This window comes from Mchenga conophoros, linkage group LG15 (genome assembly GCF_057382185.1).
Source record: "Mchenga conophoros isolate Kocher_MC1m ecotype Shallow Benthic linkage group LG15, M_conophoros_male_GT1.1, whole genome shotgun sequence".
NCBI classification, from domain to species: Eukaryota; Metazoa; Chordata; class Actinopteri; order Cichliformes; family Cichlidae; genus Mchenga; species Mchenga conophoros.
The window spans coordinates 3,792,189-4,059,753 of record NC_140540.1 but is presented as its reverse complement, the minus strand read 5'-3'; the positions used below and the strand labels follow the sequence as shown (position 1 = coordinate 4,059,753).

General features: G+C 41.7%; 7 protein-coding genes across 23 annotated transcripts; 4 read left to right on the top strand and 3 right to left on the bottom strand.

Annotated features, from left to right (window-relative positions):
* Positions 1–78,870: 78,870 nt before the first annotated feature.
* Positions 78,871–157,261, top strand: runx2b (RUNX family transcription factor 2b). Of its 7 annotated transcripts, XM_085246254.1 has the most exons (8): positions 116,444–117,201; positions 117,420–117,543; positions 135,020–135,282; positions 136,615–136,771; positions 139,100–139,204; positions 149,624–149,791; positions 151,342–151,503; positions 154,063–157,261. In XM_085246254.1, exons 2-8 carry the CDS (start codon positions 117,486–117,488, stop codon positions 154,539–154,541), a joined length of 1,392 nt encoding a protein of 463 aa, XP_085102380.1. In that variant the 5' UTR covers positions 116,444–117,201; positions 117,420–117,485; the 3' UTR covers positions 154,542–157,261. The 7 variants fall into 7 exon arrangements, with proteins under 7 accessions (XP_085102384.1, XP_085102385.1, XP_085102380.1 ...); XM_085246258.1 differs by lacking the exons at positions 116,444–117,201; positions 117,420–117,543 and adding an exon at positions 78,871–78,954; XM_085246259.1 differs by lacking the exon at positions 151,342–151,503 and having other exon boundaries at positions 116,441–117,201.
* Positions 157,262–161,947: 4,686 nt separating this feature from the next.
* hmgn3 (high mobility group nucleosomal binding domain 3) lies at positions 161,948–199,851 on the top strand. Of its 9 annotated transcripts, XM_085246805.1 has the most exons (8): positions 162,051–162,207; positions 190,382–190,551; positions 192,264–192,311; positions 192,559–192,588; positions 194,490–194,540; positions 195,214–195,312; positions 195,511–195,610; positions 198,989–199,851. In XM_085246805.1, the coding sequence occupies exons 2-8, from the start codon at positions 190,537–190,539 to the stop codon at positions 198,994–198,996; spliced, it is 351 nt and encodes a 116-aa protein (XP_085102931.1). In that variant the 5' UTR covers positions 162,051–162,207; positions 190,382–190,536; the 3' UTR covers positions 198,997–199,851. The 9 variants fall into 9 exon arrangements, with proteins under 9 accessions (XP_085102934.1, XP_085102931.1, XP_085102932.1 ...); XM_085246808.1 differs by lacking the exon at positions 192,559–192,588 and having other exon boundaries at positions 161,948–162,207; XM_085246806.1 differs by lacking the exons at positions 162,051–162,207; positions 190,382–190,551 and adding an exon at positions 190,558–190,713 and having other exon boundaries at positions 195,217–195,312.
* clic5b (CLIC family member 5b) lies at positions 164,170–175,947 on the bottom strand. 2 transcript variants are annotated; one of them, XM_085246802.1, is made up of 6 exons: positions 175,271–175,947; positions 168,078–168,187; positions 167,855–167,980; positions 167,115–167,221; positions 166,715–166,896; positions 164,170–165,073 (listed from the first exon to the last, which is right to left on the bottom strand). In XM_085246802.1, the coding sequence occupies exons 1-6, from the start codon at positions 175,841–175,843 to the stop codon at positions 164,909–164,911; spliced, it is 1,263 nt and encodes a 420-aa protein (XP_085102928.1). In that variant the 5' UTR covers positions 175,844–175,947; the 3' UTR covers positions 164,170–164,908. The 2 variants fall into 2 exon arrangements, with proteins under 2 accessions (XP_085102928.1, XP_085102929.1); XM_085246803.1 differs by lacking the exon at positions 175,271–175,947 and adding an exon at positions 172,149–172,494.
* On the bottom strand, positions 177,533–185,096 carry enpp5 (ectonucleotide pyrophosphatase/phosphodiesterase 5). Of its 2 annotated transcripts, none has more exons than XM_085246800.1 (4): positions 184,840–185,096; positions 181,897–182,799; positions 181,172–181,348; positions 177,533–179,634 (listed from the first exon to the last, which is right to left on the bottom strand). In XM_085246800.1, the coding sequence occupies exons 2-4, from the start codon at positions 182,774–182,776 to the stop codon at positions 179,216–179,218; spliced, it is 1,476 nt and encodes a 491-aa protein (XP_085102926.1). In that variant the 5' UTR covers positions 182,777–182,799; positions 184,840–185,096; the 3' UTR covers positions 177,533–179,215. The 2 variants fall into 2 exon arrangements, with proteins under 2 accessions (XP_085102926.1, XP_085102927.1); XM_085246801.1 differs by lacking the exon at positions 184,840–185,096 and adding an exon at positions 184,602–184,739.
* Positions 199,852–204,162: 4,311 nt separating the features above from the next.
* phip (PHIP subunit of CUL4-Ring ligase complex) lies at positions 204,163–245,590 on the top strand. The gene is made up of 40 exons (XM_085246799.1): positions 204,163–204,300; positions 204,414–204,472; positions 204,558–204,587; positions 204,739–204,798; positions 207,698–207,848; positions 208,085–208,183; positions 209,768–209,928; positions 212,384–212,605; positions 213,453–213,553; positions 214,448–214,518; positions 214,853–214,953; positions 215,770–215,810; positions 216,277–216,375; positions 217,532–217,688; positions 220,245–220,379; positions 222,523–222,651; positions 222,753–222,978; positions 223,369–223,512; positions 225,001–225,184; positions 225,284–225,386; positions 225,527–225,664; positions 225,822–225,919; positions 226,064–226,271; positions 226,419–226,529; positions 226,790–226,897; positions 228,608–228,732; positions 229,817–229,899; positions 230,008–230,119; positions 231,221–231,282; positions 231,387–231,542; positions 237,808–237,928; positions 238,004–238,129; positions 238,364–238,439; positions 238,635–238,694; positions 238,797–238,949; positions 239,390–239,542; positions 239,650–239,861; positions 239,952–240,196; positions 240,533–240,676; positions 240,769–245,590. The coding sequence occupies exons 1-40, from the start codon at positions 204,261–204,263 to the stop codon at positions 241,470–241,472; spliced, it is 5,508 nt and encodes a 1,835-aa protein (XP_085102925.1). The 5' UTR covers positions 204,163–204,260; the 3' UTR covers positions 241,473–245,590.
* Positions 245,591–245,790: 200 nt separating this feature from the next.
* LOC146557518 (uncharacterized) lies at positions 245,791–249,676 on the top strand. The gene is made up of 7 exons (XM_085247584.1): positions 245,791–246,013; positions 246,279–246,420; positions 246,626–246,715; positions 246,919–247,013; positions 248,731–248,891; positions 248,976–249,092; positions 249,169–249,676. The coding sequence occupies exons 2-7, from the start codon at positions 246,296–246,298 to the stop codon at positions 249,289–249,291; spliced, it is 711 nt and encodes a 236-aa protein (XP_085103710.1). The 5' UTR covers positions 245,791–246,013; positions 246,279–246,295; the 3' UTR covers positions 249,292–249,676.
* irak1bp1 (interleukin-1 receptor-associated kinase 1 binding protein 1) lies at positions 249,521–251,368 on the bottom strand. The gene is made up of 4 exons (XM_085247583.1): positions 250,974–251,368; positions 250,277–250,358; positions 250,063–250,193; positions 249,521–249,981 (listed from the first exon to the last, which is right to left on the bottom strand). Exons 1-4 carry the CDS (start codon positions 251,243–251,245, stop codon positions 249,723–249,725), a joined length of 744 nt encoding a protein of 247 aa, XP_085103709.1. The 5' UTR covers positions 251,246–251,368; the 3' UTR covers positions 249,521–249,722.
* Between the last annotated feature and the right edge of the window lie 16,197 nt (positions 251,369–267,565).

Genomic DNA, 267,565 nt, shown 5'->3' with positions numbered 1-267,565 from the left:
GTCTCCAGTGCCGTGGTGTCACTGAGCGTTAGATGTCAAAACGGGAAAACAGGTTTATGTTAGCTTCAGGTTGAGTTAGGTGAGAGTGGAGTGAGCTAGCCAGAGACCACAAAGTAAATAAATAAATATACAAGTAAAAAAAAAAACTCAACCTTTTACCAATTAGACACAAAATATCCTGTTCTCAAATTTTGCTTTGTTGTTTTCAGTGAAGTATCTGAAAATCCCCTTTATGTAAATGGAGTCAACAAAATATTTATTGTATCATTATTTCTTCTGGTAGAACAAAGATAATTGTTTCTGTGTAAACAAAATAAGAAAAAGTTCCCCAAAATAAACACAAATACATACAAAATAAATACAAAAATAAATACAGAAAACAAATACAGAAAAGGGACTAATTTCAGCTATCACTTTTAGGCTAATAGACATAAAAGTTGAGGGGGCAAGGCTCTAGAGCAGGGGGCAGCTGCCCCCCCCTTGCCCCACTGTAGATCCGGCCCTACAGTTAACGTTTGCTTACTCAGAGTAAGACTGCAATGTAAAATTACACAACATGAACTGCTATAATATGTAGCACGAGATCCATTAAAAACTGGCACAGTAGATTTAATAGCTTAAAATTGCTGTGATGAAGAACACCTGGTTAAAATTACCAAAGTAATTTTGCCTCTGTACATAACCACAATGTATTTTAAATATACTTTTGTGTAAACAGTTTTCAGGGGATGAAAAGTAATTGGACAAAATACCATCTTTTTAAATATTAGAAATGTTTTAATAGTCAAGTAAACTAACATGAGTCTGCTGAGCTAAAGCCAGGGTGCAAACTACAGATAAGGAGGAGTATGGTTCATCTTATTAAGACATCACATTAAAACATCACGTGGCAAATTCCAGGGGGAGCCTTTAAAATACTGATATACTAACATGCTCATTATACCAGTTTTTTATTGTCAAAAAGCCCCCAAGAGCACTTATTTCTCAATCTTCAAGGAAGGCAAGGAGGCAGGATACTTTTTTCCTGTTCATTTTCAGGTGACAAAATGCATCAAAAGGTCTTAACAGCTGGGGTAGACTGAAATTGCTTTCTCCAAACCAAGATTCCTCTGGGTAGATATAAACCTCTGAAGATGAATGAGCTCCAATGTGCCTTGATATTGACCGTATGAATGAGGAAATAAAGTGGCAGTCACTGGAGGAGTCAGAGACACTATAACTAAACCCTTCCTTCTGCAGCAGGCCTAGAATGGCCAAGCAAACCTACATCGTCTTCCAAAACGTTTCCCTTTTTCTTTCGCTCCATTTCTGCTCAACACTAAACTTCCTGAAATCGTTCACATAGACACGTGTAGCGCAGGTGCTGTCAATTAAGGATGGTTTGAAATTCATAGATCATAGGTTTATAAATTGCAGATTGGATTTTCCTTTTTTGTGTTCAGCATCATTTGACTCACATGTGGGCACATTTTTGTGGATGACGTTGAGCTTTAAAGTATAAATCTATGAACATCTTTAGAAAGGGGTCTCGTGACCAGTGTGAGCTCGAGGGAGGGTTGCTTGAGGTAAAGAGTAGGACTTACTAATAAAATAATGTTATGCCTAAATATAATCTTAGTGACATAAGCTTTGTTAACTAGTGAGATCCATGGTTATTTTTCTGCATTTTTTCGATTTTGGATAATTTATTCACATTTTATTTTATTTAGTTATGCTGCAATAGGTGTTGGCTGCTGGGGGATTCCCATGATGCATTGAGTATTTCTTCTTCAGGCACCTTTCTCACTCATTGTGTGTTAATAGACCTCTCTGCATTGAATCATACCTGTTATTAACCTCTGTCTCTCTTCCACAGCATGCCTTTATCCTGTCTTCCTTCTCTCACCCCAGCCGGTCGCAGCAGATGGCCCCGCCCCTCCCTGAGCCTGGTTCTGCTGGAGGTTTCTTCCTGTTAAAAGGGAGTTTTTCCTTCCCACTGTCGCCAAAGTGCTTGCTCACAGGGGGTCATATGATTGTTGGGTTTTCTCTGCATGTATTCTTGTAGGGTCTACCTTACAATTTAAAGCACTCTGAGGTAACTGTTGTTGTATAAATGTGCTGTATAAATAAAACTGAATTGAATTGAATTGAAAAAAAAAAAATTCCAGAAAATGAATTTAACTTTAACTTCACCGGTCACCTTCTCCTATCAGTTATGAGTAACCTATTCCGCTTTTAATATGGTTATTATGCTTAAGGTTATACTGAAAAATGAGGAACACCTTCAATGCCCAGGTCTTCAGTTGTCATCTCTATTTTCACACTCCATCAAAACAAAACAACGTAATTGTTAATTTTCTTGACAAATACAAATACGGGCTCATCTGTTGGAAGAGAAGTGACCCAACTTTGAGAGCTCTGAGCTATATCACAGTGACCAGGGCATTAAGAGGTCTTGTGGAAGTTAAATGTCGTGTGCAATTAGGTGCTGACAGCTGGACGGTGGTGTTGATTTTCTTCTTCTTCTTCTTTCTTTAGAGACGAGCTGCTGATGAGTGACTTTGTGTCTTTGTCTCTGGATATTTTTACGTTCAAGGTTTTGTTCTTTGTTTTTATTGTTCAGCATTTCATTTTTCCAGTTTAGTTCTAGTTAGGTTCTTCCCTGTGTGCCTCTGCCTTTTGCTTTTGTACCTTTTTTATCAGCCACATTAAACGGCTTGCTTTTTGTTAATATTCAAGTTTTCTTCCACGTTCTTTGTGTCTGCATTTTGGCTCCTCTTCACACATTCACACGGTGTGCTGCCGTATACTGTGACAATAAAAGTAAAAATAAATATTTAAAATTCTCAGTTATACAGCAACAAAGTATTTGTACTCCAAAACTTAGCACAAAGAGAGGTCCATGGACAGGCAGAGCTGAAACTTGGCCAGGTGTTCTTCATCACAGCAAATCGGCTCCTCAGAGAAAATCGAGCAATCACACAAATCGGCAAATCACTTTTGGGTTTGTCGTCACAGTGGTGGTTAAGGACTAAAATACTGCTTTTAATACTGCTGGTTACTGTAATCTTAGAAAGCATATCATCAATTCCCACTAAAACACAACACATTAACCATTAATTTGTTGTGGCTTGTTGGCAGGTAATCGAGGGTTATTAGTCAGATCTCTGGCAATCCTGCTGGTGGAATCTGTGGTTCTTCAAGTTAGTTTCACAAAGGATGAATTGCCATGAAAAATGATTTGATTGCCCCACTTTGCTTTGCACTGCAGAGGTAATGTGAGATGTAGAAACCCAAAGAGGAAGACAGATATGAAAGTGCGAATGTAGAGAACATAAGGTTAAAAGCAACTTTTAAGCCAGTGCAGCAGCAGCATCATTCATCTTATCTTGAACACTGGGTTAGATTTTTAGTGCAAATAGTCACAACGATTTAATATTTAATCTTGCCTTATTAGTTCAGGCAGAGTTGAAATGCACAACAGTTGCCAGAGTTCCCTAACCCAGCGGTCCCCAACCTTTTTTGTGCCACCGACCGGTTTATGCCCGACAATATTTTCACGGACCGGCCTTTAAGGTGTCGCGGATAAATACAACAAAATAAAACTAGTACCGGTACCGAAAAAAAGAAGATTTATTCATAACACACGTGAAAAGACCCAGGAAAACCGAGTTAATGATAAAAACGATAACAAAATAACGCTGAAAACCGATAAAAACCTTGAAAACCATACATTTCACACCTGAGCCTCAACTCTTGCGGCCCGGTACCAAACGACTCACGGACCGGTACTGGTCCGAGGCCCGGGGGTTGGGGACTGCTGCTCTAACCTACAGGCCAGCAGACAGTGACATTTATAAAGCTATAACCTAACGGAGCTGTAATACCACTTATCTCGTAATTACACACAGCGGTAAGCGGTTATTTTGCTGTAGCGCTCATAAATACAGCTGAATAAAAATTAAGACAAAAAAGTCATTTTGTTGGTTAGTAAGCTCAGCGCTTACATGTCCGTCACATTCACTCACAGCCTAAACTCACATGCAAAGTGAGATGAATGCACTCAATAATCAATACCACGTCTTTTATTGGAGGCGATCAACACCCAGCGCCAACAACGTCACTTTGAATGTTTTCTTTGTACTGTGGGAAGTGGACTGGTTAGGCTGAGGTGTTTTGGTGTTTTTGCATTTGTCACTTTCTTTACAGAGAAAAGGTTTCAAGGATGGCATGATGATGTAACTGGTTAACAGGTTGTCATCAGTTTTCTCAGTTGTTGGAGGTGAGACATCCGTTCGTACAGCCTCACAGTGGTCAGATATTGAGATTAGTTTGAAAGAACTCTGCTCTTAATTGAAGCGCTGCAATTTGTTTTTACAGCACATAACAGAGGCTGCCATACAGTAAGAAGCTCCAAATAAAGCATCAGGTTTGTTTTCCACTGTCTCATGTGGTCCCATATGTTCTGCTGCTCAAAGGCAATTTTCTGACTCCTCTCCAGGTACCCTTTGAGTACATTTTATTCCACTATATGAAACTATATGGTCTATAAATGTTCTCTTTACAGAGAGCATTTAGCAATTTAATCTTTGTAATTTAAGACATGATCTTGGTGTTAACATAAACATGAAACGTGATTTATTGAAGAGGAGGTTTGTGATGTACTAACTGTGATGAAAAACATGATGGACATCTTATTTTTTATACTCTTAGTCCATTCAGGACCCCTCATGCCCTATGATGGATGGGGGCACTGTAATGGAAGACCTTTCCCGTTGCTCTGAACAGCTTTGTATTGATTGAGGGGCCAAGTGGACACAACTCTTTTAAGAAAAACGCCTCACGCAGCACAACAAAGGCGCCAGATCTCCTCACAGTAGAGGTCAAGGGTTCAGACCTGCGCTCGCTTGTCAAGAATAAGGGAAGAACGACTCATCTGACCTTATCACTGTGTTTTTCCACGTCTTCACACCAGTGCTAATGGTTTTTGCACTGATGACCCCTCAGATGTTCATTCATCTTTGAGGGAATTGTGCACTGCGATCTTCCTTAATATCACTTTCTGTGTAGTTATGAACCGATTGTTGTTGCTAACTATCTGATCATGCATTGACATTGTGACCTTTTACCCAAAGAATCAGTTTTTTCTTTTTTTCTTTTTTCTCGAGCAAATGTGCGTAGTCAACCATAAATTCTGCCCCTATTTTCCAATGTCTTTCCCATCGATCTACAGGCAAATACAGATGTGACTTAAGCCCAAGTTGCTACACTAGCAGTCTAGTCTGGAGCCCCCAAACCAACCACAATGTCTCTTAGATCTGTTTCTCTCATAATTTGGATGCAAAATTGGATTCATGATACAAAGCAAGACTGGATGTAAACGATTTAACTGTACCACAGAGTGCAGCTGTGTGGAAGGACATGCATTTATATCTGAACATCTGAGCAGATAAATCAGAATCACGCTTTTAAAACAAAGTTTTTCAAACCTGTTGTCACAGTCTAGCTGGCAGACCCTGGGGGGTGTAGGGAAGGAGCACCCAGGCGTGGTGCTCTGTGTGCGAACAGTGCGTTTATTTACAGTGTATGGTACAAAACAACAATAAATCCCCGTATTTTCCCCAGACTCCCGTGTCGTGTCTTCCCTGACGAGTCCGTGTCTTTGTGCTCTCCGCTCCCGTGTCTCAGCACTCCCCGTGCTGGCTGCTGTCTGGCACTCCACACCTCTCCTGGGGACACAATAGAAGCAGCCGTCAGGACACGTATAACCGCGGGCATACACACACACTAACTAAGCTCAACAGGATGACTAACATGGAGTCTCACACAATGATCCCACGTCTCATCAGCCTCCTGACAAAAGAACTGATCGCACATATTGTGAATACAAAAAACAGATTAGGGCTCTAAAAAAGGCCATAAAACACAATAAAAGTAGACACTTACGCAGATTAATATTTCAGCTTCTCTTGTTCTGGCTCTTATTCAGATTTCATCCCGTCTGTGACCAGTTTCACATTTATGTTTAGATGTCTCTAAGCTGACACTAAAATGCTTTCCCCCAGTTTTCAGATCGAAAAATGGCCTCTTAATCTTTACAGTTTTATGCATATGTTCGGATTGAACAGGCTAACTGCATTCTAAGCTAGTCTGGCTGTATGTTTGAGTTAGATGTTTACACTATAGATATGACAGCGGTCTCAATTTGCCATCGAATTCTTAGAAAACAACATTTAAAATGAGAGAATATTTCCCATTTAAAAAACAAACAGGTCAAATAAAAATCCAGACTTGTTAAATAGTAAAACCAAACTCAGCATCTCACTCTCTGTCTGACAGGAAATCCCACTGGACCCACATGACCCTTGGCTACTTTAGAAGGCAGCTTTTGGTCATGCTCCCCTCCAGCTTAGCTCCTTCAGCAGTTGACCCAGCTCCATGGTGTCGATTGTGTGCTGGAAGCTGAAGTGTAATCCAGTGGAGCTTTTAGCAAAGAAGCATGCAGCTATAAATGGAGCTGAGAAAAGCTGACAGATGATGATTCTCCCTTTTGTTTGAATGCCAAACATAGAGTTCTTATGCAAACTCAGGTAACCTAGCTAACTAAGTTAGCTTAGTTAGCTTTGTACTGTTACAAACTAAACATGTTATATGCACTTTGCACTTTTCTCAGTCTGGCACTTGTGAAATCAGTACACTATAAACTGACACTTTTCCTTATTTCAAAGGTTTGTGTTAAAGCAAGATAAAAAGGCTATCTGGCGAGTCAGGTACTCTTTAGAAAACATATTTCAAAAATTATTTTAAAAACATCTTTTGAAAATGTCCAGTTCCCCATTGCACATGAGTTTTTCATCAATCAAAAAAAACTCAGATACTCATGTTCTTATCAGGAAACATTAACCGGTCAGAAACAAACTCAGGAGTAAGGTCAGCTACATAACCCCCCTGCAAAAGCACAGATTAATTGGTCAACAGTGTATTGCTCGACTTGTCTCACAGGCTGACACAACCCTGCACAAGGCTTTACTAAAAAACATGAGACATTCAAAATAGGAGGTCTAAGTGGACAGTGACAGATGAAAGACCCAGACTTAACCAAGTTTTTTCCATAAACCCACATCTCTGAGTTACTTAATTTGTTAAATCAGCCCTATTGGTGAGGTGACAGCAATCCTTTTTTTGGACTGTTAATGACCTATGAAATGCTCATTTTAATGTAAATAGCAACAGAATTGCTGACTAAAAAATTATTATCTGACAATTTATAATTGAGTGGAATTGTTAATACAAAGTGTTGACTTAAAAAAAAAAGCTGCCTTCAGACTGCATGCTGTCATCCTCTGCGGCAGACAGTTAACGTTTGTCTCACGGGTCATATGGTGCTACACAAATAAAAGTGTTGTTCTCAGAAAAACTCAGACGTGTGACACCTCAGACTGGTGACTGATCGATAACACTGTGTGCTCTGTCAAGCAAAAACGGCAGATCACTGGAAAGCTTTTATTTTTACACGATGTCTGACCGGTGTAATCTGCCAGCAGTATCTATGCTGTCCTATATATGTACCTAAATGTAAAAATGGATGCCAAATCTTTTACTAAGTTTTACAATTTAATCAGTGATAATAGCTTCTAAGCAAATCTCAAGCACTTTTAATTTTTGGCAGCGTTGAAGGGTGAAGGGTTAGAGTTAGGTCACCCAATTCATACCACTCATGAACACATGCATGATGGGTATGCTAATTCACACCATGGAGCCATCTCCAAAAAACTGTCATAGATTAAACTCTGTCTGTGTAGCTGGATTTAAGAAACTCTTTAAAGTTACTGTTAAAAAAATCTATTGCTGAGTGGATTACTTCCTGTGGGACATGAGGATTTTTTTTTAGATTCAAATACACAGAAAAAGCAACAGTATTTTTTCTTTGATATATATACACCCAGTCAAAAATCACAGGTTAACAGCATCTCAGATTAGAGTCACATAAAGCTCCAGTAGCAGACATATCTCTACATCAACAGTTCAGAGGAGACTGTGAATCAGGCCTTTATGGTAAAATAGCTGCTAAGAAACCACAACTAAGGTAAAGCAACAAGCAGAAGAGATTTGTTTGGACTAAGAAACACAAGTTATGGACATTAGATCAGTGGAAATCTGTGCTTTGGTCTGATGAGTCCAAATTTCAGATCTTTGGTTCCACCTGTTGTGTCTTTGTGTGATGCAGAAAACATAACTGGATGGTCTCTACATGCATGGTTCCCACCATGAAGCACGAAGGAGGTGTGGTGTGGAGGGCTTTGCTAAATGGACTGATTCTTATATAGCGCTTTTCTACTCTCCCAGAGTACTCAAAGCGCTCTATACAACATGCCACATTCACCCAGTCACACCCATTCTCAAAAGCACTGTGTCTAACCACATTCGCAAACATTCATACTCCGATTGAGAGCAACTTGGGGTTAGTATCTTGCCCAAGGATACTTGACATGCAGACTGGGGGAGCCAGGGATCAAACCTCCAACCTTCCGATCAGTAGGTGACCAGCTCTACCTCCTGAGCTGCAGCCACCCTGGTGACGCTGTTGGGGATTTATTCAAAATTGAAGGCACACTGAACCAGCACGGCTACCACAGCATCCTGCAGCGACATGACATCCCATCCAGTTTGTGTTTAGTTGGACCGTCATTTATTTTTCAACAGGACAATGACCCCAAACACACCTCCAGGCTGTGTAAGGAGAGTGATGGAGTGCTGCACCAGATGGTCTGGCCTTCATCACCTGACCTCAATGCAGTCGAAATGGTTTGGGATGCGATGGACCGCAGAGTGAAGGCAAAAGAGCCTCTCTGAGAACTCCTTCAAGACTGTTGGAAAACCATACAGGTGATGACCTCACGAAGCTCACTGAGAGAATGCCAAGTGTGTGGAAAGCAAAGGGTGGCTATTTGGAAGAATCTAAAATATAAAACATGTCTTCAGTTATTTCACACTTTTTTCTTTACTACATAATTCCATATGTGTTCATTCATAGTTTTGATGTGTTCAGTGAGAATCCACAATGTAAATAATCATGAAAATGAAGAAAAACCATTAGCTTATTGAGTAGTTTATATGGTAAGCTTCATCAAGATTGCACCAGTCGTCTACAGCATCAAATACAGTATTTCAAAGTGGATGCGATGTGATTCAATAAAACACCTTCATTTAGTGGCTGCTGATGACCTCAGGCAGGATTAGACTTAGATTTTAAATCTTCCCTGATCATCATGTGCAGACGATATGTATTCTACACAATAAGAACAATGAGTGGATTCTCTGTAGCTTAAATTCTTCTGTTTGTTTATTCTGAGATGTGAACTTTCAAAGCACTTTTGCTCTGACCAAAATTGCTGTGACCACCCTCCAATCAAAAGAACAGTTGCTGCTGTATTTGTCTGATGTCAGTCACTGTGGGGTTTACTCATCCCTTAGGCTTAGAGACTTGATGTTTCTTACATGCCTGGCTAACTTCAAATCCTTTAAAGCTCACAATAATGTGTGAAAGCTGGCTGTGTGGGAGATATTGCAGCTAAGTGAACATGAACGATCTGCTGTAAATCAAAGCAACAAGCAACACATTATGCAGCTGCTTTATAAACTTGTACCATTTCACACTTGAGGGTTTTGCACGTCATAGCAATAGTAATTACCTCCTTTTATTTTCATAACACCAAAGTAGGACATGGAATATGAAACGTAAACAGGTGGTCAGAGATAAGATAAGTATTTATTTAATCTATCTTTAATCTACAGACTGACAACAACAACTGCTGCTCTTGTTGTCATACGGTGCTGTGGCCCTCATTTATTTAAATGTTGTTAGGAAAATGGGAAATATGTGCAGCTTTTCATTAAAATGTGCAAACATGCATGGAGATACAGATACAGGGAGAAAAAGATTGCAAACAGAATGTGCATTTGGTAAGACCACCTTTATTCTTCAACACAGCCTGAACTCTCTGAGCCAGCTTTCTTCTCATTTGTTTAAGTCTTCAGGAATAGTTCTTCAGGCTTCTTGGAGGACATCAAAGCTCTTTGGATGTTTCCTGGCTTTTGTTCTATTCCCTGTCAAAATAATCCCACACTGCTTCAGTAATATTAAGATTCAAGCTCTGGGGAGGCCAATCCATGACTGATAGTGTTCAATTGTGTGTTTTAATACCTACTGTGCTTTAGTGCATTGGCAGTGTGTTTGGGAACATTGACATATTAAACATTGAAGCCACTGGAAATAAGACACTTCTAGTCTGCCTTTCAGATACTCTTTATCTGCTGTAGTTTTCAGGCCTACCACTTCTTTTTTTGTACTGGACTGAGCAAAGCTCTCAATCTACGGTCGATCTATCCCTACGCTCACCTATGGTCATGAGCTTTGGATAGCGACTGAAAGATCAACATGGAAACAAGTGGAGGAAATGGCTTATGATGACGTGCCTCTCGCCTCTCTTCCTAGAGGCAAAGTAGACATCCTGCGATCCTAGTAAAGTTGGTAAAAGTTCATGCTAATCATATAACATGGTCTGCTTCAGGAGATGTTCCTATGTTCAGAATTTCATGTTTTGTTTTATTTTTTGTTTCTATGAGATTCAGGCTTTATATCTCTTCACAGAATAGGGTATTTTTCTTTCTAGGACATTCACAGATAGTGTTGGGAACTTGTTGACCAATCACAGTTCAGTACAGGTTTTAGGTGTTCTGCTTTTCCCTTCTGAACACTGTCCAGTTTGTGTTCATCTGCATATATTGCAAAAATGATCTTCTTGTCTTCTCTGTTATCGAATTTCTTACACGATCCAATCGTGACATGAGTTTCCAGCTCACAGTCAGGCCTTTTCATTTTATTTCTTTCACTAGCAACAGTCAACTGTTATGATAACCAGCTGTGTTGGCCTCAGAGGCTTTCGCCAGAGGGGCTTTACTCCAAAACATTCTCTTAAAAGATAATCTCCTGTAGGGGTATAAACTTGAAAGCTCACTCACAGTAATTGTGACAGATTTTATCCCTGATATCTGCAGGGTCTAATAAAGCTAAATCTAGCATCACCCAACAGCAAGATTTCAGCGTTGATCATGGAGTCACACTTTCAGTAAGACAAGGTAACTGAGGAGCTAATGTGATATGATTTTGCTGGCTGATGCATGTAAATTTAGGCAGCAATTTTGATTTTTTAAATTTAGATGTGCAAGTCGTGCCTCGTCATTTTCTGGGGACATTTATAACCTAAAAGCAGCCAAATAAAATCCAAGTGTGCTACCAGAAAAAAAGGACATAAGTTCATGGTTGATTTATTTCATGAGTGACAGAGTAATGCACAACTCTCTGGGCAGGAAACAATATGAGACGCAGTCACAGTAGACTGTGGAAACAACACTTGCAGGATCAGGAAAGTCAGGTTTGTTTGTCAGCTTGTTTGGAAGCTGTTGATATATTAACATTTGGTTTATTAGAGACTGAGAAAATTATACAGTGCGCTGAAGGACAGAATAATCAGTAAATACCAAAAGGTCAAACCCTTAATAAGAGGCATGTGTGGGAAATAAATTCTAGAGACTTTGGCCAAAACACGGACCTCTGATCCAGTTTATTACATTACATGCTGATGGTTGAAAATAGATATTAACTTTAATTTAATTAAAATAAATTGAAAAATATAATTTCAAATGTAGTTTATGATTGGTGAAGCCATCCTCCACACTTACCCATGAATGATAGCTTTATTTATTTTGGGACCATCTATTCATATTTTATAATTATTTTAGTGGCATAAATGGACGACATAATTTGGTTAAACTGTCTCCTGCACAATAAAAAATATTAATGACACTTATGCAATGGAAAAAAAAGAAAACGGAAAAGGAAAATTCTTTCAATAAAAGCATTTTTGAATAGTAAAGTCATTTTCAGCACCTCCCTTATTCTCTAAGGTGCTTCCACATTAAAAATCCTAATGTGGAATATTATAAATTTAACAACAGATCATCTTCCTGATGTAACCCTCCCATTTATTGATTTACTAGATGTCATGTTTTTTTGTATCTGGCCTCAGTTTTAAGCTAGGGATATTTTGTGTATAAAGTAAATAAGGTGTCACGGTTCTGGGTCCGTTGGACCCAGTATTTTGAGTTCATTATGTTTTGGTACTTTTGCATCATGGATTTTCCTTTATGTTTCTCTGGTACTTGGTGTTTCAGTTATCTTGGTGTTTTTCTATATTATGATTTATGATCTGATACTGTTGTGATTATGATTATCATTTAGTAGCCTTTGGTCAGTGTCAAGTCTGTCTCTGTCTAGTCTGTGTCTTAGTAAAGTGTGTTTTGTTTCCTGTTTTACTTTGAAGGTTCTTGTTCCTGTCTGATGTTAGTATGTGCAGCTTTGTTCCCCCTGTCTCGTTAGCCCTGATCTCTCCCAGCTGTGTCTCCCTCCTGTTGCCGATTCCCCCGTTACTACCCTGTGTATATAAGCCCTGTGTGTTTTCCTGCCTGTTGCCGGTTCGTCTGTATTACTCAGTGTCAGTCTGTGTAGCCACCGTGTCTTCGCCCTGTTGTTCATCGTCATCCTCCTCTGCTCGTTTTCATTCAGGTTTGTGCTCTGTAGTTTAGTTGTTTCCCAGTTTAGTTTAGTTCGAGCCCCGTTTGCTGTTTGTCCACATTCTTTTGTGTTCAATAAATCACCTTCACTCCTCTACGACTGCCTGCGATTGGATCCTCATTTATTCCACACGGCTCGCCTCGGCAGCCGTGATATAAGGTAGCTAATTGTGCACTAAAATATACATTAGTACATTATTCTTCAAATTAATTATTGTCTTCTGTTTATTTAGAAGTTAAAGAAGTGATTCATTACTTGATATTTTAATGGTCAACAAAAAGAGTAATTATATACCACACTATATACTATAATTATTTAGAATCATTATTTCTACATGAACGATTGATCTGTTATTAAAAAGTTCAAATGGAAAAAGGGATTTACATAAAAACAATATTCTACACTCAGTAAAAAACTTTTTTTCCCAGAATGAAAGAACAAATATTCAAAATCTTTTCAAAAATTAAATTTAAAAAGAAAAACAAGTAATTAAATTCTAAAATTGAAGTAAAAATAAAAGATTCCCCACTGCTCCATATCAAATCCATGTATTTTTCTTATTAGCTATTTGATTAGCTAAAGCCACCAGTCACCCTTAATGATGGCTTCAGACCTTAGTCCTATATAAGGATCATTGTTCTTAAATTCACACGTTTACAGTGTTATCTTTCATCTCCAGCAGTGCTGTATATTTAAAATTTCCATGGCTTCAATGTATCTGTTCTGGTTTATTCTTCTATGGAATTTATTTATTTGTTTTTTATATAAAATATTCCTCCTTATCCCACTCCCTATCACCCTCCTACTTTCCCCCCTGACCTTCCTGTTGTCCTCCCTCATTGCTGTTCCCTACTTTCTCCCATTCTTCCTTTCATCTCCGTCCTCCCTTTCCGCCATCAATACTCTCTTTGTCCTGTCTTGCCCCAAAAACTTAAATCATGCAATCCAACTCAGTAGCCAGTACAATAAAATAAAGTGAAATCAACTAAAAATTGAACTCAGAATTGGCTCTTTAGTTTCTTTTTTTGATAGATTCTTGCAACATAACATAATGTACTTTTGCACAAACAAGGACTTTGTAGTTTGTTGCATCAGAATCGTTGCTCTGTGTGTGATGCCGTGTTTACATATCATGTTTCTTCCTCATTGTCTTGAAAGTTGAATGCAACATAGTTTATGAATAACTCAGAGTAGGAGAATCTTCAGTGATGAGATGAAGCAAAACAAAAAGGAAAACTTGAAGCAAAGATGCCACAAAGGCTTTTGTTTCTATGCATGTCTCCTCCTGATGTGCTGAAGTGTCCTTCACCATGATATTCAAACACACATATATACATGTTTCTATAAAGGAGCAAATATGTCTCATAGCTAATAATTTCTTTGATCAGTTGGTTCAGTCACAGTCTCCATGAAGCTGAACTACTCTTTTCTCTACTAAAATATAAGCACAGGCATGAGTCCTGAGAATAGTATACCATCACTCACTTTGAAACTGCATTAAGAAAAAAACCCTTCATAGTCAGCAGAAACCACTTTCAGTGTTCTTTTTATTTTACATCAAGCTTTAAAAGTTAACAGGCAACTATAGGACAAGAAAAAGGAAAATGATGGTAAGGGTTAATAGGAGAGACAATGTGACCAAAGTCAGTTTGACATTAAAATCAAACTAAATGTGGATGTTTAGTCACAAGTTGTTTGTCAGTGAACATTCTTGTTGTTAAAGCCTGGTTAAATTTTGTGCAGAGGGCTTTCAAAACTGGGTCATGTCTAAACTTTGGATCATGATGTTCTTTTATTCTGCTGTCCGTACAGTTTAAATCAATTTTTTTTTTTACCTTACAGAGATCAGCCTCACCAAAGCCCCACACTTTCTTCTTTGGTGTTATGATAAACTAAATCTGGTTTAAAAAGGCAACCAAACAAACAAATGCACCAAAAACAATACAGCCCAGATAAGCGGAGGAATATTGATGGATGGAAAAAAACAAAACAAAAAATGGCTCAAGTTGTCCAACCTTGTTTTTGGATGACCTCATGAAGATTAAATTGGCTCCAATGGAGCTGGTGAAGTCTGGACATCCACGTCTTCATAGACCGCATCTGGATGGTTAACATCTCCACCCAGCTCAAAAAGGTCAGCTACTTCCTGAAGCCCTGTGTGGAAAAATTAACCCTCATGCAGTTAGGACATGGTCCACAGTGCTGTAAAACACAATACAGAGCAGTGCTATTTCACATATTTACTAACTCTTGAACTCTAATTAAGACGGGGGACTTCTTTCTTGTCTGGGGACTTGCAAATATGGCCAAAAACAGAAAAATGCACAGAAGAAAACCAAGTATCTCCTTAGTCTGATTTATTAGTCTCCTTAGTGGAATATTCCATAGTTCTTTTTTTTAAACAGACAGCATTTTGTGCTGGTGCATTTTGACATATTTCATACAAAATATTGAAGTTAAATTGCACAGCTGACCAAACCGTACACTGAAAGAGGAATTCTAAATGAAAAAGACTTTAGGGACATGATCAAAGCTTAGTCATAACACACATTTAGGTTTCCATTTCCATGTCTGACCAAAGGTCACAGTCGTGGGCAAAAAGCTGACAGTCTATAAAATTTGAAAAGGTAATTTATTCATACAAAAATCCAAAAATAAAAGTTAAAACAGTCCGGTGTCCCATTTGAGTACAGAGTAAAAACACACAGTCCAAGGCCAGAGCCCGCTATGCCACAAAGCCGGCTGCACTCCACACATCGATCACTTTAACAGGAATAGCAGATGTCCTCTAAGACCCACCGTCCTGTAAGTGATCACTCCGGCCTCTACAACTCAACTGCCTTTAGGTTGCGGCATATAGGCCCTGGCCTGCACAGAAAGACAAAGTAACACGGCAGTGTTTGTGGTGTTGGCTGTAAGTAGACTAGTGTATCAGTGCAATCAATTACACCCGCCTCCAATTAGTCCAACTTCATTACAGCCACTGGCTCACTGCAAATGTGACACACACACAACCACTCCCAAAACAGTGCAACTTTACACAATAGTATGGAGATGAATTAATACAGGCACATTAGTCCACCATGTTATATAATAGCCACGTATGACACCTAACTTTATCCTGTTTTTAAGCTGCACTTTTTATTAATTAATTAATTAATTTTTTGGCCTGTCAGATAATATATAAAAGTTAACATTTTCAGTATTTTACATGAACACAATTGGTGTAGCATATGCTCTAGTTTTATACTATTTCTGTTTTATTGCATTTATTTAATTTCCGGAAGTGTACATTGTTTGGGGGCATAACATTTTATCTTCTCTTGTGGGGAACAAACACAGTCCGAACTCCTTTCTTTAAAAAGCCCGTGGCTAACATGACGGAAAATGGTGAGTGTCTTGTACTGTACATTTGTAAAAACATTGTGTTAATATCTAAAATACTAAAACATAATTTGTTTTTTAGCATGCTTTATTTTATTTATTTATTGTGACGTTATAAGGCACGCTGCATGCTAGCTTTCTAGCATACTAATTAGCCAAATACGTTTCCGCAGCAGTACCTATCAACAGGCAGCTTACCTTGAAAGTTGTCTTGTATATATTTGGATGTTGAAATAAGATAGATGAGGTTATTTGACCTAATTAACTTGTAACGTATAATGTTAAATCTTATGCTGTTGAATAAGTTTGTTTTGATAAATATTTGTCGTTTTCTTTCTTACTCACTAATTAGTTTTTAAAGTTAGCTTACATAGCCGTTCTTTTTCTCATTATACTGTATAGTGTACTAAATGTGTACTTGTACTATGTACCAGTGCTTTAATGGGAGAAGGTAATGCACCACTCAATACAGGCCACAGGCTTTTGATGCAGGGTGTCAGCTCTAAATCAATGCACTTGTGCAAGTGACAAGTTTGTCTTTTACTTGGCGTGACGACCAAGTATGGTTAGGAAGTCTGTCACTGAAGGCAAGGCTACAGAGTCTGTGACTTGTTTACTTGTTGTCCTCCACTCAAAATAATTACTTAAATGATCATTAAAAATAATCTTGGAAAGGATTTCCACTTGATTAAATTGCTTTATTTTAGCATCATGTAATTCTGTTATTCCAACTTAATGTACTTGAGTTGGACCAACTTATTTAATTAATGATGAGTCAACGTATTTTCTGCAGTTCAGTCCAACTTAATTTAACTGAGTTGATCCAACCCATTCAAATTACATTAGTCCAGCAAAAGTACTTTATGCTTATAGAAAGTAATTGGTTAACCTAGAATTCTTTTTCATTGTTATTTTAAGTTTTATTTATTTATGTTAATGTTATTCTTTGGAGTGTTCAACAAAGTCTAGAATCTGGTTAACATGAAACAGTAATGGATTTATAGCAGCTTTCACATAGCTGCACTCCATCCATGCATTTTCTTCCACTCATCCTTATCAGGGTCGTGGGTGGGGGGCTGGACCTTTCCCAGCTGTCACAGGTCGCCAGTCTATCGCAGGGCAAACAAGCAAACATATGGACACATTAGGCTTATCAGTGAACGTAACCCCACTAACATGTCTTTTGACTGTGGATTTGAACTCAGGACCTTCTTGCTGTGAGGCAACAGTGCTAACCACTGTGCCATACTCCATTACAAAAATGAAAAATAAAAATAAAGCAGGAAAAGCTATGATTAGAAAGCTTGATACAAAATGTTATGGTTTTGTCCTTGACAGGTTAAACCACAATAAATAGCAATAGCATGCACGTGGTGTGTGAATGCTTTGCTGCCTCTTATGACCCCAGTGGTTTTCCTGTGGTTTAAATTCTGGCGTGATCTTGTGATAGCGCGAGTCCAGGCCGCTAACCACTCTTACACCGCTAGATTGGATCACGTCATCTCAGCAAATGTTAAGTTGTTGAATTTCATGCAGATTGTAAAAGATGTAATTAAGTTCACCATAGAAACATTAAATTAATTTGTAATTTGAACAAAATAGACTACATCACAATAATGTGTTTTTGCAGCATACTGCTAGTAACAAAGTGTAGAAAGATACAATTGGTTCTTTGCTAAGTTGTCTGTTATGTGAGCACACAACACTGGTTCATACCTCGAGTTAGTTGCCTTTTTTAACGCTTGAATGATTCACCACTTATCTGACAATGGTACAAGAACTGGACTAAAAATAACAGAAAAAGCAGCCAATGTCCACAAAAAATAAAATAAAAATAGAGTAAACTTTGAAAAGTATTGTTGCTATAACCTGCAAAATGTGTCTACTTTGCACCCTCGCCACATTTATACAATTGTCTTTGTAACACTTTATGTGTGAAAACTTCACACGCAGTGATGTACAAAGAGGCTCTCCACACTAGGGCTGTGCGATATGACCAAAATCTCATATCCCGATATAAGACATCTATCGTCCGATAATGATATAAATCACAAAAATGTAACATTTTCTGTAAATTCTGTGAATCTCGGGCAGCTCGACTTGCATGAAGTGTTTCCAGCTGGGCGTCGTGTACCTGGAGTCGAGTGTTTTAACCGATGCATGAAACTATACATTTTTAGACATATGTTGTAATGGCCGCCGTTTCTTTGTGAGTATTTATTACACGGCGTGCTGCGGGGAAAAGCCTGTTCTAACATTTCAGTCTAAGGTTTATTTTTTAGCACCTGACGGCTCTTTTTTGCTTCTCATCCTTAAAAACTCTGCATGCTCTTTTACCTGATTCGGTTTATTTTGAAAAGTCTCAACAGGATCTTGAGCTTTATTGTGAAAGGGTTATGTGGAAGATAAACAAGCGGACACGCGATGGTTTTATCGTCGTTGTTGCTAACCACAACATAAAAACAGGTGTTTGTTCGTCCATAGTGTGGTTATATTAAATATAAGAGAAAGAGAGAACTTTATGAAATGAATATAGCCACTACAGTGACCATCAAAACCATGAAAAAATATTGCTGTAAACAGTTTATTTTGTGACACCACGAAACAAACAATGGCGTAAAATGAAAGAATAGATGTTTTTATATCATCATCCGATATATATCGGCCCTAGTCCACACTGTAGGTGTACTTGATGTGGGAGTGTACAATTATCACATTGTCCTATATGGTCATATGCAGCGCTTTGTTTTGGGCATTAAAACACTGATTTAAGTTTGTATAACTGCTTGACTACAGAGGAGAAAATCTTGCACATTCGGTGGGAAAAAAGTCGGTGGAAATTTTTTATTTCATCCACATGGAATAGTGCTTTTTCTATTAATGTGTTAAAAGCAGTTATAGTCTTGTGAAACTGGGTTTCTATTATGAGATTAAATTAGTATGGGTAAAGTATTGTGTTAAAAGGATATCTGAACAAGCCTCTTGAATGAGAGGAGAAATGAATTTACAAACTCGTAGAAATCCAGTTGGCTTCTTTTTTTAAGCTTTTAAAAATAGACAAAAGCATATTTATTTTTTTATATTATGGTCTGTTGATTTATTATATTCAGGGGTTAAAGTGTGCTGGGATGGCATTCTAGCAGCTTTAATTAATGAGCAGTTTAAATCTGATAAGAAAATAATTGCACATTATTGAAAAATGAGTTAATTATCATGTGTTGGAGCCTTGGATTGCTTCCAGTGACAGAATGGAGATACTTGCACTGTATTGATTAATGTAATTAATGTAATCTTACGGCCAGCTTACACCATCATGGTGCAAATGCAAAGTTTTGATTGTGGTTATTACCAATGATCCCTCTAATTTTTCATGTGTCTGAGCGAACACACAAACTCCCTGAGCGGTCCCTTGGACCTCTGTGAGCAACAGCAGACGTGTGCACTGTGGTCACGCCAGCAGTCACATGGTTTATTAAAATAATCAAATTACAGCATTTACGTTTATGTTAGACTACTTTTAATTAACTGCTTTAGCCCACTTACAATGGAAATTAAAAAAGTCTTGTTCATGACCTGCGTAGTATGTTAACACTATTGGAAGTAAAAATAACTTGAGCGACTTGAAAGACAGCTTTCTTTTTTTATTTTTATAAAGCTCTGACTTGTATTATGAGTCTGTGGTCTGGGATAGAGTCTGTAACTCTGTCTGCAAAATACAATATATAATGACCAATGTTGGGCAATTAATTATATAGTTACTTCTTCAAAAAAGTTACTCAGTTTTTGCAGCTGTTTCCCTAAAAATGCAGCCAAGGCGTTTAAAAAAAACAAAAAAAACAAAAACATTTCAAACTATTTACAGAACAATCAGCTGTTCTGCATCAAATCTGATGCCACACAAATTATTTGTGCCCCTCCAAAAAATAATTTCTGTCCACTATGAGATGAAGGAGAACAACAGCCTGATACCTGCAGGCCTGACAACAGGAGATGTATCACTGCTGTAACACCTGTAACATTCAGCAGTCGCCTCATTGTTCTGACACACAACAAAACTATTGACTACACTACACACTGACTACACAAGACAACACACTAACTTTAAACTACAAACATGCTAAAGGTCGAAAATCTCTCACATCTCAGAACACCGCCGTCACTCCTAAAACTTCCCCCTTTCTAAACAACTAAATGCCATGTTGCCATATCATTTTTTGATTGGTCGACATGGTACATTTTTCCACCAATAGGAAAGGCTGGTGAGGGGCTGTTTTTGCTCACAGGCTTTTGAGCGTTTTCCTTATAAAAAGCCGTTTTTACCGTTTCTTCCCGCAGTAAATATAAACAACGACAGTATTCAGGAAGAAAACCAAACAGTGCAGATATTTTTATCATAACTCTGGTTTTACGTGGCCGATCAACACAAAATCAAAACTGGTATAAAGTCCACATTTTTCCCGTCAGTTGTTCCGTCTGTCCTGCTCACATCTCCAATGGTTGTACACGTTGTCATTAACGTGGCTTCACTCCACATCAGCCGCTTTGCTAGCTAAAACACCGGTGTCGGCACATAAGGACGCTGTCATAGCCTGTCAACGACTTTGATTAGCTGCATATATTTGAATGTGAATCACATCATTGGCTGGACTATGGGATAAGGTGGCATCGTTCTAATCCCATACGGGAGCAGCCAGTCACTTATTGACTAACACTGCAAAACAGAATTGTTAAAGTTTTTATTTTAATTTCAATTCTGGTTAGATTTTTTTTTGTGCGCAACGCAGATTTTCTGTGTGCAGAGTCTGTGCCAGCAGTGCGCGGGCAGTTTAGAGGGAACATTGGTTATTACCGTATAGCCCAGGGGTGGTCAACTCCAGGCCTCTAGACCCGGTGTTCTGCAGGTTTGATCCATCACAGCTGATTTAAATGGCTAAATTACCTCCTCAACATTTCTTGCAGTTCTCCAGATGCCTGGTAATGAACTAATCATTTGATTCAGGTGTGTTGACCAAGGGTGATGTCTAAAACCTGCAGGACACCGGCCCTCGAGGCCTGGAGTTGGCCACCCCTGATTTAGCCAGTGATAGAGAAGGGGAGCAAGCTCAACGAAGTAATGTTTTTGTTTTTTAAAATTTTTTCTCAAAATCTCAATAAATTTAACAAATAAGAACAGATGTACAAATTAGTACAAATATGTACAAATCTTGTATAGAAACAAACAGTTTCTATACAAGATGTAAGATGTAAGAAGGCGGAAACACTAGAGCAGCGGTCCCCAACCTTTTTTGCGCCACAGACCGGTTTATGTCCGACAATATTTTCAGGGACCAGCCTTTAGGGTGTCACGAATAAATACAACAAAATAAAACCAGTACCAAAAAAAGAAGATTTATTCATAACACACGGGAAACCAAGTTAACGATTAAAAAAAAAAAAAAAGATAAAACTGATTCAAAACCATAAAAACCATATATTTCACACCCGAGCCTCAACTCTTGTGGCCCGGTACCAAACGACTCCGGTCTGTGGCCTGTGACTGCTGCACTAGACATCAGATTTTGGAGCTATATGTGTGCTTTTGTAAAATCTCTTGCAAAATCCTGTAATATACTGTACTTGTGTTATTCAAATGCGTGTGTGCGAAAATGCCACGCTGTTTAAACTGGTTAGTTTACAGTATTTTGGTGAGATTTTCAGTGATGGACTATGCTGGATTGGTGCACAGCAGGCTGTGTTGCTCATGGTCAGTGATGATTAATTCACTCACCAAATTCTGCATTTTAACCTTACGCTATATTGCCAGTGAGTTGAAAATCAGCCATATAACTTGTGAAAAATCTGCTTAGATCTTGTCAGCTAAATCAGCACACGTCACCTGATCACAGCCTGTATGTGAAGAAGAATCTGAATGTACAGGCTCACAAAACAAGCTGTTACGTGATGTATTTTGTAAGTAATTGTTTTCCCCACGCTACACTGCTACACCTGATCTTAAAGCTTCCCCACCTGTCACATCCCACTTTAATCCCTGATTATAGAAGACAGAGTTATTAGGAGTGGACTGCAGCTTAATTTTCCCAGCCTTTATTTTGACCACGTAATACAGAGCAGACACGAAGAGCACAAGACGGAAGAAAAAGCAGCGAATGGTCCAGGGTGGACTGAAACTCAGGGGCCTGAAGCTTATGTGTTCCTTGCTCAAACATGTGTGTTAATTGCTGTGAGTGCTAACACCTGTGTTTATCTAAATCAAATGGGCTGCAGTAAAAAAATAAAAAGCAGCAATTAATGCATGTTCACCACGCAGAAAGGTGCCACAGATACAAAAAATATACCCCAATAAATACAAATAACAAATACCACAAGTTGGTCACAAACAGAAGTTTCTCACATATTATAAAGGTGTAATGCTTATAGCACAGTAAAGTTTAAGTTACTCTGCTATCAGAGACATATTTGTTCCATGTAACACAGATCCAGCTAATCTGTTGCCAATTCATTTCTTATAAAGTTACAGTCAAAGCCTGATGATGTCACGGTACCCGGGTCTAGATCCCAGGGTTTTGAGTTTTTGGGATGTTTTCTCTAGTTTTGCACTTTTTGTGATATGGCTCTGCATTCTGGATTGTTGATGTTTAGCTTTCTGTTGTTTCCTAGTGTTTAGATGTCTTGTTTGTTTTCCTTCTCCTTGATGCAAGTTTCTCTGCCTTTACTATCTCTGCCTCTGTTCTAAAGATCTTTAAGTTCATTATGTGCTGTGTAGGTTTGTGACTTCCTTCTGGTTTTCAGATGGGATTTATGCTTGAGCTCCTTAGTCTTCTTTTTATGATATCAGTTTTTCTTTCCTTGTGCAGTAGTTCCTCTACTGCTTTAGTTGATGATGTCTTTCTTTTCTGTTCCTTCTTTTTTGTGTTTGCTTGCTTTCTGTGTCTGTGTCAAGTTCTTGTGTTTGAGTCCTGGTCTCAGTTTTAGTTATTTACAGTTTTATTTTGATAGTCCTTTATTTAGTTCTACTTCCCTTGTCTCACCATCTGTGATTAGTTTCAGCTGTCCTCTCACTGTCTTGTCCTCTGTTAAATACTCTCTCATGGTTGTGTTTTCTTGTTCTGGAAGAGTCCTACTTTTTGGATTATTTTCTCCTGTCCTGCTACTGGTTGCGTTTTGTGAAAGAACCCATCATTAAAGTTACTTTTTTTTTTAGTTTTCTTCTGCATTCGGGACCACATCCTGTCTGCCACACAGCCGTCCTTCACAGATGATAAGTTATATGTTAACAATTAAAAGAAAAGGAATTCAGGGTGTTTCATATAGTATTTCTGAATGTGACAAATAGGTAAATGTAACTGCATTTGGCTCTTGTACCATTGCACTGTGTCTTAGCATGCTTATACTAAATTATGTCGAGCACTGCTTGACTAAGTGCTGCCTCACAGAGCTCCTTTTCTCCACAAATAAAGGAAATAACATAATAGAGCCTTTTCTTGATAAAGTGGGAGCACATTTAGATAGTTACTGTGTGTCTGCTTTTAAAAGCTTGCAAATGATCCGGGACAATAATAAACCCATTACTATTATGGCGGTGAAGGAAGGAAGTTTTCATTAGCACAGAGAACCACATAATGTCAAGATTTTTTTTTTTTTTTTATAGCTTCATTGTCCCCACCAACGTTTGACTCATATCATTATCTACATGTACTACAAAATGTCATAATTACTGTGAGTGGTATAAGAATGTCAGATGTATACTGAATATCAATATTTTTCCTATCTAAATGCTAATTGCTTGATACTTGAACCAGGCTTATAGGATTACTTAGTCATACTGAGCCCGATGTCTCAGAGTTCTGCTTTATCTGACTTGTTCTCTCCAGGTTCATACTGGTTTTCAGTAGTAAGTTGATTAACTACATAAACCCTTTGTGTAAACAATTTGTTATATCAATCATGTATTGATTTCTTTTTATGCTTAATAAGGAATCTGTGGGATTAATGTTGGAGCCCCGTGTGTTCAAACTATGTACCAGGTTATGTGTCCAGATATGTGGGTTATATAAAACAGAAAGTATGATGAGTTTAGTTTGTAATTTCTGCTGTGGAAAGTTTGAGAATTATATTTAATTTTATTAATTTAATTTCCTTTAATTCAATTTATTTTGAATTATCCCAAGTGTGAGGACTGTGCAGTTGTTATCACAAGCACAGACAAACGTTTTCCATCCACAGATGTAGTGAAAAAGACGGCTCTGCTCACACCAGTCGGTCTATAGCTGCCCCTAAAGAGTAGAAACAAAGTGCAGTGTGGTACTTTGGGCATCTGTGATTGGAGGACAAACAGTATTAATTAACTGTACTTCAGTTTTAAGGTGCACAGAATTAACATCATATGGTGGTTTTGTTTTCTTAAAAATACACCCACTGACTACTAAGAGACTGGCCTTAGCTCACTGCTATTCCATACTGAATGATCAATATCAGTTACTATGACAACACTGCGTAAATAAAATAATAAATCAGTTACTCTGTGTAATAGGAATGGAAAGATCATTCTTAATAGCCAGAGCCCCCTAGCTGTTGTTGAAGACATTGCAAGCAAAGTTAAAAATCTAACTCCATGAACATTAATCTTCTCCCCCCTTCCACAGTTTTAGCTTATACTTCAATAATTTACCCTATTTCCAAAAAGACGCTGCAGTATAAACGGAAGATGTAACTGCATCGGTAGTTTCCATCCGTTTGCTCCTCCTGTCATATGGAGTTTAACTAGTGAGTGCTCCTGCAAAGCTCAGTGGAGTCATTTGTTTACTTTTGGGTCACACATCAGCATCTGCTACTCTGTCCTCCTCATCTTTGTAGCCTGGTTGTACCTGTGATTTTTTTTTTTTTTTTTTTTCCCTCAAGTGGTGAATCAAATTTCTTCTTTTCATCTGTAGCACATAAGCCTTGTGGTTTGTTGGAGGAGGTTGAAGTGGCTCCCTATTTACTAAATCGTCATTGGAGGCTGATATGTAGCTCTTATCATGTGAAAAATTACGCAGGTATTATAGAGTACTGTGTGATGGTCCATAACCTTGATGGTAATCAAGTATTTTTAATAAAGTAGAGAGGGGAGAAACAAGATGAAGTAATATTAGACGGGGTGTGAAGCAGCCAGTTCTGGCAGTCTTTTGCTGTAAGAAGAGCGATCAGTAACATGAAGCAAAGTAATGACATGTAGACTACTCATTACTTTCTTGTGTATTCTTACTGTTAGATTATATTAAATTAATAGATGTAAGATCAATTATGAAAGACCAGATGAGGTATGATTGACTCTGCGTCTATCTCTGATGGTTCACCACTCTGGGCTGCAGGGATGTGCTCTCCTGCGCATGTACCAGTGCAAGTAAAAGAAATATTGCAAAAAAGTTTTTATTTATTTGTTTATTGATACTTTTTGGAATTTAAATAAAAAAAGGTACACTTTGATATACTCTGTGTATATTACAAGTAAAGTCTTCATGTTTCCTTTTGAAGTTTGATGATTGTGGTTTATAGTTGATGAAAATCTGAAATACCTCAAATTATTAGAATATTTTATAAGAGCAATCAACAAAGGATTTACAACGCACAAATATCCAACTTCTGAAAGATACAATCATTCATATACTCAGTATTTGGGGTTCCTTTACTATGAATTACTGCCTCAGTGTGGCATGGCATAGTTATGTTCATCTTGTGGCACTTGTGGCAATGCTGAGGTGTTACTGAAGCCCAGGTTGCTGTGTTGTTTCTCATTTTCCTCTTGACCCCATGGAGTGTGGGCTCAGGTCAGCTGAGTTGAAGGGCCTAACAAGCACAGTAGTTTCCACTGTGTGAGCAGATGTTAAGTCCTGCTGCTAAAGGAAATCTGTATCTCCATAAAGAAGGTGGTGTTGTCATCCATGTTGCATTCACCTTTTCTACCACTCTTCTAGTCAACTTTCCATTCTTACGCTTACCGGCAGCCCTCCGTGAACAGCAACCCTTTTCAGCAATGATCTTCTGTGGCTTGTCCACAGTTATCATCAAGACAGCTGTTAAGTGGACAGTTTCAGTGATACACAGTTTAATTTACCTTTTTTGAGTTTTATTTTAAAAAAGAGCGCTTGTTGTGTGATGAAGACTTCAAAAACAAATACTTTCCTGTAAAACTGAATCAAAAGACTGGCCCAATACCATCAGATATCATAATTTCATAACTGATGCATCCCTAACAGGTACATGGGTCAGACATGTGGCAGAGCAGGAGCTGAACACAAGACTCACACCGTAAACATCATCACAAAGCTTGCAGGGAGGAGGTCAAACCTGGGGCTTTGTTGGGTGAAGGACTGATGGAGGAATTTGCAGCGATTTAAAACGGTTAAAACTGTAGTTTTTAACTTTTTTTATTTTGTTTGTCACCATTTTTCCCCCAGCAGAGTGGACCTTGGTGGACAAAATTTGGGGTTAACCTTTTTAAATGGAATATAGGTCTTTATGTATTATTTGCATGTATCCAGTTATTTAAAAAAAGACCATAAGACAACCTTTTGCAGGCTTGTCAGCTGGCAGGTAGAGCAATAAAATCTGCCCTTACAAGCATTTCTCGTGAATGATACATGTAAAGCCGTGTTTTGTTTGCTACAGCGCCTTGATAAGAGCAGTGGTGCCCGTTTGTGTCTACTGAAACTTCTAGAGCAGCGGAAGAACAACACCTCAGTTTAATAATGCATTTTTTTTCTTTAAGGGATTTGAGTGTAATGTGTTCAGTAGCTGTGTGGAGGAAAAGTCATTCTAAGAATATTAAATGAAAAGAATCCTAAAGATGGATCATTTATTATTCAGTGATGTGTCATCTCACACGGAGACCGAAAGCTCAAGGAAGACAAAGTCTGAGTGTGTCAGGGACGAACAGCTCCTTAGAAGGATGTCTGTATAATACAACCTACACGAGATCATTATTAGTGCGAGACGATAATCTTTTTGAGATATAATGAGAAAGATGAGCTCCGATTTTCTGGACTCTTTGAAAACTTATAATAGTGGGTTATTTTAAAGAATTAAAGGGCAATAAAAGGCTATCTACCTTTTTTTTTTTTTTTTTTACTTTACAACTATAAGAAGAAAAATATTTTGGGTTTGTTTCTGTATTAATATAATTATAACACTTTTTTTTAGAGAAATTCAGCAAGACAGCAATAATTATCAATATTAATTTATCTGTATTATTTTGATTAACCGTTTTTCTTTATTATTTCCTCAATCCTTACTTAGGTGTTACATGCAAAAATACTCAAGGTGACAACTTGAAATGTATTATTTTCTTAAGCCCCAAACTAAAATATATTTTCTTTATTGTCATGAATAATAAATAAATTCACTAAATAACTGAAAAGCTGGAGGTAGACAGTTTGACCCCGGGATTAATCAATAACCAAAACATGCACCATTTAAGTTTTTCTTGACTTCGGCTACGTTCACACTGCAGGCGAAAGCGCATCGAATCCGACTTTTTTGACCCTATGCGACCCATATCCGATCATGGTATGACAGTGTGAACGGCACAAATCCGACCTGGGTCACTTTCGTATGTGGTACTGAGCCCGATACATATCTGATGTTTTAGAAATCGACTGCTGTTTGAACGGTCGTGTCGCATTAAATCCGTCTTTTACGTCACTGACACAAGACAGACGCCAATTATCAGCGCCGGAGAAGACATCGTGAACGCTTCCTGGCCATCCAGTGTACATGTCAGTGAAACTGTTGGGAAGACAACGTTGGAGAAATTTGAACATTTTCTTTGTACTGTATAATCTGCAGATTATGACAGAAATCTGCAACTATCCTTTGAAGCACCGCTCCTCTAAAACAGCAATAAGGATCATTATTAGGCCAAATGTAAATAACAAAATAACTTTATAACTTAAAGCAAAAGTCCGAAACAAGTCTTTATATTAAGGGCCATCAGTCAAACAATACTGTTTGCTCTGGGTCTAAACAGAGCGCGTTGTGTGTGATGTCTTCTTTTGTGCATGCGGGCCGCTTTGAGGGTTCACACTAGAGCGCGTTTGCTGTCACATTTTATTTATAGTGTGAACGAGCAGACAAAAAAATCGGATTTGATCAAAAAATCGGAATTGAGCATTAAGACCTGCAGTGTGAACGTAGCCTAAGTAATCAGTGACTGTTTTAGGATGAGAAACACTCACCAGTGCAATTTAGATTGTCCCCACTAGAGGGCAGGATTGCTTATCTCAACACTTTTCTTTTGTGTGAGTTTTTTGTAATACTTTTGTCCTGTAGTAAACAGAATTTAAATACCCGGTTTAGATGTGAGCTTTCAGACACATTACTCTGCACCTAAGGTAAATATTACGAAAAACCTCTTATTGACTGGGTGTTATTTTGAACCACAGTTATTTTAGTTTTTAAATGGTATAAATAATAATAATGGTTATTTTAAACGCATAGAGCAACCGACGGTGATTCTCCCTTGTTGAACATTTCAAAATATTGTGTAGTTCGTCTCTGCGTCATCACTAATGTTGGGCTGGTAGAAGATCCCGCACTCCATTAAGCGCACCACAACAATCCTATTTCCACTCGTGTCATTGCAGTTAAAACAATCTCCTGCTCAAAGTTATTGATGCCAGCATTTTGTGACCACTAATGCAGATAAAGTTTCAATATTTATCTTTCAGTCAGATAATCATACTGGTTCTCCGAATGTTCAGGAGAGGCATGATAAATGTAGTTTCCATGTGAGAGAGTTAAAACAACTTTGATGGGAACGGTGTTTGAACAGGGCAAGTAAATTCTGGCACCACCAACGGCACTTTCCTGTATTTCTTTTTCAGAGAGGTACATGAAACTCAGCCTAATCAAGGCTGCTGTGCACAAAGGGGGTATTTGTTTAATCATTTTGGCTCTGACAGAGGTATGCGCAGACAGGCTGAACTCACAGCAATCACTTGTGCAGTGTCAGTGTACATGGATGTCTGTCTTCATTCCCAGGGAGTCAAATACTGACATTTTGTCAAACCTGCTGGCGTCACGCAGATACACACAAGGTGTTCTTTGACATTTGTGCCTTGAGTCACTGATCGCAGCAGGAGTATGTTCAGTCTTGCTACAAACTTGCTACATGTATATGTGATGATTCAGGACCCCTTGATGTGATGTTTGAATGCAGTAGATATGCTTGAGGGTAATTCTTTTAACACGAAAGTCTGCACTTTAAACCAAATCCTGATCTTTTTGTAAACCTTTACAGGCAGTTGTGGTGCTTAAACTTAAGCAAACAGAGTGAAAACAAAGCACAATTAAGTGCTCCCAAGTGGCACGCGATCTGTGACCTTCTGGTTGACATTCTTGTAATTTAGGCAGCCGCTGCCGCTAAATCTTCCTCGTGTATACTTTGTCACTCTTCCAAACAAGCCTGTTTGCTTTCAGTGTCAAATAATGCCACAGCCCAGAAGCCAAAGGGAACACCTTGTGCACATCTTTGAGAGTCCAGTGACAGTTTTGACACCCTGGGAATGATAAGCCAGGAGGTTTTTCATGTCCAGTGAAAGTGTGAATGGAAGAGCTTCTCGTGCAGAGCTCTCTGATGAATCATACGACTGGAGAGGCACTATGAGCTCTTGGTAGTCATCATATGTGTTAATATTATTGAGTCTTATAGGTTGCAGGATTTAGTGTATAATTTGGTGTTGTGCCATACATGCAACAATCCACAAAAATACATTAGAAGTTAGCGCTACAGCACAGTTCCTAGCCCTGTGCTGTAGTGCTAACTTCTAATGTTAACATGAACATGCAGTGACAATGCTAACATGCTGATTTTATGGCATAAAATTCACCGTCATAACCTCAAAGTTAAGGTGAGCTTGAAGAAATATTTTTAGAGTTGAGAGTATAGATGACAACAAACTAAAATTGTCAGTCAAATAACCCTGCATGTGTCTTTCTGGGTCTAGTTCAACAGCACTGTAAGCAAAGTAGTAGGTTGAATTTGTTGATTTATGGTGGGGATATGATGGGGAATTCCCTAAAATATTTGTTTGGATAATCCACCAACTCATTCACTGGCTGTTTGCATACAAAGTCGTGTTTCATGGTGTGGTGTGTTTCATCTCTCAGGGCTTTTATTCAGCAGTCATGGCTGAGAGGTATCTGAAGATTGCAATTGGGATAACTAAAGATGTCATATTCTTTTTGAAATCATCCCTTTTCATTGCTTGATCTAGTCTCATGGTTCTTCCCAGAGATGTAATGAAGCTTTGGATACAGCTAGCTGTATACAGAGCCTGTCACTTTGTCACTTTTTAAACTGACATTTAAAGCCGAGCTAACAAATCTGTTAAATTTATATTTCTGTTGCTTTGATGGTTATTTTGAGATGTTGGTTAACCCACCTCTGTACTATAATTGCTTCTGTTTACAAACTGTGTCTCAAAGAGGTTCAAGTTTTGCAAAGTTCACGTGGAAATTACAATTTTGGATCATGCTGCTTGTATTGAAGTATTTTATTTTTTAAGGGTTGTATTTTTTCTGCTTTCCAGAAGATGTGCAATGATTCGGAGAGCCCCTCTAGCAAGATATTGCAGCAGGTGGATAACATACGCTCATATGCCGTTAGGCCAAACTCACTGAGGGTGCAGAATCCAAGATGGTGCATTCGTGTGGCAAAAGAGTTAATTGAGAGACAGGCGAGTAACATCAACAACTGCTATAGCAGCAACCTGGCCAGCATGCAGGTAGGGGAACATGAGCTGGCTGTTTGACTGTGACTGAACTTCTTTGAAGGTGTATATGTTCGGTCCCAATTATTGTAATTTCCAACCAACTGCACTTGCAGCTTGCCATTACATGCCTTACTGGCTCTCACTAGCCTCGGTGAAAACAATATAGGACTTGAAGTAATGAATCTGCAGAGTGTGGGAAGTGAACGTGGAAGGTTTGAGAGCATCACACCGCTGCAGTTGTCAGATTTCTGATGTCACTGATCCAAGATCTTATTTCACCTTCCCTGGATGACTGTTTGATCAAGCGATGGGGCAGGCGCCACTTTAGAGTTGAGATATCTGCCCTCCAGCCATTCTTTTCGAAGCCGTTATTTGCAGCATTTCCCTCACCTCAAAAGTCAAACATTAACCTGTCAGACACAACTTGGAAAGTGCAGTTTCATAGTGATCAGCAGCGCAACGTATCTAGTGACCACCCGAGGCTCTGACAGCACACTGTCAGCGAAGTGTCCACTGTTACTGTACACTACCAGCCCTAAAACAGGAAAGAAACCAAAGCAGGAACTTGATACCTGTTGACACAGTGTTTAAATGACAGTATTCCATAAACACAGAGGTGGTGGGCCGCCTCTAGGGATTTGTAGGGGCCTGCTGCTCCTGTGTACAGTTTAAATAGCATGTAGATGATTAGAAGGATCAAATGGCCAAGGGATAAAACCACAAAGGGGAGCTGTGCGCCGTGTGAAAACATGAAGGTGCCTATAATAATTACTTACGACTTGTTGACTCACTAAAATTACTGTGAAATTGGTCATACTGTTGAGGAAAGCTGCGTTCAGACAGACAGTAATTGCATTTCCTGTTAGTCTCAGGCTTCGTGTCTCTTTCTCGCTGTGTGTGACTGAACACCTCTTTCAGCTGGCCCTGATCAGAGCGTAGACTCAACTGACTGTAACAGAGAGAGTCAAAAGAGATCAGGCAATACGGTGCATATTACACTCAAGCCACAATTTGAGTGAAAACCTGTTTTTCATCAGGTTTTTATCATTACCATGAAAATAGCTTCACTCAGACCCCACAAACTGACCAGAGGTTTAACTGAACTTAACAGGATTTTCTGATGCCATTGATTGTTAGGCGAGCGTTCACCTCAAAGCCCAGCTTAGAGCCCGTTAGTCGTGTGTGCACGTATGGCACATATAAAAAGCCCCTGCTGATGGGAAAGGCACTTCCACAAAATAGTAGTAAACGGTTGACTGCATTTGGGCCTCCTTATGGAACTGAGCTGAGAGAACAAGCTCACTCCTCCGTGTCCTGTCTGATAAAAGCAGGGTTTGGACGTTTGCCATCTCTGGGGGCTTGGCAGGATGCAGTGACTCGCTGAGGTTTGAAACCCCATTAAAAATTGTCACTTTATTTTAAGCAGCTGCCACACTAGCGAGTCCCACATCCTTCTGGAAAACGAATCAGAAGCCCAGAGCTGGCTGGGGATTGGCTCAGCTCAGACCATCGCATTCATAGTGTGCTGATCTGAGCTGTTAAAGTTTGTTTCCCCTAGATGACTTTAGGGTAATGAAGGCTTTTAATTTTCCTGTCAGTTGAATTAAAGACGCCTGTCCGGCATGTTGTGTCTTGAGACGCTGGGAATATTATTTATGAAACTTTCTCTGCATATCTGAGCAAACCATTATGATTGTGTGTGGGCCAACCCATAATCCCAACTAGATTTAGTGAAGTTGCTACAGCAAGACACTTTATAGCACAAACTGCCAATTCTCAAGGTTACCCTAAGTGTGAATTGAAGGTCCGTGGATGGTCCCACTTCCTCAGTTGGGAGGTTGTTCTTCCGACTTCACTGCATTCATGTCCTTTTAATTCGGAACGTGGGAAAGATTGATGCTGAAAAGATGATGTGTTGTTTTATAGCTCAGAGGATTTAAATGACACATTGATAGCTGTTTCCAGGACATACAAAATGAATATTGCTTTGACTGGCTTGTTACCAGATTACTGCCAGTAAAAAACTTATCTAAGTAATCTAGTGTGTCCACTCAGCAGAGACGGCAAAAAATGTTTAAAATGTTAGCAAAAATCTGAAAGAAGCAAATTTCCAGCATGAATCAAAAGTGTATTACTCTGACATGTTTCTTTTCTGTGCTACTATTCTGTTTATGTTGCATACCGAATATCCTGCAAGTTATGTACAAAACTTTTTGCCAGCTTTCCAAATTGGTGTTCCAACTTGAGAAGGGTTCATATGAATTTTCCAGTGAGGAACTCCATTTTTCCAATGATTCCAGTGCCATAAATTACAGCTGGGCAATGGAAAAAAAGTCTTAATCACAACTATTTTTTTCAGTCAATACTGATCTATATCACAGTATAAATTAAGTCACTATTTCTGTTAGGAGTAAAAAAGAACCTTTAAGCTTAAGTGAGATGAGAAAGTTAATTTTAGTTTCAATATGAATTGCTTTCTGTGAGATGTTAAACATAATAAATGTACTAACTGTATTCATAATAACTAACATGGGCATTTATAATAAACTAAAATCATAATTATGACTTGGCAGCAGCTTCAAGTGTTACACAAGAACACAAACGAACTGGAAAACTAAGTTCTTTGATCAGTTCCAGAGGAAATAAAGTAGCGATCAACACTGAAGAAAATCTCATACTGTGACTACGGCTTCCGAGGAAAACCATCTGATTGTTTAGTTTGTAAGTGTTGCATTAAGTTTACCAGCCTGTGGCTTAGTTAGAGTTTCAGCTGATAGCGTACAGTCTTCTAACTAAGAACAACAAAGACCGAATTGAGTTGGGCTTAAATTTAAAGCAGTGAACTGAAAAACACTAAAACATTCGGTTTACTTCATGGAAGCTGCAGAGAGTAAATTAGCTAAATTTTCTAATTAGCTCCCTCAGTATGCATACCAGTCCCCCAGTTTCCTTACAGACTGACTCTTGTGCTTTCGTGCACAGTTCTCCAGTTCACAGACCTTGTGCTCTTGTTTTGATGATTTGGTGATGGTGATTTTTTTCCCCACCATGTACATTTTTTGGAACCCATCTGCCAGAGATGCCACTGTCAGAGAAACTGACCTTTTACATCTTGTCTTATACATTTCCCAAAATTGAACTCTGAGTCATAGGGAGGTGGCGAGAAAAATGCTGCCCCGTCGCAGGTCTCAGCACTCTGGCCCATTTCTAGAAACAATGTCAATGCACAAGTGAATACAAATGTGCAACGGCAAGTAAAAAGAAAAAAAAAAAGAGAGAGTAAATTAGCTGTCCCTGAGTGTCACCTTTTAATTGAAAGACTTGTTTAGTTTAGTTTAGTTTTTTGGCTCAAAACAAAACATGGCTGTAGATGTGGGGATGAAGCTCAAGCTGCTGTTGAACTGTTCCTACTAACAATTCTTCCAGTTTCAAATACAGTTCCCATAGGCACATGAAACAGTTACAATTTAACATTGCACGTATTTGTGTAGTACTATCTGCCTACAAAATGTGTTGTGTGGTGCCTCAGACAAAACAGCAGGGTTGTTTTTCTCACTTCCAGCATGAATAGAAATAAATGCATACATATATACACATATAAACTTTTCACTCTGTGCAATCCTGTGAAAAATTATGTAGAAGCCCACAGTTCAGTAGCTTTGTAGAGCCATCTCTATCAGCACGTTTTCTTTTCATAAAGTCAAAATAACATTTTGAGAAAAAGTGGAAATGTGGAGATTAAAACTAGAACATCTGCCACAGCTGCTTTACGCTAAACAAAGTACCTTGTGTAGGTGAGTTACTGAAATCATACTTGAGAATCAGTTTTAGTCATATGGAAAATATTTATCTTTTAGGAGATAAAAGGTTAAAATGTAAAAAAGTATAAGATTTAAAGTACGTCCATCCAAGATTGTGAGCATTATTTTATGCACAGCTCTCTTTACGTCCCATCACGGTGTTTCTGTCAGGTCGCTGGACTTTGACTGCATTGATTCTTTTCTTTTTCTGCCATTCTGTGGGAGATTTGCAGCTGTCCACCCCTGGGAGGATTGTGTCATTGTGTTAACACACCCATGAATGCTCCAGACTAGCAAATTGCCAAAACATCTGCTTTTATAGATGTGCTCACACTTGCTGATAAACCAGCGGCAACAGCAACAGCTGGTAAACATACCCTTCTTAAATCCCATGAGAGCAAAGAGAGTGCACTTAATTTTCCACATTACACTACCTTCAGTATTAAGTTGTGTATTTGCCTGATCCATTATTCCAAGCTAGAAACAATACACTGTGCATAGGCCCTGCGGGGTCTCAGTTTGGGGGATTAACTGGCTAAAAACCTCAAATATTCAGCACAGTTTTTTCACGATTTTATTCTGAAATTTATATATTTCAAATATAATTTTAAATATCTATCTTCTCGTGAAAAAACATACATGTAAGAGCGAAAGAGTTAAAGATCGTGTGCACATATATATGACTGCATATTGGCCATCTGTTAAAAGTTGTCCCTAAAAAAACAAACCAATTATGTGATTGTGCTTGACATAAAATCTTGATGACACGTCTTTATTGAAAATGAGGCAATAAAATGAAATTACCTTAGTCTTCCACACTTGCTACTGAATACTTCTTTTTACCTATTACTGGCTGGCTGTTCTCCATCTTTGTCTCTGTCTGGTTCTGTTTTACACCCTTACACCCACAAATACACACCATCCTCATGTATGTAGAAAGTTTTTGTCTTGCGTGCTGGACATCAAGCTGGCAATTTAGTCCTTATAGCATGCAGATGGTTGGTGTCACTCCAAGGTAAACCTCAGCCCTGCCAGACAGAGTGCACACTACCTACCAGCAGCCTCCGCTCTATCATGGTCTAGTAACATCCACCAACCCTGCGCTTCACAGTGGGCGTCTGCCTAGCAAATCCATATACACAGTCTAGTTCCTGTTGTGGTTCTGTCCTCAAACGCTTAGAGATGAGTATAAACAAGCCAAGAAACCCAGCTGTTTATTGTTACAGGTATATGCAGTCAAGGGCTAGTGATGGGGCGAAAACACGACTGTTTATTTTATATCCATTTCTGAAGTGTGCCTGGAGACACACGGAACAGGATGAATAACACATTAAGGAATAAAGAAAAAGACAAAAAGCAAAATAATCAACGCAGGATCACGGTGCGTGAATTTTGCTCGAATTTTGCAGCAGCAGCACAAAAAGTCAGTAGAAACATGTCTCCATAAAGCTTTATAAAAAAAACATTTTACAACTGGAAGAAATGAGGGAAAGAAGGGTGAAACGTTTTGTTTTTGTCTATGAAAGTTAAAATGTTTGGCTAGGCTTGGTGCCAGAGTGGAGGACAGCATGCTGTAGTTCCCCTGTTCTGGTGGGCTGTGAGGCAGAGGTCAGCTAAGTCTGCTGAAATCTAATCCAGTGTTTCCCACCCGCAATAACAATGTGGCAGAATGGCCCGAGGCTAATGACACGATTATGTTGTTGTGTTCTGGGATATTCTAACGAGAAGCCCGAGTCCTGCCCATGCTGTCTCTTTGGATTACATAGACATGCAAAGCCTGTCTAAGCAAAAGCCAGGTGCCTGATCCTATCGCCTTTTGTGGAAAGAGCTGAATTAGCGGAACCTTGGTTAAAGTTAGTCTGTGCTCTTAATGAGCTCTCTTATCCTCTTTCATGCTTGAAACCTGTTCAACATCTCTGTCAAATGGCCCTGCAGTATCCACACCTGATGACAAAAACAGATAGAGGGAAAAGGAAAACACCTTTTTAAATGAAATTGTTCCACTGTAATCCTAATGTGCGAGTCCCTCGATCAGGCTCAGATAAAGTCAAAGAAAGCTCTTTAAACTCAGTTCAGTATGAAACTTTACTGCTTGGTTTGCTCGGGTCCAAACAGGAGATATACGTTAACGGGACCTATACAAGCTATTTGAAAGGCTACACTGTTACAAGATCCTGCTTAATCAGAATGAGCCATGGTTTTTAGATGGTATTTAGATACATAATGCTAACAAATGAGGCTTTGCTGTTACAGTAACAAGCTCTTATTGTTATTCCAGAAACCATGTCTGTCTCTTTCTTGTGTTTGGAGAAGCTTAGACAGTTTCCTGAAGCATGGAGTATTCATGTTTTGGTATGCACATTTTCTTAGTGTGTAATTGGGCGATTATTGCCATGAAGCATCGGTGTGCAAAGTTCACGAATTCAGGATTTAACAAGGCAGCTGTTTGCATCTTTAATATGCTGGATAGGACTTTATTTAATTTGAACTTCAAGTGCCAGTGTTACAATAAGAGAATTGCCGGCGACTCCTATCACTGATCAGATAACCATTTTTCTAGATTAGATCTCCACTCAGCGGTCTGCTCGCTATTTGTTCTTTTTTCTCTCTCCACTTTTTCCCTACCACCTCACACACCTCTCAGCTCTACATCAAGGAATGCATTTTTTCAGTCACGCCTCTGTGCTCCTGACAGGTAGGGACTGCATGAGAGGACAGTTTGTCCCGCAGAGCTGCAGGGGCCCATGTTTGGCTTGGATGCCAATGAATAACATTGTATGGAGAGAGGAAATTAAAAATGCAGGGTTGTAATTTACTGGAGAGTGGAACTGATTTAAAAGCTCTTTTTTTTTTTTTTTTTTTTCTCCTTCTTGCCGCTTTGCTTGAAGTTTTCCAAATATGCCACAGCTGAGTGTGAACTGAGCTTCGTTGTACCGGCAATAGCGAGCCAGGCAAAGCTGCCAGCTCTCTGTACCTTACCCCCCCCCCCCCCCCCCCCCCCTCCCCATTACTTCTTGGCGAAGACAGGACCGTGCTAAGGTAGGCCTTCATCAAATCCAAATGCTAGACATGACTAACTGATTTCACATCTCAAGTCAAACGCAGCCTTATGTTCTCAAAAGACATGCAAAAGTATTCCCCCCTGCAGGTCGACTTTTGTATGAGCTTCTCTTCTATATGAGCAACATTCTCTAGATTTTCCGAGCGAGCATGTGTTACCTGCTTGTGGTCGCTGCGGATGGCTTCCTGGTGTGACACAGATAACAACAACGGATTAATAGCGTAATGAATCCAGATTTACGAGGCAATCAAGCTTCCATGAAATTGGAGCTCATGCCTTTTGTCGCTGTGCTTAAGTACGCCACTGAATCAGAGCACTTAAAACTGTTTTACTGTTTTTTTTTTTCTGTCGCCCATTCCTGTGTGTAACACTGACTAATGACAATGAATTACATATTAGGACAGAGCACCTTACCCCGGCTAGCCGCTGAGTTTAAGGAAACTGCACTCTGATTTTTTTTTTTTTAACAGCTTTCTCCTTTTATAAACCTCAAATTTGCTGCTGGTAACTCAACCACTTCCTCCCTTCCTGTGAGATCAGGCAGTTAAGCAGGGTGAAGCCAAGCCATGCAGGGGCTGCTGTGGCTTGCAAACAGCTGGCACAGTATTCACTATACCTTTGGCACCTGTGGGTGGGCGTCAACACTGTTGGCTAAACAAACAGGGCCATTATCCAGCTCTTACCGTGATCTTGAACAGAGAATGTAGTGAAAGCGCCACCTGCTGCAGAGGAGGCCAAACAGCATGACATGTATGATGACTTTTTCTTGACTTGTTCTACAGCCTAAATGTCCAATATATGTTGTTGCTTGTCATTTAGGAGTTACATTATTGTTTTGGTAACACTGAGATGTGGCAGATAAATTTTTTTTTTTTGGGGGGGGGTTAAATCCTTCAGCCCTCCTGTAGATGGCGATGTCGCTTTGATTTGAGTAGATTCTATACCCTGGCAAAGCCTAAAACGCAGTGTGCGGCCTTTTTTCCCTAATTGGTGGCATTTAACAGGCATAGTTAAATGTATTTCCCTCTTTCTATCTCCTCACACGATGCTGAAGATAAAAGACATCTCAGAGAGGAGGTGATGCATTTGGATGGGGAGGTTTGGGCTGAGGTGTGGCTAGCTTACACAGCTCATACGCCCATACAAGCATCCGGTTGAACATCAGCTTCCAGGACACAGAGGTAACCTAGATGGATGTGTTTGCATAAAACAAACACAAACTGGAAATGTGTGTCTGTGATGGTTGCATGGAAGACTTGGGCTGCATGGGCACACAGCAGCCGAATTTTCCTAAAACAAGACAAGAAAGTGGAGTGCCAGCTAGACAGAAATAAAATGAGTGAGGAGAGAGGGGGACCCTCCAGAGAGGAGTGAAACTTTCCACAGGTTTGCTGTGTTTATGTGGGGCTGGTAAGGCTTTATACCAAAGAAGGGATGCTGGAGAAGTTCTAACATTTTTTTCTGAGCGAGGTTCTTTTTCTCTGATCTCCTCACTGTCTGCTCTTATTGCTATCCGTCCATCTCTTTCCCTTTTCTTTGCCTCCCTTTTCAGTCCCTTCTCCTTTCCCACTGTTCTCACATCTTTGATGTGCTGAGTTGTGTCCAAGAAAGAAGGCCTAGAGGGCAAGCCTGGGAACCAGCCAGATTTCCCACTTTACTACCCTCCCACCCTTTCTCTCCCTCCCCGTTGATGACACAGCTTTTTTTCCCTTTTCCTTGATGAGTGCCCAGAACAATAGTGGACAAAGATGAATTGCAGACATTTTCAGTAAAGGAATAGTTTTCATTTTTCCCCCCCAGAAGTTTGAAAAACAGTCGTATTTCGTGGCTAGATTACTTAGTAGAAATAAACACATCATATAGATTTGTTTTCTTGTCTTGAAAACGTGTCTGCGTTAAATTTTTTAATAACATTTACATGAATATATTCAATTTACATTGAGAGGCCACCCTAAAGAAGCTTTCATACAATGGCTATAGTGTAGCCTGTGTCACCATCGCCTCATCTCCATCAGCACACAGACGTTTACTTTTCAGACCTGACTCAGTCTCCAGGATGACAGCCAGCCTTGGGACTTTTGTATATGATAAACTATGTGATAGGTAACCCCCACTGACCTCCCCTCCACCTTTTCCTCTCTCCTTTGCCTCTTCACAGCCACCTTTTTCCCTCCTTCTTAATAAATCCTCCTCTCAGATTTCTCCCTCTGCCCCTCATGCGTCCCCCCCTGCCTTAGCTCCAGCTGCTGGCTCTCTGCCCACGGCTGAGGAAGTGAGTGCCCAGCGACGCTGTGCGATCCCCAGGGATGGGGAAGCGATGGGCTACGGTGGGATTGTGGGAGTAGGGTGGGGGCAGCGGAGAGGGGGGATTGGTCAGAGCCTGAATGAGTTGAGCGGCCGCAGGAAAAACCACATAACCGCAGCGTGTGTTTGTGTGTAGAGCCGCGTGCGTTGGTGCGAACTCCGCTCCCATGGGTCAGCATGCAATGTCCTGCAGAACCGATAATAATAGAGCATGCCCTTAAACATGATCACACATGCAGGCTCACATATTGTGTGTCTGTTCAACAGCTCACAGGCACAAGAAAAGGCAGCGCTGCTTCACAGCTGTAGAAAATGTTATTTTACCAGCAGAGTTATCAAAGTTCTGTATTTTCTGTTTTCTATTTTATTTAGTTTAGCTCCAGTTAGTCTCCATAGAAGTTAATATCTTTGAATTTAGTTTGTATTATGTGAACATGTTTTAGTCTAGTTTTTATTAGTTTCGGTGTTAATTTTAGTCCTTTATGGAGGGCATTTGGCAGATGTGAGATTTAGGAAAAATCATTATAGGTATTAAAATAAAAACAGCTGACCCAAAATTTTGTCGATAGCGTAATCTCAAAAAATATGTCCATCAAAGCATCATCATGAAAATTATTCAAATTATTCTCACATTAACAAATAATAAAACACAGACTTATATATTTTTTTAAATTTTATTTAGATTTCTAAGTTCAAAGTCATTTAAGCTAGTTTTAACATTTTACAAAAGTCTATTTTTTATTTTTGTTCTAGTACGTCTAATTTGACCATGGTTGCCGGCCTGTCTGGAGAGTGACCTGTTATTTGGAAGGCGCTATCACAGAGACATCCCATTGTCTTATAATGACTTGTTAAGTAAGAGCAGCCACTCATTCACATTGCAGTAAAACTTGACCACTCTGCTGAGTAGTAGAGAGGCTGGTGTTGCAATCAAAGTTAAAAAACTGCCTTTGTTATTAATGCATGAGTCATCCTCTTAACCCAGCACAGCTTTGAAGTCAGTAGACTGTTTGGATGACTGAAAACACATAAAAAATAAATTGCAAATGAAGCATATTAATTCTGTCATGTGCAAAACTTCCTTTGTTGTCTGGTCAGCTTGAAAGTGTGGAAGGGCAAAAAATAATGGACATGATTCAGTGATTGGTATGTTTCTAATTTTAAAAATATGGTATCTGACATGTTTATTAAGTTAAAAACATTTAAACATGAAAAATGTGTTGTTTGCTAAAACAAATGTGAAAGAACATTGTGCATGAAGGCAGCCACATAAACTCTATAATAATGTGTTGAAAAGTGTGTGTCGGTTATTAATAGGCTCTCAGCCTTTGACACCATAAGCCTCAGTACTGTCAGATTTTTCTCGTTATGATTTGAAGTTTTGCTGCAGATGATTCTGCTATGAACAAGTTTTAAATTTCACACAAACTTCCACACTGGCCTACCTTTGTCAACTGTAGATTTCTCCTGCTGAGGAGGGAGACGACTGTGAATAAAGTCACAGGTGTCAGGTGTGGATTTGATCCGTTGTGTGTGGAATAATCATGAGAGCTATAAAGATGAGTACCTCCCCTCCCATTATAACCGCTACATTGGTCCCTTTGTGCGTCGCAGGTGATGTCATCACACAGCCGAATTCATTTATGCTTGTCGTTATGGTGCAGATACACCCAGCAGTTTTCTAAACGATAGGTGTCGCCACTAAGACAAAGCCCCCCACACGCTGCTGCTGGAGGAGGAAGTCAAAACCAGAAGCAAAGAAACTGCAGATGTTTTTCAAACTTTTTTTCCATGAAAACTCAAATAAACGGTCTAATATATATATCATTAAAATGGTGGCAGCAACCGACACAATCGTACACTGGTGTCGTTAAACCGATCTTGATCAATAGTTTTTCTTATCAGGCTTTCTGAACATCTTTCAAAGTTTTCCTTTGGACGTTGGATACTTTTTCACTGACTTTCAGTCCCTGTACCTGACCATTTCCAGAGGAATGTTTTTTGTTAAGTCATTTAACATTTACCTATGAATCATTCAAGCATAAACAGCTCCCAACTCAAATAATGAATCAGTGTTGTGTGAGCACAAACAGAAAACTTCTAACAGGCATAAAATACTAAATCAAGGTGTTTCCCAAAGAGCCAAAAACTTGGCATGGTGGACAAATGAAGAACAGGTGGCAGGCTACAAAATAAAGATGAACGGTATCTGAAAGTCTTGTCCTTAAAAAAATAGCATAAAATCAGGCAAAGGAGCTTAGAGATATATCAGGACCTTCGGTTGATCCATCTGCTTTTTACCAAAGCCTCATCAGAAACGATCTGTGGCAGGATGGTTTTCAAGAAGCCATTCTTAATGAAGGGAAACAGCGGAAAAAGAACTGGACTAAAAATCAGTGGCAACAGATCTTATGGAGTGATTAATTTAAATTTAACATTTTTTCTTCAAATAATCATCATATATCATGGTCACGAGAAAGGTATATTTGTCTACAGCCATCTGGAGCCTCTTTCATGGTTTGGAGCTGCATCTCAACCAGTGGTGTCAAAATTGATGAAATTCTGAACACAGAAAAGTACCATCTGATGTTGTTCCACTGTGCGGTACCATTTGGAAAGAGTCTGATTGGCAACAACTTCCTTTTTCAGTTTGGCAATGATCTCAAACACACTGCCAATGCAGTAAAAGCGTAGCCGAATGGAAAAACACACAGTGGCGCTCTATCAGCCGTGGACTGGCCTCCCCAGAGTCCGATCTTCCAAATTATTGATGCAGGGTGGAATCATATTGACAGTGAACAAAACGAAAGGCAGCCAACATCCAAAGAAGAGTTTTGAATGTCCTTAAGGTAGCCTGGAGAAGTATTCCTGAGGACTAATGAAATAAATAAGAAGAAAGCTCATCTAAGAGCAAAATAAAGATGGTCATACCAAATATTCACTTTCAAGCTGGTTAAAATTGTTCTTACTCAGTTTTTGTCTTATAAACTGCATTTCTGTGTATGTTTGCACTTTCCTAGAAAAATGTAGTAAATGAGGGGCAGCTTAAGACTTTTGCACTTTTGCACTTCTAAAGTCCTGCTGCAAGAAAAAACTTTTACATCCTTGCAACATTGTTTCATTCTGTGCTTGTAATGAAGTTCTTACCACCAATCACATCTTGGTGACTGTAGCTAAGTTATATATAGCATGTCAGGGCTATGGATGATGGCATTACACGCAACCATTGTCTCAACCTAGAAGCACTGCAGAAAAATCAGATGCCCGAGTCTTGGATCATGAAACTCCAACCTCTAAATAAACAGTGGTTGAGTTGTGTTTGGGGTTTGAATTGCGTGGGCCTGCCTGGACTCAGTTTTTGCTTGCTATTCTTTTTTGTCCTTTTCACTGATTTAGTAAAAAGAAGTAAAAGGTTCTCTTTTTTTGCTTATTTTTTGAACTTCAAATAGACGACAGCAACCTGGCTCTGGGATGTTTTTAATGTCAAATTTTTCTCACACTTTATGGATGTTTCGTGGTCTAAACAATTCATCAGAAAATAATAAATAGAAAGATAAAAGTAATACAGGTTAAACAGGGGTTTTCAACGCTCCCGAATGCTGTCCTTATACAGAAGAAATGGGTCTCTCCCTGTCTCATGAGGTTATTCCACTCTCTGTACAGTCATTAACAGCTCATGACGGTTTGACAGTAACCACCTCAGGAGCAAATACAGTCGCTCTCCTCTCCTGTGTCAACACCTTTGATCTTGAGGTGGTGGTGGATGGTTAGCAATGGCGCTTCGACCTATCGCTGTATTGGTCCTGACAGGTCCTAACAGGATTAGAACCCCAGCCTGCACTGCAAGAACAACAGAGGGAAAGTGAAAGAAACTGTGACACAGAAAGGTTGTGGTTGTCATAATACACGTGTGTGAAACAGACTGGATTAAAGTCTGACACATGCAAGGCCTGTTAGGGGTTTGCACATGTATGTAGGGTAGTATGTGAGCGTATACATATGTTGGTGTGGTGAACGTCACCTCCCACCCCTCTTCACACAGTTACATGCTGTTTGTTTTCACAGTTGCATTGTGGGACACCATTGCCTAGCGGCCCCTGCTCCCAACTGTCAAACAAGATTATTGGGGTTGCCCTCTTTTCTCCTCTGGGTTGAATACTACTAAAAGCATACAGCTTTGTCAGAAATGCCGAAAAGTACAAAGAACAAGGACAGAGAATTTACCCAACGCCATAGCTTTGCACCACAGCAGATAATAAGACCCGAAGCCAAAACAAAGGGTCTACTATTTTGAGTCCTAACATATACAAGAAAGACTGTTTCCTTTCTTCAATGACCGAAACAAAGACTCTTTAAAAAATGTGTCTTTATGGTTTTGAGTTGCACAGAGAAATTGGATTGGAGTTCAAAGTGAGCTCATTGAAGGTCTTCCCAATACAACAAGAATCTCGACGCTTAAGAAACAGCACATACCCTGAGGTAAGACAGCATACTAGGAGTCATACTGGTTACTGGAGTTGAACTCTGAAGACACAGATGACAAATTAAAGGAAAAACCTGAACCAGTGAGAGGATCCAGTGGCTCTTGGTGGGATGGTTTGTGTTGACTTGTTCTAGATTAATCCTTTAATGAAATTGTTCAGTCCTAATTGAAATCATTTAGTATGAAAATTATGCGAACCATTTGCTCCTGGCAATCAATGTATGCCAAATAAAAGTAGCAATTTGCTAGTTGGCAAATGTTGCTGTCACTCACAGACACTCCTGGTTGGATAGGACAGCGGTCCCCAACGTTTTTGGCGCCACAGACCTGTTTATGTTCGACAGTATTTTCACGGACCGGCATTTAAGGTGTTGCAGATAAATACAACAAAATAAAACCAGTACTGGTACCCCCCAAAAAAGATTCATTTGTAACACACAGGAAAAGACCCAGGGAAACTGAGTTAAACCCTGAAAACCATGAATTTCACACCTGAGCCTCAACTCTCGCAGCTCGGTACTGCTCCGTGCCCTGGGGGTTGGGGACCGCTGGGATAGTTAACTCTCTTGATACCACTGATAGTCGCTTTAATCGCTCACTTCAAGGTTGAGTGTAACTTGGCGCACAGACACTCTGAAATGCGAAAGTTCAAATCGCTCACATTCCACGATCTCTTCTTTCAGCACCATTAACCAAATATAAGGGAAAATCTTTTGGGAAAAAGGTGTTCAAAGCCGCTTGCAGATTTTCAGAGACTTGAATCAAAGTCACACTGAAGATATTCTGGTGGCATGTGGTGGTCCAACATCTTACTACCATTTTATTGTGTATTTCCTTTAATTTGTCACCTGTCTGGATATTCGAGAAATATAGTTTCAGCTGGTACCTTAAATCTACAGGTTAAATCCAGCTGAATACGTCCAGTATTGGACTAGGTCTGGAAAGACCATCATGTGAACGCAGTGTGCATGTCATCAAAAGCCTTGGGTCATAAATCAAAAATAAATTACCAAACTTTTTTACCTTCTTCCCTAGCCAAGGCCAAGGTCGAACTGATCAATATGCACGATTTGAGACAGACGAAGCTCCTCCGCAGTCGGGAAGAGATAAACGCCTTACAGAGAGCGCACGCTCTGGCCTATTTCCCTGCTTGAAAGACATTTGTTGTATTGCTTTACGGTATTCCAAACTCTGCACTGTGGCAGGTTTGAAAAATTTAACTGAAAACTATCCAACCACTGAGAGCTGACATGTTACAATACCTCCAGTCCGCTATAATGATGTCACATCCTATTAACACTCAGTAAGGAGTAGATCCTTTTTCTGTATTTGTGTGTGTGATGCTTGGCTTGCTGTGGGTCTAAGTCAGAGTGCAGACACCTGGAGGGGATAGAGTAAAAAGAGTGTTAAGGGAATAGTATAGTATGGGGGGGCTGTAAAGAAGAATAAGGATGAGAAGTCTGCTGGAAGCTGTAGCCGTAAATCAGGTTGTCTCCAGACGTAGAAACGCAGAGGATCGACGCACATGATAAATGAAACCTTTATAACCAAGAGAGGTGGCATTAAGCACAGCAAAGAATTACAGATGGAGAGGTATTAACCTTTGTCTGCTGTGTCAAACTGATACAGTTGCACAGAGAAAAACTACCCTCAGAGACCAAGCAAGGAGCTGCAGGAGTTATAACCCTCCATAAATGTTCGATATTTTGTATAGTCAGCGGTGGAAAAAGGCGCACGCGGGTTTCTCTGTCATCACTTAGTTGGAGAAAGTGAGCCTTTTATTTCTCCTCTTTGAAAAGGGCAGGTTACTTCGCTCTTTAAAAGTCAGCTCCCTGAGTGTATTTTACACAGCAGTGAGGAAGAATCCTCATGAAAATGAAAAATCTGTGGTGCCGAAGCAGCCTGTGTGTTCCAAATGATGAAATGAGCCGATGGAGCAACACCAACAAAAGTGAAAGTGATAAATTCGACAGCCGCCCTGTAAAAACACATCAAACTGAAAATCCCTTTTCCAAACATTCCAGCCTCGTTTGAGCACCTTTGCATTTATTTGTTTTTTAATTCGTTCTCATGCATTTTAATAGATCCATTAGCTATAAATATCCGAATATACACAGGGACACATCCTTAACGGAGACCAAGAATAACAAGCCCAGGAAGGCTCAGATAGAGGGGGCTGTGTGTTCATTATGATATGCAGTGTTCAATTGCCACATTAATTAAGCAGCTCAAGGCAGCAGCGGCAGGATGACGGACAGGCCTAGTCACTGGAGGCACGTCTGATACGCCGCCAAGTCCAAGCCCCTCTGTCCGGCTGCTGATTTATGAACAGGGCCACAAGTCGGAAAACTATCCAGGAGTCATATTTTTAGAGGGCGGTAGTGCTGTGCACATGTGTAGGGGCTTAAGCCGGCCCCGTGGGATACCATTCATCTCTCATCACTGCCATGTTGATAACATCCTCCTCTGTATAATACACACATCCTATTCAGCACATGCACTCACACACTCTTATTCAGGAGAACCAGGTGCTGGTCAGCTTCCTACAAATAGGGTTACATAAATACACAGGCAGCGTTTAGATGACACAGGGTCTCTGGTATACTCTTTTTGTAATCCTTTTGTGAGTTTGTGATTTGCGGATGTTTAACAGGAAGTTATTGAGGAGTGTATAAAGCCCGGTTTCCTTCCTGTTCAGACAGCAGTGCAATTTGGCCGTGTTTTATCAGCTCCCTCTGCTTGGCCTCCTTTTTTTCCCATTATTTCTTTTTCATGCATCACTTGTGTCCAATTTTTATCTTCAAGTGTTACAAATTTAAGAAAACGAGAAGCGTTTTTAGTTCCAGCTGTCCCTTGATATATTCTGGTCATCAGCTACACATGTGCGGATAATGCTTTTCTGTTCTCATTTGAATATCAGAATAGCTCCTTATGAGCGTTATGGCATGCATGAGCACAACCCTTCCGTGGTAGAGAGCACAAAATAAGGGACAGAAAGATGAATGAAAGGTCAAGTTAATGCCTGTGCCTGGCACTGAATATTTCAGTCAGTACAGATGATTCTTAAAGGATTTAGGAGTAATAGGATTACAGTATTAAGTAATTCCATCATTCCATCAAGTCACTGGAAGTTTATTTAATAAAAATGTGAAGGTATTTTTTCCCCAGGGGTTACCGTTGCAGATGACACTGCATAATCGCTATTTTGATTGTACTGTAGATGCAGATGTCTTTTGTTGCTAAAATATGCAAAATGATCAGGGCACCAAGAAATGTCCAGAGTTTCCTTCAGATGGATTTAAATTCAAAACAGAAGGTATGTTATATAACAGTAGCTGTTTATTGACAATGTCTGAAAACATTATAACTTAAAAAGGGAGACCATTGCCCATTATTTACAGCTGCCCTGAGAGGTCAAATGCATGCAACTTAAGAAAACACCAGCTAACTAAAAAGTGCTGCAAAAGCAAACAAAACACAACGAGATGCAAGTCAAACAAACAGTAGTGTGCTGGACCAGGTGCTGAAGTGGCAGGAACCAAGACGTGAACTACACTGAAACATGCAGTGTTGTGATGGAGAAGAAGATGCAGATTAATGTGTGTTTTAATGACATGATGCATATAATACTTTAGATACATCTTTGCTGTTAGCTTGTTATTTCTGCAGCTATTCTGTCACACTAGTGTCTACCCAAAAACGCTTGTTGTGTATTGTGAGATTTGTTTTATTTGACATTTATTGTGTTTTATATGCTTTTGCAGCATTTTTCTATTTGCTGGTGTTTTCTTTAGTTGCATTGTATTTGACTTGTCAGGGCCTCCATACTTGTTTGCCTTTGAATACTTTGTCGTTCACATAGAAGGCACTCCAAATTCTCTGCGAATATCTAAAGGCTAATGTCAGGTAAGGCTAGTTTGCCTGCTAACGTTGTAAGCTAACTTGTAGCTCAGTCATGTTACCATAGAAACATCATCACGACTAGGAATAATTGGTGGTTGTCTTGTTACTGCATTGAATTTTTGTTTGCAACTTGGAATACTGAAAACTTTGACCGTTTTCAAAATACTTTATTAGTTAACCTTATAAGCAGCAGGACCAGACGGCATCCCAGGTCGTATCCTAAGAGACTGCGCATACCAGCTAGCTCCTGTGTTCACTGAGATATTCAACATCTCTTTATCTCAGTCGGTGATCCCCACATGCTTCAAAGAGTCCATCATTGTTCCTGTCCCGAAGAAACCCCACCCTGCTTCTCTCAATGACTATCGCCCTGTAGCCCTCACCTCAGTAGTGATGAAGTGCTTTGAACGCCTGGTCAGAGACTTCATCATTTCTTCACTACCAGACACACTGGACCCACTACAGTTCGCTTACCGTCCAAATCGTTCCACAGACGATGCCATCTCTCATCTCCTCCACACATCACTCACTCACTTGGACACTAGAAGGGGGAATTATGTTAAAATGCTCTTCATAGACTACAGCTCTGCATTTAACACCATAATTCCCTCCACACTCACCACCAAGCTGGAGCATCTGGGACTCAGCTCATCTATGTGTCAGTGGATCTCCAACTTCCTAACTGGCAGACCACAGGCAGTAAGGATGGGCGGACATGTCTCAGCCTCCACCACTCTCAGCACTGGAGCCCCCCAGGGGTGTGTTCTGAGCCCCCTGCTGTACTCTTTGTACACATATGACTGTGTGGCCACTACCAGCTCCACCACCATCATCAAGTTTGCTGACGACACCGTCGTGGTGGGCCTGATCTCTGATAACAACGAGACGGCCTACCTGAAGGAGATTAGGAATCTGGAGAACTGGTGCCAGAGGAACAACCTCCTTCTAAACGTCAGTAAGACAAAGGAGCTGATAGTGGACTTCAGCACTAAGCAGGAGAGGAACTACCAGACCCCCGTCATCAACGAGTGCCCAGTGGAGAGAGTGGACAGCTTCAAATACCTCGGAGTTCACATCACGCAGGACCTGTCATGGTCCTGTCACATCAACTCCGTGGTGAAAAAGGCCCGACAGCGTCTCTACCACCTCAGACGCTTGAGAGACTTCCAACTGCCCTCCAAGGTGCTCAGGAACTTTTACTCGTGCACCATAGAGAGCATCCTGACGGGAAACATCTTAACCTGGTTCGGGAACAGCACCATGCAGGACAGACGAGCTCTACAGAGGGTTGTGCGATCAGCTGAGCGCACCATCCGCTCCGAGCTCCCTGACCTGCACTCAATCTACAGCAGGCGGTGCTGGACCAAGGCCAGGAAGATCGTGAAGGACCTCAGCCATCCCAACAACAGACTGTTCTCTCTGTTGAGGTCAGGAAAGCGATTCCGCTCCCTGAAGACCAACACAGAGAGACTGAGGAGGAGCTTCTTCCCGCAGGCGATACGGTCTCTCAATCACACCACCACACAGTACTGACCCACACATATGGTTCTTACACACACACTGGACTTTCTGGACTTTGGTTTTGCACAACACTGGTCACTATATTCTTCATTTCCAGTTAATACTTGTACAGCTGCTGTTATTGTGTATATATTTATTTATATTTAGATTTCTTCATACATTCTTATATAGTTCTATATTGTGTATTGTGTATTTTGTTGTACAGTTATTTTATTTTCAACTTTAATTTATATCTTTTATCTTATTCTTCCCAGTTAAATTTACCCTTCATTCTAATTTGTGTTGTACAGTTATTTCATTTTTAACCTTAATTTATATTTTATTCCTTCCTAGTTAAATTTACCCTTTTTAATTTTTCATATTTATTTCCTATCTTATTCATAGCCTTTTCCTTTTTTTGTTTTCTTTAGGTCACGAGCAGTTGTCCAAGCATTTCACTACATATCGTACTGTGTATGACTGTGTACGTGACAAATAAAATTTGAATTTGAATTTAAACAAACCACCAACAGATTTACGCATTAGCAAAGTTATAGCTAGCTGGCTAATTGCGTCTTGCTTGCTAATGTTATTGCTAGCAAAATAATTTCAAAGTCTAAATTGCAGTTGGCTCATTTGCTGACTCATGTGTTATGTAATATGGTATTGAATTAAGGCAAAGGTAAATAACAGTAAAAATGTAATGGCACAAAGCAGAGATTATAATTAACATTTACTTTTTATGTTAATAGCCAGAGTAGTTAGCCAACTAGCTGTAACATAGCATTGCACCATATATTGTTACTTCCTATTCAGCTTTGTTATCATTCTTCTGATATTCAGGCATATGCAGTGTATATGCTTGTCTCTAAGTTACACAAGCAGTATGAGCGCAAGAAACTTTGCTGCATTTCTCTTGACGGTCATGTTAAAATAATAGCAATGGTTTTCTGGAGGTTGTGCATGTCTTTAAACACAGAAGGTCATTAGAGAAATGGAAAATATTTCAGCAACTATTAAAGTATTAAGAAAGCTATTGGATGGGTTCAAGCAAGCAACATGTAATTTGTTTTTAATAAACTGGTTGCCAATGTTTTGTAATTAAAAGCTCTTTATTGATGACACATGCTGCTTGGAATGACTGTGAATATTTCCTGTGAAAGCTGATGTTAAGGTTTATTTGGCACGGACCTCTGTACTGCAGCAACAAATAGCTTTTGTGTTTTATTTTTATACAGAGGTGTGCATGTTGAAAATACTTTTGTTTCCGTGGCTTATAAGCAGCAAGGCAGTGTGAAATTTTGACCCTAGACCTCAGCGGTTCTCTAAGTTATGGGGATTAAATTAGCTACAGATTGTTTACAAATATGCACCACTAACATTGTCATATAACCTGGGGTGGACATTTTTACATGACCTTGATTTTGTTGACCGTCAGACTCACTTTATGTAATCTATATGTTCATGCCACGTTGCTTCATTGTGTTTATTAGATAAATGAAAAGTAACTTTATCTGTAATTGGCTGAACATGTTACGTGCAAGTGATCGACCCCAGTCATCTATAATCATTACCAAGGCCAAATCAGTCCACAAAAACAAAACAAAACACAGCAGCACATTTATCATACTCGATCAACACTTGCAAGTCATCTGATCTCAACATATAGAGAAAGTGGAGTAGTAATGTTATGGTGATCGAAACACACTGCATTTTTCATCAGTGTCAGATATTGGTAAGTGACAGGAGGCTGGAAACTGGCAGGAGTGCCTGGCTCCATAACTGCACAATAATGACCAGATGAAATGTATTCATGTATGCTGATCTGCTGCTGGTTCTGCACACAATGTGTTGCTAAACCAGATGCTGTTTGCTTGGGCTCAGTTTCCCTTTTCCAAATCTGACAACTGGTGTTTCTGATGAACACTGGAGAAAGTTCTTTTGATAAAGTGATTGATTTAACCTCGATAAAGTTAAGACAAAAGATAACAAATACTACATACACAGTACTTGCTACTGAAGATAAACAGTAATTAGTTCCATGTGAACACAAAGCCTGCTGTACCAGTCTGGCACAATCTCACCCTTACATTTTGGAAATTGATAAATGCTCTGATTTCTGTGGCACACAAACAAGGAGTGGAATTATAATAAAATAATTGTTGCCCAACACAATTTAAATAAATCATTTTGAAGTAATATCAGCATAAAAGCCAAAGATGTAATTGAACACAGCTTTCATACAGACAAATGGAAAAAAAAGGAAACTGACTTTATTTCATTTGCCACTGGGATGGTGCCTCTTTAAGAATGAAAACCGCAAATTGCTCTCAACAATTCCTATACCTCTGGAGTTGACCACTTTAAAATTGGCCCGCTCGAAGATTATAAATATGGCTATTTGATGGCTCTGTTATTACGCTTGAGAGGGGGGAGGAGAGGGAGGGCTTGTGGCTGTAAGGCCGGATGGTTTCTCTTGATGTGGGCGAAATCTTTGAGCTTCCACACCACACGCTTCTGTGCTCTGCAACAGGAAAAACACAGGAGATCATTTCCAAATGAAAACGTGTGTGCACATCACTCACACACACAGACACACACATGCTCTCCGTATACACTCGATAGAGTGAAGCGATAAACAAAATAAACAGCTCGTCCTTCCACCGCACAATACCCCTAAGTGTTAGCTCGATGACAGTGCTGGGTCCTGTTGCTATAAACAGGAGCTACATAAATTATATGTTTGCACTTTAATAGGTTTGCCTTTTTCCATTTGTGCTCCTCACCTAATCTAATTCCCCTGAATGTTTAATGTGGGTTTTTATGGAGACCTTGATCCGAGACAAAGACAAATTTTCATTCCTGCCTTCATTAAAGAACAGTAAAGTTTGGCATCTTTATTTGTGGCTGACCTTAAAATGAGTCAGTCTTTATTTAGGTAAAGGCGACATATGCACGCTGTTTATCATCCCATTTCTCCTTCTGTTCGTGCACATGCATGCGTGGGTATGGGAGTTACATTAGGAGCCTTGTATGCATCATAAGTCTTTATTGTCCCTGGTGAGCAGCATTTCCAGTAAACAGGGCCCTCGTGAAGGCCAAGTTCCCCATTTGTGTTTGTGTACTGTGGGGTCAAGAGTGGAATCATGGAGTCAAATGGTGAATGGCAAAAAAGTAAATCCCACAGCAGGAATCTTTAACAAGCTCCTTTTAACAAAACCTTGGGTTATTTTCTCTCCCCCCATTTTCCTCTGCATCTGGCCCTCTTGCAAGTACATTTCTCGCTTTTCAGCTCGCTGTGGCTAGCTGCTGCTAGGCTGACTCAGCCCTCCGCTCTATTCTCGGGCCCTGACGAACAGTGTTGATATAGCCGTGTCTGATGGCCACACGCCATAAACCAGTCTTTGTTCCTGCCACTTCTGCTGAGCTATTTGCCCTCGTCTCTCCTCCCACAACGTCTGCTTGTCCGGTCGACCAATTGATGAAGCGTAAGCAAACCACTTTAGGTCAACAAAAAGCGTTTATCTTTCAGTAAGCGAGTGGGCCACTGTAGTGAAATGTGATACTGCAACTACTGCGGAGGCATAACATAAAAATAAAGATGACCACAAGTAATGTAATCCTGTGGCCTTTGGGGTCAAGCCAATGTGTGAAGACATTCTTTAATAGAAGCCCGGAGAGATGAAAATCATTAATCATCCAATTAGCTGGGTGTTTGAGGAAAACGCCCTTTGATCCAGCGTTGCCAGAGGCAGGAAGACACTTCGGTACCTGAGAGAGAGGCCCGACTTTTCAAAAAGAAAGAAAATGGGTTTATTGTTTGGGATCACAGTGCAGTGACGTTTATTATCTGACGAAAAGCCTTTGACAGATGTCATGACCGCAGTCTTCACACTCAAATACACGCCCATTCATTGTGGAGTTTGTGCTCCGCTCACGTTATCTGTCTCTTCCTCGCAGGGGCATATTGCCTCATTCCTTAAATCCAGTTAAATAAATATGGTAATAAACAGAGTGTGAGAGGAAAGGCTTGGCAGTGTGCAAAGTGCTGTTGTCCATTAAGATGTGAGAAAAAATTAAAAGCATGTCTGATATTAGTGAGTGGCGGCAGGGGCCTAAACTCAAACCATCTGCCTGCGTGTAATCACGCAATGCGCCGAGACGGGGAAGGGTGAAAGGTATAAGCATCACCGCAAAAGGCACACGCTGCTTATTAGGGGTTTAGAAAGACACAAAACGGCTGCAGAATCCCTGGAAAAAAAGCAAAAAAGCGTAACCATCATCAGATTATCGGATCTGAGAGGAAATTCACATCGCTCCCACTCTCAAAGGGACAAAGGGACCTTTAAACATTTGCGGCTCGTGAAGCTCTGAATGCGAATGATTGATGGAGCTGCCTAAACACGGTGAATAGACAGGAAAGATAGAGTGTGAGAGAGGCACAGATAGAGAGATGCTGACAGAATGTGTTGATCTGAGAGCAGAGAGATCAGGAGGTGTGTATCTGGTCTCCCTCTATGATCCACATGTGTGGATGCAGAGAGCGAGAGCGCGCGCCCAGATCTGGCTACCATCGCTCGTCAGTCATCACTGCAGGCAGACGCCGCTTTTTGATAGTTGACATGGCTGCCATCGGCTGCATGTGGAAAGAGCGAAAACTGAGTGAGGAGTTTGAAACTGTACGCTCCATCGAAGGTATAACCAACTTCAGCAGATTGTGTGGAATGTTTGAAGAGGAATGCAATCCTTAAAATAAGAGCCACAGACTACTTTTATCAGTTATATAAGGCTTAGCAGATGCCAGCCACTAATCTAATGATGAATATCAAGTGCAGACTTTGTCAAAAGCTTTTATATTGAAGGTGTTGTGATTTTAGCAAATCTCTAGATCGTTTTACCGCCTGAAACTGAAGGAGCTCGGGTAGCTGGTCATAATAAATTATGTCACATAAATCAATCTGCTGAACAGAGAGAAAAAAAAGACCTGTGGAAGAAAATCGCCATTCACCACTGGAAGAATGAATGCATTGTCTGAGGAGCACTGTACTTCACTGTACGGCGTTCAGCGCTAAAGAGACAAATCACCCCAGGCCTTCATGAGTGAAGCATAGTGGGAGGCCAAGATGAATACAGTACATTTCCCCTCTCTGTTTCCCTCTTAGCTAAAACATAGCAATTAAAAAGTCCCCATAGAAGCAAAGCTCGAAGGAGCCAGCAGCTCAGTGAGAGACACAGACCACAGCCTCTGCTGTAATTGAAACAGGGCCCGAAGTCTAACAGCAATACCCACATTTATTTATTTTCAGCCATTTAACATGTCTGAGATCTTTGTCTCGGAGAGCTAATTGCTCCTTCCGACAGGAAGACAGTGAGTCAATGGGTAGTTTATGTACAAAGAGATTTTAATCTGATCCCCCTTCTTGTTTTCAGCCTCGTGGAATCAGTAGAAAATATGGAAAGTATGAGAGTCTTTTCTCAGCGTTCTAACAATACAGGATAATCCCCAACTGTTTTACTGAGATTGGTAAATATTTAAAGGGTTTGCCGGGGTGTAAACATTTGCTTATTGCTCTAGCAGTAGAGCAAAGTTTGTTTTGTTGTTGCTTGCATCTCTCCAGTCCATTACATCATGAGCTCATTTGTTTAAAAGTTTGATTAGGGGTCTCAGAAAATCCACAAAAATGCACAAAATTGTCCATCCTGTTGGGCTGGCAAATAGTGAATAAAGACAGGGAGGAGAGAAAAAAAGGAAGGGTGAAAGGAATGTAATCACAGTGCATTCATGAATGTCAGTGCATTGAAAGATCCCTTTAAAATCCCATCCGATGAGTCTCCCAGACCACTCCTGTAAAGTAGAGAATAGGAAACGTTATACTTTCTCTCTCATCGACCACACACTTGCTCAACCAGCTAAGCAAAGGAGGAGTGGAGGCCACTTCTGGAGTAACCAGAGCTTTTGGTTTCTTTGTGCCCCCACCCCCTCACCACCCTGACTTTTTGCCTTTGTGCACATTGAATTGTGTACTTTAAACATGTCTGCACACAGTTGTACATGTGCACGTGCATGATTTCTGAAGCTTTGTCCTTGTTGCTGAATTAGCGGAACGTCAGGTGAGCAGAGAGGAAGGAACCAAAGAAATGGTGACTGGCTCTCGTCTGAGAACATCTGTCTGCCAGCTGTGCGTGTGTTTACACCCGACCCCAGCCAAGTCACCGTCTGGGTCGCTCTCTCACTCTCCCCTTCACATTACTGCCATTACCCCCCACCCCACCTCTTCCTTCCTACTGTCGAGGAAACTCTTCAGCTCCTGCTCAAAGCTACTGCAGCACCTCCGAGCATCTCGCCCAGTCACACACACACACCACCAGGAACAGTAGGCCTGGACTTAGCTACCGCAAGCTCTGAAAATTGGTTAGATTCAAAGGTGATTAAAGTAATCAAAGCAAACTGAGGTTATTGGGGGGGAAAAGGGATCCTGTAAAATGCGTGGCAGAGAACTGAGCCAGCGACGGGCGGAAAAACGGTGACGGGATGGATTTTAGAGAGAAAAGGCTGATTCACGGTGGTCACATGTGTCATGGCTCACATATGACTGATATTGCAATTACTGCTTTTTTCCCCATAAACACTAACCCATTGCATCATGTAGCAAACAATAGAAAAAATACATGACATTCACAGGGAAATTTATGTCCTCCCTTTTGTCCAAATGAAGCTGTTTTGAAATGACAAGTGTTTACACTGGCACGGACAAGGGGAAGTCTTGGTTTGAGTGATTACTAAACATTGCTAATCGCCATGATAAAAATGGAGCATTAAAATCAGCGTTCGATAAACATGAGCCAGGGAGTCACAAGAAGATAGACTTTGATACAAAGGAGGTTTTCCCCTCACTGTTTCTTTTTTTTCCTGTTCTGTAGGTGGCCAACCACTGAACTGAGTTTGGAGTGTAGTGAGTCTTTGGTTTAGAGAAGGACTTGGGGTTTTAGCTGTCATTTTGTAGAAACAAACAAATCTTGGTAATCAAAGTCACTGTTTGGAGGAAGTCAAAGTCCCATTCCATCTTCTCCACCAACCGTGGGTTGTTTCATTAAAGGAATTTGTGTTGTATTCTAAGTGCACTTAAAGTTTCTTTGTGTACAGATTTTTTTATATTTTTACAGTATTTGACAGAAACTTGAAATCGTAATGTAGAACTGTGCTTTTAGACTCCAGTATTGCTGCATTACATAATGCTGAAAAAGTTCCCAATTTCCACAACACATGACTTTTCAGATACTGTTCATCTGCCATAGATATTGTTTTAGGCCTGCCTCTGATTCTTTTGTCCTCTGCATGTCCAGTTTACTCAAACATTTTAAGGACACACTGCACACCATGCCAACAGAGCCACGTTTCTGGCTAGTTCATCTAGAATGACCTTTGGCATGCCTGTTAAACTCTGTTAATGTTGCCATTTGCCTATTATGTGTAGTTATAACACTGGTTCATCCTTGAGTTAGGTGCATTTTTTAAAATGTTTTGAGTAATTGATTGAGTTGCTTAACATACAAAAGCTTCCTCTGAAAATAATCAGGTACAAGATTTGGACTGAAAGTGAGCAAAAAAGCAGCCGCTGTCTGAAGAACTTTGAAAGACCTTTTAGAAAGCACGGAGAAGTCCAGTTTAACAAAAAACACAAGTCTGCCTCCTTGGAAGCAAAATATAAATAAATGAGGGGTGGCTTGAGACTTTTATTTTTCTCATGCTTCTCTTTTCTATTTCTCTCTTCTCAGCATTTTGAGCCTAAAACTGCTTCAGTCTTTGTTGTCTATTGCTACCATGGTAACAAGCGTTGTCATCTATGGCAAGGTTAGTGGAAAAGGAAGTGAGTGATGTGTGATACCACTGATTTCCTTTCCAACCCACCGTCAAATAAAACCAAGGCTGGTATCCCAGATACCAATACCTTAGGAGAGTTCACACTCATCTACCAACAAATGCAGAGGGGCAAACCAGTTGGTCAAACTAAAGAGCACTGAAGCTCTTTGAAGTACACTGCGAGAGACGCCATCTTCTACAAAATGCTGTGTTATTAAAAATAAAAACACAGCTGGTGGAAAATGTAACGAAGTAAATAAAAGCCATAAAAATATATGAATTAGTCAATAATTGTCTGCTGTCAAAACAAATGAGACTGAGTCACTCAGCATCATTGGTCGCTCATGGGCCAACATTTGGTTAGGCAAAGTTTGCTGCTTACAGTGTAAATCATCTAAAAAGAGTACGTAAGTGTCATCCTAGCATACAGCGTCATTTTAATAAAACGATGTAATCTCACTCTAAGCTGAACTCTGCCCTGATTTTTTTCATAGCTATTTATTGTGGCATTCCATTGTTTATTTTGTTGGCATGTTAATTTATATAAATTTAAAACAGCTTTTAGCTTTATTAGGAACAACAACACTCAAACTGAAGCCTAATTGAGCACAGATCACTGACACTGACACGATAGGTGCACCGTCTGTCTGTACCTGGACGTTGCCTGCCACTACCAAACGACTCAGTGAAAGAAGCCTGTCTGGGTGGAGCAGCAGCTTTCTTCTCCTCTTGAGGCGGGCTTCAGTGGCTTTTAAAGAGTAGTAGCTTGCATGTGTGGCACTATGTTAAAGATAGAGACACGAAAATAGTAGCCCCCCATTTTATTTTATGCTCAAAGACACTTTCTTTTAGTAAGGCCACTGTAATGTCAGTTTTACTGTTATATAAGTTCCGCCAGCAGAGGGCGCTCAGTCTCGTACGCATCGCCAGCTGACGCTACACTCGAAGAAGTAGTGTCAGGGGTGAAGAGGCAGCGTATGGTCTGCGCGCCAAAAGAACTGATTAATGTCACATTTTTCTGTTTTTACAGGTAAGCTGGGTGGTTGATAATATAAAACAGAGATTCTAAAAGTGACAGCAATGGCGATTAATGATAAATGTCTTGTTCAGTGTTGGGACTAACGCGTTATTAAGTAACGCGTTACAGTAACTACGTTATTATTGTGGTAACGAGCACGGTAACTAGTTATTATGCCAAAATCAGGAACGCGTTACTCGTTACTGGGATTTAGATAGGGTCGTTACTCGTTACTTCGTGTGGTGGCATCGCGGAGTTTCCACAGATTCAGTAACATTAGCAAGTGGTGGAGGCAGCAGGTGGATGAAGGAAAAGGGACGCAGAAGGAAAAGAGACCCGAGGTGGCCGCCGGTCCAAGTGTGAACTGAACTTCAGGTAAGAAGTTATGACCTGCAGTCTCTCTGGGTCAGATATGAACCAAGTTTAGGTGGAGTTTATTTTCGTTATTCTGACTTTTTCCGTACTGCGTGCTAGCTAGCATGACGGAGTTTCTATACAGCTGGGTGGGTGCTATGAAGTTAATGATGTTTAACTTTATTTTGTTCATAAGTTATTAGAGTTGCCAACCGTCCCGTCTGGTATTCAGAGAAAATATTACGCGTTTCTTATTGAGGTGAAAAGGAACAGTTTGTCCCGTAATTCAGCTACAATGAAAAAGGCACAAAGCTGGAGTTATTCTGTGTCTTTACGCTGCACAGCTGCCTCTTCTTCTCTCATTCTCCCCCCTCCCTCTCCCGTTTCTACTTCAATCATGAAACTGATCAGTGATCAGCTGATCGGCTCTCTTGTTTGTTTATCGCTCACTTTGCGCCGAAAGAGGAAACCAGCGGATGTCGCGCTAAACAACAGCAGCACGTTTAAGCTTGATCAGCTGTTGTTAGAATTTATTTAATATTAATTTCTAGTATCAGCTGATGTTTGCTGGAGCCACAGCTGTAAAGCTGCTGGTCATGATATGGTTTGGTTATCTGGTGAGAGGGAAACATGAAGATGAAACCAGGAGATGTCCTTACTGAATCATCAGAGCTGAGCAGGTGATGGAGAAACAGGTTTACCTTTTAGGTGACATGAATGAGTTGAAGTTATGAACTGTTTCTGAGAGACAAATAACCCCAGGATCCTTTTTTAGGTAGCTGACAGCTGGTAACTGTGCAGGTGCGGATCTAGCAAAGTGTGGCCAAGTGGGCATGTAGGGCATTAACAGGGAATGGGGGGCACAAAGAAATACTTTTCTTTCTTATTCTCATTTAAAATGTCTAGCTTTTAAAAAATAATTATCTGAATCTTACAACAAACGATTGATAGATTGATGCATATATACCATCAAAACAGTGTACATCACTGTCACAACAGTGTTTGTTTTCATTCAAAGGCTTTATGATTTTTCCTATAATGGTGGGCCAGTTTCTAGTCAAAATGCCCGGGCCAATTTTCTTTCCCAGTCCAGCTCTGTATGCAGCTCATCTGCAGTCTGGTGTTACCTACATCTTCCTATTCAGAAGGCAGAATTTCTGAGTTCTGAGTACAATCGAAAGCACCACGACTGCAGTTTTTGTGTTGGATGTAAAAGGCGCACATGACTCTGTGACGTAGGCTAGAATCATGGCAGCAGTCAATGACGGTCCAGGCGTGGGATTTCTCTCGTGGAAATATGCACGTTATCATATCCTTTCTATTGGTAGGTGGCACAGTGCACTTGTGGCAAGTAAGCAAGCTAGAAGACTGGCAAAGTTATGGAAGAAACACATTAACAAGAGAATTCTGAGTAAAACCAAAGTTACTTTCCCTAGTAACTAGTTACTTTGAAAGTAATGAGTAACTTGAAGTAACTGAGTTACTTTTGAGAGAAGTAACTAGTAATGTAACTAAGTTACTATTTTAAAGTAACTTACCCAACACTGGTCTTGTTTGTGGCGAATGTTAAGCTAGAGAGCTAATTTCCAAGTTGGTCCAGTTGTTAGCCTGTGCCAATCCAGTTATTAGACTTTACCGAAATTCTGTGATTTCCATGCAGGTATATTTTTGTGCTAAATATATGTTTTGCATTATAAGAGAAAATGTGAATCGCTGTATGTTTAGTTCAGGAGGAGTGAATGCTATAGAAATATGTTAAGAAAAACATTATTTGAAAGCGATCTAGCTTAATAAATAAGACTGGTTCATAAGTAGATTAAAACAGTAGTAAAAAAACAAGATAAAACTGTAGTGAGAGTTCACTATGTTATCCATGCATACAGTAAGATGTATTTCTGTGATTTAAGCAGTTTCTAAAAGTGGTGCAGGTAAATATTAAACTGTATAAGTTTGGAAAAAGTAATGTTAGCTACACTAGAAGAAGTATTGTCAGTGGTGAAGAGGCAGTGTACGGCCCACGCGCCGAGAGAACTGATTAATGTCACATTTTTCTGTTTTTACAGTTTTCTGTAAAAATAAATATGTTGCACGGGAGATGAGTTGGCCCATCATTTCAGCGGTGTAACACATGCAGCATGGGCAGGTGAAAAGAGAAGTAGCATGTGCAGGATTGTAGTTTGTTGGCTGCTGATGAGTCCCAGTGTCTGCAGGGAATTGCCATAGTTACAACTGTTAAATTGATCATTGTTAAAAATCATAAACATATCTGTAAATCGACCACTGTGTGAGTCGTTCATAAACACAGAACACTGAATGAAATTATATTTGCTTTACCTTAAAGTCACCTTCTGGTTGCATGTTCACACAGCTTCTATGTTGTACTGTCAAATTCAAATGAATGAAATCCATTTTTACCCCCCAAAACTGTATTTGCTAAAATATAAAGAGAAGTAAAACATTACAGCTGCAGGATACACACAGATCATTGTGCCAAATATTAGATTATTTTAAACGTTAATTAATAGGTGTCATAATTTTTCCATCTTTAAGATTAATTTTTCTTCTCAGTGAAGTAAAAAGTTAATAGTGGACTTAAGTAACTACAAACCAAATGTACATATTGTGTTTTGTTCTTTTTCCAAACACATACATCGGGGTTTATTGTAAAATATTCAGACCAAGTACTTAGTTATTATTATTACTTTTTACTGCCAGGTTGAATTAACAAATTTTGCTAAAACAAAAAAAGTTTCCACCTTAAAAGAAAAACGGCTTATTTGACAGTTACAGTTTTAGCATGTACATATCCTAAATTCTTAGCAATTAACTTTCTTGTGTTTGTGGTGCTGTTTTAGGGAATACTACTGACAACATGTGTGGCATGGAAATAGACTGTTTGCAATTATTATTGACCGATTTCTTTATTAAAACAATCTGAGCTGCTTTAGCTAATCTGCGAACAGATACACCATCTGCTCCACTGTTGTATTTCCTACAAGTAGTTTTAAACCACACTTGCCACTCACACTAAATATCACAACTGACTTATCAACAGGATTAAAATCCAAAGCATTACAAGTAATACAGATTTTGTCATACACGGTTAAAATTGCTTATGAGAGATAGTCACACTATACTTCCATTACAGTATTTCATACGATGATTAAAATAATTTGTTTAATTATTTTTCCACCCTGACGGTGTCAAAGTCGGCAAATAAAAATTAATTGTAGTTAAAAATCATAATTACCCCCTCAGTGTTTTCTTTATAAGAGAGTCATTTAATTTTTTTCTTCAAATCACTCCCATGCAGAGGCCTAACGGAGGCCTGTGAAGGGCTGGGGGTCTACAAGAGTCGATGGGGACCACATGGATGAGCATGGGCTGGTGAGCCAGACAGTTACGGATCGCTTGCTTTTAATTAGTGGCTTCACATGCACTCCATGTGGAGCTGCAAGCCCACCGCAAACGCATGGAAGATGTGACAGTTGGGAGACACGGCCTGAGGAACGGCTCCGGCATTACTGCAGCGTCTCAACTCAACACAATGCCCAATGTGCACGCCAGACCCAAAGCAATTAGCTTCTAAGGTTCCCCCTCGTTCTTTTCCTTCTCTCTTTCTTTTTAATGTCGGAGCTTGGAAAGGCTCAATATAATCAAGTCAAGAAAAGTTTATTCTGTTTAGAATTCCATCTGGTTCCAGGGGGGCTAATTTTAGCGGCGTGCAGGAGTGGTATGCAGTGAGGCTGCATGTACCATCCTACTTAGAGCAGTGTGCGGAGGGGGGGCTTTGTGCAGACACCCAGGCTCCTAGGCAATAGACTGGCCGACTGGTGTTTCTAAACACTGCTGTAGCCGTTCTCCCATCACTCAGCACAACCCGTGTTCCAACAAAACGTGTCCCTCTGGCACTTACCACAGGATCCAAGGCTCTTTCACCCCCCCGCACCTTCTACCCAGAAATCCCCCTGCCCCCTCCTCTTTCCTCACTCTTTCTTCTTGGTAACTTTTACTGTGTTTCAGCGGTTGAGCATCACCTCAGCTGAAGGCCGTGCAGAAAGAGTGACTACGCTCCAAGCTGTGATGCATTGCTGATTGGATGTGGCACTTGAAATTACCTCGGGCCCGACTACACAGTCATTATGTATGCCTGCATCATTTACAAGCAAGGATGGAGCAGCGAAATTAAATTTGCAGGAAAAGTATCGCTTTTGTTTCTCTATGAGATGATTGCAGGATTCTGACAGAACATAATTCTCTAATTTCAGGGTTAAAAAGTGACGTCTCTAATCTCTCAAATGAAACATTCACAGAAGGACTTTTCATTTTCTGCATTTCTGGCAAGTGTCCTACCTGATGTACCTGAGCGAAGGGAAAGATGTACATTTCAGTTTATTTAACTGCAGCTCCCTCAGTGCAGCGTGCTAATTTACTACCACCTGTAGCTGTACAGTGAAGTATGAAATCACACCTGACTGCACAGCTTTCACAGTGTACATGTAAAGTTGCTTTAGTTTGTGGAAAATTATGGCCTGTGGGGCTGTGGATGTGGCCGCCTTATTCTTTTGGGCTACAGCATGTTTAACAGAGGATAGAGGGAGACTTGTCTTAAGTCAGACACAAAAAGGGAAGCCTTTTCACGCCTTACTGAAGAAACCTGAGAGAGCTTATATATGAGCTCTGTGGGACCTGCAGAGTCCAGTAGTGATTCGAACCAGTTAAGAATAACACACCCTCACCTACTAAGTAGTGTTTGGGCTAATATTTTTTCTTTGGGAAAAAAAACCTCTGGTCAGAGCGCTGATTTGTTTCTGTCTCTGACCTGCCATTTGTCATTTAACATTGTGTGTCAAAAATGCACCCTCTGAGAAAACCACGCAAATCCCCCCAGACCATAAGTAGATTGTTTATAGTTTCGCTAATTTGATTTTAGAGTATTTGATGGATCGCGGACAAGGGCAGCAGCCACATAATCATAGCACTGAGGCATTTATACCCTGCATAATTAACAGTCTTGCTGTGAAAACCATCAAGGTTTCACAGTAACCATGAGATTATTTGTGTATTGCTAATTTTGAGAAAAGTTTATTGCTCTTAGCGTACGGCTAGGAGGATATAAATATCAGTTATGTGTTTGTCATGTTTTCATAGTGGAGAGATTTTAGTTTCCTGTAATAAATGAAGTTTAATGTGTGAAAACAGTGGAAATGCTGAGAATCGGAGGGAGAGAAAAAACACTAAAGAGTCAAATGATTTAATATATAATTATATTGTAATACTGCATATTATATATTATACTTATTAATAATAATAAAAGTTGTGTAGATTACAAATGTCTAAGCCTGCAGATGAAGCAGTCGTTTGTCCTTAATGTCCAGTAGTTTCCACCATTTTTCTTTAATTAACTCAGAGGCAAAGTATGGATCGGTCATCAGAAAATCCTGTTATTAATCTCTGTCTGTATTCTTAACAAATGAAGGGTACAATCATATGGAAACAATCTGGCTCTTGCCCTCAAAGAGACAGAAAACAGAGCCAAATGAAGAACATCCTTTCTCTTAAGACCTGTAATTTGTTTTTATTAGCTATTAGGTAAAACACCTCATTTATCAATGTCAAAGCCTTCACAAAATGATAGCTGTCCACATGTAAATCAGCTAATGCGATGTATGGTTCAGAATTAAGTGGGCTCTTTCTTATGAAATGCTCTACTCTGTGGGCTCAGTGACCCAGCTAAGCCACCCACAACCAGACGTTTTTCTTTCACGGGGCTGTGCTGGAAAACTGAGGAGCGAACACTTAAAAACAGAGCTGATTAAGCACAGACCAAACTGTGTTTCTGTACCCCACACACAGTAGAAGCCAGGGACGCGAATGTGAGTCTGCTACAAATCCGGCAAATAACACTGAATAATTTTTGAGGGAAGAATCGTGTCTCACCTCCTCTGTTTTTTTTGCATTTTATTGAAGAAAATGCGTTTGAATCTTCACACGAGCTGCCTCAGCACAGGCCGAAAGTTTAATCCTTGTGCATTTTTTAAAAGTCCGTAACCTTACGACCGCACAAAGATGCTCACTGTAAAGCAACATACCTCCTGCTGCTAAACTACATGTGTGTAACTGCAACATCTGATTCAGAATACATTCAGTCAGCCTATAGTAAGTAATGTACAGATTTATTGCTCCCCGACATGGATAAATATTTTCTTGTTAATAAAATCACACACACCATCACTCGTACATTTAAACGTGTGTCAGATTGGACGACTGTGTCACTTTATGTGCGAGTTCTTTGGAGTGACGGCTCTCTGAGTCCGCCACTATCCACGGAGCACCTTTACCATTACTTATTCAACGTGTTGCACACTATGCCATCATAAGCAACTCGGCCCACTACTTTCGGCTCGGAAAAAGCATGATGAATGACAGGTCTCGTCTGAGCTGTGCCAAGTAACACAAGTCAAAATACATGATACGGAACCATCCAATACTACTGTGGAGCATATCTGTCAGTCTGGCAGACCTCTCCAAAACAGGGACCACACACTCTTTATTAGAGCCAGTAAAATGTCCCAAAGACGTGGCTCGACTGTGCTTTCTGCCTAGCTACCGCGAACAATAGTAGGATTGTGCTGCTCGTCTCTTTTTCTCTTTGTAGGCCTATTATTTTTTCTAGCATTTGTTATTCTCACTTAAACTACAGGCTGGCTCCACGAGTGGGCCGCAGCGTCTCAGAACCGGGCCTGCTCAGGCCAGGAAAAACCCGGCGGAGCCAGACGAATAAAAAGCCAAAGCGCCGACGCCGCGCGGCTCCCAATCTGGTTCCTGTCAGGGGGACATCAAGGGAACACCCGCAACGCAATCTCCAAACGTCTCCCCTTCCTTTTCCCCTCCCTGCTTCTCTCCTTCCATCTCTCCCCACCCTTCAAGCGATACGTATTACAGATGACTGAACCATCGCCAAATTCTCCCAGAATGCTGCTTCTTTTTTCTCGCTTTTTTCCCCCTCTCGTGTCTCCGTGTTTGGAGCCAGCCCACATGGATTGGGATCAATTTAGGGTGAAATGATAATTACCCTGTCAGTTTCAATTCCAACGTGATGAAGTGAGAAACAGGAAATGTAATAAACATAAATGGAATCTCACACGCTTTTGATTGGGAGCGGAATCGAATCAGACGCCACAAACTTGGTCGAATTGTCAATTCCGTGCCGTCCCCGCTGAGAGAGCGCTGCGTTTATTCCCCGTCTCGCAGCAAAACGCTGGATAAAGCATATTGCTGCAGATAATTACTGAATTCCACATTCAATACCAAGACTATATGCCTGTTACTGTTTAGTTTGGAACTTCATACATGAGAAATGATTTGTGTCACATCTTTGCAGTGGGAAACTCGGGAGCCCGTTTCCCTCCTCCAAAACCGTAAGCAGAAGTCACACATTTCAGTGAGTTTGATGGCCGAAATCAGCGCCTGAACTAAAGCGAGCTTGTCATTTTGGAGCGTATTTGGCAAAGGATGATCAGTGATAGCACGCGGCTAACGGTAGCCTGCTCTAACCCTGTCATGTTGGCTGTTCCACAGCTGATGTATGGAGCTGACTCCTGGCGAGCCACACTGCACTGCCTGGATTTGTTTAACCCAGCAGATCAACCTTCAGACAGGAGCATGTGTGCAGGTAATGGCTGCCAGATGAGGTGAGGCCAGTTCTTAGAGGCCTCGTGGATGCTACAGAGAAGGAACCAATAAACCACACGCGCGCACACACATGCATATACAAACAAGCTCATAGCCCTTGGAACTGTTATGAGAGACAACAACAAATGTGCAAATAAAAAAGTCAATATTTAAAACCATCACGACGCCCTCCCTATTTAGGTGGTTCACTGAGAGTTTGAGTTTTTTGATTTTTCAAAATATTGATACAAACGTGAACTCTTCTAGGCCCAGCTTGCGGCTGCGATACCAGCGTGGCTTCGAGTTGAGCCTCATTGTGCCAGATCTGGATTCTGGTTGGCAGAGAGCAGTGAATGGTCGTGGGCTAAAGCGAGGGTTGCCAGGCGATGTCTGGACATTGGTCTGTAGGAACGACTGCTCGACCAACCACAGTCTAGCAGGATGAACGGCCCCCTGTAATGAGGATACACTGGAACTAATAGGTCTTTCCAGCTTGCATATTCATTCACAAAACAAACAAATAAATGTCAAAGATTAAACATAGCGAGGGCATCTTTGGCAGAGGCCGCGGCCACCCAGGCGGCCACAATGACGAACTTAGCTGACAACCACTCAAAAATAAATACAACCCCAACTTAGTGGGCTTTCAAATAATTAATTGTGCATATGTTGTAGAGTTAATATTGTCACTGTATGCATCTTCAGGTGGAAAAAGATGTCTGGGCTGTAAATCTTGGCAATTTAGAAAATTGCAATATTAGTGTCTGATTTCGTCTCTTTCACACGTTTTTACGGTGTGGCTTTTAAGGGCAAGCTAAAAGTAATTCTTTCCTCCCAACGTCATCATGTTCTAAACCGGTCAGCACGGCTGTAAATTAATTTGTTCCCTTCGCTGTACAGACAGTGAACTGGGGTAGTAAATTTCCAAGAGTAAGCTCGGAAAGGATGAAGGAAATCTATCTTACAAGCGATCATTAGTGAGTGACTCAAATAAATTGAAGTAGCTGTTATGTAGGCCATCTTTTTCCTTCAACATAGTGGTTAAATATCCTCGAGCGATGCGGCTCAGGAAAGAAAGCGAGCAGCGAGATGTAGCTTTAAACACACCAGAAAAAGGAAAGCGTACCACCCTTGCTCACGATGCTGCTTTTACGAGCTGCCTCCTGGTAATTAAAAAAAATGGTGCACCGTGTAGCTGATATTTCATTTGACACTCTGCGTGCGCAGTAATCGGGAAAGGATCCGCAAAGGAGCTCCCAACATCTCCTGCAGCCTAATTTATAACGGCAACCCACCAAGCAGGAGCAACAGGAGAGCAAACTAGACCCAGGGGTTTGATAAAGAACCTTGGCGATGAAAAGACCTCCGCTACCAGCAGCCGCCCTCTTGCCTGCACAAGCCAGAGAGCAGCTGAGAGTTGAGCCAAACTCTGCACCTGGCCTCCTCAGAGTGCGCCAAGTCTCTTTCCTGTTCCTGTTTCCTGTTATGACGTCTCTTTTTTTTGAATTCCTTGTAGTTCGGAGCAGGTAAAGGGGCCATTCAGGCATTAAAGCCACCTGGGACAGCAGGTTGAGCAAAGCACTGGGGAGTTCTGCTCTGGAACATGTCTGCGGGCAAATTACTCTGCCTTTACTGATTAGTCCGGCCAGGCTCTCACCTGGCAAACACAATATCACCATGTGACAGCGCAGCAACGCTAACACCGTCGGCTAAGATCTGGGAAGAGTGGTGGCTTTCTGTGACATTTTATTATTATTATTATTTCATTGTTTTAGTGTTAGAAGTTTCATTTTTATTACATTTATTAGTGGTGGTGGAGTTCATAAAAATGGATGTTTAAAAAAATGCAGACACAAAGAAAAAATTGCCGTTTGTACAGAATCTGATGAAAACCATCAAAATGTAAATATGTAAGGGCTAAACCCTGTATATGTTCTGTTCTGTACATCATTGCCTTCAAGTGTTTAAATGATTAAAACAATCTGCAGTGGATGTAATTCTCAGCTGACCCTAACTTTGCAAGAAAAAAAAGATTTTAATAGTTAATAACATTAAATATTAAAATTAAAAAGGCATTAATTACATAATAAGAATAACTGATGTGCATTTAAAGCTATAAATCAGTTTTTAAGCTGTGATAGGTTTTGTTTTTTGTTATTTTGCGATAAACAAAATTAGTTATCACAAAAAGTTTTATTTCAGGGTCCTTGTGCCTCTGCTTTGAAAAACAGTGGGAAAAGCAAATATGTTGTGATGTATTCACTTCATATACACAATATAAATTCAGTGTATAGCATACATATATACATTGTAATTGTAATGTATAGTTCTACTCAACTACATTTCCTCCCATACTAGGTTATTATTATTATTATTAATTAATAGCACATACATAAAGAATTAACACATTATAAAGCCCTTAAGCGAAAAGGTTAAAATAGTATAAAAGTATACAAAACCATCTGAAAAGTAACAGCCAACTTAATCAGCTCCAAGATTAAAAGCCACCTTACATATTTTAGTATTTCATACGTTTTTATATTTATACTTCTGCATAATAACTATCTTATTATAGTAAGGTTTCTCTACTTTTATTCCAGTAAATATTCACATTTCACCAGCAGTTTGACCATGATTACTTACCCATGTGAACACTGGGTGGCACTGTGCAGGCTGGCACTGGGATTTTCACAGCAGCAAAGCGGGAGAGAAAGTGTAACTGCAGCCAGTTTAGCTGGTGGTCCTCTCTCTCACCATCCTCCTGCATCAGCACAACGCTGGCTGAGAGCTGGGCAATATTTAGCCATAAGAAAATATGAAACCCAGTTTCTATGTAGGCTGAGTTACCCCCCCAACACACACACACACACACACACACACACACACACACACACACACACACACACTTGACTCACATTTCAGCTGCAGTGTACATAATAATTATTCTGACCACTCTTTTCCTTCTCTTTCTTCTTCTTGTCCTTATCCTCCTCATTTCCTGCCTCCTCTGTAAGACAGAAATAGATGGGCAGATTCCCATGCAGGGTGGCTCTGTTTTTTCTGCAAGATGTACTTTCACTATAATTTTCTTCCAAGTGCTACATTCATAATGCTAGTGAAAAATTTTCAGGAAAAAGTTTCATTTCTTTTCAACAGCAGACGTCAGTGATATGTGAATACTTACAAACACCAGGCTGTGTATATGTCAGGATCTGATAGTGTTGGGCATTAGAAAGGCTGCTTATTATTGAATGGACTCTCTGTGAGGTTTCCGAGGCAGGAGGACATTTATTAGGAGGGTTAGCAAAACACTATCAGCTAATACGACTCGTAATTACACCAGCAGTGAGGAAACACAGCAAGCTAACACCAGTATGGAAACAATCTGACAATGCAAACACTGCAACTAAGCCGCTGCATGTGTGTATGCACATTTGTAAGTGTGTGTGTGTGTGTGTGTGTGTGTATGGGTGAGTGAGTGCACGTGTGTGTGGATGGAGGCCTCCTTGTGCAGATTGTGGGTGTGCGAACTGTCAAATTGGAGTGGGTGGGTGGGAGTGGAGGGAGCACATCTGGAGGGAATTTATTGTATAATTCAGTCTATTATTGCTGCGGTCGATGCTTAAGGAGCACGCACACAATTACCGTCCACTCTGCAAGGCTACAAGTGGCCTCTGGCCTAAACTAATAAACTGTGGAGGAGGGTGGAGAGAGGAGAATTCATTTGAGGTTATCATCATCACACTCCTCTCTGCTACCTCTCACACTGACACTTACCAGAGTTTATATTGAATCAATGAGGAACACCTACTGTTCAGGTCTAGATTGTGGTCAAATAAGATTTGAATCTGGTTTTAAAGGTTTGAATTAGACACACATGCGTTGCAAAGTTTATTGAAAGTTCAAGAGGGTTGTTTAGAAGTACTGAAGATTTACATGTGAGCTGGGGCAGAATTTTCCTTTGATTGTGACAAAGCTGATTTGATCATCCACCGTTTTACTTTTGGCTCTGATTTTTATTTAGTATCAATTTTTTTTTTAAACTGTTACAGTAGAATCAGTAATAGTTTCACATTCAAAATAAAGTAACATAAAAATAAGTAAAAGCAAGTAAGCTCAAATATATATAAGACGTGTTAGAGAATTTGCTCCAAATCACATCAACAGTCCTTTCATGGAGATTTAGACTTAAGGTAAAAACTCCACAATAATTGTTGATAACTGCTTTGACAGACAGCCGGTTCTGATACAACGCTTTCATTACATTTTCTTCTGTAGCTGATTGTGGTGGAGTAGATTTGATCATCTACTGTTTTTACGAGTTTTTATTTAATATCCAAAGTTGAAAACAGTTAAAACTGTTACTCAAAAAAGTTTAAGAATAGAATAAAGAAAGAAAAATAAAAGTAAGTAGTCCCCTGATGGTGCTTTATATTGTAATTTTAGTTGTTTTACAAAATCAGAAAAATACCAATATCTGATCAATAAAGTAGTTACAAATTAAGAGTAGAATAGTGTAAAAATGCTTGAACAAAATGCAGGTGCCTCAGAGTTGTATAGTACAGTACTATTGTTGGAAGAGTTAAAATGTGTTACATGTCTTATAGGAGTTTAATTGTAAGACTTACAAGCCAAAGATCTGTGGTTCAGTCCCAGGAGCGGACACAGATCTCTTGGGGTCGGTCCAGGAAGGGCATCCAGTGTAAATAAAATAAAATAAAATAAAATGATATAAATATATGAAGTGACCACTTGTGAGAAGGGAGCAGCTGAAAGTTGCAGTATGTAATGTAAAACAGCTGATCCCCCTGGTTATTTTTTTAAATTATACAAAATGCTGGTTTTATGACAACCAAACCAAAACCTAATAAATATATATTCGATATAACTGTTATATTTGATTTTATTTTTTAATACGATTTTTGTCAGCATAACCGGTTATTCGACTAATTGATTCTGCTCCAATAATGTAATCACACCTTCACTGTTCGGTATTCACAGGTCATTGTCATTATCTCAATGGATTTTGCAGCTCTCATGTTTCATGTGAAATGTCTTGTGTGGTGCACTAAGTAGGTGCATGAACAAGGGAACTCTATTGGTTTATGAGGTGATGTCTTTTCATATACATTAGTTTGCATCATAAAATGGTCTGAAATAAAACCCACCTCGTCTTTTCCATTTCAGCAGCCTCTAGGAATAGACTGGTGAGGCGTCTAGGATAAAGACTTTACCAGGGGAAAAATCTGTTCAGGCCATGCATGCAGTATCTGGCTCAGGCAGCCCTGAATGACCCACAGTGTGTGTGTGTGAGGGAGAGAGAGAGATTTAGAGCTCCTAACAGTGCTGGCAAAGAGCTCACAGCCCAGAACAATAAAGTACTTCCTTTCCAGCCCTCCTAGTGGCGACCTCGAGTGGAAAGTGAAAGGTTCAGCTTGTTGTGACCTTTCACCACCTGAACGTGTCAGTCTGACACTTTTTTTCATGCTTCCTCTTTATTTATCCCCCCAAAACGCGCACACAAACTCATCAGTCTTTCTTATACATTTTATTTTGGGTGGTGCGTCCTCGTATATTAACGGCTGCACAACTGTGTTTCACATCTTATTTTTATTTCTTCGTCTGTATGAGAGAACGACACAGTCTCTTTACTCGTGGACAATCCTCAGCTGCTGTTGTGGCACACCTCTGTCATTCCGCTGCTTCCCAAGAGACTCTCCTGTCCCGCAGTCAGATAAGCTCCAGACTCCACCCTGGCTGTTGTTCTTCACTGCCAGTGTTGGACGCTAACCAGAAACTGCATCAGGTGGAGAACTAGTTTGTTTGGACTCACCCAAGCCGCAGAGGACTTTCATCATCAGCTGCAGCTGCAGTTTAAGACAGTGGAGGGGTTCATTCATTCAGGATTAGGAAATTAGTGAAGAAGCAGCGTGCCAAAGTATGTTTATGAAGGTGTGCGTAAAGCAAGCCGTCTATTAGAGTCAGTCTTATTCAGTGGGAAGGAGCACACACACAGAGACGTTCGGTACTGATATTTTCACTTTCTAAAGTCTTGTGTTTTTTTTCTTTTTCTGAGTAATGAAAATGTATTGAGCTTCTATTTTGGCCAGGCAGACTTCCAAACTGCATTCTACAGCCTGACAAAATTACTGTGTGCATTTCCACAGAACAATCGCAAAGGCACAACATTTGGACGCACACTTCATCAGTTATGCGTAATGTTTTGTTTTTCTCAGACTTATAGTTCATAGAAACTGCCTGACCCAGCTTGTTTACAGCTTATTTAAGTGAATATGAGGTATAACTTAAATTCCTGATATGGTCATACATACATATATGGGTATATGACTTGTTTTCTGTTTTATTCTTTTGGGGTTTTTTTTTTTCTTCCATTTTTTTATTAACATCTCCTGTTTTACACTACAACCGCAATATTATGTCTCTCTCAGTAAGGTGTTATGTCTGCCGGGTATAGCGCAATCCCTAGTCCCTGAATACACTGCAGTATTTACCAATATTGAAATAGCTTGGGATGAAGTGAGTATTGAATCAGGAATGTGCTTGTGGCAGATCTCCACCCCTGATAATATAGGGTGTTTTTTCCCAAAGTGGTTTTTGCCCACTTGTTTTTCTCTGTGTTTTTTTTTTTTTTTTTTTTCTCATCGCAATCCTCTGTCACTCTTCCAGTAAACGTCTATGTGTTTGTGTGTTTGCCTGTGCCTTAAGGAGACTTGTTTTTATTCCGGTTGCTGTCTGTGTTTGTCGTTATACTATCTTTACAAGCCCTTGGTTTGTGAGTTGGAATGTAAAGTGACACATGTCCAAAAAACACAATAAGGCCTTACTGGTTACACTTCCTGTGCACAATCTCTTTGCTATGCAGTATCCATTTATTTGGCTTATTCACATAATAAAAATGGTTTGCTTCTGTGGCTCTGTTGCGGTAAATGGCTACAATGTGTGTTTCTGCTTTTGCCCGTTACCACGTCAAGTTCTTTTACAATTGGACACTTTTTATTCTTATTCTTGTTTTGTTGCTAACTTCAATATTTGTTTAGGGTTCTTTTTACTAAGATGCTTATATTCAAGTTCATGATAAACTTGAATGTAGGATAAAACATTTCGTAAGCTGTCCAAAAGGAGGGAATTTCCTCTTGGTTATGGTTGTCTTTATACATTTATATATTTATTTACTCTAGAATATCAAAAAACTTCTTTATTTTAATTTAAAAAATTTAAAAAAGGGAGAGTGCATCTGGTTTACTACAGTTAAATACATTTCATTCACTAGAAGCATTTCATTCATTTAGTACTGTGCCTAGCATACAGTAGTCAAAATGATACCCTTCTCTTTTGTCTACCCGAGTGTGCAATTTACACAGCTTGGTGATTTGGTCAGAAGGAGACCACACGATGAAGGGTGATAGACCACAGATCAAGTGGCAAAAGAACAGGAAATATGCGATGAAATGTGCAGTAAAGTGGATGAGGTCACCCACACACAGCAACTGAAAATCAAGAGACCAACAGCCTCAGAATTAAAGATAATAATTTCTTTGACCTATAACATTTAAACCGCCACCACTGAAAAACTCATACAAGGCTTGACTTTTTTTTTTTTCTTCCTCCTCTCTGAGCGAGCCTGCATGTACATTCATTTAAGCTGAGTGCAGAGAGACCACATGAGAGGGGGACACAAACAGAAGCCAATTAAAGAACGATGGGAATGAAACGACAAGAGAAAGAATGTCACGAAACAGCTGCGGTCACTATTTGTGCGACAGTTAACAGGCTTTTATAAAAGAGAAGAGAAGAAATCGTCGCATATCTTGACAAGTACAAGTGGATGCAGAGCTGGAACCACCGCACATTCCTCTTTTTGTTGACTCTGTTTTTATATTTGTCTTTCTGTCACTTAAAAGGATGATGGTGTCTTTGTTCTCAGAATAGTGAGGAAAGCTGTAGTTTGATGTAATGGAAGTTTTTTCTTTCACTGTAAGACGAGGCAGATCGGTTGATTCAAAGGGCTGATAGAGAGGATCAGAGTACACCTGTGCTCACTCAAGTCTGCTCTCTGGATCCACACCCCTCATGAATGCAGTTGGTGTGTGTGCTTTTATAGTAGTATGGCTTTACGGATGGCAATGTTAGTCTGTCACCTCTTTAGTCTAGATAGTAATATCTCAACAATTATTAGATGAATTTTGGTTCATACATTATAGATTTACTGGTCTCGGATTAGGAATCGTTGACATTTTCTATCCGGTCTTTAAATCTGACGTCATTAGCCATGTCTGGGCCCAAACTCCGCTGCAGGTCTCTAAGTCAAATGATCACTGCAGCATTACTGAGAGTTGAAAAACTGTGTAAATTCTTTCATCTGTAATAAAATGATCGGTGTGGCAGTTAGCAGGGAGTTAGCACTAGCTTCCTGCTAAATATAATATACCATATTCTGACTGAGGGATTTATGAAACTAATTAAAAGCGTACAGCTCTGCTATCACTTCCAACATAAATGAAGACAGGAAACTGCAGCGACGTTTGTAGGGTTACTGCAGTTGGGCTAGCTGGTATATAATGATGTGCTGCACGGTCGCTAGCGACACAGCTATGTTAGTATAATACAAACAGTGAAGCCGGAGGACGAAGGCTACTGGACAGAGGACTTTTTTTTCTCCACTCGATAAAAGTTAACGTGAGGGTTCCCAATGGTTAGGGGCAAATGCAATCGCATGGCAGGATGCTGTAAACGGACCAAACGTCAGTCAGGAGAACCACCGAGATAATCCATCTAGAATACGAGGTTAGTCATTAATGTACTGCTGCATGGGCTGGGCTGTAGTTACATCGTAAGGGTTTAAAAACTGAGCTTTAAAATGATTAGCGGTAATAAAAACCGAGAGAAGCTGACACTGAACACTGACTGTTTTTTAGGGGTTTGTTGAGATTAAACAGAACAAGATACAAAGCATTAAAACATTAAAAACACAACAGCCTTATTAAATGCAGACTACTTTGGGCCCGTAAGCAGGATTCATCACGTCATCACTTAAGGACCGGATTCAATTCACTTCACTTCAATTCAGTTTTATTTATTGCCAAATCACAGCGCCAAATCACAACAGCGCCAAATCACAACAGTGATTTGGCGCTTTAGATTGTAAGGTAAACCCTACAATAACACATTTAACCTCCTAAGACCTGAACTCTTTCATGGCATGCATTTTTAATTTCTCTTTGATATTTGGGCTCATTGGGACCTGATGAATGTAAAAACAAAGAATTACCAGATTTTTTTTTTTAAACCTGATTTTTGTTTCTAAGAAAAATGAGAGCCACATATGAGGATATTCGTTTAAAATTTTGATAGAACAGTAGCAGTATAATCGTAAGTGGATATCAGGCCCTTGTAGAGCAAAATTTAGTGTTTTGGTCTAAATACCCCAAAATGTGATGTCCACATATGTGGACGCCAGGTCTTAGGAGGATAGAGAAAAACCCAACAATCATATGACCCCCTATGAGCAAGCACTTTGGCGACAGTGGGAAGGAAAAACTCTCTTTTAACAGGAAGAACCCTCCGGCAGAACCAGGCTCAGGGAGGGGCGGGGCCATCTGCCGTGACGGTTGGGGAGAGAGATCAGCAGATTGTTTAAGAACAGATTAACAATAGATTTGGTACTAATGATTGTTGTCCCTGACGAATGACTCTGACCTGCAGTATGCAGTGTGTCCAAAGGCGTGCGACTTGCCAGAGTAAGCTGAACTGGGTAGAGGTCTGTGAGGAAAATACAGGGGAAATAGTGCTGTCAATAGATTAAAAAGATTTATTACAGAAAATTGTGAGATTAATTAGTTAATCGCGATTAATCACAATTACTTGATCAATAGCCTGGTTGCAATTATATTTTTTCAACTTTATATTTAAGCTTGTAACAGACATTTATGCAATATAATGAAGTAAATGCAGAATAAACACAAAGAATGTTAAATGCTTAAATTCAAAGAGAATTTGAATAGTTTTCTTCAGTCTTTTAGCACAGGTTCTCCCCTGTGAAATACAACTTTTTAAAAAACATTTTAATAATAGGTAAGTATACACTAATATATATATGTTAGTGCTTTCAAGCATTTAAAAAATGTAATCAGATTCATTGTTACTGTGGATTAATTTTGATTAATCACGATTAAATATCATTCATTTTTATCCTACATTAGTCCCATTTATCCTACATTAGTCCCATTTATCCTACATTAGTCCCAAACAGACTTAAGAAAAAAGGCAAAATATATGCACTTAACATGTTTATTGAACATCTTGAACATTCATACTAAGAAAAAAAACTCTGTAATTATTTATCCACTCTCTCTCTGTCACTCTTGGGGAGGCACTTCAAGTCCTTGAAACGAGGAACCAAATTTCCCATCGAGAGGGCCAATGTGCGTTTATCATCCTCCATATTGAGTTGATCGGTTCGGCTGCCCGTCACTACCAGATCAACTGCCCATTTGCGCATGTGCGAAGGTAACTCTACTTGGAGAAACTGCCCGAAATGCGTTGACATAAACATTTCAGGGATTTTTCTGCACTCCAGATGCGTTAATTGCATTAAAAATTTTAATTGCGTTGACCGTGATAGCGGATTAATTTGCGTTAACACGTTAATTTTGAAAGGACTATGAGAAAAATGTTTAGCAAAATATTTACAGATGGCAATCTGTTTATGGCTTTGATTAGTTATTCTTATTGGATCATTTTTATTTGATAATTTGTGGTCACATTTAGAGTAAAATAAGTGACAAAACAGGGGATCGCGTTGTGTAGTGTTTTTAATGTCTCTGGCAGATCCACTCCTTGCCCCTTGCTCATCATGTTTGGTTTGAAAAGAGCTAAGATGGTCAAATGGTGAGCCTAAGGCCTCCAAACAGCTGTCCACAAATCAGTGGCTGATGTGATGGTGTCCACATTCGTCTTTATACAGTCTTTATCACATGGTTGTGACTTTCAGAGTCTGCACACTGAAAGTTAGTCAGCGTATCAGAATTGTAGTATTGTGACCACTATTGGATTAGTCTGTGAGGGAATTTGAGTGGAATTTAAATTTCGTTCCCGGCACCATTTGTCACTCTAGTGGCATCATTATACCCCTCAGCCTAAACTGATATCATGAAGATGGTAAACACTGTACTACCAACATTGTCAGTGTCAACACGATGACGTTTAGTTCAGAGGATCCCTGCTTTGCTATTTCTGTTCTCGTGTGCTTTAGCATTTGACCACTCTTCTAAATGAAAAAGAGATAATGATAATGATTAACGCCACAGGCACCAGTGACCCTCTGATAACCAGTGGTTGCTACGGAAATCCTTACGAAATCTTTATAAATCCGTCCTTACATCTTTCTGAGACCTCATACCAGCGTCCATAGTCACAAAAGTCAGGGCAGGGAAACTGTTTAGGAAAAGTGGATGTAATATTTTAGACTGCTTGAGCACAAACTGAGTCTTGTTTGTATGTTTTGTATATAGGATGTGATTCAGTATGTTCCATCATGCAGTTGTCAAATTCAGACAACTGTGCATGCTTAGTGTTCACTTAAATTTCCCACATCAAGGAAATGGTCAGCAGAAAGATGGTTCCTGTGAGAAAATCCCAACTGCTGTCAAGTTTCAAAGGCTAAATACACCCGAGTTCAGTCTCTCAGAATCTCACTCTGTCAGAACCCACAAACAGAGCCTCCACAATTACCAACAATTACAGAGTAAACTTCCATCTACTGTTACCAAATGATTTTTGTGTGTGTTTTAAGGGGCCTTATAAATGAATGTGTGTAAAGAGCTGTTTGTTTTTTCATTGGGTCCGCAATCTTCTAATCCCGGAGCACTTCAAAGTATTTACAGGAACAAGCCATAACAGGATCAGCCTCTGAACAAGGCAGCAGATCAAAGAGAGGGGCTGCTGCCGACATAAATATGGAAATAATATGACTCAGTGGGAACGTAGGGTGTTACAGGGACTAGATTTGCAGACGAGAGAACAAGATTGGTCGACACACGAGAGAGGAAGAGACTTGGTTTGAATGCACGTGGGATTTTATCAAGTTTTATTGTCTAACTAAATTACTCAAGTAAAGTTGGGTTTTTTTTCATTATTCCTCAGGAGCAATTTGTCCTGCAGTTTGCTGATTTTTCTTCGACCCAGACATTGCATTGTGGGGGATTTAAACCAGCAGGCTCTCTCTGTTGAGTGAGTTATTGCCTCTCATATAAAACTAGTAAAAAACAAAGAATAACAAAACCATGTGGCGTGACCCTGGCCTATATATTTGCATGTAGGTAGTCAACAAACCACAACAAGCAGCAGTCTATCTCTACATCTCAAAGGCAAACAGTAGCTCAGGGCCAAGCAGCATTCGTCTGAAGAAACACGGCACATGACCCATGTTAATTTTCATAACCTGTAAAAAGGAAAAAGCTGACTTCTGGCTCTGACAGACACACACACAAGCACACAATGTTTATGTGCTTTAAAAAACATGAGTAGGTCAAAATGTACACTGTAGATGGATTTGTACTCTGCTACAGGACAAAGATTTATATCTTTAACCCAAACACAGTAACATGGGCTGATGTATTCTGCAATTTGGAGCTGTGGTGTTTAATGTGCAATCAAGGTGCGTTTACCATGCTGACATATAGCCATAACTTTCTGGCCAAATGCTTTGATGTTATTATTATTCAGACTGTGTACTTTTCTCTTGAAATAGGTAGTTCTGGAAGATTCTTGCCAGTCTGGGAACTTGGTTAATATCTTCAGTTTGTCAATGACACAATTTTGTGTGTTAAACTACATAAATTTACATCAACTTTGCAAGCAATGCCCCTCATCACATTGATAATGAAATGAAGAGATTTTTTTTGTCATTTAAGAAGCTAATTCACCCCAGTGAAATCTTTGAAGGGCACTTTTTCTTTTCTTTTTTTTTTCTTTTTTTTAAGCCTATGCTGCAGCGGCCATGAGAGATCAAATTTACTGCAACTTAAAAAACCCCAGCAAGTTGAAAAATGCTGCAACAGCACACAAAACGCAATAGAAGTTGAATAAAACACGACGGAAATGGGGGGAAAAAATCACAAAGCAAAATGTAAGTGTTTCTGGCGACACAATCCGGTCTTTAAGTCTGACGTCATTGACCATGTCTGGGCCCAAACTCCGCTGCAGGTCTCTAAGTCAACGTCAACGTCCAGGCATCCATGAAAACAGAAAACGGTTACATCGTAAAGGGTTTAAAAACTGAACTTTAAAATTATTAGCGGTAATAAAAACCGAGAGAAGCCGACAGTGATCACTAGGGGCTTGTTGAGATTAAATAGAACAAGATACAAAGCATTAAAACATGTTAAAAACACAACAGACTACTTTGGGCCCGGAAGCAGAATTTGTCACGTCATCACATAAAGACCGGATAAGTTGAGGGACCAGCTACGGAACCAATGACTGTAGAAAACAGTCAAAAAACTGACAGAAACAAAGTCATGCAAAGGATTGTGCTGAGCTCAAAAGAAGCAGCGTAGTCATCCGTGTTGTGAGGGAGAAAAATAATTAATTAATGTGCGTTTTGATTGCAGTTTCATATAATGCTGGTGATTCATGTTAGCTATTAGCTGTTTACTGTTAGCTTGTCACTTCCGCAATCATTCCATTGTGTTGTCGTCTCACCAAAAACACGCCTGTTTTCTGGGATTTTTTAAAATTTCTTTTATTTTGTTCTGGTGTTCTTTTCCCCATTTCTGTTGCGTTGTGTGTTTTTTGTGTTCTTTTGCAGCATTTTTCTATTTGCTGTTTTTTTTTTTTTTTTCTAAAGTTGCAGTCCAATTGACCTCTCAGGGCAACCAGCCTATACTAATGCTGCAGTTTAAATGTTGTTGTTGTTTTTTGTTGTTTTTATCAAATTGAAGGATGCAAAGTAGTTCAGACTGGCAGCACAATCAGACAGCACAGTCCAATGACATAATTTGACCGCTTGCTCACAGCACAGCTTGTGTAATGATATTTTTGCTGTGCTCTTTGATATTCGGTGGCCCAGCTAGTCGAATCAGCCCTTGGCCTCTACCTTGTATTGTATTGTTTCCTCATTAGCTAGCATACATGTTATGAGTAAATGTCTTTGCTGTCTTGTGGTGTTGTTTATGTGCTTGTCAGTATGTGTAAGGTGCCAGCTATGTCATTGTTCTGCTGCTGATCTAATTGTTGCATCTAAATTTCGATCACGCATTTGATAGTATTTAAATACAAAATAATGGATTTATTTGACAGATCTCTGCACTATTCTCCAGCCTGTTGTTTAATCTAAACTGCCTAGCTCCCGTTTCAGTTTACTGTGCACTTTTGCGCCAGTATACTCAGCTGTACTCACCCGCTGCCAACCTAAAGCTTGTATCCCCACGCTGATGTCATCTGCTGCGTATCAACGCGACATGAAGCAACACGAGATGAAAGTGTCTCTTCCAAGCCATGAGGTTTTGCAGATTTCACATGCATAAGTTAATAATTATCTGCTGGATAGCTGACTCCATAAGTTAGGTAGGGATTCAACAGAAACATGGGCTCGCTGTGCTCTGCTAAACACAAGTCAGCATTTCGTCACTTTCAACGCTAAAATTGATCATAAACTGGAAAGTTGGAAAATGAAGGTAATATCAGGATTTCAGCCCTCGGTAAAAGGTTTCTGTTCTCCTTTGAAGCAGCATAAAGGAAAAACAGACAGATACTGGAGGTTGAATGTGGATATTTTAAAATATATTTAAAAGATTTTGTATTCTTCAATGCAGTTTTGCAGTCGTGCATTGTGTGAACATTTGTACGTTTTATCTGGCAGCTGCTCCAAGTAAGTAGAAGATAAAATATGAATTGCTAGAGTTGTAAAATTCTCAAGGGTGTTGAGTGTTTATATTGTTTGATAAACACATTGCATTCTGTGAAAGAGTACTTAAATGCACAATTGTACTAAATTCAGTAATCACATTACAGTTACAATTATGTCATTACTTGTGGTTCAAAACCTTTTCGTTCTGCCCACTTGTGCTGCAGTTAGCTTCAGTTCGTGTGCAGGGAGGAGGACAATGCTGGAGCAGTCGACGACATTTGACGAGTGTGGATTTGGACATTACTTTTATTTTTATTGCACAAAAGAACAAGAGCGTGATGGTAAAGTGCAAACTGAAAGGAAAGAAACAACTGCTTTATTCTAGTTACACAAAATCAGCACTTTGCAAGCATCTGCAATGAAAAATGCTAACGGAAAACTAATCAGGATCCTAGAGTGACATTAAAGCTGAGCCACGGCTGAGCAGACGAGGCCTGATTTTCGACAGGTAGCAAAGTCATTGATGAGCAGTCAGGCTTGTAGCCTCCAATTCTACCTTCACCTGTTTTTGTTTTGTTTACAGTAGAATCAGTGGCGATCACTTTGAAGTCTCATGGGCTGGTTTTCAGCTTCATACTGTCGGCTTCGTGTTCAAACGTAAAGGTTTATATTGCTACACTGAAATGTGACAGTGTATTTCAGGCCACGTTACAGAGTAATGCAAAAGTAATGTAATGAGTGGTGTTTCTCCAAATTACTGTAACATATAATGTGTAATGCATTCTGTTTTTAGATTAACAACCTCAACACTGTTGATCAGCCTCCATGGGTACGATGAGTTTTTAAAATCTTCTTTTTTAAATATTGTAACTCTTGTCTGGTAATTCTGGTAAAGCTAAATCATTCAGGTCAAATCATTATTATTCAGCTCTTGAGTTAACTGCTTTTGTCAAATCAAGATTGTTTGACAAATAAAAAATCTGCCACACAGCAAGTCCAACAATCTTAAAGTCTAAGTGAGAGTGGCATCAAGTCATAAAAGCGAGTTCCAGTTTATTTAAACAGCATGTCCTGGGGGAACTGACTGTGTTTTATATGGATTAATTCATCATCAGTAGCCTAGAACTCAACATGTCCTTGAATAAAGAAGCCCCGACTTTTCACAAACATTTTTGAAGAGTTTTAGTCTGTTTTATTTGTATATGCTACTTATGTTTAAGTTCAGTTGTTGAACAGCTTCATGTCTGCATGAAATGACACTTCCGAAGTAACGTGATTGATATTTTTCCTTCCTTAATTGGTGTACATGCTTATATGTATGCTCAGCCCTTTGCATGTGCAAAAAGCTGTGAATGTGCATCTATGTGTTGTTAGATGTGTATGTTTGTGTGAGAGAGTGTGTGTGTGGGCGCGGGGCTGAAATTAAAGAGGCCCCGGGATGAATATGTAGAGCAGATGTAGCAGCCAAGCTCAAAGGCTCACGCCTGGAGCCTATTTGACGCTGTAGGAAATGTTGTCTCTGACAGAAGGAAAAGAGACTGCTGGGTCACCAGGTTGAACTAATAACTGGGATCTTCAAAATGATATAAACATATACAGAAGTATAAATGCTTGACCCTTCCAGAGGAGCGTTTCTTTTTAACAGTATAATGGAGGCTGTTGCCATAAGTCTGGGAGTGCACTTTTACGACTTCCCCATTTAATTTCTGCTCCTAACATAAAGGCATTTGTAATATAATAAATGCCAGCAACTTCTAGGGGGAAAATCTATAATTCACTCCAGTTGGGTAATTTATTCCATTTGTTTAGTCACAAAGGGCTTTGGTCAAGATCAGAGACAACTGTCTTTCGAAAGCGAGCAGACTGGCCGGTGATCAGTCAGTTCCTCCGGAGCAAGAACGAGGCAAACGTTTCTCTGTAGTCTCAACAACGCCTCCAAACTCACGGGCCATTTCTGCATCATGAGGAAACTGTATGTCAGCATTTCATCTCAGGACTCCCACTCTCTCTCTTTTTCTCTCAACTCTCCATCTTTCTGTGGCTCCTTCCTTCTTGGATTCTTCTCTCTCAACTCTCAAAAAATACTCACACATGCCCATAAACAAGCTGGAAAAGAAACATCCACTAAAAAGTCTGTGAAATTAAACCTCAACACCACAACATATGCTAAGCAGCAAGAAAGACATGTTTGATTTAGCAGTTATGCATGCAGACAGTATAGCAGGAAACTGGTGGCTGTAGCCTAAAGGTTAGAAAAGCTGATTTGTGACCAGAAAGTTGCTGAAAGGCTGGAATGGCTGTCGGGCTGTCTCGTACCTTGTGTTTAACCCTCAACCAATCCAGCAGAGCTGCTTTGTGGCCAGCAGTTGATGACTTTGGATATTTTTGCAGCTTCTAGGTGTGAATGTGTGTAACTGTATAAATGAGAAACTGCTGCTGAAAAGCGCACGTGTGGCGCGTTGACTTTCAAAAATTAGACAAAGTCCGTCAACGGCGACAATGAAGGAAAGCGGAACAGAAGGTGCGCTAGCTAATAAACGCTAATTATAATGTCGATGATGGCCGGCGGTGCAGATTAACCAGTTAACAGCTACACTGAAAAGCCTGCTTGTACAATTATGTAGCCATGATTGGTAAAACAGTGTCCACTGCTACCCAGAAATATCTCAAGCAGCTGATGTAGCTGCTTTAGTTGTTACGTTAAAAGCAGCAGCTGTCAACTGTCAAGCTTGTAAATCTTTCCCCAGATGTTTTCTAAATTAAAAGTTTGGATTTAATGTTGTCCAGAGTTTTAGCTGTCTGTCTGAACCATAACCTAGACTGTGATTAGTGTTTTTTGGCAAACGAGCAGTAATGCAGCTTGAGCTCAGGTAGCTGCAAAAATACAGTGTTCAAGAACAAAGGTGTAAAAAAAGAAAAAAAGCTTATGTAATGAGAACAGCACCTGTGACTATGATAAACAATATGGAGCCAGTGGTAGCTTTTCTATGCCAAGAATAAATCAAGCGTAGTGTCAGATCAGGTAGTGGAGTTCCCAGTACCAGTCATCATCAGCTGATGGCTTAGTCTTCGCCTTTTGTACGCATCCACATGGTAAATTGTTAGCACTGTTGGCGCTATCTAATCTGTGTTAGCCCATTTGCAGTTCTGCAAGCCACTTTGTAATATGCACCTGCTGAAATTAATGACTGCTTTGTTGTCTATGGGGGATTTTGTTGCTGCCTTATCCCCAGACCATGACGGGGCCTCCACTGTGTTTCACAGATGAGTATAGGTACTCTCTGTTGTACCTCTTTCCTGACCTCCTCTGTACACACTGACAATAATTTCAACCAAAAATGTCAAATTTAGATTCATCACTTTACTTCACTCCCAGTTATTGTGTCTTTTCTCCTTCTTTAAAAATGGCTTCTTGACAGCCGCACTTCCACATTTCTGATGATGCTTCAATGAACAGCAGATCATTGGCGTTTTTCATACATTCAGCTAAAGAAATGGGGACAAATTATGTGTGTTCTTTTTTTTCCAAGAGGCTTCCAGTAACAAAGTGCCTAAAGATACATTTTAAAATTGGTTCTTGGCTAAGTTGTTTGTTATGTGTGGACACAGCACTGATTCATCCTTTGAGTTAGGTGTCTTTTTTTCTGCTTAAATGATTCATGGGTCAGCGTTCAGTAGCTTACCAAACAAAAAACATTCCTCTGAAAATGGTCAGGTACAAGGACTGGCCTGAAAATGAGTGAAAAGGAGCCCATGTCCAAAGAAAAACTTTGAAAGACCTTCAGAAACCTTGGGAAACTCTTGCTGGAGACCACTTTTAAAAATTACAAGAAAGGCTGGCTCCTTGGTAACAAAATATGAATAAATGAGAGATACCTCAAGACTTTTGCACAGTATTGTAAAGTGCTGTTGTGAACACTATTAACTATTATTTGACCTCAGCTGTCTCCTGTTAGCTCTACACCTGTGTGTGAGGAGGAAAAGGGAGAAACTACTGTGACTGTAAATTACAGCAGTTTGAACTGACATGGAACTGGTCCACATAAATTAGATAAATGACACCAGCAAATTTTAATATTTTTATGTTGTGTGCCAGACCTTCCCAAAGTGTGGGGCCCGCCCCCCAGGGGGGGCGCGGAACCATTGCAGGGGGGGCGCAGGATGAAAAGGGGGGGAAGAAAAAATAAAACGCTTGGACACTGCTAGCACGGGGCGCCCACAGAAATGCAAAGCAGGAGATGAAGCATCGCTGAATATGTTTCCAAACCAACTTAATTCTAAGCCAAAGACTAGAAAATATGGTGAAGCAAATCTTCCCTTTGGTTTCACCTGCACAAGTGCCGAGGTAGGTCTCCCTGCAGAATTGGTTTTCCCTGCGTCTGGAGCAGCGCTGGGCTCTCCAAATCACGGACAAACAGGATCCTACAGCTGTTTATGTTTTTAAACCAAAACCATTTTACACAGAGAGGCATTTTTTGAAAAATGCATTGATAGCAATGTTGAATATTATTACACATACAGTAAAATAATCACACCGTGACGCCTCTGCCTTTCTAAATGGAGGGACAGTAACTGCCTGTGTATATGTAAGTGTGTAAAACCTGCAGATAGTCAGATTAACAGTATTTTGTCTCTATCTGCCATTCTGCAATTCATCTCATGTAAACAATAACGTGGCGCACAGCGTGACGTGAAAAAAGGCACATAACTTTGACGTTGCGTGACGAACTCTGTATTCCTCGTCCACACGTAAACGCAAAAAAAAAGAGTTTTAAAAAAAATCTCAGTTTTCGGGGATTCGAAACGCCGTTTACGTGTGGACGAAACAGCTGCGTTTTCAAAAATACCCGTGCAGGTGCGGACGTAGCGTAAAAGAGTTAGTAGTTTATTTCCTTACTACCTGTAATTTATTGCAGATTACTTGTATTTGCTTAATTGTTTACTAAATGTTTGAGGTGTGAAATAAACCGCAATGGAGCAAAATATGGGTGTGTGTGGTTGGAGGATGTGGTTGTGCATGTGCGTGCGTGAGAAGGGGGGGGGCGCGAACATTTTTCTTGTAAAACAAAGGGGGGCCTAGCAAAAAAGGGGAACCACTGGATTAGTTGACCGATAAGTACCAAAAATTCAGTAAATTCATATTCTTGGATGTGTCTAATTCTTGCATTTTACGCTACAAAATGAGGAAAGGTGTTTAATTTGAGCCTGATTTTTGTCTTAAAATTTAAAAAAATGATTCCCATTATCTTCCTCAGAGTGAGGAATACAGATTACTAATTTAGGAATTAATCTGATTAATAATTCAGTATCTGTTCAGTAGTTCAGTACTTTCCAGATACCCACAGCTACGGTATTGCTCTGTACTCAAGACTGTTTCTTTTCTCAGCTCTTTTGGACAGTGGCATTGATGCCCCTGTGCTCAGTGACAGAAACTATTTTGAATGTGTCCTCCTGTCTTGATTGACTGTGTTTATTTTTTCAGTGCAAGACTCAAAACAAAGACAATGCAAGGAGATTCAGACTGGGACGTGGCATATTTGCAGAGGCCCTGAAGCACATTGTGGGATAAATTTGTTTGCACCTGTCTGTCTGTGTAGAGAGGGACAGGGACCAGAGCTGGGTGTTTTTCCAGAGTTTGTCACAGTAGGAAAAGTTTTACTTTTCCTGAGTGTAATCTGAATTGCTTTAAAACCTCGCTATAAATACAGCACTGCTCTACTAAAATGAAAGTGAATGGACTCATATGGCATCACTCTGTGTCTGTCTTATATCATGTATTTATCACTGACCAATTCCTTTAGAGCCCGTTTTACATCTTTCTGCAATTTGTAGCGTGGAACTTCAGCTATCTATTGAAACCATGTGTCTCATATTAAACACTTCCCTTCCACTTCAAATAAATCAGCCATAGTTGATGTTCTAACTTTATTGCAGCTGTATTAGGCTGCGTCATCTCTGTAGATATTCTTTTATTTCTTTGTTACGGCTCCTGTTTGGCTACACAGACACCCAAAAAGGTACACCCCTTGATTCTTCTTTATACATTCACCAAACTTTAATCTCCGGTTAAAGATATGTTATGCTTGAGTTGATTAAAAAAGAAAGCTCTTTCATACCCGTCACTGAGCATTGAAATAGTGGAAGGATCTATTTTAAGGAGCACTGTTTAGAAAGGGGCCGCCACAGCCCCAAGTAACCGCACCCTGCCCGTGTCCCATCTTACCCCAGAGTACCTAAGTCCTCCTGCTCTTCAACCTGCCCACCCTCCTCCCCTGCACTCCCGAAGCTCTGCTGATGCTTCTCTGTGATAAAATAATCTCAGAGGCGAGGGTCAGGCTGCAGGAGAGGATGACACGCCTCTGACTCTCCTCATCCATCCATGCCTTTCATTACTAATCCCCATGCAGCTTCATCTTCTGCAAAACCCCAACCTTATAGCCCCAGCCTCAGACTCAACCTCAGCCCAGGGCCCTGCAGCAGCCAGGCAGCCAGACCCCTTAGAGAGGCACAGGGCCTTTGTGTGGCTGCTTGTCTGCTCCCTATTATTCCCCCATTCAAGCTCCAAATCAAAGCCAGCTCACATATGAAATGCTTTTGAGGTTTAAAGCTTAACTATACTGCGAGTGCAACTACTGCAGCTACGGCATGATGGATCAATACACATACATGTGTCCAGCTCTACGGAGCTATAGGGACAGTCATCCTACAGCAACTAATACCTCTAACATTAACACTGTCTTTGTGTTTCCAAAATAACTACCTTCCAGTCATCTAAGCTCTAATGTGGGCTAATATATTTTATTTTAATTAATAACTACTCCATCTTGTGGTGAGCCGTGATTACACTGTACCTTTTTTTCCACTCTCAGTTTGACAAGTGGTCAGTCAAACGGAGCGCCAGAGGCCTGCAGACTTCAGAGTACAGAGGGACTTTTTGCAGCTCGATCTTTATTTAATCTAGCGCGAGTGGAAATGAAGTGACAGCTGCACCGCGCTCACATACTCCCCTAACAGTGATGATGGATGCTTTTTGATTCCCCTTTTTCTGATGTTCATTTTGCCACGGTGCCCTTTCAATAAATATTTTTAAGCCTGTCAGTTAATTCTGAAATTCCATCGATGAACTATGTTCGGAAAAATAAACAGGCCAGCCACAGCAGTTGGCCTGGATGGGGAAGTGTTATTTTGTTCGGACTATTGGCAGGGACTCTCCACAGAAATATTGCTTATTTTGCTTCATTTCAGATTCAAGCTTCTGACAGTTTATGTGAAAAACTGCAAAGCGGATTGCCATTTAAACACAACTGCTGTGCTCTGTAATTACAAGCTCCATTCACACAGGCTGATTGGGGCAGCCAGCCACAGAATGAGGATTGTTCTTGAGAGGCTTCTCGTTCCTAAGATCTATAACAAATTGTGGTCAAATTGCAATCAGAGGGGGGGTGGGACGGATAATTTTCCTCATTATATTAGTCATCTTATTTGTATCAGTCTCTGCTTGCTTTTCGAGGATTTAAACTAGAAACCTTGGAATTCCCAGGAGGGCAATTTGTTGGATAGAATTTGGGAAAACACTGTGGTGAAATTCAATGTCCGCTCTCTGTCATATTTCTTTATAAAGGATGTTGCGCTGTAGAAATGTTGACACAATCACCTCAAAAATGTCCTGCGTCAAAACTTGCAGCTTCGTAGGCTGGTTTAGACCCAATCATCAGTCTTTGCTTTAAAAGTCAAGAGTGGGCCAGTGGCCGTAGTGGCCCACAACCCACTGAGTGGGCTCAGTCAAAAATAGAATAGTACATTCCTAACCAATATAACAGCGGCACTGCACCATCACAAGACCGCAGTAAATGGCAAAATTATTGTGCATACTTTCTGAGGCACGCCTAAAAAACCCCACTGTGTCCACATGCACTCCCGCTAACATCAGGTAGCACTTAAGTGTCCTTCGCCCTAATGTATGACTAAACATGCTGCCCCTTCACCCAGCTACTCCTGATACGCAGAGAGGGACGCTGACATGTGCCTCACGGCCACCATAAAGATACCCGGGCTTTCAATAACAGGATATGGTCCGCATTTCTCATTTTGAAAATGTGCACAAACAGCCCTTTAAACTAAAACACAGCTTCTGTTTGATTTTAAAAAACAAAACAAAAAAAGGAAAGAGTCGCAAAGCAGCTGCCTTTCTTTTTTTTTTTTCTCGGAAACTTTGGCGTGTCGCTGAAGCCTTTTAAAAGTCTTCTCCACTCTAACACCAGAGTGGGAAAAACTCTTGTGTTGTAAAAATCAGGAATGTCGCTGCTATAATGAAGCAGCTCTCTGAAAAGACAGGACGGGAGAAAATTGAATTAATGTTAATATGGCCATTAGCTTACCACCCAGCAGGAGAAATATGGCAAACCTCAGCCGTTCATGCTACCGCTGTTAATCACTTTGTTACACTCCAAACTTTCATCTGCATAGTTTTGGCCTGCAGCAGGGGGAGAAGGCAAAACCCAGAGCTAAACCAGAGATCTGTCTGCAGCGTAGTCTGTCTTCCAACCACGCACTGAAAGCTCCTGGTGAACACACAAACTCTGCTGTGAGGTATCCTTGAAGAAAATATCCACTTACTTCACAGCAACACACAAAGGTGTGTCTGAAACTGGGCTGAAAAAAAAAAGGCTGACACACGCCATCACTCTAGCTGTGTCAGATATCCCTGCTCTTTCCAGTTCTCATGGGTGAGTGTATCTGGCAGTACTTGTTGACTCTTTGGGCAACAAAAAGGAGCAGTGACTTGGACCAAAGCTGTCAAACGTTTTAATTTAGTCTTGATGGAAAACTTCATCTCATGCAACAAATAAGTATTGCAGATTTTTATGTCGCTCGGGCTCTTATTTGTGAGAGAATTTATGGTCTAAATATTGACTTGAAATTGGTCTTTTAATTACCGTACCAGCCTGAAATAAACAGAAGCAGAAGCAATGAAATCAAGCATTTGGATGCAGTCACTGAGTGGAAGAGATGCAATCTTGTGCTCACATTACACAGATCCGAATCTCCCCGTGCCCTGTCGGCGTATTTGTATATATCCTGTGAATCATCTGTTGTCTTTCAGCTAGATCCACAGATTCATCTGACAATGGGAGTAGCATCAACATCAATGTATTCCAGATCTGGCAACCTGATAGCCTGCTTTTCTTCTCCCTGTAAACAGATCATCTATTCAAAGCTTCTACGTTTTACTTAAGACCAGCCCAGGCTCTGCGTGTCCGCTGACTGGTTCCACGTGTATGCAGGCGGCACTGACTCGTGTGTCTATGTGGTTGTGTATGCTCCAGCTCTGCTGAGAGGGTCATGAGTCACTAGAACACGGGCATGACTGATGCCTTCTCTGAGTCTTAGTCTAATTACTGTGAGGTGTTTGCGATTGCCCCAGTGACAATCCCGAGCTTGGCTGCTGTGTTGTTACAGCCCCGCCATGATGACATTGTCACAAAACCCAAGTCCGTAAGCTGTAATTGTGCAGGCTTCAAAAACACTGCGCTTCTCAGTCACTGCACACCTTGACGTTTGGATGTGCGTAGGTTGTGGCAAACAGCAATCCTGTCAACTGCCGTAGTAATTGCTGCTGAGTAATGTTCTTGCTTTGGCTCGGATCGCGAAAAAGCTCACCAATAAATCTGGAGGCCATTTTAGGACGTTCGGCTTTGAGTTCACATGGGAAAAAAGCAAAAAAAAAAAAAAGCCCGACTACTATAAGCCAAAGAAATGGCAAAGTTGAAACCATACAACCTTAACAACATCAAATTAAAGCTCCCATCAAAAGTTGGCTCCCGTGGAAAGAGGGCGAGAAGGCACAAAGTTGGCCAACAAAGAAGCACAGTTGGAGGAAATACCCACACCACTGACTGCACAGAAGCACAGCCTCTAGTCATTTCCAATGCTTGCAAAGACAATGGGGATACGCTGAGGCTTAAGTAATAAGCCCAAAATGACTTCCAGAGCAGCAGGGCCTCCTCATTTCAGTGTGGCAGCGATGCGGGGAAATCAGAGCCACGCGAGCTGAGGGTTTCGCGAAGGATCAAAGATCGTGATTAGCCTACACTGTCCATCCACCATTATGGGTAGATCTGCCGCCGATGGCAACCATATGCCGGCCGGATTAACCTCTCCATCACAATCACTACCCAAGGGAGGAGGAGACGAAGACAAGAGAAAAGAACAAGAGATGGAGGGAAAGGGGAAGGAGAGGAAAGCAGAACAGAGAGGTGAGAGGAGCCAGAAGAGACGGGGGAGCGATGAGGAAGTGGAGAGGTAGAAAACATCAAATGTCAGTCATTGATGTGTGGCATAACACATGTGCCCAATATGCAGGAAGGCTTTTGGCAGGTTTCCCTGACCTATATAGTCCGGAAGTTAGAGAAACTGCAGGGCTCAAACAAGTCTTTCAACTTTTAAATGAGTCACAGTGGATGTGCTCTGTACTGCACATTTGGAATTTTAATAAAGCTGATACAACCGAACAGAGAAGCAGATTAATTTCTTAAGCTATTTTAAGGGGGTAGAGTCACCAATTTATTAACTAGTTTAACATTTCATTTAAAACTATACTGAAATGTAACTTCTCATAATCCTTAAAAGTTTTAAGTGAAAGTATTCTGCAGCAATTTATTTTCTGCCATTTTCTGCCTTTATTTCATGCAGAAGAAGACAGAACACAGGAAATGAAGGAGGGGAAAGTATATGAAACAAAGGTCCCAGCCAGATGTAGTTCATGGCCCAGAAGCGAGCCCCTAGGCCAGAGAGGAAAATTTACTTCCAGGGCGCCACACTTTATATTCTTTTATTTCAAAATGAGGTTTAGACTGTTAACAGGCATATACATGGAAAAAGTGGTTGAGCGACAAGCGTGTAAGGGGAGTTATTTATAGTACACAACTAACTGGAGATGGTACAGCCTGAAAAAGAGAGTGAATGGTCCCATTTTCAGTGTTGTGTTCATCCTACTCTTTAAAATTTGGGATTTAGGAGTTATTAGTGTATCAGTTCAGACAGATTGTGGAGATATTCACAGACAGGGTTGTGGTCAGACAGTGACAAAGTTTAATCAGCTGCATTTGCAGAAAAAGAAAATTAAGACCAGCAGTTTTGAAGAGATTGGCCTCGAATATTTTTCCAATAAAAAAGCTTTTATGTAACATTTGATCATTTGCATCTTTTATTTTACAGAACATTAGGACAATGTGAGTCATTAAACTGTTAAACTGAGTGCAACATCATCAGGGAGATGGGTTTTGGCGTTTATTTTTTGGTTTGTTTTTTCCAGGTTGTCGTCAGTTGTTAGGGCTGTGTGATATGACCAAAATCTCATATCCCGATATAAGACCTCTATCGTCCGATAACGATATAAATCACAAGAATTTAACATTTCCTGTAAATTCTGTGAATCTCGGGCAGCTCGACTTGCGGGAAGTGTTTCCAGCTGGGCGTCGTGGACCTGGAGTCGAGTGTTTTAACCGATGCATGAAACGATACATTTTTAGACATAAGTTGTAAAGGCCGCCCTTTTCTTTGTGAGTATTTATTACACAGCTTGCTGCGGGGAAAAGCCTGCTCTAACGTTTGAGTCTAAGGTTTATTTTTTAGCACCTGGCGGCTCTTTCTTAATTCTCATCCGTAAAAATCTGCATCTTTCACGTGATTCAGTTTATTTTGAAAAGTCTCAACAGGATCTTGAGCTTTATTGTGAAAGGTTTATGTGGAACATAAACAAGTGGACACGCAATGCTGTTATCATCGTTGTTGCTAAACACAACGCATAAAAACAGGCGCTTGTCCGTCCGTAGTGTGGTTATATTAAATATAAGAGAAAGAGAGAACTTTAAGAAATGAATATAGCCACTACAGTGACCATCAGAACCATGAACAAATATTGCTGTAAAGAGTTTATTTTGCGACACCACGAAACAAACGATAGCGTAAAATGAGACGATAGACGTTTTTATATCGTCATCCGATATATATCGTTATATCGAACAGCCCTATCAGTTGTTCAATTTTTATGGACTTTCTTGTGTTGATTTCTCAAACTCTTATTACCAGGCTGTGTATGGTTGCTATGTTGTTGCACAAAAGTGGTTTAAGTGATGAAATTTCAACTTTATTTTGTTTCTAAAATCTTTTTTTTTTCAATCTCCTTAATGAAATAACCTTCCCAGCACTTACAGTGGTTCAACCTGGAAAGATTCTAAATCAGGCATTCCCAAAGTCAAGACTGCTGCGGCCCACTTAAAAACAAAGCCCACCTAGTCTTAAATGTTCAGTCTAATCAAAATACAAGAGGGAGTGATGTAGTTTCTTGAAATTTTTATTCGAAAAAGCATAAACAGCGCAGGTTGTTGGCTACAAGTTATCTATAAATTGCCAAGATCAATACGTGACCCAAGAACAGTACATTTAGGTCAGAATAAAAGTAATATCACTAACCAATAAATCAACCACCTCATTTTAATTCCCCTTAAATACTTTTAAATAACTATGTAACTGTACATAATGATGTCATTTCTGTTTTCGACTGCAGCCCCACCAGGGGGGCACAGTTTGAGAATCAAAGGTAACAGGAATGGCTCAGAAACACAATTATCTAATGCTTAATGTACAATACTGCGGAGATGAGATTTTAACTAACAAAAACGCACTCCTGTAGAGTCCTCCAAAAACCCATGTTTCTCAATGCGAATGACATTGCGTGTCGATCTAATGCTGATTGGTTGAAAAATGGGGCGAAACAGGGAAGGGATCAACAGCTGAGTTCACCAGGAATGGGAGAAGTGTGAAAAACAAACAAACAAATCAACAAAAAAACATGAATACAGCATAAAAATACAGACAGTGGCTGAAGTGAACACTTTCCATTGCTTTTAACACCCAGTTTCACTTCAGCGCTTTGTAGGGCAATCCCTAGCTGCCAACAGACTGCCAGAACCCTGACCACCTCTGAACCATAATTTCCCCTTAAGTTACAGCTAATCAGTATATTCTTACTCAGTTTATTGACTTTGAGACTCACTGGCTTGTTTTCAAAAGTTTTATCCAGCAACGAATCCAGTGATTTCATCTCGCGTCTCTTGCTTGAAGACATTCCATTAGATTCATAATGAATATTAAGTTAGCTTTCACCAGTGTCCCTGACTGTGTTCACAGAGGAGGAGGCAGCAGTACGTTCAACCAGCTAATCCCTAACCGAACATGCACAGTCAGGTCCTTAATCATTTATTTTTTCACAGTAGATTTTACATCACAGAATCAAGATGTGATTTCAGCTATAATTCCAAGACTTTAAAAAACATGGCATGAACTATAAAGATTGCACCTCTTTGTATACATACAGTGGGGCAAAAAAGTATTTAGTCAGCCACCGATTGTGCAAGTTCCCCCACTTAAAATGATGACAGAGGTCAGTAATTTGCACCAGAGGTACACTTCAACTGTGAGAGACAGAATGTGAAAAAAAAATCCATGAATTCACATGGTAGGATTTGTAAAGAATTTATTCGTAAATCAGGGTGGAAAATAAGTATTTGGTCACCTCAAACAAGGAAAATCTCTGGCTCTCACAGACCTGTAACGTCTTCTGTAAGAAGCTTTTCTGTCCCCCACTCGTTACCTGTATGAATGGCACCTGTTTGAACTCATCATCTGTATAACAGACACCTGTCCACAGCCTCAAACAGTCAGACTCCAAACTCCGCCATGGCCAAGACCAAAGAGCTTTCGAAGGACACCAGGAAAAGTTTTGTAGACCTGCACCAGACAGGGAAGAGTGAATCTACAATAGGCAAGCAGCTTGGTGTGAAAAAATCAACTGTGGGAGCAATCATCAGAAAATGGAAGACATACAAGACCACTGATAATCTCCCTCGATCTGGGGCTCCACGCAAGATCTCATCCCGTGGGGTCAAAATGATCATGAGAACGGTGAGCAAAGATCCCAGAACCACACGGGGGGACCTGGTGAATGACCTGCAGAGAGCTGGGACCAAAGTAACAAAGGTCACCATCAGTAACACACTACAACGGCAGGGAATCAAATCCCGCAGTGCCAGACGTGTTCCGCTGCTGAAGCCAGTGCATGTCCAGGCCCGTCTGAAGTTTGCCAGAGAGCACGTGGATGATACAGCAGAGGATTGGGAGAATGTCATGTGGTCAGATGAAACCAAAGTAGAACTTTTTGGTATAAACTCAACTCGTCGTGTTTGGAGGAAGAAGAATACTGAGTTGCATCCCAAGAACACCATACCTACTGTGAAGCATGGGGGTGGAAACATCATGCTATGGGGCTGTTTTTCTGCCAAGGGGACAGGACGACTGATCCGTGTTAAGGACAGAATGAATGGGGCCATGTATCGTGAGATTTTGAGCCAAAACCTCCTTCCATCAGTGAGAACTTTGAAGATGAAACGAGGCTGGGTCTTCCAACATGACAATGATCCAAAACACACCGCCCGGGCAACAAAGGAGTGGCTCCGTAAGAAGCATTTGAAAGTCCTCGAGTGGCCTAGCCAGTCTCCAGACCTCAACCCCATAGAAAATCTGTGGTGGGAGTTGAAAGTCCGTGTTGCTCGGCGACAGCCCCAAAACATCACTGCTCTCGAGAAGATCTGCATGGAGGAATGGGCCAAAATACCAGCTACTGTGTGTGCAAACCTGGTAAAGACCTATAGTAAACGTTTGACCTCTGTTATTGCCAACAAAGGTTATGTTACAAAGTATTGAGTTGTATTTTTGTTATTGACCAAATACTTATTTTCCACCCTGATTTACGAATAAATTCTTTGCAAATCCTACCATGTGGATTCATGGATTTTTTTTTCACATTCTGTCTCTCACAGTTGAAGTGTACCTCTGGTGCAAATTACTGACCGCTGTCATCATTTTAGGTGGGGGAACTTGCACAATCGGTGGCTGACTAAATACTTTTTTGCCCCACTGTATAGTCCTGAAGTCCAGAACTCGTGGACCTCACCGAATGCTCTGTCAATCATTTTCTGCAGCCACCTCCAGTTGCTGCTTGTTTGTGGGTCTTTCTGCATTCAGTTTTGTATTTGATAACTGAAAAGTCTGCTTTATTGAACTGGGATCAGGTGACTGATTTAACCATTGAAGAATATCCGATTTATTTGCCTTGACAAACTCTTGGGTTGCATTTCAAGTATGCTTTTAAGCATTATCCATTTACTCTGTGAGTACTGTCCAGTTATGCAGCATGTGGCTGAGTCTGAGCAGGGAGAGTATCCCTGCACACTTCATCCTGCTACTTCTATCAACAGTCACATCATCAATAAACGCTAGTGGCCCGGTTCCACTGGCAACCGTACATGTCCATACAATAACACTGCCTCCACAATGGTTGAAAGATAATTCGGTATGCTTTAGATCGTGAGCCGTTCCTTTCGTTCTCCATACTTTTCTCCTCCCATCATTTTGGCACAAGTTAATCTTGGTTTCATGTGACTGAAGATTTTTTTATTAATTTTTTTCCACAACTGTGTCCACAAAGTTTTTTTTTTTGTTTTTTTTTGTTGTTTTTTTCTGGCAAAGTCTAATCTGGCCTTCCTGACCAGGAGTGTAACCGGTGGTTTGCACCTTGTTGTAAAACCCCCTACATTTACATTCATGAAGGCGACTATTGATTGTAGACCTTCACAATTCATACCTACCTCCTGGAAAGTGTTCTTGACTTGGTTAGATGATTTTGATTTGAATGCTCCTTAGGCTTTTTTGTAATCTTTCTGACCACCTGTATCGACATACCTCATGTTGGGATTTATAGTGAACTGCTACCAAATTCAGGTTCAGCTCTTGGAATCAACTCCAGATCTTTTGTCTGCCTAATTTGTCATGGATTAGCAAAAGAAAAGACCTCACCTGGCCATGATACTGCTTGTCAGTCAGTTGTCTAATTACTTTTAAGCCTCTGAAAATGGAGCTTCAGTGTATGCATGGCTGTAATTGCCAACCAGTTAATTCTGTTATTTTGTCAAACCCTTTGAAAGCTTGTCCTTCAATCACATCATGATTGTTTTTTCTAAAATCCACTGTGGTTGTGTACAAAAGGACACACTCTGGACCTGGTCATCACCCATGGGCTGTCCACCAGCGTGTCCTCTGTTGTTGACTTGGCTGTCTCTGACCACTACTGTGTGTTTTTTAACATCACCGGTTTTATTCAGTGGAAGACCTCAGTGCGAACTGTGAGGAGGCGCTATCTAACCTCTGAAGTGGCTGCAAATTTTACCAGGGTTTTAGTCAAATGCCCCCCTGTGATTTTACCTGCACCCTGCGATTTGATTTTTAGTTATTTTAACAGCAAACTGAAGAAAAGCCTTGACTCCGTTGCTCCACTCACCACCAAAAAGATTAACGTAAAACATGCATCACCCTGGAGAAACGAAGAAGTCAAAAAACTCAAAAGAAATTGCAGGGCAGCAGAAAGGAGATGGAGGAAAAATAAAAATAATATCAACCATCAAATATTTTCCGAGCAACTTAAAATGTACAATAATACATTAAGGAAGTCAAGAAATTCATACTTCGCCAAAATAATCAGTATTAACAAAAATAATCCCAAGGTCCTCTTTTCCACCATAGATCATTTATTTAACCCTGATTTTAACAGCTCCCAAAGAACCCCCACAGACTCGCTCTGTGAGCAGTTTGCAGACCACTTCAGGGGAAAGATCAGCGCCATCAGATCTGATATTTTATCTAATCGCGATATGATTGTAAACACATCTGAGGGCTTGATTGTACCTGAGGAGACACTGGACAGCTTTGTCCTGGTTAATGCTGAGAACTTTCAGAAGGTTTTCTCCACAGTGAGACCCACCACATGTCTTTTAGATCCAATCCCTTCTTCACTCTTTAAAACACTTTATGGATTTTTTGAGGCTGAGCTTTTATACATGATGAATTGCTCTCTTCAGTTGGGTGTCTTCCCTGCTGCCTTTAAAACGGCGGTGGTGAGGCCCCTTCTGAAGAAGAGCAATTTGGATTGTAATGATTTTAATAACTACAGACCTGTATCCAACTTACCATTTTTAAGTAAAGTCTTAGAAAAACTTGTTTTTACTCAGATTACTGATTTTCTCAATGATAGACAGATCCTGGAGATATTCCAGTCTGGATTTAGGGTGAACCACAGCACAGAGACTGCTCTCCTAAAGGTTTTAAATGATCTTAGATGTAACTGGGACGCCCAAAAGCTCTCAGTCCTGGTGCTACTGGATCTAAGCGCAGCCTTTGATACAGTAGACCACGCTATTCTTTTGAACAGACCGAAACACATGGTGGGCCTCTCTGGTGCTGTACACAACTGGTTCACTTCCTATCTCTCTGACAGATCTTTTATGGTGAGTATGGATACATGCTCCTCTAAGATCCATAAAATGACATGTGGTGTGCCTCAAGGGTCGGTTCTAGGCCCTGTACTTTTTAATTTGTATATGCTCCCTCTCGGCAGTGTCATCAGGAGGCATGGAGTGAACTTTCACAGTTACGCTGATGACACGCAGCTGTACATCTCCGTGTCTCCTGATGACACCAGACCAATAGATGCCCTTTTTAACTGTATCTTGGATATAAGATCTTGGATGGCAGAAAACTTTTTACAGCTTAACCAGGACAAAACTGAAGTTTTAATCGTCGGTCCTGAGGCTCAGAGAGAGAAACTCTTGTCTAAATTAGAGGCATTTTCACTATGTCCTTCGCTACAAGTGAAAAACCTGGGTGTTATTTTTGACTCTGAGCTTGGTTTTATCCCACATGTTAAACATGTAACCAAAATTGGATTTTATCATCTAAAAAATATAGCCAGAGTCCGCCCTATTCTCTCTCGGGCCAACACGGAGATGCTGATGCATGCTTTTATTACCAGTCGCATTGATTACTGTAATGCCCTGCTCTCTGGTCTTCCTAAGAAGAATATTTCAACTTTACAACTCTTGCAAAACTCGGCAGCTCGTGTGCTGACGAAGACCAGAGGGCGGGCCCACATTACACCGGTTTTAGAATCGCTGCATTGGCTCCCCGTGTGTTTCAGGATCGATTTTAAAGTTCTTTTATTGGTTTTTAAATGTCTTAATGGTCTTGGGCCTTCTTATCTCTCAGATCTGCTTTTACCATACGAACCCTCGCGGACCCTGAGGTCCTCTGGTACTGGCCTTTTGATTGTCCCTAAAGTCAGGACACATACTCACGGAGAGGCAGCTTTTCAGTGGTATGGTCCTCGTCTGTGGAACAGCCTGCCGGAGGAGCTCAGGGCCGCAGAGAACGTACATGTTTTTAAGAACAGGCTCAAGACCCACCTTTTTAATTTAGCTTTTACTTAGCGTTTATTTATTTTTTATGCTTATTTATTCTATCCTGTCATTCTATTATTAATTTAGGATTTACCTAATATTTTTAGATTTTATTCTTATTCATTTTTTAATCTTCTTACTCTATTTATATTTATATTTATATTGTATCCTGTTCTTATTTATTTTATCATTTTACCCTGTATATATTGTATTGCGTCATATCTCCAGTGTTTCCTCGGAGGGCGCTCTCTGCACCGGGGCTGTTATTGACCGTGGCTGCTGGGTCTCTGGGGTCCTCTCAGTAGAGCAGGGCGATATGGCCAAAAATATTTATCACGATATATATTTGAAAATTTGCGATAACGATATAACCGACGATATAATTGATGCGAGACAAAATACAACTCCACAACATTACTAGCGCAAAAAGACAACCTTCCATTTATTTTCACTTAAACAAGAAGCTGGTTTTTATGTACATTAAAGCTTTATAAAAATGTAACAGTGCAAATGCAAATTCCTTGCTGAAAGTTTAACCAAAAGGCATTTCCAGTAGAAATGGGCTGACATATCCTGAGCATAACCATGTATAATATCCACTGAAGTTAAAAAGAGGTGCTTTGCAACATTAAACTGCAGTGTGCAGTACGCATTTTTCGGACCATAAGGTGCACGGGATTATAAGGCACATTAAGCGAAACAAAGCAGTCAGATAAATCAAACTTTATTAAACTCATTCTTCTTGCTTCCTCCACTTCTGTAACATTGATTCATTAATGTTGAATTCTCTGGCAGCTGCTCTATTCCCATGTTGTTGCAGTATATTAATGACTAACCTCGTATTGTGGATGGATTATCTCAGTTGTTCTCCTGACTGAAGTTTGGTCCGTTTACAGCATCCTGCCATGCGATTGCATTTGTCTCTAACCATGAAGAACCTTCACGTTAACTTTTATAAGTGGAAAAGTGTTAGTGTTCGTCCTCCAGCTTCACTGTTTATGTTATGCTAACATAGCTGTGTCGCTAGCGATCACGTAGCAAATCATTATATACCAGCTAGCCCAACTTCAGTAACCCTACAAACGTCACTGCTGTTTAGTTTCCTGTCTTCATTTATGTTGGAAGTGATAGCAGAGCTGTACGTTTGATTTTTTTCAGAAATCTCTCAGTCAGAACATGCAATATCATGCTTAGGTAACTAGCGAAACTAGCGAGCTAACTTCCGCTAGCTTCCTGCTAACTTCTAACTCCGTTAAATGTAATAACTTTTGTTTTCATGGATGCCTGGAAGTTAAACTTTATAGTTACACCTGGTAAAGCAGCAATGCTGATCGTTTTATTAAAGATGAAAGAATTGGCAGGTAGCTCCAAGCCCTCCTGGGTTTTAAATGCACCTTAGAACACACATGCATCAACATTACAATGAGCGGGTGGAGGGAGGTTTGGAGTCTTCTCTCACCCCCATTCTCTGCGACCTGCTGGAGCAGGGGGGCTAGGAGGAGGAGGAGGAGGAGTTGGCCGTCCGACTGCGGTCTGGAGTGTGGAGCCTTCCTGCTGCTGCGGAGTCGGGGCGGTCTGCCTCCCCCCACCGCAGGGAAAAGGGAAACACCACCTGGGTCTGGGTGCAGTTCCCCCCTCCAGGGGCGGGGGCACCTAGACCCGGTTTGTAGAGTACGCTTGGGGAGTGTGATCGTGTGTACAACGTCTCTTTATGTCTGTCTCCACGTTGGTTGAGTGTGGAGTAAGTGCATATGAGAGCATGAGGGTGGGAATGGATGTTTGTATCTGTGTGTGCCTGTATTTCTGTGTCTATATGTCAGGTTGGGTGTCAGGCGCCACCTCTCTGGGGACATCTCAGGCCCTCCAAGGTTTGGAGGCCTATCTCCCCCTACCACCACTTCCCCTGCCAGTGGCGGACCCCCTCAGACATCGGTGCGTTGGTGGTTCTTTGTGTCCGGGGATGGGCGTCCAGGTACACACCGGCTCACTCCTTGGCGGCCGCTTATCGGGGCCTGGAGCCTGGGGCTCGCTCGGGCCACTTCGGAGGTGGGGTGCCCCCGGCCTCTCGGCCTGGGGCTCGGTCACTCAGGCGCAGCTGGCTGCCGGCGGAGCTCACGGGCGCGTCACTGCAACTCCCCCTGGCTTCTGCTCCGCGGCTGCTGAGTGAGCCCTCATCTGGGACTCTCCTCAGCTCTTTCCGGGACAGTGGCGCAGCTGCCCCTCTGTTGGTCTTCCTTGGTCTCTTGTGTTCTGGGGGCCTCTGGATGTCTGGAGTTTTGATCTCCTCCACACCTGCTTCACGCCCTGGAGGACGGGGCTGTGGCCCCCCCACACCCTCTAGCAGATTATTACATGAAGGAACCTTTTAAAAAACAAAAAACAAGCGCGTCCATGCTCACAGGTGTACACACGGGTGATCACACCCACAAACTACACCCTTTTTGGCTCCTACCTCAAAGCACACTGTGTTCTGTTGATCTTATGTGCTGCACAATAATGTTTAATATTTAGTATTTACTGTCATATTCCCATATATCATTGTGATGTTGTTTATTCTATTACTCTTGTTCTCTTCTGCTTGCTTTCTTTTTTCTTTCTCAGCAGGTGATCCAGGTGATTGATATATGCATTTTTTTTTTCTCTGCCCGTTCTGTTGGTTTTTGTTTTTTGCCCTTCTCCCCCGTCCCTCTTCTCAGCTGTTTCTCTTTCCCTCTTTCTTTCTCCCCTTCTTTCCCCCAGTCAAGTCTGTCCCGTATTCAGTAAGTGAAAATAAAATAAACAATAAAAGGTGAATCAAATGGACCATTACGGCAAGGCTGGGATGGTCAGTTTGGTAAAGTAAATCCGTTGGGCATCTTTCTTTGCCTTTAGACAACAATTCTGATGGCAAAAGAGCCAAACGGGACAGGCAAAAAAAAAAAAAAAAAAAAGATGAAAGAATTTAGACAGTTTTTAACTCTAAGTGATGCTGCAGTGTTGTTTGACCTGAAGCATACGGAGTTTAGGACCCAGATTACTCCCAGATTTAAGAGCATCTTAGACCGACAAATACGACAATAACAACGGCCGCTTGCATGTTCTGCAAAAAAATGTGCTTTGTTGTGTATCTGACGGACAAACACCAAACCAGTTCCACATCACGGAAGTTGCACCATTTTTACAAACCAATTCTGGTTCATCTGTTTCACTCAACAATCGGCCATGTGCGTATGAAAACAAAGGCACTGCGCATGCGCGTTTTACTCCCATTCTATCGCGATATTTCATTTTCCTATCGTTGCCTAACATTATACCGGTATTACCGTGAACGGTATAATATGGCCCAGCCCTACCTCTCAGCCTGGTTGGGGGGCTCCTTGGCCTCCCTCCTGCTGTGTGCCCAGCCCGGAGGCTGCGGTCTGTGACCGGCTCCCGGTGCAGACGGCTCTCTGTTATAATGTTTCCTCACTTGGCTCATGCGAGCCCAGCCCAATTTTTACTCTTTAAGTGTGCGCGTGTGTGTGGGTGGGGGTGGGGGGATATATGTGTATTGAGAGTGTGGGGAGTGAGTTGGAGGGTGGGGTGGGCTGCTTTTAACTATGTAAAGCACTTTGTGCTACATTTTTTCTGTATGAAAAGTGCTTTATAAATAAAGATTGATTGATTGATTGATTGATTGATTGATTGATTGAAAATAAGAAAAAGTGTGTCATTGTCCAAAAACAAATGGACTTAATTATATGTGCTGTGAATGTGTGTGCCCAGTAACTAGTCATTAATCCACACTGTTTGTCTGTGGAACTTGTTCTCCTTTGTTTGTACTCTAAATAATTTACATTTATTACTTGGTCTTGGCTCTTTTCACAAAGCACAGTTTCCAACAGTGACTTGTATGTATGTATGTCCAAAGATCAAACCAAATACCCCTCTGTGTACTGCACATTGTTTCCTTAACATACATGCCACCAAAAGTGAAGAAATCCTACATATGTTAGTCAGTTGTTTGTCTCTCTCTATCGTCTGTCTCCCTCACTCACTCACTCGCCTAATTCTGTGCCTGTTCCAAATTACTCAGATGAACCGATGAGTCCTAAGGCTTAATGGGGCTCTGCTCGCTTTCATCAGCAGCGAGCCCAGTCATCACTACTGAGTGGAAAGCCTATGTGAGCTTGACTGCTCAGGGAATAGGAGCAGGATTAAGTGATATCATATTGTTTAGCAGGGGATCTCCCTCCCTTGGCAGCAGCCCTGATATTCAGTCATGCCTTCAATAGGTGGGTAGTCATCGTGCTTTCTGACTCGGCTCTGTATCTCCACTGGTGATATTTTATCTTGCAGCTGTCATGACAGTAAATTGAAATTAAAATGAAGGCGTTTGTTAGAAAGAGATGAGTCACTTGTATATCATACAGGCACATTCATGCAGTTATGTGACACACAATGAGCATCTGCTGTAGTCCATCTTTCTCTCCTCCAGCTGAGAATGAGCCTGGGTGGGACATCCTTATTCCCTGAGGCCTGTTTTTTTCACTGAGCTATCTGGTGAAGGCTCTAGTTTATGGTTTATACATTTTCTGTGTTGAAAAAATTACTCTTGTTTGAAGTAATTGCTCCAGTGACTTAAGGGCCCTGTTAAGTTTCTCAACACTGAGATCATGTTTGCACATCAGCTTACAGTGAAACCTAGATGAACTTACTGTTGCACAGAGATGCTTTAGGGAAACCTGGCCCTGGTTATAAGAGCCGGTCAGAGAAGATACCTGCTGCTGCTGCTTTCGAGACTTTATAATAGCGGTTCACACTTAGCCTCGGATGACTCCCCCGTGGCATTTTTGTACTCGCACCAAAAGATAATGTCAATTTTAGAGCCCTGACACTATGAAACCTGAACTCCCTGCAGCCTTGCAGTAATGTGCAAGATCATGTCTTGCTGAATTAGGTTTTATGCTTAAATAATACAACATATGACATATATCATTCATTTTGAGTTTTCCCCAAAATAAATGAAACGTAGTGATACGGCGCCTGAAACAACACAAAGACATTGCAGTTGTATTAGAGCAATGGATATTTGTGAATGGGGCGGTGGGCTCGTGTGAATGAGCAGACCCTTGTGTCCACCATTCCTCTCTAATTGGGTGCAACAGATTCAATATAAACGTCACGGCCTTCCATATAATCCTGCCCATTAAAATAAGAACCACCATTACTGAACTCTAATGTAATAAATGTTATGAATGCAAACAGTTCTGAATGTCAAATGTCATTTTTCATGGCCACCCAAGTTTCTGCATGTTATGAAACATTTAGGAAGGTTCACAGAGGATTATCAGAATCCCACAGTGCTTTTCTCCATTTTACACACACAGAAATGGTAAGAGTGGAGGTATGGTCGCAGAATTTAAAAAGGGAATGCATTACCAACAACTGGGGTGGTGATGGTGTGTCTTTTAAACTGAAACATGACTTTGCCACAAAAACAAAAAAGTGCTTTGTCTGGTAGAGTCTAACCAATATAGGATTAGGACCAGTATTTGGGTTTGTTTTTTTTTATATAGATAAAAATAGAAAACAGTGAACATTATTTGCAGCTTGCAGACACCAGTGTGTATTAGAGCAAATGGCATTTTCCATCCCTCTTTTTCAGTGAGCTACTATTAAAGCTAAATCAAAGCACTTCCATAATAATAAAGTAACTCCCTTTTTGGGCACTAAAAAGGACGCTCTCGTTCTCAGACATGTTTGGTCTTCTGTTATTTTGTGTTAGCGAACATCACGTTGCTATAACACTGATATGATGGTACGACACTTTTTGATGAATCACATAGATTTTATACCAGTGCCATTCTGGACTATATGGTATCGTACAGCTCATTTAATATGATGCTGATTTTTATATCAATGACTATTTGAGAATAATGAATTGGTAATTTCATCTTGATGTAACTGTTAAATGCCTGTTCAGGCTACATCTCATGTTTTTTTCCAGTGACACCTGACCTGAATAAAAGAATAAATAAATAGAATAAACATGAATAAAAATATTAAAGATATTGATGACAATTTAAAACATTTCTAAATCAGCTTAGCAATAACAGAATTTAAAATGCCTTATTGAGTGTCGTGAAAACAGCATATGAAATTTCATATGAGATTAAAGTGGTTCAGTATAGTACAGTATGGCGCAAAGTGTAGCAAACAATGCAGTATAGTGGGGGAGGAGGAGGGGGGTATTTGTGTGTTAATTGTTGTGTTAATTGTTGTGTGTGCATGGTTTAAATAAATAGGTTTGTTTTATTTTATTATATTAAAAATGAACAGGTAAATCTAATTAAATGAACAGGGACTATTTTCTAGCACTGAACACATGTATTAATACTTGTTTTAATACTTTTGCATAATGTTCGTCTTAATGGAGAAATTACACTAAGCCAATGTGTGAATGTGTTAAAACCCTTTTTAGAAGTGCATTTATTTGGCCCCCACAGATTGTCTCGTATCAACACCTGAAAATAAAAACTAGCTTTAATGCTTTTTAAACCAAGCCTGACGTGGTAGGTAAGAGTACCACATTTTAGAGTGAAAAAGCAGAACTCATATATATTAATTCATTCTCCTCATGCTGTAACTTTAGTCGTGCCTCGTGGAAATGTCTATTCCTGTGGTTGGTTATCCAAGAGACAACACAAAAAGACACTTTAGATCATTTCATCAAATTTCATGACATGGAGAAAAATACAACAAGACAAATATTATTTTTAAGGTTATGACAGTTGACAGTAACTGTGATATATGAAGTGCGATGTGTGAGTTAGAAACTTCTTCGGTTCTCAAATAGAGCAAGGAGTCTTCCAGAGGAAACAGCTTTAAGGATGAAGTGTTCCTTCAATCTATTTTGAGTGCAAGTTGGTTCATTTAATATGCTGGAAAATCACATTTTCTATGCTGGTCCGCAGCATAAAAGTCAAAGAGAGGAAGCTTTAGAATTCCAAATATAGACTGAGGTGGATTTTGTCTTTAATGTCTCATTTCTGTTATTTCAGTGGGATCAAATGGTAATATTTCACTAGAGCAGGAGTCGGTAAACATTACAGCAAATATGTACATTGGATAGGCTGGAATGCCTCTTCAAATGTAGGTTTTGGTGAACTTCACAATCTTAAAAGATCTCCTCCAGTAAAGAAAAGCTTATAGTTAATTGTGAGGCAGTGATGTCTGTGCAGACATAAAAATGTTTCTTCCCCACCCCGACTCTTTAGGGAAGACAGCAAGGGGAAAAACTGTAAATCTCTCATATGCAAGACATTCAACAGTTTAGTCACCCTTTGAAATTTGCCTTGATGAGCAGTAATTGCTGTGCAGACCCTTCCATCTTTTGCACACTTTCATGTCCCCTCAGTGGGTCTTGAATCATGGCATCTCGTGGTCTCCTAAACGACCCTTGGAGTGTCTGAAAAGACCACCAAAAGTGCAAAACTTTGGCACCCAAGAAAGTCCTATGGTGTGCCCATTAAATCATCTAACCCTATTCCCATCTCAATATAGCCACGTATTTTGGAACAAGATAAATATTTGACCAATATATACTGTAGGTGTAGCTCTGGGCTCGGGCCAAAAACACCACTGTCAAAACATGAGTGAAAGAGAAGCATTCACAAGTCGCTGATTATTGCAGGTGCTGTGTCTCCGATAAGGCAGGATATTGATTTTATTAGAGTGGCAGAACTCTAATTACCTCCTGAACAAAACAGCCAGCACTGACCTAAAGCCATGAAGTCGGTCTTTGTATTTTGACTGCTTATTGATACAAATTAGGTCCTTACAAATAACATCTAGAAAATATTCCTGGTGTTTGCCTTCTTGAAATCTGCTGGCCGAAGCACTGTTTGCTAATGAAAAAGAAAAATAATTGCAGACTAAATGTTCTTGGTCTCCAAAGAAACGTTGCCTACATTCAGAGCTTTTCCTTCAATTACAAACTATTTCAAATACATCACATATAATGTGGAAAAAATAAACACTGATAATTTGTTGAGAGATAATTTTGAAATGTTTACGGTATCTCAGTTACATAATGCCTTTTGGGTTGAGGTCCAATTGGAGAGACACTGCTGGCTTTCATTAGCAGCAGGCATTTTTCTCCATCATATTGAGCGATGCTGCCAGAAATCTGTGCTTCTGAAAACATTGCAGAGCCCTGCCAACAAGTAACCCCCCCTCACGCCCCCTTCCCATTCCCGGCGCAGCCAGAGCGGGGCCAGTTTGCTGAAAGGCAGCACAGGCAGTGTGGCACTTCTCCAAGCCTGGCCACTTTGGAAATCGCCACACGCAAGTGCTGGCCTCCCTGACGGTGGCGTGATGGGGTCACCTCTGGGGCCTGGGGTGTGTAAACACACATGACCCAAGACAAACTTTCACAATTCCGCCAGGTGTGCAAACAAGAGGCCGCAAAAATACCCGGAAAAGTCTGACCATGCAAAAACAATATAAGTGCCTCTGATGAACTCCTACAAATACAGGGGGAGAGGCAGAAAGGCTGACCGACCCTGGGTGGAACTGTTGTCAGAGCATGTTAGCGCTGCACATACAAATTCGTCACGTATTAGAGAATCAGAGAGTCTGATGGGTTTGACGAAAGGCTTACCTGTCCTGATTGGTCACCAATGTGGAGCTCATCCAGCCCACCCAGTCAGCTGAGAAAACCCTCATCTTCACAGAAAAAGAGAAACAGGAAAAGCATACTTTTTTTTTTTCATTTTTATTCTTTTTTTAGAAGGGTAGATTAAATCTGAGCGCGTCTACTTTTTGCCTCGTCTCTAAAATTCTAGCTCAGTAAACCTCCCCAAGTGGCCAATGGTCTCCTTTAATGCCTTAAGCCTTTATAGTGTTTTTTCTTCCACGGCCTGCACTACAGATCCAATCCACCCTGTCCTGATCCATTGTCTCCTGGGCCGGTGAGTCCTGGAGCTGACCTTTGTGGGGAGTCTTCCAGGCACCACATGTTGGTTTTGTGTTCATATGAACTCTACTCGCTTGAGCTGTTGGGCCTATGGCACCAAGTCTGAAGGACACAGCAAAACAAGGATTTAACTGCAACCAGATGCAGCAATGTCCTCCCATATCATCTGTTATGCTTTGTGTCAGATCTTCCTCAGATAGCCACACTGCCAGTTGAAGGGGACATGTGTTTGTTTGCCAGGGACTATCGAAGCATTGCAGCATATTCCCCAATATGTTTTAATTCTGGCTGCCAGTTAATGCCCGACCGTAAACGTAACATCTGGATTTGGTGAATGTGTTTCTTTTTAATTGGTTATTCCAGAATTATTCATTAACGACACACGGTGTAACGACAAACAGATAATTCTCTTTAAACTGCCGTAAATCTTTGCCATCACAACATGCAATTTGAGCCGACCAATTTCTACTTATAATGATATCATTGTTACAGCTTACCTCCGCTCACCCCTACTGCTAGACATTGAGTGAGCACGTAGCAGCCTGCTGGTTATACTATTAGCAACACAGATGAGAGATGTCTGCATGTCTGTAAAGTCAACCTGTAATTATCATGGCGGTATATCCCCAGGCAAGAGACTAAGTCAGATTTATAGATTTATTCTGTCTTCAAATTAGCATCATGCCTCGGATTCCAGCATTTCATCTCACAGGCTGCAGGAATGTTTTGAGAGTAAGAAAAGGGAGTCATTGTAATTCACAGCTACACATCCCAAAACCACCAACTGCAAAATAGGGCTGTAGAGGCAACATTATGTGAGTGTCGAGTTCAAAGCACACATATTAGAAACCTCATTTAACTGTGGCTGTACCCTTCAAAAGTTTGGATCAGTTTAAGGCTGCGGGGATAAAAAGGGTTTGTAGCTTTGTGCATCGTTTGGAAATAAAGACGGCGCTCTTACAGCAGGCAGAAACGTACGAGGAAAATGAAACTGCATTAGGCTCTTTTTGCCAGTTTAGATCTCATGAATGATTTTTCATGCTGCATGCAAATATGTTGCTACCACAAGGCTCCATTCACAGATGGCACCAACTATCAACATCAAAAACATGCACTGCATGTCACGCTTTGTGTGTTTGTGTTTGAACACGTGCAGATGTTTACTTTGGGTTTTTAATCCTAGATTTGGACAAACCATATCAGTATATTTTTAGATTGACGCCACTGAATTACTAATGACCTTATAAGGTAGTGTTAATAGTAGCAAATTTGTTTCAAACATGAAAAACAAGACATCCTAGTGGTAACTTTTTAACTGTATTTACTCTTGGTACACTGCTACATAATTTAACTTGCAAATCTTATTTGTTTACATATAATATAAAGATTTCCTGTCGCACACTTTGTTGCATGGACTCTTTCTAACTTTCTTGCTGTCGCTTAAAACCTGCTTTGAGTTACAACAAAGCATATTGGAACGTGTTTCGTGCTGTCTATACTGTAATATATGCATTCCTGTGTATTCCACTACGCTCTTAAATAAGCGAAATTCCTACATGTATTATAATCATAACATGATAGGTGCTTTCTGTTTGAAGTGAAGTGTTTTCTCCACGAGGAGTAAATACATTCCTCAGTTGGCTTGTCCTGGATTGATCTCTGCTGACTCAGAAGGAGGATTGCATACCTACCAAACATCTAATAGACAATGCCCCGGGGGTTACCGCTGTGCACGTACAGTCGGCTTTGTGTGGAGAACAATGTTTACAGTTCAGCCCAGTCCTTGGGGTAGAAACACAGACACTCATTTGTACTGGGTTTCAGCAGACTTTAGCATAATACTGTCAGCAAGACGGAAACATTAATCTTACAAGAGATGCAGGTGATAAATATCACCTTTTAAATCCCGAAACCGAAACAGTGCTCATTGTTCTACTGTTTTATTGTTAATAAAATAGGAAAATGTGTACAATCCTAAACACCATGACAGCGTTCTTTTTGTCGTTATAAATCTAGGTTAGCGTGGCTTTGGAGTAGCCCCATATGATTTGAATTTGATATTCTGATATAAATAAGATGTAAGGCCATAAACTATGGTACAGTTGTGTGATTATCCTAAGACAATGCCGCCAGTGAACTCTGGGAGCTGGCCTGTGTGCCTGTGCTCCAGGCTGTATTATGACTGGTTCAAGTCAGCGTCCTGCTCGTACATCTTTCTAAAATTATACACCACAAGGAAGAAAAGCGGCCACTTCTAACAATGTCAAAAATTCAGATTTAGACCTCCCTACGCCTCCCCCCGTTTTTTTTTTGTTTTTTTTTATCTTGTTATTGTCTTACACGGGGACTGAAAGACGAGTCACAGCGTTATGAAATCATGTGATGAGGGCAATTATCCATCACAAAAGCCCCACAAAAATAAAAAAGAAAAAAATAACCCACCGGCTGGAGAAGACAACAGAGCCTTTTGTTTGCTGCATTGTCAGTGACACAGCACCGAACTCCTCCTCATAATAGCTTGTTTCTCTAGAGCACTGTCTGCCTTTATCAGGCACACTTTGTTCTCCTCAACAAGTAAACTGAGTTTGTGAGAGTCATAATCGGCAGCTCATCTGAAAGCTCATTCAGGTTGGGATTGGCTGTTGTCACCCCCAGATTTGAGTCACGGCCAGCGCAGAGTTAATTTATTCTTCCTAGCGCACGAGATGAATGACACACAGTCATTTCTGTTATTGACATTTGCCTGGAGTGACGACATCATGTGACCGGGGGCGTCATGTGACTCCCGGGCCTTGTTGCCGTACAGTTGTATCATCGGTGCATTGTAATTATAATGCTGACTTAGCAGTTCAGCCACTTGAACTCTGTCAACCTTGGCCTTAGCAGCAATAGTAAAATCTCTCAGCTGTTGACAACTGACCACACAATGACAGGGTTTCAGGCGGCCGCAACTATACTGTACCGGTCTCAGTGGACGCGGACTGTAGAGAAAATCTGAATAGAGTAGAAGCAGGAGCATCACCAAGGTCCTCAGTCATGGTCTTTGGTCTGAAGAAGCTGCTGTAAGTTTCATTTCAGGCCTCAGCGGCAGGACCTGTCCTCACCTTTAACACAGCATGGCATATATAAACCAGACAGCAGGATTTGTGGAGGACCAGTATGCTTTTCATACAAAAAGCACCATGAAGTTTCACAGAGGTGGAGAAATAGCGGGAGACTGGTATGCACGCCAGAGTAAGGAAGATATATATAAGTCAAACTCCATCTACTTAGCACACAAATTAAACCAACTTGTCAGTGAACATTTAGAAATCATCGCTTGGGTCTCAGCGGGCCTCGCTGTTTGAACTGCAGTGTAGGTAGGCACTGTTTATCCTGGACTGGCCCTTGATTAAAATGAGGAATGGAAGAAGGGGGGAAAAAAGAAGAAATGGCTCAGTCTCTCGGTGGTCAGCCACAGCCTCCTCATCGCAGCCTCCACCAGTGATCTGACTTTCTCCTTTTTTGCAATTTTATGTAATCACAACTCCAAGAGCTATTTTTAATGTGTGTTTAGGTTGTGCGCGCGCCATTCGATATTAAACATTTCCCCTTATTACTTAAAGGCCGACTTTATTTTCCCTCATAGCTGTGACTCCAAAAACAGCTGTCCAGACACCACAAGAAAGGTCCTTAAGTCACTGGAAGATGTAGATACCGCTGCTGGACTCCAAAAGAAAAATATCTACTTTTCATTAAGATTATACCATACCGTACTTCACCAAACAATTCACAAAGAACATCAACATCCTCTTGGCGAAACGGCGTGATAGATTAAGTTTTTCACTTCCATGAGTTTTGGATCCCGTGAAGCGAACCTCTGCGTGGCGCTCGCTTTATTCTGTTGCTTCAGGTCACCGTTCTGCCTCAGCAGCAGCGTAAGGGGATATTTACGTTCACACCAGTGGCGCGGTGGCCAACAGAAGCTGATTGCAAGTGGTGTTTGTTTCCAACGAAAGCACGTTAATTCGGGCCCGGCCGCAGTGTAAACTACCTTGGCGTTTTACAGATGTCGCCTGTTAAAGTGAATCACTGTACCTGCCTGTTTGCCCGACCGGGCCGTTCTGATGCCTCGCCAGAGAGAGTACACAACACGAGCCAACGGGGCTATTAATAAGCCCTTCCTTTTCTAATACTGTAATCCGTCCGTGTGTGTAATGTCTCGCTCCGGGCTAATTATGTCACGTCATTTTTAGCTTTCGCGACGAGACGAATACAGACAGCCTCTGCCGGAGTTCATTTTAACCCATCTTAGGTATCATTATCCCCCAATATTTTTCAGAAATAATTTTCTTTGAAAACAGTCATCTGCGAAGGTCATCTGCTGTGACAGAGCGAGGAAACAGCAGCACTGCATTACACACATGCTGCGTTAATAGCATGTGTCGTTTTTTAAGCGCGCTCCAACACACGATACCTCTATTATGTGTCTGCGAGAGCTTGTGATAACAAAGCGAGTCCATTTGAAGGTGTGTGGTCCTGAGTGGTAGAAGAGGGAAAGTGTCTGGCAGGGTGGGCCATCAACCACAGTCCTCAGGGCAGACCTTGGCCAGAGCTCAGAGTATGGCCAAGCTCTTCAGCGCCGCACACAAGTATAGCAAGCTTAGTGTACGGCCACCAGTGGAGAACCAGTAATGAATGAAATATTATATTCCACATTATATTTCAGCCTTTAACATTATTACCTGCACATAAAATCTCTCTCTTTTTTTTTTTATGACAGCAAGATGTACGAATGTTACAGAATAAAGCTTCAAACTGTTAGCACACCCCCAAGCGACGAGGTATAGTTAAGTATTTCCTTTTACTGCATTTATACATTTATACATAGGCCTGGATGTGCAAAATATATATATAAAAACAGTGTTTTTATGAGCTCTAAATACCAGCATGGATGGGTTTTGCCGTGTTTGGCTCTTCTCTCGTCAACATAATTTCCAAAGAAAAATTCTTCCAATCAAGCCGACTTAAATCCGAAGAATAGCTTTTCAAGTGAGCTTTGCTGAACTGCACAAAGTTCCAAAAACAATTCTTATACCAACAAAGTCAGAACCTTTCATTTGGATGTCTTCTGGATTTGATCTAGAGGGAGTTAAATCTTCAGATTTGAAGACCAGCAGTTTCAGTGCTGGAAAAGTGCACAGTGGTTTTTCATAAGGTGTGTGAACCTCTGACCTGACAGCGAGATGGGCCGACTTCAACGAATCTTTGCTGCTGTATCGGGGGGGAGGCGGGCATCTGCAAAGTTGAAATCTGTGCAGCCCGGACAGAATTCATGCAAGATATCTGACACTACAGCATCATCACAGTTCAGATTTTCGCCATCAAGGTTGTTTATCACATGCCGTGCCACCCAAGAAGTTATGTTTCCTGCCATGTGAGTGGGGTTTGACATTTATGCTTTACTTTTCGTTCCATGTTTTAGATTCAATCACGATGTGCAAATTATATCCCCATCAAACTGCATGCAATTTACTGTGGCTCAGCAGCACTCGGTGGTGCTGGACTCTGTCCTAAAGTTTAATACTTCTGACGGAAAAGCATCCATTTGCAGTAACCCTAAAAATGTTTATACATAACCTTAAATATTATTCTTGAAATACTTAAAGTATCGAGCACTAAACTGATCCAGATCTGCAAGCGTCTGTCTTTGCTGCTGCACTGCTGTGATCTGAAACTTAGAACGTCTAACAACTGCAGAAGGCTGCTTCTGGGGGTTTTAAATATTTTCTATTTCGAGTGAATGTAAACTGCACGGATGACACGATCTATTAAATCTCGCCACGGAAACAGGTACTGTCTGTGATAGTCGGTGTGTTTGCAGGATCTGAATGGCCCTTCCCTAAGGATACTGTAACATGCGCTGCAACTCAAGAGGCATGTTCTTGTTTTAGACAGCAAATATTTACAAAGCACCGCGCCAAGGAAAATGTTTCGCTGTACGAAAATAAGGTCGGTGGCAAAGACTTGTGGAAATGCTGTTGTGCCTCTCGGGGAGGGGGAGTGGTGTTATAATTTATGTTTGACATATTAGTAGTAGTATTTGAAACAAAAAGGGCTCAGACTCAATTGCTAGAATATGACAGTATGCTTAGTTTTTACACAGTAGTGTTAATTGATTTGTTGACTGTGTGTTTAGGTCTTTTTTTGAGATACAGTGATACATTTGTTTATTGTGGACTTTGGCTTTGATCTAAATTTTTCATGACTGTTGCTTAAGCATGGTATTTAAATGCTATTTTATATGTTTTTTTAAAAACACCCAAATTTTAATGTGCTGTCTATTTTTAATATAGTATTTAAAAGCAGACTGTTAAATAAAAAAAACACTTATTCTAATTTGTTTCTAAAATGTGTATCTGTGTGTATAGAGAGTGATTTTCTCCTGCCAAACCAGGAGCAGTATGGATACATTACAATCGACACATACATTATTAGCAGGGCCTGAATTATATATTATTTTTCTTAAATCACAAGTAGCATGAACAACCCACAGAACCCAGTGTCATTGGATCATTGGAGCTTCTTTGTATCATTTCTATTAAGAAACACCCCCAATAATCTTCACTCACAACAAGAGTATTTTCCATAGTAGCTGGACGTAGTATCTCTTAATATGTTTATTGCTTCTTTTTGTTTCTTTGTAGGTTTAATGAATGAATGTGGTGAGCCACATAAATAAAAGTTGACTGTTCTCCAGTGTGTATTGGCACAGGTAACAATGCCTAGGTAGAATATTAAAAGAAACTGTCACATAAAAGCAAAATTACCTACATGAATGGCTATCATCTCATAAATTATAAGCATTTGATAGGTTTATTCTAACGGCTAATTAAAGGGAGAACGTTTCAACTGGCAAAAACAACTCCTAAGACAGAAAGACAAAAGGCTGAGGAGCTGCTCGACTCTTTGCTGCTTAGTCACACATGCCTGCTGGCAAATGAAAGAATGATTAAGATACTGTTAACAGTTTCAACCTGACTGAACTGCCAGCTTCATTCCACACATTCCTCTGCTTCTCCTCTAACACCCCGTCTGCGTTTTTGTGATGTGTTGTAACAAACACCTGTGATCAGGGATCAAAAGACAAACCGTGCTGAGATGTGCGAGGGTGTGGGAATCGGTGTGTGTGTGTGTGTGTGTGTGGGGAGCGTGTGATGATTCACTGTTAATTGTCGAGACCTGCCTGCTCTGCGCTACAGGTTGGCAGGCCGTTCTTGGCAGGGTGATAGTATGTGTGTGTCTCCTGTTAGAAGACATCTCTTTTACAGAAAAGACAGGTGGCCATGATCTATGGCCTCTTACGGGAATCGCCCCCCTGACTGCTGCTTCAGTGAGAGCCAATGAAAGTTCAGTATAAGCTTGGATGCATACATGCACAAACACGGCTATTACGGTAATAACGCGGTGACATAACTACTGTTTGTGACACAGCAACGTGCAAGGAGTGAGAAAGAACAAATTCAGGCTGCACCGAGACGACTCTTCAGAAACGCTCCTCGGTAAATAAGCAGAGCGTCACACCACCTCCGCTTTCCCTTCACACACATGCGCTCGTCCAGCTTTTTCCTCTCTTCCCCAATTCTTTCTGTTGCAGACAAACACACGCGCGTACACACCCAGTCTCACACCACCACCAGCCAGCCAGCCATTCACTCCTCACTCACACCCTCAAATCTTACCAAGCTGAGCTCTCCCTGCTCAGAGGCAGACAGGAGCAGCACGGCAGCCTGCTAAAGGAGTTGAGGGAAGGAGCAGCAGTGTCAGGGAGAGAGAGAGTTTGAGGAGAGAGAGTGAGGAGGGAGGGGGATGAAAGAGTGAAGGGAGACCAACCCAAGAGAGAGCACTGCTCCCCATATGCTGAGGAGGCATGGGCGGTTGAACAAGCTGCCCCCACTGAAGCCTCCTGACTCATGGGAGCGTCAGACCCCGATCCCCAGAGAGCCTGGAAATGCTGCCGAACCACGCGCAAGAGAGGAGGGGAGCCAGAGAGTAGAGGAAAAAAAAGTCCAAGGAGAGGAGAGGGAAGAAAGCCACAACGGTAGGCTGTCCCAACTCAACTGCTGTGCCGTGATGACGTCAGAGGGCATGTGACCCAGGCTCTCCAGTGACGGCACATGGAGGGCAGGAAAGAGACGAGTTTTAAAGCTGGTGCCTTTTGGGTTGTGTGAGGGCTCTGCTCGCCTCCCAAACAACCACAGAACCACAGACGTGCGGCTCGGGGTTGGTGTTTGAGGGCAACCTGGAGTGTAAATGGTTAATCGTCGCGGGCCAGCACCAGTCACAAGGACGGCGCTAAGCGAGTAAGTACGTTCCAACCACACTCGCCAAGCAAGCAAGTCCGACACCATCTGATCTATCCGCAAAGGCGATATTTGTCTCTGCAATTTTTTTTTTCCTCTATAAAACCAGACCTGGTTGTTACTTGTGGTCATCCAAATAGTTGATACGTAAAAGCATGTCTTGTGGATGGCTTTTCCATTTTTTTTTCTTCATGACATGCTGCGTGCTCTTGGTTTAGGACGTGTCAAGGGTCAAGGAAACCACAGAAGAACAAAAGTGGGGCTTGCTGCAACCAGAGGCAGCTATGGCATCTAACAGCCTTTTCAGCACAGTGACACCATGTCAGCAAAACTTCTTCTGGGGTGAGTACCACTTTCCTGCTCCCTGTTGTGTCTGGATTGGGTTGGGGGGCTCGGGTCACAGGAAGGACTTGGGGTCAGGTGGTGAGGCTTGGGTGGTGGAATTAATGGGGTTCGAGGAAAGCGGGCGAAGATGTTGGAACTGGTCTGATGTTTTGGGTCCAGACGAGTGGAGGGGATCAGCTGAGGTCATGGAGGACCCCGCTGTCAAGGTCCAAGCTTTTGTGGCGGACAAAACACCCAACTATCATCAAGGCTTTTTCTCTTTTTTCTTTGTGCACCCAAAAAAAAAACAACAAGAAAAGAAAATCTGCCCATAGAGATTCCAGTATTTATTCTATGTGATGTTTATAAATATTTTCCAAAGAGGGAGATGATATGTTTGTGCAACATACCCTTAGATTTACAAAGCGATGCCATTGCGGAACCAAAAACAAAGGCACGGGTGATATTTTTGACAGACGTAAACAGACGCTGCACAAGGGAGTTTACAGTGGAGCATTGGAACAAGATGTGGGGGGATTACTGGGCTGTGTGTGTTGGGCGCCTGTGCTTGCGCATAGAGAAGAAGTATTGATTAGTTTGCCAAGAAAGATCTGTAATCGCTTCCTGAAATTGTTTAGTTGCGCTGCTGTCGTTAATTAATCGGTGTCGATTTCTGCAGGCTCCAGGGAGCATTTACTCGACAGACATAAATCCAGATTGAACACGAAGTTGATCCATGCTGACTTCCTTTCTATGAATTCGGTGCTTAAGTCTGTAATGATTAATGTAAACGTATCACAGTGATTGTGTTTGACTTTATTCACTTCTACACAAACGGATAAAAAGATGAAATGTCTTTCGTGTGTGTAAGAAGCTCTTAATTTGCACTTTTACAACCAAAGAAATAATTACGTTATTCTTAATGTGATGATCTAATATCTAATAATATATATTCTTAATATCATATCTTCCAAATAAATACAAGATTGTGCCTCCTTCCTGAAGTGGATCTATATGGAAGTAGAAGCAAAACAAATCCAAAAACCTGTCAACGGTAGCAGTGACAACCTAATGATTTTCAACTACCTGTGAAGGCCAGCTTGCGTTCTCCAGGCTGCAGCCTGTGTTTTGGGTTTGCTCTATTGTACTGTGACAGCTTCTTTACACAGTCTAATTCAATCAGCAAAATAAATGGTTTACAAGATGAATTTTCAAATTTAAACAAACATTTTCCTTCCCTTGCGACACAAGAAATAGACAGGCTCAGCTTAATAGACGACCTCCTCCTCTCCCCCCCCCCCCCCCCCCCCCCCAACCCGCCGCCCTCCTGCCTCCCGCTCCGGTCCATAGCCTCCCGCTCGTCTTGTCCAAATCAAATGTTTAAAAGATGTTTTTAAGAAGTCGCTCGGTGGTCAGACACAGCTGTTCTTCTGGGCTCCTGCTCCGCACAGAAGCAGGGTGGCTCCTAATACACTCTGAAAGCTGGGAGAGAGTGAGCGTCTTCTACCAATCACCACCACCTATTACCATGTTAACCTCCTGACCTTTCGCCGTGTCTCGGGGGGGGAGGGCGGTGGAGGGGGTCGGAGCGCAGGAGAAGGAGAGGAGAGGAGCAGCAGTGCAGGAAATTGAAAGCACGCCGTGGGAGAGGCAGACGGTGAAGAGAGAAGAGCAGATGTGTGCAGATGCTCAGGTAGAGAAGACACCCCATAAGGATGATAATCCCTGATCAGTTCTCAGACATCAAGGTTTGCTGATTGATGCCGTGCCACGCCTCATTGACTTTGCCCCTGTTTATGAACATCTGGGTAGTAAATCTGTCAGTGCAACCACAAAAAGCCCCCCTGACGGCACGGTGTGATTTTGCAAGACCACCAGTTCTTTCTGTTGTATTTATAATTCTGAATAAATAAATGTAGTGTACTGTGCTGCATCTGAACTGGCAAAAAATTAGGAATGGCACCCTGGATATTTTTTTGCTTTAGCCAAACAAAAAAAGGAAGGGGAAAAAGTAACGTTGAACTCATTTGACTTGCATAAGAACGTAAAACGTGGATTTTGTGGCATAAATATTTACATCTGTAAGCATCCTTATCAGTTCCTGTGAACTTAAAATGCATGAAGTGGATATAAAGAGAGCTGGAGCGTTGACTTTTGTTGATTTTACATATTTTCTTCAAGTCCCCCCGCTCCCGTGTTTCTCCTGGATCATTTTGCCCAGCGTCAGCCGGTTTGCCGAGAGCACAAAATACTGTTTTTGTAGTTAGAAAGCCACATTACTCCATCCGTCTGTATATTTGTGTTCATTAAGGACATTTTTAATTTAGAGTCGAGCCTACATTCCCGTGCAGCGATAAATTGAGCTGACTTGAGGGAACGGGCAAATATTCCAAATTAAAGTAGAGGGGGCTCATTAAAATTTGTCTTGGCATTTACATGAGGCAATTTTAATTTAATTGCTTTGAATACATTTTTTTTTATAACTCCTCATACTGGCAGATCAGATGGAGAGGGCAGAATAATCTTCAACATGTGTGGCACCCACTCAGCCACCGTGCCTCTCCGGGGAACATTTAAGTGCCTCTTTTCTCTATTACAAACTTAATTACATATAGACAATTAAGTCATGGGAGCAATTATCGTTCGGCAAAGCCGTGCAGTCGCAGTCGAGAGGGGGGGGGAAAAAGGAGTGCTTACACACAGACGGACCCGAATCAACAACATCAAAAGAAAGAAAGCGGGGACGATGTGGGTAAATATCTGAAAACTCCAGGCGGAAAACTTTCCCCCCCGAAGAAAATCTCGGATAATTTGCAGGGAAACCGTATATATGTATTTGAGAAAGGGAGCTTCTGTTGCATAAGTGTTGCCTTAGATCTAACCACAGGCCTGCTTCTTGGAGACGTCTTAAAAGTGAACCAGACATCCCACCGCACCACCACCACCACCTCCCACCCGTTCGCCTCACCCCTCCCACCCCCTCATCCACCCGTGGAGAGACGTGAAGCCCACTCATCAATAGGTAATTTGAAAATGCCGGGGGATGGGTCGGGGGAGTGGGGGGAGGACGATGTGAGGGCTTCACTGGCTGCTACTGTGCAGCGGAGACTCTTCCCTTAACTCCAGGCTCAAAGGAACTCTATTTAGCATCGCTTAATTGTACCTCTGAGGCAAACATGCTATTTAATCCCAGCAGGGTCATATTGATGGAGTAAAATAGCGCTGTTTGTGTTTGCGAGCTGCGCCAGCTATTAGAACTTATTAGTGCTGATGGTTTACATTAGCCTACATGATTCCTCGGGGTAATCAGGGAGTGTTAATGTGATCGGGGTTTAATCAAAGATAGATTAATTGGTGTGTAATTCTCTCAAATGTACTGTGAATGTGAGGCTGATTGTGCCCAAAAATAGACTTTAGGCTGTTATTAAAGTCTAAATGAAAGCGTCGTGGGAATAACGTAAGCTGTGATTTTTACGGTCTGAAAATCGAGTGTGATGTGAAAGTTGTGGAGAGTTTTCTGTCATTTTAAAAAATAATAAAGGGTTGATATACTTTACTAAAGGGGAACGAACGTTGAGAAAGCCTCTGCTGCTTTCTGAAATTATAAATGCGGTGTCTTTGCTGTGAATCGCTGTGCTTTGTGGTCTCGATGTGGTACAATGTCTGCTTCACTACTTTCAAAATAAAGCAGTGAAATGAGGGAGATTACTCTCATCTCTGTAATATGCAGACTGCAACAACAAATGTAGAACTCAGTGTAAATACTCACAGTGCACTGTATATTATCTCTTGTTCTGTCCTAATATTCAGTCGCTCTGGGGCTAATTACACTATTATGATAAGGTAACCTGCCAGCTGAGTGCTTATCGTAGGGTTCTGCCTATTCAAAGCATTGACATTAGACTCAAAAACAATCTCCTTAAAGGGCCAATAAACATTTGAACGCTTGCTTAAAAAAAGTGCTAACGCCTCGCTTGCTATAAATCAGTGCAAATGTTCAATATGCCGTTGGTGTTTTGGCGAGATGAGAGCCAAATTGGTGCGTATTTTTGGATAGCGTTGCAAACTCATTCTGCACATAGCTATGATTTTTAAATGCACCATAATTACTGGGTAGCTTAATGCCATTGCGTTAACCAGTGAAGCTTTTAAAGCGTCGCTGTGCTATTTTCACACTTAACAAGATCCTGCAGCCACTCATCCATTTCAATAGCATCAAGCTGGGTGAATTACCGTTATCCGATATAAGCCCTCAGAGAGGAAGTAACTACCTAACACTTTGAAAATTTGGTCTATCTTGGAACGGCTTCACCCTAATGAAACATAACACCAGTATTATAAAGCAGTCTGCTCTTTCTTTTCACATCCTCCATTTTTTTTCTTCTTGGCATTTATGTTTTATTTTAGTTGTTTAAGTCAGAAGATGACTTAAAGCGGAGCTGATATGGCAAACCACAGGAAAGGCTTGAATAGCAGCGTTTCCCCCGTTGCCCCCCTTTCAAATAGGCCGAGGCGGCCTTGCTTCCACACTCCCGTGTTTCTATAACGGGGAAATATGGAGTGTTGAGCCTCCTGGATGTTTGGGTTCAGCGTGTAACGATGTGAGTGAGAGCGTGGCCACAGCATCTACACAAGGCCTTACCTGTTCTTCCCCGTGCCGGAGAAAAGGGCAGGTTTTTTGGCTTGTTAGTTTAATCTTAAAGGAATGCGGTATCCCCTCCGACTCAGGCCAGACTCCTAAATATATAACCTTACTTTCCAGCACTAATGCACTGAAGCAATTCTGATTATTTAGTTGGTGTAACCTCTAACGCGTAGGAGTGTCAACACAGACAGTCGGGATTGTGCTCAGTTTTTGAGGAGAAGGTGAAGAAGATGAGCAAAGGAGCATCAAAGAGGGCTGAGCTGACATCAGTGGAGCACCTTGTTACAACGTGTCCAGACATCAGTATCAGCGCTGACTTTCTCTCAAGTATTTTCCTTTTATCGCATAGCACTCTTATAAAAAACATTTAGGGACAAATTTGGTAACTTAAACAGACGTTTGGCATGTAGCAAAGTCGCTGAATAATGGCAGGTGGGTTTTGTAGTTTCTATTGTGCGTGCACATTAAAGGTGTGTGTGTGACAGGAGGATCTGTCTGCTTGATTAATGCTCTCGCTCAAACTGGCACCTGGAACCAATCCCCCCCTTCTGCCGCCCCCATGTGCACCGTGTGTGTGCATTCCACACAGTGGGACTTTAGAGGGACTGAGGGTGGGCGTTGAGCTGGAGGCGCAGATGGGACCGGGGGACTTGGAGCGGAAGAAAAGAAAGGTGTGCAGAGGAGGGAACAATAGACGGACGTGCATTGGAGGGTATAAGGGTGTCATTAATAGTGCACAGGCCCCATCTCCTAATTTGCTCAAATTACCTGCCCACACAGTGGGCCCCCTCTGCCAGTGCTGAGGTGTGAATACAACAGATCAAATACACCTGAAAATCAGAGAGCCCACCCACTCAGCGACGCCCACGCGAGGCTTTTAAGGTGGCCTGACAACTCTCGGTGCCTGTGCGTGGAAGAGAAGGGTCAAATGTTTACTCTTTCATGTTTCAGAAGGGAGTAAAAAGTGAGAAAATTAGAGAGAAAGAAGAAGACATTCGGAGGAAGAAAAAGAGTAAGTGAGACTGGGATATGATACAAAAGGAAGGATCAGTTTGCACTCAAGAGGCAAGTACAAAATTGACTCGTACAAACCACCTCCCATATGGCACTGTGGGGGCGGCTATTTACCCTCATTTACCTTCCTCGCCTCCCTTCATCCCTTCCTCCTTCTGCTTCTCCTTAAGTCGTCCCTTTATCCTTCCCCTCCCACCCACGCTTTCAGGAAAAGGTTGATGACAAACGTGATGGGCGGCGATGCTTTGGTCACCACAGTAATCAGAGTCACCAGCACCGTACCACCTGTGGCACACACAAGCTGGCATGGAGACTTATTCAGATGTGTGCAGAGACACTGAAATTAAATATCCCCCCGAGACACAAAAGGAGGCCCGGAGAGTGTGTGTAGGTGTGTGCAGTGGGCTGCAAGCCTTTGAACTTCGAGTAGTGTGTGTAGCTGATATTGACAAGTCCCCGGGGGGAGACGAGGGAAGCTAGAAAAAGGTAGCTCTCATTTGTAAAGTGGCCTCCAGAGAGAAAGAGAGGAAAAAAAATACTCCTCAGCTCCCCCACCCCCACTGCTAGGATTTATTAGGAGTGTAGTATAGATAATATACTTACGCCTAAGGCAACCTATGAAGTACCTGTTCACTTCCTGTTAATCTGCGTGCACGTTGGAAGCTATTTGCTCGTCACACATCGCTTTGAAACTGATGACTGGTCGCTCGTGGACATTGCAGGCGGCAGTTGCCTAGGTGACCGTTTAATGTATATGTATATGTTATTCAATGGTATTCTTCACTTTTACTGGTAGTCACCTGGAAGTTGAGAAAAGTTTAGCTTGGGTCCTGCCCACCTTCCAGCACCTGTGGGGGGTTTTTCGCCCAAAGTCGCTTCACGTTTGATTCTTTGGTCGCCGCATCGCAACCGACTGCTTTCAGTACTCATGGAGCGTCAGCGCCATTATGCAGAAACTGACCGTAGTTAGAGGGCGCTCGCGAGAGTGTCCTCAACTGACTAGAACAAATGAAGCCAAAATATATATACACCTGCTTTTAAACCAAAAAGCTCCAATTGGATTAAAGTTTTTATAAATACATTTACATTTAAAGTCAGTTTAATGCCTGATTAAGACGTTACAATACTGAATTTTGCCAATATTTTTTTTCCGCATTCTGCTAATATATGCTGATTACCAAGTTAAAACCCACGGGTTCCACCTCCGTTAAACGAACCAGTTTTCAAAGAGTTTCCACAGCGTTTAGTTACATCAGTACACGAACTTGCACAAGGAGCAGCGAGCGTGGCGTTCGAAATCGATGTTACCAGGTGGCTGTTGCTAGAAACTCACTGGCATCGCTTGTTTTGTGCATGAGATCGAGATTGCAAATTGTTTAATTTTTGTTCTGGTTACAAGTGACAAAAAGTGACTTTTTTTTTTTCCACAATTACCAGTTTTCCCCTTGGAACAGCGATGACCTGTGTAGAAGTACGCGGTGTGTATATATTTGATTTATAAATAATTAAATGATTTAAAGGTCCAAACCAAAATCATGTATAATTACTACATTTCAGCTGGGCATTCAGCAATTCACAGAGTTTGTAAGTTGTATTTAGAAGTAAGAGATAAGAGAAATAAATTAAGTCTCAGATCCAAGTCTCTGTCTAATGATATTTATTACTAAGTGCAAGATCTCATAATCATATATCATAAGTGTATGATCACTTATTACATTTTAATCTTTGTCTCATAAATGCTAAAAATGATAAAGTGGAACTACTCAGGTTTTCTGTCTTATAGTTTCTCAGACTTTCTAAAGTCTGCGTGACTCTTGCTTGTGGAAAAAAAGCAAAGGTGGGAAAGTTTCGAACAATTTCTGCTGGAACAGCAGTGCAGAAATCCCCTACGTTACATTTCAGGTTGTTTCAAAGGACTTTCCTGTGACATCTTTTTGAGAACATAGCTGCTGTGTTTACGTTGATCCCTGAGCTGTTCCAGTTTACACACATTCAATCCGATCACGGCGCTCCGACAAGCAGCGGCGTCTGATCAAAGTCTATATACATACATGGTGTCTGATCCTCACCGGAGCAGGCTCGAATCCTGTCACTCACCCAGACAGCTGCTCCCTTACAGTCGTCTGTAGTTCATTTTGTTGTCGCAGTTAAAAGTTTTCCTTCAGCTGTTGCTCTGTTCAGCCCGTTTGGTGTCTTTCCCCAAAGGAAACAGACCAATAACAGGCCTTTTCCACTTCACTTCTCCTGATGCTGAACGAGCAAAGGAGGATCCCAGAGGAGCTGGAATATTTTATTAGAGTGATATTTTGAAAGTTGCTCTCCTCGGTGTTTCTTCCTCTCTCATGATGAAATTTTAGGATGCTGCAACAACTCTGCGTGTGTGTGTGTGTGTGTGTGTGTGTGTGTGTGTGTGTGTGTGTGTGTGCATGCGTGTGAAAGAAAACAGCTCACACAGGGAGCAAAGACAATTCAAAGTTACAGCTAAATGACAGGCTGGGAGCTCTGGTCTTTTGAATTGCATTGTTTTCTTTTTATTCCTGCTTTGGAGGAGGGTTGGTGGGGGTGAAAAAAGCCCAAATGGGACACAAAGCGAGCAGTTTAGTCTCAGGAGAATTACCCTCAGCACAAACAAAAATAGCAGTCATTTTTTGCTGACAAACCCTTTTTAATGCAAGGGTGCTTTTTTAGCAAAGTTTGGCTCTTTTTTTGTTTTCTTATTTATGACAAAGCTGCCATTTCAGAATAGAAGGAGTAGTGAATGTATATTCTTGCATTGATTTACTGTAGCTTTAAGATGCACGAGGAAGAAAGGACAGGGAGGGTTGTTGAAAGTTCTTCAGCTTAGTCGGGGCCCTGGTTCTTTGAAAAATAAGCACAGTGGGAATTTTGAGGAAACTGATCATTCACATAGCATTTATAACGCTCACACACGACCTGTTCACGGACCTATTCTTGTCACTTTCACATGAATTCTTCATTACGCACAGAATTACACCTCCACACTTTTTTTATGCACACACCACCAGACAGATACGCCCTTTTCCTGCAGGACCCTGCAGATGCAGCAGAAACAGTAGAGTTGGTCTCTCTGGTAAACAAACAGTGAGAGGCTGCTGGGAGTCTTCACTGGGCCTCCAAATTATAGTCTGGTTAACCAGAGTCTCCGAGCCAGCCCGTTTACTGCTACACACATGCACGCATAAGGTACACACACATGCACATGAGCACATGTGCACATGACCTATGCACACTAAAGGCATTATAGAAGCACACTTTAAAGCCCATATACAATCAGGTTCTAATGGGAGCTTGTCTGTGCTACAGTTGAGCTAAGGGTAAAAGGTTTTATAGACATAAGAGAGGCTGAAAGGGAAGCACACCCTAAGGGCTCATAATAAATATTACCCAATCATCAGGCTCACAGTGTGAGGCTATTACTGATGAAAAAGAATCCCTTGCAATGTAAACACAGGCTTAATGTTTACAGCTTCTAACCCTGTGTATCACTTTTATGATTCTAAGGTTTTCTTTCCTTCTGCAAGTTGGTTTGTGTAACCTGAAGTATGCTTCGAGGAGCCTTATGATAAGGCCCTGTGTTTTGTAGATATTCGATGTGAATGTATACGTTTGCCTTCTTAGTAGGAGCAGTGCAAAAACAGGGTTTCATTTGTGATAGGCTTCCATAAAACGTATCTGAGTGAGAGGAGCTTCTTTAATTGCCTGTAAATGAGTTCTGCAACTACTGGGGACAGTTTTAAGCCTCTTGAGGATGCAAGAGTGTATCAGGGTGATCTATGGTGCCATAAAATCCGGTTCAAATATTTAAGCTGATCAGTTCTCTCAAAATTATTCGCCGTAAATCTCGTGTTTCCAGAGTGACAACGTATTCCGAGCGGACAATTTAATTGTCAGTTCGAAACCACATCCCAGCAGCCCCGTTGCCAGAGAGAGATTTTTTTTATAAGTGTGTGACGTTCACATTCTCAGCTTTGCCATAATGCAACACCGCAGAATAGATTGTGTTTGAAGGACAGTGTTTCACAATGTGATTGATGCTCCCTGTGGGACCCAGCAGTTGATGAGACTCTGTTTAGGACTCGAGTTAGGCGCTATAAGGCTGGCGTCATCAGAGTCTCAGCTTGGGGAAGAGAAGTCCTCGTCCTGGAATAACAGGCAACGTTTCTGAGTGTATGTGGAAAATACAGGGTCACAGGTCGAATAATCAGACAATAGTCGTTTATCTTCTGGTAAATTTCCCTTTGCTTTGATGATGCTTTCTTTCGCTGAACCCTTTTTTCCGAAGATGACTGGAATTGATTTTGTCTAAGGACATCTCAGGCTGGAAGCTATGAAAGTGAACTCCATCCACCCGGCTCTTTTTCTCCGCACCCCCACCTCTCTGTGACTCATTTCTGACCAGTAGCCTAATAGTCTCAGTGTAATTATAGGCTAAGGTTTTAGGCAAAAGCCAATCTCTGAGTGAGCTGCATCAGCCGTGACAGATTCAACTTAACTCTTTAAGTCATTTAGCAACATCTCATCCTACACGTCAAAAGCCAAGGCGTCCCGGGGCCATTTTGACATCTGAATGGTTTGGAATTTAAACTGGTGTGTACTGCTCCAGGTTGTGGAGTTCAGACTCAGTGTTTTGGAGCTGCTCCGAGCTGGACTGCGATCAGGAAGAGATCAGGAAAAAAAAGCGAGATCCAAACACTCTCGACGCACACCGACTGCAGTGGCTTGCTCGCGCTGCCTGCCCATTACTGTTGTTTTCATTTTCTCTTTATCTGATTGGCTATTGTCTCGGCACTGGACATATTCACTTGACTGACAGTTTTGATGTCGATTATCTCCCAAAAAGGAGGAAGCGAATTGATGCCAGAACTTCGTCCTAAGCTTTTCTACGCGAGCTTTAAAAGTCCATCCATGACAGCCAAGCAAAATAAACGGTATATTTAATACAAATTCTAAAGCTCCCAAACAAGAAATGTATATGGGACATATCCAGGCGTGGGCTTACTCGATCTATGGCTAGATGTTTATGTCTGTGTGCAATTGAGCATCCATGACAGAATTTTCCCCCCTCCATCTGGACCTCTTCTACACCCCCGTACCTCAATTTGGACCCAGTTCCCTTGGACATTCCTCCACCCCACCTCTGTGTATATACATACATGCATACATCCTCCTGTCTCCTTCCTTTTCCTCCCCTGTTTCCAGCCACTGCCTTTCCATCCTTACCTTCCTCTACACTCAGCTGAAAGGGTGGAAATGGGCAAGTGATAGCCAATACCCCCCCTGCGAGTGCTAGTCTGGGCTGCAGGCTGTTTGCCTCTTGCCATGAAGTCACTCTATCTATCTCGCCTGTGCGTCCATACCTCACATAAATCATCCTCAATCGTGCTACACGGACGGGGAGAACAGAGAGAAATCTCCCCCTGTAAATCTGGTATTAGTTTTACCTCGCATAATGAACACAGGGCTAAACGGCCTGGATACATGAGAACAGCATGTCTTGCAGATGTACTATAAATATTTTGATACTAGCCGGCTAGTTTGCAGAGGGGAAGTAGACCAGTGAAATACACAGAGGAAGGGAAAAGTGTAAAGTGGAATGTTGGCCTAGCCCGAGTGTCTGTATTGTCTTTAGCACCTACAGAAGGTCCCGGTCCAAGAAAAACGCTCTTTACAGGGTTCCTGTTCCCAGCAGTGGTCCAGTACCACTCCTGGATACGCTGCGTTGCCTTCAAGCCAATCTGTCAAACTGGTCTCCAAGGAGAGGGGCTCATTGTTTGATTAATAGCAGGATCAGACCTGATTGAGTGATAGACGGTTTAAAGGGGAAACCAGCACAGCTTTAAGGACATTCTGGGACCAAGTCTGGGAAAAGCTGCTCCAGCTAGAGTTTGATTGGTGAAACGGCTGAATTAAAGTGAAAGACTAATAATAGCATAGCTAATGATACACAAGCTGCATGGCGAGGGGTTGCCCAGATATGCTTGATGGCTTTGAGAGTGTTCTTTTGCAAGCAATGTAAAGACAAACTGTGAAATGCCTACAAACACTTGCATGTAAAAGTGGAAAAACTGAAGTACCCCTTTTTGGCATGTTTTTGGCTTCAGCCACAGGCACTGTCACCCTACCCCATCAAAGAGCCAAACACCCACCCACACACACGCACATACAGAAAACCTACAAATACACTCTTCCACATGCACGGTTTAAGCGAAGTGACAGCAGGTGGTGTGTGACACGTCAACATCTGAAGGTTCCCTGGCAGACGCAGAAAGAGTTCTCAGCTCTGCGCCCCACTCAGATCTATCATTGGGACTCTTTAATGGCAGCCTTCGTCACATATTGCTGCTTTATTTTCTCCTCTCCATCTTCCAGCCCACAGAAGTTCCTTTTTTGTTCCTATTTTTAAGTACAAGTGATCTCAATTAGGGACCTCCGTGAAGGCAGTAGGCGGCAGACAGTCAGAGCAATAAGAGCAGAGAGGAAATTGTCTTTATACCCCTCCCACCCTCCCTCCCTCTTTACCCTCCTGCCACAAGCAGCGAGCAGCCGCCCCCTCCGTGTCTCCATCTCTTTCCACGCTGCTCCGTGCCATTTCAAAAACTGAGCAAAAATATCAGACAACTTTCTGTACCCCTCAGCGAAGCGCATGTATACATATGTAAGACTTCGAGGGCGCAGTCGCCGGTCCGGCTTTCTCAGAGTTTAATGTATTTTGGGTTTGCTCTCTGTGAAGGCAGTTGCATAGAGACACGCACAAACACACACTCACACACCACAGAACGTGCTGTCCTCGTCCTAACAGTTTACAGTGATGTCACGGCCTCGATCACAAACAGTCATTAAGGGCTTAGCTATGATCTGGGATCAGCGCTGGGATGTGAGTCGCTGAGGTTGTGTCGATGAGGTCACAAGGAACAAAGTTTCTGTCCGTCGTCATCCTCCTCTGCTGGCTAACTAACCGGCCCACTAGTTTAGTTGGTTCTGCAGCTACATGCCTGTTCTCCGGGTCGGTTTGGTCGATTGGATCGTGTGCTGGATCTCTGGCTGCTTTGTTGCAGAGCCTGGTGGGCTCTCTGATTGGCTTGCTGGCAGGCCATTTGGCTGGTGGCCTGCCAAACATGGAAACATCCCGTTAGAGCTGAAAAAGCCTGGGCCTCGTCACTGCGCTCCTCTAGAAGGCTATAATTAAGTGTCTTGAAAAATGCAGCACTGTGAAATGGAGTCTTAATCCCGAGTCTTAAGTGGCTGTGCTTTTCCTCTTGGATGAGAGTACAGTATATGCTTATGAAGAAGCGAAAGAGTGAGGCTATATGACCGTAATGTTACAAATTATTTTTCTAAGAAAGCTAAAAGTGAGCGTATTTTCATAGTTGGTTGTTTCCTGCTTAAACTGGAAAGTTTACACACATTTCTAGCTGAAACACTGAGCCCTGTGTCTTGTCATCTTCCTTAATGAGGTGTTGTTCACAGCGAGGATACGCGCGCCTCGTAAGTACGTGTCTGAATGCGTCCCTTTGAATGTCAAACAGCGAGGGAGATGTGAAGGTCACAGACGCGCCGGGAGAAGCTTTTGCGCAGTTCGTTTGCTGACAACATTATAGGCGGTGGATGTGTGCACATATTAGCGGTTCACACACTCTTTGTCATTCCAAGTGGGAACGAGAACAGAAACTTTTATTACTCGCTTGATATCTCGACAGGAAAATTAGTCAAGAGAATGTCAGCTAAGTTTGATTTTTATTGAAAACAAATAATTGAAACTGAGCTGCCGAAATACAATATTACCATAAATCATAAAACGCACATCCTGCTCGATGTGCTATACTGTGGTTCCTCACTGTTAGTGACTTCTCCTACTGTGCAGTGACTCCAAGCCAGTGTAACACAGTAGATGAATAATACCAGAGCTGAGAGAGACGATCCAGCTGTGCACCAGGCAAGCAGCAGAACCACTGAAAAGCTAAACGGCTTTATGCTAGATTCATTACTACATCATATGAAATCAGTTTATGCTGAGGAGGATCAGCGGAGTATCCTTAAAAGGCCAATTCTGCCCGAAACCTTCCAGCATTCGCATTTAATCAAAAGTTGTCGGGTTCCTAAAATGTTATTTTGGTAGGCATGGTATGTTCTTTTTTTATTGAACGGATTATTCTGGCACATTAACGCCATCTTTCCGTCACATCTCTGGAACATCAAACGTTTTGAACTTGTGCAGATTTTGCCCAATACCTCTGAATGACAGAGAGCCAGACGGTAAAAAGCCCTCGCGCTGTACGAGTGTGGACCGTATCCTGTAGGGAGCTGGAAGACAGATGCTGGATGTGCAGCGGAGAAGCAAAGCGGAGTCAGATGGGACAAACACTCTTTGATGAGCTGAGCTTGTCAGAGTTTAAAGCACGGCTAGGTAGGGAGGGGGGGGGGCTGTTTGGGGCCCTGGGGTTGGGCCGGGAAAATTACGTTGCCTCTGATGGGACAATAACAGAGTGCAGCAAATCTAAATTTAGGCATGATTAGTTTGACTTAGAAAAGTTGGTGAGTTTGTGTAATGTTCTCATTAAAGGGTCTGTTATTCATAGAACGTGCACATTGACAGTTCCACTTCAAATTTAAGTCAGGATTTAAAGTAATAAGGCTGATTTGGCTGATGGCATGAAATTGGCCCCCCTCCTTTAAATTTCCTAAACTAGATTCCACTACAACATTAAGGGTGTTTTCCACATTACTCTACATTTACTCAACGATAAAAAAGCGATATTATCAGAGCTGAAACTTAACTCTGTTGGGATAACCGGCTCCATGGTTCCTGCAAGTCCATGTTTATCACTATTACAGATTTAATTACTACTATTCACATTTATCCATCCATGAATTGTTAGATGATCTTTGAGAATGTTGGACAATGTGAACCATATTTCTGGTGTTTGGGGCACACAGAAGGGAAGCGTAACTCAATCACTCGCCCCCCCCTCCTCCGTCCACATGACGAGGTGCCAGATGCGTGTCAGTGCTTTCAGACATTATATATATATATTCCTCCCACATCCTCACACTCACACACAACTTAATAGACATGTATATGTGCACACATACTTGCTTGTGAAACTTAAGAACTTGACTTATTTCAAGCGCTCGGGCTGTAGTGTACGGTGAATTACATTATTTCTCTTACAACACTGCAATCTTTAGCAAAGTATATAAAACTGCATCTAACTTTACAACATAAAAACAAGCTACAAAGGCTCTGACTGGATCCAAATAACCCAACAGCTGTGCCTCCCACTTGTCCCATTTATTTTGAAACAGGCCTGGAGTATCAAAGCTCTTTGTCTTAAAGACTCACTGCAATAAAAGCCTGTTTGGGAGCAATGGAAATGGAACACAGAGTGGCAGTACACATGCTGATGTGTGATGTGGCATCCAGAAAAGTCTCATTGGGAGACCGATGGGTAATCAGGGCTGAGGGTGGGGTGGGTGATGAGTGCCGGCTGAGATATAGAGGCTCACAGAGGGTAAATGATGCCCTCTACAGTAGACACAAGAGGGACAAGCTAAGTAGGCCCTCACTGTTTTCAGTGCAGCAGGCATAAAGAGTATGTCAGCCATAAAAGTTAAAGTGTGATTTTTATTTATTTTAATTTATGTTCTGTTTTGTTATGATGTAAGGATGTATGTAGCACTTTTTGTTTTGTTTTTTAAAAAAAAAGGCTTTTAAAAAATGCATGATTTTTATGTCATGAGTTGCAGATCTACTATTTTTGTTGTGTTAAATATTCTTGAGAATTATTTTCATTCATTTTCTGAGTTTCAAAAAACAGCAGCTGCGAAAATAAAAACCGCAAGTGCCGAAAAATCAACTGAAGGTTTCAGCATTTCTAAAGCTGAAAAGTGGCTCCTGTGAGAGTTCCTCTGTTGTAAATTACCGGGTTATCTTTAAGGATGCATACATGTGTAAGCAGTGTTTTGCTGTTGGCTGACATTGAGCTGGTTTTTACAATTTGATACACTGTTGGCTAAATTTACAGCCGTTCGGCGTTTTTGTGTCTCACACATTCTGCAATTAAATAAGAAAACGGGTTAAATAATGTAGTGTTGTAGTAAAGTACAATAAGTGTGTCAAAGTAGGAAATAAAAGCTGCGTCAAATGGACTACTCGGTATGTGATCTCGTTTTGAAATATGCAAATACATTTTAAGTTGTGCGTAATTACGCAAGGAGTCTCATTTTGGTGCTGCTTATATAGATAGATCGTTTATTTTCGGTCTATGTGTAATAAAACGACCGTGTAATAGATTTAACAAGTTGTATGAGGCACAGAAACTGTTGAAGTTGGATTTTCCATAAATGCCTTTCCCAAACGCGCAGTCGGTTCACAGGGCGGCCACGTGGATGGATAAACATAAATTAAAGCCCCTGTAAAGTAGAATACCTGTACACCTGCACAACAGCTCTCCCCTGTGACCGAGTGAAACTCTACCCCTGCGCCTCTACCTGACTCACCGCTCTCCGGTGACTCACTCACTCCTATACCTTATGGAGTGTAACTCGCTTCTCGCCGCGGCTCGGCTCTCTCTGAACGCGTCTGTGAGCCGTTTACGGTCAGGACACGGCGGTAACACTACACGGTCTGATGGACTGATGTGCGCGTTGCTGACTGAAAATGAGCACCTCCGCTGTTAGGAGCGCGCTGATGGTCCAGGGGAGCGGTAACATGTCGGTACGTACGGTATAGGCTGTGAGCAAACTTTGAAATGTAGGTAAGAGACAGGCGTGAAACGCAGCTCCACGTGTCTTTCATGAAGTTATGGCCATTTACAGGGAGATCTGTCCGGCAGTCTATATAGGCGTGATAGATTATGGCGGAGGGAATGCATCTGACTCCAGACACCACGTGTTGGAGTCGCATCAGCGCAATAATTGCTGGGCGCTCGAGCTATATAAACCACAAAAAGCCTGAGCACGGGAAACCCCGGCCTCCAAACACTAACCGCATTTACGGCTACAAAACCGGGATTCGTTTTTCCGCCTCCTTCATCTCACCGGCGATAGTTTTTTTTCTCTTCAAACGTCTTTAAACCTTTTTTTTTTAACCCTACACAAAATCAGCGGCACGGCCGGAAGACTTAACAGAAAAATATGTTGAATTTGCAGGCGTCGCGGGATTGTAAATAACCCTGTAAAGTATTGTTAAAGCTTATCCCTTTGACTTTGAAAGGTTTTTTTGTGTGTACATAGCCTGCGGACTTTCAGAAAGCCTTTCAGTTTGGCACAAAGACTTCAATGACGCACCTGGAGCTGCGCTTTGACTTTTCACTAAAGGGAGACAGACAAAAAACTTTTCGTTTTTTGAGCATCTGGGTCTGCTGTTCCATTTTAGACGTGCTTTTTTTGTAATTGTATAGCCTATTACGAGCTCGGACATTTATTTGATGTTATTTATATCCGCACATGAGCAACTACGCCAGCGTTATGGCACATGGACTCTTCCACCGAGGAGTTTGAAAAAGAAAGAAAGAAAAAAAAGAACTTGTCATTTAAAGCATCATCAACTTTTTTAAGGGTTGTTTTTCTTGCTGGAGAAGTCTATTTTATGTCGTTTGAAGGCGACCACTAAAGTTTGTAGTGGAGAGGGTTTTGAAACGCGGTGTGCGCTCACTCGAGTCCCATTTTCCATTGGCAGGCGCGCTGAGGTTCAGCGAGCAGCGGCGCACGCTCCTGAGTTTCTCCCTGTGTGAGAGAGAGAAAGAAAGAGAGCAGCCGGAGAGCCTTTGGTGCCTTTTCTGATAATCCACGCTGTTGTGATGCGAATTCCCGTAGATCCCAGCGCCAGTCGGAGGTTCAGTCCGCCGTCCAGTAGCCTCCAGCCGGTCCCAGGAAAGATGAACGATGTGAGCTCTCCAGCCGGGCAGCCGGACGCAGCGGCGGCGGTGCCAAGACTGCGCCCCCACGAAAACCGCAGTATGGCCGAGATCATCGCGGACCACCCGGCCGAGCTAGTGAGGACCGACAGCCCCAACTTTCTCTGCTCGGTCCTGCCCTCCCACTGGCGGTGCAACAAGACTCTACCCGTCGCTTTTAAGGTGAGTCCCGACTCAGCGCTGCGCTGCTGAACGAATAAAGCGACTTTTGATGGCTATCATGGCTCACTGCTAGAAAAAAAACTACCAAATGAAGCCCAAAGCTGATTTTGAGCAACAATAAACGCGTCATCTTTCTCTGAAGACATTTTAACAACGTTAGATGACGAGAAGTTCAGATTTTTAAAAACCTTCTCTCACTCGATTATTTACCTCTTTATCTCTTAAGCTTTTTCTTTGAGTTTCCAAGCCTTAATGGCTATTAATGTAAACATGCAGAATCCGGAAGTTATTACTGTGACATTAAAAATAAATTATAGTCAGGAAATGCATAAAAAAATAATATTATTGAAGTTTAAGGGCATTAGTCTGACGGTTTTAATTGTAGGAAAATGAGTCAGCGTCTGGAAGAAAGGAGCCACATGTGCATATTGTTTTCATCTTGCGTTTAAAATAAATCATTATAATATTTATTTCCGAGAATCAGAAAATGTTGTGAATTAGTTTAATACAATATACAAGCCTTTTAAAGCAACTTCCCATCCAGTGAAATAAGCAACAAAGACTTCATTGTATTGGATATTTCTCTTTTTGACAATTTGCATCAAATGTGAAAATTATTTAATAAACATTACAGCATGTTGTCTACATTTAGTTAGTCTGTACATTTTCATTTTCCTCAAGCTTTTAATACTCCGAATCAGAAAAATATATTTCTAATGCTCCAAAGAATAATGCTTTTGTGTATTTGGCCTATTTTTGTTCCTTTTTTTCTCTTTGTTTTTGGCTTGCATGATATTGCAAAGAAAAGCCTCTGTTAATTACTTGACAGGTATTATTTAAACGGCAGATCAAAGACACTCTCAAGTGGAAATTTGTAGCTACAGCCAAATCAAATGTGACACTTTTTAAATATAAGTGTTATTTAACCGTTCTTATAACTACAGCTCTGTAATTATTCCACTTCTGTGGCCTTACTTATCCTCTTTCATCTGCATCCAAGAATCTAAATGATAACACGAGGCCTTGGCGCTTTTGTTTTGAAAGACTGCATTTTACATGATTCAACTGAGGACATTCATCATGATATCAGGCTGCTTCGAGGCATTAAAATTAAATCCATTTATCAACCTAATTTGTAGGAGGATGGCAGGATGTAAAATGATGAGTCTAGACAAGCTTTGAATAGTCAAAACTGAGAAGACGATAATGTTTTTGTTTTCCCACAGCTTCTGATATTTAAAGTAAAATCTTTCCCCCCACAGGAGCAGTGGAATATAATGTAGCTTACGTCAGATTGAAATTTTGAAAGGAGAACTTTTGTGCTTCTAACAGGTGGTAGCCCTGGGAGATATACCTGATGGGACCGTTGTCACCGTAATGGCGGGCAACGATGAGAACTACTCCGCTGAGCTGCGGAACGCCTCAGGTGTGATGAAGAACCAAGTAGCACGTTTCAATGACCTCCGTTTTGTGGGCCGCAGCGGCAGAGGTGAGGCCTGGAACTTTCTCTGTGCTCCTTTCACTACAACACAGTAGTAGCTATTAGGTTCAGTGGTGTGGATTAGTGGCCACATTCACTACGTGGCAACCACATAATGATCTCTCTGACTCCAGACTCAAATCCCACCACCCATCTCGCAGAGCCCGAGTGGTGAAGCGTGTTGCTCCCCCCTTTCTTTCCCTTGAAACGATACTTCTCGATATGTTTTTCTATCCTTTAATCCAGACGAGTTGCTTTTTCGTACTTGTGATTTTTAGATTGAGAAACAAACTGTGCAAAGATAGAAATGCGCAGCTCTCCAGTGTCAGCCACATTAAAAAGCGAGAATCTGATAACAAGAAATACTTATCAAACTCACAGGCTTTTTTTTTTTTTCTTCCTTTTCACCTGATATGACCCAGCTCAGTTCAGGCTCATAAACATGTTGGGTGGTGCTGCAGCTCTACGGCTGATCACTCTCTGCGCATATCTTCACGCTGTCAGGCAGAGAAGCACGCCTATTAAGTCCAATGGCATTCTTCAAATGTTTGGCATCACGAAAGTGACTATTTGCATCATTTACTGTCATGTCGGTAAATCATGTACGTTTGGGTCTCCTGATGTGCTCTTGCACTCGCCGTGCTTTCTGTAACTATTTTATTTTTTGTACAAATCTCACAGAAAAAAAGTCGCCTGTCGTAAGTTGATGGTGATAAGTGCTGTCAGCAGCTCCACCAGCAACTTTTCCTCCCGGTTTCCTTCTCTGTTGTAGCTGTCAAAAAGGGGAGGAAGCAGAGCAGTCAGGAGGGCCGAGGAGTGACAGAGTTTTAAGAGGAGACAACGAGGCATTTGGGTTTGACCTGTTGCCACAGAGACCTTGCGTGCGTCCCTTTGCTGTAACAAAGAATCTAGTAACAGGAAGTGACATAGGAGCCAGGGGAGATCAGACTACGAGGTGTCTGAAATGAATACCCTGCAATGACAGATAAGTACAAGCGAAGTGAACTGATAGGATGTTAGATAGCTGAAAGTCATGCACGGGAGAATAAGAGAGAGAGAACAAAGATGCACAAGGATTGATGGTTACAGGGCTGACGTGGTGCCTCTGTATGATGATAGCACAGATGCACAGGACGGCTAGTTCAGAGGTCTCAGATATCGCTGATAACATCATTAAAATTAATAGCGTCATAGCGTACAACCTTACCTTGACAGGAAGCACGAACAGGATCACAATTAAGAGATGACAGCAGCTTTAACAGCAGTGAAGCAGGAACACAATGCACAAGATGCCCCACTGTATCATAGATCATCAGTATGTGTCACTTTATTTATATGTAACAATATATCAACAAAGTCAAAGGTCCGTACCAGTATTTTGGTGATGTACCGGTGCATCCTTAGTATCCACTGTGTTGAGCTAGTGATATCATTTGTTTATCCTTACTGTCAGCTAATAATTTCAACTCTTAACCCTAGCTAGCATTACTTTATGTGTTCCAGTTATTTAGAAATTCCTTTTAGTTGCTATTTTCTACAGTTTATCCATGAATTGTGGTCAATTTTTATGTTGAAACTGTTCACAACCACTTAAGTCATTAATTGATTGCAATCATAGAGCTAATCTTTCCAAATACCACACCTGATATCGTTGAAGTAACCCTCTGGGGTTCTTGGTCGGGAACACCCACATGCACCTTGAAACGGGTATGAGGGACGCCTGTTGCATCTCCTCTGTCTGACTGCTATCTGATCTTTGAAAAGCATGTTTACACTTAGCTGGGGCTCAGAATGGAAGAGGGGATGGCACACACAGGTGTATGGATGAATAGACAGGGGCTCGGATGAGTTGCTACCCCCGCTTCCTGTTTCCAACGTGTAGCCATGGTTACTCATTGCGTCTGCATACCTCAGATATTACTGTTCCTGCTGACTTGGCTGTTGGACTCTGATTCATAGCATTCCGCATCCATGCACATAGGGACGCATACACTTGCACAGACAAACACTCAACCCCAAGGCAGCAACTGCTGGGGATTATCGAGAAAGGAAGTGACTATTAAAATGCCTCTCGCCCACTCACAAAGCATTAGAAATTCTGGATAACACGATACTGGCTCCTGCAGTCAGTCTTCCATTTAGACTCTGCCAAAGGACCTAAATAGACCCTCTCAAACAGCCAATGTTGTCTGTTGTTAATCCTCTCGAAGTCGTTTCTTCCCCAGTTTGTATTGGCTATTATGTGATCACAACCACACTTGTGACTTGGGGATGTTGTAGAGATGAATACTAGCCATTGTCTCAATTGTCATTTGATGTTGCTTGATGTCACTACAGGCAAGAGCTTCACTCTGACAATCACAGTATTCACCAACCCGCCACAAGTGGCCACTTACCACCGAGCCATAAAGGTCACCGTGGACGGACCTCGTGAGCCCAGGAGTGAGTACCAATGCACGCACAAGCAGTACAGTATGAAAATAAGTGCACACACACAAGGAAGCATCCTAAGTCTTCTTTCAATTTGCCAATTTGCAAGCTTTCAAATATGGGATTCTACTTTTTCATTAGAATAAGTAGAATCCCATCGTGTTATGTGGGATCAGATTCTAGCTCATATATGTGATGATGATAATATCAGGGAGCTAACTGTGGAAAATACTTCTCAACTTTTACATAGTTCTTCACCTATTCTTGATATGCAAACTCAGTGGAGTGCCCTTTAACTGAGCTATGTGTCCAGCCAGCAAACAGAGTCGAACGTCCGGCTTAAATGATGACACTAATAAAACGAGAAAATTAACAAAAAAGAAAAGGTTTACAGGAAAAGGTTCTAAATTGTGTTAATTAGCAATCACTTAAAGACTTCTCACAAAGCAGTCTAGCCTCCCATGTGACACTTTGAGAGACAGAAGAGAAATAAAATGTGAGGCAACGTATTCCTCAGAGGGTACGCGGGGTAGCAGAGTGCTAGCATCAGCTCATTTTAATGGGCCATATAAAAACAACTGAGGAGGGAAAAAAAAACTTTACTATAGCCAACAGTGCCAACTGGTCTGGCATGCAGCTGTTTCCACAACCCTCCTCCCTATTCATAAAAAAAAAAGCATATTCTCATCTCATGGCGTCTCAATGAACAATATCACATCGCAAACAACTCACCCCGCCTGTCCTGTCACATATGGCACCAGGACACACAGAGACACAGAGGAGCCAGGAGACACTAGGATTAGTACCACCATCAGTCTCTCGTTGTAGGAAACCTGCCTGTGGTGCCAAAAAATGCCTCACACACTCGACATTCAGCGCTCATCAACATGCGCCCTGAAACAAAGGCATATGCTTGTCCTCAAACGCACATGTACTCACGCTCACGCCCACTTTTCCCCACCATCCGTTCTCGCTCTTGAGCCATCTTGTTTGATCAAAAGCATTTCCTGTGCATCTGCTGTCCCACCCCCCCAGATGACTTTCAAACAAGTCCTGTTATTTGGTGGCGAGCAGATGGGAGTCGGAAGTGAATTTGTTTAGAAAAGCTCGGTGCGGCCTCAGCAGAGCTGCCGTCTTAGATTTGTGTCCAGAAGCCTGAACACACGAGAAGCGAGTCTTTAAGCTAGAGACCTGATCAGGTGAGGGTACACTGGCACAAGACTTCACTCTCACAGGCATTGTTTTTTCTTCTATTTAGCCTGAGTAAAAAAACATAAAGCTAGAGTTTGCATGTTCCAACTTCAGTCTCAGGACAGTAATTTAAGCAATAAAGACTATGTCATCATGCATAACCCCTGAACTTCTTTCCTTTGCTGCTAAGTGGTCAGAATTACAGTGGTGGTGTAATTTACCCAGAAACTACAGCCAGAACACGTCTCCCTCTCAGGGGTCATTAAGTCGAGGTCGGAGGGTGGCAAAACACACATGTGCCCTCTCCACAGAGCCTCCCCCTCCTCCAGGTTTTCAGCGCAGAGACTCTGAGCTGAGAGCAGTGACTGTCTCCAAAACTGTGATTCTATCTGTGAACGCTTCATTGAGACGCTGGGAGGGGGTATGGGGGGGCTTTGTTGGCCATTATGGCTCTATTTTGTGTTAAACGAGTGGATAATTAGGAGGCCTGTGGTATAGCCAGGCCCCACCAGGGAGGGTTGCACTCAGAGATGGAACAGTAGGCTATCTTAAAGTTGACATACACTAGCCCTTTGTGGCCCTCCTCTTTGAAAACACTGTAGGGCATTTTTTGTTTGTTTGTTTTCCTCCTGGAAAATAAGTTGACAATAGCAGAAGATTTCAGCCGGTTCCTGACATAAAAGTTCAAATGTCCAAATATTCTTTATGCTTCTGTTAACTTTTTTTCTAACCGTATAATTGCTTGCCTGGTTGTGGGTGTCTCATTCAGGAAGTAGATTTTGTGTTAACTTGTTTGATGCTCCTTATGGTAGCCATATGAGTGTTCCTGAGGGATGTCATTTTCCCAGCGCTCCCTTGTCTAATATCAGTAGGACCACCCCTGTGACTCAGTAAGGCACACATCTCTGAACTGTGGACCCGAGCCTTAGTTAATTAATTGCGTGGTCGGTGACGAAAATCAGCGAGGCCCAAGTATAATTTTCCTCAGAGGTTTACAGTGTGCGTGTGTGTGTGTGTGTGTGTGTGTGTGTGTGTGTGTGTGTGTGTGTGTGTGTGTATGGTAAGTGGTTAGTCAGGTCCCTCTGGCCACTGTGTCATTAGCGGGAGGCTAACTTGGTTTTTGTGGCTCGTATTGTGCTTAATCGCTTGACAGCTCTTGGTTAACCTGTGGTTTGCCACCGCACAGACGACTCATCGACTGTGTGTATACATGCGCCCGTGTGTGCTCTCACATGCAGATGTGCGTATCCGTTTGCTCACGTGCGTTTCTCGCAGCGCCTGTGTCTGCTGGTGTGCCCCCACATGACATGGTTTGCAGAATGTGTGTTATTGGTGTCATTAGTCTAGTGTAGCCACAGTGCTGATTTGGAGCAGAGCTAATAGGTCTCATTAAATGTCATTTTGAGCTAATAGACAGGGAGTGGTTGTTTAAACCAATATGCTTTTATAGGTGGTTCTGTCTCCTTTCAGCTGCTCCTGACGGTGGCTGTGGCCAGCTGAGACAAACTTCCTGAGTGATAATAGCCGAGCCGTATTAACGCAATATACAAGCCTTTCTGTCCAAACCCACTATTCTCATTATAGTTAATTGATGACAGACAAGCACAGAGGGTGACAAAAACCATTGTGGCATTACACATACTGTGTCTTGCTGTGGCGTAACACGGTGGTTATTTCTCATAACTTGGTGTGTGTGCGCGAATGTTGTGTGTCAGCAGTGGAGGTTAGCGGTCAGGCCCGTCTCTGCACTATGGGGTTTGAAGCCGTATGGTCTCGGGGGTTCTGGGCATGGGGACGGGGTCGTGTTTTGGTTCAGGTTTGGTCAGGGTGTTAACAAGTCTGGTGAAGAAGCCATGGTACTTACAAGCCTGCAGACAATATTAGTGGTTCAGGAGACCTGTCTGTCTGCCAAGCCAAACTCGTGCAACACACACACACTCTCACACACACTTAGATGCACAATACTTCCATATGGAGTTATGCTTCTCTATGTACTTGATGATAATAACTTAACTTGCAGCTACTTGGTGCTTTGCAGAGTAAAACTGAAGACAAGAGTGTGTGCATATTTTCAATAATATTATGAAATAAATGATTTTAAAAAACATTTTTACAAATATATATATATATATATATATATATATATACCCCCAAAACAGGAAAATCAACGCTGGCTTTCCTAACCAGGAATTCCAAAGCTGGGGAGTCCTCACGGCAAAAGTTCCATCATTGTTTTCACAAATCTGGATTAGGAATATCCAGAATAAAAAGCTGCTTACTCTAATATATATAATTTGATTATTTCTCTTGGACAAGATAATCTTCATTAAAACCTCGTACGTTTCAGTTTAGCTGGAAAAAGATGACTCAGGACTTTGGCATTAGGAGTGGTGCATGATTGATAGGAAAACAAAAACATGTCACTTAATTTGCAGTGTTACTACTTGGTGAGATTTTGTTGTGGAGCTTATTAAATTAATGAGTTTAAACTGAATGAGTGATACTTAATTTACAGTAAAGAACACGGAGAAAATAACAGCCAACAAAAGAGTTGCTATTTTGTAATAAAATGAACTGACACTTTATTAAAACTGAAAATAAAGCGATCGCAGACACACTCTGACACAGATTTGCTGCTCTTTCATTTTTAGTGGTTTCTTTTCTTTATCACCTTATTGTGATTCCTGTGGGCAGCTTGTGTCAATATTGCTGTGTTGTGAGCTTCTCTGTGATTGGTTCTTGTCTGGCACACTCTCAGCTGGGTTAATACGCAAAATGTAGTGCCTACTGTTGGATATAATGATACAAAAAAATGCCTCCAAACATTTATATATTACACACCTACAAATGCCATTGCAGGGGCTTGTACAGTAAGTGCTAAAGTGCCATTTGCATTAAACCGTTAAATTCAAATGATGTCAGACAGATACCATTTAATATCCTTGAATTATGTTCAGGAATGAAGCCCTCTACGTGTCTGGATTATTGTACCCTTTCAGTTACTGCCTTAAGCAGTAACTGAAGCAGTGTTCTTTTGTTCATCATCCAAGTAATTAAAGAGGATTTCAGAAGATTCACCTATCGGCTACAGCCACACTTGAAACAGCTTTTACAATGGTAGCTGAACAAATAAAAGTCATCCAAACATCAGGAGGGAAAAAAAGGCAATGAAATGAACGATGAACAGAGTAGGAAGGTGGGGAAAAGGGCAGAGGGAAAAAAGAAAAGAAATACTTCAGGCTTTTCTAGAGGCAGCCAGTCACTTGAATGTCTTATGAAGTCCCTTGAAGACGTGCCAAGGCGTCTAAAGAACAAAATAATCCAGTGGGAGGGAGAGACAAAGAAGACAACAGAAGAATGGAGAGCGAGAAAGGGAGGCAGAAGTGAATCATAAGGAGATATAAAGATAACGAGACAGAGTCTGGGTTTGTTTGGCCCCGAGATGCGACAAAAACATCTCAGATGGATTTGTTCTCCCCTGTTCTGAATCAAAAGACGTTAATGCGAGCAGAGAGGTGCAGAAGGAGCCTGTCTGAAAGCCACACATGAGCTAAACTCTGTGTGTGTGTGTGTGTGTGTGTGTGCGTTTGGTGGGTGGCGTGTGTGTGCGCGCTGGTGCTCTTTAAACTTTGTACAGTATTGTACAAATGTGTATAAAGTGTGTTTGCATTCAATAAATGTATCGCCTTTGGGAATTTTGTGTGTGCGCGTGTGTGTGTGCCCTTCCCTTGCCTGGCTAGCTTCCTCCGGGCTGGAACGCATGGACCACACAGACGGCTGGCAGCGCTCCACGACAGCCTGGCTCCCCCTTTCCCTCTTTCTCCTTCACTCCTTTGCTCGCTGCCTCGTCTCCTACACCTCCTCTCTCCTCTCTTTTTTCACCTCATCATCGTTTCCCTCTTTTCCCCCCTTCAGTTCTGTTTTTATTCTCTGCTCTCTTCTTTTTCTCTTCTCCCCACCTCGTCTCCCTTTATACCAGACCCCCATGGTAGACGTGCGTTTGGCTGTCACCCACTAAGCCACGCTTTGCCAGCTTCAGATTGCAACGTGAAATAATTCATTGTTTCTGACCACTCACAAAAACAACATGGCCACTGTGAAAGCTCCAAATAAAAAAGTGAAATATGGAACCAGCGTATTCATTCATCCAGTTTACTGTTCCACCGTGAGATGACTGACACACACAAACACAGACGGGCTGATTCAACCCAGGCTCCATGAGTATTGGGGGAGAGGTGGGGGGTCTGAATCAGCCCCAGTGATACATTCATCCAGGCTCTCCTGGTGATCATAAACCAGACTGAAGGGCTTAGAGGGCACGATGTGACACCAAATATATAAATTATTCCATTTATTCAGGATTTTCTGTTGCTCTGCATTTTCCTCAGATTTTACTTAGTCAGGCTTGAGGTAGGAGAATTTCCCACTGATGTTTCTGTGGTGACACTTGAAACTTGATAAGTTCGAGGAGGAGGAGGAGCTTTAAATGAACAGATCAGCGTTCTAAAAATACACTTCTTGATAGGCAATGACAGTCGATTCCAGCCTCGGGCGTAGGCTATAGCCAGGAGTAATGATGGTAATCTGGGATCAGTTCAAAATGTCCAGTCCATTGAAATTGCATGCCTCTTTGCTTATCAATTACTTCAAACGGTGCTAGCAAGTTTTTCAGACAGCTGTGCATTACGCAATAATATCAGCTCATTGCAGACTCACACCTGACTCACTTGTAGACTCTTATTTTCCAACTATTCTCAGTGTTTCCAACAGATTTAAGCTGGGAGGATGGGAGGATCCTCCCCCCTCTGGTCTATATGACCCTGCCGCTGCTAGGGAAAGAATTTTATCCAGATATGATTGTTGAAGGATGACCCAGGTCAGTTCAGTTTCTACTTTTCATAAAGCCAGAAACCACCACTGTTTCCAGAGTGAAAACTACAATTATCTAAACAAAAGAGAAGTGAACTTGATTCAGAGAGTCCGGTGACTCGCAGAAACATCCTTGAAATACTCCTACTACGTGTCAAATATTTGCCTGATTGCTGACATCTGAATTCCCTACAAAGGTGTGTCCTGCAGCTTCTTCTTTTGACTTGTTGAATTGTACTGGAGCTGCTGTCTGCGACAGTTATGTTAAGCGCACAATTTGATGGCTTTGGTGTAGCGGTTGTGGCCTACTAACTATTCAGCAGGGGTCCTAACCTGGCCGTCATTCATTGCATCATTCACAGGTTAGAACCTGAAGCTCTAGTCAAGTCATTTTCACATTTTTATTAACTCTCAAATCCAAAAGTTCATAACAGTAATCTGTTACAGTATTCTTGTTAATGCTGTGGTAATATGTCTAAGCTCTGAACTTGTTTGGCTAAGGTTTATAATTATTCTGCAAACATTACAGTGAAAGCAATAACTCAATAACCAGCCTGCTCTAACAGGCTTTAAAGTATATAGGACCACAATGGTTACTAGATTGTTTTTATGGGGGGGAAACAATAACATCTCCCACACTTATTTTTTTTTACAGATTACACCATGGAATTAGATTTAGTTAAGATTCTTTGCTGTAAAATGTTTTAATTTATGGGGGGGAAAACACCAGGTCCCCTGTTTAGACTGCAGCTACTGTAGGTAGTCTTTGTTCTGCTTTGCTGCGTCGGTGAGTTTACCATTGCAGCAGAGCAGATCTGCTGGTTCTGTTTAGATTGGGCCTCCTGTCATCCTGTCAGACGGAGCCACCCACATCTGAGGATGCGATGAAGAGTAGCTGAATCATATCGAGGGCTGTCATAATAGCAACCCGGCCATAACGCCAGCCAGATATGAGAAGAGCTGGGGTGCGCTAATTAGCAGAGACTGAACTGGCACATCAATAAAATCTGTCTCTAGCTTGGAGACATTATCTAAGATAAGCATAAAGACCTGTGACTGTCACCACCTCCTGCATGCACTAATTATTATATTATATCTTGTTTTTTAATCCGTACAAAATTCGTTAACACTGCACGCAGCCTAGCTTAGCTTAGCTTAGCCTAGCATAGCTGTTTCACCAGTGTCCTGTGTTTGATAAGCTTTGTTGTCTGCCTGTAATTTCATGTGTACATACATTTGCTATAAAAATTCATAAAAAAGGCACAAAATTCTTCAAACATTTCTAATATTTTAACTATTGAAGCTCCTGAAGCTTTTTTAAAAGGACATTGATACACCACACGATGCAAAATCCCTACACAAACCACTATCCGGCTAAAAGAAATGTATACGGTATTTGAGGGATATTCCCAGCCAGGACATAACAGCCAACCATTAGTCAAAGATCTCTGTGCTCAGGCTCAGATTCAATCTAATGCTGCCATTAATTATGGAAGACTTATATTGTGTTTGCCTACTTGCTCTTACTAACTGTTATCAGATCAGCAGGGGTGAGCTGGATCCAGACTTATTTCTCTGGAACGGCTGAAAAAATACTATCCTAGGATCAGCGTGCAACCGTGCGAGTTGAGATACTATCTATAGAGGTGTTATCTAATCATTCTAAATCTTAGTTTGTGTGTGTGACTAAGTGTGTAGTGGCTGAGTGCAAACACGCATGATTGCGCATGCAGTAGGAGTGTGTATCCATACATCCTTTTGTTTTTTCTGCGTTTCTGGTGTTTCCGTGTGTGTGCGAGTTGTTCACATCTGGTCTGAATCTGTCCATGTTTCCGGGCGCTGGCTGGGCAGGGAAGTGGCAGGCGCTATCGAAAATCTCCGCTGTTTTCACAGGGATGATGGGAATCTCAGGGACTTTCCCTACGGCAGTGAAATCATCCGCCTTTCCCGCTCCTTTAAATACCCCCGGCTCATTCCTCCGCCCTGCTAGGGTTCCGATAAAACAGCTGAGACATCTTGTGTTTGGCAACAGTTGTCCTCTAAAAGGTGTAATTAACTCATGAAAAACTGTATTTACTGTCAAGGCCTGCTAAACTAATGGACTTGAGGTCTGGCTGGTTGGAGTGTAAATTGGACCTTAATGTGGTGGTTGACATGCAGCATTCCTATAGGAGGAAAAAATACAAAGGCTTCCTTTAAAACGGAGTGTCACCCATAGATTTGTTGACATTTACGGTGGCTGAGGATGGAAGCTGAATGAAACTGTAACAGAAGTGAAGTTAGCTTGTTGTATGTCGTGTCAGTATAATTTTTATCTTCTTAAACATCTGTCTATATTTTAGGATCGTCGACAAATATGTTGAAATCCTAAAGTCTCCCTAACTGTTTCACCATTCAGCACTCCTCACAGAACCTGCGTCACCTAACCAGCCCAGAGCTCTTAATTTACTGGTCATCAGGGTCTCTCCCTCGCCGGCGTTGCCTCCCTGCTCGCGCCTGTCCCCCTCTGTCTCCCATCATCCCCCTATGGTCTCCCATTGCTATTTATTCCCATCACTAGGAAACAGGCTGTGCACAAAGCCTGCTCTGTGTCCCGAGGCTTTTTTAGAATAGAAACTGGGTCTGTTGAAAATGGAAACGCTATGATTGACTGGGCGCAGCTTGCACAGAGAGACGAGGAATGCCAGCGAGAGGCACAAATTATCTGCAGGAACGATGGGGAAATATTATTAATGAAATATGGGCTTGAATTATATTATAAAGTCTTCAATAAGCTGAGGTCTTTTAGTAGCCGCTATTATTCTCCTTTCCAGAGCAGCTAGAGGAGACCGATGATGAGATTGTCTATTTATTTTGAGCTGGATGATGCCAGTCCGGTAACGTCATTGTAATAAAAATCATGGTCTGTCTGACTGTCACTGGCTGCCTTCTTTTTTTCTCTGCCGCCATTCTCGAGTCTCAATTTCATTGCACCACTGTTTGGTATTAAAGTTCCAAGCAGTTGTTCCAGAGTAAATTAATTTGTTGTGAGAGAGTCACATGGTTTGTAGCAGCATAACTGAGGCTGAAATAATGCTTTGTTGCAGTAGTGGAAAAATGTTCGACTGTTATGGGCGGTTTCTAAAAGAATTTCTGTCTTAGTTGAATAAATACAAAACGACAAACTTAGATAATCAGCACAAACAGGAAAGATGGATACGACATGCAGCAGAGCCCCTCAGCTGGGATGTCATCGGTACACATAGTTAGGCTGGAATTTTTCTTTGATCTCTCTAATGATGCCTTAGTGATGATTCTTTTTAAAGCTCTTTTTTGTTCGCCCTCTCCTGTGCACCCACCCGGTGTTATAAGAGTATTGGCAGGCCTTTGTTCCCAGCTCAGGCAGCAGTCAGGTTAGGCAGGATTCTGAAGTAGCGCGCTGTTTCTGCCTGAGCCAGCTGGAGCCCTGCCAAGCACAGCAGGAGTTTCTACTCTGTTTGATATTTACTTTACCGCCTTTACAGGAGAACTAGTGCAAGACCAGACAGACACACTGACACAGGACTGTGTCGGTGTTAAAGAGAACTCTGTGTGTGTGTGTGTGTGTGTGTGTGTGTGTGTGTGCGTGTGTGTGTGTGTGTGTGTGCGTGCGTGTGTGTGTGTGTGTGTGTGTGCGTGCGTGTGTGTGTGCGTGTGTGTGTGTGTGTGCGTGCGTGCGTGCGTGCATGCGTCCAGGCCTCTCTTTCTACCCCACCTTTACTAAACTATAATCTACACCTGTGGGCCCTGGGCAGGTTTTGCACTGGTTCCCACTACAAGGCCAAACGGACTGCTAAGACAGGCTCAGACATCATCTTGCGTGGATATGTGTTTGTATGTTGGAGGAGTGTAGAGTTACCAGGCTGAGAGAGTGGAATAGAATCGGGGATATAAAGGGTGTAAAATTATTGGTAAAGGAATGCAGGAAGAGAAAATGCATAATATATTTGGCATAGGTTATGACTCCTGTGGGGATAATGGGGCAATGGCATGAGAGCTTGTGTTTACTAGTGGAAGAAGCCTCAGGTTAAAAATTAACATACATCAGAACATCTCTTTTTATTCCCATGACTTTGTTACTTATCAGGGTCTGGGACACCATTCCCAGATGCGCCTGCACCTCCTCCTCGTTTGGGGTACAAACTGTGTTTATCGGGAAGTGAGCCTCTAAGGTTCAGGAGCAGCAAACAACCTAAGAGTTGAACGTTGCCCAGAACTTTTCTTTCACAGTGATAAAAATATTCTTTGCTGGCAACATCGGAGCACTTACAGTCAGTGTTTAAATGGGTGTTTCGCTACTGCCTGCGTCCCGTCAATATAACAGTGCTTTGTTTTGTTTTTCTGTGTCTGCAGGGCATCGTCAGAAGCTCGAGGATCCTCCCAAAACTGGTCTGTTCTCCGACCGCCTCAGCGAGCTAGAGAGGATGAGGGTGAGGGTCGCGGTTCCGACACAAGCTCCCCGGCCAGCTCTCAACACGGCGGCCAACTCCTTCAACCCACAGGGACAGACGCAGATAACAGGTGAGCCGCCAAGGACAGCTTATACAAACCTCCTGGTGTTGATGGAGAATCCAGGTGCTGGAAGCGTCCAGGAAGTGTGCATGCACAGAATCTCTTAGCATGCTGTTCCGTATCTGATCTTAAACCTCTGCAATTTTATAGTTCCTTGTTATAAGTTTCAAATACAAATATTTTGCTGTTGCCCAAGCTTTGTGTGTGTATGTGTCATCTAGGATACCAAAAGCCTCCTTGTGCTGAACATGATATGATCATACTCTGCTGTCATCCTGCAAAATTGAGTTGCCAAAATTCCATATTGTATTTTAAGAACGAGTCTTCTTATTTTCACGTGGGAAGAAATCCTCACACAGACATACATGCTTTGAACTGTGGATGCACACAAGGAAAGGAAGGTTTTAAAGGAGTTAGCGGGCATTTTTATTTTTAAAATTTGACGTTTTTCACATCGCTTCCCTTCCAAGAAAGTATAACCAAGTTGACGCATGGAATAGGCGCGTGTCCAACACGTGCCATGCTTTTTCTGGACAGGTGGGCTGAGTCACAAACCGAGCACCGTTTACTGTATGTAAGGTGAAATATTAAACCCCAATTGGAGCCTCAGACACATCCTGAGCCACAAAACACCAAGCACGGTGCCTCTGAGATCATCTGTCTTTCTCTGCTCCATCACTCTATCAATCTTAGAAGGTAACAAAATCTCTCACGGTTTGGGATGGCTGCTACCCGATCACCCAAATCTCTGGAGGCACGTCACACGTCGTCATTTAGCTCTTAGTTAATCTCTGTCACGGTTTTGTGTTGCGACTCGATGGATCGTTGAGGGCACGGTTTCGCAGCAAAGCAGTGCGGGGGTGACAATTGTACACTGGACTGAAAGTACCACGTGAGCTAACTGCCAAACAGGTGCTGCTTGATTGATAAGATTGTTTGGTTTCTTTGGGTTTTTTGGCATGCCTCCTCACCTTCTGTGATCTGACAAAAACAGTGAAAGAAATCACTTGAAAGTAAACAATCAAATAGTTTAGCTTTGTCATGCACACATAAACACGCGCACACATATACTTTCTGTCTCAATCAGCTTCCATTCTGAGTCCTTGTTGCCGCACAGACACAATGATAAAGTGTTGTGGTTGTCTGCCGGTGTGTTTACACCGTGGCTGAGTGCCAGCGAGGCTCTCTGTGCCTCAGCTGCGAGCACACAGTTTTACAAGGCAAACAGGAAGATCTTCTCTCTAAAAGGTAAACATTAGAAGTCTTATTATTAAAAAATGTTGCATAACATGCCCGAGTGATATTTAACCCTAAACACAGGCGCGGAGAAGCATAGCGACGGATCAAGTCCACAGCTCGTTGTGTTATTGTTGCCAACCTTCCTGCCCCCCCTTCCAAAAGAAATCTGAATATTTGAACAAGCTTGTGGGCCAGTGGTAATTCTTTCGTTCTTCCTTTCTTTTCCTGTCTTGTGTTTTCTTTATACGTCTTTCTGTAATCTTCCCCCCCTCTTTCCCACTTCCATTTCTGTCCTCTCTCCCTCCGTTTCTCCCCTTCAGACCCTCGTCAGTCCCAGTCCTCTCCTCCCTGGTCGTACGAACAGACGTATCCGTCCTACCTGAGTCCCATGGCGTCCCCCTCGGTCCACTCCACCACCCCCCTCTCCTCCAGCCGAGCCACAGGTCTGCCTGCCATCAGTGACGTGCCTAGACGATTGCCAGGTACTGTCAGGGTCATTTAATCTGCTACAAGTAATTTAGTTTACAACATTTTACAACAAGTTTGCAGCATTTTTCTTACAGCGAGAAAGAGGGGGTAGGGGTGGAGAGACAGGCACACACGCACTTTCACACTGTGAAAAGCAGAAACGTATACAAAGAGGGGAGAAAAAACTATGAGCTACTATTTAAGAGAGAATAATTCAGCAAAGCAAGCTCATTCTCAGGCGAACGTGAGGAATGAGGCCATATTGTCCAACCATCTCTCCAGAGAGCGCTTTGCTTGATGTTTTTCAAACAGTCGAGGGAAAAAAACAACTATTGTTTCCTTTTTTCTTTTTTTCCAAGCTCAGAGCCTTTGATCCCAGAGGAGCATGGGTAATAACAGGCCCAGGGATAATAACAGGCTCGTGACTGACAAATAAAGTGTCTTTACAGCGATGTGCCACTCTCTCAAGGCATTCTGGGTAATTGCATTAGCCAGTCTGTTTGCAGTAACGGCAGCATCTGTGTTCCAATTTGTCCCCGTTTTTCCCCCAATGTAAGAGCTCCTTTAAAATCCCTGCACGCCGCCAGACGAGTTTCTGCCCTGTACACCTGTTTGACTCACTGCCACCAGTTTTTTTCTACACTACTTTTTGTTTCTGTTTCCTTGTGCTAACATACTACACCCTCCTCTGTGTGCATGTGTGTGTGTGTGTGTGCCCCGAGCGAGGGTGAGTGATTAAGCGATGCAGCCATGTGACTCTGCATTAGAAAGGGTTTAAAATCCCGCCAGCTGCCCTGTCAACTTTGATTAGTTTGGTCGCTCACTTCAGCTTTCATCTAGCGAGCGTTGGTCTTTGTTCTCAAAGCGCGAGCACCAACACGGGGGCAAAAACTCGCCTCCCCACTTTTACCCAGTCGCACACCTCAAGCGCTTAATGCCTCCTAAGCGATGTGACTAAGGCTCTCAGATCTCCAGAGATCATGTTGACACCTCGCCAGGCGGCTGTGTAACCGTATCCAGCCGCAGAACATACCGACGAGCACGAGCAGAAGCTGATATGGATGCTGTATCGGGGTTCCGCCCTCCCTTAAGCGGTCCGGCTCGTGTGTCAAAATGTTACATTTGCTCAGAAGCGATCGCAAAAAAAGTTCATCAGTCAAGTCAAACACCTCATTCGGAAGCAACGCCCCCGAGTTTTGTAACATCCTTCCAAACATTCAGACGTTTACACTCTGGTTTTATTTAGGCTGATAAAGTTCGATCTGGCCCATCATCACAGGGCCTCTTTGAGCACAAAAATAGGTCCTGAAGTTAAAAGCAGGGGTTTTATTGAACAGCGCCGGTCACGTCTGAGATCACACTGCCCCTCTGCAACAGAGAGACAATCGCCTACTATTTCTATTAGAATCAAACGGATCTCGGGGGGGAAAGAGGAAGTTTAAAGGCCTTAATTAGCAGCATATGCTATCTGACGCTGCAGCGACAAACCCGGCTTCGCAATCCCTCCCTGCACATAAACACTGCGCCCACCTCCCCTCCTCTTCCCCACCACCCCCTGTCCTCTCGCAGCAGACATGGTGACACAGAAGACGCCTGGTGATTTATGATAAGAGCGCCATGGCTGGACTAAACCGCTGAGAGGGAGACGGGGAGAGAGGGGAGGGGAGGACCTCCTATTCTCCTTAAACTCTTCGCCCAGCGCAAAGCTCGCCGCAGCCAGTTAGTGGTTTTTTGGGTATTTTTTAAAGGGATGAAGCGAAAAGAGGAACGAAGGGTGAGATGGAGCAGCTCCTTCTCATCCCCCCCTCCCCACACACACACACACACTCCTCCCGCGCGCGCTTGCACGGACGCACACTCACACGGATACATACACACACAGGCTGGAGCCGATGGGAGGCGAGGAGAGGAGCCACATCAGAGCTCAGCCCTGCCTCATTATGGATCTCATGGAAACTGTTTCTGCTCAAAGTGTTTCCACATGTGCAGCTCCTGATTCATCCCAACTGCTTCTTTTTTTTATGTGCATACAGTATTCACACACATACAGCTCCCCCCACCACCCCCACACGCACGCACAGATATATTTGCATGCATAAACAGTTGCACAGATGCACATAAACATGCACCAACACACTCACAGGAACATAAATATGCAAAGGTGTAAACATGCTTGCACACGACTTTGCTGATGTGCGTTTGGTAACTTCATGGAAACCGAATAGCAGCAACTGGAAAAAAATCTGACTGAAGTTCATCGATATATCATTATTAATATTGATAGATGAAGGCTGCTCCGCAGCCGTGCCCGCAAAATCTATTAGCTTCTTCAGATTGGTTCATAGACAATTCAGTTTACTGCTGTTTAATTTCTCAAGAGACGTATTCGTTAAATTCAATTACTCTACAAGACAAAGTGCTAAATGGTTTAATAGTCCAAACCACATTCAGCGCAATCACAACTGACAAGCTGATGTGTGATTATTTAGGTTCCGTAATAAATCCTTCCTGTCGACGTCATAAAACACCGACGAAATTCACGTGTTTGTGCGTTTTGTGTTTTCACCTTTCAGGTTCCTCTGACCTGAGCCCATTCCCCGGTCAGTTTGAGCGCCAGTTCCCGAGCCTCTCCTCCCTCACAGAGAGCCGTTTCTCCAGCCCTCGGATGCACTACCCGGCAACCTTCACCTACACCCCGCCCGTCACCTCAGCCATGTCGCTGGGCAGCGCCCACTACCACACCTACCTTCCCCCTCCGTACCCGGGCTCCACCCAGAGTCAGAGCGGACCCTTCCAGACCAGCAGTACGCCCTATCTGTACTACGGGACGTCCTCCAACACGTACCAGTTCTCCATGGTTCCCGGCGGGGACCGCTCGCCGTCCCGGATGATCCCGCCTTGCACTAGCGCCTCCACGGGCACATCCCTGGTGAACCCTAACCTGCCCAGCCAGACAGAGGGAGGGGTGGACGGCGACGGAAGCCACAGTAACTCCCCAACTGTACTCAACCCCGGAGGCCGCATGGATGAAGCAGTCTGGAGGCCATATTGAAGAAGGCAGAGAGATAAGAAGTCAACTGATGTCATGGTTTGAAAGCACAAAACCTTTTCTTTCTTTCTTTTTTTAAATAAAAAGGGGATTTTTGAGCTTACATCAGCTGTCTCTACCTTTGGAAATTAAGGTTGAGATTAAAAAAGAGGGAGAGAGCAAGAGAGACCAAACGTGTGTGGACTTGTCCTCCTGGAATGTGTTTAGACCGTGGCGCTACAAAGGGAGTCCGTTTCAAAGCAATAATGAAAAAGACAGTTTTGGTTTACTAGGCCCAAGTGGATGAGACATTATTTCAGTTTTATTCTATTCCACAAAGCTAAAGGGATGCTTCGACGATATTTGTTAAAGACTGCCTCTTTTGTACAGTGTTTGTATTTCTTTAAGGCTTTTTTTGCAGAGCATGTTTTTTTGTGTTGTTTTTTTTTTTTTGTACTACGACAATATCAAGATGCAAGTTAAGCACTGAGTAGCAAGTAATAAGAGTAACGCATATGTTACTTTAAGTGGTGTGGACAGTAAATTTTGCTTTAAACCGATTAATTTAACTTGTATATTGTGGGTGAAACGATGTAGATTGAGGCGTTTTCTTCGTTTTAACTTATAAAGCCATAAATTATGTATTGTATTTGAAACTTGAGTCAAAGAAAGGTAATCTGAATATTTTTGATGCATCTATATGACTAAGTTAAAATGATTTTTTTTTTTTTTTTTGATAGGTAATTTAAGAAAGTACATTTTGTTTTTGTTTTTCTGGTAGCACCCAAAGATTTAAAATCGTGTTGAATATGAAATGTAATTTCCAAAGAGTATTGCAACATTTTTTTTTTTCTGGTGTAACTTTCTGCTCTACACATCCAGAGCCCCACATCCTTGCGAGGCGTTGACACACATTTGGCTCGGAATTAAACCTTTGGTATTTATTGAGCAATAACTCGTATTGTGCCTCTTGGCAACATACCATTAAAGAGAGTTTCAATGGGGGAAAATAATTATCCGTTTGGGGAAATTCTGCTTGATTTCTTTGCTCTGTCTAGTCTGACATGCACACAGATACTTATGCATTTTCTCTTCCAAATAAGAAATGGTGCATTTAGACACGAATTGACGTCCAGCCCAAAGATGATTGCAGTGGGTACTGTGCCTAATGGCCCACTTTAAAAGAGGCAGGTCAGACTTTAAGGATCACTTATTTTGTGATACATGAACTCCTCAGGACTGGAAGAATCCTTGGTTGATCCCACAGATTTGCTATATCTGCATTTCTTTTTTTTCATACCCAGCCTGGCTGAAAGCACGGTCAAGATTATAGCTCTGACATGCCAAGTCTATTATAGCTTTCATATCCTATGTAAAAGATAGCTTTGAAAAAGTCTGTCTTAGTGTGTGACACACACACACAGGTTTGTATTTTTTTTTTTCTTGCTTTCTGTCTTTTGGGTTAAAAAGGAAATCGCAGAGAAACAAAAGAGACTCTGGTGATCCTTTCGGCTTTTATTTATTTTCCAATTTTTACTCTGGGTTTACCGAATTGATTTTTACCCTCTTTATTGGCTAATGTCAACAATAAGGGTCTAAATCTAAAATCTCTCTGTGGGCTCGATATGAGGGGAGGTCTGGGTTTAAAAATTACCGTGCGAGATTTTAAAATGTGTTAAAGTTTAAGGGGAAAAAGTGCAAAACAACAACCAAAAAACACAAAACAACAAAGTGGTGATTGGATTCAGCTGCTGGCAGCAAACTGGTAACCAAAAAATATGGGAGACTTGTGTATGTTTGTTTCATAAAGCACTTATTTCTTGTTTTATTTCTAGCAGCACTTGCGGCGGGCTGCCAGCAGGGCTCGTGGTTTTGGTCCTCAGTCGAGATGTAACGCCACTGGAGTCTCACACACACACACAGAATGGATAACACTTGGCCAAACAAGCCATTTATATTGGAGTTTAATCTGATTTCACAAGGCAGTTGGCATTTGTTTAAAATAAAAAAAGCATTTCTTTTCTTGCTTTCATACAGTATGATACTGAGTGCATGAAGGTAATATAATAACCCAATTTTTAAAAGCTGAGAAAAACATGGCCCTGTCCAAGGATCAGACTTCAAGCTTTTCATTTAAGATTTGCACGCACACTCTGCAGAGGATCTTCTCAACTCACACACACACACACACACATTTCTCCAGCAGCTTCAGCCCAGCACGAAAAGTACTTTTGCTGTTAGAGCATAACATAAATAAACAAATTCAAAAACCTTTTAGATTGCTGTGATTTTATAGCATTTTCCCAAATACTATGCACATCTGTTGGAATTTATTTAATCTGCTTCACAAATCTTTTAAAAACTGTTTACACCTAAACGCAGCACTGACACCCTAACCTGTCCTCATCTGCTTCTGTTTGGGTTTTTTTGCTGTTCCTCAAAATACAAAGGTTCATTTTTTTTTAAATTTTTTAATGTTGCGTACAAACTGTCATTAAAAAAAAAAACTTGTATTATTCATTGATCAACATGTATGATATCCAGGAATTGTACCTGCTCTTATGTAAAGTTTACTCGTTATTTCTATTGTTATGCTCCTTCTCATGAACACTTGTCAGGAAACTCAATCTAATGGAGACTGTTAGACTTTGCTGGTACGTTTCATAAAGATCATAATTTTTTTTCGATTGTTTGTTTTGTTTTGTTTTTTAAGGGAAACACAGACCTGACAACAGTGAGTGAAATTGGCATTGTGATTGTACATTTTTGTTTATTTTAAGAATAAAATAGGAATTTTGTAACTTACTTCCCCCCCCCCCCACCCATCAGAATCTTGTTTCTCCACCAAAATCAGTTTTTCTTTCACCTTAATAGTAATAATAATAATGCAGTTTATGTGCAATGGGGACCCCAGAAGACTTCCCTGTGCTTATCTGATTCTGAGATACACACATTTACTTTAGAAACCACTGCTGTTACAAAATTACAGCCGTGTGATGAGGAAACTTGGAGTGAGAAAACATAGCCAGGTAATTGCATTTCCTTATACAGGATCTTTAAGTTAAGATTCAGTTTCCTCTACCTATTTCAAAATAAAAGCCATCACTCTGTCTACTCTTAATCGCCTGTGCACACTTAGCAGTCATTGCTGGTTCGATCTCTCCCTGAAACACGCTGATCTCTGCAGCGTGTTGGTCGTGTCATCTCTTGTCTGCCGCTCCGTCTGCACCAACATTGTCTTTGGACGCGGGCCTGAGGCGGTGTCGAACCTCCGTCCCTAACTGCACGCTCAGCCGGCGCACAACTGACATGGCTGCATTTCAAAGGTGAAGCGAAAACCCCAAGAGATGGAGACAGGGAGAACCAGGGGAAGCTGTTTTATATTATTCCAAGACATAATAGAGCCAATCCAAGCGTGCACGTACACAAGAAACAGAGACGGAGATCTACAGCATCCCCATGTGTTTTTTTTATGATCCAGATTGGGGAACATTCTCGGGATTTCCCTGAATATAGATTGCGTGGAAAAAGCTCCTGCTGGTTTCAGGTTCACATTCTCAGCGTTCTCATCCATGTCTAGCAATTATCATAATGAACTCTGGAGGAGCAGCGGGACCCAGACACCCAGGGAAATTAGCATAATGTCCTCCATGCACGGGAGAGACAGCAGCGCCGAGGCAGACTCGTTTAAAGAGGGGTTGGAATAGAGCTTTTTGTCCCTGTTAAATTTTGGTGGTTGAACATGATGCCAGCGATGATGTGCGCTTGATTTTTATACCAGGTTGTAAGTAGTTTTGCAGTAGCACAGCTCAGACTGTATTTTCTTCCTTATATTATGCAATCAACTGACAGGAATACAAACAAGAGTTTATGAGGAGACAAAACCACTCCACTCAAAGGACTGTGCACACATAGATATACACACACACACACACAACTGACAGCCCAATACAAACTGTTTACGTGACCTCTACAAACGTTTCAGAGGAGCAGCTCAGGCGGGAAGTGATCCTCAAGGGCCTCATACCACTCACAGAGCTGTATATATCTTCCTATGTTTCCGTCTCCACTAACAGAGCTGTGGGTTGAGTGTGTTTGTGTGTGTGTGTCTGTGTGTGTGTGTGCGTGCATCTTGATTTCTCATTTAGTCCCAAGATAAACTGAGGCTGACGGGCTCTCCAGTGTGGGCTGTAGAACCAGCGTGAAGCCTTTGACCTCCCTGAACTGCTGTTACCTGATGTCATCTGGGCTTCAGTGTTTTGGAGCGACCACCGTCACGTCTCAGAGGATGACCACCTTCTCCGACTTCAGCCCACTCCCACCATAAAATATATAAAAACTGTCAGTAATTTGATGTGATGGTAACTGACACCTCTCCACCGACACCCACCCACTGCTTGATCCTTGAGATTTTCAAACTGTGACAACCATAACTGTGTACTTTGGCGCACTCTAGTGGCTCCTTAATTTAACCATGGGGACCGCAGGGAGGGGGCCCACCTATACAGCGTTCCATATAGCCAAACTAGCACTTATTATGTTAGTGGAACTATTGCACAGCCTCCAAACACCCCACATCTTGCCTCTGTGGAGTCGAGCCTGCACAAGAGCTTTTCCTCCATAAATGAATGCCAGATCTGAAAAGCTGTTCACCCTCACAGAGAGGGGACCGTAAAAGACAACTTGTCTTCTGACCTGTAATAAAAGAAATGATCAGCTGGCAGGCGAGCCGCATCCAGGCAGCAGCCCAGAACCTCACAGACATGGTAGGGTTGTAAGGCAGCCTTGACATCCTGCACCAGAATCCATTCATCACTAGATTAAAGCATGCCTGTGTCTTTAGCTTGCTTTGGAAACATTTGATTCCATGAAACCATTTGCTGCTAAGTGAAGCTCAAAGAGAGTGCACTTATGAAACCTAAAATGCCTACATTTAATGAGCACTGCTAGTTCAGATTATGCAATTTGATACTGGCCACACTGCCTGAAAAAAAAGAAAGAAGAAGAAGCGGGAATTACTGTGAAAATGTGAGTGTCAGTACCATGGAGAGCGACCAAACATGCAAACAAAAGCCCTCTTTGTCCCATGCCTTTGCTTCATGTCAGTGTTTCAAATTATACACCATCTCGACTGTCAGAAAAATGGCAAACTGGTGCAGCACAACCGAATGCACAGAACATAAGACAGGATAAACTCTGTGCCAAATATTCATGTAAAACAGGCGTTTTTCCATAGGTTTCAGCCAGGCAATAAAATTTTAAAAATTTGGGCCCGGGCCCCATCTATTGCCTGAAACCAAGCATGAAGGAGCCCTGTGCGTTCTTCGTGTCAGATGAAGGGTTGTTAAAACTTTATCAGGCAAGTGTTAATTGAGAGCTAATGGACTGGTAATTCGGAGCAGTCACGGTAATCCAGCTCGCTGCTGAATGACATACAGCCCTGGTGACATTTAGATCAGGCGGAGGCCTTTTTTTTTTTTTTTTTTAAAGGAAAATCTTCCGTACGACCATGGCCGCGTGAGGCGTGCCAGGGGAAAAGTGGGGGACGAAGGATGCCCGCCATCGTGTCTGGTTCTGCTTTAGACATTCATCCTCTCTGTCTCCAAGGATCATAACTCGTGTTAGAGGCGGGTTTTATGGTTTATGACTGGAAAATAAAATGCCCCGCGCTTCCTGCAGGCGAAGTGATGATTTATAAGTATGAATGATAAAGTGAGCGCCCGTCTGACAGTGTGTGGATGTGTGAGGGCTGCTGAGGATCCAGACATGTCCGACATGTGGATGCGAGTGTGGTCGTATTGCGAGTGTGGTCACCGCAGTGTGGTTATATACGTTGGAACACAGCGCAGAGGGAAAAGTTGTGTCTCAGTAGTAGGTATCACTACCTGACATCATCATCTCACATAATTAGCACAGTGTCCACATCCTTCTCCAGTGACCAAGGATTATTTCATGTGGTTCGCAACTGGAACAGAAACCCTAACCAGAGAATTTAACCAAGATCATAAATACCCCCAGGCTCTGCTGTCTGCAGACATGGTTACTCACTTCGACGGCTCCTCTCCAAAAAGCCAATCAGATATGTTTATTGTTATCTTCTGCCTAAATTTGGGTCTGATTATTTAAATACATAGAAAAATGTCTTGATCACCTGGCTCCAAGCTCAAACAGTCCACAGTGGAAGCCATGGCAGCCTTGTCCCAGCAACTGATGTAAGACAGGGGCCCGTGAACGCCAAAAAATCCCTCTGGTGAGGTCGTCAGTCTTGTGCCGTAACCACAGGCGCGCGCCAGGCAGATCAATAATCCCCATCAACCTTCACCACAAGTCAGTCAAAGCTCTGAGGGCAGGCCAGGAGAGGAGGTTTGGGGGACCTGCTGAGAATTTGATACTCTCTAAGATGCTCCCTGTCTCAGAGTGGATGGAAGAGATGAGTCGTTTTCAGCAGCCATGTTGCTCTTTTTTTTTTCTTTCTTTTTTAAAACAGGATCTCCTGTTATGACTTGTTCCTGCGCTCTGATTAGAAACTTCCTTCTCAGCCCTCACCTTCTAAACGGGCTGATGCAGACGTCATACTTCAGACCTTTACGATTCGACTTAATGTAAGAAAACAAAGGTGGAAAAAATGAACAAAAAAACATTGATTCTGCTCCTCGCAAAATTAGCTATGAAAAAACAGACTGTCTAATTCATGCCTTTCTGTGTCATCACTCCAATCACAGAGCTCAGCATCTGTATCCCTCAAAAATAAATATCCGAAAGTCATTTAACAAAACTTACTACTCTGGTCTGAAGGCACAACCACAAGTCAAGGGTTCAATTTTAAAACAGTTCATATATATATATATATATATATATATATATATATATATATATATATATATATATATATACATACATACATACATACATGTTGGACAAACTTTGGTTTGTGGCTTTATTTCAAGTTTTACATATTTACTTTTCAGAAACATGGACGCTTAGCCCTGTGGCTTGAAGTTAATAACAAACCATAGTGCCATGAGCCAAATATAAAATAATTTTTTTAAAAACAGCAGTTCCTCAAACAGTTACTTACAGCAGGCTCCAAATATGAGTCAATCCTCACAGGCTCCCAGGTTAAAATCCCCAACTTAACAAAAATAAAAACGTTTAGGCTTAAAAATAGACTCAGCTGTTACAGGTTTGGTTGCTTTAATCACTGACCTATCTAAATACCTTCCTTCTTAATTTATGGACTCAGTTACTCGTTTTGGGTTAAACTGAATTTTAAAAACTAAGTCTATTTTTTAAATCTTGGTCATGCCACATTTCAAAGTCGTATATTGTCTCCGGTAAGAAATTAGCTATCGAGCTGCCTATTACTATTAGCATGTTCATTATCATGTTTTGGTTTTTTGGAGAGGGGGGTAGCCAAGATGACTGCAACACTCATCTTGAGGCTTAAAAACTGAATTTCAGAAACAAATGGGCGACGTCTATCTTTTGTAATGCCTGTGGCGGATACAGCCTGTGGTTGCTAGCTAGCGTTTCCTCTTCACTTGTGCTAATATCCAGTCTCTGAACTGGACCTCTGCTGGAGCATTTTCCCTTTTGTAGCATTTTTAAAACATTTATCTGACAGTGAATATTACTCGGTGCACTGTGATTGTTCTAACAGACCATTCCAGAAGCCTGCGTGCCAGTTTTGGTGAGTGAAATTCTGGTATTTTATTTTCATGTCACTTAGCATTAATTAGCAAACTTGCTAATGAAACCAGCTAATGTTACTTAAGATATTGCGCACTCTTGCCGAAATATGCCACTTTTGTCTCAAAAAACAAACAATAACATGGCAGTTGACCAATTCCACCAAATTTGGAAATATAAAACTTAAAAAAAAAATAAGAAGAAGCAAAATTGTTGAAGATAACACAGCAGCAACAAATGTATTATAACAAAAACAGGACAGGAGAAGGAAAAACTAAACTTAACCTCAGCCTGAAACATATATGTCTGTCTCCCAGGTGCAATGTCTTTAGCAGCAGCTAAATTTGACGTGTTCTTGCACAGGGGCCTATATGGCAGTATTTCTTAAACTATGGGTCTGGCCCTTAATTGGATCACAGGTCTGTTTCTGGTAGGTCCTCACACGTCAAGCACACCCGTTTGTTTTAATCAGCTCAGGTCTCAAAGCAAGACTCAATTTACAAAATTTATGCCTGAGCTGAAAAGGTTTACTAAACCTGGCTATAAAAGTGCACTGTGTGAGTCCCCTGTCAGCCTATATGGACTCCCTGCGCTATGGTGGCCAAGCCAAGGCCAGCGACTGGTAGATCCACTGGGAATGTAATAACAGATTAATGTGGCGTGCCAGGCCCCATGACCAGACGTGTTTGACGCTAATGCTCCACTGTATATTATCCAGCTTGCAGAAATGTTGGATGTGAGCGATGGGATCCAAGGACAGGGATGTTTAGGTACTAATTACCAAACAGCAAGGCACAAGTCTCGCTCCATATTTCCTTACTCCTGTGGAAACACTAGGCAGGCTCCATTTATTTTCTTTGACTGTTGTTTCTGGCAAGGCCGCGTCTCAGTAAACACCACTCGCCCACCATTGTAAATCCGACAGGCGCAGATCTTTCAAGTTAGACTCCTTTGAGGAAAAATGGAGACAGATCGGATGGCGGCGCTCGGGTTTTCCGTCTTAATGAGAGAGTGGAGAAGAGGGATGGCGTTTGATCCCTGGCATGGAAGCCTCTATTTAAGCCTGTCAACGGTCATCACTCTCTCTCCCCCCTTCTTTCTTTCTCTGTTATGGATAGAGAAACAGACCTGCACCACTGGATTTGATCAACTCAGTACTGCACACTTTAACCCTTTTTCAGAACCGGGATCCAGTCTCCCCTCCAGCACCTTCACTATCACCCAGAGAGACTTGCTCAGCCTTCCCCTTCCTGACAACCTGCGAGCGTGGATGTTGATTGATTACCTTAGCTGGAAAAGAAAAGAAAAGGCAGAAGCAGATCTGTGAAAATATTATTTTATTTGTAGAGCTTTGCAATGAGAAAGCCTTTCAGTCATCATGCTCCAGTTTCATATCATGTGTTTGTCCAAACCACACAAGAGCCTTATGGTTCTTCAAGGAAGTCGCGCTATAGTTGCAAGCCCGACAGCAAGCCAAAGACGATAAGCCCCGAGACAAATTTCTCTGTTCTCTGCTAGACAATGAAACTTTTGAACTTTAACTTTTAGGCTGCGGATGTTGATGAAGTCCTCAGAGAGGAGGAAATGTCTTTCTGATGAAGGGCTGGAGGGCAGGGCTCCTGACCATCGCGGACCTGGCCTGGAAGACGCTTTTCATCGCAGCACTAATGGCTCTGGCTAATCAGGCCTGATTGGGGCTGCTAAATAAATACTCTCTCCATTTATAATATCATGCGTAACTTAAGACAAAATCAATACTCGAGACTGAACACTAATAGCTTGAGGCAAAACAAACGTCCCAGCTCTGGCTGCAATACATTTTTCAGAATGAATCCATCAGTGACATTGGCATGGATTTCTCATACTTCCAAATAAAGCCACGTATCTGTGGAGTTTTCATATTTCCGAAGGCTCCGAATTGGTTTGAAAGACATTCACGCATGCAAGCAGTTCAGAAACAAGCCTCGTTCTAAACTTTTAATGCCCATATTAGGTACATTTGTTCTTTTTGTCAAGCATATATTTGAATAATATATATATTTTTTGCCTTTACATCAAATTTTCAGAAGCATTAGAAAAGAAAAAGAAACTACAGAAACACCCACAGTAATGAACTGAAAATGAAACTGCAGAGTGGAACAGTCATATTCAGCAAACAATTAGCATCAATCATCAATCATAGATGAATCAAGGTGTCTCCCCAGGAGCCAGAGCCCGATAATAAACACTGGAGTCAGACTAGACTTATGTGGGCTCGGGAATAAATAAAGTGAACGACCTCGACATCAGCAGCTAGTAAAATGTTTGGCCGTGCGGTAGAGTAGGTATGAAAGGGAGCTTTGTGTTATGAGGAATAAATACAGACAGACACAATCACATTTGAGCGAAAAGAGTTATGTCAGAAGTCTCACAGCAGCAACGTTGGAACCTGGCTTTGAAATGCGAATCACGTTAAATGTGTTTGATTTATCTTCTGCTCCACTTCTGCTTTGCCGTGTCTCTGCCGAGGTGATTGAAATACCATACACACTGTGCACCGAGTAGCTAAAGTCCATCCACATCTGGAGCTGAAACAAAGACATCGGACTTGTTTATTATGACAGACGAGGATCTCACAAAGGACAGTCGCGTGTTACGTTCATGGGGGATGTTTTCTTTATGATGTGTGTTGCCGGTTTATTTTTCCTTGCGCTCAGGTCAGGCTACTTGGCCAGTCTCCTCGCCACGTCTTTGTAGGCGGTCTCGATCTCAGTGTCAGCAGCACAGGTGTTGGTGAACTCGTCACGCGTGGAGGCGTTGTTCAGGTAGCGCCACACCCCCGACATTTCCGCTGGGATGTCGTAGTTGCGGTATTTCTTAGCAACAACCTAGGAGAGAATGCAAGGCGATAACTAAACTACCCCGTTCATTCAGACTCGAGCTGATATCTTCAGCACCTTCCAGGAGGTATGTTTTTTGGATGAGGTGTTCCAGTTTGCCATTTTGAAACAAAACTAATAACATTTATGCTTTTTTTTTAGCTCGTGAATGTAAGAATTAATGCCTTTCAGCAATACTCTGTATATCGTCTGTGCTCTGCATCCAAAAGGTAAGTCAGAACCACTTCCACTGCAAAACCAATGAAGCATTAAGTAAGTCAGCTCTGCAGGAGCAGGACATGCCGGTTAGATTCATTAGATACTTTCCTCCAGTGGTGAATGCTTATCTGCCTGATATATTAACCCACCGTAGAAAGGACCTGCTCTTGTTAAAAATTGTAGTTTTAGTTTAAAACAAAAAACTTTTAAAGGGAATTTGTGTTCTTACATTTTGTTGTGTCCTCCTGGACTAAAAATGGGATTTAGCAGTATAACCTTTAGCTACTAATAATTTGACATATGGATACTAAATGCCCCAAATAACAAATTCAAGATAGTTTTTTTCCCCTTAATTAAGAAAAGAGAAAACTATTTTTTAAAGTCTAAAAATCTAATTTTTAAAAATTGTGGCTGTGGAAGACAAAGTCAAGAGCAAACCTAACTTAAACACACCTTGGGGGCAGAGTTGCTTGACATTTTCAGTCTTTTCCTTTTTTCCTTTTTACTTTCTTTTCAGATCCTGCTGGTTTCCAGAATAGATTTACTTGTTTTAGTTTAGTTTTTATTAGTTCCAGTGTTAGTTTTAGTCTTTTTTTTAAATCATTCATGTATTCCTGTGGCACAAAATTGAATACAAATGCAACATTTGTGGAGGGAGTTGGCTCGCAGTCATGTAGACACCCTCAGGCAGGCTGTTGACAGATTTGACCATATTGTTGACGATTTTTGACTGCATAGTTTTATTTGACTTCAATTCTTTCTTTCTTTTTAAATACACATTGTTTCAGTTAATTTTCATTTATTTATAGTCTCTAGTTTCTGTTATAACTTAAACTATAATGTACGTTGACATTTCGTTTTAGTTAACTGTAATACTGCTTGGGACCTCCCCGGGTGTTACCAGACACCAATTTAAGGCAAACACATCATCATCATCATCATCATCAAGCACATATTAGGTTTATTACCACAGCCTTTATTACTCAAATGCAGCAAAACACTGAATTCATTATCAAAATCCATGTACTAAATCTGGTTTTGATATATCAAAGTGTTTATTTATCACCGGCTTTAATAGAGGAACAGCTTGATATGACAACTTCTGTGAACCTTACTGTAGACTGGAAAACTTGTTTAGCCCGTGAAAATGTATGAAACTTTTTAACAAAGTCCAATATTGCAGAAACCGACCTCATAAGGTGGTTTGAACTTGGATAAACTGGTGTGTGCTTTAAAGGTTACTTGGAAAAACACACGTCTAACTTTAACAGATAATAGGATCTGGATTGCTCAAAGTACCGATATGAAAATCTCATCTGAGAATAATAAGGGGCCGGTAGAGAATGATTGTTGAAGGGCAACGCAGCTGTAGAATCACCACCACTAATTACTGCCCCTCAATAATTTTCCTCTCATGCCATATTTCTTTACCTTCACTATGTAGAGTTTGGGCAGGAGGTTGCAGTCTGCCAGAGTGAACTCGTTCCCATCCAGGAAGCATCGGTTGGAGCCCTTCTCCTCCTCCATGCTGTTTGCATCGATCTCATCTGGCAATGGGTTGTTAAGGTAGTCATCCAGCTTCTTCAGGGCTTTGGTTAAACCTTTCTCTAGAGCTAAAACGCACAGATACAACACCTTTAAAAGGTGACGGAACACGTGTGGCGCTAACCTCACTAGGTGGCAGCAAAGCAAACGGCATGAGCTCATGCCTAAAAAGTGGACTCTGCTACCACCTAGTGGAGGATTTGATGAATCACTCCCGCATGATTTCATCTTGTTCCGTTGCACATGTACATGTGTGAATGTAAATGGCATGAAATAAGCAGCCCACCAGCGTTGGCTTCTGGTTTGGTGTTCTTGATGTAGGCTGAGAACTTGGCAAAGATGTCGTTTCCAGCTGTATTGGACTCTCTGTGCTTGGCAGCCAGTCTGGGATACCTGAGTGGATGGGGGGACAGGGGCAGGAGAGGCAGTCAGAGACCCAGGCAGACCAAACCATCTGGATAGCATTAACACCTGGGCTGAAACTCAGCTCACACTCCAAACATGTTACACACTCTCACCAAGCTGGCTACTCGCCCCTTGAGCTTCTCACACTGAGGTCGGTTTATAATGTAAAAAACTTTACAGGCAATAAAATAAAGATTTAGTTAATCTGACATTTTTCTCTGCAAACGCTCACACGCTGACTCTGGTCATTTTTACTGGAATAACAACAACAAGAACCCTCTTAGGCTCTTTTACTAAAATTACCCCAATCAGATTTTGTCAATAAAGCTTTGGATGTAGAGTGTTAAAGATTTTGCATTTAGGAATTAAAAGTGCAAAAACACATACCTGGGACACTTACATTATACTGTATATCAACTCAAAATAGATTTGCAGCAGCTATAAACAGTAATCTCTGTTAACGTCAGCCTTCATCAGATCCAGCACTCTTTTACTGGACTAAAGAGTTTCCTGTTCTTTCAGCAATGCTGCTGAAGTGAAATAAATCCAGCCAAACCAGGATGTGTGTAGTTGGTGGTATAATCTGATACTCTGTTATGAAAAACCCTCTAGTTGAATTACTTTGGAGGACAGAGTGTCTCCTCAAGAAACTCTTCAATCTTGTTGATGTCTGTCTTGACCTCTCCTTCGAAGGTCAGGAAAGGAGGGTGCGTCCCTGGAGCCAGGTTGTGCAGATCTGCCGGCTTCCTGCAGAAGACACACGCGGAGAAAGCAGAATGTCGTGAGGGGCGACGTTAGCACGTTTTGTTTTCATGTTTGCAAACTTGGCTTTTTGTAACCTCACCTCTTGAGGTCGACGGTCGTGACGTTGAACATGACTCCTTTGAGCCAGAGGATCATGAAGAGGCGCTGAGAGAAGGGACAGTTGCCGATGCTTTCTCCATCGCTGCCCGCCTGGAAGCAGACAAAGGATGAAAAGACTTACATCTTGTTTCTCTAATTCAGCTGTGGGAAGCAAGTACATGACCCTTTGGTAACAATGTAACAACCTTGCTACTAACAGGGATAAGTCTCCTGTTATCTTAAGCGATAAGTGTTAACTCACTCTTTACCTGATATAGTTGTTCCAATAAGTAACATATAACATTACATAAGCACACATAAATAGGTCATTGTGACAGATTCGTGATGAGGACAGAGTCAAACTAAACCTACCGTCTGTGCACGTGTTATTATCTGATGTGAACTGCATACTTGTAGCAATCAGAATTATTGTCTGAAGGCCAAAAAAATGCCCACGGTGAAGGAAACATCCTGTTTCTTTTTTATTATATTAATACATAACAGCTATCAGATATAACCACTTTGAACACTTAGAAGAAAAATAACCAGTGATAATTTCAATAATTATGTAAGACATGACTGGCTAATTATTACCAGTGCACTTAAGTTTAAGTAACAATACTTAAACTTTTACAGTAGGTTCGATAACGTCAGTATTTACACAGTCAGTGCAGTATACACTTACTGGATCTCCTTTCCTCTCTTCCTGTATATGCATTTATTACAGGCCATTAACACCGTGTCTTCTCTGTGCTGTCGTCTATGTTTTTGTCTCCCTGTACCTTTCTGCACACGTCTCTGTTTTCTGAAGCTGCACTTTTGCACTTAGTATTTCTCTCTGGATTGTCTGTTGTGTTGTTCCCAACCGTAACCCACCCACTCGTGCCGCGTGGCTCCAGGCACCTCCTTCAGTCTGGTTAAGTCAGAGGTTTTTCCTCCCCACTGTCAGTGGGTGTTTGCTCACAGGGGATTGCTGTTTCACACCCTAATATTTTTAATGATAGGGTCTTGAGATGGCCACTATTCATGACAAATTAATTGAATGAACTGGATGAATTTAAAGTAGCTGTTATTTTGCAGATGCTGACCATACGAGTGCCTGTGAGCAGTGTATCAACAGTGCCCAGGGTTGTTGATTTTTGACAGTACGCTTGTGCTTTGATCAAAAAGCTCTGAGAGAAGGTCCTTAAAAGTTAAAAACCTGGCCTGATTTACTCTTGGCCATTCTCACGTTCAAGGTCATGTTCTCAGCCACGTGTGCTATTTTTAGTTTGCTCCCTGGAAGTCCCCTTCTGACCACTTAAACTGTGTGCTCTGCAGTTTCACCACAGATCTCAAATCAACTTCTGTCTCAAACTGGCGCAAAACATGTTTGGAGGATGAACTGCGGTGCTTGTCAGCAAGTTGTCTCATGCCTGCTCAGAGTGCACAGACAGCACAGGAAATTTTCTGTCTGCTCCAACACAATTTTCTTCACTACCTGGACGACACACTAGACTGAGATACCTACCGCTTTGCTCACTTCCTGTAAATAAAGATCAAGCTGAATAATCACTGTTTCGACACACTAGAGGAGATTCAATGTGCACTGCTGAGGCACAAGTGCAAGTGGAGCCTGACGAAAACTTCTGCATAGTAATCTAGAAATAGCAGCCATGCAGATTGCAGCAGCACAGATGTGTATGAGAAGATGATACTGAATGAACGAGTTAAAATGGGCATAATGTGCCAGGGTTCCATCATCTACCCGTACAGAGAAATGCAGGAGGTTTATGTGGTCCTAACGCACCACCACAACGTGCATAGTAGAGACACGAATGCAAGAGGACATCCACCGAAAGATCTAAAAAGTAGCAGGGCACATTGTCCTGATATGGGAGAGAATGTGCTGTCGAACATGAGCTAGGCCACATTTAAATCAGGTAACGGGTTTGATTTGATTCACCTGTTCACTGCTTTTCTCTTTAAACGTTGTATTTTTATTTATTTATTTTCTGATGAAGACAAAGCTACACAGAATCACTTCCTTCCTATCATATGCTTGTGTACATGCACTGATATTATGTGTCGGCATGCACGGATACTCAGAGGAGCACAAACGGTGACATCTGATCCAGTGAACCTTCTGAATTATACATGGTGATTCTGATAAGCAGGTTCATTGGCCCCTGGGGCACAGAGAGCAGCGTTCGACCTGCAGACCTGCAGACGCACACAAGCCCACAACACATAACAAATATGTGAGTGCAATGACGTCCCGGTCATTACATGACAAGTGTGACCATTGACCACATTAAAGTTATTAGAACGGCAGATGAACTTCATTGCATGCTATTTCACTATTTATGTCACTAAAACCTTTGAATGGCCAGTATAACAAATAATTGGACACACAAATAATCCCTTCAAAAAAAGAAGTTACTGCAACGACGTTAAAAAATATTTTGACATTCACCACAGACGTCCATCATCAGTAAACAGCTCCTAGCAAAGACCAGAAATAAAAGGGCCGTCAGGCTCAAAGTAGCTGAGCCAACTGTATGGACGCCAGCCATTGATGCTCTCAGTGCTGTCTGTGTATTGTTATGGCCAGGCTCAGTCGCATGGTGGTAACACAATACACTGGCCTCAAATAATCGCCAATCAACATCTAGAACACAGAGCACAAAAGCTGCCACACACAGCTAGACCACTAGGCCCGAGGAACGTGAGAGCATGGAGCTGCTGAGTGATCAGATGATGACTGTTGGGGGCTCTCACGTCATACGATCCATCACATGCTGTGTTATGCTATAACTATAACTGGGTTTTGGCGTCCTTAGTTTGCCTAAGCCTGCTTTTTAACAAAGAATTCATAAATGGGGTTCTGACATATTAACTGAAAACATTGATACTACAGTCATTCACAGAATAATACTGTAATTTCTAAAAGGCATACGAAGATTAAAACTGCTAAGATTGATCCCTCTGGTGCACGTAAGACTCCTATAACCCCCGATAGTCACCGTTTATAGGCTAATTCCTGTATGTGGGGTGGAGCATGATAGTTCTCCAGCCATCAGATCCATGTAGATCGTAGCACGATGAATAAATTATTATATTAGGATTGTAGTCACTCTCTATATATATTAATACAGTTTGTGTTTAATTAGGATTTATTGAAAGAAAATGACAGTTTAGAAACTAAATCAAAGATAAAGGCCTAAAAGTTAATTAGTTGACCTCCGAAGTGCCTGCAGAAAGTCAGACTTCTCACCAGCTAATTAGAACTGTGCATCCAGGCAGCACGTTAGCTTTTCCACCTGCCTCAGGTGTATCCATCTGCCTGTGTGATTCCTCAGCGGACCTGAAGTAAAGCTTTTTATAGAGAACAAAACACCACTGCTGTGTCCACTGATGGTACCACCTTCAAACTGTTGTCATTTTTTTTCCACTTTATTATTACCTGTTTCAAAGTTTCCACCCTACATGCTATCTTATATAAAACATCTTTTTGAAAGGTCCTTGAACAAGCAAGCCTCACCACTTGAAATTCTTCCAGAGATGTATTTGGGTAGTTGTCTGCGTTAACGTTCATTTTCATTTGTTACTGGAACATAGAAACTTCAGGTATAGCATTATAAGGTACTTTAAAAGTTTGCCCCCAAAAAACAAAGATCATAAAAGTTGTTCATCCCCTAGAAGTCATGTTTCTACCAACATCTTTGCTGCTGCTGAATACTGCAGATTTCAACTCAGGAATGCAATGTCTGTTTTACATCTGAGACATTAGACAGATTCTCGAGACTGATTGCATAGCACAGTCCTCCCTGAAAAAGTGTGGACTGAAGTAACAGTACCACTGCATGGCCTGATGTGAGCTTCTCACCATCAACAAGCAGCTTCGGTATCACTGTCACAACCATCCTGGGTCGGGGTGCTTGCTGGTGCTGCTGTAACTCTACCTCCGCTATTGGGTTACGCAACTGCTCCATAACACGCAGCGATGCTCATTTGAGAAATTCAGGCAATACTTGGTCCCTCAAATGTTATCAAAACCTTCACTGCAGCCATAGTTTTGTGTCTATCTTACCTTTACAAAAAGTTCAATATCAGGGTCTCTGTCTTCATCAGACATGATTCCTTTTTCTTTTACTTTTTTTAAACTATGTGTCCTTTTTTATCCTTGGAGCTCTACATCTTCTGGAAAGACAAAAAAAAAAGGAGGAGAAACTTTTATCTTCTCTGAGGTTATCCTCTCTCACACCTAAGGAAGTTCTGTTCCCTTCACCTTCACCACCGTTTGCAGCTGTAAAGGCAGTTTTCTGCTCCGTTTGTGTCTCCTGGGTGAGGCTGAAAGTCAGTCCAGGTGATAGTCACAGCCCTGTGCTCTGATTTAGACACAGATGGAGGGCAGCATTAGATGTCACTGACACAAAGTGGAAAACAGGTGTCAGTCTATAGCAGAGGGGGTGGAGCCCCGTGTCTCTCTTCCCACCACTGCAACCAAACCTGACATCAAAATCGCATCACAGGCAGCACTTACTCCCTTATCTCTCTGCCCCACAGCTGACACATTCTTATTTTTCAATATTTTCCACTATTAAATGTTTTATTGTATTATTTTTTGCCAAACTGATGAAACACTTCCTGAACACCCAAACCATCAATAATATATTCTCCCCATCTGACAACATTGCCAAAAATGGGACACTATTTGCGTCACTTTGAGTTTCTGAGGCTGTCAGTCCATCACTTACCGAGTAGTTGTGCAGCAGCATTTATATTTAATTCATGTTCACATGTGTTTGACTCTGGCAGGTTATATTTGATCACCAGCAGCAGACTAGAGAAGATTCCTCTCTAAATTATTGATGCACGGCTGCGGTTTTAAGGCAAAAATTTGCATTTGTTTGCAGAAAGAGGCCACAAAAATAATTTTAAAAAAAAGCAGGTACATTTGACACATGGAAACTGAGTAGTGTGTGTGTTTGTGTGTGTGTGTGGCTTATGAGAGATAGATCCGAGAAAGAAAGTTTGATGAAAACAGCAAAGAGGAGACAGATGGCTCAGCTGGAGAGAAACGTTTTAACTGTTTCTATTTATAGAGCAGCTCCCTCTCCTGGCTGGTGTACCAACTTGCAGCACAAACCAATTAAAAGGGAGCTGCAGAGGAAGAAGGTGCTCATTATCAGAGTTCAGGATGGAAAATCTTGAACAGTGTCTGAATGTGTTATTTTAGGTCTTAGTTAGTTTATTTGCAAAGTTACTGAGTGAACAGCACCAAAATGAGGGAGGACTATCCATAATAACGAGCTGAGGATACCAAAAATATGTCACAACTGGATTTATATTCATTTTAAAAAAGAATAATAATAATAAAGTCTAGATGAGAAGATTTTTTCAAATTTCCACCACCAAGACTCTTATCACCTGTAGCTTGTAATTCTTTCAACAAATGGACTTAAACATGGACAAAGGAGGTTAGTGCTGAATCACACTAACGGTTTCCCCTTTTTTCCAGCCTTACATTTAGTGTGCAGTCACAGAAACTGTACAGTTTTTAATCTAACTCGAGTAAAAGTATCGACCAGAATGTCTTCTTTTCTTGTCATGGATTTCTAAATCAGTAATTTAAATCAATAATAATGGGACCATTAGTGGTTTCTAAGATATGGCCTTGGCGTTTCGATCCCTTTGAAACAAAGGGAAGTTCAAATCAGTGACTCGCCGGGCTAATCATTCACCATAAACATCAAACGGCTACAGAGAATTGTCTCTTTCCGGAACTGAGGTGACAGGGAGTGTGTGAACAGCGTATACGCACGAGCCAGAACTGCTGAAGAGTCTTGGACAGTTGCAGTTATGTGAAAAGGTCTTATCGCACAAAAACAGTGACAGAGCCAGTAAAAGTGCATGTTAGCGATACTGTTGATAGCCTAGGGCAGCCCACTTTATCTGACTGTGGAGGTTTCATTTTAAATTTTCCCCTCAGAGACGTGACCTCATAACTCACCTTCCTACTTTTATGATGGAGCTCGTGTTAAGTTTATGGCCATTGTTGATGATTAAACTGTTGGGAAACGCACCCACGGAAAGACACATAAAGGATAGAGGGTGGGGTGTTTTTCTTGAAGGGGCTGAGGATGTTATCACGTCTGTCGTCTCCTACGGTCTTCGGGGGTGAACTATCCTGCATATTTATCATAATTGTGATATAATGTAGTTTTGTACACTGAGTGTGTTAAGTGTGTAGACTGCGATGAGCTTTCAGATCCTGCCAATGTCGTTCCAGCTCACCGAGGAAGAAGGAGCAGCTCAGACAAAAACTGTGCACTCTGAACTAGATGCAATTTTTTTTGTAGGGTTCTTGAAATGTGTTTTTTTTTTTAAAGACAAAACATTATTATTCTTGAAAAGCTGTCTGGTGTTTTCTATTCTCCTTGTCATAATCACCTTTTTGGTTTTATGGTGGAGTAAACAGGGAAACAGGAAACGTGTGGGCGAGGAAGATTATGACATGTAACACAGCTGGAATCAAACTCATTCACCGTCTCACCCAACAATGCTTCACGCTACAGGGAGACAAGGCAATTTTAAAATAAAATAAAAAAACAAAACAGCCTGTTGCCATTACCCATTTCATGACTTTCACTGACTTGATGCCAGCAGCCTAATCAGCAAAGTGACCCCTGCATTAACTGATAGTACACTCACCAGAGCAGGTATCACCAAAAAGCAACAAAACACACAGACGGATTTGCTCAAGCGTAGAGTTCACCCCTGGTTCCTGTGACCTTAACGCGAACAAGTTAATTATTACAGCAGAGTGATTAAAGTCACACACAAAGATTTGGATACAAAGAAATCACTGCTTATGCACTATTCTTTTAAACATGCATTGTTCTAAATATACACAGCTTAGTAACACTTATATTTAAATATAACTATTTAGACTTAACTAGTAACCACATGGACGTCTAATGAGGTGAATTATCATTTCTATAATTTAATATAATATAATATAATATGCACAGGAGCAAATGATGAGAGTCTCTTCAAAAGGATGCTCTACTTGGCCTCAGAGCCTTCTTTTGTGCAAGGAAGTGAAATTCCACGCGCCTGAAGGCTCATGCTGAACCCTGAGGCTGTGTATTGTTGATGCCTGGATCAACCCTGCAGAGCTCTTTTTATATAGTATAACATATGTCTCACCTTAATGTACAGGGCGATGTTAGGCTGGTTGGGATCAGCTGGCGCAGAGCTGCTTTCATCCAAAGAGACACTTTCCAGAGTTTTAAGTGTGTAGTCGACAGACTCCTGCGGCTCGGGGTCAGTTTTAGGGCGGCTGTAGGCCATCATCATCCCATCCTCGGCGTTATCCTCTTCCTGGATCTTCCTCTGAAACGGCGGGTCGTCGCAAGGATCTCCGGGTGAGGCGGATGAATCTGAGGAGGAGGATGAGCGCCTGGATCCGTTGTGCGCCTCACCGCTCACCTCCTGCACCTGTGCCTCCACTTCCACCGCAGGCTGGGGCTCCACTTTTTCCTTTCTCGCTTTAGCGTCCTCGTCGTCGCTGGATGAAGAAGAGGAGTCGCTGTGTTTGCCCCCTTCCCTGATCTCCATGTAATCCGGGGAGCTGCGGTCTTCCTCCTGAGACGGCCTGTGGACCAGCACCTCGCTGTACAGCTGCTCCCTCGCCTCACCCGAGTTCTCATATTTGGGCTCGACGCGATCGCGTCCTGCGGGCACATCTTCGTGATCTAGTGTTTCGTAGATGTTGTCCATGTCTGGCAGCAGACCTTGAAGTTGAAAGTGGAGGAGTAGTGCTGGAGTGGTCAGTGTTTTCACACCGTGTGCCTGCCTCTGACTCACTGACTGAGCGCACTGAGCAAATTCCAGTGATAACTTATAAAAGACCTTTGATCCTGCAAGTTAACGAGTGGATAGCGTAAAAGCGGAGCACTGTGCCCCTTCACGGATATTCCGGTTTTAAATGTGATGGCTTGCAAGGACAGAAAGCAGCACATAAACACCGAAAACCTTTCAGAACTTTAAATCAGAACACGATGACTTAATCTTCTGGGACCTTTGCAAGGTTGATAAGCTGTAGAGCCCTTGTGCATTTTCTAGACTTGCTTACGTAAAATCTGTGTAAATGCACCTTGCCAGGTTTCCTCCACCCTGCGGCTGACAGTAAGATAGAAAAGAGGGGGATAGTGGGTACTGTAATGATTATAAGATGACAGAGGTGCAAGCTTTGTTTGTGGCCAGTAACTTAGAAACACACATCCACTGGATGGGTGCAGAAAAGAGGGCTTAAAATTTCAGACAGTCAAATGTATTTTAATGAGTTTTCCAGTTTTTCTGTATTTATTTCTTGCAGTTTCAGCTCAAACGGTGATGCTGACACGTGTCTTTCATTTACTGCACCAGCATTTCTTTGTCATGTGGAATGACTGAGACATACTGTCGTCTTTTTATTACATTCAGGGATTAAATGTGTAATTAAACCTCTTTATACTGACAGAAAGGGGAGTTCCACCGGTTACCCACTTAGGATTAAAGTGTGCTGTATGTGCCCCTTGATATAAAATGAGTTTGACATCTATTAGATGTTATCTTCACCCATTGGAAAATACAGGAAGGAAGTTTTGTTAAGGCAAAGAGTCTGTGTTACTTACTGAGGTGAATCTGTGTTATTGATGAACAATAAAACCCAACTTTAAAAGGTTAAAAGATGGTATCACGATACTGCTGAGCTTCCTTTGGTGGATGTTCTTTGCAGGGTGAGAATATTTTTTTAATTCCAAATTATTAAAATTACAAAACCGTCCTCATCACTATTTTTTTCAAAGAAATGGAAAAGGTAGGCATGATTGCATGCACAGTTATACTCCAGTCTGAAAAAGGGGAATCTTATGGTTCAACTAAGTGACTGATTTTTTTTTTTTTCCAATCCATTCGCTTCCTCTTATCCTTTTCAGGGTTGCAGGGGGCGCTGGAGCCGATCCCAGCTGTCATAGGGTGAGAGGCGGGGTACACCCTGGACAGGTCGCCAGTCTGTCGCAGGGACAGACAACCATTCACGCTCACATTCACACCTATGGGCAATTTGGATTAATCAATTAACCTGTCCCCACAAGCTGCATGTCTTTGGACGGTGGGAGGAAGCCAGAATACCCGGAAGGAACCCACGCAAACACGGGGAGAACATGCAAACTCCACACAGAAAGACCCTGGCCTGATGGTGGAATTGAACTCTTGCTGTGCGGCAACAGTGCTAACCACCGTGCTGCTCTTATTTATTTTTTTGTTCCTTAAATGCATCACACTTTACAATATTTAGCTGCATTTCTGAAGAATGACAGATTACTACAAAATTTTAATTTTTGTGGACTAAGAGAAAAAATGTAAAGATCTGGGCCTCGAACACAAGGGTTAAAAATAATAATAATAATAATAATCAACAAACAGTTATTTTCACATTAGTCCCTTTATTTCCAGAAGACTCATTATTTGCTTCAATATGGCAAAGATAGTTAATTTGTAAATGATATTAAATATCCACGATTTTAATCCAAGGTAGTAACAAACTGAGATCAGCTTCATCTAATATTCTTTCTTTTCTTAAAAACTTCAAATAAATCGTTTTTGGAATATAGCATGGATACATTTCACTTCTCTGTCAACAAGTTAGGGGAAAATTATCAGACAACACTTTTCCGTCATAAAACAACACAATTCTCAGAAAATTAACAATTTCATATAAATGCTCTCAATTTATGAATTTAAATTTTGTAAAAAGTATATATCACAGTGATGTCTGTCATTTTCGGGCACGGGTAAAGTCAGTGCGTCGAAAAGCAAAAAGGAGAAAATTGAAATTGAACCAATTCTTTCTTAAAAGACGCTGGAAAAAAATGATAGTATTTAATCTGCAGATTATAATTCTAGTCTTCTACCTCTCTCTCCGATTATGCTACTTAAAAAGCTTTTAAGCAAGAGGCACCTATCTTTTTTCGTCATTTCAAACAGCAACTACAAACTAGAAGTGCAAATTATACATGACCTAGAAGCTTCCAGCTACTGCCCCTTCATTCAGTTTCATTTCAATCCTGTAGTGCAAATTATGGGAACAGCTCTCGCAAGTCATGCTCGAAATAGTCTTCTCAACCAAACAGAACCCTTAAAACTCCTAACACAAATACTGACCAATAGCAATTGCACTTCACATTTCACCAACAAATGACCATGGTAATGACAGCAGACATATGAATGGAAGGGCACTACACAATCATCTTACACTGGAAGAAAAAAAAAGCCCTCCTGACACACACAAAAAAAGGACAGACGCACAAACAACTGCACACGTTCGAGAGATGTTCTCGGTTAAGTTCAAAGGCAAATGGTAACTGACTACTGAAGTGATTAGCTCATGGAATGACCTACACGTATGAGCAGTAGCTTGGCACGAAGAGTGAGACTTTAGTGGTTCCAGTTAACATTCAGAAGTAACACTGACCACAGTCAAGTGCTTAAAACGAACAGTTTGGAATACTTTAGATTAATCACAGCATTTGTAGTTCAAAGTAACATCTTATTCAGTGCTCAGAGCACAGCTTCCCAACAAGCTAATGAGTGTTACATTATAAATTCCAACAAGGTAAGATTGTCTGAAGGTACGCACCATTACAAGATTTTTACACCCCACCTTGGAAAAGAACAGCTTTAGTGGGATTTGAGCATACTGATACCTCGATATCATCCGTGTCACAGGCTTGGCCACCAAAAGCTCACCCTTTTACAATCACAGGCTCAAACTTCACGTATACTTTTGTATCTTTACTCATAAAGTGACAATGAAAATGTTAGACGCTATTAGGTAGAATTCACAATCAAAGCAAAGCCACTAAGAAACCAATTATTCTGAATAAACCCAAACCAGAAGCACGCCCGGGACGTTTCCCTTACACCAGACGTACCCCTACGCACGAGTGGGAGGGTACATTTCCTTTATCTTCAGTGAATAACAAGAGCAGCACAACGGCATTTAGTGATGTAAGGGAGGCATTCAGGGGATGCTTCTGGATGTGGGAGTACCTTGGGAGGAGGAATACCTCCTCTTCTTTTACGTCTGCCTCTCTTTCCACTCTCAAGCTACAGGTGCAAATCCTCTTGCAGTAAAGGCTGCGACATCTCCCAGCTCCTGTGTTTTCTCGAGGGCCGCTGTTTGAGTGTCACTAGTATGACGTAGACCACTAGGAAGCCCAGCACCAAAACCACACCGAGGAACGAGCCCACGATGGGGGCGCAGGAGTACCCGGTGCCCGGAGGGGGAACGGGAGGGTGAGGCGGGACCGGCGTGGTCACAGTGGGCTCTATGGACAGGAGGTCCTGAACATTCGAGAGGGAGCCGTTGTTCGGCATAGGGCGGATGGACAGGATGTGGCACATGAGAGGGTAAAGGTCAACGGAGCGCATGGAGGATTTGACGTAATTCTCACGAAAGGCCGGCCCACGAGCCACGAACACAGGCTGCATGCTACGTAAGCTGTTGTTATAGCCATGGTTTCCCACTGGAGATGAAAAAAAGACAAAAACATTTGCATAAGAAGGTGGAAATCTTTGATGTAAATTATTATTCTGTTGCTAATAGACCTTTTATACATCTATATCTGGTTTTCACATCCCATAAATCACAGACCGCTCGTTTTGTTTCCAGATTTATGGGACCTGGCGCCGCAGCTCTACCTGATGATTTACTGCCAAAACGACTTGCCTCAGCAGACGGGATAAGGCTAAATCAATCACAGCGCAGCCCAAACAAAAACTGAAAATGAAATCACAAAACACAAAGACCTTACATGAAAGCTTAGACAGGCTAACAGCCGCTCCTCAAATTTATCAGTGCTATTACATCCAGAAGATCTGACGTGATTCTCTCAGCGCGCTGTGAGTAAAAATCAATACACTCTATCAGCGCTGCTGCGACGGCAGCTTCAGAGGGTTTAACGGCCATTCGAGCAGGTCCAGGGTCTGCCATAAATCTTACCTTAAAGATACCCCGCGGAGATTTCCGATCCCCAACGTTGCCTGGTCGACATTTCTTTCCTCTATATTTTTGTTTTGTAAACATGCACAACTACACACACGTGCGCGCGCATGCAAGAACATCAGCAATTCTACCAGTGCTGTAATCCCATTCCACTGATCGATGTCGCAAGGAATGAGCACAGAAGTGCAGCAATCAGCCGGCGGAATGCTGCTAGCAACTAAATATGGATGTATAAAATGTCTCCCGCTGCAGTATCTAATAAAGGCAAATGCCAAATAAATAGAGACAGACATATAATGGAATACCAAGAAACGCAGAGCACATTTTCTTTCAATTGATGTAAACAAAGAAGAATGACTGGGTTTGTGGAGCTGCAGTGTTATTTGTATTGCATTACTCCGCAGCGCTCTGTGATGCACTGAGAAACAGAAGGGGCCACTGCTGCACGGGAAGAGACATGTTTTAGTCATGAATGCATATCGCTCCCTCTCAAAAACTTTGTTATAGCAGGAAAGCATCATAATACACACATGTGTATCTAAGCAGTCTCACATCGCTTTGTCCCTGAAGACTGAAAGTCTGCTAGTTTTCTTTCCAGCCGCAGGCTCCACCTGGTCATTTCACTCATTAACAAGCCTTCAAGCAGCGAGGAGGAATTAAGCAGTGACATTAGCTGGTGAAAAGACACTCTGCCTCCATGACACATGGGTCTGAACGCTCTAATCTGAGGAGGTGATGCTCAGTAGGTTTTGTATTAGGAAAAAATGATTGCACTTAGAGTTAATGCAATAAAAGCCTCCAAACCCATCCATACACACACACACACACACACACTTTTTAACTCAAACACACTCTTGCTGGTCCTAAGGGAAAGCATATCCAGCTTTCTTTGTTAATTACAGCTGCTCTAAACCAAGCGCTGGTTCAGTGACTGAAATAAACCTTCTGTGAAGCTATTATTAGAGCAGAAAAAAGGCTGCTGCTAAAACAAACTGACAAAACCTGTTTAATGTGCACAGTAACGACTCAGCAGAGCTTTGTGATGTGCGAAAACGTACGCATGAAGGGTCCGGTCCTGTTCTGCATGATGGTCCAGCCTTCTTTGGCCTCTATGACGATGGGCATGATCCTTGTGTTGTGCTGATAATGGTAGTGCTGGGGAATCTCCTCCTTCTTGTACACCACCATGTTCGGGTTTGCATCCACCAGCAGATTATACACCTCGTCGAGTTTCCCTGAAGGACACATAACGAGCGGTAGCAGAAAATCTTTATAGAGGCTGCAAATTCTGATTTATGAACGGCGGCTCATGAAGAACAAAAGTTCAATACTTTAGAGATTAACTGAAAAGCAGCAACTGTATATAAAAGATGGACATAGCCTACAGTTACAGACAGGATGAATATAAGATGACTATAGTTTCTAGGTCAGAAAAATTGAGCAAGTGCAGAAATGCCTTAAGCCTCCATTCTATATGAAGGCCACCAGATGGCGATCACTTCCAGTCCTGTAGAAGTCTATGGGGGAAAATGGCTCAGTCACTGGTTTTGGATCAAATTTAATAAAAATTAAGTTTGTGATGTAAACCTTGGTCATCATGGAGGATTGTCTGTGGTATGAACTGTTAACTAAACTGATAATGTTTAGGTCAGTCCTGCACATCCACTTTCCCTTTTTTGGCCAGATAAAGTTCATTTACAGCTGCAGCTTCATATTTAATATACAAGCATGATGGTGGTGAAGAGGAAAGTGAATGAATTTCCAAAAACATTACGGTTTATACCTTCGTTGGGCAGGATTCCCACCACTGGACTCTTATCCACCCAGGTGTACAGGTCTCTGCTCACGTACTCATCCAGTTCTATGATCTTCTCAGGAGAAAGCTGAGCCATCCCATGGTCACTGGTCACTATGAGGTTCACTCTGTCATACAACCCTGCCTCCTTTAGCTTGTTTATAAGGAAGCCGAGCTTCTCATCAATCCACGCGATGACTACGTCCATTAAGGAACTCTGAGGTCCAAGGTTGTGCCCGCTCTCGTCAGGCTCCTCCCAGTACAGAACTCCAAAGTCCACCGCCTCAGCTTCTGGTGCAGAGAACCACTCAATAATCCGTTCCACTCTGGTTTCAAAGGAGACTGAGGCGTTGTAGGGGAGGTACTGAGTAGGGTACATGTTGTGGATTTTGACATCAGACCCGGGCCACATCGCTGCCCCGCTCCGTCCTCCAGCTTTCTGGATGGTCACCCAGATGGGCACAGCCTCCTCCCACCACCGTGAATCATAAACACTGTCCGTCTCCATGGAGAAGGACCGGTTCAGAACAGGGTCGTACATCTCATTAGCCACAATGCCATGCGTCTCGGCATAAAGCCCCGTCACTAAGCTGTAATGATTAGTGAAGGTTTTGGTGATGTAAGCATTCTCCACAAACTCCACTTTCACCCCTGTGTCCATGATGCTGCGGAAGTTAGGCGTTGGAACACGGTCAATGTAGTCCCAACGGAAGCCGTCAAAGGACACGAGCAGCAGCTTGGGCCGCTCCGTTACAAGGTAGTCCCTACTTCCACGGTGGCTTGGGCGATCGAGGGATGCCAGAGGCAGAAGCAGGGCCCAGAGGCAGAGCAGAGGACTGTGGCCTCTTCGCAACAAGTAGCAGAGCATAGTGTGCAGTCTGACGAAACAGCCTACGAAAAAACAACACATTAATGACTACAGCCAGCATTTAACCCCTCTAAGTCTATAACCTGTTATTAATCTATGATTATCTATGGTTTTTACTGAAATCATAGATAAATTATTTAATCCATACAAAGTTAGAAAATCGTATGATAATGCAGACCCAACTTCCAACATTATCTGATCAGCTGCACTTACTGTTTTATTCATCTAGTGCACTTCCTCATCAATATAAAAGTACCGTCTGCTAATCTAGTTTTGGAGGAACTACGTGTGGTTTCAACTAAAGCCTGACAGATTAGATTGGATACTAACCAATCACAGACATATCCATATTCCATTATAGGTTTTCTGATACAAGCCTACACAGACATTTGTTTTTTTACAAGAAGCTGTGAGCTAGTTTGTGAAAATGTTCAAAAACATTGAGGGCATCATTTTACCTTCCTTAATGACTGTATGCATTTTATTTTTTCCTCTCAACTTGTCTATTGGAGACAGTACAGGTGACCATTAAAAACAGTTTAAATGCCCAGTGTTCGCACACAGAGGTGCTGCAGCGTCGCTTTTTGTTAACAATTAAGATTTTGCGTTGCTGCAGCTGAAAGAAGGCAAAGATGTAATTTCATATGCAAATGAAACATTAACAAGGGAAAGTTCAAATTGTTCCAGTAATGAAGGGTCACTGCTGTGATGTGAAAATTGTTTGCCTATGCATATTTCTTCTCTAAACAGCATCAAAAACATTAGCTACTGGAGGCTAGACCACCTGATTTATTAACTAATTTCAGCTTTCTAAGCAATAAGCCGCTATTTGCCAACCACGTAGCTGATCTGCTTTATTAGTTTCCTGTTCTGGTTGAATTGAGTCTCATTGTTTGTTTACAGTACAGCAGAGCTCCAGAGAGCTCGTCAGAAGAGTGTTGACTGTCAACAGCCAGTGGCAGCAAGTATTTAATTAGAATATTGTTGTAACGTGACGTAAATCAGCTTTTTATTGGATGATAAATTCAGCTTCACTGTTCCATTTACTTTTTGGTGACAACACAAAGACTGAGAGGTGGATGGGGAAGGTGAGAAGGAGAAAGCGTTGGATGAAGACAGCAGAGAGCAAAATAAAACAGGTTAGAGTGGACATGAAGGCAAGTCAAGAAAAGTTACAAAGCTGAGGTAACTTCTGCTTTGTCCACAATTTCACATTCTAAATAGAACATATTAATTGATATAAATATCAGCATTTAACAGGATTCATGTCAATGAACATGGGTTGAACGGTGACATTAATATTAACTGCAACGCACTCTATGCATGACATTATGATAATTACCCTAACCCTTAAGGGGCTGAGCCCCGTAAAGTTTACGAATGCAAAGGCAACATTTACTGATTACCCAGATTTATATATTAAAATATTAGTAGAGTAAAGTTAGGAAATCAATCACGCAAAAGAAACACACATTTGCACATGTGAGGGCTGTTCTACATAATAACAGATCTCTGGGTTTTGAACTTTTGGCCGAATCAAACAAACAGCTGAAAATGCCTCCTTGGAACTTGCATCACTAATTAATAATAATAAAACTAATGGCTTAATTAAACAAATTATAAAAAATATATGTATACATTACACTAAGCTGGTTATGAAAACAATGCAGAAATTAATTGAGAAAATTGATTTAAATAACAACGTAAATGATAAAATAATAATAAAAACGACATTTAGATATTTCAGTTCATGACAGCAAAGATGTCATTGGAAATGTGGCGAGCTGAGGATATCACAACGGCGACACATCAGAGAGACACTCACATCCAGACGAATTAAAGTGAACCTCCCGACAGTCCGCTACATTATAACAGATCCCGTGTTTTAGCCTTTGTGCTGCATTGCTAACAGCTAAAAAAAAACGCGCAGTTCTGATTGCAACAATAACCACGCACAGCAACGAGTGCAATTTACACGAGTGCAGCGGATGGAGCGACAACGAGGCAGACTACATGCACAAACTGAGAAACACGCCAAACCCCGCTGCTGTCAACGGGCTTACCTTGTTATCAGATCCTGCACTGGCTCGATCCCTGCGCTGCACGACGAGATAAACAGCCCGACTAGCTGAGTTATGCCAGGAGGAAGTCCCGCCTATCAGCCTGCTGTGTGTTTTTGCCCCTCTGCTGCTTTTATGTGTTTAGAGGCTATAAACCAAAAGCGGATCATATGCAGACAAAAGGCAGTCTGACCGGTGTTTCCTGCAGACGCATGATTCGCCTCAAATTTCCCAGTGTGCACACAAACTGTGTGTCCCAATGACGTAATGCCGGACCGGTAAGAGTGATGGGTGGGAGGGTGATCCAGCTTTATAAATAGACATCTGGGTGTCAGAGGGGTTAAGTTTGTCTCGTTTTAAGAGCAAAAAAGAGAACGTTTAAATGTGTCACATAAATAATAAAACGCTGCGTTGGAAATAGTTATATTAAAATGTATTGCTGCTTTAAACCCCTCAGCAGTTTCCTTGAATAATATACTAATGCTGAAACGTGAAATAGGGCAGAGATGTTAAACATAAGGCCAGGGAGCCAGACCTGGCTGAACAAAGGATCCAATTCGACCCACTGGAGGGCTTTGCAAAATGTGAAACATGAACAGAGATGAAGCATCTGTGAGCAGTAGTGAGTTTTACTTTCATCTGAGAGTCTGAGATCTGAATCTTCATCGATCTTAGAGCCTCTCTACCTGACAGGCACCCTGGCATGCCATACTGCCATATAACACCTTTTTATTTTATTTTGTTTTATTTTTTATTTACTGCAAATTTTGTATGAATTAATGAAAGTGCTTCATGTTCAGCTTTCATTGCGTTTTCTGTTTTCTTTATGGCTTCATGTGTTACAGTTTAAGCGTAAGGAGTCTGTGTTGCTGTCCTTGGACTTACACTAGAGTCCGTGACACATATCAGATATGAGATCTTAGGTTCCTGATCATCATTTTAAAAAGCAGATAGCTTATTAATTGTGAATTTTTTCAGAATGTGCTTATTAAATTTCCTTGCAGAAGAAGAAAGTGGGAAAAAGAAATATGAAGAGTTTTATTTGCTATTATTACAGAGATTATTAGAAAAAGGTTTCAGTGGATGGAATTGGGCTTGTATGCGGTGCACATATTAAAATGACTTTCAATCCTCTGTAATTCAGTATTCATCTATAATAATCATGCAAAAGATTGTCCACAAGGTGTCAGTCACGTCCTGCCTACATGCGGGTGTATTTGGGCCTGGGTCTGGCTTTCTTCACATTCTCTACAACGAAATATGGCATCTCAATAATGTCACTGCGTGGTGAGAGCGAGACTATTTCTGACTTGCTGACGAGCACTTCCGTGTCTGCAGAGGCAGCCTCGGCTCTTTTACTGATGTGTACTGCTTCAGCGAGTCATTCGATTTCCCTTCTCATTTGGAGTAGTACAATGAATATGGAAACCCAAATTTTAATCAGACACAGACACGGTGTGTTTAATCTGTCAGAGGAGTGTGGGGGATAACGTTAACCCATATTGTATTAATTTGATAAACTGTGCTTTATTTGTATAAAAGGAACACACTGACCTTCTTAACTGACCAAGCATAATTTGATATTTAGCCCTGAGCACAGCCCAAAGAAACTGGAATTTAAGAAAAAGTGGAAGACTTCCTTTTTTTTCTTTTATCATCATGTGGGATGATTAAAAGCTTCATGGGTACATAAAGTTCAGCTTTTGTTGTCTAATGTTCCCAGGGGTGGTATAGTGGGGAAGTTGTTTACACGGCTGCTCACAGCAAGACAGCTCTTGGAAAAGCCGAGGCCTTTCTGTGGGGAGTTTGCATGTTTTCCCTGTGCAGGCGTGGATTCTCCTTCTTTTCTAGTTCTCATTCAAAGTGGGCTGAAGCAGGAGGAAACGAAGGGGACAAATTGCAGGAAAAGAAAGGACAATGGTTCCATATGAGGTTAAATATTTGTGCTGATTTATACTTTAACTTGTCATCCAGCTGTAGATCTTAGATATTTTATCAGCGAGCGCAGACAAAGATGTTACGGTCACAATGACAAACAGTCTTAATATCTAGACCCCTGGAGCCATCACAGGGCTAATGGAGAAACATACAATCTTTTCTGCCCACATTCACACCTATGGCCAGTTTGGACTATGTGAGGAAGCTACAGTACCTGGAGGGAGCCCACGCAGGCACAGGAAGAACACGCAAACTTCACACAGAAAGGCCCCAGCAGGGAACTAAGCCTTTCAAGCCATTCAAGCCTTCTTGCTATGAGAAAACAATGTTAACCACTGTTCCACCCCCATCAAACAAACTAAAGATCAGGCTGAACATGTCCTCTATTATGACTTAATATAGCTTAAAAGGAATGAGCTTGGTTCTGCTTGATTTAAATTTATCAGAGCAATACTAATATCACTTGTGTTTAATGTCTATACCAACTTTTGAGTGTTCATTATGTCACCCAGAGGCGCTGTACTTATGGCAAATGACCCTGTGCTGCCATAAACCATGACCTCGGTTAAACATTTTGCAATAAGTTTATGTTCCCAGTTTCAAGCTTAAAGTCTTATGAAATAAAACAATCATGTTGGTTTTGTACATTATCTCTCCATCATTACAAGAAGGGCTGACAAACTGGGGCTGTTAGGCTTTTATTGCATGTCGCTAACTTATAAACGTGAGCTGTCCTCAGTTTGTCAGTTAGATCAACGCCTCACTCACAATGTCTGTTTTCAAAAAAGGTGGGATGGCGATATCAAAATGCTCAGCTTCAGATTTACAAAGCAAGACTTTCAGACCAACGGGTGACGCCATGTTTTCAATTTCCATCTTTTAGATACAGACTATGAATAAACATTATATTTGTTAAACATGTGAGCATTATTTTATCAGACTATAGGCACTTAGCCTGATTCATTAATAAGTTGTTCATCTCTTTGAACAGCCTTATAGAGATGTTAGCATGCTCTAAAGGCCTAATCTTTCCTTTTAATACAGCCTATCTATCCATTTTGTTCCATTTACCCAATTCAGGGGCACAGGGGTCTGGAGCCTATCACAGCTGTCATAGTGTCAAAGGGAGGATACAACATGGACAGGTCTCTAGGCTGTCTTTGCGAGGAAGCTGGAGTACCTGGAGAAAACATCCATGATATGCATGATTTAGTGTATATAGGGCATTTTCAAAAGTTCGGTGTGGAACATAGATTCATTTTGACCAGCAGAGGTGAAAGAATTCACCAGGAAGTAAGGCGATAAGAAATCAGTGATTCAATGAATAAAAAAGAGAAACAAAGTAACCATGTTTGCCCCACTGACTGGATATTTAAGCAGAAGTGTAACTCATTAAACACGGTAAACTTTAAAACCTAAACTATTTTGTATTGGCTGAAGTCAACCAAACACAAAATTTGCAAAATCTCACTGGCCTGCTGTGAACACAACTCTCTCTCTTTACGTTAACTTACACAAATATGGTTCCATTCTATTAATTTAACCTTTTAGGCAATGTATTTGCTTTGCATCTTTTGTGTTCACATCAGTGGCAGATTATTGGAAACAGTTCAAATGGTGCCCGTACAAGCTTGTGCAGCATACTGATGATTCAGACAGTTTTCACACTTGTGTCATCTTTCACCCCGTGGCCTTGTGGGTTCAGGTTTTTCCTTGATTTTTTTTAAAACTCTCTGTCTGTATATATAAGCTTGTAGATGCGCCCCATTGTGATTTTCTTTTCTTCCATTGAGCTGACTGTGTCAATCTATGTGGGAACACTGCAGCTCCCATCAAGCTGGTTCTGGGTTAGTTGGCTTCTACAGCGGTTGTGCGTTCATACCTGTGTGGAAATCAGGGGTTTTGTTTGTTGGCTTGTTTAGGGCAGGAAAGCTCTGCCTATTGTAAAACTGGTTTCTCTGTGCGTTTCTCTGTCTGTTGTTATGTTGAACAAGAATGTGCCTTTTGTTGATTTCTGTGCAGTTTTTTTTATGGCTATTGTGTGTCAAAACAGTGCAATATGTGCATTTGTATATCGTAGAATATGCTGAAAACAGTTGCTTTGTAAGTTCTGGATGTTTATTGTTAGTTCAAGTTAAGTTCAAAATTGACTATACCTACTCATGGGAGCACTAAACAGTTAAACACCTGTTTTAAAGCTTTAATAGAAAATTAAACTCCTTGTAGCGGTGTAATTTAGAACATCACGAGATTTAGCTCAGATTTGGAGTAGAAACAGAAAGTTAGCGAAAAGAAATGAATTGACACCTTCTATCCTGAGTATTTGGTTGACTTCTTTGACTGGATGGCTGAACGAAATGTTTTTTCTTCTTTATTTGAGCTGCTTGAAGGTAGCACCTTGGCCTCTTAGAAAATGTGAATGGCATTTTTTTCCAGTACTTGCTGATGTACTAAGAGGATGTGATGCATGCAATCAAAAAGACGTTCATTCCAGGCGATAGGTGTTTGTCATTCTGGTTTATTTTGTCCATAAGAAGAAAGCAGGCAAAAGAACAAAGTGTCATGGCTCCTAGAATAAATAAATATATTATAAGCCACCGCTAGTAAAAAAGTCTAATGACAATTAATAAATAATTTCTACAGAATTTTTAAAATGTTTTTCTCTCTGTTCAAATCATCTGCATATAGTTGCACAAAATGTGTAGTTTTTATAAAGGCCATTCATCCATCAAGCAAAGGAGATTCTTCCTGTTAAAAAGGGGTTTTTCCTTCCCACTGTCACCAAGGTGCTTGGTCGTCTTATTATGGGGATTTATCTGTATTATTGTAGAGTCTTTATCTTACAATATAAAGCATTTTAAGGAAACTGTCATTGTGATTTGGTGCTATAGAAATGTATAAATATATAAATGAAATTGAAATTCTGAACACAGTTGTATTCTTGATGGTGCCTCCACTGTCAGTAACACTGTTATACCTAAGCACAGATATCTACCTTGGGTTCATTTTGTCCTTCGGGTCATGATGAGTGCGCAATTTGGCTTATCAGGAGGGCAGTTTTGGGTCATCTGAGTTCACTTGGGGCAACCAAGGCTGACCAGATGGAAAGCTGGGATTACAAGTGAATCCTTGCCTGACTACAGGGGTCCTAAAACTTCCCAAGAGGTAATTAAATTCAAAGGTATGTTATGTTAAAAATTGTACTGTGCACATGAATGACAGATTTGGTTTCGTGATCTACAACTTGATTTAATTCTGACTTTATTTCTAGGATGCAAATACAAATGCAAAAAAAGCACTTGTGCACAATATTCGTAACCCTGTCTGACACGCTGAAATCTAACACAGTACACCCCCCCCCCCCCCCCCCCCCCATTGCATCGTTTTACAGACCATCACGTTCCTGAAGGGAATGTGACAACCTTTTTGCAGAAACGTTGTGTATGATTTCTCTAGTTCTCTGTAGCAGGGAAACCCCTACAAGACACAGTACCTTCCAGCTTTTCTGGATCTCGCCTGTGGCTGACATTGTGCCATTGTGCCCATTTTTTCTGGTCCTTTGTATTTTATTTACAACATTCTCTCTATCCCATCCTACATTACCCAGATTCACCGGGAGGGATCTGCGCACAAAGAGCGCGTAGCCAATCGTTGGGAGACTCTGGTAAATTTCGGCCAATGCCCGCGACCCTCTTATTTACATAGAGACGAGACGATCCAATCGGGAGTCAGCACAGGAGTGGATTTTGACTTCTCTGCCCAATGGCTGCGGACGGTGTAAGTTTTGGGGGAGTGCATATAATCAACATATTATCGAAGGTGCTTAGATATTGATCCCGTATTTCGAGGTAGTTCAAATTCACCTATCTTGGCCCTTTGGCTTTGACCTTTATTTTGCTCGGTGGAGAATTATTGACGCATAAAATGCCGAAGAGAAAGGTGAGTGTCGTCCCTGCGTGCAGCACACTTCACTGTAGTTTTTTCGAGCTCATGCAATCGAGGAAAAATGGGAATAATATTTTGTGGCGACGTCGAGGCAGGTGAGGTGATGCCAAAGTTTGAGGAAACGTCTTTTCGACTGCAGCCTTTCACGCGTAGGCGTTAAACACCCACTTATTAATAACGGATATTTTATATGCGACATTTTGGGGCTTTTTTCATTATAAATCCTCGTGTTCATCCCAATGGCCGTTCTTGTGGTCGTTTCCCCCCCCCCTGCCACTTCCCTGTCCACAGTGCGCACCGGTGAATGTTAGAGCCGCTGGATGGATGGACGCGTAAATCCTGTTGGAGACGTGCGCTGTGATCATTCTTCTGGGCGCATTTCACTCATATAGATTCTCTCATCTACTCATGTAGATTCCTAATAATGCGTGATATATGTAATATTTAATAAACAAATAAAATAAAAGCCCTCCACCTCCCTGTCTAATTTTGGTTCTCCGGGTGGTGATGAATATGGCAGGCGCCACGCAGAATGAACGAGCCCTTAGCCCCATGAAGAGAAAGGAATAAAGGGGGGGAAGGATCAGGGACAATCGCCGCTGTGTGAAAAGAGGCCGTGGCTCTTATCTGAACAGGACTGCACGACAAGCTCCTGTGCATTGTATCAGCGCATACATGGAAATTGGCTTTTCTGTCACCTAAAAAAACGGCTATTGTCCTCGCAGATTCGCCTTTGAGGACAGAGAATGGGGGGCCTCTAGGGGCGGAGGTCGGCCACATGCAAATGATGCAAATAATGTGAATGTCAACCTGCGAGCTAAACCAATATTTTTTTTTCGGGTTTTTTTTTCATGGTGGGAGTGGGCGCACTTCTCTCGTGCGCCGTCCCTGCCTACCTGGAGCCGGGAAATACGGTGTCCATTAGGAGCAACAAATGACGCCCGTGTTGTTAGTTAATAAGCGCCCTCCCCCGAGTGAATCGATGTCATGGTCCATTATTCTTTTTTTTTCTTTTTTTTTGCACGTAAGCAAGATGCCTCCATTAAAAAAATGGAATTAACCAGAGAGATTGTGGCATCATCATATATCATCATCACATAATGTGATTTGCATCTGTGGAGAATTTTGGTCACGTGTGATGGAAATTGTGCTTTGATTATGTGAAACATTAAACAGTGGGTTTTTTTTTTTTTTAAAGACCATTGATTTCTGGGGGAAATTATTTTAATCCTTTTCTTAAGAAGGATTAAATTTAATTGTGATTACATTCTTTTTGTGATTCGGCCAGAATGAGAAAAACCTTCCTCCATCATAAAATCCTCAAATATTATGATGTAAATAATATCTGAGGATTATTTTTTTGTAAGTAATCAAAAACATGCTAATTGTTTCAGCTATTGTTACAGATGTGTTATACCATGAGTAGTAAGTGATATTTCCATTAAGACATCCTGGAATCTGTTTTGGTTCAGAGAGATAATTCACTTGTGCATGAGAAAAATTAAATTTGAACTTTTTTTATATGTTCATTTTATTTCCTGTAGTCCCCAGAGGCTCCTGAGGGCAAGGAGGCCCCCAAAGTCACAAAACAGGTAGACGCTTTGTGAGTGTGTGTGCTGTGTGTGTGTGCGTGGCAGTGTTTCCGCGTGCTGTGTGGAGTGTGTATGAGTGAAAGAATACTCACATGAGGAGTTAATGATTAGGACACGTGTAACAGTCACCAAGTAGATCGTCTCGAGAGCAGTTGGCAAAGGTACAACTGATATCTCTTTCTCTCTCTCTCTGTCACTGTCTCTCCCTCGCTATCTCTCTCTTGTTGATCATTTGTTGCTCCGGTAGCCCACCAGAAGGTCAGAGAGATTGTCAGCGGTAAGTTTCACTCTCCCCTCTCTCTGTCTTCACCTCTGTCACTGTCCACTCTTTCCTCTCAGTGTCAACCCCTCATCCCGCCGGGCTAAAACATGTCACATTACCAAGGCTCTGAGTAAAGTCCTCTCGACCTTTATGGATTTCATCAAGGCAATCGCCAATTAAAAGAGCTCCATAAATGTGCTCCCAGAGGACTGGCTCCTGGCTTGGTATGCATGTCTACTCTCTGTTGTCTTTGCCCATTCTCAGTGTTGTATGTTGCACAACATGTTGATGTTCAGGGCTGCATGACTGCCACCAGTGGTGTTATAAATTCTGTAATCATGTGGATGAAAATAAGTATTTTCCTTGATGACGTTATGCCTAATTTGTATTAAGCTATTGATTGTGAATGGCATTTTAAAACAATGTTATCTGAAATATAGTGTTATTTTTATGTGGTCTAGCAGCCCTGCTGTGCAGTCATTGTGTTTGTGTGTGCGTACTTTGCATGTTAAATCCACCGGTGCTGGGTCTTTTTACCCCGTCTATTTGCATGTGCTATTGAAATCATGGGTATCAAACTGGCGAAGAACAGCCTGAATTCTCTTTAATTCTTTCATTTGAACAAAATCTCTTTTTGGCATATGTAGTCAGTCTCCTCTAATTACATGTGCAACACAATTTGTAGATAGCAGTTGATCGTTAAAGGCCACAATTTAATTCTTTCTGATTCAAGCAACCTGTCAACATCTAGACATACTTTTTGGCTTTGAAAAGTTTCTCAGCACCAAGAAAAAAGAGAAAAAAACCTGAGTTATTAATGCATTCTCTGCCTCTTTCACACTTTACGCAGTCATTTAATAGCTTTTGAGGGGCTGGTTCTTCTCTGTAAGTTTGACACCCTTGATTTAAACATTAGTTTGACATTTTGAGCCTATGTAATTCTTGCTAAGGGTTTCATGGGAAATCTTTATCACTTTCATCTCTCATTTCTGTATGCTAGATATGCTAGCAGTTAGCTTGGCTTAGCTTAGCATAAAGACTGGTAGCCAGTCTTTATGCTACCTAGGCTTGTCCAAAGGTACAAATTAACTACTTGCACCAAAAAAATGTATGGTGTAAGTTCTTTTTTTTTTTTTTTTTTTTTAAAGGGCATGCGATACCATGTCTGTGTAGCCACAAGGTTGGTTTGTCTACACTACAAGCTGTGCGTGCCTCATTCAAGCTAACGCCAAGTAGACTGAGGTTTAGCTACAGTTAAAGTGCCTCTTATCCTTTTATTTTCAACTCTAAGTCACCCTAGCAAGCAATTTCTTAGCTGTAGGTTTACTTTTTAAATTGTATCTTTAGGCAATTTGTTACTAGCAGGATTGACCCTCTTCAGCACAGTTTGTCTTAATTCAAGCCTTTTTATTTTAGATCACATGTGCTGTGTCAGACATTTCTTGAGCAAAACAGAGATATTGTGAGAATAAATCACATGATTTCATTTCATCACAGCAGCGTTACTGTAGCTTGTGGCTTCAGGGTAACATGGTCCACACGCAGCAGCCTAAAAAAATGGCCAGAATCTTTGCTCCCATCTGATAAAATCATTGCACAGTGGTCTTAGGTCAGCCCACATCTGATATTTAAAACCCATGGGAATATGATGAAAGCCCATGGGTTATGAAATATGGTGCAAGTACTTAATCATTATCAATATTTGGGCTACAGGAAGATCAAGTGCAGACATTTCAGTCAGCAGGCTTTGGGTTAATCTCAGTGAATAACTCTGTACAGCAAAGTAGCTGAAACTGCTTTCAAAGAGTAAAGAGAAAAGATAACTCTAGATAATATCGATAAGAGCAACATGTCTTCATAAACTCTGAACCATGAATTAGTTCTGACAGGATTTATTTATTTATTGTAATTTTCAGAGACCTGCTCCACCCAAGCCTGAGGCCAAGCCCAAGAAAACTGTCGTCAAGGTGAAACAGATTACACACACACAAACACACACTAAATTATTTGTAATAATTTGCAAAAATCTGAGGAAATTGGCTGCCTTTTAGTATTAGTTTATATGACTGTCCAAAGCTGCTGGATTGGAAAAACAAAACACAAACTGAAAGCAGGCTTAACTGTGATGAGTATGTATGCAATAACTCAGGCTATTTTTACTTGAAAACAAAGAAATGGGGGGTAGCTCAAGACTTGTGTACATTACTGTACTGTTACTGAGTTTTTACAGAATCACATCACTCTAGCTTTAGCCTTATTTATATTAACTCCCAGTATATTCTGGAAGATTATATTGGTTACTTCACGGCCTTGCTCTGAGCTGACATCTTAGTACTTGCCTTGAGATCCTTGGGCAGATCCTTTGTGTCCTCCAGGGGCCTGGCTGTAGCCGGAAGGGGATAGAGCATTAACACCCCAAAGCTCTGGAAAGGTCATTTTCTGAACCACTTATTTCCTTTAAGATACAATATAAAATAGAGAAGTCCTTTCCTGGTTTTAGTCAAGTTTGATTTTTTTAACTGTAACCACTGTGTATTGACTCTTTGCTGCCCTTGTGAAGCTTTTGCAATGCTGATTTAGAAAATGTTACTATAATTATCATTATATGCACATTATGTTAATCTCACTTGTTCTGTGCAGAAGGTGGTAGATGATAAGGGGGCAAAGGCAAAGAAAGGTGGCGCTAAGGGGAAGAAGGAAGACGGTCCTGCCCAGAATGGAGACACCAAGGCCAATGAGGTATGAGGAGGGGAAAATAAAAACATGATGTAATTTTTAAATAAAATGTAGGAAAATTATATTCAGTTCTAAAAATAATAATCTTTATTTCCTTATCCTGTCAATTTGTGTACAAACGAACATTAATTACAACAAATACGCCACACGTCTGTTTTTGCTCACATGGATATACCCTCACACATAAACACACACACACAGATCTATGTGTCTCGTCCGTCTGTCAGTGTGTCTTCCATCAGAAGCACGGCTCCCTCCATGATGTCAGTGAGAGGACAGAGTGAGACAGTCAGAGTTAAGGGTATGGTTGAGTGTCTCTAACTGGTCTTTGGTATGTGTGCTTGGACACTAACGTGCTGCTAATAGTCACGTCTGCGTTAACAGGGAAAACATTTACTCGCTGTGCTTTGCAGTGCTGTGTTTATTAGAGTGTTTGGGAAACACAATGAAGAAGTAAGGATGTCCCACTTGCTCTCTGTGTGCAGTGAAGTGGGTCTGACACAACTTTTTCCATTAGCAGGAAGGTTAGCTGCTGCTCACAGAGCTGCAATGTGAAATGTGCTCTGGTTCATGAACAGCTGACTCCACTATTGACCAGAGGGGTGTAGTGGGAGGTGAGATTAACGGGTTACCGAGCTATGTTTAGCTTTTAGGCAGAGTTTTCTGTGTCACTAGTGACTTTCTTTTTACTCGGCAACATTACCGTGTTTGCTTTTTCTAAACTCATAAGCTTTACATTCAGATTTTCGGTACACTTCTAAGTACAAATATCTGCTTGACGAATATATTTTGTATGCAACCTGTTGAGCAATATCTTACTAACACCACCATGAAGCTCAGCTTCAGCAGCCCAAACTGGGCGTCACGGTGTCACTGGAGTTTGCATGCATTCAGCTGGTGATGCATAAAATGTATGAATGTTTTTATGCTTGGCTCTAACCTGCTGCTAATTCTTCTTTGTGCTGCAACTAGAACCCAGGTGAGAAAACCGATCAACTGCATTTCCAAAATGATTATAACTAATTAAAACTAATGTAGACGTTAAAAAACATTTTAGTTGACCAAAAAAATTCAAAAATTAAAACTAATGAAAACTAAATTTTGTAAAGTTGGAAAACTAACAAAAAAATATAGAGAAAATATTCTTAAATGTAGTATTTGTTTCTTTAGCAAAAATATTATTACAACTCACCTGACGAGGCTTTGATGAACATGTTTACTGGATGTCCACAAGACTGTGAGTCAAAACATAAAATAATAATAATAGAAATTTAAGACACTCCAACTTAATTAACAAAAATTAAACTAAAACAAAGCATTAAAAACTCAACTGAAACAAAAAAAAAAAAAGAATGCACTCTGGAAACTTCAGCTAAATTACAAATCATAATGAAATAAAAATAAAAAGTAATATACAAAATACAAAACTATAACAAATCAGTACATTTGCAGGTTGTTTATTGACAGTTTTAGATGAATACAGTAAATTTGATTTTGATATAAAGTGATTTTCATATCTTCTTCATTAGGTTATGGCACAGACTGAACAGACTGTACCCTGACCTTTGTTTAAAAGTATTCATTTAAAAACATCAGAGCTGTGATGCGCAGTTGTTACGTTTCTAACCAACAACAGCACAGCGAGAGTGCCAGGTGTGATTATGTTTCTGCTCTGTGCGCTTGTGATGATCACAGATTCCCAAAATTATCCTTTTTCTCAGCACCGCTGTCGTCTTGTTTGGTACAGTGTTGCATTGCACTGTTTTATAATTGGTGCTCAGTCAACTGACTTGTCTGATGTGCCTGGGTTAACAACAAAAGTTCTTAACCACTATTGTGGTACCTGTTGCCTCTGAGGGTGTTAGGTTTGGTCAAACCAACTAACACAAAGAAAACCTGGCTGTGCTGAACTTAGCTCTCAGAGGAGATCGCAACAAAATTATTGCTAAGTCAGGAGAGAATGTAAAAAGTAAGTAAGATAAAATAATTGTGCCGCTGCAAAATTTTAGCTTGAAAAAAACGAGTGATGAGTTGAGCTAACAGCTTGAAGCTCCTCATTGGCAAATGAGGTCATATGTTACCTTGAAACTCATGAACACCGACCTGCCTGACTTTGTAAATTTCTTATTGAAGGTTGACTTCGGTCGAATCGCAGTACTGATAGTTCTGCTTTTATTTACTGGAGGTTTGAGAGGTCCATAAATAGAAATCAGCCACTGCTGGCAGTAAGTGAGTAAATGTGGTGTTTTGTTGGGGAAATGAATTGAGGTTTAAGGTGATGTTCTGCCTGGATAGAGCAGTTTGTGAGTTTGTGTACTCATATGCACCTTTGTTGGGAGATGTCATGAAAAGTTCAAAGCTGCAAAGTGGATGTGTTTAAACCCCTTTAAAGTCTGAATGCCCATAGAAATATCTTGTTGGTGTGTTCAGGTGAATCTTGACAACTTTGGATGGAGCTAGGCAATAGAGAAAATATTTTACATTTTTATTATGTAATTTATTTTTAGTTATTGTTAAAGTAAAGCGTTACGCAATTATTTTATACTTAAAATGTCCGGTGAGGAAACTACTTAGGCACCTTGTTTAAATACTTCAAACTAGGAAGTGTGCCATCAGTGCCAACTTCTCATTGGATACAAAGGATGGAAAATGTAGAAACGCAGCTGTCTGCAAGCATCAATAAAATGTAGTTCAGTATTGTTTTTTCTCTATCGTCAGAAGTATCATAATTATAGATTTTCTTGAAATTTTGAGGAAATATCACCCACCCCTTATCTGTAGTTATTTATTTACTCATTTACACTCTGCTCAACTCTGCCGTTTGTTGTGTTTGTGGGGTTCCAAACATTTGTTGCCAACTTGGCAGTTGCAGAGTGCTAATAGCTGGGCAAACCGTGTTCCTGCCGTCTGTTCTTTACTTTTTAAATTTTCATTTATTGGTTGTCATAAATGTCTATGCTGATAGACTGGTAAAGACCTAAAAAAGACATGCGCTAGACTGAATGTAAAGAATCAAACAAGACTTCTAGGTAAGAGTTTAAAAATATGACATTTATATAGCTTTTATTTTACAGACTTAGCGCAGTCTCACACCCAAGATGTGACCTGATGTTTATCCTTTGTTACACTCAATGTTTACAGACAGTATGACAAAATGCAAGAAGACTAAAATAGAAACTAGTTATTGGCATCCCCAGCAGAAAACGAGGAAACAATACGACAAAAGTGAAATAAATCAGGTGCTAATTTAGCTCAGTGGTTGGGGTGGCTGCCAGGCCAAAGCGGCATCGAAATAGGTTTGCTTTTGACCCGAGCCGCTTTGGTGCATGTCCTACCTGCTTCAGTGAAAACTATCTAATAAAGATGTGAAAAAACACATTAGCTCAACTTTTAAAATATTTATAAGCCTAGAATTTCTACACAGACAAGCATCCCTATAACTCCCTGTAGTTGTTAGCAAAACCATCCAGATAACTCATTTGGAAAGCCTTTTACTCTACAGACAATAAACCAAAACATTAAGTGATCTTTATGCAAAATAAGTTTGGATCTACACTGTTTGAAGGGTTGGTTACCACAACTTACTGGTTGGGTTTTCCCCTCCGTGTACCTCATTGGCCCTCTTACGTCTCCTGGGGTAAATAATGGCTACACCTGCATGTGTGTTTTTCACCTCCAGGTAACTGAAGCAGCAGAAGAGGCGACCGAGGAGAAGGCGTAAAGGCACGGGCGCGTCCATCGACTCGCCCCCTCTGACTCCATGGCAGCAAAGCATCTTTTTTTACTGACGATTTTGTACCATGCTGAATTTTTTTTAGACTTGTGATAGTAGAGATGGACAACCAGCAGCCCCACCTCCCGTATCTTCACACTCCTTCCCCCACCTCCTGTTTTTGCTCCATTCTCCTCCTCCCCCCAGCATTCTGTATTGCTATACTGTATGCCTCTTAGAAGCAGAAAGGCAGAATGAAGTGGTTTTATCAGACAGCTGCAGATGTTCTTTGTTTTGCCCAAGAGGAGCTGTAAACAAGACTTTTTTTAAATCTATAAACCGGCTCTACCTTCATTCGTAGTTATGCTTCTCTATAATACATCACTTACTGGCACTTTGCCTGCAATCGGATGATGGTCACACCATGATGTAACCCCCTTACGGCTAAGGTGAGCATATCAACAGTTTGGTTGCAGAGCCACAAGAAACCAGTTCCACAGTCACCATGGAGAACATCTGCAGCTTTTTAAAAATCTTACTTTTTAGTCACCACCACTGTGTTTCACATAGCTCCTTTTGTATGTGTATACTGGAGTGAATGTGTTTGTGAGTCTCTGTGCTTGACTTTGTTTCCTCCCCCTTTCCTTTCCTTTCCTTTCTTTCTTTCTTTTTCTCTCTCCCCTGAACACCTTGTCCTGCAGCAGAGTGACATAGCAATAATGAGTGGTGCTTCTGTTCTAGACGGCTCTATTGGCTTTGGACCCTCTGGGCTTCTCTGAGTTTCATCCTGTTGGGAGAATATTTTGAAATAAAAGAAAAAGTTGATGTCTCGTGGGACTCTTTTTTTAGTGTCTCTTCACTCGTTGGTAAATAAAAACGTTGTGAAATAGGTTCTGCATTTGGACAGCAATGCCATGTTTTGTTCTTCCCCAGACACTAGTAGGCTGTATTTTAACTGTATGCCTGCACACAGGCTGCTTTCCCTCTCTGTGTTCAGGTTTTACAAGTACTTTTTAACCAACACAAAGCTGCCACTCTGTGTCTGTGTACACTTTTGTGTGCATGTGTGTGAGGTCGCCAGGGGCACGTGGCTGTGTTAAATACAACTGCTGCGTCAGGAAGTGAAAGGTCAGCATTTGCCAGAGTGGTGGGACCAGTGAAAGTGTTGGGTCTCTCCATTGCAGGACAACCTGTCACTCACACTTGTGGGCCTATAGCCTGTTCCTCCCTCTAGCATGTAGAGGTGAAATGATGGCTGTGCAGGTACTGCCACATACTGAGACAAAACTGTACTGAGATGAGCCTCGGTCAACAACATGATGCCTTTTTATCACCATTCAGCTGTTGGATGCTGTAAAACACAAATATTGCTATAATGTGTTTAAGTGGGAAACACCTTTTAACCCAGTGTTACCCCTATAGGTACTTTAGTGTGCTGCAGTGGGACCTCCAGGTTTTTCAAAAGGTTCATTTAACCCTGGAGAACCCATGGGGTCAGATCCGACCCCATTGGTTTACTAGGGAAACCATGGGGTCATATTTGACCCCACGGGTTTTCCAGGGTTAAAAATATACATAAAATTACTTAAGACACAGAAAGGAGTTTGATCAGCGCACTTGCCCACAAAGAATCAATGGGTGCAATGTATCAGAAAGTTCCAACTCTGTGCAAATATGTCCTTCTAGTGTCCTTTTTTGGTCACATTTAATTTACAAGTTCATTTAATACATTGTTAAACAACAATGTATCTATTTTCTTAACCACTTAACCAGTTTAGGGTTGCGCTGCCAACTCCCAAAAAATGATTTTTCACCTTCAGTAAACATGAAACAATCATTTTGAATAAAATGAAACTGAAATATATACAATAAAAGGTTTGATTTATTCAAATGCTTACCTAACCATACCACTTTATTTATAAAGTGCTTTAAAAAACAGCAGGGCTGACCAAAGTGCTCTAAAATAATCGCAAACATAAAAGACAAACACAGGACAGAGAACCCGAAACACTAAAGAGCTGTAGAAGCTGAATGTATACCAATCAAGTAAATCTCTTTTGAGCAGATTTGATTAATTTATCATTTTACATTATATAAAATTATGTGGATAATTTACATGTGATTAAATTAGTTAAAGCATTTTGACCAGAATTTTATTTTCAATGTATCCCAGCTGTCATGGGGCCAAAAGCAGGGCACATCAGCCCAGGAGCTCCTAGATGCAAGGTTATGGTGCAAACCACTCAACCACCCTTAGTGATCTAGTTTTATATTTTGTTATTACTTTTAAATTTTTTATTTACCTTTTTTTTTTACTCATGTTTCAGGTGGTTTTATTCGTTTCATTGTCAGCTGTAGCATCTTTATTTACTCAAATATGCAGGGAATTTGAAAGTGAGACAATTTCAGAAATTCAGAAAAAGTGTAGCAATGCAAACACAACCCTCTGTGAACGTAGCAGAGTCACAGTATTGTAAACATGACAAGTCTCAACAAAAGTAGTGAAAGATTTGACCACTATAATATTTATTTTCACGTTTTTTTAAAATTATTTTAAATTATTTTCATTGGGGTTAACTAAAATGTTTTATCACACCTACTTTTACTTAACCTTGATCATGACACTTAAAAAAGAGCCATTGTATTAACCCACAGAGCAGACCATTGAATCCAGACTAAAGATATGAGAAAGGTTACGTGGCTGCAAAAGTACTTAGCTGAAACTTCTATTTTCTAACTAGTGAAGACATCAGAGTCCTGATTGTCTGATGATTGTCTCTAGCAGGGAAAGAGTGTTGAAGCCAAGTAATTTTCCACACCTCACAGGATTTTTAAGCTATCTGGCAAAGTTTAGTAAAGGGTGTGGATTTGCAAGGGTGTGGATAAACAAGTATCTCTGTGTGGACTGTTGTCAAGATAACCTCAAACCATTTCAGATCTCTTTTTTAATGTGATTAGTATTTATCAGTGAGCTATTTATAGTAAAAGAAAACCTGTAACTGATTGCATCTTTTCATAACCTTTGACTCCTCTTAGGCCCGTAAAGTGACACATGGTGAGGTTGCCTCCTTGTGGTGGTGTCAGCCCACACAATAAACTTAGTCATAAGAGTTCAGGTCAACCGGTAAAATACAAGTTAATGATTAGGCTGAAAAACCCATAACTGATCATCTAAATATTTTAAGTATTATTTTAACTTTTTTTCTGTGCTTTAAAAAATATATACAGAATTTGTTGGTCAAATTACACCCAATCAGTGAAGTCCACAGATGGACAGTTTAATCTGGCCTGATACGATGCGCACATTTGGAAGAGAAGATCGAAAACGCTGTCAGGGGAGGGTCAGAATACTAAAGTGGATTTTTGAAAAGCTCAAATATTGCTTGTTCCTCTCAGAGTAATCGTCCACCCACCTATCTGCCAGAACGCTTTTGACATGGAATAATGGTAGGTGGTGTAGCCACTGGTGATGAGAACACTCTCTGTTGAGTTCCTGTCCATCTGGCAGCCTATAAATGTTGTATTATTTGTGTTTAACGTTGACAAAATGAACCCATAATTGCCTAACGATGCAACATAAATGACAAAGTTGTGGAAAGTGTCGATACAGACCTAATTTGTGTGCGTTACACTTGATTTTATTTGAGTTACACCTTGTTAGTTTTACAAATAGAATGGCATTACTCTGTTTAAAATAGACAAAAAAATTAAGTTGACTCTTAGAAGCACGAAGCCTTATAGCATCTTCCCAGATGCACTGTTGATGTGTTAGATTTGAAATAGTTTATAAAGAAGAAATTAAAATGTAGAGGTGATATGTTTCTGTACTAGTGTTAATCATTTGTGCAGGTAGACTGAATTATATGCAACTGTAAGTGGGTGTGAATATTTCAATTTAGCTCAATTGTACCACATAGGCAACTTCACACATGTAAGCTATAGATATGAGTGAAAAGAGAAAAAAAACAGAAGATATGTGGCAAAATATTTCGAAAAATTAAACTCCAAACTGTTGTAAAATGATCTGAAACACGTGTGGTGTGTATTTACCTTCACTTTCATTTGTGTCTTACTTGCAGCAGTAAACATTAAATGTGGGAAATAAGATTAGACCAGGAGGGGTTGTTTGTCATTGGTGACGTGGCTTTTAATAAAACTATAATGTACGTCCCTTGCACACATATTATTGTGAGTTTACTTTAAAAAGTAAAAATTAACACCAAAGAGTTGCTGTTCCTTTTTTTTTCATTCACAGCTGTCACCGAGGCATCCTGTCATGCATTTCCTTGATAACCCCCCTTGATGTGTGTGCCTTGTCTCAGTGTCTCAGTTGCCACTAAATTGCTGTAACTCACGGGGTTTCATTCATTAAGCTGCATTCCCCTTCTCCAACCCTTCCCCCATTTTATTGCCTGGTAGTATTTGGAAGAGAAATGGACGACTTCCCCACCAAACGGCTCCCTGAGAGAGTGGGTGTGTTAGCTAGGACATCTTATTACACAATAGCGACAAAGTTACGACAAGCGAGACCAGCAGCAAGAACACGGAGAGCTGATAAGAGAACAGGCTAGCTGTGGTGTTTGATAATAAAAAAATAATAATTATAAACTAAGCTGAAACGTTTGCTCGCCTGTAAATCCCTCTCAAACACGGGAGCCATGTTCTGAACCCGCCAGCTACGAATATACAGAAAATAAATATGGCAAGAATTAGGCTGTGGTAATCCGCAATAGACACTAAATGACAGAGGAATGGACTCTAATGAATAAAAATGTGATAAATGCCGTCTAGTTACAAAATAACAGCCATTCTGCAGCAATGTGTCCTCTCCTTTAGCAGGCTGCCATTTCTACCTCCCCTCGACGGCGGCGTACGTGAGCCACAGCGCCTGTATTCTTCCGCAGAGGGCTTGCGCTTTTTCCTTTGAGGGGGAGGGGGATTAAAACAAACATGCCTCCACGGCAAACCGGTCGTAAGTGAAATTCGCCCCAGCCGGCGCTCAGTACAGCCACAATTTAGCCATTCGGTCTTTGTTAAAGGAAGGCGGTGTTTGGCGGGGTGAAGCCTTCAGCGCGCACTAATTATCGCTCCGCGGAGGTATACTCCCGCAGCCGGGACTTCGTGCGAGCGAAGCTGAATGGAGGCAGCCTCTTCCTGGTGGATAAACAGTGACAGCTACAGGGCAGCCACCTAGACCCACCACACAGGCTCTGGCGCTGCCCTGGCAAACAACACCAAAATGGCTTCAGACAGTACACACATCGCGCAGTTGACTTCTGGTGAGTAAAGGAGATCGGAAACTATGTCACGGTCGTTGTAATATCCCCCCAATTTCCTCGGTGCCCTCTTCTAACGCAGCTCCCGTCCTCTTCTCCCCCTCCAACCATACCAGAACTGTACTTCCTAATAGCCCGATTTCTAGAAGCTGGACCGTGTCAAAAAGCAGCCGAGGTTGGTGTTTTCGCATTTTAGGAGAATTTATAATATGTCGGCAATTGTCACGAGGTGTAATTCTGTATTTTTATGCTATTTTCAGACCCTGATAAGGGAGGTGGAGGAGAAGGAGGTAAGCAGTCAGCAGCACGAGAGAGATGCTTCTCTCTGCACTGTACTTTGTGATGTTGCTTTGACTCTGATTTACCATTTACTGTTTTAAAACATCACCTGTAACGTCTATAAACTGGGTGATCACGGTCCACACTGTTTTTCCACCTCAGCTGCTGCCCAAAAGGCTGGACTGGACGGGGCAGGAACACCCCGGGACGTACGAAAATTTGGTAAGGGTGCTGTATAACTGAGGAAAAAGTTTTTAGAGAGCAAAATAAAAATTGAATTTCCCGCAATTTTTAAATCAGGTGGTGGAGCACAAACTGAAGAAGGACTTTGCAGGGCGAGTCGGCTGCAGGCTTTAGGGGGAGGGAAGCTGCTCTTTTTGGAGCACTTACAAGGGGCTCGGGTCCCAACCTTGTGTGCGCCACGGTGTGCGAGTTTGGTGTCCATGCATGTCCAAAAGGTTGCGAGAGTTGTTGGTGAAAAATGTGTGTGAAATGTTGATACGTCATGAGTGTTGTGGTGTAGGAGCGCCAGGATCCGGAGGAGGGACTCCCTGCGCCACGAGCCTCTAGGAGAGAGAGAGAGATGGAGGCGCTCTTGTCCTGCAAGAACCATAATTTGTGTGCATGGGTTGAAAACACACAGGGGGGCACAAGAGTTAGAAAACAGGACTTTTTTTTTTATTCGTGGGGAATATAAAGAGTATAGTCAGTATAGCCGGAGACACGGCTCGCCCCCTGTTCTTTGAGGTTGTTGTGGAGTGGTTATTTTTTATTATTTGGGGAGAGGGTTGTTTTGGTGCGAGCTCGGACGGAAAAGCAGAGGAAGGATCAGTCGGTGTGAAGATGCGAGGTAACGTTCAGCTTGATGTATTATAATCGCGCTATTAATTGGAGCGCTTAATTGTCATGTAAACAAACGGGGCTTTCGCCTGAAAGCGGCGTTTTTACGCATGGGGGCGTGGAGTGAATTCACCATCCTCTTACATATTTGTTTCCGAGTCAGACCTGCTAAAAGCGCGCACTCCCCGTTATCTTTTTTTTCTTTTCCCTTTTTGTGTTATTTTAAAAGTTTTATTTTAATACTGATTTTAAAAAACAGCGACCTGGTTAATCTACGAGATAATGTTTGTGGGGGACGATTTCCGTCTTCACGTCCCAAAGCACACACGGAACTAGATGGCGTAAAGTGCAGCTTGATCGCCATGTAAATGTATAGGTTTAAGAAATTATTGACAGCGTCGTTCTGCCCGCTCGTATGAGTGTGTGTGTGTTTTTTTCTTCTCTCTTCCTGCTTGGCTCGCTGGGCTCTCCGTTCCTCCTCCTCCCGTCCCCAGTCTTTCAGCCTGCCTCCAGTCTATTGTGCATAATTTCCCGTATTAAAAAAATACTGCGGAGGGGTTTTAATTATTAGACCAAGCGGAAGCAGGGAGGTTAGAGGCAGGAGGGCAGGATATCGGCTGGATTTATTTATTTATTTATGATTATTTATGATTTTTTTGTGGGTGTTTGTAGTTAGATGTCTAGGGGGGGGACGCTGTTAAAGAAGGGGGTTGGGCATCACTGAGGACTCAACAATGATATTGTAATAATTAACGATATTAATTGCGGCTAATTAACGAAGGCGGATTCATTAGATGTTCGATTGCTTTCGTGTCGCATTTCAAACTGATCAGGAAGACGAAGCGCAATGAAATACGGCCGTGTTTTTGAGTGGAAGTGGAAGCCTGCATCGTTATCAGCACAAATGTGTTTAGACTCATTTATTAACGGATTAATTGTCAGTAATAATACACTTTAATGAATGCAAATCTATGTCAGAGGCAGTGATGCTTGAGGTGAAAGATGTTTGTAGGGCTATGAATGGAAAGCAGGATGTTTATAATAATAATAAGAATAATAGCAATACTAATAATGATTACATAGAGGGTAACTTGTAGTGGTGTGGGGCCATGTGCTTTGTGATGGTGCAGCCGTGGCTGGGGGAGTGTTATCCATTACCCTTCAGAAGGAAGGAAAATGGAGCAAATTGTTATTGCACATCACTTAGTTTAGTGTGTGTGTGTGTCAGTTGTGGGTCTGCGTGTACCTAAGAGGGGCTGATATGTACTTAGAAACACTGATCACGTCTGTGAACCAGCAAGGATGTTGAAAGCAATTAAGGGGTCATTAATTGTGTGTGTGTGTGTCACAGAGACAGATAAAGGAATGGAAAAAGTGTGTGTGTGTGTGTGTGTGTGTGTGTGTGTGTGTGTGACTGAGTGGAATAATTGTTTAATTTCAGGCTTACGTGTCTGAAACAAAGCCGATGACTGCACGTCTGATTTGAGTGAATACATTTAAACCGATCTGGCTTGCTCCAAGTAAACACACTGCTGCAGTGGAATCAGAGAGGCTGTGTGTTTATAACAGCGTAGGTTTCTGTGTGCTTCATCCTTATGTTGCATGCCACACCCCCTCCATCCCACCACACTGTTGTAGTGCGTATGCTGCTGGGAGCCGCACCATTTAGAATCCTTCATCTTTTTCATTTTAGTGTATAAATACGTGTCCGGTTGTATTTTTATTTCTGCAGTTTATTAAAAAAAGGAGGATCTTATCTGTTAGTTTATCTGTTATCGGTTTAGTGTGATTTCCTCTGACACACTCAGAGAGCAGAGGGGCCTTTACTTGCATCCGCATTTGTGGAAGTGGCCTGGATTTTTCAGTGTTTCTGTTTGCTGGAAATACTTGAATTTGAAATTAAAGTTTCAATTTCCCTTTACTTTGCAGCCACCGTTTGCCTTCTGACATGTTTTCACCCCCTGATGTGTTCGATAGATTTGTAGATTTTTGTGTGTGAAAATTGGCGTAGTAATGTGGAACCCATTTGTACCTCCACTGAGACGTTTTCTTTTTCACACCACTGTCGTCGGGTTCGAGCAGCAGAAATCATCCAGCTGGTGGGGGTTTGATGTCTTGACACAGCAGCTTTTGGCAGGAAAGCTCTTTGAGCACATTTCTCTCAGCTTCCTTTTTATCTTTTTTTAAACTCTACCACCCTCCCCCCACTAGCAGTAGTTGTTTTTTGTGGTCATTTACCAGCCTGAAGACAGATTTAATCTGAGTGTATGCTTGCGTTCAGGTAAAGCTCTACAGGCACATCACGCCAGACCACCTGCTGCAGGTCTGCACCAGAGTTTGTCCGCTGCTGGAGAGGGAGGTCCCTGCCAGTGTGCCTGGACTCACCAGCCTTCTAGGAGCTGGCAGACAGAATCTTCTCCGCACCGCTAAGAGTGAGTTCACGTGCAGTGCATTTGCATACTTAAATATACACACGTGCAAAAACACCCACTCGCTCAATGCCTGTGTCTTCCTGCGTGTAAGTGCTGACTTACCAAGACATGGAGTGAATGTATACATTTGCGTGGTTATGCAAATATGACTGCATACATCCAGATCAACATGCACAACACACACTTAACTATAGCTGTGCATGTGCTTATGCATCTGTGCTGTGTGTAAATTCCAGGTTGCAAACATGTTGTGTGGAAAGGCTCAGCGCTGGCTGCGCTGCACTGTGGACGTCCACCGGAGCCACCTGTTATCTACGGGAGTCCGCCGAATATTGGTAAGGAAAACAGTCATTTTGGTAAAGTGGGCCAAAATGACTGGGCCAACTATTGATTTGCCTAAAGAAGTCTGTATGTTTGCACACAGACTTGTGGACTTGTTGTGCTCCACCTCGCGCTTAATAAACATGGCCATAGTTTCCAAAAATCAGGGGGATGCATCTACAAATAATCCAAAAGCTCCGGCTCCAGACGTGTATAAGAGCGCTGTTTGGACAGTTTTTTTAAACTCCTGGATCTGATGTCAGTGTCAGTGAGAGTGGATGTGCTCAGTACGACCATCTCAGTCCAGGATTATACTTGCTTGTGGAGATGCACATGGACAGCTGTGGACACCATGGATGAGTAGTCCTTCCTGTTCTATTTTTTTCCCCAAGTCCTCTTGGAATCCATCTGAAGCATTCATGCGAATTTTGGCACACTGGTTGCAAAAAACTGCAGGTCACATGGACACTTCTCTACAGAGCATCTCATGAAACGTGAAGGACGAAAGACCCTCTATAAACTAGCAGATGCAGCAACTATACCACCGGCATCAGATACAGCGCAGAGGAGCCTTACTCATCTACATTCAAACCTACTGTGTGTCAGGGACAGCCAATCAGAAGAGGGTTGTGCTGCGGAGGATAAATAAGATAAATGAGGATTATTTTGAATGGTGAATCATACAAAGTCAATCTTAATAAGTCCAAGAGTGAAAAGATGGAGGTCTTTTTTTTAAAAATAATTCACTTTAAAATATTTCAGCATTCTTATGCTCTATTGTAAAAACTTGTGTCCTTCAGATTAGCAGAAGAACAGTGTGTAGAGAGCTTGATGGAAACGGTTATGCATCATGAAAGTAGCCGCATCCAAGTCTTACACCGCCAAGCGCAATGCAAAGTGTCGGATGCAGTTGTGTAAAGCACGGCGCCACTGCACTCTAGAGGAACAGAGTCGTGTTCTGTGGACGAGTCCAATGGACGAGTCTGGGTTTGGCGTTTGGGTTTACTTTGTGCCAAGTATAAAGTATAAAGTTTGGCGGAGGCAGGATTATTGTTTTTGAGGGGTTTGAGGGAGCCCCTTAGTTCCAGTGAAAGGAACTCTTAATGCTTCAGGATATCAAAACATTTTGGACAATTTTATGCTCGTAACTTTGGGGGAAAACTTTTGGGATGGCCTCTTTTTGTTCCAACATGATTGCGCACCATTGCACAAAGCAAGGTCCATAAAGACATGGAAGATCGAGTGTGGTGTGGAAGAGAACTTGACTGGCCTGCACAGAGTCCTGACCTCAACCTAATAAAACACCTTTGGGATGAATCAGAGCAGAGAATCCGAGCCCGGCCTTCTCATCCAACATCAGCGCCTAACCTCACAAAGGTGCTTCTGGAAGAACGCTCAAAAATTCCCATAAACAAACTCCTAAACCTTGTGGAAAGAAGAGCTGAAGCTGTTATGGTACCAAACTGCATTAAGATTGGAGTGTGCATGGGAAAGCAGACGAGTGGAGACTTTTGTCAATTTAATGTATATTTAGTGACGTTTACATCTGTACAGTCGTGTCTTTCCGTACTAACGTGCATGTTTTTCTTGACATCCAGTGGAGACGAGCTTCTGCCGTCGACTGAATGGCGCCTACCGTCTCCGTCAGCTGGTGCCCACGGCCGTGTACACACACATGAAGATGCACAAGAGGATCCTGGGACACTTGTCGTCCGTGTACTGCGTGACCTTCGACAGGACGGGGCGACGCATCTTCACCGTAAGTTTTCCCACGCGCGTTTTTGTTCGACGTTGCGTTGACATTAGCTTGTGAACGAGAGCCTGTTCGAGTCGAATCTCTTGTGGCTGCTGCGCGATTGCGGCGGCTCTGTGTTTGTTTAGAGTCACGTCTCGCATTCTGTGTTAGATTGTTACAAGGTGCCGCTCGCTCACCAAGATGCACAAGCATCTGCGTTTCATGCTGTAACGGTTCTGCTAGGCGGTAATTACTGTTTACCTAACTGTGGTAGGACGCTTTTACTCAGTGACTCACAGCTATAACCTGTTGGGTTATACGTCGGGAAAAACTCAGACAGCTGTGCGATGATAATAATCACGGGTAATGAAGTGAAAGCATTTATCTCAAAAGAAGTAAGCTGACCTTTGCCCCCTGGGTGCCCGTTGTATACATTTGCCGCATGCCTTTTCCACCTAGTTTGAGAGAGGTACAGCTTCTGGTAACGTGTTAAATGGTGAAGGAACAATGAGACAATGTTGATTTAATGTCGCCGTCCTTCTGTTTGGAATCTTGAGTCAAACACTGCCTGCTGTTCTACACCATTTTCAGCTTTCACTTCTTAAATCTCTAAAAATGGCTGGCTGCTGAGAGGAGGAGGAGGAGGGGGTTAGATTGAGTGTCTCTGTGTCTTTTTTCCTGTTATCTCTCTTTCTCTCTCTTTCTCTCCCCCCGTCCTCATGCTATGCTGCCCCTCCTTTGTTCCTTTCTCTTCCTCCCTCCCCCCCACTCTTCATCTTGCTATTTCTCATCATAACTGGAGAAAATGTTTCCTCTGAGGCGCTGGCTAAGTGCCAGAATTAAAATTCATTCTTGCTCTCCCTCACTTTCTCTCCCTTTCCCCCCCCCCCCCCCCCCTCTCTCTCTGCTACTTTTCCCCCTCCTTTTATCACGAGATCATTTTTATTTATATATGTTCTTATTTTTAGATCTCTTCAGTCCTTTTGCTCAGGCTCTTATGCTGTTTCAGGCATATTAATTGATTATTTTGTGCGCCCTAAAGATTCGCGGGGATCGTTGTGTTCGGTGAACAAGTGCACGCAAGTTTGGTCCAACAACAGCTTTGCTGTCAGTTATATCGATTTGCATAACATAATTTTAAAAACAGCCAATTCTTGTGGTCACTTGAAAAGACAAATCGAGAGCAGTTGGTTTGTGCTTGTTGTCCTTGTGACTGTGGTTAAAATCTTATCTGTAGTTGTGAGGAAACAGGGAGGATTGCACTTTGCTCTTAAATCTATGGTGGTGCAGACGGCGTGGCAGGTCTCCCAAAATGCTTTGTAGTTATAAAAGGTCAAGGCTTTCGGGGCAACCAACACGTCAGCTGATACTTAACATACAGCACTGTGTTAGTTATTTTATAAAGCGTTATGATTTTTCAAAAGGTTTCAGGTGCATGTTGGAGCACATAAAATGAAACACCGTCATTAACAGTGTTTGACCCTCAGCGTGTCAAAAATTCTTATTTTAAAGCGAAGAAGTTTAATTTTATGAAGCGTTACATCCTGAAATCGCTGGCTTTTTAAAACAAGTGGATTTGTGTTTGTGTGTCTTTCGCGTCTTCATCACGGTTACCTGTTACTTAAATAATTTTGAGCTCTTAACTAAAAAACAGATGGATCTGGCAACGTGTTGAATCACGAGCATTTTAACCGTCAGCGAGTTGGATCGCAGTCAGGCACTCGCCCCAAAAGCGGTTTCACGATTGAAGACTCGATCGTGCACTTTGATTGCAGACTTATGAGTGTTTAAGGAGAATCTGAGCTAACAATTCTTGTAAATGCTTCACTAACAAAGCTTTTTTTTTGGTAACTATTTATAAATATTAATAGAATTATTATTTGCTTCTACTTTGCTACAAAACTGTTACAAAGTAAGAGGAGATGAGTTGGTTCCTGCCTGATCTATTTTCTGTGCCTCCGTTCTAACAGTCGAGTTCTCATGTGTGTAAAACCAACTCTGTGTCATCACATCCAGTCTCAGTCTACTGAGTCAAATGTAATCAGCCTAAGATATTCTCAGACCACAGTAACAGTGTGCGTGTTCATTTGGCAGTGCTCACTGTTGTTTTGCATTGATAACATTAGCCAGGGAATGTGTTTACATGCCAGCTGCGGTCTTTTTCTCTTTACCTGTTAATAATAAGCTGATTACAGTGCATGCAAATGCACCGTCAGTGCCTTGAGATGTTCATTGTAGCTTTTTTGTCAAAAAGCAAATTAATCATTGATCTATTTTTACATTTCAAGAGTCTCTTTCCCTCCTCTGTTTGTATTCCACATTTGCCAATTTGCTGAGAGTCCTGCTCTGCAGCGTGCCCAGATAGATTTTGGAAATCTTCTTCAACTTCACATTTTTAATTTGTCTTCCCAGAAGCAGATGCGCTGATCTCAAATGTGAATCTTCACTCATGTGCGGTGGTGTTTTCTTTCTGTCCCAGGGCTCAGATGACTGTCTCGTAAAGATCTGGGGAACAGATGACGGGCGTCTGATGGCAACCCTGCGCGGCCACGCTGCCGAGATTTCCGACATGGCCGTCAGCTATGAGAACACCATGATTGCCGCCGGCTCCTGTGACAAGACCATTAGAGTGTGGTGCTTACAAACCTGCGCTCCTCTGGCTGTCCTGGAGGGACACGCAGCATCCATCACCTCACTGCAGGTATTGTTTTAAAGCTGTTTTTATTTCATATTCTTTACAGACTGGGAGAAGCCACCACAAACTGCAACTGCATTTTACTGTAGAAAGCTAGGTTTTTACTTAACAGGCAATATATATCTATATAAATGTTTTTGTGTTTACAGCACACAGTTTAACTTGTGTCAAGTTTTATCTGTGCAACTGCTTTCAGTTTACTGGACGCTTTGTTAGTCACCCTTATCTGCTCCTGGCTGGACGCTCTTTTGCCTTTATAACTGCTTTTAATCTTCATGGCAGAGATTCAACAATATGCTGGAAGCATCCCTCACAGATTTTGGTCCATATTGATGTGATACCATCACACAGCTGCTGCAGATTTGTTGCACATGCATTGTATTAAAAATCACATCCTAAAGGTGCTCTGCTGGATTGAGATCTGGTAACTGTGGAGGCTGACTTGAGGGCAGTGAACTCACCGAGATGTTAAAGAAACCACTTTGAGATGATTGGAGCTTTGTGTCATCGTCCTGCTGAAAGCAGCCATCAGAATATGTGTTGACTTCAAATTCTGACCCAGCATCTGGTTGTTACAGCAGAAATTGATGCTCATCAGACCCGGCAATATTCTTCCAGTTTTGGTGAACCCATGAGAATTGTAGCTTCAGTTTGCTGTTCGTAGCTGACAGGAGTGGCACTCATGTAGTCTTTCTGCTGCTGTAGCCTGTCAATGCGATTGGCTGATTCCATATTTGCTTTAAAAAGCAGACAAACAGGTATACTTAATGAAGTGCCCAGTGAGAGCGACTGTGTTTGTGTGTGTCTTTGTCCTCTGTTCATTCCGCTAACCTCTGATTGGTTGTGTTTGCAGTTTTCTCCTCTCTGTAGCGGCTCCAAGCGCTACCTGTCCTCCACTGGAGCTGATGGCACCATCTGCTTCTGGCAGTGGGATGCACGGACACTCAAGTTTGGGTGAGAAAAACACACGGTCTCACCTGCACAAACATTTCTCACACTTTGTGCATCAAGCATTTTGTCAGCACGTCATCGCAGCTCCTTTTCAGACACGGCATACATAACACAGTTGTCCTCATCAATCTGTAAGTGACAGCGTTCTGTCATTCAGATAAAGGTCACTTTTTGAGCTCATGCTCCTCACGGCCTCATTCAGTGAATTGTGCAGCCGCGATGTAGAAAGCAATGGTTTGGATGCGATATTTGGCACGAGATGACACGTAGTTTTCAGTGGAGTAAAAAGACTTATTTTTATTTTTAGAAGTTGATCTGAGCTTCCTGCATCTTCTTCCTTATTGTTACCTGCACTGGCTTGTTCCTGACGCTCAGATTACCTCTCTGTGAACCTTGTCCCCATATTGTCTCTGCTACTCGATGCAGAGAGCCTGTGCTTCATTAATGGGTCTCTATATACTGGCTAGAAACCTGTGCACGCCCTTGGAAGTCAGTGCGGTGTAATCTTATTACGTAAATTCGACTGCTTGCAGTTTAGGCATGTGTTGCACTGAAATAATTACTCGGTCGCACACGGTCTTTTTGTTTTTTAAAAAGAGACATGAAGTTGATAAATTTTGACGAATGGAAAGGAGTGCATGTCTGAAAGAGGCTTATTTGTGTAAAAGTTTGATTGTATTGATCTTAAGTACACATGAATTTATAATTGTCTCTGTATTTAATGGCCAACTGGCCAGTTTTAGAAATGTTTAGGTGCAGTATGTAAAGCACGCCAAACTCAGCCAAGACGCCAAAATGTAAAACATTTTCTATTAAAAACACAAGGTGGTGGTTCTTTGTGTTAAATTGTGTTATAAATGATTTTGTTCTCGTGTGTGTGTTTGTGTGTGCGTCCAGTCAGAGGCCCAGTAAATTCACAGAGCGCTCTCGACCCGGCGTCCAGATGATCTGCTCCTCCTTCAGCGCAGGTGAATGCAGCTCGCTGTGGTTTTTTTATGCATGCTTCCAGAGCACTGACAGAGAAACAGAACAAGATGCTCACTCAGACTAACTGGAGAACAGCACACATTGTGCGTCACCACTTGTGTGGCTGCTGCTCCTTATCAGTAAATGTGGAATGACTGTGGTCTGTTTTTTGTGGGTATTTCTATTTTAAGGGTTAGAAATATTACTGGTTTGCAAAAGCACGCACATTTGCAAATAGTTAATGTATACCAATGTCCCCGAGGTAAACCAGTGAATGTGAAACAAATATTACCCTAATCTTTTTTCTTTCTTTCTATTAAAAATATATGCATCCAGGTGGTATGTTCCTCGCCACAGGAAGCACAGACCACATCATCAGGGTATACTACTTTGGCTCAGGCCAACCAGAAAAGATCTCTGAGCTTGAGTCCCATACGGTGAGTCAGCGTACTTATTTATTTATTATTTAGTTACTACAAAAACAGCTTTAATCCAAGCGCACTGTGTTGGCTTATTGAACAAGTTTACGATTTGAGCTAGTTCTCTGAGAATATTACTAAAAATGATCAAATCTGTAGCTGTAGATCTATAGCTATAGTTTTCTTACTGTTTGTGATATAGTTTTATTTTTTTCAGTGAAAGCTCCTCTTGATTTTTCAGTTTGATTTATTTTAACAATAAAAGCAAAAAAAACATGCTGGCTTCTGAAGTTTTCAGCCATATATCAACCTCCTCAGGAACATCTGAAGCAGACCTATAATAGTCTTCCTTATTTTCTGTCCTGTATATACTCTTCTAACCACAGATGCTTCAAATAACAAATACGACATGTGCACAAACAGTGCTCATTTTCAGACAGTTTTTTCCACTCTTGCCTGTGTATGATCTCAGCAAGAGTGGATATAGTTATTCCAGACATACTGCTCTGATCATGAGCACCAGCTGCTGTTCAGACCTTCAGTTTGTGAAGAGAGCCAAAGAGGAGAAATTGAGAGGATAAATAAAAAATTGGAATATCTATTTGGAAATGTGAAAAATACAAAGCTGCTCTTACAGTAGTCAACCTTAAAGGTGGATTTGAAATGATTTGTCACAAATATTGTTCTTGTCAATGAAACGTGGAATTGTAATTGAAAATGTCTGAGATGAACGAGTTATTTGACATTTTTTAATTTGCTGAAAATACAGTTTAACCCTAACTAAATAAGAAATAGGCTTGCGCTGACGTTTCTCTCTCATATTTTCCCACTTAGGACAAAGTTGACAGCATCCAGTTTTCACATTGCAGTGACAGGTGAGTTTACGCAGATTGCATTTCTATACGTGTGTGTGTGAGGTACATAGTTATTGCAGTTAATTTTTCTGCACCACTGTTGCGTTGTGAACCTCGCGGTGCTGTGATATAACTTGATGATGTCAGCAGCTTTGCTTAATGTCTAACACACACTCTTTGTGTGTGTCTCTCTCTCACAAACACACATTCAGACACACACTTGTGCTTGTGCGCGACATATTAAACTAGACGGAGTGCAGAAAAACAAGCTCAGCTGTAATTCCCCTGGGTTGCTGTAATCTAAGCAGGGAGGAAGGTGTAGACGGTGTATGCAAAGAGCCAGGGTGGTAGAGGTGGAGATCCGGGGGTACATGTATTTACTGTTGATGTGTGGAGACGGAGGGAACCATTTTACTGCAGGAAGCTGATCTCAAAGTAAGTGTTATATTTTCATTCACATAAATGTGTGCGCGCGCTTGTGTTGCAGGTTTGTGAGCGGCAGCAGGGACGGTACAGCTCGGATCTGGCAGCTTCACCCTCAGGGCTGGAAGAGCATTCTGCTGGACATGCAGACCAAATTACCCGGGTATGTGTCTCTGCACTGCCGTCAAGGCCTGGCCTTCCCATTAGTGCTTTTGTGCTTGGAATAAAGACCTTGTGAGCTGGGATCATCCTGGAGGTGATGATGTCAGTTTACATTTTAAAATAATCAATCACCTGCATTGAACGCTACAGTGTGTGATGAATTCTTCTCATGAAAAATGCAGAGTTTTGAAGTGTTTTACACGTGCTTTTATGTATTTAAAGTACAATGACCTACTGCATAATATAGAGAAGCTGCATCGTTAAGTTAAAGAAAAATCTCTTTCACACCTGTGGGATAAAGTGTGACATGGTGATTGATTACCTGACTGCTCCTAGACAGAGTATAGATTTATTCCCAGACGGTGCATGAGTAGAGTACACTGACAGACTGTTTATGTCTTTGTTGCCTGAACAAACGCAACAAACCTAATGCAGCAACGAGGTCAACTAAAACAAAACCTAAAAAAAGTCCTAAATGCCCACAACTTGGATAATACAAGAAGTTACTTGAAGTATTTAATAGAGTTAAATCTATAACCATTGCTCCTACAATCGCTCTGTAAACTAAAGAAAGTCTGGGTCAGGGAATTGCAGCAAAAAGTATTGGGATGTTTTGGATGTGTTGATTTTCACATCTTTCTTATGTAAACAGGAACAGCTGGGGTTGTGAATAATTATCTGAAGTTGCAGAAAGATAAGGTCTAACTGTCAGATTGGTCTGGCTCCTCATTAACGGTGTAAAAAGGGACTGAGGAAAATAGAATACATTCCTCAAAAGGAAAGGACAGTGGAGTTTTTTAAACTTAAAACTAATGTAGTTAGAAAAAGATGCGTTTCATTTTTTGTTGCGTCTACTTTTTTTGTTTTGTTTTTACAGTATTTTCATATTTGATACACAGTCATGGCCAAAACATTTGGCAGTAGCACAGAGTTTGTTTTTCATGCAGTATGCTGCTCAGTTTTTATTTAGATGATTTCTTCCATGTTTCTGTGATATGGTGAAGATGAACCTTTATTGGAAATGAATAAAAATTTGAATTTTGGAGTGATGCTGCTGCTAATACCTTTGGCAACGACTCTGTGTCTGATTTTTATGTGTAAACTAAACTAGAAAGACCTCAGTTAGTCCTGAACGGCATCACTGCTCTCCCCCTCAGGAAGTACAACCCTCCGCCGCTGGAAGACAAGGTGACCAAGCTGAAGGTTACCATGGTGGCATGGGATCGCCATGACAGCACAGTGATAACGGCGGCCAACAATCTGACGTTGAAAGTGTGGAACTCCATCACTGGAAATCTGGTCCATGTCCTGATGGTATGTGGTGACTTGACACTCGGACACAAACAAAGATGTGTATCATAATATCGTAGTTCAGTGTTGTGTGTTATTCTGTAACAGCTCAGATCACTGTTGACTGGACCACAACACACTGCCAGTTCACACTGTATACACATTCATGGCCCTCAGAGGTTAAACCCTCTTATTCACTTATCCACATGTTGATGTTATTACAAATTTTCACTTTTTCGGATGCTGTGAGTTAAAAAGCCCTGCAGACATACAGCCTATTAGCACATGAGTAGGGATGGGTATCGTTTAGGTTTTATCCGATACCGGTGCCAAACCGGTACTTTTGAAACGGTGCCGGTGCTTAAACGGTGCTCAAAGAATGTAGAACACACACATTGTCCAAAAACCTCTCATGTTCAGCTGTTTTTTTGTAAAAAGAGAACAATGTTAGCCTTTTCTGCAGCTATAGGGGATTTATGGCATCACTCTTAGCTGGAAGCTTAAACAATGGAAAAAACACAAACTTTATCCAAAAACCTCTCATGTTTAGCTGTTTTCCACTTTTCCTTTGGTCATTTTAGCCTTTTTGGCCAGGGTGAAGGGAGTATCTGGCATCAAACAAGAAGACAGTCGCATGTAACTACGACGGTGTTTGCTAGTTCACCTTACATGCATTAATGTAATAACGTGGTTAGCCTACTCAACGTAAATTACACACGAACAACATGAAGCTACTCACGCAGAGAAGAACGGCTGCTGCTGCATCATCATCCTCATCATTTCTGCTACACTGGCAGGGCTAGGGGCCAGGACTCTCCTCTTCTGGTTCTTGGGGGATGTTGCTAACTCCGGGTCCGATAATAGGCACCACACGCGCAGTAGATGTGCTCGGTGTGAGGTCTCGCAGCAAGCTATCAAATACGGTGCATTTCTCGGCTTTTAAAGAAACGCTATGCGTCGCCAGGTGTTTCATCAGATTCGAGGAGTTACCTCCTTTGCACAGTACCACCTTAAAGCACTTGTTGCAGGCTGCTGAGTTTGCATCTTTTGCTGTGAAGTACAGCCAGACTTTTGACCGCTTCGCCTTGGGCATTTTTAATCTGTAGCTCTGCTCTAAAAGAACGTACGTACCTGGGCCCGCTTGCAAAGGTAAAATGATTGGCTAGAATCCAAAGTGTATGACATCTCAGGAAAAAAAAGCACCGAAATGTGCGCTGCTTTTCGGTCTGGTTACTACCGTTTATGTCACCGGATACCGGTACCCATCCCTACACATGAGTGATATGGCTCAGCAGCTGCTGTGTAGGCTGTTTCCGGAATAAGTCATCCATGTTGTGTTGTGAATTTTTGATTTGCTGATGGAAAATGCTGTACGTTAGAACTAAATAATAAAATTACATACGATATAAATAAAAGCCAAATAAAAGAAAAAAGTAAAATAATTAATTAGTTAGTTAATAACTAATTTAATTCCAAGAGAAACTAAGTCTCACTACGGTCAAAAGCCAAAGAATAAAAATGGATTTTAAGACGTGTTTTAAAAGTGGACAGTGAAGGGGCCTCTCTAACGTGCAAGGGCAAGTTATTCCATAATTTAGGAGCAATGATAGAAAAAGCCCCGCCCCCTCTGAGCTTCCTCTTGGATCTCGGTACTTTCAGGAGCAGCTGATCAGCTGACCTAAGAGACGGACAGGGTGTGTAGGGACGTAGAAACTCAGAGAGGTAAGGCGGGGCTAGATTGTGATTGTTTAAAAACAAACATAAGAATATTAAGATGAACTCTAAAGGACATAGTGAGAGCAGCGACTGACTGACCCACGTAAAGTGAGTTAGAGTAGTCCAGACGGGAAGGAATAAAAGCATGGATCACTGTTTCCAAATGCTGCCTAGAAAGAAAAGATTTCACTCTTGCCAGTCGCCTTAAATGATAACAGCTGGACAAAGGTCAGTAATAACAGATGTAAAATAAACTTCCAGGCTTCCCAAATCAACAGACGAGGACTCACAGGGACCACTAGCACCAAACACCAACACCTCTGTTTTCTTTTCATTAAAATTTAAAATGTTTAAAGCCAACCAAGCTTTAATGTCACCCAGACATGTGGTTTTATGGAGATGCCATCCTTCTGCTTTAAGTTATTGTCTTCCTGTCAGTTAACAAACTAAACATTGTACTCAAGTAACTCTTCTGTATTACGGTGTTGCTGTTAGGGTCATCTTAGGCTGCTGCTGTTTCACTACTTAGCTCTTGGCCTTGTTTTCATCATTTTTACTTTATCTTTTGATCAGAAATCTAGTTGCTAACACGCTGTCAGAGTCTCCTTGGTGACGCAGTGATAAAACTGGAACATTTGATAGCTGCCTGAAAACAGTGTATATAAAAAGCAAACAAAAAACAGATGAATATGAATTTTTTACTTGTTAACTTAAAAAGCATGTGGGTTTGCACACTGACAGTGAGAGGATTGCAAAATATGCTCAGCTGTGTGTGGGCTTAAGCATAAAAAGTCAGGTTTGGCTGTTGCTTCTCTTTTCTTATTTCTTAATCTAATCCTAGATGTTCGTGTTGTTGGTCGACAGGGTCACGAGGATGAAGTGTTTGTTCTGGAGCCACATCCCTTTGATCCGAGAATCCTTTTCTCAGCGGGGCATGATGGGAATTGTATTGTGTGGGATCTAGCCAGAGGAGTGAAGATCCGCTCCTATTTCAACATGGTGAGCGTCTCGTCCACAGAACGTCTCCTCGCCCGCGTGTCATCGCCTTTCACTCGCTTCTGTTTCATTCACAAGTGTCCAGATCTCGATCCTCTCCCTGCACTTTTTTTAACTGTATTTTCTCTGTTTATCTGCATAGATATGTGGTTTTATCAGGTATATTTCTGCTTCTCTTACACACATTCTTTTCCCATTCCCCTCCTCGTCTCACCCTTTATTTCACTTTCACCCGCTGTTGACCTTCTCCCAACTCTATACTTTCACTTTCTCGCTCTGCTTTCTTTACTGTTCTCACTTCCCTTCGTGCCTTCGTGGCTCTCTCATCAAAATGAATCACATATGCCACTCCACAAATTTATCCAGTGCTTTAATTATTGTAGTATTTCCTGCTTCTATGGTAACCAAGGACGGCATTAACCACATTCCCAGAACATGTGACTCACATAGTGAGCTGGTCCTTTGGCCAAATCTTGGTGTTGGTCATAGACAGTGAATAGTGTTGCTTAACAACACAAAGTCTTTGTGCATGTGAAAAGGCCCAAGTTTCAGGCAGAAACCTGCTGTGAGACTTCTCCTGAAAAGCGTCCTCTTGTCAGGGTTTTTCCTAGCTTTGAATGGGTCTTTTGGTTGGAGGAACAACAATAGGGACGATAGATACATGGAAAGTAAAGTAGTAAGTCAAAAATGCCCAGCAGTAACATAAAAAACAATGCCTTGAAAAATAATTTTACTACAGCAGTGTAAGGAGGAAGCAGTTTTTTCATTGGGTCCGATCAAACTTTGAAAACCTCCCTGTGGACAGAAAAAAACACAAAAGAGGGTTGAAGAGTAAAGGTGAATGTAGAGTAAGATTAGCACAAGCAGAAAGGACACACAGGCAGGGAACTGCATAATCCTTAATTATCTTACACCGGGCCTTAGTGCACCCCCTCACTTCATCCTCTGCCTGCAACAAGCCCTGTTAACTCCCTCCTCCCTCTGCTTTTAAGATGCCTTGCTCTTAATTGGCTGCCCCTCTTAAGCAGAAAATGTGAACAGCAGGTGGGTGTGGCTTACTGTCAGAGCCGAGTGCCTGAGATGACCCTATTAGAGAGATCAGCTCTCATTGACTTTACACAGTGATGTAAATAACGTAGCTTTTAAAGCTGTCTGAACCCTGAAGATCGGTCCAGCCTCTGGAGAGTATGTTCATTTTTAAACTCGCTGCCTGCATATCACTGCATCACTGCGGGCTGGGATGGAGGTGATCAGATCGGGCACTGCTGAGGTGTTGTTGAATCCCAGGTTGCTGTTATAGGGGCCTTCACACAGTAATAACATTGTGATAACATGATCAGCGAATCATCTGGTAGTCGTTTGGGCGCTGTGGGGTAGGGAGAGCTCCCTCTACATAAAGCTTGTGAGTGGGTGGAAGCATGAAATGGTCTAAAATCTCCTGGTACACACCTGTGGTGACTTTGGACTCGATAAAACAAATTTCACTGACCACTACCAGCACCAACAGAGGACACAGCCCACTCATAGCCCACAGAAACAAGGTCCCCTCTAAACCGCACGGCTTCAAAGTTGCTGTTGAGGCCCATACCTGCTGCACAGACTCTCTGAACGATGTCACTAGTGCAGGACGGCAGAGGCTGTTTACAGGATGCCCTGGTTTCACTTTTAAGCTTGAATTCTTTTGAATCGGTATTTCTATTGTAGCAAAATTATGGTGCTAATTTCCAACAACTCTGTCATCCAGCTGGGCAAAAACACATGCAAGGTGTATAAAACTGAGTAGTCTATGTGCTGTTTGAGTTTGGCATATTTCCATCTTGTAGTTGAATGGAGCCTTTGTGAGAATGAAGGAAAACCCGCAGATCAAACCAAAAGCAGCAGCTGGCTGACGGTCAGAGCAGTCAGGGGTTTCTTGCTGATTTCCTGTTGAAGAAGTTTTGCTTTCTGCAGGTGTCCTGTCGGTTTGCATAAACAGGCTACTGTTGTGCTACAAACTGTTTGATGTTTGTTCTTTGTGTGCATATTTCTTTCTGGACAATTCTGCTGGCTTGCTGACAAGACATTAATAGTGGGTTGTGCCCATGCAGTTCAAATAGCTACAGTGCAGTTTTAAGATTTCCCCTCCACTCTGTCTCACCCTTGATAGATTGAGGGCCAAGGGCACGGAGCGCTGTTCGACTGCAAATGCAGTCCAGATGGGCAGCACTTTGCAGCCACCGATTCCCACGGTCACCTGCTCATCTTTGGCTTCGGCTCCAGCAGCAAGTACGACAAGGTAAACTGACCTGCAATATTTATGCACATACACGACAACTCATCGCATGTTATTAGTAATAACAACAGCGCCGCACCCTCTCAACCTCAAAACTGTTTCAGATAGCAGATCAGATGTTCTTCCATACCGACTACCGGCCACTGATCCGGGATGCCAATAACTACGTGCTGGACGAACAAACTCAGCAAGCTCCACACCTAATGCCCCCTCCCTTCCTGGTGGATGTGGATGGGAATCCACATCCACCAAGATACCAGCGGCTGGTGCCCGGAAGGGAGGACTGCAGGGATGAGCAGCTGATTCCTCAGATGGGGGTCACTTCCTCAGGTATTCAGGCTGAAATAAGACCTCTTTCTTTGGAGTTCTGCTTATGCGCTTTAGATATTTGCCTGGAGGTGATGCTGTCTTCTGTCTTATCAGAGACCATCTGTCTGTGCTGTCATAGCCTGGCAATAATCTTATCTGTCTTTAAATGAGCTCAATGTGAGGCTTTTATTGAAACTACAGTAGCAATGGCAATTAAGATTAGAGTTCATAAGGCTGTTGGCTGGGATATAAACAGAAGCAATCAGCAGTTAATGAAATGTGTTAGTAAGGCACAGCAGAGATAGTTAAGTTATTAGGCAGCAGTTGTATTCGTCATGGCTGTAACAATGGTTGGATTTAAGCTCATTTTTTAAAATTCTCTCTCTCTCACTTTTGCGCTATTCCTGGCAGGCCTGAATCAAGTGGTGAGTGAACAGGCGGTGGATGGTCCCAGTCCTCTGGACACCATGATTCAGAGGCTGCAGCAGGAACAGGACCAAAGACTGGGAACCAATGACATCTCTGCTGCTGCCTCAAACACCAGGTCCAGCAGAGGTAGGAGTCATGACATTAAAGCGATGCTGACTGTTTATTCTGATTCATTCCCCACCCAAATTTCTTTTGTTCTCATTTTCCTGGATTCCAGTCATTATTCACATCTATCCATAGCAGCACTAATATGTTGGAGCATCATCTTACACTTGAAGCAGACGTGTTTGCTGTGATTGATTAATTCGTAGAATTAACAGCACATGTATTACAGCCACTATTTATGTTTTCTCAGACCTTTAGGTTGACAACATGATTCGTGGATCGTGAAGAGAGTTTTTTTTATTACTGTTCAATGAAATAATGCATAATTTGCAACAACTGCAATTATGTAAATAAGTGTCTCAGTGGAATTTTAAACAGGAAATGTAATAAACCCCCCCCTGATTCAAAGAGTTAGTGAATGCAGGGAACCTGTTTTCACAGAGCACACTGAGAGTAGGTAATGTGTGTTTGTGGGATATGATTTTTTATTTGGTCAATTAATTCTCAGAGTGATGAGTACAGAAGATCAGAACTATTTGTGTCCTCAGCTCTGGTGCTCCGTGGTAGCACATGAAAATAGAGTGTGAGCCAACTGCATTATGAAAGAACACTTTTTTTCCCTTTATAGATTCCATCAGTCGGTGGCTTAATAACTGATATCTGCATGTAAAGATGAAGACATCTGTAGACAAAGCTTGTCCCAGCTTCCATTTGTGGTGTTGGTTTTATTGACCAGTGACATCAGACATCATGGGTACATGCTGGTAAACGGCCAGTGTGGAGACAAAAAAAATGTTCAGTCTCAAAACCATCAGCTGAAGACAATTAAGCTTTTTACTAGCTGCATTAAATTTATTTGCATTCTTAAGCAGTGACTGGTCGTCTCAGCCTGTATATCTACTGGCTGCACCTGAGCCCCTGTGTTATGTCCCCAGAGTCAGCAGATTAGCTGATGGGCTCCTAAAATACTTAATAATCGACTCTCTACTATTTGAAGTCACGTTTTAAAAAAGTATTTTTTAAACTCCTATTTCTTACCTATGCAAACCAATTGTGTTTGAGTCCTTGGTGATTAGTCGATTAATCACGGGAGATAAAATAAATGGAAAATTGTTCTTTTTTTAAAAAATAATTTAAATAAGAAAAACATGAACTTGAGCTTTAAACTTCTGGTTTTGGAAGAAAACTGCAGATAATTCTGTGGGTTTTATGTAATCAATGAGTTTCATTTATTTTTTAAAATTCAGAATCTCAGATTTAATTATTATTATTGATAATTCAAATAATTTCTAGTTACAGATTTTTCCAATTTATTTCTCATTACTTTCTCATTTTATATCAAAGTTTTCTACTGTGATGCACTGAAGTGTCCCATATGTCACACCTTAACAGAAGGTCTACTGGAAATAATTCTGAGATTTTGCTAGTGGGCTCATCATTTATTTAGTGCTGTGCAACAGTTCCCCAACAGTTTAAGTGAAACCCTATCTCTCCTCCCCCACCCCTCAGGATCTGTGGGATCTCCCACTGAGGTGCACTCCCCGCCCAACGTGGGTCTACGGCGCAGCGGGCAGATCGAGGGGGTCCGCCAGATGCACAGCAACGCCCCTCGCAGCCAAATGGCCACAGAGGGAGATCTGGTAGCCTGGAGCCGCAGGGTGCTGGTCCCTGAGCTCGAAGAAGCCTCTGTCAGGTAACTCCTGAAACAGATATGTACACAAACACGTTCTCACATTCTCTGGGGCACAGGATCTCCTAAATATGACGAACCTCGTGATCTGTGTGTGTGCAGGAGACAAGTGAACTGGCGTGAAGCTAAAGGAGAGGAAGAGATCAATATTTATCAGTCAGAAAGGAGAAGACGTACTCTCCACTCTCTCCCCAAGGAGAGCAGGGTGAGTTCATGAGCATAGCTGTTCGACTAGATTATGGCTGTTTTATTATGATTTTTTCTTTTAATTTTTTAATTTCTTAACCAGAAATGTCTCAAACGCAGGACTTTGGTTACACTCAGCTCCGTTCTTTGCTTTTCCAGGTTCATCCGACATCAGAGTGTGTGGTAGACGAAGCGAGGAGGAGCCAAGGTAACCATGGCTATCAAACCCGCGCTGCTATGGAGGAGACAAGTCGGCAGAGTGCTGAGGCTGCAGATGAGGATGATAGCACCTCAGAGGTACATATTCATACTGCATTGTTACGAATTTAGTGAATAGTTTTAAGTTTTGATGTTCTGAGGATTTTACATTTTATTATAATGATTTTTGTCTTTCTTTGTCTTTTTTTTGTCCATTTGCTTTTGTGTCCTAATTTAATTTTGTATGTGTTTTCAGGGAGAGGTGGAGGTACGGCAAATAAACGGGCACTCCTCAGAGGAGGAGAAGGATGAAGAGGAGAAGGAGCCCTGGCCAGATGAGCATAGTAGTTCGAGGTAAGAAACACCGAGCGCATCTCCAATTTATCACGTCACTCATCTCCCGACGATGCGTTCGCACACTAAATGCAAATCAGAACGCGGCACGAGCAGACGCCGCACATCTGTGTGTTTAATCTCGGCCCCGTGATGTATTTGCAGCGATTACTCCAGCGATTATTCGGACTGGACAGCCGATGCCGGGATCAACCTTGAACCGCCCAAGAAGAGCGTTAAAGTGAAGAAGAAAAGCAGCGGCTCAGAGGAGGACGGGGAGAAGAAGAGGGAGGGGAAGAAGGAAAGGAAGAAAGACAAAGCAGATAAAGATGGCGCATTACCAAAGAAGAAGAAGCCAAAGGAGAAGAGGAAGGTTTGTTATCAGTAATGAACTGCATTTTCCTTCTCCGAAGTTATTTGAAGCTGACGAATGAACTAACTTAATTCAGTCAGGTCTTTTGCTTCACGCCGGATTATAAGCAGTGTACGTGTCATATTTATTCTGCTGTGCGTCTTGCAGAGGACGCAGTTTCAGGAGCAAGGGCTAACTCTGGAGGAATGGCTTCCCTCTGCCTGGATCACAGACACGGTCCCCCGGAGATGTCCTTACATACCCCAGATGGGCGACGAGGTACACGCCGACCGCATCTTCACCACATGTCTGCTCACACCAAAACACAGGGTCATGTTTTACATGGCAACAAGGACTAAAGTCTGCATCACAAGTCAGAGACCTCATGTGGCATTAACGGTCATTACACCCATGAAAACAAAAGGGCACATCTCGAGCAGTTATGCCATGTCGTTGTAATTACATTGCAAACGCGCACCAAAGGAATTTACAAGTGCAGTTAAAGCCGTTAATTCTTTTGCATATGTGTGTGTGTGCAGGTGTACTACTTCAGACAGGGCCATGAAGCTTACGTGGAGATGGCCAAACAGAAAAAGATTTACAGCATCAATCCTAAGAAGCAGCCGTGGCACAAGATGGAGCTCCGGGTAAGAAACAGTTTGACAGTAAAATCCGAACCAAAGCAGCGTTTCTCTGAAAAGCGCTGCCTCTCTCCTAAATATGCAGTGAACCGCAGTTATATCCTGGCTTCACTGACATTTTGAAGGTGTCATATTTTCAGTGACATTTCTCTTTTAAGAATGTAGACATCCAAAGGTAAAAAGGCGAGCCCATGAGAAATTTTTAAAAAAGACGCTGTGGGCTTGCTGAGCTTTGGTCCGTGTGGGACATGGTCGTGTATGGAGGGGTTCACCCTGCTACCCCCTCCCACTGGGATGTGGATATTTGTTGGTGCGCGTGGCTGGATGTTCTGGCGTGGTCGTTGACCCACTTCCTTGGTGGTCCGCGATCTGCCGGGTGGTTCTTTGGCGCATGGAGCCCTGATCTCGGCTCACGCTAGTATGACTGGCCTCTAGTGGAGTCGGCTGCCTGCTGCCTCTGGTCATCTGGGACTCGCGCCCCTTGGCTTTGGGCGCCCCATCTAGGCCCTCCCTTCTTGTCCTGCAGGGATGGGGATTACCCAGTTTTCCCGGATCCATCTCTGTCTGCCTGAGCTCTTGAGGGCCATCATTGCAGCTTTCCACCCTCATTTTCAAGTACATTTGGTGACAAAAACACACAAACACACTCACACTTGACACTCTCTCTCTTTCTCTCTCACACTCTCACACACACACCACTAGAAGAGTGTTGATTTGTTACCCGTGTCATACTGTATACCCCATTGAATGTAATAACTGGAATAACATGAATAGAAATGAAGAAATAAACAGTTAAACCCTGAACAAGAAGATCCTATAGAGACTTTATAGAGCTGATCTTGGAAAAGCAAAATGTGTTTGGCACGACAGTCGCTCAGCTCCTATTTGTGATTGCAAAAGCTGCCAGACGGGACACGATTAAAACAAAATAAGGCAAATAAAAAATAAAAAATGACACTGTCCTCCTAGGAATACATAGCAGGACCCAGGGATTCACGCACATGTTAGTGTAATCATTAACTGCTGTTTTGTTGCAATGCAAAATTCGACAGGATTTTTGCTGCAAACCTTTCACCGGTGTGGCTTCTTTATCTCCGCCACACGTCTGGTTTCACACTCTTAGTTTAATCTTATTTTTTCTTTCCTAAAAACGTCTCTCTACCGAAAGACAAATGTCTACCGAGCATAAAAAAAAGGTTATGAAACTGCATATGGAGCTGTCTACGGAAGAATGAAAAAAAGCCACCAACTTCAGACACTTTAACACTTGAGAGCAACAGTTTATAGGATTGCATTTTATATTTGGTATACATTTCATTTTTTTTCTGTCCTTCTGCGTGAGGAAGCTGAAATAGCAATTCCTGTGCAGACAGCAGAACATAATGCATTGCGGGCACAGTGTGCTTCCTTGTGAATGTGCTGCTTGTAGTGTATGAAATGCAGCGTTTTCTTCTACGACGTCTTTTTATTTTCTCTTAGTATTTTGTACAGCCAGACTTCTATCTTTAAGTTTCACTTTTTCTCAGCTGGAAACAAACCTGCACCCTACACACAAACAAAAAAACACACCAAACCCTTGACTTGGGGCTTTCCTGTAGGAAAGAACAAGAAATAACTGAAAGAGGAATCATTAATCGAGACTTTCAGGATGGTTTGCTTAATTTTTTTGTCTTGAGAACTCAAACATGCTCGTTATGTCTTTTTTGTGGCATTTAGGAGCAGGAGTTGATGAAGATAGTTGGCATCAAGTATGAGGTGGGTTTGCCCACGCTGTGCTGCCTGAAGTTGGCGTTTCTGGACCCAGACACTGGAAAATTAACCGGGGGATCTTTCTCTATGAAGTAAGTGTCTCTCTCTGCCTCCACATAAGAGTACAGGGTTTTTCCTGACTCATATCTGGCCTCTGACTGCAAGTCAGAATGCAACTCTGTTATCTTACTTAGTTACCCTAACAATAGGGTTTGGTACCTTTCACGTTTGAAACAATGCTGGTACCAGAGCCGGTGTTTGGGGAATTTGGGACTGTTTCCCAGTTATACCTTTTTCCAGTACAGCTTTTTGTAAAATAATACATAAAACATTCTTATCCAGCTACCTAATTATCTGAAGAAGATGTAGGGTCCCGACCATCATCCGTGGGTTCAGTGGCTCATATGTTGGCAACAGACCTCTGGTGTATTTGGCTTTCAAGATGTCAAACACTCCACAGCTTTTAGATGTATTCTTGAGTCTGACAAGGTGCTTCCCCAGATTAGATGTGTTGTCACGGCCAGCTTTGTGTCGCCTGCTTTGCGTTTTGAAAAGCGTAGCCCCACCCAAGGCTGCTTTTTGCACACCGCTGCTGCCATTGGCCTGTGTGATTGTTGACACATAACTGAATTAACGGCACATGGTCTCACTCGCTCTTCATCTTCCTTTCGTCCAGATGTGTTCTAATACCCGAATTTGGCACCAGCTGATTGCATGCAAATCAGTACTCGGCAGTACTAATTTGGTTGATACTTTTAAGAAGTAGAAAAGTTCATTTCTGAGTTGAGAAACAAAAATGTGTGTGCTGTTTTATAAATACTGATAGTTTTTCTTTGGCTCTGGCTAAAATCATCTGTGGAATAACTGCTGTTGTAAAAGAGTTTAAACAGACTGCAATACATGCCAAACATTTATCAGCTTTTAAGATGAGCCGACGTCATTACTCTTTCTAAAACACTACGGGACTCTTGTCTTATATCATGTTATATGGTCTCTCTTCAACTTTGCAACATGGCAGTTATAAAACTCACATTTCAGCAAGGTTTCATATCTTTACACAAGACAAGAGGTTATTGATAAAAACACTGACTGCAGTAATATTTCCTGACAGCAGATAGCATATACTTTATGCATACAGAAGTGAACCGCTACTACAAATCTCTTGACTACTTGCAGGTACCACGACATGCCTGATGTAATCGACTTCTTGGTGTTGCGGCAGCAGTTTGACAACGCCAGAAAAAGGCAGTGGCGCATAGGTCAGTTTTACCTTTGCAGTGCGACTTCACTCAAATATAAATGATATCGTATATGACATTCATTTTCTTTTTTGCAGAGTTCTCTGTAGTAATGTGATGTCTCCATAGGTGACAGGTTTCGGTCAGTGATCGATGATGCCTGGTGGTTTGGAACCATTGAGAGCCAGGAGCCCTACCAGTCCCAGTATCCTGACAGCTTGTTCCAGTGCTACAATGTCTGGTATGACCACAGCTTGGATTTGCTCTATTCTCAGCAGGGTTGCACTTCTTTTTGGCATGACAGCAAATCCGTTGCATTCGCATTAGGTAGGACCGTCTTGCATTGGCAAGACTGCAAGACGGTCTATATAAGAACAAAAATGTGCACAGGCAGAGATGCATACAGAAACAAAGAAATTAGATCAAAGGGATGATGCAAACAAGACCAACATGAATCACATTCAGAAGAACTCGCTGGTGATGGTGAGGAAAAGGAAGTAAAGAGGAGCAAAGTGTCACATTGACTGTCATCAGATTCAAAGGTGATGATGACAGTCACTACATACTTGACGTGTTTTTCCTCTGAATGCCAGAAATATCTCTGAGACGCTGAAACAGTAGGTTAGAAAGCCAAAGTATAGATGATGTAATCACCACCAGACAGTTTCTACTAGACTCCACTACAGTCATGTACAACAATGGCATACGATAACGTAGACGAGGCATACTTGATAGAGCTAGTGCCACCTCTTAGTGACACCATGAAACTTCCCCCAAAAATGGCACGCTATGAGTCAGAGAAATTTCAACCAGGATTTTTTTTTTTGGTCTTCTTTGTTTTCTTTGATGTTGGCTGTTACAAAAGTGTGAAACCCTCCAATCAGTTCCCACTTTGTCTACTGTCCAGTTGGTCTCCTGGTACAAAAAGATAATAGTGAATACTATTATTTAACGATTTCAGGTTCTTACATCCTGAAACACCAACAGAATATTTGTCATTAAAATATTCCCATTAACACTTAACAGGAATTTACTTGCTTGGACAAACTCGGACAGATAGCTGCTTGTGATTATGCTGCATCTCCCTCACTATTGCACGAAACACCTCGTGGCTTGGAAAAAATACCTTTTGCATTGCTGTGACTTTACAGTTTGAACCACTGATACATATATTGTATGTTTACTGAGCGCTTCATTATTTGAAACCTTGTTAAAGAATGAAGCGGTATGCTCAATACTACATGCCGACTTTGTAAAATACAAAAGAACTAACAAAATACTAAGATTACAATGTGATGATGATGATGATGATGATTATAATCCAACCCTGTTTCCCATCCAGCTGGGATAATGGAGACACAGAGAAGATGAGTCCTTGGGATATGGAACCCATCCCCGATGATGGTAGGAATCTGAAATGCGGTGCTCATCTGAAAAACAACAAAGAACTCATTCCTTCAGTTTTAACAGCTTACAGTTGTGACAGTTTTGTCCTTATGTCTTTGCAGCCACGTTTCCGGATGAGCTGGGCCAGAGTGTTCCGCTCATCGAGGAGGAGCAGAAGGAGCTGCTGTACGTTCCCCTGGACGGTGAATGGGGCTGCCGCACACGCGCCGAGGAGTGCGAACGCATCATCAAAGCCATCGACCAGCTCTGCACGCTCGGTATGATGTCACGAAGCGCCCGTTAACATTAGCCACGTAAGCGGTGATATGAAGTTCCGCCATGAGGGCGCATTTCTTGTAAGGTAGCAGCTGGATGACTCTTCCCAGTGTGAGTCACCACTCTTACCCCATGAGTCAGATGAACCAGCCAGGGGCCAGGATCATATGGTCAAAGGAGTAAGCCGCTAACACAGTGAACTAAATGTTAAGGTGCTTTCATGAATTCCCGTTAAGTGATGTAATGACACATTAGGAACAGACTGAAGGCCTGCTAGTGGAAGAAAGATGGTGTGATGGCTCCCTCTAGTGACAGTTTGGGGATTAGACACAGATTCACACACAAGCTCTCACTGCACAGCACGCTTGGCCTCAGATTTACTTAGCAGGGCAAATTGGTGTGATGCTGAAGCTGCAAGTATGTGGGAGTGGCAGGTTATATGGCTAATTTATGAACACACAGTCAGCCAGCTATATTGATTATAACATATCTATATAAGTCTGTATTCATGTCTTCCTTAACCCTTTAAGACCGACCATAGAACCAAGTGCGCCAGAGCTTATATTATATTTTTACATGCTGTGGAGCCATTTTTGGGAGCATTTCAAGTTGATATACATCAATACAACCATTATAGCCCAAATTTTAATAATATGTCTGCATTAAGTGCATAGTAATTACATAAATTGCAAAAACGTGCAATAAACTACAAAAAAATTTAAAATTGTTTTTGTTTTTTTAACATATATTTCTAGTTAGAGAAATTTAAGAAGCTTATCCCTCAAAACTGTAAATACAAAAAAGTTGCACAAAATAGTTTCCCACCACAGGAAATTTATTTTAAGTGTCTTCATAGTTTTATTTTTGAAATACACCAATTTTTATATACTGCAGGAAAAAACGAAAATAAATCTTACAATGCAAATTTGCAAAAAAAACAGCATGTGCATCAAAATAAACTATTTCCAGCAGTGCAATATGAGTCCTAAGCATCCCAGAAACGACACAGAAAGTCATAAAGTCAAACATAACTTTTAAAAACACCAGTATAGGCTCATAAAGCCCTGATGGTAAGCCCGCTCCGACCGGCTTTAAAGAGTTAATCGGTGTGCAAATTTAAACGAAACTTTGCACGAACATCGTTTCACAAACAACGATTATTAACATCTATATGTTTAAAAAAAATCTAAGTCTGTCCCAATTCTTTTGATTTTCATTCATATTACATTTATTGAAATGCAATGTTACATTCTCCATTTGTGTTTGTGTCACGTGTCACATTCAATATACGTATGTACGTATGTAAGACTTGGTACTTTTAAATAATGACCAATGCAATCTACCAAAAGCAGCGCAAATTTGCATGTCAACTGGTTTTGATATGAGGGCAATGGACTGTGTTAGAAACGAGCGGGCTCCGAGGGGTCTTGGAAGTCGAGGGAGTCGTTCTCAGAGTAAATCAAAGAGCTTGGGTTGTGTTCAGGATTCATCCAGAGCAGGGCTGCTTTATAAAGAATGATTCCACCATATAAACCTGTGCAGTCAAATCATTAACATGGGGATCAGCAGGGATCAGGTTCCAATCATGTTAATGAACTTGCTGCAGCTGCACCACATCTATAAATGGTCACGTTGCTCTTTTTTGCTGTAAGAATACACACATTACTACTCACTACTACACACATACTAACACTAAACATCGTTGTACTACTAGACATTTCAAAGTTTTCTATAACTGATCCTATTGTAGAGCGATAAAAAAAGTAAAATGCATAAAAATAACGTATGGTGTTGCAGAGCTCCATGTGCGCGTTGAGTAAAATGAGCAAAGATGCAGGTGCTCTCGTGCTCTCTGCAGTTTTCCTTATGAACCGATCTCTGTGTAGAAATGTACCTAAAAACTAGGGGTGCAACGATACACAAAATTCACGGTTCGGTTCGATACTTTGGTGTCACGGTTCGATATTTTTTCGATACAAAAAAATGTATCGAGAGAAAACCAACAACACACCCGGCAGAACATTATGTTATTTACACGGGTGCACATAAGTGGTCCGCATGTGCGCATTCGCTGTCAAAATAAAAGACGCGCACCAGATAAGAAGTTGCAACGCGCGTTTGCGTCCATATAAAAAGCACTGTTTTTGTCCGCTAGAGTGGGATTTTCACGGCACATTCCGCACCACATCTCTGTGCGTTCATCATTTGTCTGAAGCCAGCTCACCTCCTGCAACCACTTTTCCGAGAATACGCGCTTCTTTTGTGGTTCGGACTCCTTCTGACATTTCTTTGGAGGTGGAGGAACATCACAGTAATTGCTTAAAGGAGCTTCTTCGACATCTTTAAGAGTTTTAAACAAATGTCTGTCCTCCTCCAGAAAATCTTATGCATGCAAACACACGTTGCAACTTCATATCTTGTGCGCGTTTTTTTTTTTTTTCACAGCGAATGCCCACCTGCGGACCACTTATGTGCAGCCCTGGTTATTTAGCTCGTCATATTGCAGCCACAGAAATTCTTTTGTCCATGAAACCATAAAGCTGCACTTTCTTTTTGCCTTATAGTCTGATTTGTCATAACTTCTTCACCCTGACCTGTCTTATTTGGCTCAGCAGAACTAAAATATATATCCTGCTGCTTTTACACACACACACACACACACACACACACACACACACACACACACACATACATAACGGTCAGCGATTCTCTGCGCGATCAACCTCTATGTTTAAGCTTGCTGCGGGAGATTTCACTCGTCATGTTTGCGTAGTAAGCTAACGATTGATAAGACGATGTCAGAGGAATTGGTGCGCAAATTATCATCACTCACAGATCAGTACTGTCGCTCTCTATACACAGTTCGCGGGATTGCAAAGTGAAAGCAAAAAACAAGCGCAAATTCAAACGCGATTTCAATATGTCACATATTGACAGTGGCTCACCGATGCCAATGACCTAATTACCCATCTACATTTCTGAAAGAATGCAAAAGCATTGACATATATTTTTCCTTCCTACAATAGCCCGACAATAGCTCGCGAGCCCCGGGGCGTCGGGCTAGCGATTTTGCAAGCCCTGTGTTACAGGCATGGCCCTTTAAGGATGAAGCCTGATGGGAAATGTATTCGGGATGTGTGTAGCGGGACTGCCTGGTGTGTGTGAAGAGAGAGAGCGGAGAAGGGGAAAAAGTAACGGTTAGCTACAGAAGAGACGAAAAGAAAATAAATAAAAGGAATATAATAACTCCCTCGACAGCCAGAGTTGTGTCGGCGATGCTCGCTGTGAGTAAACTGTTTCAGCCCACTGTACGCGGTGTTCGTGCCTTAGAGAAGAAATAAAGTTCGGTGAAGCAGTTTCCTACGCCTCCTTCGATCTTTTTGCTAGCGGAGTTGACCTGTATAGTAAGCTGTTTCCGGCTAGAGTCAGTTACGGAACCTTCAAGTAACTGCCAGAGGTTTCCTTACTACGGTTCGGGGCCGCGGATCTGGCGCGGTAACACCTGTATCTGATTGAGGAATCACTCATCTTTGGAAAAGAGAGTTTATTACAGAGAAATGGCTCTTTCCAAAATAAAAGCTATACTATACGCTTCTTCTGGGCTATATTCTCAGCAGCATATTGTAGCGGGTCAGGGCTGTTCGGGGTTCTGTTTGTACAGTTATGTTTTGTTTATGTTGCCATAGTGACGGGTGACGCCTTCTCGCTGCGACGGTGTGTCCTTCCGGGGTCAGAGGGCGCTCTGTGTGTTGTTGTTGCTGTGCGGTTGCCGCGCTGAGCAGTTAGCTAGCGGCAGTGTTCTTCTGCAGATGTCAATAAACGGCTGTGCTCCCTGGCTAGCTCACGGGAAGCAAGACCAAACGATACCTCCGTCTCCTCCTTGTCTGAGCTCGCCACATTGGTGTCAGAAGTGGGATGATGGTGGCACCCCATGTTCTGACCCGAGTGACCGTGACCGGCCGGTGCGCCAAAAGAAGGCACCTGGACATTTGCATGACTTTGTGTGGGGTAATGGGGTCGTCGGGGACGACTGACCCCTTAGGTGGGGGCTATGTAGCGGGTCAGGGCTGTTCGGGGTTCTGTTTGTACAGTTATGTTTTGTTTATGTTGCCATAGTGACGGGTGACGCCCTCTCGCTGCGACGGTGTGTCCTTCCGGGGTCAGAGGGCGCCCTGTGTGGTGTTGTTGTTGTTGTTGCTGTGCGGTTGCCGCGCTGAGCAGTTAGCTAGCGGCAGTGTTCTTCTGCAGATGTCAATAAACGGCTGTGCTCCCTGGCTAGCTCACGGGAAGCAAGACCAAACGACACCTCCGTCTCCTCGTTGTCTGAGCTCGCCACAATATATATATATATATATATACATATCAGGTCCCCATAAGGAGAATCATGTGCTAACGGCTGTCTAAATGACTCGGGTAAAGTTTGTAGCATGCATGCTTGTTGTTTTTGTCTGCTTCCACTTGTCTTTGCACCAGGATGATGTCGGGGTAAATGTGCAGTCATATTCGTTGTGTTCCCACTAGTGCTGTCAGCGTTAATCTCGTTGAAATGACGTTAACGCCACAACACGGCAAATCTCCGTTAACGAGCTACCCCTGCGTGGGGCTAGACGGCCAACACGTTAACGAGCTAACTGCGCTAACACACTAGTTCCCACCCATGTAATTGAGCATTGCGTGGCACATCCAACATACTGTTTTACTTTAGTCCATGACGCGCTTACCGTCAGGGTCATACGTCACATGAAAACCAAAATAATTCCAAACGCCAGATCTGAATGAGGGTGGGGGAGGTTCAATTTGCCATGTTGCAAGGAGAGTTTAACTTCTGTCTCGCTAGCTTGCCCTGCGCTCTTCCTTCTGATGATGCTGTCTGTGTTGAACGCTCAGTGGATCTGCGCTCGACAGTGCAGCCTAGGCGGAGTAGTCGAACGCAGATTCACTGAGCGCTCAACACAGACATCATCGTCAGAAGGAAAGTTGCTAAAATAAATTACAAATGTTGTATTGTTCGATACATATGCGTACCGAACCGAAAGCACTGTATCGAACGGTTCAATATCGATACGAGTATCGTTGCACCCCTACTAAAAACCTGAAACACTGCACATCACTCTAGTCACTGTAAAAACTAACTGTGCTGACTGTGATATGTCCAAGGTTTGTCTGTTGTATTTTGCCTTTGCTCCTAGCTACAATGCTCCACACTAAGTTATCCTAAGTTCTGCTCTGTTTCATCAAAAATACCAGTATCAGCATTCAGTGTTAGGATTCAGTGAAGAGCTTTGGCACTGCCCTCGGAGCTTTGAGCCGTCACACCCAAACCTATTATGTGTTTGTGCTGATAACCTCTTCCCCAGGCATTCCAAGTAAATCAGCACTCCTACTGCAAACTATCATAGACACATAAAAAATTAAAATTCCAACTCTGATTTTGTGTTCTGAGTGAAAAAATTTTTCAAATATATGAACAATAAAGTTAGAGGCAAAAAGAACCAAGTCCACACCTTTCAGTCACAAAACTGACACTCTGCCTATTTAGCAAATCCTTAAAGTTTCCTATTTTTAAGGTAAAGGAAGGGTTTTGTCCTAAATCTAGCCCATGGTTCACTATCAGGAATGTTTTCCAGTTATGCTAAAGCCCCATTCAGTGACAAAGTTAAACAGAGATATGAGGATGAGATGAAAGGGTGCAGGAAGCAAAGATGCCAAAAGAGAGAGATTTTGTTCCCTAACAGTGTTAAATGGAGCTATCACGTGGTATTTATATGTAATAAATGATAAAAGGTTCCGGGTATGATATGTGGGTCTGGAGCCAGCCATCTTCAAAGTGCATTTGAGGGACAGAAACATCCTCCATGATGGTCCGATAGGTGAAAGGAAATGAAGAGAAATAAGTAATCATAATGAAGAGCAGACTGTTTTTTGCAGAACAAGATTTTTATCAAATATTTTTCTCCATTGGAAACATCTAAATTAAGACAGGGATGTTCAGAATAGCTGCAGAAAGAAAAACAGGATAAAAGTGTTTGCATTGCTGTTGCAGGGCTTCTTTTGTTGGAAAGGAATCAAAATCAATTTCAGCAAATGGATTAAAGAAACACATGCACACCATCCTGCCATAGAAAATAAATCAGTTCGTGTTTTTCTGTTATGTTTAAACTGATTTAATTCCTCATAATACCAAATGTGGATCCCATTGGCTCATGTGCACCACTAATATAACTCATGTGTATTTCTCTTATCACGTACTTGCTTCAACAAACACAGATGTTGCAGCACCGTTTGCCTTCCCAGTGGACCTGCAGGCGTACCCCACGTACTGCACAGTAGTGGCCTACGTCACTGACCTCAGCACTATACGCCAAAGGCTGGTGAACCGCTTCTACAGGTGCGTCCTCTCGGGTTATCACATACAGAGCGCGTGTGAAAGAGACCGACCGTAACAGCTGCGTTTTCCTTTCAGGCGGCTCTCCTCTCTGATGTGGGAGGTTCGCTACATAGAACACAACGCCCAGACGTTCAACGAGCCGGGGTCATTCATCGTCACCACCGCCAAGTTTGTCTCTGACCTCATGCTGCAGTTCATTAAGTGAGCACATTTAATGTCGAGCGTTACTAAATCACAGTTACGTGATGTGAAAATAATCATCTGAAATGTCCTCCTTACTCATCAATGAATGTTTCATTCCCCACATGTAGCTTTCCCAACAGCTGCAACAGTCGACTTTTTGGGTTTAATAATTTGACATGAATAATTTTTAGATCATTGACCCTGTCCTATCACAGAGGAATAACTCCTGATTCCTCCTCATTTCTTCCACAGGGACCAAAGTCTGACAGACATCATGCCCCTCTATAAAACTATGAAGAAGGCGACCTTCTCTGACTCTGAAGACGAGGTGTGTGTGACTGTCCGTATGCATGCTTACACTGCATTCATTCACACGATGATCCGGGCACGTTAAGCGTAAAGCTTTGAAAATAGACACTAATCTCGCTTTTTTTCCTTCTTTTTTGAATTATTGAGCTAAAAAATATAATTAATTAAGCTGACAGAGAAACATGTTAGATTATTTTTCTTTTATCCTATTTAGGATGACGAGGAAGAGGACGAAGATACTAATACTCCTGGAACATCCACACGGAACCACAAGGTAACATATGTAACAGATTCACACGAGCGGATACAGTGTCAGTGTCGATGCAGGTTCGGTATCAGAAATGGCCGTTTACTGTTTTTTTACTAATTCCCACAGGCCCGTCGACCCATGCAGCGCCAGCTGCGAGCTCGACCTCATTCGTACGACCCTCACGCGTGGAAGGGACGCTGCAAAGAGCTGCTGGATCTCATCTTTCAATGTGAAGACTCTGAGCCCTTCAGAGAACCCGTAGACCTACAAGAGTACCCGGTAACTATGCAACAAACCTCTCGCTTTTTGTGTTATGTGCGGTGCAGACCTGCGAGCTCAGAATCAAACTCAACTCTCTGGAGCTGATCTGAATTTTTAGCTCCTTGTAAATTTCCATCACAATCACATTGATTTGTGTTTTCAGGGGGCACAAGTGGCTCCAGTTCAATTATGATGAGTGCTGTTTGAGGCAAAGGCCTCTTCATTCATGATGTGAACAGACTCACAGCTTCAGTGGCCTTGAGTTCTCTTCAAAAGAAGAAGGGTGCAGTTCTTTCACTTCTGGTTTTTTTTCCTTTTCAGCTCATTGACAGTAAAAACTTCAAACCTCTCTATTCTCTCACTTCTTTCCCATTTCTCTCTCTCTCTCCTTTCTGTCATCTTTTGAAAACAATTCAATGAAAGATGAAAAATCCCAACTGTCCCTCTGCTTCTTCAAGGACTACCTGCAAATAGTCGAATCACCGATGGACTTTGGCACTGTTCTCAACACGCTGACGGAAGGAAAGTACCAGTCTCCCATCGAGCTCTGCAAGGATGTCAGGCTCATTTTTAGTAATTCCAAAGCTTACACGCCCAGTAAGAAGTCTCGGGTGAGGGTCACAAACACACACATTTACAGCTCATTATGCCTATAATATAGATTTTATGGGTCCATAAAATTAAATCCTCAAATTATTATTTTTTTTAACTTCTTCAGATTTATAGTATGAGCCTAAGGCTTTCTGCCCTGTTTGAGGAGCATATCAGCCCCATCCTGGCTGACTACAAAGCCATCCACGGCCTGACTGATAAACTGACCAAACAAGGCACCGACAGACAGACACGACACACTACAGACAGACAGACACGGCACGTAATGAAGAGGAGGAGGAGGAGAAGCGAATCTCCTGCAAGCAGCACCGCGTCCAGGTAGATGAAATTTAACTTTCTCTGCAGCTTTAAATATATATATTTTTTAACCTGATGTCACACTCGGTTACTTTTTGATTTCATTTCTAGCCCAGAGAGGAAGAGACGCGTATCGTCCAGAGTGAACGCAAAGAAGGAGCCTTCGCCTGTCCCTTCACGACCCTCCTCTCTGAGGCAGAACATCCCCGTCAAGCAGCAGCCGCCTCAGATGGTCAACGGCAAAGCAGAAATGCCAGCTCCAGGACGCACGCGTAGCGCTGCGCGCCATACTACACACTCACTACCCTCCTCATCCTCATCACATAACGTCACGAACAGCACGCCGAGCACAACAGGTATCATCACAGACGTGTTCAATAAATATGATAACGCTCCAGGAAGTCACTGCAGCAGGCAAAGGAGTAGTCGGCCACAGCATGTTGCTGTTACATTTTGGTTTTTATACACACACAACACAAGTTTGTGAGTCGCTGACAGTCACCTTTTGTTACCTTTGGACAAAGCTAGGCTAACTATACGCTGCCTGTTTTTCAGCCTTTATGCTAAGCTATGCTAACCAAAGTGATGTTGATTTTCTTATCTGATGCTGGACAAGAAAGCACACTACATCTCCTCGCCTGCTGCCTAGCCTGGCTGTTTATTTCCTTCTTCTATCTCCTTCTCATTAACAGAGTCGACTCGCTCGTTGCGGGCTCATAACTCTGTGCCAGCTTCGTCATCACCAGCTCCTGAGAAGGTGACACCTTCCCAACCCACAGAGAGTAGCAGCGGAAGCACTCGACGGAAACTCAGGACACCTGTTCGACACACACCAGGTAAGAGATCACGTCACAATCATGTGACCGTGTAAAGCAAAGGTTTACGATCAGGACGTAAACATTTACGTTTCTGTTCTTTTCCATCTCAGGCTCTCCTGGCAGCACTTCATCTCATAGCACAGTCCACCTGAATGGCCACGGTAGTCATGTGACCCTAGGTGTGGGAAGAAGGGGGAGGAAGTCGAGAACAGAGCCGCCAGTGAGTCCACCAGAGGTCTCAACCCCGGCCAGCCCTTCAAGACCGCGAGGTCGCCCACCTGGCAAGAAGAGAGGCAGGAAGAGCAAGCAGGAGGCGGAGGACACAAGACAGAGCGGCAGCCGCAGGAGCTTCACCCCTGACGACGAGGTCGACCCGTCTACAGGCGACGAAGGCGGCATGTCTTCTGCACAGGAAGTGTTGTCGGACTCTGGCATGGCGTCGACGCCGAGACGGCGTGGCCGGCCCCGAGTGGTGAGAATCGAGGAACCTGCTCCTCCTCCTGAGTCACCGGAGCCCTCGCCACTGAGGAGGAGCAGCAGAAGGGCCAACGAAGAGGGCACGCCTCCGCTCCAGACCCAACGACCCAGCCGAAAAGAACCTCCTAAGGAGGAGGAGGAGGCAGGCGACGAGGCAGGAGGGTCCATGCGCACACGTAACCAAGGTCGACGGTCAGCCTGGTACATGGAGGAGGACTCCGAGGAGGAGCAAAGGCAGCTGCTGTTTGAGGACTCATCAATAACCTTTGGCACCTCCTCAAAAGGGCGTGTCCGCAAACTGACAGAGAAAGCCAAAGCCAACCTGATTGGCTGGTAACGGAGGAGCCACGCAGGCTGGGACATGTTCGCTCGTGCGTTGGAGGACTGGGAGGGCGGAGTGGAGGAAGTCACGCTTAGCGGTGTATGCATTTGTGTGCGTATGTGTGCGTACATCCATGGAGTCGCTGGTTCAGCTGCTGCTATTTGAAGCTGAGGAGAGCAAAGAGTTACCAGCCCACTCCTTGTCGCTGCCCCTCCCCTTCCACCTTCCTCTCTTGCCCAGTAAGCACATCTGTACGACATCCGATGGCATGTTCGCGTGTTCCAGCTCCTCCTACATTATTGATCCATGTTGGATCCCGCAGGAGCGCGAATCACAGAGCCTCATGTCGACGGTGTTGTGACTCCTCTCTTGTGAACCACTCTGTCTCCTTCTGACCTTGTACACAGTTTGGTGTCAGATTGGGTAAAGTTGTTGGTAGTTGGAGACTTTTAGTACTTGAAAAAAAAATCACGAGGAGGCCAGATGTATCTTATCTAACTTTTACTATTTTTGAGGACTTTTCAAGCGTCTCCGCCGGACAGATGGAAGATGCCCACGGAGCTGAACGCGGTAATGGACGACGGGACCGCTGGCCTAACAACGTCCTTTTCCCGCTTCCCCCTCTCTCCCTCCCTTCCTCATTGTTCCCAGTCTTTTTTTATACAACCTGCTCTCTGCTTTTTCTAAGATTTGTACGTGATCACTGCTCTCTGTTTTGGAAGTCTTACACGTTGGCTGACCTATCTGTCTGCGCTAAAATACCAAATGGTGTACCTTTTCGGAGGTACTGTAGATCTGTAGGTTTTGTTTACTATTGATGTGTGTGGGTGTTTTTTCTTTTCCTTTCTTTTCTCTTTGCATGTTATTAGAAAGAGGAAGCAACTTTTTTTTCCTTTTCCTGATGCTGTTTTTACTGTGGCGAGGAGGAGAAAAAGGATGCATGGGTGAAAAGGGTCATTTATGTCTCTCTAGTTCATGTTTCAAAGCGTCCTCAACATTAGCAATACCTTGTGCCTTTATGTCTTTTGTATGGGTGCGTGCGTGCATGTAGGTGTATGCGTGCTTGGCTTCTGCCCTGCAAAGTACATGTGCCTGTTTGTGTACGAACTTAGTTGTGACTATGCGGGTAATTGAAGGAATGTGTGTATGTTTTTTCGTTTGTTTGTTTTTTTAATAACACAACTGAGCGTGTCATTTCAGCGTGCAAACAGTGGCATACAGTTTGATCGTTGTGAAAACCTCTCAAAGAAATGTATTTATAGCAGCTGAAAAGAAATTTACTGTTGTTGTAAGCATACCATTACTCATGTCGATATATTATCCTATAACCAACCTATTGTCAGTTTATACCTAAGGTACAGAGGGGTGGAGCTTCGGGTGACTAGCTTTGAGATGCACTTACCAGAGACCGGTTATCAATGCAGTCTTAGGGAGTAACCATGTGTATTTTAAAATCTTTAAACATATAAAGTTTTAAAGTGTCGATATGTTTCCACGGTGACTCCAAACTTGTACGCACACACATAGACACACGCAAATCTGTCTCGCATGTTCTAGCACTTTCTCACGCCTGCTGCAAACAGGAAGGAGACGGATCAAACTGGGATCGGACTGAATTTGAACTGAAAGCAAACCGGAGAAAGAGACAAGTCTTACCTTCATCTTTCTGATTGTGTGCCTTTGCTACTCTGGCATATTGAATCCTTGGTTTCTCCTCTTTGGGGCCTTTATTTTTTTAGTGTTTGTTATCGTTTCGGATCTCCCGGTCCCGCTCGTCACTGGGTTCAGAGAAACTGGACTTCGGGGAGCGGACTAGACCTGACAGGCTCGTGAGGAAAATAATGAAAAGACCGAAACATTAACATTTTGACAGGGGACAAACATATTATGTCACTCTTTGTACACACAGTTGAGAGTTTATAAAGATGGGTTTTGTTTTTTTTGTGGGGTTTTTCTGTTTTGTTTGGGGTTTTTTCCCAACAGCACGGAGTGAGTGAATGCCAGAATCCATGAGTTTCCACTCGTGTTGCAGGACTGACTGGACGGAACTGGATGGTAGCATCAATATACACCTGGTTCTTTTCATAGGTCTCGTCACATATTACTAAACGTATATCTCATCTGTTCATCTTTATTGTCAATGTCTTTTTGTTGTTGTTATGGATTTGTCAATGCCAAATTCTGTCTTTGGGCACTGAAGTTGTAGAACATGGCTTTTGAATGTGTTTTATTTTCTAAAGAGATTTTATTGTCTCCATGGTGAGTGTGTTGAGCTGTTTTACATATGACGCGTTGGCTGTTTTCTGTTTGTGTCCCTGCCATAAAGGACGATATACCAGTGGCCGCATATGTGAAGATGGGTTTTTTATCCTCTGCCACACCTATTTCAGATGTTCTGGTGGTTCATAATTGCTTTGTTTATGCTGTGTTTGTGAAGAGTTTCATTCAAAAATTGCCTAAAAACACTGACACTATCCTCCACAAATGACATGAAAATGAATTTTATTCTTGAGGTTTCAAGGTTATATTTGCCTATGATAATATTTATGTTGTGGAGAAACTTTATTGTAATAATTCATGGCTTTAATAAAAAAAAACCACTCTAAAAACTCTTCAGAAACACAAAGATTTAAAGATTTTTTTTATCATGTGATGAAAGCAGAGATGGGCTTGCTTTGACCCAGGATTTTCAAATTTGAGGTATGACTTTATTTTTAAAGGGGACCTTTTACTCCGACGTCCATGTCCATGTATTCTGTTGTAATGGACTCCATTACAATAGTTCTGCCTAATTCACAGTTCAGAATTATCCTTTTTACCCTCTACTGGACCTTGGTGTAGTTCTAGTTGATCCAGTGTCTTAAACAAGCTCTCCCTCTGCTGTTATGCCAGCTTTCCTTTTATTGTGTGGCTCCCGCAAACAAACAATCTGTGGGCGGAGCTTCTGTGCTCAAATGACCGTATAAGGAGGTGTCGGCTTTCGCTGACATCATACAGAGCCAAGAAATGAAAAAAACGTTTGGAAACAAAGTGTTTAGACGAACCCTGAGCTTCTGGCTCAGATGGGCCACCATAACATATCCTGATGTCATTAATTGAATCGGCACCATTATAACAATATATAAATATATCAGAAAATAAGAAGTTTAATAGATCCCCTTTAATGTGTTTACATGAGCCAGCTGAAAAATAAACAGTCCTCCAGAACTACATGGGACTGTGAGATATCGGTTACACGGCCATATTAAATTAGGAACTACTGGTGTGCTACATAGCCATTTAATCCCCATGCAATAAGGTGATGGGTAAGGATACTGTATATTTTTTCCATCTATTTTTTTTCTTCACTGAAATACAGTCAAAGTGGGAATGCAGTGGGTATCAGATGTGGTTATTTCTGCTGTGACACCCTATTCATCAGATCATCACACTACCTGTACTCATCACGGGTCAAAGTAGATGCGCTGATATAGCGTAGCTGGTCATATTACCTTAACCGTGGCAGATCAATGTGTGCAACCTAATCATTTTAAAGGGGCCTTAAAAAGAACTCACTGGTGTATAAGCAAGACTTTGGGTGTTAAGCCATTCAAACAGACATCACACACATCTGTATCCAGCTCTTTATACGGTGGAGGTATATATGCCGTTAGGTTTTCAGATTCTAATGTAAGGTGGTGGTGTTACTGGTTCAGAGCAGCACCTCTGCCTTGACGCTACATTTCAGAGCTCATGTAAACATTCACACTGGCCTGTGTTAATGTGTGGCAGAGCTGTGCTGTTTTGGCATCACAGTCTTTGGTTAATGGTCACTGTGTGTGTGTGTGTGTGTGTGTGTGTGTGAGAGAGAGAGAGAGAGAGAGAGAGAGAGAAGGGACTTCATGTTAGCCACCAGGAAGAATTTTGGGTATGTTTTCAGAAGAGGAGGAGAAGAGGTCTTTTTCATGTGAATTGATGAGGTCGTCTTTGTTAGTTTGGATACTTTTTTTTTTTTTAAATATAAATATATATATAAAGGAATTAATGCAAAAAAAATAAGCATAAGGCTAGAATGTATGTGTAGGGGAGTACTGCTGTCCTGTTAGTTCATACCAATATTTTAAGTGAATAAAAAGTTGTGTTTCCATATTCACTTTTAATGCTTGTTGCTTCTTTGTTGTATAAAGATAAAATAATAATAATGAAAAAACACTGACGCTCGAGCTGCAGGTGGGAAATGAGGTGCAGAAGAATGAACAACACTCCCACCTAGCGTTGGAAACGGTAAGTGCACAAAAATCACTTCCCACACCTCCGGCTCTTCCTGACGTGGCGAGCCGCTAAAGGTCCTTGGGTACTCCGTGGGCTGCGGCTATTGGTTAGAATACCTGTTTGGCAATTTTTCCAAAAATGTAAATACACAGGTGGCTGGAGGCGACATGGGCCGGAGTGTGGTTTATGTAAATAAAACAGAAGTGAAACCGCGCCGCTGTGTTCTGGTTTCCACGCGCAGCAGACTCACTCAAACGCAATGTTCGACACGCAATCAGAGGGAAGACTTTAGAGCTTAACAAGAGGTAAGTGTCACAATTAGAATTAGTAAAGAGCTTTCGCGGTTACCTGGTTTGACCTACCTGCGGGGTCACGTGTCCTTTAAAGTTTTACCTGCCACAACTTTATATAAATCTAACAGCCGCCATAAACATATGTTTGAGCTGATAGTTGCCTACGCTCAACAAACTTAAACCTCATATATATATGTTAACTAAAATAAATATAGAACTATCGCCTAGGTTAATTTTGGCGCTCACTTTCGTGCATGTACTTTTGGTTTCCGGGCAGGTGCCAGCTGTGCGGTCATGCCTGTGCTCAGGGCCTCTGCGGTGCTGCAGATCGCGCTGCTGCTCTCCGCCGTGCCCGCGCAGTACTTCATCTCCAGGTGGAGCGGCTCCTCGGCGGCGCAGCGCTACCATGCGACCACGCGGTGAGATCAGTGTGCCAAAAACCAGCTTTTATTTACCGCATCGAAGTTTGCAAAAAGGGGAAAAACGCCTTAAGTTGGCTGGATGTGAATGACCCAGGATAACCTTTTATGTGAACTATTAGATAAAGTGGGCCTTACCAGACTAAGGACTGTTGTGGCCGTTTTCTTTCTGTTTTACTAATAAAAAGAACATTTTTGGTTTCAGATTGCTTCGAATATGGAGAGAATGGAGAAAATCATACATGAATGTCACTGCATGGTCAGACTGGACAAGCCAGCAGATGTCCAAAGCCATGTGAGTGTTTGAGATGAATGGCATTCAAATGAGGACTGAATTTAACCTGAATCATCGCTCGCTCACTCGGGATCTGAGGCTACAGTTATTTGCATAATCTTGTTTCATATTCAAATCCCACACACCTCAAAAGTGATTTCTGGTGTTTTTATGGAAACACATGAGTTGTATTTAGAGACTGGTGATGTGTTTGTTTCCTGAAGGTCTCTGGTTGGATTGGGACAGGAAGATCAAGTGGGACAAGGGCCACCTCCCGTGGAGACCATGCTTTTTGACAATGACCTGGGATTCTTTGGAGGTTTGTGTCTATAGCTCTGCTATACTGAAGCATTTTTAACCAGCCACATGTGATACAGTCTGTCCATATCCTCATTCTCATAGGTTAATGTGAAATTTCACCTTCCCCATCGAGTGCAATTAATTACCAAAAACTAATGGATGTTTAATTCTAATTTTACATGTCCTCCTGAACTATTGCACTTTGAAAAGCACTACATTTATAGTAATGTGCAAAAGTCTTGAACCATCCCTGATATCTTTATATTTTGCAAGGAAAATAGGAAATAGATGCAGTGAAACACACATGGAAATACAGTATATGAGGACAAGAGTTTGTATGATCCTAAAAAGCTTGAAAATCAATATTTTATTCTTCAACACACAGCCTGAACTCTTTTAGCCAAGCTTTCTTGTTATTTCTTTAAGTAGTCTTCAGGAATAGTTCTCCAGGCTTCTTGAAGGACATTCAAAGCTCTTCTTTGGATGTTGGCTGCCCTTTTGTTCTATTCTCTGTCAAGATGATCCCACAGTAATGTTGAGGTTCAGGCTCTGGGGAGGCCGATCCATGACTGATGGTGTTCCACGGTTTTTCTATCCCGGTGTGCTTTTACTGCATTGGCTGTGTGTTTGGGGTCATTCTGATGAATTAAAGCTGTTGCCAGTCACACATTTTCCAGATGCTACTCTATGGTGGATCAAAATATAATGATGATGATGGTACATTGCTCTGTTTGTAAGTCCATTAGTAAGACAAGATCCCCAACATCACTGTATGAAATGCAGCCCCAAACCATGGCATTCGATGGATCAGCTGAAGATGCAGCTCTCAGGCCCAGTGTCAGGTTTTTGCAGCATTTTCCTCCGTTTCTTGACTTTGGATTGCTGTAGGTATTTTTTTAAGGCCTGTCGTTTCTTTTGCCCTAAGAATCACTCCACACCATGTTGGGATATAACAGGTTTTTAGCTAAGCACTTTGGCAATCACCTTATTAGTATTTGTTTTTCTGACAACTTTTACTTCCAAAAATCCGTACTTTTTATTCCTTACATTTGGTTCAACAGTATCGTTTATAGCATTTATGCTCAGGATTTAAAGTCGGAGTGTGCTTGTATCCGTATGTTGTGTTTGTGGTACTTCAGCATCTAGACAGCTCTACAGATGGGAGGAAGCATGAATGGGAGTGATGTTTTTTTTAAGTGGCAGGCAATTTCAAATTCAACGTTTCTATCAGCTCAACAAACATCAGCAAACACACAAACTGTTTGTGTGCAGTTTGTCTCACGATGTGTTGCTATCTATGGGTCCAGCTTCTGTATTTGCAAGGAGAGAAAAAAAGAATGAAGTGTAGCAGAGAATTTGCATTTAAGACTATGATGCTTAGATTCATTCACTGAATTCCAACTTTATACCAACTGTCTAATGCAAAGATACTATAAACAGTGTAGGGAATGTATATCGGCCAGGATAGCTGTGAAACATCTGCTGACATCTTGATGAATTCACTTGTGTAAATCCACAAAGAGCAGCAGTTTAGCTGATCACAGCCTGTGCACTCAGAAAACCTACCGAGGTCATATTAGAAATTATCATGGGATTTTAGTTTTATTGCCTGGCAAGAGCAGAGCTTTCTAGAAAGACACAGAAGGAAATCTGATCGTGGTTTTTCATTAAAAACAGATCTTATTCATGCATGTCATGTCAGTTCTGTAATCTCTTCTCTGTCTTTGTCACATCAGCATCCAAGACGGCGCGCAGCCCTCGTCCCCCGTATGTGTTTCTGCGGGTCGGAGAGGTGGTGTTGGAGACAAAAGGCCACATGGTTGGAGTAGTGGTGAGCTGGGACCCAGAACTGCGAGCTCCTCCAGAATGGGTTGACAGAATGTACTCCGGCTCTGATGTCAGTAGCCTCCTTCACTTCCTCTGATCATTTATTGGTAATATATCATTTAAGTGTTAGTAACGGAAGCGTGTGTTCATATAGGACACAAGAGCAGAAAAGACACCTCATTACAAGGTGATCTTTGGAGGACCTGGACCCTCCTCTGTCATAGTTGCATACTTGCCCCAGACACAGCTGGAGCGCATCACAGGGATGAGGGTAAGTCCTGAAAATCACAGCGCATACAATCATATATATTAAAATAGGTCTTGGGCTTACTGTTGGATGTTTCCAGCCGGACATTCCCACCCTGGAGAACTACTTCACGCACTTTAATGGGAAACGCTTTGTTATGCAGCCCTGGCTCAGAGAGCTCTTCCCCGAAGACGAGGAGGATGATGAGGGCGAGGACTTTTGACTCTGGAGTATGAAAGCCTTAGCCAACAGACAGTTTCATCCTTTGGCTTCTGTGGTTTTCTTCAGCCTGGTTCTTCTTTTTGTTTGTCTACTGGAGTCCAACGAGTGGACACAAAATGCCGTCTTTAAGAGTCATCGACCCGCTCAAGTAAAAATAGGAGTTAAGAGTGACCATCGAACCCTTTCTTTAACGGAGCTGAAGATAAATGATCAAAGATGAAGAAATGTAATTACGCTTCTGAATTACTACATTTATTTCTCTGAAGTTTACAAATACAAAATAATTTAAAGTGTCTACCAAATATGTAAAAAAACAACGTTGACAGACTGAGATTCTTTAAATTGCTTTTAAAGTCAAAATAAAATTATTTTTTTATTTCAAGAAAGTGTTGGCTGAATTAAAACTACTTTTTTTTTTAAGCATTATATCTCTCATCTCATTTTCCTGCTCGTGTCTCTGAGGCTGAAGGAGACGGACACCTGCGAGGAAGCAGTGACTGCAGGTAAGCTGGGAAAGTGAGAAGGGGCTGCAGACCCCTGCCCCCCACCACCGTTGTCCTCGTTGTTCCTCCACTCTTTGGTTTCGTCCTCTCTAACCAGCAAAGGGGGTCCCAGACTTTGTCCCAGGAGCTGACTGACTTTGCTGGCCTTCAGCTGAGCATTCTCGACTGCAGACACACACGCACGCAGCCTGCAGCACACACGGGCTAGTTACGGTCACACCATTTAATGAAAATAATAAAGAGGTACGATTGTTTTGTTTTTTTCATACCTCATTTGACTCAGGCATTCAGCACTGTGGTAGAACTCTGGTGTCCCCACAAAAACGCTCTTGTCTAGCTTTTCCAGCAGGATGCTACATATTCGCTCCATCTTCTCAAAGTCTGAGAAAGTCACTATGACCTATAAGATATATTACAGCACGGTCACATGCTGCTCAACACGTCTGTGCTGCACGTTCATCGGTGTTTGTCCAAATACTCGACCTCTGCATCCATCCGATACATGTCTGCGTCTCGGTGGAGAAACCTCCTTACTGAAGTGTCTTCTTCTCTGATGTCATGTTGTCTAAGCAGAATGGATTAAAAATAAACACATGGTCACAAAAATTACTGTGTACTTTGAAAAATTAGCTACTGTCCCTTAAAAGAAAGATAAACAAAACAAAACTGTATCAACTTAAAACACTGCTTTACTGGACACCAATTGCTTTGCAAGCATATTTAATGTGCCACTTCTGCAAATTTGAAGTAATTGTGCAGTTTACGTTTTTACAAGCACTGAAATCCAAGTTAGTTTGCCAAAATCACTGACTTCAAATATACAAGGATGGAGGGTAGCAGGGGTTTAGTCTGTGATGGCCACCCTCAGGTTCCGCCCCTGCATGCAGCTGTAACAGCAGTAGGACCAATAAATACACAAATAAGTACGGTTATTTCTCATCCTCTTAAGGGGTTATTTTAAAATTCGAAATGAAACTCTTCTAGTTGTATTCTCGTTTTTAAATATACCAGTAATAAACTTTTCATCGCTTCTTCCATTGCTGGTAATCCTAAACGAGTTGGCTGTATCTGCGGACGCACTTCTCTCGCTGCTGCCTCTTTAACCGGTAATAGCATAATGCTAACAGTAGCTAGCTAACTTTACAGTTTGCTCCTGCTTCGCTCCAACTTCTTTTCTCACCTGAGAGCCTGTAAAATGTATCCAAGTCGCCGTGAAACGCTGTGGGTTGCTTCGCTGACGGACTCCTTGCTGTTGCCCACGCTGACCCGCACCGATGCTCGGTCCGCCTGGCAGCGAACCTCCGCTGTCCCTGTCACCTGGACCTCCCGTAGACACTTACCGGGACTCTGCCGACTAACCGCTCTTACTTCCAGCCCCTGCTCTTTTTCGTTACCGGAGAGCTCCCGCCCGGCCGGTACTATCGCCGCGAAGACGCGACTCTGACTTTCCATGATGGAGGGTTAAGCACAAACGACAGCCGTTGTGCTTCCCGCAATAGCCGCAATGGTCTTTGGGATTTGTAGGCTACCTGTTCTAGTGCGGCGAGAGCTTAATCCAGCCCATTTGTACATGGAGAGAAGGTAGTTGTCAACGGATTAAAAAGAATGTAAGATGATGTCAAATGCACATGTCAGGGAAATAAAAGGCTTCCCTACCAGGGGCAGATGTAGTTATTAAGCCACCTAATTTAGTTATTAGGTGGCTTAAACTACACAGGTTAAAGGTAAGTATAGTTACCTGCATTGCATTCGATCATTTGCACTTTTATAATAATAATAATAATAATAATAATAATAAATTATTATTATTATTGTTTTTGTTGTTGTTAGCCCTTCAAAGAGCTGTTTGAGGCTGAAGAGTTGGATTTTGTTTTAAACTTAGTATTAGCTTCAGGTGTTTGGCATCTAGGTGGGATTGTTAAACCTATAAATAAAAGGCTTGAGAATGCATTGATGTCGACAATGGATAAAAATCAACAATCAAGCTCCGTATGTATAAGGCAGCAGTAATTTACAGTGGTAACGGAAACTTTTGGCCAAACTCAACACTACAATTACACCTACATTTACACTCCATATGTAGATGGCCAGGCCATGGTAAGAAACACTATCTCCTTTAATAACAATAAAGTGCTAATTTATTTAAACCTGCAATGATATGCTTTCAGTTCTTGTTAACACACTTTTGTTTGTTCTTCTAATTAAGCTAGCGGATAAATCAGGCCTCTTGATATATCTGCAGGAAAAAAAAAAACTGCAAACCATAAATAGCTCAATTTTGCTTTGTGGCACAGTCTTATTTTTATTTTTAAATAAAAACATTTGAATTGCACTGCTCTAATATTATTGTGTTTACACCTTGGTTTAGCACTGCTAGCTGATAAGACAAAAAGTTAGCCAATTAGCTTGTTTGAAAAGAGCACTGCTATTAGTGAAACAAATGCTCTCCAATTCTGGATACAACATCTTAAGTAATTTAAGGCTTTTTAAAAAATATTAATTTAATCTATTTCAATGTCTTAATACTTAATTTTTTTTAACTTTAATTCTAAGCTACTAGCTGCCATTGGTCAAAGCACAAAAAAACTTTACAAAAACTGCAGCGGGTAGGCTGACAGTCATTTTCCTCACAAAATTCATGTTCTTATGTGTGTTTTAGCTATTTGTAACAGTTTTGAAAAGCAAAATTAAATAATTAGTCAATAAAATATTAACCAACTAAGGTAAATGTTAAATAGATTGGGATAAAATAAAATAGCCTTTTATTGATCTTGTACATATATAACAAAACTGTGCATGCTCCACACCAGATGTGCCAGACAAGAGGAGTATATACAACAAGATGAATTTAAACAAATTAGAGGGCATGCGAAGTTTTCCTTTAGGTGTATCATAGCCTAATAAAGTACAGTTTATTACTTGACAGCCTATTTTACATGATATCTGCTATGCCGCTTCCACATTTTTGTTTTTTTAACTGAAGGTATCAGTAATGGAAATGTTCTGTTCTGTTTGGTCAGCAGGGGCCAGCAGAGTACCGATAATCAGACAGAAAAAAATGCATCAAATGGTCATGCTTTTTTAACGCACTATACACGGTTTTCCGATCTAAAAAAAAAAAAAAAATTTTGTTTTAACCCTTGTGTGGTGTTCGTATTTTTGTTACTCAGCCAGTGTTCATGGGTCTGGTGGACCCGCTAGAGTTTTGGCTTTCCAAATTAACACTATCAAACAATTTTATGTTAAATTACTCAACAGATGTTTACTTCATCCCAATTACAAGACATATGAACAGCAAACATGGTTAATTTTTTCCCTTTACCTTTGTTAGATCACATTTATGAATTAATGTGCTTCTCGTTTTTCTTTTATATAAAATGTTATAAATAAATCAGTTATAATCAAGTGGAGTGAGTGGAAAGACACAACACATTTACACGTGAAAAAATAATTAATTGTTTAATTTTTCTTTTGAAAAAAACTGAACACGGGTCTCACAGACCCGAACACCATACAAGGGTTAAAGAAATAGCATCCTAGTTTTTTTTTTTTGTTTTTTTTTTGCTGATGTAAAACTATCATTTCAAACTGAATTGCTTCTATTAGATGAATGAAGAGGCCAATAAAAAGAGTAAAAAAAGTATTAATAATTGTTTTCTGGCAGTATTAAATAAGGAACTGGGTATGTACAACACTTATTTTTCTCGTATTTATTTATATTTTTTCAAAGGAGTATTTCATGATATGTGAAAGGACTTTTTAATAAACCAAATAAAAGTATAAATATGAAAAGAAAATTAGTCATTAAAAAATTCACTGTTGATCTAGTTTATCTGTAATTAATTATGTGTCTTCGTTTTCCTCAGAATAGCATGCATTAGGTAAATAACAGGAATCACTCCTCTGCTAAAAGAGAACCTGTTGTACGTCAGTGTGTGGTATTTAAATCTGTCACTGAACTTCATAGGCCCGGTGCTAAGTATATATACTGCATGTGCATATCTTTTTGTATGTCCAGGACATTTGGGAGCAGTAGAGATTTGATCCAATACTGGATGCTGGTTTCTTTATACAACCATGTTTGTTTGGCTTCCCCGGAGTATTAAACTGTGAAATGAGCTTTATAATCACAACCTAAAAATACAAGGCCATATTTGTTGATATTGTCTCCAGTTTCACCGGTCCCCCAGTATGCTCTCTGAAACCCTACATCTTTTGCGAAGCTCCAGCCAAGAAAGATGCAACACCATATAATAGCCTATTTTCAGAGAAGAGGGAAAAGGAGAAGATTCTTACTGCTAAATCTCCATGGAAGTCTGGAGCATTTTCTTTCAGTGGCCTGCAGACTATCAGGCTGTTTTCGCCTAGCGCCCAGTTATCTGTTGCTCTAATCGCCTAAAAAATGCACGCTTTCCCGTCTCCCTTTCACCTCTCCGCCTCCCAGATGAGAAAGATGGCTCCCTCAAAGTGAATTTAAATGCTTAGAGCAGCAGAGCTGGGTGCTGTGATGTTGTGGGAAATGAAAATGGTGGTAAATTATTTGTTAAGTTGGCAATCACCATAAGGTTACCAACCACTTACATAAACAGCAGTCCGTTTTACTATTTAAAACATTAATTCTTCTTTCCCCACAATGTTTATACAACTACCATCAGTTTAAGACTTGATGATGCCTGCCATGAAGTTAAGTTGTAAAAGGTTTATGTAAATACAGAGCTGGGTAAACTCAATTGGGAAGGTTTTGTCCTCTACTGTGCCCTTTTTTGCTGGGTGAAAAAGGGGCTGGGGTCCTTGGATGGAGACTGTGGCCACTTTGGGTAAAGGATTTGACTGTAATAGTGTCTGAATCTGTTGATGTGTGCCTCCTTTTCTCTTGCTCTCTCTTAGATGAAGTAATAAAGTTAGCTGTGCTGGAGTCCCTCCATGTCTCTCCATAGACCACAATCAAGGCCCGTGCAGTTTTATTGCAGTTTTATTTTCATATTGTCCAAGAAATCTCCAGACTCCCTTCTGTGCCCGTTGCCATAAATCATATATTTTGACTGTATTTCTTCCACTCTGCGTTTTTTATTTATGGGTGAAGGCGATAAAACATGCAGCTTGCACTCTGTGTGTCCACAGCTGTCATCTGTCTAGAACTTTATTGTGAAAGTGGGGAGAAAAAAAAAGTAAAGTTTCACTTTTTATTTCCCTGCACAAATCTCTCTCCCTGTTAAAAACAGATGCTGATAGAATGAGAAAACACAATAAATGGAGATTTTTCAATGTTTACGTTTCCAGACTCTTCCGATGAACACTTTTATTGGTTATAAAAGCAGCAGTATTCAGCTCTGTTTAACAATAGGTTCAGGTGGTGATCATTGTTTTGTCAGCAGGAGGTACTCTGTACCCGCAGGCCCAACTGTTAAAATGAGATGGACTTGTTTCAATGTTTCACTGTCATTATAACTGGGATTGAAACATTTCTAAATCATCATCTCTACGTTGTTGTGCGACAGGAAGGGCAGAGAGAAAAACAAGCGGCAAAAAGGATGGTGAAGTCTTAGCTACACGTGCTTGTCCAAGAGTGTGAGTAAGTAAACATTTCCATGTGGAACATTTTCATTCTCAGAAAACAAAGTGGTCTCATGTAATATGATATTTTTAGTACGATGCTATAAGACTTACATACGACCACGAAGATCTAGAAGATGAATTTGTTTCTCTAGCACTCATCTAACAATGTAAAATGCAAACGAGTTGCTTTTATGGAACTATTTAGTACTGACAATATTCTATAAATCCTTCAGTCAAACCTGAAAAGCAGTAGGTGGTTCTTTACCTTTCCAAACATCTGCATAAGGCCTCAGTCACACAGGCCGAGAGATCAAGGAAGAAACTACTGGCAACTGTAGAAGTCAACTAAGAGGTTTTTAGTGCAGCACCGTTCAGCTCTTTGTGACTGGTTTTATGCTACTGACTGCCAGGAATCTCCAGCAGCTGCTCGCCAAGCGGATGTGGAGTACGCACTTTTCCCTAGCGACCAGTGGTTGCCAGGGGGTCACTGACTTGTCTCTAGGCTTGTGTGAATTGGACTTGAGCAGCTGATTTCACAGACATCCAGCAACTCCTGCAACCACTTGCCCACCAGTTGTGGAATATACATTTTCCCCCAGTGGTTGCCAGATGTTCACTGACCGATCTCTAGGCCTGTGTGTTGCAGTATTTGCAGTATCTAATAATAAAAGCAAATATTAGATAATGTTAGATAGGCCTATTCTCAGCAGATATTTTTGACCCGGCAGAGGTGTTAGAAAACAAATTCATAGCCATTACACTTGCAAAGCCTCGGCTAATATTATTTAAACACCTGGCCTTTTCCTGCTGGGATAAGTCAAGATCGTGGTATTTTAAGAGTTAATAGAATTAGGAACGTGATTAAAATTTTTTTTTCCGATTAGCTATGGAGGGATGCCCATAGGTCCTGAGAGCTGAGCAAGGAGTCAGGTTCACTGCCGAGTTCTCTGCATGTCAGTATATTATCAGAGGTATTTTCTCATGCTGTCACTCAGCCCCACAGCGTCCATCTCTGTAAACAGCTCATAGTCAAATAAACAGTTCTGTTCACAAGCCTTCCCCACTCTCATCGCTGAGCGAGCCTTCAGTAGAGATTTGGAGACGCGATAGCAGGGAAAGCACACGTGTAATTTATTGTTTAATGCTGATAACGCAATCTGCATGCTTACCCACTGGGAAGACTGAGGCAGTTAAAATTCATATTTTGTAGTGACATCCAGTTTTTCTCTGACAAATCGACATATAAAACAATTAGCAGAGGTGGCATTGCTGTCGTTATTGTTTGCTAACGTAGACGGTTTTCCCACAATGGTTTAAATTGCTCATGTTTTAATGAGCAGTATTTCTCTTAACATTTACATTTCCTGCTTATTTCCGTTTGTGGTCTGTCTTTTTTTGGCTCACTGATGAGAGGTTTCCATGTTAGGCCCATGTAGGCTTTCTCTCTCACACACACACACACACACACACACACACACACACACACACACACACTGAACCTGTTGTAAAGACCTCATAAAGACTCAACATCTGTTTATTGCAATGCATACCAGGAGATTGTGCAGCACAAACACCCACCCTGATAAATACCCACTGACTTACACACACACACACACACACACACACACACACACACACACACACACACACCGGTTGGCGATTTAATTACTGCATGCAGGCACAGGTACAGGTGCCGCACAGAGCAGGGGCCCTAATGATGATAATGATGTGCGTAAATGAGAATTTTAAGATACCTGATATACCAGTATGAAGCTACAATATGTGTCCATCAGCAGGTGAACAGCTGTGCTTCATTAGTTGGCTAATTAACAGCTGCTTTGTTAACATTGACCAAACCATAGCATTTGTGCCTGGATGTTATTACGGTGTTGTGGATCTAAATCTTACGGCAGGTTTTTAGCTCGCTGTCTTAGTTCATACATTGCTTGCATTTTATGTGAATTTATTTATTGTTACCATTTCTCCCTTTTTCTCTGCATTTTGTCTTCTGCTGCAGATCTGTGTGTTTTTAAGGCCTAGTTGGGTTTCAGGGCTCCATTAAAAGTTCAAAGGCAGCGTTTACTACTGTAACTGGAGCTAGTCTGCACTGAGGCTTTTCGCTAATGAGTACACAGCGTACACACAAATGGACACATAGCAGCAACACATGTTCCCCTCATGCAGGCTGCAGCGATATTGGCTATTGTATAGTCCGTCATTATTAGAGTAATTATGTCTGTTAGGGTTCCAAAAGATCTATCTGACTTAACAGCCCTTTCAGCACTATGATCCCCTGTTCCTCCCCTCTCTTCCACACTATAGATCAGGCTAGTTTTTTTTGGGTTTTTTTACAGATAAAAGTGGAAAGCCTGATCTCAGAATTCTTGCTAAATGATGCACTCAAATAACCAGAGCTCTGCTCCTCGGGAGCTTTTTTCTAATTATCAACTTTTTGTTTCTAAAGCTCAGTGAATGTGTCATTAATGTTTGCGTTCAAACAGGGTATTGACTCATACGCTTCTACTGAGAAAAATGAATCCAAAGAAAAAAGTTACGATCAGTGAAATCATCTTAGGTCATGTGCTCTGAGGAGATGGTTTTTAGCCTTTGTCCGCTCAAACTTTGCACCCTGTGACTTTTCTTGCTAGGTTCTTTTATACCTTTAAATTTTTGCTTCCTCGGTTACGAATTTGTTTTATGTTTTGATGGCACTCAGTTCTTGCGGTGATGTTTCTTTACATGATGCACTGTATGCTCGAGATCTGGCACGATATACAAACCTGCCCGATTTAATCATCAGGCTTGTGTAGTTTGGATTTAAAGGGAACACGCTCCCACAGTGCATAAACCAGTGAAATCGTTAATAGTTTTACTGCGCCACTTTCCGCAAACATTTTATAACAAATTAGAATTTAATAATGTTTGTTGAGCCTTTGGAGGTTTGCGGTTTTGACCTTCCTCTCAGCTGTGTCCTCGGATGTCTGACATTCCTGAGTAAACACTAAAACAAACAAGTCAAACAGCAAAGCCTGGGATCAGACGGACAGCACTGACATATTTCTTAAATGCCGATGTGTTTCTACGTGTGTTGGGACAAATCAGTTAGGGTTATTTAATTTCATGCTTCATTTTTAATTTTTATTGAGCTTGGGGTTAACTCTTACAAAAGAAAATAGGTTTCTTATTATTTTTTAGTAGGTTTGGGAGTTTTTAGTAGATATGATTGTCATTTAAAAAAAAAAATTTGCTCTTGTAACTTCAGATTTTTAGTATTTTTGAATTGATCCTTGCAACAACAAAAAAAAGCGGCATTAGTAATGTTAGATTTTTCAGAGGACAACGATTACAACATATTTGTCCAGTGACTTAACCAGAACCCTAACTATTGATTTACAGTTTGTAGAACATGCGTTTAAGATTGCGTTCACAGTAAGTTTGTGAATTCGATGGGTCTAGGCGAGTGTGTTTGGTAAAGGAGTCGAAGCCTGCAGACTAACGTGACAGAGTAATGGGGCGGTGGGGTTTGGAAACTCAAAACGACAAACGTTTATTATTACCCCGTTTGTAGCGGACTTGCCTTCAGGGGAGACTCTGCAGCAGTGACCCTTGGCCCCAGCTTCTCCGCTCCCACCACGCCTCCCCCCCCTTCGTTCTCCCGTCTCGCATTTGCGGCCCAAAACGTTGAAAGAGAATAAAAGAATACAGCGGAACAATATCTGAGGTCATCGGCGCTGAGGCCGCCATTCCTGGAACAGTGGAGGTTTCTGAGGCAATATTCTTTTATTCTTTTATTATGGCAGAGAATGAGAGACGAGTGAAAAACATACTTCACAGCTTTTCTCATCCAAGAACAGATCCAGAGCGATAAAAGTGGACGCTCTTCCAGAGTTTTACAGCTTACCACTCTCTCCTTGACTTTCTTCTTTATCCCCCCCCCCCCAACACACACACACTTTTTTCCTTTCCCTCTATCCTCTATCGTTCCTCCTGACTCTTGGGAACGACTGGAATCTGCTACCCGTTGGCACTGCGAATAATAAACACCCCTCCACACTGCCTTCCTGAACCTTGGGACAGGAAACCCCACGCATACGCACCTGCGTGGACTGCCATGACAACAAGCACCATCTGTCCCTGTACCAGTGTCAGAAAGAACCTGTTCTAAGGGGAGAAACACGCACACACACACACACACACACACACACAGACGAAAAGTGGACCTGGGTCAGGGGTTAAAAAACCCCCTTTCCTGTCCAGACAGAAGTGGCCTCCTCTCAAGCCCACTCGGCTTCTTTCTTCCATGTTTTCTCCTTCTACCCTTTCGTTCATTCTTTCTTTCTCTGAATGTCTTGAGTCATTTTCTTTTCATTTTAAATGCGATTGATGATGTGTTTGTGACGGCTGCCTCGCCTTAGCTGCCTCAGCAGCTCATCCCACTGATTATTAAGCAACCGCTTTTTCTTACAGGTGCTCTTTACTGCAGACCAAAGACTGATTTAATAATAAGCAATGTAAGGTAATCTCTCAAGAGTTACCATGCTTTTTTTCCCACACTACTCTCAAGAGCTTTATTAAAAGGGCATGATCTTATGTTACGCAGATTCGAAAAGGCTCTGGCGAAAGCTTCTTATTAGCCGCTATTGAAACCAGCTCCTCAAAAATAATTTTGGGCTGTGTATTAAATCAGCATTTACATTAAAAAAAACACAACTCTTTAAGTCTTTTTGAGGTCTTTTCACAGCAGACGGAGATGAATATATCTAGATACGGTTTCATGCATTTGAACTGCTTAAGGCATACGTAATTCACCCTCTGCTGTTTAAGCAGCTTCAGAAGTGGACACATCCCTCGGCAAACCGAGACTAACCGAGCACGCCTTAGTGTGTTTTTCAAGTATCCAGAATATATTTGTCTACTATTTTGCCTGTGTCTGCTTCGGAGCGAGCCTCTGTGGTGCAGGGCTGGTCTGGTAATAGCCTGTGTGCTGTGCTGAGATTAATGTGAAGACTTATTGATGTAATGATGGAGCCATGAAAGAGCACTCTGGGCCGTGGTTTGGGCCCAACACATGAGCCTAATGGACTCGGTGTGTATGTTTGTGTGTGTGCGTTTCATCTGTGTGTGTGTGTGTGTGTGTGTGTGGTTTGGACAGAAACAGATGAAATTAATTGGGAGGTTGAGCATTCATAAGAAGCAATCTGAGAAATAGTAAAGTCTATATTTCGGTGTGATTGCGCAGCTCATAGAGAGTACCTGATTTTAGGGTGCCTTAGATGTTTGTGTGTATTTCAAGCTGTTTGACCTTCCTGTTTCTCGTTGCACATACATGCTTCTGTGCGCCTCTGTGTCATTTCTGCATGTATGTGCTTTGCAGCGTGGTTCTCAGCAGAGTAGCCCCTGCTGACACTGTAGGTCAGCATGGTTGGAGGCAACGTAGAGGGAGGCTGAGTAAATACGACCAATATTAAAGAGGTACCTTCACAGAGTTGTGCTCTGTGGTGTGTGTATATGTGTGTGCATCTGTGCACATTTTCCGGTGAGGCGCAGCAGGTGCTGACAGGACCCCCTTCATCTCTCCACTCCCCCCGTAAACCCCGTCTCTTTTTTTTTGTGTATTATATGTGTTTGTATGCCAGCAGGCTCGATCTGCTCAGTGTGGGTCTGATGTGATGAAGTGATTGACAGGCGAACAGTCACAGGGGTGATTGTGAGCAGTTGTGGGAAGAGAAGGACCTTACAGCCTCACAGCTTTCCGCCCTGAGGGGAAGCGAGAGAGGCAGCGATACGGAGAGAGAAAGGGAAGAGACAGTCTAAACAGATTAATCCGGCACACAGAGATGGAGACTCCATGACTAAATGAGCATGAAACGGTTGCAAAACAAATGATGTGCTGCATGGTTGGCTCTCACAGGAACCTGTTGGATGGCTGAACAGAAACAGGCAAGATAAAAACTGAACTCACTACTGGTAAAAGGCAGTCTTGGTTCTTCCTAATCACCCTGCCCGTTTCCCTGATCTCATGGGTGGGAAACCCTGGGGACCACAGAGGTTTATGGGAAATGGCTCATGCTCAGCGAGTGATGTAATATATATAGGAGACAGACCAAATTCTCTCTGGCTGATACAGTGAAGGGAGGACAAATACAAGTTGCAGGATCTAAAAAACACTCCTTAATTAAACTGGACTGTCTTTCAGGTCCTTTTCCCCCTTAAGTGTCACTGTTAGGTCACGCTCAAAGAGCAACCGCCATATTTCAAAAACATGTCACAGAAGAGTAAAATAATTTGGCTTGATTCATTCGGCTGAGTAAGTTGGATTTCATGTAATCTGTTTTCTGTTTCTTCCACTTACCCCGGGCTCTGCAGCTTCTCCTTCATTCCCACTGTGAATGAAAATCAGCTAAAATAAATTATTCTGTAATTTAAATCTGTTTTGCATGACTGCCACACGACCTCTTTGTGTGCCGCAGACACTTCCAAGGTGGCAGAAGTAAACCAGGCGTGGGCTCACAGGCCTTGGAGGATGCATTCATGCAGGTAAGTGAGTAAAATAGGTTTTTCCCATTTTGCTGTGTTTATGTATGTGTATAGCAGAGACAACCACAGCGTCCCTGCCAGCACGGCACAGGCGAGAGCAGGCCTGCAGCCATCTGGGTTTAGTGGTGTCTTTAAATGCAGAGGTGTAAATCTACTGCCCATGTGCTGGAGGGGACGTCCGTTACTCTCTGGCCCACAGACCCACTCGCAGATCAATAAAGTTAACTCAAAACATTCACACTCTGCCATCTGAAATCAACCATTTAATGAGTTGCTGTTCCTGTAAAAGTGGAAGAGGCCCCTTCAGATTTATTAGAATAGAGAAAGAGTAGAATTCCAGAGAGGAGGAGGAAGAAAGATGAAGAAGAGGAAAGAGGAGGAAGAAAGCAGGCAGGACTTCAGGGTTTTTGTTTAGAGCCTTTTCTAAACATTTAAGAGCCACAGAGTGTATCTCTATGGAGCATGCAAATAAACAACAAAAATGGCTTCCTAATCGACCTTTTATGAGGGTGCATAGCTAAGTAGAGGTGATTGGATGCTTTTTACAGGATCATGGAAAGTTTCCAGACTATAAAGCAATGTCAGTAATGTAATTTCACTTAAAACAGCAATCCAAATGTGGGTCTGCTTTCAGAAAGAAAAAATTGCCAGCAGCAAAATGGCTCTTCAGCACGTTTCAGCAAATGACCATAAACGTCTCGCAAACAAAACCAAATGCAGAGTAAAAGAGCGAAGCATGACTTCCCTCTGTTTCCGCAGGCCTCCAGAATAACTCATACTACTGATGATGTGTGAAAGAAGTTCTGGCAAACTGTTAATACATTTACAAAGACCTTGAGACATGGTCCTTCCTGCTCGTATCAGTTGAATAAGAGGGAAGAATGGAAGATACTCCTGATGAACTTTCTATTACGTTTGAGGGATTCATTTCAAGTTGGTGTTATTGAGCCGAACTTTATGGACGAGATAAGAGAGTTTGAAACATACCGAGGGAGCTTCAGCTTCTGCTGCTTGAGTTAATCCATAAACAATCTTTACAGAGTTTGAATTTTTGGCTACCTTTTACCAAAAGCTCTGCCCCCGGGTTTTCCAATACCCCCGCTATATCCGTACCCTGGACGTGCCCCATAAACGCATGCAAACACTGGTGTCCACCTGAAAATCATCTGTTGATTGGTTTATGCTGATGGAGTGCATATAAGCGTTCCATTTACTCTCTGCTTTCCCCAATCTCTCACCCTCGACTGCTAGCCAGCCATCCCCTCGGGGCCACACAGGAAGAAGAAGAAGGACAAATGAAATTGTCCTTTTTACGTCGGTGTCTTACTTTGGGGGCTTACATTACCACATCACGAAGTAAATCCCTTTAGCAGCTGGCAGACAGAGCCAAGTTTCATGAGATTGTGTTACCTGCACTCTGCTTTATGGTGGCTGCAAAGAAAATCCTACATGTTAACAAGTGCACATGGAAAGAATTAGACTGCCGACTCCATGCTGGGTGCCGGGTCTCATCAGGTGTGACAATATGGGGCTAAATCTGAAATGCTTGAGGACGCACGGAGCGACAAGTGCTGACAATTAAGACGCAGGTCAAGAAGCCGTGCTGTTTCGGGGCAGCGTGTGACGCACAGAGCCGTTTACCTGTATGTGAAGACAAGTCGAGTTTGCTGTGAAAGATTATTTGGAGAGTCTGCAACACACTCTGAGCAGGAAGGGTAGTTAAACATGTGTGAGGCACAAGCATGTTTGTATTGGTAATGGCTTGTTTGTGCGAGTGTGTGAGCCTGTATGTTTATGCTGCTAATGGGGGTTTAATTTGATAAGCGGTTGGCGGATTTGTGAGGGCTCAGCTGGGAAGGAGGGAATTGGGCTTTGTATATTTTGGGTAAACATGAAGAAATTCGCTCCAGGTTTCCTCTTTTTCCCTTACTGCCAGTGTATATTTCCTATTAGTCTGCTAAGACAAAGATGTTACTGTGTATCTAAAAGCTTTTTTTTCCCCTTTAAAAAAATGTTTCAAAATTTTGGGGGAATTCCCGAGTTCACTGTCTTTCTAAGAGAGCACAAAATGAAAAGATCAATGCGACTCCACTCTGTTAATGCTGTTAGCTTAGGATAACGACTGAAACCACAGGAAAACTGTTTCCCTGGCTTCATCTACTCTTCGGTCATGCATCCACAAAGATTTTGGAATTTTACTAATCAGCTGTGCATCTTGTTTTTCGCTTTTATAAACAAAAACATGTGTAAGTTTCTGTTAATTGGTTTGGTGCAACATTTTAACAATGGTTGGAGTGGTTTATTAGTAAGTCTTTAGGTTAATTAGTGATCCCAGATTGGCTGAAGGTGTGGATGTGACCATGAATCGTTTATAAGTCTCTTTCATGGCTCTTCCCCATCTCTTGCTCATTTTCAGCTGGGACGGTGCCTTTGTACAATTCATCCACCTACTTTGGGAAACTGAATGATGGGTTTAAAATAAAATGAAAGGGAAAAACACAGTTTATTTGTAGAAAGAAGCCAGTGTCATGGTAAAGCAGAGGATTTTTCTTTCCATCTAGATGTCTAAGTAGCAGCTAAAACAATCCATTCACATTCCTGGGAATCAAAGCAGCTAGTATCCCAGAGACATGACTAAGATGGCTTTTGGCATATTTTCTGTGATGTGCTGTCTTTCTGTTTGTACATAACACTAGTGAGAAGAGTTTCACCGTCAACTTGTCACATATTTCAATTGTTGAGGAACACTTGATGTCAGGCTAAAGAACCTTGGGTACTCTTTAGCACCATTTTTCAGTGATGCATGGTTAAGTTGCTCTTAAGCCTAGTATCAATCAAAAAAAGGCACAATGGTTCCTCCTCTCCTTTTGTTGCTTTGTTTTAACTGGGTGGTAGGATAGGTGGAACTTATTGAGTAAAATTTGTTACCTGCATTCACTTCTCCTGCTTCTGTGGACAGAGCTTCTTCTGACTCGCTGCATCCAGAACTTGTTCCTCCAGTGACCTGCTATAAGACATGTGTCCCCATTGGCCATAATTTAGGCTCTAAACAACATTAGAAACACAACTTTCATAATATAGCAATGCGCTTTTTAGGAAGATTGTACTTCTCATCCAAGCTAGTAAGCGAAAGAAAATAATAGACTCTTTGTTTGTGTTTCGAGTTGCTGTACTGTCAAAAAGAAACACCAGGAATGACCGAAACAGTCTTTAAACTGTGAAGTATAGTTGCATATCACTGCTGTAAACAGGGTATATCACTGTTAACCCCCAAATATTTGCAAAGCTATTTCATACACCATAAGCAGTCTTATGTATCTCTAATTGATTACACGCTGCCAAAGTTTAATGGATTCATATTTAAATCTGGTAACAGGGAAATATCAAAATTACCGAGCAGTGTTTAGCAAATTTGTGGACTTACTATCACACACTATAGTATAATCTGCTTTTAAAATGACAACAAAGAGCAAAGCGTTTCTCATGTGTTCTCTTAAACCTTAACTGTTACCTTAATTGTGTTTAATTAAAAGCTAGAAAGGGTGCTGTTGAAAAGGGTGTAGCCGTGTGTGCATGGGCTGCTGTTGGGTTTTAGTATGGTAGACATATGGAGTTGGGGGAGGCAGTGGAGGAGCTGTAATGTAGTCACAACAGTGACTCAGAGCCAAAGGAAGCAGGGGTCTCTCTTTCCTAAACAGGATGAGAGCATGAGACCACACGCATGGCACACTGTACACTGTATATGTATCTCCATATAGATCAAACAGCCCCGTTGCTTTGCTAATATCTTTGATTTTTGTAGCTACCCTATTATTTTTGTAGCTCCTAAAATTTACTTTAATTCCTTCTCTTTCACTCAGTTCCTCCCAGTACAAAGCTACTTCCCTGAAGCTCTATGAATGGCTTCACTGTTTTTTTTTCTCTTATCTTTTTATTCCCCTTCCTCCTCCTCCTCCTCCTCCTGACCAGGATGGGCTTTATCTTCATAGATTGGTGTCTTTACTCACTCTCCTGCCCACATAGCAAAAACACCCAGAGAGTGCACATTTAGTACTTTTCTCCATCATGCCAATGTCCTTCTTCCACATAAGATAAAACACTCTCACTATCTCGCCGTTTCTCGCCGTTTCTCGCCTTCTCTCTCGTTCTCTCTTTGCTCCATTTGTTCCACTGTGTCCTCCAGCTCAGACTTGCCCAGTGGGGCCTTGCGTCTGCCATTTGGCAGAGGAAGAAGTCATGTTAAGGAGCAAGTGAAACAAAGGTCAAATGAATCATGTAAGCTCATGAAATGTTCCATGACAGTAATGTTGCTGATGTGGTGTATTGGTCAAAGATATGCAGTTTAATCCCGCAGCTGCAGTATGTTGAGAGTTTATGTGGTAATGGCTTAATGAGGAGAACCTCGGTTGAAATGTCATTAACAGAGAAACAAGGAAACTGTTTTTTCCCCCTTTTGTTTGCATAATGATCCCACAGTCATGTCTAATGCAACAGTCCTGTTGTGTGATTTTTGCTTCATGGTTATCTTGGCACAGCAACAGTAGAGCGGCTCTGTCTTTCTGGTATGTGTGCCAGTGTGTGTTGAGGTGTTATTCCAGGTGCTTTGTCAAAGAGGGTGTGTGTAAATCAGCAGGAGACCGGGGAAAGGAGGGTTACCATCCTTCATCACCATGCATGGTGTGTGCATATGTGTAATAGTGAAAGAGAAGGTGAGATAGCGAGAGCCTGAGAGAGAGATAAAGAGAGAACGTCAGCTCAGGAAGTGAGGGCGGATTTTCCGAGATCCACAGACACAGAGAGATGCTTTGATAATATTATATGAAGAAACAGAAACAGGAGCTAGACCAGCTACCCTCACAATACCACGACCACAGTGAGCAAGAGGAAGTCTTTTGTGCGTTTATGTGCATGCATGCGTTTGTGCCTTTCAGCATCTCGTATTTACAAGAAACTACCTGGTACCAGACCCACCTGGCCTTTTTGACGGCCACGTCTGGCCCATGTACCTGAAACATAAGAACATTCAGCCATCCTTCTCCCAGGACAGGCTGGCTGTAGTATGACGATAATGAAATTGTGATTAAAACGTTTTGTTGAACCAATCAAAAAACTGAAAAAAGGATGTAATATGGGGCGTCATCCATTTGCACTGTGATCAGTTTCTTCAGCATTGGGCTGAACATGAGTTGAGACTTTAGCCCTGTGCACAGCAGCCACATCATAGTGGTCCGGTTCGAGCTGAGACTGAGGGCTGGACTCAAACACTGGCCACAGATTAAAAGTTCAACATGTTTATTGTGGAAACTGAAGGAAAACAGGTTGATGAAGCTGTTTTGGAGTGTTTGGGAATGCGGCACAGGGAGACAGCTTTCTCTCTGTCTCAGAGTCTTCTGAGACTGGAAGCACCTGCACATAGAAGGAGGTGAGTCCAATTACTAACACTGATCCAAACGACAAGGCAAAAACACACAGCAACAAGAGCCTAACCACACTACCACAGTTAATATAACAACCTCTTGATTTTCTCAGGGATTTTTTAAGGGTAGCAGACAGGAAATGATCAGTTGCACAGAGGTAAGATAATTGCTGACAGCTTTGAGTAGCATAAGTCAACTCAGGCCATAAGGATTCAGAAAACGTCAGTATTCGACATCCTGGGACTGAGAGCTTGTTGTTCTT

Bases quoted from the DNA above. Each gene is read 5' to 3' on its own strand.
- runx2b (XM_085246254.1), top strand. From the start codon at position 117,486: ATGGCATCTAACAGCCTTTTCAGCACAGTGACACCATGTCAGCAAAAC. The intron at 136,772-139,099 runs GTGAGGCCTGGA...ATGTCACTACAG, and splicing joins TGTGGGCCGCAGCGGCAGAG to GCAAGAGCTTCACTCTGACA. The intron at 151,504-154,062 runs GTACTGTCAGGG...TTCACCTTTCAG, and splicing joins CGTGCCTAGACGATTGCCAG to GTTCCTCTGACCTGAGCCCA.
- clic5b (XM_085246802.1), bottom strand. From the start codon at position 175,843: ATGGACAACATCTACGAAACACTAGATCACGAAGATGTGCCCGCAGGA. The intron at 167,222-167,854 runs GTAATTCAACTA...CCATCCACTCAG, and splicing joins GAGACACTCTGTCCTCCAAA to GTATCCCAGACTGGCTGCCA. The intron at 166,897-167,114 runs GTGGGCTGCTTA...TGTGCGTTTTAG, and splicing joins CAAACCAGAAGCCAACGCTG to CTCTAGAGAAAGGTTTAACC.
- enpp5 (XM_085246800.1), bottom strand. From the start codon at position 182,776: ATGCTCTGCTACTTGTTGCGAAGAGGCCACAGTCCTCTGCTCTGCCTC. The intron at 181,349-181,896 runs GTATAAACCGTA...TGTGTCCTTCAG, and splicing joins GGGAATCCTGCCCAACGAAG to GGAAACTCGACGAGGTGTAT. The intron at 179,635-181,171 runs GTACGTTTTCGC...TTTCATCTCCAG, and splicing joins CAGGACCGGACCCTTCATGC to TGGGAAACCATGGCTATAAC.
- hmgn3 (XM_085246805.1), top strand. The intron at 194,541-195,213 runs GTGAAACAGATT...TGTTCTGTGCAG, and splicing joins CCAAGAAAACTGTCGTCAAG to AAGGTGGTAGATGATAAGGG. The intron at 195,313-195,510 runs GTATGAGGAGGG...ACACACACACAG, and splicing joins GAGACACCAAGGCCAATGAG to ATCTATGTGTCTCGTCCGTC.
- phip (XM_085246799.1), top strand. From the start codon at position 204,261: ATGGCTTCAGACAGTACACACATCGCGCAGTTGACTTCTG. The intron at 207,849-208,084 runs GTGAGTTCACGT...TGTAAATTCCAG, and splicing joins TCTTCTCCGCACCGCTAAGA to GTTGCAAACATGTTGTGTGG. The intron at 229,900-230,007 runs GTCAGTTTTACC...ATGTCTCCATAG, and splicing joins AAAAAGGCAGTGGCGCATAG to GTGACAGGTTTCGGTCAGTG.
- LOC146557518 (XM_085247584.1), top strand. From the start codon at position 246,296: ATGCCTGTGCTCAGGGCCTCTGCGGTGCTGCAGATCGCGCTGCTGCTC. The intron at 246,421-246,625 runs GTGAGATCAGTG...TTTTGGTTTCAG, and splicing joins CGCTACCATGCGACCACGCG to ATTGCTTCGAATATGGAGAG. The intron at 246,716-246,918 runs GTGAGTGTTTGA...TGTTTCCTGAAG, and splicing joins CAGCAGATGTCCAAAGCCAT to GTCTCTGGTTGGATTGGGAC.
- irak1bp1 (XM_085247583.1), bottom strand. From the start codon at position 251,245: ATGGAAAGTCAGAGTCGCGTCTTCGCGGCGATAGTACCGGCCGGGCGG. The intron at 250,359-250,973 runs GTGAGAAAAGAA...CATTCTGCTTAG, and splicing joins TACATTTTACAGGCTCTCAG to ACAACATGACATCAGAGAAG. The intron at 250,194-250,276 runs GTCGAGTATTTG...TATATCTTATAG, and splicing joins TGTATCGGATGGATGCAGAG to GTCATAGTGACTTTCTCAGA.